The 228452-nt window shown below is 40.7% G+C and overlaps 5 protein-coding genes across 9 annotated transcripts in view; 1 reads left to right on the forward strand and 4 right to left on the reverse strand.

Moving 5' to 3' along the window:
• Positions 1 to 33439: 33439 nt before the first annotated feature.
• On the reverse strand, positions 33440 to 137957 carry nrn1la (neuritin 1-like a). The gene is made up of 3 exons (XM_028586371.1): positions 137743 to 137957; positions 61747 to 61897; positions 33440 to 34231 (listed from the first exon to the last, which is right to left on the reverse strand). The coding sequence occupies exons 1-3, from the start codon at positions 137798 to 137800 to the stop codon at positions 33934 to 33936; spliced, it is 507 nt and encodes a 168-aa protein (XP_028442172.1). The 5' UTR covers positions 137801 to 137957; the 3' UTR covers positions 33440 to 33933.
• Positions 137958 to 139682: 1725 nt separating this feature from the next.
• On the reverse strand, positions 139683 to 178123 carry edc4 (enhancer of mRNA decapping 4). 3 transcript variants are annotated; one of them, XM_028585695.1, is made up of 31 exons: positions 177694 to 178123; positions 175676 to 175838; positions 175381 to 175492; positions 174957 to 175056; positions 174168 to 174354; positions 173735 to 173882; positions 173546 to 173650; positions 171941 to 172053; positions 171602 to 171685; positions 171352 to 171447; positions 170272 to 170371; positions 168009 to 168189; positions 167659 to 167725; positions 166620 to 166711; positions 165806 to 165981; positions 163727 to 163806; positions 163447 to 163515; positions 162214 to 162355; positions 161824 to 162119; positions 161336 to 161566; positions 160780 to 160881; positions 160396 to 160539; positions 158587 to 158623; positions 158090 to 158237; positions 156259 to 156414; positions 155093 to 155208; positions 154828 to 154993; positions 151805 to 151991; positions 150743 to 150962; positions 146993 to 147156; positions 139683 to 142167 (listed from the first exon to the last, which is right to left on the reverse strand). In XM_028585695.1, exons 1-31 carry the CDS (start codon positions 177779 to 177781, stop codon positions 141984 to 141986), a joined length of 4254 nt encoding a protein of 1417 aa, XP_028441496.1. In that variant the 5' UTR covers positions 177782 to 178123; the 3' UTR covers positions 139683 to 141983. The 3 variants fall into 3 exon arrangements, with proteins under 3 accessions (XP_028441496.1, XP_028441495.1, XP_028441497.1); XM_028585694.1 differs by having other exon boundaries at positions 165806 to 165984; XM_028585696.1 differs by lacking the exon at positions 163447 to 163515 and having other exon boundaries at positions 165806 to 165984; positions 177694 to 178122.
• A 10249-nt stretch (positions 178124 to 188372) lies between these two features.
• nutf2 (nuclear transport factor 2) lies at positions 188373 to 197003 on the reverse strand. Of its 2 annotated transcripts, none has more exons than XM_028586311.1 (5): positions 196896 to 197003; positions 195506 to 195627; positions 190757 to 190828; positions 190208 to 190306; positions 188373 to 189342 (listed from the first exon to the last, which is right to left on the reverse strand). In XM_028586311.1, exons 2-5 carry the CDS (start codon positions 195602 to 195604, stop codon positions 189229 to 189231), a joined length of 384 nt encoding a protein of 127 aa, XP_028442112.1. In that variant the 5' UTR covers positions 195605 to 195627; positions 196896 to 197003; the 3' UTR covers positions 188373 to 189228. The 2 variants fall into 2 exon arrangements, with proteins under 2 accessions (XP_028442112.1, XP_028442114.1); XM_028586313.1 differs by lacking the exon at positions 196896 to 197003 and adding an exon at positions 196639 to 196718.
• A 4031-nt stretch (positions 197004 to 201034) lies between these two features.
• On the reverse strand, positions 201035 to 211473 carry tsnaxip1 (translin-associated factor X interacting protein 1). Of its 2 annotated transcripts, none has more exons than XM_028584690.1 (11): positions 210885 to 211473; positions 209837 to 209942; positions 209255 to 209395; positions 209056 to 209149; positions 207461 to 207657; positions 205744 to 205885; positions 204046 to 204209; positions 203804 to 203917; positions 203072 to 203181; positions 202697 to 202820; positions 201035 to 201444 (listed from the first exon to the last, which is right to left on the reverse strand). In XM_028584690.1, exons 3-11 carry the CDS (start codon positions 209333 to 209335, stop codon positions 201400 to 201402), a joined length of 1071 nt encoding a protein of 356 aa, XP_028440491.1. In that variant the 5' UTR covers positions 209336 to 209395; positions 209837 to 209942; positions 210885 to 211473; the 3' UTR covers positions 201035 to 201399. The 2 variants fall into 2 exon arrangements, with proteins under 2 accessions (XP_028440491.1, XP_028440490.1); XM_028584689.1 differs by lacking the exon at positions 210885 to 211473 and adding an exon at positions 210107 to 210344.
• The window catches only part of ranbp10 (RAN binding protein 10), a 49545-nt gene continuing 32026 nt past the window's right edge, over positions 210934 to 228452 (forward strand). The window contains exons 1-2 of the mRNA XM_028584687.1: positions 210934 to 211356; positions 227487 to 227598. Of these exons, the coding sequence (XP_028440488.1) occupies positions 211158 to 211356; positions 227487 to 227598 (311 nt within the window). The 5' untranslated portion in view covers positions 210934 to 211157. The remainder of the gene's footprint in view (positions 211357 to 227486; positions 227599 to 228452) is intronic.

The raw sequence follows: 228452 nt of genomic DNA on the forward strand, positions 1-228452 counted from the left end.
GAGAGGCAGGGCCAACAGAGAGACTGACAGGAGAGCGTAACAGAAATAGCAAGTAGAAAACAAAACAGAAACTCACAGCCAGCCGGACCCCAACCATCACAAGTATCTATACTTCTACCTGAGTAATGAATGTGAATACTTTTGACACCTCTGCTGAGAAGATCATCATCATGAAGTGCGTTTTCATCCTGCATTTGTGCACATTTTCAGAATAATTCAAGAAAAAGTCAAAAAATCAATTAAAAGTTTTGACACTTAGCTGAGGTGGAAAGGTTGCATCGAAAAAAGCAAAATACGACAAAGTGAAATGGATACAGACTTAGCGAATCATGAGTACGTGAAGCATGTGACCTGCGACACACAAGCTTCCGCTCCACTGAAGAGATGAATAGTTGTAGCGGTTAAAAACATCAGATCTGTGTGGAGCGATGAGGAGACAGCCTTCCAAATTAGACCTTTTCAAATTAGAACAGAGTAGAATATTTCTTTATTATCCACCAGGGTGGAAATCTGTCTTTGACTCACCAAACACAAGAAACAAAAACACACATACAACAAACATAAATGCCATATTTCCTTCATATTGTCGTCCTTTACTGCAATGGTTTAATAAACCCAGCTGGAGAAATAGCGCCACCAGCTTTTTATCTCAATGTATCCATAACTAATGAATGCATTTGGATGGAAACTTGAATACTTTAATGTCTGTAAGCTAAATATGAAGGGAGTTGATAAGCATAGTTAAAGACCAGAAGCAGGAGACATCTAGTCTGATTCTCTCTATAGTTCAACATTTTTCTACCAGCACCTTTAAAGCTCATTAAAGCCGTTTTCTCAGATGAACTCCCAACCCGTTCTCATTCCCAACTCGTCAAATACTGATGCGTGTTCAGTGGCTTTCAGCGTCAGATACCGATGCAAAACTAACCCTTCAGCGTCTGTATGGGATGCACCGGGCATAGCAGTAACTTGACCGCGGCCCTGTAAGATGACGTAGTATTAAGAGCGACAACAGTAGCGAGTAATATGAAAGACCGGAGAAAGGTTTGGGTGGCGGATGGGTCAAACAACACAGGACTTTCACCCAGGAGACTGGGGTTCGTGTCCCGCGTGTCACTGAAACGTACATTTTCCTAAACCTAACTGTCCCGATCTTGTGGGGCATGTCAGTTAAATGTAATTTTTTTAAATGACGCCAAATCAGTCCCGACCCAGAGCGTCTAAAAGAGTCCCGAACAAGTGCAAATTAGTTACTTAAGTAAAGTAAAATGTATTTATATAGCGCTTTTATCAGATAAAAATTACAAAGTGCTTTACATAAAACATACAATATGATACATATTAAAACATCGTGCACAATTAAAATCATAGAGCAATACATAAAAATAAATTAAAGTGTGTAAAGTAGGTATTAACTGATTTTTAAAAGAGTCAACAGAGACAGCAGATCGCATTGGAGGAGACAGAATGTTCCTAAGTCTCTGTGTTACCAGCTCAAAAGCTTCACCGCGGGTCCTAAGCCAGGTTTGAGGAACAGTTAGTAAATATAAAGTAAGTTAGTAATAAGTTCTAAGTAAAAAAAAAAAATAGACCTTAGAGGGCACGCAGTCAAATAAGGTACCAGTAGGTCAGCCACATATGCAGGTGACTGACAATGTGCAATGCACTGTATGTTAATGCGAGAATCTTAAACTGAATCCTATATTTGACAGGGAGCCAGTGCAGTGACTTGAGTACAAAAGTGATGTGAGACCATCTAAATGACCCTGTAAGTAGCATTTTGAATATGAAGAAGGCGATCAAGGGCAGACATACTGAGTGCAAAGAACAATGAATTGCAGTAGTCAGTGTGGGAAGAGATACATGCATGTATGAGCATCTCAAGCTCAGCAGTTGAACCTACAGATCTCAATTTACTAATATTATTCATATGGAAAAAAACAATAAAGGGTTAGCTGCTTTACAAATGTGTCAAACAATGTCGATTTAATCACCCCTAAATTGCACAGGTTTAAGCAGAAAGCAGAGGAAAGGGGCGCAATATATTGTATGATTGTGGGGACGACCTATAAGGAATTTACAGCTAACCAGTCCCTAATAACATTGAGAGACAACCTGGAGGCCTCACTGGATTTAATAAAAAATGTAGCTGGATATCATCTGCATATAACTGGTAAGCAATATTGTATCTATTTATGATCTGTCACAAAGGCAGAACATATAACAAGAATAGCAGGGGCCCCAGAACTGAGCCCTGTGGGACACCACAGGACAGTGGAGAGGAAGTTGAAAACGTTGTTTTTTGACTCGCTGGGAGTGAGACTGTGTTTGAACTCCAGACAATGTCGGGAGAATCAGGTCTGTACATTGTCCGAAGTTTTATTTTTACACATGTAGCACACAACAGGAGATTGTCCGTGTCAGACACATTCTCACTTACTGGAAATACTCCGTTTGGTTTAGACGAGGTGTGACGCTGGGTAGAGCATGCAGCAGACAGGATTACACCACGTCGTAATTTGGCGTTGGCCCTTACCGACAGAAGTTCCAGAATCTCGTTGTCTCTCTAGTTAGACATTTTCGTTGCAGTCTTCATGTAAATCACCCTTCTGCCTCACTCTCAGTTGTTTGTTTTCTTCCTCTTTCACACGAGAAATGTCATCAACATAGTTGCTGTGAATTCCCTGCTCAATGAACTGCTCTATTCACACATAGGCTCAGTCAGAGTTTTTACTAGGACGCAAAGACAAAATTAAGAAGAATAACACAGCGAGTGGATACCGAATTTGGCTCTCATGAACTCTGTTGTTCTCTGTAACTTTAGTTTGCACTGCAATTAGTGTCACTCCCTTCTAAAGCAGTGCAACCTAATTTACCCATGGGGATATATGAAAGACAAGAATGAAAAAATAGTGGCAAAAAAACTACAGTTGGAAAAGAACTATTCCCTTAAATCAACAATATACTGCATATCAGTATATTTAGCTGAAGAATTACTGAGAATTCAGTGTAGTACGGTACATCTGCTGCATTCATGTAAAGTTGTCCAGTTTTTGGAACAGGAACACTGCACGTCAGTGGTGAATTAAGTGATATCCCTCATTTAAGAGAACATAAAATCTTGACTGGAGCATGCAGGGAGGAGGAGTGAAGAGGAGCATCATCCCCATTTAGAGCAGCTTGATAGAAAAGATAGAGCTCAATTGATTAGAGTCAATTAGAGAAAGGTCAGGTCACAGCTGGGGCAATAAGGCTCCTGTCACTGGGATTACTGCAGCAAAACACACAAACACACACACACACAGACAGATAAACAGAAAGTATACGTCCATGACACACACTTTTCAAGCTGAGAAAACCAATGTTAACAGAAACACACACACACACACTTGCACACACACTCACACCTCATGCTGCTGATCTGATTTCTGTTCTGAACATATATCTTCCTCGTGTGTAATGAGCCTTGCAGACCGTTTACTGCTCAGTTAAGTAAATCCTTAACTGACACTTTGTTTTCTGCACTTCTGTAAAATACCTTGATTTACATGTAGCTATCGATCGCTCAAGGTCACACACACACACACACACACACACACAAACACACACACACACAAACACACACACACACACACACACACACACACACACACACACAAAGAGACAAACCATCTTACTTTAAACATCCCCAGCCACCTGCACATTATCTTCCTAACCTCCGTCTCCTCTCTTCTTTGCTTTCTTCTCTCTCTCCTCTTCTCTCTGCCTTCCCCCAGTTTAACCATTCATTAGTATAACCTTCACTCTCTTTCTGTTCTTTCTTTCCCTTTCCCCCGTGTTCGCCCCTCCTTTGCATATATCTTCATAATCTGTCCTTCAAGTCCTCGTATTCCCTCAGTATGTCTTCTTTTTCTCTCTGTTTTTCCTTTACTCTTTGTCACTAACTCCCCCCATCCATTCTTCCTTCACTCTCTCTGCTACTTCAAACAATAAATGCTGTTTTATAAGCAAATAAACTGAGAGGAATAGGGATCATGGCAACTGCACATTTACAGTAATACCAGTTCATCTGAGCTTTCATTTTCTCAAAGACAGAGCAGGATACCCAGGGCTTGGTTTACACCTATCTCCATTTCTAGCCACTGGGGGACCATAGGCAGGCTGGGGGAATGCATATTAATGTTAAAAAACCTCATAAAGTGAAATCTTCATGCCATGGGACCTTTAAACAAGACTATGTACAAAAGGTGCCTGTTTGGAACGGGCCGATTGCTTGGCCTGTGGCATTGCTGCTTGTAGCTTTCTCCAGAACCATTGTACCCCAAAATAACTTACTGTACAGAAGGCTCCCAAAGCACTTACTATGTAAGCTACTATAATACAACCCAGTCACACGGCAGTTCATAAAATTGTCACGTTATTTAATCTATTGATTCGTGTACACGGACACGTTTATCTTGTTTATTTTGTGGTGGTCAGCACGTATTTTAAACTAATCTTTCGTCTTTCGTAATCACAGCACGACTACGGTAGCAAGTAGTATGAAATGTGTTGTGACGTGTCCTTTCCCCGTTCTTCTTTTCCTAAACACAACCGTCCCGTTGTTGTCCCGTGTCCCCACAGACTGCGGATCGTGTCCTGGCGTGTGACGTTAACTTTCCCCGTTCTTCTTTTCCTAAACCCAACCTCAGTATAGATGCTGCTTCCCATTACGTGCTGACCACCACAAAATAAACCATACAAACGTGTCCGTGTACATGAATTAATAGATTAAAAATAATGTGACCATTTCACGAACTGCCGTGTATAATAAGTTAGAACACCTACACAACCTAGTAGGCCTATGAGTGAGACGTAGGAAGAGAGCTCTCTTTGCCCTGTCAGGCGCTGAAATTACGTTATGTTCTGCTTAGAAATGGTGAATTTACAGCACAGCAACTTAATACAATAATAATAAATAAATAATAAATGCATCTGTAGCTGCTGTAATCCTGTAAAAATGGCCACCAATCACGGCCTCGCCGTCCGCTTGGAAAGAACCAATGAAATGCCTCCTTGCCCCGCTGCATGTACTCTACCCCTCCCGTTAACGAGGATACGCACAATGTGTGTTTTCGCTGCATTGCTAACAGTAGTCAGTTGTTTTAAACATTCAGTATGATAATATTAGGTATTTGCTTACTGGTGAATAAGACATGAAGTAAATTGCGCTCCTTTCTCCGCTATGCTCTAAAGCCGCACATAGCTTTAAATAGAAGGTCATATTTTGTACGATATCACACAAACCCGTTGGTCTGGTATGACCAGGAGTTTATGGTCGCTAATGTAAGCTTAAGTTAGCAAACTTTGGCTTTATATTACTGTGCAACAGTAGCAGAGCATTACTGAGTCAGGTCACTGACTTTACAACTCTTCTTGTACTTCCATTATGTTGTATCATTTGTCATTATCATGTAATTGAGACGTGTAGCCACAGTAGCCGCTGCTCAGCAAAAGTTACAAATTCTTGCTTTAAAGGTGCCCTGCCACACATATTTCATTACTTTGTGGTAATGTCTGAAGTTCTACCATGGACTCTGTAACATTGTTTGTGGAAAAGCCATTCTAGTTTGGTATAGAAAGCCTGCAGGAAGACTCAGCTCGATTTGTGCCAGTTCTCATTAATATTCAACAAGCTAAGCTGCTTGACTCTGATTGGCTAACAGCTAGCCAATGAGAGCCTGGCTATCAGCATCCTTTACCCAACGCAACTGGGCGAGCTCATGAATAGTAATGAACTCAGGCAACATGATGTCAGACTGACCAGCTTTTGTATTTGGCCTGATTTCTCCGCTTATTTCTTTTCAGTGGCTAGAGCTGACAGAGGAGGTAGCAGTTCATTTTCACATTCACGACATAACAAAAACACATATGGACCTAACATATTTCAAAAAATACAAGTAAAAACGTTTTTGTGTGGCAGGGCACCTTGAAACCAAGTTTGGCCTGTCCTCCGTTTGTTTTGGCCCACCATGGCATTTGACATGCTCATGCAGGTGCTGTAAAATCCTAACCGTAATGAAGACGAAATGTTTTGTGCTGCTAAATATTACTTAATCTGAGTTTTACGGGAATGTAAAGCACAGTGCTGGTAAACTTCCACTCTTCATTACATTACATTACATTTCAACTTCATTTTTCCGTCAGAAAGGTGTTATCCTTTAAAAAATGTCTATGCTCCCGAAAAGAATCATATGGATCATCTCTTCAAATGAATAAAATTACTGTAAGGCACATTAAAGAGCAATGTTGTTATTATTTCAAAATTTTATTTTAGATTTAGAATGTTAATTTTCTATCAAATATGTAATGTAATTTTACATAACATCATTTATTTTTGGCCTGTGGACTGGTGGTGGCTGAGGCTGTCGTACAAGGTTTCACCTGCTCATCAGATAAACATATACACACATTTACACGCAATTTGGCGCAATTTGGGGTTCAGTATCTTGCCCAAGGACACTTGGACATGTAGCATGGGATCATACTGCCGACATTCCGAATGGACGACCGCTCTACACCTCCTGAGCCACAGCTGTCCCATATTACAATATACATTGCATAGTAACTAGTCACAACAGTCTAGAGCAGCATTTCCAGAGGGGAAAAAGAAATCCTAATTTAACTCCCCCAGCTTTTGTTTCAGGTTGATAGTATCTCTGGACATTGCTCTCTTGCTGTCTTTCCACCATAGTCCAGATTTTAGAAGATCTAAGTTAATAATAGGATTTGACCGATATGGATTTTTTAGTGCCAATACCGATTTTTTTCCATCAGCCTTAGCTGATGACCGATACTGGCTGCCGATTTTCTTGAGCCAATATTTGGAGCCGATACTGCTTTTGCTCCCTCAATTTACATCATAAAAATTTAAACCCTGCCACACTGGATTTTGTTTCTGTTTTGTTTTCGGAATCTGCTCTGCCATTTCTTTAGAAATAATAAACAAAAACACAGATCAGTGTCACTTCTGCAATCATCATGTGTGCAATGTGCATCATATGGATGGGTGCACTGCATATGGTTAACTGTGCAAGGGTAAAAGGCTTTCATCAACATCTATAACACAGCCTTGAGGATGCATTGCTTGCTGACATATTATAAGACAGATACAATCAGGTCATCACAAAATGTCCTTTGTCAACACATTTAAATAATTTAAGAAAACAATAAACCTGAAAAGTAGCCAGTGAAATAAAGTGCTTGATTTGTAATTTAAGACTGCCATGGTGCTGGAAGCCTGCCACTGCAGTGTCTCCAGCAACACAGAGCTGCCTGTGGACGCCGATACACGTAAAAACGCGATTATTGGCCCGATATATCGGCCGGCCGATAAAATCAGTCTATCACTAGTTGATAAAAATGTTGAAACACTCATCTTAGTCGCCTTCAGGTATTACCTTGTACACACAATAATGAGAAACAAGCAGCAGCAAGTGCTTCACATACTTTTTTGCCATGTGTTTCGCCTCTCTGATCCGAAGCAGTGATCAAAGGTGTCCTCTACAGTAATATAAAGAACACATGTGTGGCTACTATGTTTTGCATATATGTACATGCTGATTATAATTGCCTGTTTTTACACTTTGCTACCAGTGGACTGAAGATAAAACTCAATTTTATGTAAATTCTGCGGTTTAACAAAAGCTTTGTCCTTCAGAAGTCACCCACTGTTTTTGTGACTGTAACAGCAGAATAGCCATGTTTCTACTGTTCACCAAGCCATTAATACACTCAGCCAGTCATTTCTGGGTAATTATTAGATATGTTATGAATAATTAAATACAAAATGCTATAGGCATTAGCTAGCTTCTTCTTTGACACCGTAATGGTAAAAAGACAGTTCTTCTGTCTGTGTGTAATCCCATGATGCACTGGCAACTTATGTTATGCAGCCTTGCTGTCTCTTGCTCAAATGCATGTGAATGGATACTTTAGTTCAAAATCCTCTAATTGCATCCCCAACTAAATGGATCAATATAAAAGACAGAAAGTTTCATCAGATCAGTGAGTTTCGTTGGAAAGCAGGGACCTCGTTAATGAGAGAGGACTGAGATTTTATTCTTTAATTAAATCTCCTGATGATTTTTTTAAACTCAACTACACAATTAATTCATCATTCAGGAATCGTAGAACAAAGATACTTCATCATTTACAATACGGGAGTCTGAGTGTGCTTGAAAGTGCGTAAAACGACTTGTTTGGCTTTCATCATACAATGATGTACTTCACATCTGTCTCATATACAGTATATGTGCAGGAGAGCTGCCGCTATGTGTTGGAAACCTTTCACAGAGATTTCTACACACAGTTTTTCGGATCACAAACCTGGAAAGAAGCTTTTCTCTGTAATTGAGGCCACTGGAGATGGAGGTTCGCTGATCATTGCCTGTAGGGAAACACAGAGGAAACTGCAGGAAGGAAACTAAACTTTGAATCAGATTGCTGAGACCAAACCAATATTATGACAGATTCACACTGTTTATAAGTGCAGATGTAGTTTTTGAGCCTGAAAGTATTTCACACATAAGTGTGTCAGAGTACCAGACCATTGGAGTGTGTGTTTACATATGCTTATGCACTTGATGGTAAACCCAGAGTGGTCTGGGATATAATGTACTTTGTACTACTTTTTCTTAATTTACACACACACACACACACACACACACACACACACACACACACACACACACACACACACACACACACACACACACGCATTTTACGCCTTTATTTGTATAGGATAGCTGAAGATGTGAAGGGGGAGAGAGAGGGGGAGGAGCCACCCAGGCGCTCCCTAATATATAACGTTTTTAGTTTCTGAAACTGTGTCATTTTTCATATAATGATCTTAAATGACCTGTAACAGCAAAGGAGACTAAAAGTGAAAAGAACGCTATTTTTATATAGTTTTTTTTCTTGGTGTGGTAAAAACACACAGCTATTTTGTTCAAATGGGCCGCTGGAATCAACGCAAGCTGAAAGTTACAAATAACCACTTTAAGGACACCTGTCCATCTGCCAGTCCACACTGGTCCGTTTCCGTTTCCAAGCCTACAGACTGAGCTACTGCCTCCCCAAACTTTATCTTCACTATATAAACTGCTGCTGCTTCTCTGTTTACAGAGGCATCCGGCAGCAATAAAATATTCATCTGTAAAAAAATATCCAAATAACTGGGAGCAACTGCTGCATAGCATACGTGGCTTTCACCTGAGACTCTTACTCACACTCTCTCACACCACACTGTGATGATGAAGCACAGTGTGGGGATGAACCAAGGCCAGACACGCACACCTACACACTTAACAGTCCTATACACTCCCACCTGCACTCCTGTCTTTCTCTCAAATTCTCTCTTTCTTAGGTTTGCATTTACAGCTTGAGGGAGCCCATCTAAATGACCAGAAAAAGATCTTGCAGGACTCCATAACTTGTAAATTTCAATTTCAAAGATGCTACCAGTGGTGCGGTGCCACCACTTACAGTAAATCCAGACTGAAATATCTCAACAACTATCGGTAGGATTGTTGTAAGGTCTGGTGTAGTCTCGCTTTGCCAGACCTACCTCCACACCCTGGAGCAGGGTCTGGCTAGTCCACACAGCATTCCGGGATGGGAGAAAAATGTGCTCTGGTTAATCGGGATTTCTTTAAACCAGTCACAATTGTTTTGGGATGCGCTGAGCTCCGCACGGAGCTTCGGCAAAATAGCATCAGGAGGAACTTGTTTTGGTGGAACGTGCACGTTCAAAAGTTGTTTTAGTCGTGCAACAGAAAACTCAGGGTGGACAGATAGTCTAGCTAGCTGTCTGGATTTACCCTGCAGAGATCCGAGGAGCAGTTAACCATAGTCCTCATAAATCCACCAGAGTTTAAAATTACAACACAAAGAAAGTGGAGGGAAACGGACACCGGCGAAAGAAATGCAGAATTCCCTGGTGCCCAGATGATGAATCCTACTGACTTTGGTGATCCCCAAACTTTTCCTATAGTGCCAAGTTGTGGTTTTGAGTAAAATGTTTCGACAACATCCAGTGGACTGCCATGAGATTTGGTACACATATTTGTGTCGCTGACTATGGTGACTATAGTCAAATACCTGCAAAACCAATGACACTTCCATCCGCCTCAGCTGTACTTTAGGTTTGATGCTAGTTAGCATGCTAACACTCTAAACTAAGATGTTGAAAACTGTAAACATTGTACCAGCTAAACAGCCACATGTTGGCATTACCATTGTGAGCATGTTGTCATGCTTGTGTTAGCATTTAGCTCAAAACCAAAAAATGTAAAGGGCGCACAACAATTGTAGCCTAATATGGCCGGACATGAGGGCAGCTCCACAAACAATGAAAAGGTGAACCAACAGCAGATTGACATTTAGTACAAAGATCTGATAGATCTGGATTCATTCTGTGTCTGGCTTCAGGAGTAATACAAAGCCTGTATAAAATCTTAAAAAGCCCAGCCTCACAGCACTCTTGTCTTGTGTTTACCAGAATGATAAGCACTATGCATTTTTAAATACAGGTTAGATTTTTTTTCTCCTTTGCAAACCCCTAGCCTGTTATAGTTTTTCTTGATTGCTTCGATGCAGCAGTCAACTCAAACTCCACATTTTTAAAACAGTTAACACACAGGCCGAAACAGTAGCACTCATGGTCAAAATGACACATTTTATTTGCAAAAGGTTCTAACTGTACCAAAACATTTAAAACAACAACAAACAACAAAAGCAAATTTTGCCTTTAAACAACACAACTTGCAAACAAGTGTATGGGCTCTTCCAATCAACCATTACACTGTGGACTACAAAATACAAAATACAGCACTCAATGCGAATCAGTGCACCATTGCTTGTCATTGTAGCCCAGTGTTTCTCAACGGTGGCGGTACCGCCCCCCAGGGGGCGTTGAAAGCAATATTTTGTAAAGGGGGGTGTTGAGGTGCCCTTGGGGGGCGTTTGTTTGAAAGCTAATGTTAAGAAATGTCTAAAAGACGTGTTCTTCGATTTCTGGAGGAGAAAGGAGAGGCTGGGGTCGAATTGAAAGTTAAGCAAAAGGTTTAATGAAACTACATGAAAACGACAGTCAAAACACAATAAAACATAAAACATTAAACACTGCCAGCAGCAGACTGCAAAACATGCTTCCCTTGTCGGGTCACAGTTAGCAGCCATGCGACATGACCAAACAATTGTTACACTGCAGCTGACAGCGGACTGAATCCATGCATCTCCTTGTGGAGTCACATCGAAACAATCCTGAGACATTCTCCGGATCACACATTTATTCCCTACACCTGGGTGGTTCCTCAAATGAAATCTTCCCCTATTGGTCAGATGTCTCTCAAAAGAAAAGTGTACGTTCCCAATCAATCCAACTATATGAATACACATTCATTGTTCTAATCACGTCTAGCTCAACAGGGGATGGCTCTCCAAAAAGAGACAACAGTTACCTTTCCTGTGGGGACAATGAGTCTCCTACAGTATGCTAAATAACAGCCATGACCTAATTAATTCTTTAGAAGCTAGGTTTTGGGTGAGGCAGTCAAATGCTGATTAGTGTGGTGTGATGCAATCGGTTGATTCAGTGCTTCCTCCAGCTACAGTGTTCATTCAACTAAAAGTACATTTTTATCAGACATCACCAATGTTTTAACTTTTTTAAACCTAACACTAGTTTAAACCAAAGATTCACAATAATACATGTTTACACTTAAACTACTAAAAAAATAAGTAGTCTGCAACATTAAAACCTGCCAGTTTACAGCACTGCGACTAGACGAAACGGGTATCCTAACTTTTCTGTGCTTCTGTCAGCTTTGTTTGGCGCAGCTCCGTGCTGCCTTCATGGAAACGGGACGTAAGAGCATCATCTTAAATGAGCTCTGTAGCTACTAGTGAAGCTGCGTTCAGATAAGAAAAGAAAAAAAGCAATCGCCGCGACGTCCTGTTGTATTCTTTAACCCCCCAATGTAGCACAAGTAGACTATATTTCACAGTAACAGTTTTTCGTCAGATGGTTTATAGAACACAATGTTTCCTACTGTACCTGAATGCAGCTTCATTTCACGGAGAAAGAGAGAAAGAAAAGAGACGTGGGAGAAAGATTGACTGTGCTTTGTTGTTTGGCAAACATTTAGCTGTTCCATACACTCCCGGCCAGTTGAGGGCTTGGGTTTGGTGTTTTAAAACTTTCTTATGGAAGCGATAGAGGCAGTGATGTTACCGTTTACTGTACGGGACTCTCACATACCTCCACAAAACAGCGCGATATGGGGTTGCATTTTCTCCAAACGTTTTTTATGCTATTTACTCGCAAGACAGGCGATAGCAAACCTAGACTCTTCTAACCCTAAAAAACGGCTCTGACTAACTTTCAAGGTTGTAAACTTATTTCCATTCGGCAGTAGGTTCTTCAAGTCGTTTGTCATCACCAAAATACTTTTCTGTGTGCGTGCGTGCGTGCGTGCGTGCGTGCGTCTTCTGCTTTTACCCTTTGTTAAGTGCCAGCTTGTTTTCCTTTGGAACAATTCGATTTTAGATTTGAATGAAAACTAGATTTGAATGTTAAATTGCTAGCTGTTTCTGATTGGCTACTGTTAGTGTTTGTAATAATAATAATAATAATACATTTTATTTAAAGCGCATTTCATGACACCCAAGGTCACTTCACAAACAAAAAAGGACATTCAAATTATAGTCATCTTATAAAGGTGCTGAGGTTCACACCATGCAGCAGGCCTTTTGATAATACCTAATTATAGTTTGAATGTTATCTAGTCTTGGCTAGATTGGCTGCTGTTATTTAATTTGAATGTCAAATGGTTGCATTTTTTTTTAAAACCTGTAAATATATAATTTCTATTCACATGGCTTTTTTGATACCTGGAAAACTAATACATGTGTTGTTTTGTCATTCAATTAGATTTTTTGATTATTTTTGATAACAATAGTAACAACAATAATAGGCCTATATTAGGGCATAATCATTAATATTCGGGGCAATTAACATACATAATATTTGATGGGGGGGCGTTAGGGACCTGGATAATGGATAGGGGGGCGCTGGCACAAAAAAGGTTGAGAACCACTGCTGTAGAGTATAAGAAATAGCCACTATTGATATTCAGACTCTTCTGTCTTGACGATGGGGCCACATGGCCTAACCCTGCACACTGATCTATGGGGCCACATGGAGTAACCCTGCAGAATGATCTATGGGGCCACATGGACTAACCCTGCAGAATGATCTATGGGGCCACATGGCCTAACCCTGCACACTGATTGCTAATTGAAGATTTGTGTGTAGGAGTGTCAAACAGGTGCTTCAGTGATTTCATACTGATGTAGGTAGTTTCTAATAGTTAGGAACAGATAGCTTCTGTTTGGTTACCATAGCTAAAACAATGGAGTTTGGACCGCTTGAATGACATCCGTGTTAACTGTTCTGCAAAAGGGTGGGGAAAATGTGTGAATCCAATGAGAAAGGGTTAACACATTTGCAAGAGGTGTCTTCTGCTCTGCTGAGACAGTGATGATGAAAACCGAGTGGATGCCAGTTTCTTTAAGCAGGTCAAAGCAATCACGAAAAACTGTAACATCCACGGGGTTGCCGGAAACCCGGTTACATAACTTACGTGAGTTCTGACATGTTACATAATAAGCATTTAAACAGAAAAGTTCAAAACGTTTGTCAATATGGCCATACTGAACATCGTTTGATTGGTAAAATTCTCTGCAATTCAATCATTCAGTTCATTTTACTGAAATTGTAAGCATCAAAGCATTATTCATGATCTTAGTGCTCATGCTACTGAAAAAAAAGGAAAAAAAGTTTTCAAAAGAATTAATCCAGGTTATGAATATTGTCCCTACCTTTTTCTGTTAAGTTTTCACCCCGGGACAGCCCCCGACGTCCAGCAAGCGCTCCCACTGTGGAGCGTCAATACGCTGCGTCATCTCTCTGAGCATCCATCTTAGAAAAAACTGTCATTGGCTATCAACACGTCAATCATGGCAGTTGTAACCAATCACATTCCCTTTCCAACGGTATAGCGTGATAGGAACATCCAATGGGAGCCAATCCAAATGAATGCGCAACAGACCAAAGCCCCGTCTCCCAGAGCCAGCTGGCACATACTTGTGATTTATGAGAAAAAATATGTTCAACAGTGTTTCAATAAATGTAAAAAGGTTTTGTAATTCTAAGTATTTAGTATGCTTTTTCTAATAGCATAGAAGTGAGTGAAAGCATTTAGCAAAATTTGGTCACTTGGAGAGGTTTTGGAGAGGTTTTGGCACACCAGTGAAACCTGTAATACCAAATACTGAAAACTCAGTTCTGAAACTTTATAGAGGTCTTGATGACAAGGTGTAGACGGTATGTGTTGTGGTCTGCATAGTTTGGCACAAAGTATGTTTTAGTTATTTATTTATTTTAAATTATGTTTTTTTAGACAGGACCAAAATAACTATTTTGAACCATGTTTGAACTGCTTTTAGTGTATGTTGCGTTTTAATCACATGCTAATCAATCACCTTTACAGAAACTAGAAGAATTTTGGTTTCAAATGATGCCTCATACATGCATTTTGGCCTTGCAGTTCTTCTGTTACAAGCTTTTCCCTTTGGGAAAGGGAAATAGACAAAAATCAAGCAAAAAGTGGTGGATTTAAACAGGCTAGATACTTCTTTCACATGTTAAGTCAACACCAGAAACACAGTACACTCTGACTCAGCTGAAATTTAAAGTAGTAGTCTTGTTAAAACTTTTCTATTCACCCAGTTGTCCTTAACCTTACTTACCAACCTAAAAATGAAGAATTAATATTTATCTGACATGTGGCTTTATACAGTATAAACATATATAGACAATAATTGGCTATATACTGTATGTTAACATATACATAAATGGACATATTTTCATCAATATTTCATATGTGTTTCGGGCTCGCTATATCCAAAGAATCTTTGCTGGTAGAGAGTAGGCAGTGTAAATCCACTACCAAACAGCGTTATAAGATAACTTTGCAGCCTCAAGGCAGACAACTGGGGATCTGAACTGGGCACTTTATTAGAACCAGAGGCCTAGAATGACTTTGTGCAGCCAGCCTTCTGTTGTCCTAGCATCTAATTCAGCCTGGGAGAGGCAATTTACGATTATATACAGGCTTTATATAACTCCTGAAGCCACCCACACAGAATGAAACTGGATCTATTAGATCTTTGCACTAAATGTCAATCTGCTGTTGGTTCACTTTTTCATTTTTTGTGGAGCTGCCCTCATGGGCTTAGGAATATAGGAAATATTGGATAGGATAGAACAACGAGATGTAATTTTGCTAAATAAAACACATCACATTCATTATTAATTTCACTTGTTTTTATTCTCAACAAATTGTGTATCCAAATTCAAATACACTTTTTCTATGGGCTCTTAAGGCAAAATTTGGATAGTCATCATTAAAATATGAATTGGTCATGTGACAAGGGCTGGGAAGATTTTTTCTTTACAGAACCGTATAAAAATAAAGTGCAATACACTTCAAATAGACTTGCCTCAAACTTCAACAAAGAAAATCTTGCTATTCACAGTTTTCAGATAACAGGAAAGAGAACAGAAATAAAGTGCAATACACTATAAATGTATTACAGCAACAAGTGCTCTACAGTGAGTTTATGTTAGAATAGGTTTCTAGTTTTAAACTGGACTCAAAATTTCAACAAAGTACACAGTTGACATACAATGTGTGTTTAAAGTATACATCCATTTACTAAATGGAAAGGCAGCGATTGACAGAACAGGCAGCAAAGTGACAGTACTCTGATCCAATGGAAATCAAATTTGTCACATTCACAGCACTCTAGCCCAACTGATTGGGGGGGGAGCAATCATATTTCAGGGGGGCATGTGCCACCCCAGGTCCCCCTCGAGACTCGCCCCTGACTACAATTTCTCTTTACATCTTGGTGCATGGACTTGCCTGCTAGATCTAAATGAGTTACTTGCTGAGTTTTGTAACAGAGACATTTCGCATATTCTGTTGCACTCTGCTCTGAAATGTATCCTAGTTATGTGGATCACTGATAAAGCTCCCCTAAATTCATGGCTACCTACTCTAAGTATCTAGTATTTTGAAGTTTTCTCCACAGCGGTAATGGATGGACCCTTTTTATTCTACCGGATCTGGGACCCCTTCTTTGAATACCTAGGAGCCGCTAAATCTCAAAGGATGAAGTGGGGACTGATAGAAGTGGCCTGGAAAAATGATGGGAATTTCTTGCTGGGGATGATTTTGAAGTGCAAAGTCTATCAGGCTTTTCTGATGTAAGGATGACTGCGGGTTCCCTGGATTCCCACTTTCTTGTTCTTGTTTTGTTTTTTTCAGTTGGTTTTATCTCTTTTTTTTTTTTGGGTTGTCTGTATTTTGTGTTATTTATTTGTGTATGTGCATTGTCGTTTTTTTTTTTTACTGCTTTGCAAAAACAAGTTTAATAAGACTATGTTTGAAAAAAAGCACAACTTAAACAAAGTATTTGTTTGTACATAATAATAAAATATACCCATAATAAATGTAAAACATAATAAAAATGTGTTATCTCGCATATGTGGTTTTAAGTTTTATGAAATTATGTTATTAACTACTTTTTTTCTGTTACAGAGAGGGAAAGAAACAAAACACAAAACTGCAGTGATTAAATAATAAATAAGGAAAGGGTACTTTCAAAAACTTAAAAAAATAAATAAATATATATGAATGCATGAATGTTTAAATTCTATAAGAAACAATGTCTTCATACCTCATATATCATTGTATTACCTCATACATTCTGGAAATATATATATACTGTATGTGTATGGTTGTAAAAATGTATTATGTGAACCATATTTGTTATATTTTGAAATATGTGGTACATACTGAACAATATCTACTGCTGCATCATCGAGAGCGTCCTGACGGGGAAGATCACTGGCTGGTACAGAAACAGAAGCAAACAAGACCGCAAGTTCCTGCAAAGAGTAGTTTGTTCGGCTGAACACACACTATGCGGTGCCCTAACCTTTTCCTAAAGGATATTTACACCAGGCTCTGCAAGAAAAAGGCTGGGAGAATCATTAAAGGTACACTATGTAGGAATTTCTCCCATCTAGCGATGAAATTGTATTTTGCATTCAAATGAATAGTGCTCTCTAGCGCCTCGCTTTTTCAAATGCGTGTTGCAACTACGGGAGCCGTTATGTACCAAGAAGCTATGACAACATGTCTTCCAATTTTCGCTTTTTTGGCGACGAGGATTCCTTCTCCTGTGGCTCGGCATAAGTAGGATCCTCCATTCTGAACTAAAGTGCAGGCTTTCAAATTTGCCGGGGCAGTGACAAGCGCCTCTCACTGATCTCCTTCTCCGCTTCAGAAGGTTTCAGTCACGTGACGCTGGCTCTGAACGAAAACGCGTTGTGGATTAGCTAGACAGGTAGGCTAGTGCTTTATGTCCCTCTCAGCGATTAGAGTTTATCAAAATGGTGGAACGACATGGAAGCCTTCTTGGACTTGCCCGTCCAATGTAAATACAGATAAGAAATTCTTCGCTTACGAGGGTAAGTCAGATCATTGGCAGAGGTCATTTTACACCAATGAGGACATATTTATGAATGAAGACGTTGATTTTAGCTAATAAAATACTTAAAACACCACACAGTGTACCTTTAAAGATTCAAACCACCCAGGTACCTGTCTTTTCTCCTTGTTGAGGTTGGGTAGAAGGTACTGGGTACACCATGTCAGCACTGAGAGGCTCAAGATGTGTGTCAATTGTCAGCTTCATTTCCCCGCTTCCCATTCATTTCTATGGGAGCAGTTGTGCAATGCATGGGGACTTCGGCGAAGTGCTGCGTTGAGTCGCCCTCTCCTCATTTGCATAAAGTTGTATCCAGCCAACTTTATGCAAATGTGGAGCGGCTGGCTCGGCTCGATGCCTCTCAAAAGCTGACGAGAACCTTTTCAACCGACCTTTGTCGATCTGAAATGAGGACAGATTCAGCAACTGCATGGCCTATTTCTCGCTTAACATGTTTTCAGAAACGTGTCAGTGAACTATTTTCGTAAAATACGAGATCGTATTCCCGAACGAGCCGTCATTATGGTCGGTTTTGAAATCCCAGAGCAGGCAGCCCCATTTGACGCGTTCATCCAATTAGCTGCAGCCATCGCGGTTGTAGGAGGGTGACTGTTTTCTTTGCTTGTCAGTGGTCGGTAAAGAGAAACTGGTGGCAAGCCCACTAGCATGCAATGCTGGGTAGCGGGATGATCCCATCCATGAAAACGACGCATACATGGACACGTACTATCAGGGGGAGCTTCTACCCTCAAAACCACTATCCTAAAGGTGTGTGTCCATTGTCAGAGTCTTTTCAACGCTTCCCATTCATTTTAATGGGAGCAGCTGTGTAATACATTCTGGCAGCTTCGCAGGGACTTTAGAGAAGCATGGGGTTGAGTTGCCTGCTCCTCTTTTGCATAAAGTTGAATCCAGCCAACATCCAGACGAAAATCGATCTGAAATAAAGACAGATTCAGCAACTGCAACCGCTTGGTCAGTGTCTCTCAGCGTTAGGTACGACGCAAACCAGGCAGAGCAGCAGCGCGACCGCAGCACTGTAAGATGACATACTATTTAGAGCGACAAGGGTAGCGAGTAGTATGAAAGCCCGAAATGCCGCGTAAGGAGGTTAGTTGGGGTGGTGGATGGGTCAAACAACAAAGAACTTTCACCCAAGAGAGTGTATAGTGAGCTTGTATCCCGTTCTTGTCCCACGTGTCACTGAAACATACATTTTATAACCCCACCCATTATCTTTTCCTAAACCTAACTGTCCTGTTCTTGCGCCGCATGTCAATTAAACTTACGTTCCGTCAAAAGACTTATAACAAACAAAAGGCACTTGACCAAGTGTCCGTATTTTACGCAATGGGAGAGTGAGAATGTGTTGGTGAGGACAGGCTGTCATTTCTAATTTAGATTTATGTGTGGGGTTACATTACAGTCCACGTTTGGCTCATTGGATGCAAACGGCAGAAAAAGGTCATGAGGCAATGTGCCCAACAACTCTTACCACATTCACGCAGGGGATATTTTAGGAGGCCCAGAGGGTAAAACTATCCCTGTGGTGGTTTTGCATGAATATGAGGAGTCGAGGCAGTGCCTAAGTATCCTGAATCATATTTCACATAATGGCCATAATGTGTAAAAATACTGTTCCTGGAATCCACTCTGAAACACTAACCCAAGGGAGAAAACCGTGAACATGGACGTCATTTTCAAGGAAAAGACACATGTTGTCATCTTTTGGTTGTCAGAGCAAGAAGCCTGAGAGAAGATTTAATTAAACTAAGGCCATGTGTTCAGCTTTGGTACTTATATCCAGCAGCTGTTGCAGAAAGCAGCAGAACATTTTGCTTTTCAGATGGTGTACTCATTCTTGTCAGACACATGCTCTAAGGTCACTTTATTTGTTTTATTCCAAACTCTTTCAGCCAGAACTCTTTGTCGAATTCAACTACAAATTACTTGCAAAAACTATCCATCCAAAAACATTGTTACCTGCACTAGACTACATTTTAAGTAGCATACATACATTTTGTTCTGAGATAAAAAAACATGAAGTGTGACTGCAACAAAGTTATTTATCCTGTCTCTGTAAATTGTAGCAGATTTCCTCTGTCTGGCCAAATAAAATCCAACTGATGTTTTGACTTTTTCTGGCCACAGGCAATAAAGAATCAAAATTTAAGAAAGAAATCTAATCTGACTCCCACACAGCAGAGAGAGAGAGAGCAGCACTCTGTCCAGAAAAAGCTGCACTCAGCAGACCTTTTCCGCCTTCATTACTTTGCTCTCCTCTTTGGTATAAAGCATCACAGAATGTGCTGCTTACTGATGTCACCTTAAAGGAGTTCTGGGTATTGAAGTTCAAAATGTTCAAACACTTATCTCTTGCAGCCATTTGGAGCTGCAAACATGCTGAGTTTGCCAGTGATGCTTTAACCTTGACTCATGAAATGTCACAGAAAGAAACTATTTTTAGTGACAAGTCTCACATCTGTGGCAATCTGACTTGTTCTTCTTTGTTTCATCATCATGAAAATGATGAAAAGAGGAGGGAGGTGTTGATGTACAACAATGTGCATTCCAGGGATACCGTCATTCAACATTTTTGGAAATACGTCCTAGCCCATTATATACAAAACTATTTGGAACAAAGCACATATAATTCTTTTCACCAACACATTTTAGCTAAAATACTGAGAAAGAGATAAGCCTATATCTGGCTGTCAGTAAGGGTCACAATTCATTTATTTTTGCCAATGGGCATTGGTAGGAAGTCATAAAGAAGGGAACAAGACACAATTTTTTAAAGATAAGCACAACAGGGTTATATACATAATCAGTCAGATGATCAAGTTGTAAACAAGCCAACAGTTTAGCCATTTTATCTAAAGCACTGTATTTGGAGGTGAAACTGAAAGTGAGTGCACCTCACATTGATTTTTTTAATCCCTCATTTCCCAGAAAAACTGTGTTCATGCACGCTTAATTTACAGTAAGTAGGGTAGATTAAATTTGAACCAGGGAGGTCTGTATGAATTAATGTTTAAAACACACAGTTTAGGTTATCATTTTACAGTTAAACTTTGTTGTCTTTTGTCTGAGTGTCTGTTTTTGATCAGCTAACTTCTTTTAGGCTATGCAAGCATCCCAAGATCTCAGCAATAAATTACGTGAGTTCAATGTTATTATTTCCGAAATGATGACCTAAACTACGGAAATAAAGCCAGAGTTGGTCAAATCCAAATCATTTTACTCTTCTCACACTTGGAATTTGCATACAAGAACAAACGGATAAAATGGAGAGCAGCTTTGAAGATACTGAGCGAGGGAATCTCTACTGTAGTTCATAAATTAATGCAAAAATACTTTTTTCTCGTCCAGGCTTGAAACTTGTATTTAAGTCAGAATTCTGGCCTTTGCTTTCCCTATTCTCTAGAAACTTGTTCTGTGCCACAAATTTGTACTTGCTCTCCAATGTTGACTCATACATTTTCTGATTTCTGTTTAAATTTGTCTCCCACTCTTCCAATAGTGTTTTACTCTTCTAAACTGTCTTCACACTGAAGGGGTTTAGATGGTGAGGACTAACATGAACTCTCATAGAAGTAATGTCTGTGGTAAGGGCTCAGCTGACACACTTATACAGCTCCAAAACCATAATACTACTCCAAAATACACAAACCACTCCAGCTGCTTTGGGTGACATGAAACCTTTACCAGGGTTTCAACCAAAAACCATGAAGACCAAAGACCAAAGACCTGACCAAGCAGGGGTCTTTGGTGTTTGTTACTGACGCAAAGAGTCTTCTTTAATCTAGTCTTCTTTAATCTAGTCTTGCATTGCCAGACCTTCCTCCACAGCGCTGCGGAGGAAAGTCTGGCTAGTCCACACAGCATTCCGGGATGGGAGAAAAATGTGCTCTGGTTTATTGGCATTTCTTTAAACCAATCAAAATGGTCTTGGGCGGTGATAAGCGCAGAAGCAGAGCCACGGTGCCGCTGCAAAATAGCCTCTGGAAGGAACTTGTTTTGGCCGAACGTGCTCGTTCTCAAGTTGTTTTAGTCGTGCAACAGAAAACTCTGATTGGACAGATAGACTAGCCACCGGAGTTCAAAATTACAACACAAAGGAAGCGGAAGGTAACGGCATCCAGCCGAAAAGAGTGACATCTGGCGTGTGGAACGTTGGGGATATAGACTACTTTTAGTGTGTCAGTCAGACGAAACTAATTCCAATGTAATCCCATCCTTGGCGATATTTGGCGCTCTGGGTACCCCTTTGGCATCATTTTTCAACAAACTTGGTCGGGACCCCTTTGCATTACTTTTGGACTCTCTGGTTTTGGACCCTTAGGCATCATTCTTTGACGCTCTGGGTCATGACCCCTTGGCGCCATTTTTTAACTGACACACTGCACAGTTAGGGTTGGGAAAAGATCGTGGTTGGGGTTAAAAAATGTACTCTTAAGTGACACGTAGGACAAGAATGGGACACAACCTCGGTCTCCTGGGTGAAAGTCCTGTGTTGTTTGACAACTGCCTTGAGACATAATGCTAAATGTTTTTTTCAATCTCACAAAACATTCTTTTGAACATTAGCAATAGAGCAGTATGAACACACTCAATTAGTCAGTCGGTCAGTCAGCACCAATTTAATGATTTTCTATAAAGGTAGCAAAACCTACTATATATGGATGGATAGATGGATAGAATATAAGGATGGAGGGAAAGAGAAAAGTAGGGCAGAGAGATGGGATATAAAGGGTTAAGAGAGGAAGGAAGGAAGGAAGGAAGGAAGGAAGAGGAACATGTGGGAGACAAGCAGACATTATGAAAGACAGCCAAGGACAAATACAGCACTTCTTCACAAAGTTGTTTCTGAAAGCAGGAATTGCTGCGTCTGCACCATTTGAAGAGACTCTCGGCCGTATACGCTGTTGTACAATACAATGTACAATGTTATTGTCCACACAGAAAAATACAGCTATGGCATTTGTACAGTATGTGCACAGAGCTTCTGTTGTGTGGCTTCCTGCTTTCATCCCTGGAAAATCCTTCGTCCGTGATCCCAGATGTTTGATGGGAAGCCCGAAGCAGCAGCACCACCACCACCACTTTAAAGCAAGTCCGGATGTTTATTCATAGGAATGCACTCTCTTTGTCTCCCAGCTTCACATAGTTGTGTGATGTATGTGTGGAGTTAACATACTGTATGTGTCACAGGATTCATACATGTACACACTGGCTTTTTGTCCTGCTGTTCTGATTCTCATACATAAAAAGGCAAAGAAAGCTCAGATCAGCACTGCATGCTAATTCTATAAACAAACAAAGTGAGGGAGCGACATTTGGATTGGAAAGTGTCGGAGAAGAGCATTTTAATCAGCAACAATGAAACATACAACGTGTTGTGTGGGCGAATGCTTAATTCGACAAGCTAATTTACACCACAGTGAGATATTTGATCTCTCTTTATGTCTCTCTCTCTCACAGGCACACTTGCACGCAACCTCGAGCACAGAAAATCCTCATCTGCGGTACAAAGACAACAATATAGTGAGGAAACGACAAACAATTGAGTTAAACATCTCTGTAGAGTTTATGTTGAGCTGCTCTTTTTTTCCTTCTTTTTTCTCTTTACAGTTAACTTTGATTAAAGGTAGAAACACAGTATGTGACAGGGTTTTAACTCATTAAGTCATTTTAAACAACACAAAATGTGCATTCTGCTTGGCCGATTCACCTTGTTCATAGCCCCACGATACCATGTGTGGATTACAGAGAGCCAAAGTCACGATGAGTCAGCATTGCCACCGTTACCATTGCCATGGTAATGTATAAACTTCCGACAATAAGCCGACCAAGGTTTTGCAGTAATGGACAAATGAGCGGTGGAGTAGTAACGTTACGAGGCAGAGAGCCAGACGCTAGATTAATCAAATTAACTTCGTGCTTCATCCACACAAAGCACATTGCTGTCGCCACGAGTGACAACTTTATTCGGCTTGTTTTCTGTGAACGACGTGGCGAGGGGAAACGTTAAGGCAGAGTTAGCAACGTTAGCCAACTAACACCAGCTGGCTTGCTGGTTCCACCGTTCTCGGTTACAGAGAATGAGGCGAACAGTAGGCTGGGTCTAATGTTAGCGGTCCGCTGACCCGTTGCCGCTAAGTCTAACTGTCCCTCCTCACTCCCTGCAACTCCGGAGAACGACTCCCGAGCTGCGTCGGGTGGCTCTCCTCCCCTCCCTCCTGCGATACAGTTTAGGGCCCCATCGACGCGCATTGTCGCCATTTTGTTGCGTACCAATCATATGACCACGGGAAACAGTTCAATGGCCTTTCTATCCATTTCATTTCTATGGAATTCCACTAGCTTCTGTCTGTTCCACAATGACTACTTTGTGGGCACAGAAAAAAACTACAGCTCACTCGCACAAATTTAAAAAGGTGGCAGCGCGGGTAATTGTGTGGTGACTTGGTTTCCTTCATATCCATAAAATTCACCAACACACTCTTCTAAAGCCACTTTCCAATTTAGTTTTTAGTAGTCTTTGTACTGATGTTATAACTTACAGACGCTACATGTCTATGCTAACCATTGCACATGGACTCGCCTCTTTAGTCAAAGTTCTGGGGTTTATGGGTATTGGAATTTGTTAAATGTTGCTAAAAAATAGAAATAAATAAACGATGATATTAGATATTAGTTGTTAATGTTGTTACAAATCTCAATGGGATTGCGAAATACTTTTTTTATTTCTGGAACAGAACCCGGAAATTCTGTTTTCACTTTGGCTCTCCAAAGGTGGCCTTGTTCACTGAACTGGCGTCTGCGAGAGCTAGTGGCATGCTACATACCTTAGTTTACTTTTTGCTGTAGCCATGAACAGTGCAACTTTCCCCCAAACTCATAACATTTTAGCTAACGCTGAGCTACCTTACGCTTCTTTTTCAGGTCATTTTCCCATCTTCTGGTAATAGAAGGCAGAGGGATGATCACATTACTAAGTTTAGGGTGTTGCAAGTATTCCCAAATTATTTATTTCACAAACACCTGTAGCACTTCTTTAACTCTTGCACACTCTGTTTCAATGAAAGGAATGACCGGCCCATAACTTACGCAGGGTATCATGGGCCTATAAAAAGTGTAATGCACACAGGGGCATAGCACAAAATTCTGGGCCCTGTAGAAAGGCATTTTCTATGGGCCCCTCCCCGCATCCATAGCTATTCATTCTAGCTTTTTTGGGCCATATGAGGGCCCTGGGTACTCAGTCCCGTTTTTTTCCTCCCAGTCTGACGCCCCCTGCACAACTAATAGAAAAAGTTAAAACTTTGAAAGTAGCACTTGCAGGGCATATATGATATTGTCTATATACATAGGCCTATGCAATATATTACTGCTATATACATCAATATTCTTAGATCTGCTGTAATTATTCACACTATACACAGTAATGTGACCTAACTCAGTGTCAGTCTGTGTTTCTTGTCATAAAACACACATACTTATTTAGAAATAGCCGTTTTAATTTATTTGAATGGTGTGTGTGTGTGTGTGTGTGTGTGTGTGTGTGTGTGGAACGAGAAAGAGAAGGAATTTGGATGCATTAGCTACTCTCGTCTTCCTTTATACTACCAGTCAAATTGAGATAAAGGAAAAAGTAGAATTATTTTCCATCATCTAAATCATTCTTCACAACACCGGTCAGTGCGATAATTATCTTGCACTTTGAGTTTCCAAGTTGTTAGTGTCTTGTAATTTCTCTTTTGTCTTATCAGTAATTAAAACTGGGAGGCCTCAGGTTTGGACTTGAAAACACAGCTGTGCTTGCTGCCACTTGCTGGAGGAGAGTATATGAATCTGGTACTCAGTTGAGAGTTTATCCGTCTGTCTTGTCTCTAGTTTGATCCTCGCCATTCCACTTAAAGCTCCGGTCAAAATGTCATACATTTTTCACTACTCCCATCTGCCACGTCTCTGCCAGCCCAACTTGTTCACACTCAAAGTTTGATCTAAAAGTGCGGTTGAGTGTGAGTTGGTAAGAGAACATGATGTTTCATGCCTTCTTAGCTCTTCCCCTTCTCTCTGTTGGTTTCACCACTGCATTATGGTGTACTGTATGTGCTTTAAAAGTGTCCAACATTTTGGAAAATTTGCTTTGTTTTGAGAGTTAGTTGAAAAAATCATTACCACTCTTAGGTCTATGTGTAAGGTGCATAGCTAACCCATATACCCCTTTCACACCAATGGCTCAACCAGGGTTATACCCAGGTTGACTGTGTGTTTGAATGGCTCACCTCTGAAGATAGCTTAGATAACGGTAGACTAGGGTCGATTTCCCGAATTATGGTATTGGTTGGAAATGACAGTGGGGCAGTTGCCACAGGTCGTCGCCTATGGTCGCCGCACACTTCGAAAATACTCAAATGTTGACTTACTGATGATTTCTGTTTAAATTTAGATCCCACTCTTCCAATAGTGCTTCACTCTAAATTGTTTTCACATTGAAGGGGTTTACATGTTGAGGACAACTTTACATCTCACAGAAGTGATGTCTGTGGTAAGGGCTCAGCCCACACACTTATAAATATAATACCAAAAGACCTGATCAAGTAAGTACAACATAAATTTTGTCTCACCGTGCTTTACGCTGGGTTTTCACCACAGACGGTATGAAACTAGGATGTTCACAGGCAGCTTCAACAACAGCAAAACGGAGAGGTTCGATTCATTTTCGAATAATCCACTGGTAGTGGGTGCCTGGATCTTTACTTGTCTGCCTTTTGCAGAGCCGTAGTGGAGTTTTATAGGTAAAACTGCCTGTAAAAACCTAGCGTTAGAACGTAAACGTAGGAAAATAAGTTTTGTTTAATTCTCTCGGCACCCCCGCTCTTGCTCTCTCTTTTGCACGAGACACCCGTCTGCAGACTGCAGTTCACTGCGGCTGCTGGGTAGCACAAATCTCTCTCTCTCTCTTTTTTTCTCTCTGTCTTTTTTTTAAAAGGAGTCGTGAAGCAGACATTACTTTTAATGAAATCAGACAAAGAGAAATGTTCTCCCCTCGTCCTAAAATAGTCAAAAATCAATACTAGAGTAACATCCTTCTCCAGCTGCTGCAATAAATGTGCAGAGGAGGAGACATTGCCTGCACAAAATCATCTGATAAGATAATTAGACGGTTAAGACGGTTATTTATTTGTGTTTTAGAACGTACTCACTGGGAAACAAACAATGACGAATTCACGTGGCTACAAAACATATTTGTTCTGATGGTATACAAATGGACTGGACTATGAGATGTTAGCTGTTCACTGAATATGACGTGAAAGCCCCACCTATTTCTACAGTAGCACTTAAGGTAATTGTTATGCATTGCTCCTGGGTTGACCCAGATGATCTCTGAATTGTCATAACCAGGAATATACCCATGTAGACTGGCTTTGCCAGACCTTCCTCCACAGTGCTATATAGGAGGGTCTGGCTAGTCCACACAGCATTCCGGGATGGGAGAAAAACGTGCTCTGGTTTATTGGCATGTCTTTAAACATCGTCTTGGATGCCGCTAAGCACCAGACAGAGCCACGGTGCCACTGCAAAATAGCCTCGGGAAAGAACTTGTTTTGGTGGAACATTTGTACGTTCAAAAGTTGTTTGAGCAGTTAACCATAGTCCTCATAAATCCACCGGAGTTAAAATTACAACACAAAGAAAGCGGAAGGTAACGGAACATCCGTCAACAACGGAGCAATCCCGGAAGTGGAATGTCGTGGATATAGACTGTACCCATATTGACTGGCTTGGTTTGAATTTCCAAAAGAAGGGAACCCTGGCCCAACTCTGGTAGGTGTTGTTAAAAGAGGTATTAGCCTAACTCGGATTCTCCACTGGGCTGCGTTCCGGCTGCGTTCTGGTTTTGTTCCGTCCTCCGCCACGCACCATTCCACACCGGGAGCGTCTCAGAAGCGGAGTGTCTTGCTGCCCGACTCCCATTATATTGTCTCTACTTTGTACTTTACAGAACATTCACGTGTTTATTAAAGCTATAGTACGTAGTTTCTTTTTTCGTTTTCTTCACCCCCATGAGGAATTCTAAGTAATGACAACAACACTGTTGGCGTGCCACATGATACAAGCCTTACGTGATCGTGCACCCCCCTCATCCCTCCTCCACACAGTTGCTAAAAAAAACATGATGGACTCTTCAGAAGAGGTCATTATCTTCCCTCAAGTTTTTGCACGGGAAAGTCACCGGACGACACAATCTTCTAAACATAGCCATACTGAGAAATACAGAATGAGTTTTGTGGATCTGAGTCTTTATTAGCTTTGTAGCAACTCATTTGGCAATGGCTTGAATGTAACAGACATTCATTAATATCAAAAAGTTACGCACTAAAGCTTTAAGCTAGTATCTACCTTCAACTCAAAGCACTCCTGTAATTTAACGCCATGCCTTCTCTTTTCTGGTGTTGTCTTTATAAAAAAGATCTGTGATGTCGTATTATGTTTTTCCACCTCCAAGATGAATCTCTCGTCGTCAGTGGTGTTGTAGGGGAGACATATACGATTTTGGTGAATAGAATGGATGCTCTCGCTGTTTCACTTCCTGCCTGGCTGTCTGAACGGCCAACCCGGTCCCACGCCAGGTCGTGAAATAGTCACGTTATTCTGATTTATTGATACGTTTACATGTCACGATTTTGACGTTTATTTCGTGTACAAGTCACGATTTTTGAACGTGTACAGGTCACGATTTTCGAACCTGCCCTGGGGGACGCAACAACAGGGAAATGTTGAGGCGCCACACGCCGGCCACAACAACAGGAAGGACCACCACATGTGGGATGCGATCCCCGGGCACATCCCCAGGCGCAGGGGCACACAACAACGGGGAAATGAAACGCCACACGCCGGCCACAAAAACGGGACGGGCCGCCACTCGCGGGACGCGATCCCCGGGCGCAGGGGCACACAACAACGTGAAAATGAAACGCCACAACAACGGGACGGTCGTGGTTAGGAAGAGAATAATAAGGAAAGGAACTGCAACATGCTGGACACGATCCCCGGTCTCCGGGGTGAAAGTCCTGTGTTGTTTGACCCATCCACCACCCCGACCAACGTCCCTGCGCGGACTTTCGCCTTATCAATACTACTCGCTACCGTCATCGTTCTGTGATCACGAAATATGCTTCCCATTGAAATACATTGCTTTACAATCCGTAATCACCACATGAAACAAATGACGTGTCCTGTCCACCAATCAATAGATTCAATAACGTGACCATATCCCGAACTGCCATAAAGACCGGCCTGGAACGGCTCAAGTGAAAATAGACCTGGCGCGTATCTTTAGCGGAGTGGAGAGCCGCTTCACGCACGCTTCTGTGATGCGCCGTGGTGCCGCTGGTGGAATATCAAGCATTGACTTGAATGGCAGCGATTGCTAGCAGGGGCTGCGGCGCATCTGGAACCGTCGTCGCCTGGTGGATTTGGAGAAAATTGAATTGATCTGCACTATGGCACTAAACTGTAAGAGGGCACTGTTCTTCCAGAGCAAAAAGATTTCACTTCTGACCTATTTAGGCTACATCCTACTCTTTTTTATTTTTTCATCTCCGTTCACAGGCTCGGTATCGCAACTAATCTCCTTCCTTTTAACAGGAAGCAGATTGTCTAACGTTACTCTGCTTGAAAATACAGAAAATACTTGGCAAGTAGCCAGAATAACATGTTTTTATTTGCTTGGACCAACTGCGAGGTGATATATATATAGACACTGTCGCACAGTACACAAATTACCGTATAGTCAGGAGAAGCTTGCATCAGGGGGACGTGGAGGCATACAGTCAAGGGAGAAACCCACAGAGAGTCCATGAAAGCATCGGAACAAAATATTTCAGCAATGTTTTGAAGGATTGGAAATACTTTGGTATGTGGCAAGATTAGGAATGATTGAGATTTCTCTTGGCACAGCTACCAGAAGACTTACAACTTTCAGACACGTTGCTCAATCTACGTCGTCAAGCTCAGTTTGAGCAGGTGTGCAGTACGCTTAGCCATCACTGGAAAAGTGCTTCTAATTCACTTCCACTGGTCTCCGTCAAAGTCAATTGCGTTGCTGTGTCCATTTCTTTAACTTAACCTGTGGACGCGCCAACAGCTTTGGTTGTTATTACTTCCTCATGGCGTTGACAGAAACTACGCACTGTAGCTTTAAGTAGATTGTACATTTTTATTCCCAACTTGTAAACGTTTGGACATTCCTTTGTATTGTTTTTTTTATCTTTACTTGAATATTTGTTCTTGTATTCTATCCTATTTATTATTTATTATTTCTTGTATATTCTTTATGTGTGCTGTGTGTCTGACATTTTGTTGCTCTAGCACTGAAATGTCCCAACTTGGGATCAATAAAAGTCTATCTAATCTAATCTAATATGAGGCATGCATTTCCCTAAACTGATCTAAATTAAAAAGTGCAAACGTGTGCGCATGCAGTGCACTTGCCAAACAGCAATAGCAGAAGAGATGCACAGCCAGGACGATTTTGAAGTATTCCAAAAGTAATCCAAAGTATTTAAAATATATTTCTTAATTTGAATAATCTAATGGAATATGTTTTACAAATGACATTTTAGGGCATGTATTCAGTAATCCGTAGTGGAATTTGTTTTAAAAGTAACCCTCCCACCACTGGCCATTTGCTCACAAGAATAACACCACATATACTGTACCATTAATGTGACAATGATGTATTGGTGTTTGAGGATGTTATAATTTCTCCTGCAGTTGTTTCTGTCCAATTTAACCTATTTGTCAGAGCACCAAGTTGTCGCTGGAGGCGAAGAGATTTACAGTCTCAAACGCAGTGCAAAATAATTCCCTGCCCTGCTCTGGTCAATAACGTTGCATCTACCCTGCAGCATTATTGAAAACCACTCTGAAATCGGATTTGTCCATGTACCTTACATGAAACATATCTTCTCATAACTAGATTTCGTAAGTTTTTTTCCGTGGTTTAGAGACCTCTGCGCAAAACAGACTTTAAAATCAAATCTGAAGTAGTTATTTTCCCATAAAACAATGCTATCGGTAAGGTTATGATGACTGCACTCACTATAGGCCTGTATTTATACGAACACATCAAATCTGATTTTCCTGTGTAGCCTCAAGTTTGGGATTTACTCAGCTTTAGCCTCCAGTGACAACATCTTATCTGAGCTCCGTGGAGATGGTTTTCAAATGAGTGCACTTTGGTGAATCAACCATTGAGGCCTCTAATTGTTAATTCTTCCGGTTTAATTAAAGTTCAAACTACAGCAGCCTCTTTAAACCATCCAAGCATATCTCTGGGTGCATGTAAAATAAATTTAAATAAAATAATAGCTGTTGGCTGATTGGAGGGTTTCGTTTTGTTTCATTTTTAAAGAGTGCTCTCTGTATTTCTACTCAGTTGCTTTAGCCTTCCACTTAGATTTACCTCGCAGTGTAGGGTCAACATGTTACTGTAAATTGGTTTTTGTTTCACAATTTTTCAATGAAAAGTCTAACCTTGACGTTGAGATTGCAAACCAAATAAGACAAAAAAATAATAATAAATTACATTGCCTCTCTGTTTAATTCAACCCTGTAGGCATTGGCAAGGAAGACAGGCTCACACAGTTCTTCATTTGAACCAAGGCTCTTTTTGTCTAATCAATTTTGATTCATTTCCTCCTCTCTTAAAGTGTGTGTACTGTTGCAGCCTTTGAGGGTTTATTTTTTTCTTCACATTCTAGCATAACTCTTTAAAGTTGGCCCGGCTTTGATTTAGTTTTTTGTGAAGAAAGAAAAGTAAACCTACAACCTGAAGCCCCCCAGTGTAAAACACACTTGCTGCTAGACAGGTGGATTCAATCCTCAACTCGGCAGAACAGTCTTTGTTTTCCAGGTGTACTCATCTCTCTCTCTCTCTCTCTCTCTCTCTGTCTGTCTATAATCTGATAGTATTTCTGATCCTGGGCCAGACAGAAACAACTGTTACCCAGAGCCACTTAGAATAACAAGCAGCTTCAGCAGGCCTGCAGGGCCAAACTACCACTCCTGGAGCATGAAATACACTTGGCATGTGAGAGGATCATGATTGTGACTGGAGAACATTTTGGTCCCATACTGTACGGCCATAGTGCAGGATGCCAAGGAGGATCCTCGGAGGATTTCATACCTGGGCAAACACCAAATAAAAACAACTCCAGTACACTCTGCATTCACTTTAACTTCGGCTCAGAACTCATGTTGCTGCAGCAGCTGCAGAGGAAGCTGTTGTGCTTTTTTGGCAAGTAAGAAATCCATGGCATTTTACGCAATGTTTATTGTTCAATTTTCAAAATATAACAATATAAATGTAATATTCTATGTTAATATTTTGTCTCTCCACACATGTATCTCTAATTTCAGTAAAACATATTTATATTTATATAAAAAGATAAAAAGATAGATAGATAGATAGATAGATAGATAGATAGATAGATAGATAGATAGATAGATAGATAGATAGATAGATAGATAGGTTGTAGGTGGGTGGATGGGTGGGTGGATGGATGGATAGATAGATGGATAGATAGATAGATTTACATAAATTCTATTTTTAGAGTCTAAAAAAAGACTTTAGAATATTTAAGGCTTACATGCCACTTGTTCTAATATTAAAACTATTCATCTATCAATTTCTTCTCAGTACTCAGTTGAGACTGTATGCAAATGTTACTTCATTGTCTTTAATTTATTAAGTGCTGTGGTCCTATATGATCTCATTGGGGTGACAGTACACGTTCAGTATGAAGACAAATGGTTTGATCACATTGATATTTCCTTAGATTATGTTATTTCTTAAAGGCAGCTAAAACCATTCTAGTTTTTCATACCATCTGAAACAACGTAACTGCATCCCAAAGCATTTTTTAGAAAAATATGTACAACCAAAGCCAATTTACAGTGCTCTATGTGCCTTAGCTAAGAACGTGTGCTAAGGTTAACAATGTAAAACCTTTTGAACACCCAATAGTTCCATTTATTGCTCTTGGACCTTGGGGTTTCTAGTGATTAGTGGTTCCCCAAATGACAAAAGTATTTGTACGCTATATTTAGTTTATATGAATCCTTGAAGGTAGAATAAAAAAATAATTTTTCTGTAATGTGATGTAGTTCTGAGTCCGAAGGGATATGATCTAATTTAGATTTGTTTTGAAAAAAGTGGGTATGACTTGGCAAGCATTTGGTGATTTGGAGCTGGAGAGGACTGTTGGCCTTCAACCACAGCTAATCCTATAATAATAATAATAATAATAATGTTGGATTAGGAGGTGGATGACAAGGTAGAAATTCATAAATGATACCGCAACGACACACTTTTGGAAATATAAATGGAAACACTTTTGCCAACTGATATCCACTGATACTCCTTAGCTAGGCACCTCTAAACGTGAAATTTTTAGGTTTCGGTTATGATTAGGGTATATTTGACAGACAGCAAGATAATCGAACAATTAGGGCAGGGCAATGCAATAAGAACTTTGAAAATGTCTTTTTATTTCACTGTGTTTAACTGTTTGATGTGTGTTCGGCACCGGTGTTTTTGAGCAGCATCTTGCTTTTCTTTTTTTTCTTTTTTTAATTTCCATCAAACACATTTCTTGTTTGTCACAGAAACAGGGGCTTCAACCTAGGCAGCGTTCAGAGACTAGAAGGAAATGAGAAATGAAAAGTTAGCCAACCGGAGACTTCTTGCAGAACTTGAGAGCAAGCCAGGTTTGTTAGGTTTACATAACTATCAAATGCTTCATACTATAAAGCTGATAAAAGTATGAGTTAAGCTGGTCGTGGCATCTGGCCTCCTCATCACTTTATCAAGAAGGACGTTATTATTTATTATTATGTCTCTCTTACTACTCTCAGGAAGCTTAACTCTACCTGGAACGATCATAAACAAGCTCATACTAACTAGACATAGGGAGAAAGGGGATAAAGACAGATGGCATGAGACTGCTGTATGTATCTGTTTAACTATGTATGTGTTTGCAGGTCTGTTTGTACAGTGATTGATCATCTCTGTATGAATTTTGTGCGTTTCTAACAGAGAGACTAATTAAAATGCAGAGAATATGCATGATATTCAACCCCTGGCAGAGCAGACGGGGAGAAAAAAAACATCGGAACGTCTATGGACTTGGGGAAGAAAAAATACACAAAAGTTTATATCTATTCACACCAGTCCCGTTTCTTTGGGGGTAGCTATATCCAAAACCACAGCAGCAGCAGAGGAGACAGGAGCATGAGAAGGTGGAGGCAGCCTGCCAGATGGTCAGCACACCCTCTTAGAGACTCCTGGCTGATCTCTTCCTGGTTGGGAGAGCCGTGCGGGGAGACTGAGGCCACTGGGTAGTTGTTGCGGTTGGAGCACATGTCGTAGAGGTTTCCGGAGAACTGCATCTTCTTGGATTCCTGACGGAGAGATTCCCAGACAGCTGCTGCTTCATCCGGACAGCCGGCCATCGCCACGTTGGCACAGTCATGGAACTCATCCCACGACCTAAAGAAAGGAAGAGGAGTGAGAAAGAGATAAGGAGACAGGAGGACACCTTCAGACAAGAAAACATACTTTATTAATCCCGCAAAGGGGAAATTAAATTTTGAATTATTGTTTACTGGTGCTGGGTACCGAATTAAATATTTTTAGGCACCGACCGAATTGCCTCTATAGTATCGAGCAGAGCTGTAGTCAAGTCCACCTTTGTCAAGCCCAAGACAAGTCCAAGACCAGAACTAGTCGAGACAGAGTCAAGACCGAGTCCAAAGAGGTTTAAATCCAAGTCAAGACAGAGTCCAAATGAGAGACAGTGAAGAAAGTAGAAAGAAATGGTCAAATCAGACCATATTATTTACATAAAATATAAAATGGAAATGTTCCCATTCTTGAACTTATTACTTGTCTTGAAGAATTCATAGTACAAAGTGTTCGCTGACATTGTGTCTGTGGCCTAAATGAAAATGACTGATACCTGATGATTGAGGTATATGAGCCAGCCAGGTGTATACCAGGCAACCATTGTCGATGTCTGTTGTAGATGGATTTTGAATTAAACTAATACCTGTTTAATGAATGAGCGTGCCTCATCAATGGTTTTGTTTTGAAGGAGGAACTTACTTTTATTAAAAAGCATATAGTGCTAGACTCGGTCAAGACCAACTAGAATATTTGGCGAGTCCAATGGCCGAGTCCGAGACAAGTCCGAGTCCAAAGGACATTGAGGACATTTTTCAGGGGAAGTTCCCTTAAACTTTAGTGCGTACATTTTTGATATTAATAAACGTCCGTTACATTCAAACCGTTGCCAAATGAGTTGCTGCAAAGCTAATTAAGACTATCAGCTCCACACAACACCTTTTGTATTTCTCAGCATGGCGGTGTTCAGAAAATGGTGTCGTCCGGTGACTTTCCCACTCAGAAACTCTAGTGAAGATAATTACCTCTTCTGAAGAGTCCATCATGTTTTTTTTAATCCTCCGTGTCCTCGTTGGCTACTAGCAACTGGGGGGGGAGGAGGGGTGGGGGCGCCGCCAGCCGTAATCCTGTATGGACCGTTCGCACATTTTTTCTGTGTGACATGGAACGCATCTAATGATAACAATGCGTAAATGCGCACAGGAGCAGCAGCAGACAGCAGCTTGGTTCTGCTCTCTGCTCTGTTCAAGCTACTAATTGTCTCATTAATTATACATTGTTTCACCAACAACCCATCTATTATTAATAAGAATGTTCATTTTTTATGACTCGATCTGTAGATAAACTGATTGCTGGACGCTGAAGATCGCTAAACCCAGGGACGGAGCTAGCATGTTATTTGAATCATGTGTGTTAACATGGACATGAATATTGCCGTTATGAGACTAATCCCGTTTTTGATCATATTTGGGATATGATGTTTACATGGCACGCAGAGAAATCAGGTTATTCATCATCTTCGTACAGGCTCGCTGACAGCTGTCTTCTCTGAGTGCATCCATCCACCTCTTTCTTTCTCTCTCTCTCTCTTACAAAATGCTTCAGTAAAATATTTTTATGATCTGGTCATTATGATATGATGAAAGTACGCCAGCACACATACACATTAAATATTATAAGAACAGCTGATTTCTGTCGTAGTAAACCGCTTCAGTGGGCTGGCGGTTCTTGTGCGTAATAGAATAAATAAATGTAATTTAAGTATTGTTTATTTACACTACGGAACGGAACGCAGCTTTAGTCTTGCTCCACCCCAACTGGATACAGACATTTCCAGTGCGTTCATTAGCGATGTACACAGCAACCTTGAATGAGGGACATGCCATGTTTTCCTTGAATTTTCAACTTGGCTTGGATGCCCTGACATTTGACACCTTAAGTATGAAGCACACTGGCAAATAATCTCCTAGAGACACACGAGTATGTGACTAGTGTATTTAACTAATGAAGATCTAAACAGACAGCTCTGAAAATAACTGGTGGCGATGCGTTGGCGACAGTGAAACATTTGTCCTTTCACTGAGTAAATCCAATTCAATCTATTTGTTTGCTCCCTTGAATTCTCTTTGCCGTTGCCAAGAGACCATCTGCTGATCTTCACTTCTCTGGGAGCAAAGGTTGCCCTGTGGCTTAGACTAAAACGTGAAAAAAACGTCATTAGTTCAGGGAATGGAAAAGCTGTCATGAACTGGGTGTTTGTTGAACCACCGATGTGTTATAACCATCCATTTGAAACACTTACTCAGACCTGAGAAGAGTAACAATAAGGGGAAATACATTTTAAAAAGGAAAGAGTAAAGAGGAGGAAGGAAATATGATGAAGGGGAGACAGAAGGAAGTCGTCTTACACAGAGCTCTTTTGGATACAAACATCTTTTTTCAGTGAATCACAGCATTCAAGTTTATTCCAATAACCTTCAAGCTTCACATCCAAAGCTGAGTCTATCTGACTTTAATTGGCTGCTAATTCTTCCTCTCATCATGAATGTGTTGGCTAAGTTGTCTCTGAGGAAATACTGGCAGAGTGTTAAGTAGAAGAAGAGAGAAGGAGGGCAGGTGGAGAAAGCAGAAGCCGATAGCTCTGTTCGAAATGTGCTTGACTCGAAACACGTAAAGTACTTTAACACGAAACACTTACTATAATATCAACGGCATGCCACTTTCTCACTTTCATAACAGAGGCGCTCTGTGTATGTCATCCAGGCGAACAAGACATGCATATACATATACTACAGGTGCATCGCAAGTCTCTTATAAGATATCTCCTCGCTCCTCGCTTGAAGCGGAAGTCAGGAAGTGTCTTTGAACCTTTGTGAAGGCCGTCTCAAAGCTCTTATTCCTGCCCCGAGGAACCTGGTCGGGAGCTGTGAGCGAGAATCCATGAGAGCGACCTTCCCGGAAGCCATGCAGCTCAAAGCCGTTGCTAACTCCGCTCATACAGCTGACAAATTCAAGTGGCTCTTCAGAGGAAAGGACGTATCATCCCTCTAAAACACATATCCTTGTATCCACTCTCCTTGCGTCTCTCCCATGCTTCCTTGGTCTTATACGCGAGGAAGGGAAGCAAGTGAAGGTAACGTGGATGAAATTTAAGGACTTCGGAAGTACCCAAGGACTGCTTTGTGTTGACGCTAGTTTCGCATTGCCAGACCTTCCTCCACAGCGCTGCGGAGGAGGGTCTGGCTAGTGCACACAGCATTCTGGGATGGGAACAAAACGTGCTCTGGTTTACTGGCATTTCTTTAAATCAATCACAATCGTCTTGGGTGGTGCTAAGTGCCGATTGGAGCCACGGTGCCTCTGCATAATAGCCTCGGAAGGAACGTATTTTGGTGGAACGTGTACATACAAAGGTTGTTTTAATCGTGCAACAGAAAAACTCAGATTGGACAGATAGTCTAGCTAGCTGTCTGGATTTACCCTGCAGAAATCTGAGGAGCAGTTAACCGTAGTCCTCATAAATCCACCGGAGTTTAAAATTACAACAGAAAGAAAACGGAATGTAATACTAATAAATAATAATAATTTGTACGTTAATTCCGCAAGGGAAATTACAATGTTTTCATTCTGTTGTTATTACACACTACACACAGGCCTGAAATACACACACATGCACTAATGGAGAGATGTCAGAGTGAGGGGGCTGCTGCTGTCGATGGACAGGCACCCCGAGCAGTTGGGGGTTTGGTGCTTGCTCAAGAGCACCTTGGCAGTGCCCAGGAGATAAACTGGCACCTCTCCAGCTACCAGTCCACCACCAGACTTTGGTCCGTGTGGGGATTTGAACCGCGTTCCCAACCCAAATCCCGACAGACTGAGCTACTGCCACCCTAACGGACATCTGGCGGAGATTGACATCTGGAGGAATTTTTGGCAGCAATGGAACAATCCAAGAAGTGGAACGTCGTGGATATAGAGATTGTCGATGCTAATCCTTAAAATAACTGTCAACAAGATTGATATCAAATCATTCTGAACAGATGTTGGTCCATGTGTTTAGCTTATTCCACTGTTTACTAAACTCCTCCAGCAATTGTCCAATCATAGCTTAGAAACTGTAACTTTTTATCATACTTATAATACTAGGACTCACTGACCCTACGCTGCAATACAAGAACAGCAGTGAGGATGCTGACTTTTTGCCTCGGACATGTAGCTGTAGCTTTAGTCTTTTTGGTTTTCACAATTATCACAGATCTAAAGAGTAACCATTTTGGTAACACTACAATACATCTGTGAAGGTTTTTTAGTTTTACAGGGAAGAGGTCAACTTAAGCACAACTGTACTTGGTTAAAAATAGTCCTAAGACGTTTTGTTACGAAGTTAGTAAGGACTGAGTGAGGAATGAATCAGGAATGAGCTTTTTATTTAATTATTACATTACATTTACAGAAATAAAGTATTTTAAAAAACTAGACAGAGTTCAATGAATAAAGGAATATGGCAAGTTAATTAAAGAACATTACTATGTTTTTCTTACGTCAAAGGTTTTTGACTTTCAAAAATGTTTTCCACTGATTACCTTCTAGAGCACAAAAAGCATTGGTTAGCAAGACCAGTGTTTATTACTTTGGCTGTTTCTGTCACATACGCTGCATTCACACAATGTCAAAAGAATGAGAAAAACAGGACAAAGGGCCTGCTTCCATTGCAAAAAGCTAAGCTAATTATATCTTGGATCTATCTCCATAAACACAGAAATGAAACTAATATCAAACAAAGTTTTTCTTTAACCATTTACACAGCAAACACAACAGCTTTGCACAGTGGTTGTTCTAAGGTAAGTAGATGCGCGTGTGATACGCCATACCAAAGGAAAGATAGAGAGAAACAAAGGTCTAATGTATTGTTGGTGAGGCCGGCCGGATTTATTACTATAGTTGGAGGGATTGATCGCCAGAATCTAATTCAGACAAATAAGATAAATCATGATTGGGTTGTTGCAGTCCTACTTTGAGATGCCCTGAAGGCAAAGTGTAGCTGTTACTTTCACCAAATGCCTACAATACACTAGAACATTCTGAAAAGACTTTGAAAAGACTAGTCTGACACCATCTCACATCTAAAGACAATCTGTCATATTGTCACTGAGTTCTTAGTCACAGATTATAAGATTTTGCAATGACTGGGTCACATTTTGCAAGACTACAACTAGTTTAGTTTTTTAAAAAAATAACCAAGCTAGCTAGCTACGTAATTTTTTTTGGTTATTGTCAAACAGCTAAGGCTGGTAACTTGAGGGAAAGTTTGACGATTTTCTGTTCTGCCATACATGGAGATGAATGGCGGCAGTACCTAGAGGTCCGCGTTTACTTGACGGTTAAACTCCTGTTGGATGACTCGCTTCAGAATGGTTGAAAATTGGCAACTTTCCCTCTTTAGCGTTTAACTTGCGCGATGCCATAGCAACCATGCACAACACTGCTCTACCCTGCCATTCCTGCCAAACAGGAAGTTTGGTGCTGGAGGGAGTGCACCCATTGGTTGTTGACAATGACTATGTTTACAAGCTGTCAATTTTCGGGTTATGGTCAGGTTAAGGTCACTATTCGGGTTTCTGAAACATTCGGAATAACCCGTTTACATGTGTGAGCAGAGAGAGTAACTCCTGTATACATGGAATTTGTAATCAATTGGCAATATCCCGATGTAAACGGCGACGCATAGTTAGCGTCTGGACGTACGGACAAACCCTGCTTCTCGTAACTTTTCGGTCACCTTCTTATAAATCTCACTATCTCGGTACTTTCTGCCGTCAACAAAAGACATTATATTCATGGTTTTCACCACATTAATAAAGAAATTGGTTTCCTCCTCGCTCCAAAAGTGTGGTGCTGTGCTGCGTCTCGCCATGTTTACCCATAGTGTTTACCTCTACTTCTTGTTTACTTCCGGTATACTGCACGCAGGTTTTCTGGCGCATACAAGAAGTTCCTCTACTCAAAAGAACAAGATTCCTTGCGAATAGAACATTGCGCAGAACACAAATCAATGTTCCTTTTGATGGGGATATGCCGATACGCGTTTACATGACCAAAATTTCGGGTTAGAAAAGGGGTAACCCAGGGATCATTTTCGGGTTTTTAATAATAGGAATATGATATTTGTGTTTTTGCCGGTGTTTACATGGCCGTGCGCGACCGGTTTATTGCTAATATTCCGGTTTTCAACGGGTTATTGGCTGTTTGTAAACGTAGTCTATGTTCACATGATTTAACTTCACTCCCAAGACTTTTAGTACTATAATATCAAACACTTTTGATTTTGTCAGAACGTCATGATGGGAAAAAGACTGACTCGGACTGAGTTTTATGAAAACCTTACACCAAATGATTGAGACGATGGGAGTGCGCTCCCAACTCTAGCAGGACATGATTTCATTCTGACATTCGAAATTGAAATGTAATTTTGTGTCAGCAAAAAATGAACTCCTGAATCACAACTTTAAACCGAAAAATCCTTTTAACAAGTTAGAAGTGACACGTTTTCTTATCTGTAGGCCTACTGAGTTTCATTTTGAGGATATTTGTAGAGTACAAGTAGCCTACAGATATGCAAGCACAGACACATACATATACTTTCTCTCTCCCTCTGACAGATCCCAGCACACATCTTCCCACTTTGCTGTCACATACTGTACACACATAGGGTGACCAGACATCCCGGTTTGACTGGGACAGTCACAATTTTTAATTGCTTGTCCCGAGTCCCGACAAATGCCTGTCGGGACGCTAAAATGTCCCGGTTTACACCAGGAGCGGCGTCAGTCGATTTTGCCGTGTCTTCAGCCCCGAATGTTTTGAGTGTAGCCCCGAATGTAACTTTGTCCAGTTTATTTTTAAGAGGCGAATAGAACGGGCAGCTACGTGCGGGGTCCGACCATGCGGTATCTGTTGCCTATCACCTAGCAACCGTCTCTCTGTGAGGAAAGCTGTGAAAGCCGGGTGAAGTTTTCGGGGGAATCATAGCCAAATCAGTCTAATACATTGATGCCATCAACACAACGTTTAGGAGCGCAATACTAATGATTTAGGTTGAAGTTCCCGTGACGTGACGTTTCCAGTCTACGGTTCAGACTCAAACACACGGAGCTCTGAAGCAGACCTGCTGTGGGTCTCTTAGTGTCCACTCTATGTAAAATGCAGGGCAGCTTCAGGTTTATGGATGCGCTCAGCTGTGGACATGCTGCGGCAGATGTGAGAGCAGCGTACAACCACTTCCATAGCAAAACTCTTTGTCTCATTCAGAGACCAGAGACCCAAACGGGGCTCTGTGTCTGTCAGAAGGTCTGAGATCTACCGTATCAGCAGAGCAATCACGTAATGCACAGCAGACTATGGTGCAGGTATAGATTATTTTCTGAAATATAGCTTGTGACTTTATTCTTGTAATAGCCTATTATCACTTTATTTTTCTCAAAATATCACAACTCCTCCAAATCACAGAGAACACATATATTGTGTTTATATACTTTGAATGTGCACAAAGAGCAGTAAATCTTGCTCAAACATCTGAAATATTACAGTCCAGGGGTTTATTAATAAATTAAAATGAATGAATGTATCATTGAGGTGAATAATTGTCATATGCACATTAAGGAGGTTACTTAACCAACAAAAGACGCAAAACAGGAGGTAAGAGTAAATGATGCCTATAGGCTACATGTGTGCTGACTCAGATATAATTAGAAAAGTCCATCCAAAGGAGAATAAATAGTTGAAAGCAATACAGAATGCCTGACAGCCTTACTGCAATATATTCCATTATGTTTTTATATTTGGATTGTAATCTGTTTCTCTTTAAATAAAGATATTTGCAGCATACATTGATTCAGAAAAAGGTAGAAATAGGTGCATAAAAATTCACCAGAATGCAGGAAATTAAGTGTTTAATGCTCAAAATTTTCAATAAATCATTTGCTGTTATTGGAATAAATAACACTTCAAAAAATCTTTTTTAGAAAAAATCTCAACATAAATCTCACACTAAACTGAAAAAGGCTGTTACTGCAATTTTGTTAATTTCACAGGAAAAAACACTTATTAGACGAGCAGCCTAGGATCAAAATAATGAAGTTACTGTCTGTGTCTGTGTCTGACCTGGGCTGGCACATGTTCACGTTAAAAAGCATGTGCGTGCACAAACACACTACGGTCACGCGCAAAGTGTCCCGGTTTTAGCTCCAGGAAATCTGGTCACCCTATACACACATCATTTCTTCACAGCCACTTATTCAATGCATTTTGTGACAGCAAAACGATGGAGGCAGTCATGAACACACTCACATGCAGCTTTATAAAATTAGCAGCAACCTTTACCACTGCAGGCCGGGACTCCCTTGATGACTCTGCATGTGTGTGTGTGTGTGTGTGTGTGTCTGTGTGTGTGTGTGTGTGTTTGGCCTGTATCCAGGGCTAAAACACTCCAGCGGTCTAGCTCTGACAGCTGGAGGAGGACGGCTGCTTACCTGCTGCTGTGGGAGTTGCAGCTGATGGAGGGGAGGGGGTAGGGGCTGCCAGCATCTGGCCATTGTATGTGTACCTAAATGTGCATCTATGTGTGCGTGTTTGTTTGTGCGTTTGAGAGTGTGTCTAACAGCAAGAGCCAGAACAAAGCCAGAAAAAGTAAGAGATGGCATCATGTGCAGCGGTGCAGTTTTTGGTGTGTATGGGTCTGAGTTTGTGCGTGTGTTCCTGCTGTGTGTGTGTGTTTGTGCGTGTCTGTTCAAGTCACAGGTGGTGCAGAGACAGCAGAAACACAGCGAGGACACTGACAGACAACCAACTGCTTTCACAATAATAAAACCTCCTGAGAATACGTTTGCTCTGCTGCTAAAATGCTGCTGCTGACATCTGAAAACCTCCAAAACCCAGCTGAACTTTTTCCCCCATTGTTTTTTGGCTTAGAAATAATGTACACAGCAGTATGGTCATCTGGATGTTGACTAACTTTCATGGCTCTATGTCACGGGATATATGTATTTTATTGACATCTAGGGCAATATTTCTTAGCAAAGTTGTTTCAGGAAATTAAAGAAGAATTCTGGCCAATTTTTACGTTAATCTTGATCGCTATAGCTATGCAAGTACTTTCGATAGAAAAAAACCCGACCTGGATCGGTCCTAGCAAACTGGAGTTGCTGCAGCTACGTGTACAAGCTTCCAGTGAGCTAAAACAGCAGTTGTCGGGGCAAGTTTTAGAGTGTCTTTGTGCCTCTTAACAGACACAAAATGCAATTAATATGTCTTTGCCCATGAACAGGGCCCTAACGTGACAACAAGATGCGTTTTCTACTCAGACATTGTTTAAATTCACCTACCCTGTCTCGATCCTGCCGGTGGTTAGCTTGGCCTGTTAGCTGCTAGCCGCTAGCTGCTAGCTGTTAGCTGCCGTCCGTGATAAGTGTGTTCAGCCAGGCTTTTGTGAAAATCATCACGCAGCAGTTCCGTGTGTATCTGTAGCTCATCCATTTTGTGTGTGATTGATCTGGTGTTGGTTAGTAGAAGGCAAGCATCCTTCGTCCCCGCCTTCCTCGCCTCCCGCAGCCGACAAAAATCCCCCGAGCACCCGGTTGTCTAGTGAATGTCCTCCAGAGGACAGATCATGCCTTCGCGGCGAAACATTTTAGTTTATTTCCCCCTCAAAAATAGGTAATTGAGCATTGTAGTGGTTATGACCATATCAGTGACTATAACTACATGGAAACGGGATAAACAATGTCTGTGGCTTGCACAGTAATAGCGTTACTGAAGCCTAGCTTTAGCCTCGCGATGTCTCCTTGGAATTCAGCTGTAGCAGGAAAAGGTAAACAGTAGTGTGCAGATCGGAGCGTAGCGTGTGAACAGTGAAGAGTGGAGGTGTTCATAACAGAAGAAGCTTGGAGTAACGTAACTATGAAGAATATAGCAGATATACAGCACACGGGAAAGATTTTTGAGTTTGATGGTTGTCCATATTTATTCAAACCCGAGTATACAGACGAAGAACTAGCCTCACAAGAGTTGGAAAGAACAAGACAGACAGAGGGGCAACAGGCAGATGAAGCAGCTGCTCCAAGTGCAAGCTAAAGCTAGCCTTCAGTAACGCTATTACTGTGCAAGCCCCAGACATCATTTATCCCGTTTCCATTACATAGTCACTGATATGGTCATAACCACTACAGTGCTCAATTACCTATTTTTGAGGGGGTAATAAACTACAATTTTTCGCCGCGAAGGCATGATCGGTCCTCTGGAGGACATCCACCAGATCACCGGGCGCTCAGGGATTTTTGTCGGCTGCGGGAGGCGAGGAAGGCGGGGACGAAGGCTCGACACTGACAAGCCTCCTACTCACCAACACCAGATCGATCACACACAAAATGGATGAGCTACAGATTCACACGGAACTGCTGCGTGATGATTTTCACAAAAGCCTGGCTGAACACACTTATCATGGATGGCAGCTAGCAGCTAACAGCTAACAGGCCAAGCTACCCACCGGCAGGATCAAGACAGGGTAGGTGAATTTAAACAATGTATGAGTTGACCGATCCAGGTCGGAAGTAGCTATAGCGATCAAGATTAATGTAAAAATTGGCCGGCATTCTCCTTTAAAGAAGGCAATGGAGGGCAATTAAGGAGAAGAGAGAAGAGTGACTCACAAGCCCCCGCTGAGCGCCGCTATGTTGGAGTTTACCCCGGTGGACAAGAGGTCCCCTCCCTATGGCTGCGGGTTGTGGGGGGGAAAAAACTCACATTGTTTGTGCATATGTACCAAACATCAGGTCGGAGTATTCAGCCTTTTTGGAGACCCTGAATGGAGTCCTGCATGGGGCTCCAGTAAGGGATTCCATAGTTCTGCTGGGAGACTTCAATGCCCACATTGGCAATGATGGAGACACCTGGAGAGGCATATGGGAGGCATGGCCTCCCTGATCTAAACCGAGTGGTTGTTCGTTGTTAGAGTTCTGTGCTAGTCATGGATTGTCTAAAATAGGGCTGGACCCGAATATTCGAATATTCGTTCAGTGGGTTGGTATTCAATTTTTAAATTTGACATTCGAATATTCGGTTTTTTAAATTTTTTATTTTGGTTAATTTATTTTCTGCATTTATCTCTCGTTCACACTCCAGTCCAGTTGGTGGCGGTAATGCACATTTAAGTTGGTTTGCCAACTGCCAATAAACTACAAAGAAGAAGAAGATACTGTCGGTACACGATGACGCCAAGTGCGTAAATGGAAAACTGTTTCGCGTTTTTTCCGTTGTGATTCGGCCAGAAACTTCAACATTGTGAGGCGAAGAGATCGTTTTGGAATATAAAGCTTGGATATTACATTTCCTTGGACTCTTGGGGATTTATGAAAATAAAGTTTTGGTCCACTTTGTACCACTTTGTTGCTGAAAGGACAACGACAACAGGTATGCATGCACTCTCGGCTGCGCAGATTACGGCTAAATTGTTTTATTTTCTTTTACTTTGTAACAGTTGTGTACATGGCTTTATATTTTAAAGATTTAATGCTTTAAAGTCATAAAAACGCTCATGAGTGGAAGTTTTATCGAGGTTACAGTGACGCCCCCAGTCACAAAGTGTCCCGTTGACCAGACGGTGATCCTTGAGAGGTTAAAAGTTTATTAATTATGAACGCATCTGGCCTGTCTATTTATATTGCACCAAATACGACACTGCTGCACTCCCTTGTGAAGTCGTTTGGATGAAAGGTTCTCAAAATTTATTAGAGATAATAATATGTTCCGAAGCTTCGAATATTCGATGCTCATTACTACCGAAGCTTCGAAGCTCAAAAAATGGTATTCGGACCAGCCCTAGTCTAAAACAAACACCATGTTCGAACAGAGGGATGCTCATAAATGATGATCGATGATAGATTTTTTGTAATCGTATCTGATCGGGGACCGCATGTTTTGGAGACCAATCACCATCTGGTGGTGAGCTGGGTCAGGTGGTGGACAGACCTGGTAAGCCCAAACGGGTACGGGTAAACTAGGAACGTCTGGAGGAGCCCCCTGCCCGACAGACTTTCAACTCACACCTCCTGCGGTGCTTTTCGGGGATCCCTGTGGAGGTTGGGAGCATTGAACCGGGATGGAATGCTGTTGACCTCAACTGAGGAGGGAATTGGGCAGTGGATGGAGCACTTTGAGGAACTCCAACTAACACACCCTCTATGGTAGAAGCAGAGCTGGAGGATGATGGGGGATTGTTGTCAATTTCCCTGGTTTAAGTCACTGGTGTAATCAAACAACTCATTGGGGATTAATGAGATCCTTCCAGAAATGCTGAAATCTCTGGGTGTGGACGGGCTGTCTTGGATGACACGCCTCTTCAACATTGAGTTTTGGGACAGTGCCTAAGGAGTGGCAGATTGGGGTGGTGGTTCTCCTGTTCAAAAAGTGGGACCAGAGAGTGTCTGCTAATTACAGGGGTATCCCACTTCTCAGCTTCCCTTGTAAAGTTTACTCCAATGTGCTGGAAAAAAGTTTTTGCCTATAGTAGAACCTCAGATTGGAGAGGAACAATGCGGATTCCGTCCTGGTCGTGGAACAATGCGGATACCGTCCTGGTCGTGGAACAACGGCCCAGCTCTTCACTCTCGCAAGGATCCTGGAGGGGGCCTTGGAGTATGCCCATCCGGTCTACATGTATTTTGTGGATCTGGAGAAGGCGTAGGACTGGGTCCCCTGGGAGATACTGTGGGAAGTGTTGCGGGAGTATGGGGTCTCTTCTCAGGGCCATCATCCAATCCCTGTATGCCCAGAGAGCTGTGCCCCGGTTCACGGCAGTAAGGCAGACTCGTTTCAGGTGAGGGTTGGCCTCCGCCTTGGCTGCGCTTTGTCACCAATCCTGTTTGTGATATTTATGCCTCCCGTGTCAAGGCATAAACCTCTCAATATATGTGCGCCTGCACTAGCTACTGAACCAATCCGGCCACGAGAGCAACTCATTTTTAACCATTTATCCAGTTACTTTAAATAGCTCACGTTACTGTATTGTGTGAACTGTTAACTTCATTTAATATTTTATATGGCGTTTTCTTTTGTGAGGTGCAAATGTTCCACCAAAACAAATTCCTTCCGGAGACTATTTTGCAGAACCACCGTCACTGCGTCCGGAGCTTAGCGCCGCCCAAAATGATTGTGATTGGTTTCAAGAAATGCAAACAACCCAGAGAGTTTTTTTTTTTCTCAGAATATATGTGTGGAGGGGCCAGACCTTACTTCACAGCGCTGTGGAGATAGGTCTGGAGGACCTATAGGAGAAAGGAGGTAACCCGTGGCCTACTTATAAGTCATTTTTTTACTAAATTAAATATTAAATCATGGCCCAGCCCAGTTCATAAGAGTAAAAAAAGTAAAACTTTATCATTATTATTATTACTTTTATTGTGCTACATCATTAATCCTAAGACAGTGAGGACTTCATTCATGAGTGAGACATTTTATTAGTCAGCCATTATAGTGTCAAATTAGCTAAGAACATTTAACAAATATACCCAAGTTTCACTGTCATCCTTAATATCAGAGCTGGAAATAACTCAACATGGATATAAAACATGTCTAAAACATCAGTTATGTTATGGGTATTTTTTCACATCCTGCAGAAATCTCGTGAAAGCGTCATGACTATTCTGTCCAAGGTTGATGTATTTAGAGGTATGAATTGAAAAGAAGGAAAGACATGAAAAGAATTCAGCTATTCCTGAAGAAGAGTTTGACAAAGCTTTTATATTAAAATCATCACGCATGAGCTGCTGTGGCCTTCATCAGGGTTACCGTGTTGACGTGCTTCAAGGCGGCTTCTTTCACCTTGTTGAGGAGAAGAAAAAACTTTCTATTTCCCCCCACAAAAGACTTGATCTTTATTTCGGTAGCTGCGGTATCTCAGCAGTAGAGGTTTAAGCAGTAAGTGACTATTTTTATACATGTTAAATAACCTATTTTATGTAGAATTTGTGAGCATCAGAGGATTTTATAAAGCTATAATCACACTTTCTATGTGGCAGTTTGTTTTGCAGTAGTAACAAAGAAAAGAATTAAAATTCATTCTTCTTGCCCCTCAAAATAATTTCTAAATCTACATGATAACCAGAAAGAAATGCACAACTTGGGAATATTATGCTTTCTTTGTCTGGCAGCAGTTTATATCCTAACTGCTGCATCCTAAATGAGCTGAAAGTGACTTTAAAGTGAGGAAGGAATAGGAGTAGTCGCTGCAATGAGATGCAATGAAAGCATGAATGCCTTATTTAAATCTGTAGAGGATAAAAATATAAAAGCAAATAGAAAGGCTGCTGTGGAAGACGACTGAGTGAAAGAAAACTAAACCTTGTGAGAGAGAGTTTTCTGATCGGTAGACTCCAGCTTTTGTTTGTGCGACTGCAACCAAGGAAGCAAATGCCACATTTTTTACTGTTTATACTTTACAAATACTTTGGGTAAAAGACTTAAATGAGGAGTTTTCTCAGTTATGCTTTGACTACATCGTGTCATTTAGGAGAGACCTATCTTCAGACTGTCCATTTTAATGTTTTTTTTTACTTTGTTTTTTATTGCATAGCTTGTGTATTGCGATACAATTAATTTTTTTCTACATCTTTCAGATGACAAACTATCTTTAGTATCTTTGATTATTATTGATGCACACTCTAAGTGTCACTGACACTGCATGTTTAATTTGGATTTAATATTGAGTCCAGCTCATTCACACTGTTTTGTTTGTTTCCAGAAGAGCTCACTCACCCTACTGAGGAAGGGCGCCTTATCTCTTCTGCGTATCAAGTTTTTTTGAAATCTCAAGCTGACTTGATGAAGTTTAGGCTACTTTAGTACATGATACGCCATGGACAGGCCCTTCTTAACCATGTGGTTACTAGGGACTTAGTCTCTCATTGCCAGACGTTAATCCACAGCGCTGCAGAGGAGGGTCTGGCTAGTCCACACAGCATTCCGGGATGGTAGAAAAAAGTGCTCTGGTTTATTGGCATTTCTTTAAACCAATTACTCTTGGGCGGTGCTGAGCACGAAGCAATGGCGCCTTTGCAAAATAGCCTCGGGAAGGAACTTGTTTTGGTGGAACGTGTACGTTTAAAAGTTGTTGGATTGGACAGATAGTCTAGCTAGCTGTCTGGATTTACCCTGCAGAGATCTGAGGAGCAGTTAACCATAGTCCTCATAAATCCACCGGAGTTTAAAATGACAACACGACGAAAGTGGAAGGTAACGGGACATCCGGCCAAAATGAAAGACATTCTGGCGGCACCGGAGCAATCCCGGAAGTGGAACGTTGTGGATGTAGACTACTAGGGACTAAACTTCCCTTCCCAAATGGTGTTTCAAAAGCCCTCTCCACACACTCAGGAATATAGTTCTGGGTTATATTGTTATTTTTATGATGTTGATATTATTATTTTAAAACTGATGTAATCTTTTAAAAAAACTAATCCTTTTATAATATACCCACAATGTGGAAGCTTGGAACTGTACAAGTTACAAAGACCGACACATTCACAGGGAAAAGAAAGAAAGAAAGAAAGAAAGAAAGAAAGAAAGAAAGAAAGAAAGAAAGAAAGAAAGAAAGACTTAGGTTCACGCTGCCATGAATCCCAGTTTTTGGAGTTGGAAGATTTATGGCCATTTGTATGACACCTGCGATTATAAATGCTATTAAATCAATATTAACTTGGAGTGTAAAGATTAACCAATAAGTATCGGAAAAAGAGATTTAGCTACATCGATTTGACCCAAATTCTGCATTGTTTCCAAAGAAAAATCTATTTTATGGAAACACCACATTCAGTAGGACCACACTGACCCAGGGACTAAGCTAAATGAAAACCAGTCAGGAGCATTGTATCATCCTCCTAAGGGATAGGCCTGAAAGTTATGTTTTTCTATTATTAATGCAGTAGACATAATTTTCTGGGGTGTAACTGATTCAGTATATGACATAAAGTTCGAGGAAACAACTGATTTTAGACCAATTCCATATCCTATCATAAAATGTGAGTTCACAACCTGGCAACCTAAGCCTTCTCCTTAGTTATACAGTATAATAACATACATTATAACGGCTTATTGCTAATATTCAACGTGATTTTAACATTAATAAACTATTATTATTACTACTAATATCCTATAAACGCTTTATAACTTTGCCTTGATGTAAAGGGATGCAGATTTTTAATCTGAACCTCCCCTGTTCTTTTTAAAGCTGCAGCAAAAGGTTACGGTTTATTTCTATTATGCCTAATTATTCTGTATCTTTAGCCCCAAATATTTCCTTTTCACCTCACCTCCTCTTGATCCACAGTGAATGATTGCAACTGCATAAAGCCTATTGTGAATATGAGGAATAAAAGCAGCACTGCACTCCTGGGGGAGCTCTGACAATGGAGCAGCCTTGGCCTAGATGCAAATCATAGCCTCCTATACAGACTACTCTGTAGCATGTATGTGTGTGTGCACGTTTGAGTGTGCACATGCATGCTGATCTTCAGAGGGGAGCGCCATGCCACCTCCTCATTAGGTGGCTCTGATAGAAGCGCTAAAACCATGTTCCTGATTGGAGAGAGGGAGCGAGGGAAGGAGCTGAAAAGAAAAACAGTGGAGGGATGGAGGAGGGTGAAAGAAGAGAGAGAGAGGGAGGGAAAGAGAGAGTAAACAAAAAGGAGGAAGAAAAAGAGAGGGAAGCAATAAAGGGGTGGAGAAAATGAGTGAGATTGGGGAGAAGCACTAATGTGGACATGTGGATTATGTGTGTGTGTGTGTGCATGTGAGAGAGAGAGAGAGAGAGAGAGAGAGAGAGAGAGAGAGAGAGAGAGAGAGAGAGAGAGAGAGGAGAGCTCTTATGTCCCTGCATTAGGCAACACTCACACAAAGGTGGCTGGGTTGCAGGATTAGTAGTTTAATTGGTACCTCAAGGAATAGAAGAGATTTAACAACAGTGAAGTGGTAACACTGGTGGGCTGCAGGGCCATGGTGACACACACACACACACACACACACACACACACACACACACACTACTTACACAAGTTGTTATTCCACTTGTAAGAAAAATCTCTCGAACCATTCCGTTACCCTCATTTTAATCACGGTTGAGCCCAAACTTTTGAAAACAAGAATCCTTTTGCATTAATTCACACGATACACACACGCAAACATCACTGTCATATGGATGAAACGATGCAGAGATATGTTCTCGTCAGATTGGTCGAACAGTTTTGTAAAACCCCTCCCCCACACCTGGACGTTTGAAACAGCTGTAATAATCTTTGCATTCTGACGAGGTCGGACAACACATCGTAGGAACTAGCTCTTTTCAAGCATTACCTAACCATTAGGTGCAGTGGTGTTTTGAGCTAAATGCCTCTACATCAGACGGCGGCGCAGCCCCCCACGGACAGACCCAGATTTCGCTGCCGCCTTCGACCTGCACTCAGAGCTCCGGGAGTCTGAAAGTGGAGTAAAACTTAAACCAAGATATCAATGAGAAGACTGAGACTGCAAGGAGAGGCTCGCAGAAGGATATATTTAGGACAACTTCATTAGGTTTTCCTTAAGGACTATAATGGCACACTTGTAGATCTCAATGAAAATGTGTCTTAAAGGTCCCATGACATGGTGCTCTTTGGATGCTTTTATATAGACCTTAGTGGTCCCCTAATACTGTATCTGAAGTCTCTTTCCCGAAATTCAGCTTTGGTGCAGAATTATAGCCACTAGAGCCAGTCCCACAATGAGCTTTCCTTAGGATGTGCCATTTCTGTGTCTGAAGCTATTGAGGAGGAGAGTGGGAGGGGCAAGGTGGAGGGTGGGGGTGTGGCCTTGACCAACTGCCACTTTTCTCGTTTGAAAGCCATGATGTCTCTCTCTCATGGGTTGGCCAAATTCTCTGGGCGGGCAAAGCAGAGAAAGGGGAGGTAACCTTGCTTGTTATGACCTCATAACAAGCAGATTCCAAAACGGCTCATCTGAGCTTTCATTTTCTCAAAGGCAGAGCAGGATACCCAGGGCTCGGTTTACACCTATCGCCATTTCTAGCCACTGGGGGACCATAGACAGGCTGGGGGAACTCATATTAATGTTAAAAAACCTCATAAAGTGAAATTTTCATGCCATGGGACCTTTAAACAGTGCTGGGCAAGTTACTTTTAAAAAGTAATTAGTTACAGTTACTAGTTACTTCTTCCAAAAAGTAACTAAATTAGTGACTCAGTTACAAATTATAAAAGTAACTAGTTACTTCAGAAAGTAACTGTACTTTCAAGTACATTTTGAAATGCTCAAATGTGACTCCACCTCCACCCTTCTTTAACGGAACTTAAAATACATGTGCATGTTCAATTATTTATAATAAATCTGAATATTATAATGAAATGGACACTTAATACAATACATTCACAGAAACAATGTACACAAATCTAAACTATTTTAATGTTGCTGTGGGACAAAGTGAGACTAGCTTCCAATCAAATGCCATGTATGTAGATATTATGTTTATATAGTGGATCGATACAAATGACACATTGGATTATTTGGGCTCGCCATACCTGTCTCTCGTTGACTGACTCACTTGTGTTGTTCGTTGTGTGTCCAACTATGCGGGCTTTCAAACACCCGCCTTACTCTACCTCTGATTGGAAATAAATTTGTAATATAAAAAAATGTATTTGAAATAAATTACATTATTTCTGTTTAATTGATTATAAGAGTCTGATTCTTTCCTGTCTCTCGTGCTAGCTCTTCCTCTTGACACATGTCACGTTATATTTAGCGCTCAATGATGCCCACAAACTTGCTAAAAAATGAGTTAACTAACTTTTTTGCTCAGGGGAAAAGGCGAGGAGGAGACAGAAGAGGAGCCTACAACTTCATAGAAAAAGAAATTTGACAGACAATACTAGGAGTCCTACTTAAAATACGGATTTATATACACCTTATAACAGGTGATTCTCATGTGCCAAGCCCTCTCTGCATATGTGTCGACAAGCTAGCAAATGAGGCAATGAAGCCTTCAAAACTTATTTGGCACATGGAGACCAAGCACCCCGATTTTGTGCCGTGACACACTTCGGTGTGTCACTGTGTCCCGTTAACGCCCAGATGGGACCGTTTTGTTGCACAGAAACAAGGCTCCCATTAATACATTGTTAAGGTAAATTGTGTTTTTCATGCATTTGTTCATATATATACATTATTAGATATTTGTTTTCATGCTGGTCATATCATTTTATTTTGTTGTGTTTATCCGCCACACCTTGAAGACCGGTCTGTGAAAATATGTCTTACATGAAGCCGGTCCGTGGCGCAAAAAAGGTTGGGAGCTGCTGTGTTAGGGCGTTTTCACACATGAAAGTCCGAACCAAGGTCCGGACCAAGGTTCATGTTTTTGTTACATTGTATACATTTGATCCGGTAAGTTGTGGTTTCACACTGCAGTTATGCAAGCGCACTAAAGATCTATACGTAACAAACCTACGTCCTGCCGTCATCACATACGTGAGCTACGTCTCCAGATACTTCTAACTGATTGGTTTGTTGAAGGGCTTCCTCGTACTCTTATATCCTCTCTCTGTGTCGGAGTTTTTCCAACTGACTGCTGCTCTCCCCCTACTGACTGCTGCTCTCCCCCTACTGCCGCGGCCCTTTTTGTTTTGTTGTGATGTTGAGAAGCAAGACACGGGCACTTTCTTTCTGGAGCATTTATTCAGAGACAAACTGAAACCTACGCTGTACATTTACCACTTAACAAATAAACTGCTGATGTATTCTCTGCTCTGATAGCCGACAGCTGTCTTCTCTGAACGCATTCACCGTCACTCTCTCTCACTAAGCACCTTAAAGGAGCTTCCCCGGTCTTGTAACACAAGGAGAGCCTGCCAGAGCTTCTTGTATTTGGTCCAAAAGTCCGAACCATCCAAAAAATGCTTTCACACTATAAACGAACTGGACCATGGTTCAGTTTGGTCCGGACCGAGACCACCTCTTTTTATCGGACCAAAATTTGGTCTTTTGATCCGGACCGCGGTCCGGGGGATGTTTCACACCTGTAATTTTGGTTCGGATCAAACTAAAAAGTCCGAAAGTCCGGACCAAACGAGGTATGTGCGAAAACGCCCTTAAACAAAAGGAAAATCCTCCCTGGATTTCCTGGAGTCAGTTTCATAGAGTCACACACGGTGAGCTGAGCGACAACACTTCCCTGTGAACTATCTAATGTCAGTAAGCGGTGAAATATAGAGCATGTACGCCATCGTTTACAAAAGCTTCATTCATAATGCAGTAAGAAAAGAGTGCTGGTCACAATTCCTGTTATATTGCATAAAATAACCACTTAACCTGTCAGCTCTGCAGTACATCAACTCTATTTATTACAACTATTTGACCCCTTTGGTTGATCTCTACTGTTCCCAGTATCTGTTTACAGTCTGCTGTGATGATTCTGTGTACTTCAGGAGTTCAATATAATTTGGGCGGCGTACAAATTTCACTCAACAGAAACATTGCTCTCAGATAAGCAATCATATTCTAAGGACCCTTCACACATTAATGCCTCCCTTCCCTGGTCTGGAAGATGGATGACAGAGGTATGTATAAATAGAGTGGTGAGCCGAGATGACAGAGGAATAGGGAGGAATGATGGATGGATACAGGATATAGAGAAATAGAGTGGTGAGAGAAAGAAGAGGGGGGGGGAGACAGAAGGGAAGCGAGAGATGTTCTGCATCTTTAATCAGCGTCATCAGCCCTCCAGCCCAAACAATGAGAGGCTAAAAAGAGAGCTGCAGAGAGAATATATAGGCTGGGAGAAGAGAAGAGGCAGCGCTGCTCAGGAGTAAATGTTCAAAGTTCAAATCAAACAAAAATTGTCTGAGAAATCAGTATATTCTTGGTGTTTATTTTGACTTGGATAGCCTAAATGATTTGGTCAAAATTTTAATTACCAAAGTTTGACATTTTATGGAAATAGGTTTATTCGCTTTCTAGCCGAGCTCTCATGTCTGCGTGTTAAACATAAAGCTAGTGCCAGCAGCAGCTTTTCTTTAATTTCCGAAAGGCCGGGCAACTGGGTAGCTCACCTGGTAGAGCATGCGCCCATATATAGAGGTTGTTTCTTGGTGTTTGGTGAGTCGAAGACAGATTTCCACCCTGGTGGATAATAAAGAAATATTCTACTCTGTTCTAATTTGAAAAGGTCTAATTGGGAAGGCTGTCTCCTCATCGCTCCACACAGATCTGATGTTTTTAACCGCTACAACTTTTCATCTCTTCAGTGGAGTGGAAGCTTGTGTGTCGCAGTTCACATGCTTCACGTACTCATGATTCGCTAACTCTGTATCCATTTCACTTTGTCGCATTTTTTCAATGCAACCTTTCCACCTCAGCTAAGTGTCAAAAATTGTAATTGATTTTTTGACTTTTTCTTGAAATTCTGAAAATGTGCACACATACAGAATGACAATCCTTTAGCGCTATGTATTTTTTGTATTTTTAAACATCAGAACTTTAAAAAGTATTTCTCATGTCACAGAAACCACTGAGAGTGAATCTTGTGTTTTAGATGTGATTATCATACTGTCGGGGTTTTTGTTCCGCGCTCCTCTGCACAGATCTGACACCGCCTGGGAGACTTTTTTGGTTCATAAAATGTACCTGAATTCACAAATATGTAGGATATTACTACAGACATTCCTGTAATCGTATGTTGCAACATCTGCTGTATGTATTATCAGCTGGAGAGTGCAGTGCGTGCTTGACGTCGCTGTTTGCAGAACGTTATCGTTCAGCAGTATGGATTATACACTCAACAAAATTGTAAACGCAACACTTTTGTTTTTGCCCCCATTTTTTATGAGCTGAACTCAAAAGATCTTTTTCTATGTACACAAAAGAACAATTTCTCTCAAATATTGTTCACAAATCTGTCTAAATCTCTGTTAGTGAGCACTTCTCCTTTGCCGGGAAAATCCATCCACCTCACAGGTGTGGCATATCAAGATGCTGATTAGACAGCATGATTATTGCACAGGTGTGCCTTAGGGCTGACTTTGGCTCGAACCTCTTTGGATTTAGTCTTGACTCGATCTCGACTAATCCTGGTCTTGGATTGATTACAGCCCTGTTGTCTAACTATCAAGAATGCTATGCAGCTGCATGTGAATCATGACTGGACAACACAAAAAGCTCCCCGATATGTGGTTGTCATGATTGGATGACTGGCTGTCAGTCAAACTCCTTGCTACGGCAACACGTAACATTAAAGACCCCTGATGAAGCCTCATTAGTCAGACCAGACCACCACTATGGCTGTGTCTGTGCCACGATTAATCACTTTTGAATTTAAAAATGCAAGAAGGAAATAATTGAACTTCTGAATGCAACAACGCTCAACAATAACTTTAACAGTAACTAACTAACAGCCAGATTACAACCTCAGACTTTGTCATTTGAAGACTCATTCTGATCGGTGTAACGTGTGATGTTAGCTATCATTAGCCTGATACAGTCTGTTCACTCACAACTAATGTTAGCTTGCTAACAAATTTTAGCCCGACATGCAAATATCAAACCTGAATTGGCTGGTCCACATGTTTCTAAAGACCGGATACTACAGGTAAGAGTGCTCTCTTGCTGATCTTGGGTGTAAAAAAAGGTGACTTGATTTGGGACTTGACTTGCTAACTAAGGACTTGACTTGACATAACCTGTGACTTGACTTGCCCCCAAAAAATAACTCAAGACTTGCTTGAGATTTGGACCAAATGACTTGAGACTTACTTGGGACTTGAGTGAGGATGACTTAAGGTCACAACATTGCAAATCAGTGCTTATTTAAGCACACTAGACTAAGTAGACCGCCTAGCTTTCTAGCTTCTACTTTCCGAGTAGAATACAAATTTAACAGCTCGATGGGCCCTCCCAAATGTTGTTAAGAGACAGACATTTTAAAATTGTTTACAAGGTACATTACCAACACTATGTGGAATTGTTGAAAAAGGGGGAAATGGCATTGAATCAAAGTCTGTATGCTATACAGGGCTATGACATGCTCCAGTCTATAGCAACCATAGATGTTGGCAGTGCGTCCTAGCCTAACACTGGCTTTCAAATGTCACAGACACCGTTTCCACTTTTGAGAAATAGAGCCCATTTTGTTACTTCAAATCTTTTATTATGAAGCAGCAAAATAAGAAAATTTTGTTCTTCATCAGCAGTAACTTAACACGATTCCTAAAAGCAAACATAAAATGTTGGGTTTCCTCCGGGTGCTCCGGTTTCTTCCCATCATAAAAACATGCATGCAACTAGGACTACAGTTGAAAATTAGCCAACTGGCTAACACTGGCGCATTTACAGGAATGTTGATTAATGTGCATTGTCCTAATTAAAAAAAATAAAAATAAAATAAATCTTATGTAAACTAAAACTAAACTTCAAACCACAGACATTCAGTTAGAAGCTACAAAAGTACTGAGAGCTGAACCCACAGAGACTTTTAAACATCTCTTTCTCTCCTGCACAGATGTCTGTTTCTTAGTCATTCAGGTCGTAGTATCAAAGGAAAGTTAAATTCAAAGGCAACTGGTCTTGGTTAAGATTCTTGAAGAAGTTTTGTGTCTTATCACAGAGACTTACTCCGTTCTAAATGAATGGTAGGGAAACTGAATGGTAGGGAAACCCCACTATTTACCTTTTGTGAAGTCGTTGTCCAACGACCAATCGTTATGTCCCGACTGTTGTTACAACAGCAAGGAGCACTAAAGGAGCTTATGTACAACCATAATTCTGGCCTTTTGGTGTCCGTAGACTACTACATAGTGGCCTACGCCATTGTGAAGATACAATACTTTTGCTTGGTGTGTCTGTGTTGTTCTAGCGTATGTCTTTAAGAGAATAGCAGAGCCGGTATTTGTGTATGCATGGGCAGTATGTGGTAGAGCGAGTGAGACGATGCCATGGAGATAGAGAAACAAATTAGGTGTGATACCTTTGTATAAAATAAATGATACACCAAACAAGATAAACACTTCTCCTTCAACTTCAACTGACTCCTGGCAGAGTTGTGGCAATCTAGCCTTGGCAAAAGTCATGCTGCATACAATGTAATCACTATGTTTGTGTAAGTGAAAGGCTCAATATCCCTCTCATATAATCCCAGTAAGTAAAATCATTTATTTATCAGGGACTTTATAACAATCCTGTGATGTGATTCTCATTGGCAAACGGAAATTTAGTTAGCAACAAAGGAGGAAGAAATGAAAGAAATATCATTAGCCTTGATGTCAGTTTGATGCACCAGAATCTTCAACACCACACTGTTGATGACAAAGATCTCAGAACAGAACACATCTCTTTTTAGAGTAAGCGGTGCACTGTGTAGAATTCCCTATCCTTTCCCTATCGCCATCCCAGGTGTAGAGGCCAAAGTACAATTCATAGCAATGTGAATAAGAATTAATGTTAAAAAAGTAAGTAATTTCATTTAGAAGTTCAGGTAATGGTTAAAATGTTAAATAATACATAAAAGGGTTAAAACCATACTAGAATTCATGTTTTTATAGGATATTGTACATCTTGGTAAAATAATGTACTGTCTCTTTAAGAACTGGCCAAATCCGGCTACATTACGTTGATTCTCATTTTGTGATTCAGATCTTGACAGCTGTGGAAGCGAACGGTTTTCTTACCTGTTAGCTGCTAACTTCTAGCTATTTCTATTAAGAATTTCTTTTTGTTTCATTAGCAACTACAATAAGTGTATAAGTGAGCTCACATTTCCTCTTATAAATCGGAAACCAAGGAATAAAGATTTCATCTTTTATTTCAACAACGTTTCCAACGTGGATTTATTGGACTGTGTTGCTGGGTTGCAATGGACATCGCAAAAGGGATTAGCTGGTTGGAACAATGTTAGACAGTTATTAGCGTAAGCCATTGCATATCTCAAGATTTCAAACCTTTACACCAGGGGTTCTCAAACGTATTACGCACCTGAACGATTGGCAATGACATAACATTTAATCAACGCAATTGTAACTTTTACGGAGTGTCTATTTGCACCCCCGGTAGGAATAGCCTCGGCCACACAGCTGAGCTATTCACACCCTGTGACATAACAACAAAAAAACGTTGCTCGCGTGCACCGAAATCATGGCGGACGTTCATCTTCCATGACCGCAGAAACTGGCATATTAGGAAAGTTTTGTCTCTGAAGTTTACAACAATTGAATTTCTAGCGGAAAATGGATACTACAGTTGCGCTTTCTGTCTTCAGTGAAATCATACAACCGTTAGTTTGTTAGTTAGTACCATAGTACCTATTTTTTGTATACAGTATGGTTACCTAGCAAACAAGGCTTGAAGACACCAAGTGGTAAACAGTTGTACAACTTACTATAAGAACTGCTAGATGAGTGGTTAGAACACTGAGCTTAGGTTTGGGAGTTGGGAGTTTGAGTCCCAGGTGAGGTGATTTTGTTTTTTTCATTTTGGATTGGATAATTTGCATGCGAATGTGGAAATTTTTTTGCAGGGTGGTAGGGGAAACCTCATGAATATGCCTGCTCTGGTTGGGTTGGTTAGGTTTAGGCAAGAGGAGTGGGATTGGTTATGGTTAGGGTAAGAATGTCAGGGCGATAATATTCCAAAAAGGTGTAATACATGAGTAGTATGGATAACTGTGTGTAAATATATACCAAGGTACTGTAAATGCACAGGGGTGCAAATAGCATACATTGATATTTGTACCAGATGGGGTATTAATAGAACACATTGCTGTGTGCACCGGCGGGGTACGAATAGCATTCATTTCTAATTGCACCAGGGTACGAATAGCACTTCTAATAGCACCAGGGTACAAATAGCATACACTGCTAATTGTACCAGGGGCGCAAATAGCCTCACCCTAACTTTTAAGCAACATACATTCAAGTGGAGTACTTGGTTTTCCTGGTCATCATTTGTACAGATACCCGTACTCAGCGGTAGGCAAATTTTTCCGGTAGCCTACCATCTCTCTGTAATAACAATTTTGTTTTTATTTCAGTTCAGTTTATTTAGTAAAATAAGTACAAACCTATTTATCCTATTCACATATTTAGAACATTTTACACAACACACAAATTAAAACCCCTCCCTACCTCCCTCTCCCAAAACTATCCCTACATCCTCCAGCCTGTCAGTCTGTCACCAGGGAATAGAGACCCATGTTTTCTCGGAGAAGCGTAACCACACTGCAGCCACTTTTTGGCTTGCCATTTTATCATATTGCAGCGAATGTCTGCGTGGAGTTTTGAAAAATGTAAAAACACTTGCGACAGCTTTATTGGCATTGCCCTCACAGCCGTAAAACTGTATTTCACACTATGATGGTAAACTTTGCAATTAATCTTCTATTAAGTGTCAAACCAGGGGAGATCTGTATGGATCATGGATCGTGGAACTACAGTCACTATCAATTTATTGATCAATAAAAAATTATTTAGAAAAATAAAACGTTACACTTCATAAGGTATATAACACTGGGTCTGGGTCCGGTTTGATTTGCCATTTGGTCTGGACTTAAAGAAGACCTGCCCTATTCCATCCTTTCCAGTGCCACTAACTTGTACTTGTAACTTGTCTTGTAAACAGAAAGCCTGCTTATGAAGTACATCTCTGACTAATGCATTCATTTTGACCTCTTTTTATAATTATGTCTCTCTACTTTATGGATTGTCCATGCTAAATTGCTGGAGTACCTCTTTCTAAAGAAAGCCTGCATATTCCTCTGCTGCCAGTCAAATGTATCGTACAGGCAGCTAATGGTCTCAGTAGAGTTCTCATTCATGTAGGCAATAACACTGAAGAGTCTATTTTAAAGCATGTGTAAATGTAACATCTTTAAATTGCACACAGGTTATACACACTACTAGCACATTCTAAAGCCCTTGATTCTCTGTTACAATAGCCATGCAACGTGCATGCAATGTTTCAATTTGTGTCTATGGTAAAATTGTCATCATTTATCATTTATGTTCAAACACAGCTATTTAGGAAATATGATTCTCATACCTGTATGTGAACAAGTCAGGAATACGCCCAGTGAGGGATTAGAGAACAAAGACTTTGATCTGTGGTATCATACGGATGTAACTGCCGTGCCCTATTGATATCAGATGGCATACTGACTTTGTGGAATTGTAAAATGCTTGTCTTAACTATTCTTTCCAAAAGCCTTGCATACGCAGTTCCAGCTCAAAAATGTGTAGCACCTTCCCCATAGAGATCCTGTCTTTGTTTTCTAAACTATCTCTCCTAAAGTAACTGGATTCTCACTGATACTGATCTAACTGCCCCGTGGGGTTCAGAAATGCATATTTAAATACTATACTATCAGGGCTCAGTGCTATGGGATTTTTATAGGAAGTGTTTGCGTTGTGTGTGTGTGTGGTGTGTGTGTGTGTGTGTGTGTGTGTGTGTGTGTGTGTGTGTGTGTGTGAGAGAGTGTGTGTGCGTGCCTGTGCGTGGTACTGTATGTGTGTGTTTACACCTACCTGCAGATGGAGTGTATCTCATGTGTGTCTTCATTCTTTCGGGCGCTATCCGTGAGACTGTCGCCCAGAGCCATCAGACACTGAGCGAAACCCTTATAGATGGAGTGACACCTTCTGGCTGACGAGGCAGCAACAGGGCACGGGCTCTGCACTGGAGAACACACACAAAAAACACACACACACACACACACACACACACACACACACACACACACACACACACACACACACACACAGAGAAAAGATGAATTAAAAGTTGAACTCACTGTGTAATATGAAATGGGAAAATAAATCTGAGCAGAAATAACAATGCAACAGTTAACAATGTATATCTGTTACTCTTTGATAATACTGCTGTCTATGCAGCTTTTTGTTTCAATGATGGACTGAGAGACCGAGTATTATCCATCATACACACAGAGCTACAGACCGCTGTAGACCCATTTTCAGTCCTTTCCCCTCTCACTCATTCAGGGTATAAAGTCCGCTGCTGATCGATTGCTCACATCAAAGATGAGACATGTCAAGGCTTGGAAATGGAAATACAACAGAGGAGAAATGTATCTGTTTATCCTCAGTGATCAGATTCTATTCAGATCAACAACACACAAAATCATGTTTGAGTGCAGCCAAGACCCAATCACCTTAACACACCTTTAGTTTACTGACACCTTGACAACTCACACAAAAGGACTATTTCCACAAAAATACACTTATATTTTAGTCTGAACTCACAGAAGGAGCATACTGAGTAAATACAGAGAACAAGGTAGACTATGATAATGGTCACAATGTTCGGAACCCCCCGATGCCCTGTCAGAATAGTTTCCGGACCTCTGAATCACCAACACTGCCTCATACCTAAACAACACACTAGGTCGATTGCCAATGACTCCCAAAACCACATATATGACTGTTTTGTTCTGTTAATGTTGTGAAACGACGGCACGGTGAGCAGTTTTTAACACCTCACCATAACACGTGACCAAGGTGGCAGATTTAATCACGTGATATTTTTAACATAATATTTATTTAATTTTTTATAGGCATTTCCAACTTTTATTTTTGACCAGACAGGTGAAGATATGAAAGGGGAGAGAGGAATGACATGCAGCAAAGGGCTGAAGCTTGGAGTCGAACCCTGGCCCACGCTGAGGAGTAATTCTCTATATATGGGTACCTGCTCTACCAACTGAGCTATCCGGGAGCCCAAGTAGTTTTTGAAATGGAACTAGTTCAGGCAACAAAAATGATTGGTTAGGGTAAGGAAAAGAAAGGATCAGGGATTGGCTTGAAAGGAATTTACGGCCGTAACTACGTCACAGACTTAGGTCCGTAACAAAGTTGGTCAATGTAGAAAAGTGACTGTTGACTTTTGGTTTTACATGGGACATCAACACCAGTCTCCTGGGTAAAAGTCCTGTGTATGAGTGACCCATCCACCAACCCAACCTTGCTCCTTACGTGGAGTTTGTCACTCTTATACTTTGTCACTCTTAGGACCCTATTTTAATGATCTGAAACGCAAGTATCAAACGTGAAACGCAAGTAGCTTTGTGGGCGGATCTCGGGCACTGTTGCTATTATACCGGCGGGATAAACGACTCTAAAATGGGTTGGTCTGAAGTAGCTAGGTGTGGTTTGGGCATAACGTGCAATAAACCAATCAGAGCGTCATCTCACATTCCCTTTAAGAGCAGGCGCGCATGTTCCATGGCGGATTGCTATTATGATGGCGGATTTGTCTGGTGCACGCCAGCGGGAGCTGTCTGGGATGCGGCAAAGTAATAAATGCCAGAATTGGCCGGGTGGCGATGTTGCTGCGGCCTCTCGGGCGCATCTCCTCAAGTCTGGAGAGGATTGCTGCAGCCATGGAGCGTGGGCCTCCAAACGCACCACCTGGTCCTATTGTGCCCCTTCCTCCTCCCCCAACTCCATCTCCGTCCACCCACTCCAACAGGAGCGCATTGCCACTCACGGACCAGATCCCGCCGGAGTGTCCAATCCCGCCGTAGATCAACATCACGTCTTCTTAAGTCCTCTAATATTTCCTCATTTATGTCATCAACACATCCATGAATCATGGAAAACACAACAAGCCACAAAGAATGCTGCGACATTTTGAGGACTGTACTGTAAAGTGCCTCCTGACCTATCCAAACACCTGAAGGGCATTTTCAGTAATTTATTTTCTTGTAATTATGTATGGTTTGCAAAAATGGGAACTGCTGCGTCCATGTAGATGAGAGAAGCAAAGTGTATGCACGTTGCGCACACGCTACATTATGGCCAAGCATGCGCCCCTAAAATAGCATCTGAATAACGCGCCACTGACTTTAGACTAGCGCCACTGACTTTAGACCAGGTTTTTCCTGGTCTGTGGCGGAATTGTCTGCAAAATAGCACCAGGGAACGTTTGCGCCTGAACATGCCTCCTCTTTTCACTGAACGCAAATACATTGCCTAATTTACCGACGTGCATCTGTGGAGGGAAAAGTCCGCTGTGCGTTCAGTGCAAAATAGGAACGATACATGCGTCGGTGTACAAAGTCAATTGCGCTGAGTGCAAGATAGGGCCCATATACTTTGTTACCTTATTTCCTCCCATAATAATTACTATGGCCACTAAAGGTCGCTGCCTAACAACAAGCGTAAATAGGGGTTGTTATAAGCTGCTTACACAATCGACCTATACGGCCGGTTTCTGGGTGAGGACGGTCTGCAATCATCGCGACACCGATTTTTTAAGTGATTCAAATAGGTCTGGTCTCATGCTCACTGGCGGCTGTTTGAAGAAACAGTCAACCCATCACAATTTAGAAAGCAGTATTAAGAACGGGAACGTCATCTTCCTACTAACTAGCTACATTCCTTAAACATAGTCGTGCAGGAGATCAACGCAGCTACAAGTTGTTTCTTTGATCAATGCGAAAAACGTTAAAGGAACACGCTGACTTATTGGGAATTTAGCTTATTCACCGTAACCCCCAGAGTTAGACAAATCAATACATACCCTTCTCATCTCCATGTGTGTTGTAAGGCTGTCTGATGGCTCCAGCGGCATCAGGCCAGTACAGAACATGCAGGTGAATGGTTTTAACAATCCTACTGCTCCGACGTGACAAAATGTGCCTATTTACATGTTGCGATTTGTAGAATCACAGCGTGTACAAAAAACAACTATCAAATCAAAACATGTAAATAGGAACATGTTGGCGTTATTTTGTCACTTATTCGGAGCAGTAGGCTAGTTGGAACCAGTTACCTGCAGGTTCTGTGCTAGGCTAAGCTACCGGTGGAGCCGTCAGACAGCGTTACAACACGCACGGACACGAGAAGGGTATGTATCGACTTGTCTTACTCTGGGGGTTACAGTGAATAAGCTAAACTCCGTCGGCGTGTTCCTTTAAAACCTCTGAACACCCACACAGGTGTTTTCAGATATTCTGGCTGATTGGACTCTGCTCAGGTTGAAGGTGGGCCGGAGCTTTGATGGGAACTTATTATGGCACAAATTCTTTCTACCAATAAAAATTCTACAGCTGTCATTTGTCCCACCCTAACAGGTGCAACAGCACTAACAGGCAACTCAGGAAGATGTCACTCTGTCAGTCTAACCACACCCACACAGTCCTAGGAAGAGGCCCAGTCAGCCAAACTGAAAACACCTGTATCGGTGGTCGGGGCCTTTAATGATTATTCTTACTTCTCAGCTTGATCAGTCGATGCCGTGATCATAACAATAATCATTAATAACAATAAAAACTCTACAATTGTGATGTGTGTCTCCAGACACACCAATGACTCTTTTGGCCACATTAAAGCAGCATTAATTGATTATTTTGGCCACTTGGCAGCAGTGGAACAAGCTGTGAATACAACACTGACATATTATCACCTCAAGTTCTGATGGGGAATGTTGACATACAGCCACACATCCAGCCAGGGCTTAATTTGAGCCAGAACACGCCAGAACATGTATCGGCACCTCCGACTTTTTTATTGGATCCGGTAACTCCTGTGTCACTATGAAAAATGAATCGCCTAAATGAAAAAATAAAATACTGTTTGTGTAGTGTTCAATGTTGTTATCTGTCTTGTTAGTCTTTATTCCCCATTGAATTTCCCCCCAAAAATCTTGTGTTTGCATTTTTGCAGTTTTGAGGTGAATTTTCAGGGTAAGACGGAGGGGGGGAGAGGGATGGAGGGAGGGGAGGCACTACATTTCAAGTGACACAAGCGCTTGTGCTGGTTGAGATTGCTGTTAGCCTTATTTCACTCAGGGGAAAAATGTCAAAAAGACAACAAAGTTTGCTTAACTTTTTCAAATACGCTGGCCAGTCTGATCCCAAACAAGCAAAAACCGTTTCTGCCGATCAAGAATGTGGAGACCACGGTGGGTTTTTTGGTTAATTTAATAGTCCGATCGATAATTGCTGTGTTTTTTTACATTTCCACCAATGCATTGCATGTTCTGAAATAAAAATAAACATTGCCCAGCGTTGTTTAGGATTTTTTAGTCAGAGAAGCTACATAGGCAGTGTAATTGTTTTTTTTCGTTCCGTTACCTCCAACCCCCATTTTGAGTTGCCGGATCCACCCCCCCTCTGTGCTGCGGGACCTCCCACTTTACAAATTAACACTGCGTCCAGCAAACATAGAGCAACATTAGTATTTGTTTAAAGTTATGTTTCTGTCCAATGTTAGTCCAATATTCACTCTCCTTTTAACTCTGTTTTGGTCTCCACCAACTCCTAAGGAACTATCTGTTTCTTATAAAAGCTCTACTATGTTTACCAGCTGGTCGTTAACATTGTCTTTGGAGCTGGGCAGATAGTAAAAAAGAAAACCAAAAACAACACAGATGAGAGCTGTGAGTGTCAAACAAAACAGTAAAGTTGTAGGCTGGAAAATCTAAACAGTGAGATGAAAGAATGAGTGTAGAGCTAGGGGGAATCGCAGAGTCAGGTACTAATTGTGAGTTTGTCACTATGAGTGACCCTTTCACATTACACATAGTCATTGGATCCATTGTAAATATAGAAATATTTATTAAAGCTTCAACATTAAAATGTACAGTAAATGCAGTGCCTGTATACTCTACATGCACGAACTACAAAAACCCAAATCATCGTTTGGAAAAGGATCTAACCAGAAACAATAACTACACATTTGTCAGGTTTCTAGCTGCTCAGGCAGCGTCTTTTCAGTTGTCAGCATGGATTGTCAAGACACTTATGCGGGGAACAAGCAAGTTGAGGTGCTTACAATCAGTTCCAAGTACATGCAATGATTAGGTTAGGAACAGCAGGACAATCTTTGCTTTGGTTGGAGAAAAGGGAATCAGACTATTTTTTACTGGAAATGCATTTTAATGGCAGGTTGCATACACCTATATTTTAAAGTGTTTTTTTTTTACTTCATAATGTTTGGTATTATCATTTCTGATTTGAGGTGTCTACAACATGACAGCTCATTTGTCAATTTAAGTCATCTCAGTCATAATGTATCCAAATACAGTCTACGTTCAGTCATGTTGCAGAGAAAAAATATGTACCACGCACATCAGGTGAAACCGAATGATTGGGGGTCATTCAGGAAACCACTTCTTGCTCACGTCTTCATAAAAAAGAGAAACTCCCGTCGAAGCTTCTCGCAGGATTTCAAAGTCAGGCACTAAAGTGCACACTTCATGCATGCACAAACACACACCCCTGAGAACCTAGTCTCACAAGTAATTTACTTTGTACATAGTTATTTACAGCATCTCACCAAAGCCCAAAGCTGTTTGTTGAGTCAGACTTGAGGATGAGAAATTACATCCAGACAGATGTGCATTTGGTTGATGTATTTTGAAATAATTATTAGCAATCATTCAATTGTTTTGGCGTTGTACCACTATTTATAGAGGATTGAAATGACAGGAAACTAAGTTTTAATGTACACACTGCAGAGACCTAGATCGTTTCTGGGATGTGAGCACCACTGTTTGATCAGGCTGAGCCTTTCTCATCTTTTAAGCAGCAGCAAACAAATGTGAATCAGAGGCCTGAGAGGACTTTGAGGAGCAGTTAAGTGTCATGAAAACAGAAGAGCACAGGCTTTGAATTTTTCAATCTGTCTTCCTTCATTCAACTCAAAGCTTCTTCACCCTTTCTTGGTGTTGTTCCACACCTTTCAATCACCATCCAAATCTTCACATTACTCAATGACTCAAATAGTTCTAGTGTCATGCTTATTGATGGCTGTTTCCTGGTTGGAAAAACAAGCAATCAGAGTTTCACCTTCCTGTGCCGGAGCCAGGAAGAACCCTGTCTTCTAGAAATTACGTTTTGGTAATACTAATATCATGATGGATAACTTGATGCAGGATACACGGGCTCACATCATGTCCCTTGTGTGATTAGGTTTGGAAAAAAGCACTTTGGTTAAGGTCAGGGGAAGATCATGATTTTGGTAAACACAACACAATATTTCGCAATACCTTTATCACAATACAATATTATTGATGCATTTTATAATGACTTATAAAATTAAGTCATAAAACTTACAATTGCTGGTCACTCACTGACATTATTTTTTGCATGGATAAAAGTGTATTATAATTATCATAGTTGTAATACTTATACAGTAATCACTGTTATAATGCATTATGTTTTGATTATTCTAAGGAGTCGTCTGGGTACTTTAAGTGAAGTAATGAAATTACAAGCTGATTATAAGTCACTATATGTGGTCATTGTTTCATTTAGGTTATGTGTAAAAATATTAAATCTTTATGCAAGAACAACACACACAACGTAAAAGTTTTTTTGTTTAAAGATATATGTCATATTTTTGCATTAATATGTCTAAAAATATTTTTTCTATATTCTTCTAACCTATTTTTTATCATTGACATGTTGCGCATTGTTTGGTTGCTTGTCAATGGCGTATAACCTTTAACCCCTCTAGTTACTCTAATTTCAGGTAAACCAACTGATGGTCTCCTGTCTGCCATGAAACTGCCGACGTAATCAAAAAGTCTGTGTTTCAATAGACCCATATGGAGACTCCTAATGGCAGAAAAGTACATATTGTATGTTTAACAGGTCAAAACTGAAATTGAGTTCTCCAATTTGACACAACTTTTTAATGATGAACAACTGATGAACATTTCACTAATGTAATGTTTTCCAAAAAACTCAGTTAACTCAATTTATAGATAATATCTAAAACATTTTTTACGCTACCTTTAGCTATATAGAACTGGTTATAACAGACAATAAACTGAGTACTGGTAAGGTACTCCAATTTGACACAACGTGTTATGATTATTGTTATTAAAACATTATGAACATTTAGTGCTATAAACAGTTTATTACGCATTATAAGTATGTTTATAATGTGAAAGTGTTACTGAGAATTTTTAAAGGAAGTAATGAAACAAGATGCAGCAGCCACAGTGAGCTGTGAGATGAAGAGGCTGTACACCTCCAACTATGTCCTAACCCCAGTCACAACAATCAAAATTAAAATCCTAAGGATGCAATCCTGTATCAAGCTGCGAGAGCCTAAATGTAACCATGGAAAGTTTAATAATGCTGTATTTGCCACGAGAGGACATTGAATTGCAAGAATGGATATTACTGTCAGCAGTAGGCAAACTGTTAGTTAGGGAACGTTCCGCCCTAACTAGCGAACCACCCCATGAACATAGCTACATAGTTTAGAGAGAATATTATAGTTTCAAGACGAAACTGACAGAAGGTAGCGACTCAGAGGAAAAAAAGTCCCAATAACAAATTTGTCACTTCAGCACCAGAGACAGCACCATGGATTTATCAATACACAGCACAGTTAGACTACTGATATTTCAGAGCCATGGTCGGGGCCATAGATTCTAACTTGCACAAACCTCAGTCAGATAAAGGATCAATGAGTCAGGCAGACTAGACTAACATATTCAACTTAACAACCCCTCTGCTCCTGCACTCTCTCTGCTACAAGGGGATGGCAGGTTAACAAGGGGCATGCATTTTTGGTCATTTTGCTAACAAGTGAAATAGCATCCCTGCTCATCCCCCCTCAAATCGCCTATTGACTGTCAGTGCACAATTGACTGATATGTTTAGTAACAACATTTTGACCTTGCCAGATACATAAATGAATAATGTTTCCTCATCATGTTGATTTAAAAAAAACATCCGGGCGGCATTTCCCTTCAAAACATATTTTTGCTGTTGCAAATTAGCATGATATCTAACAGATAGGGTTGGACAGAAAATTGCCAAGAATATGGCAACATTTCTTCAATCCACATAAAAACTTTTGTAGTAAATAGCTCCCGCAGCTTCCATGTTGACTGTAATTGATGTCTGAAGGACCGATACATCACTTGTTACTAAGTGATTAGGTCAAAATATCAGCCGTCCTAAACAGAAATCGGCTAACGAGCAGGAAGTCAGACTAAATGATGCAGTGAAACGAAATGGCAATTCAGTCTGATTATCAGTCTACAACATTTCCTTCCAATCATGATTTTGATCATGTGTGTCAGCACTGATTATGTTCCAATCTCTGCTAATGTGGGAACCAAGAGAAGATGCTTCAGATGGAGAAGCACCAGGTCATCAATAAATGAATTATCAGACTGTCTGACATGTGTCTAAAAAAAAGAAAAGAAAAAGAAATTAACTGTCACTTGACTGGCTGAAACAGAAATTCAGATATTTAATAAATGATTGACACGGAACTTTCTGAAATGTATTTGTTTTAAGAATGATACATAGGTATCGTCCCTATTGTGTATTTTTACTTTGAGCGATGGAGAAGGTGGAGACAAAAGGAGGTGCAGTGAAAGGTTTTGGCAGCTTCTTTCTTTTGCCATCTGTGGCTCACTGCTGTCTGCTGGAATTCATCTCGTTACTCATTCATCTCGAAGCTCCAGTCTCATGACGGGCAATTCACACCAATGACTACCTGCCTATATAAGTGTTTGGATAGTTATCAGAAACAAATCCATTATTAACACAAAAACAGCTTGATTAGCTTGATATTTTACACATATTTCAGGATGTATACTGTGGGCCTACATACCTTAGTGTATTTATAAGTGATTATAAGTGCATGTGAGTAAATATTGGTGTGCAGTGAAAGGGGAGAGAGAGTTCCAACGTTAATCATTGCTTCTCCTGGAGAATAAAGGGAGGTGTTTTGTGAAAAACAATAAAAAAAAACGCTATTTGGTTTTTAAACGTGATACTATTATTATGGCAATATAGGCATGTGCAGAATAGGTATTTAGGAAAAGTCACGGCAGGAGGAAAACATTACATAACGGAGTCATTATTTAAAAAAGAATCACAAAGTGAAATAGCATTGCCTATGGTGGTTCTAGTGTTAAGGCACCGCATTTGCTTCACTGTCATTGACTTCACAAATGATAAATGCTCACACACCCATGCAAAAATTGAACACTAAACAGGAAACAGAACTGTGATGATGAAGAAGTTCATGAAATAAGACCTGTGTTTATCAAATGCTCAAACTGCTGCATCGAAAAAATATGATGAGCAGCTTCTGTTTGCCTCTTTTTTTATATTGATATTAGCTGTGGTTCATCCCACACATTGAGGCCAGGCAGTTAAGTAACTGCTGCAGGCTTCATATGAACTGTGGATTCCAAGTTTAAACACAAAATGGTCACCCGCTCAAAAAAATTCATTTACAATTCATAAAGACATTTGCACCATAACTTGATGCAGAAAATGCACAAATTGTTGCAGAAAAATTCACCAGAATGCAGGAAATTAAGTGTTTGATATGCTAAAAATTTCAAGTTTGCTCAAAAGTGGAGATCTCAACCCAATGTTGAACCCAATGTTATGCCCTTGCCCATAGAGAATGCCTTTCTACAGGGCCCAGAATGTTGTGCTATGCCCCTGAACAGGACAGAGTAAGACTAAACAAAGCACACCTCACAAATACAGCCAGTCTGTCATCCCTTTACAATTTGACAATTTGCTAAATGTTTCAACGTGTTTTTCGATAATGAAAAGGTTGACTCCTCTGTCAAATGTAAAACAATAAAACAAAACCCAAGTGTTTTAGGTGTAGCTAAAGAGTAACACAGTCCCAGAAGAACCTCATGACTAGTAACACAATAAGCTGAGACAATGTTGCTAAAGAGTTAGCTCATCCCAGAGGAGCCTCATCCTGACTTGTTGACAGGCAGCTTTCCAGAAGTCGGGAGAGTAAGATAATTTTGCAGCTGGTAGTGACTGATTTTTCACAGAGCTAAGATGGCTCTTCAAGGGTGTGACAGGCCCAGATGCATCATGTCAAGATTAGTGTACAAGGCGGCGAGGATAACACTCCAGAAGAGTGCGACTGTCCCAGAAGTGGCTTGTCGTGATGAGTAAAAGTCAGAGTGGAGCCATGGCTGGAGCCTGGCAGGTGAACAGGAGATGCTAATTGGGTCAGACACTGCATCACCACAACTCTTCCCCATATCCCCAGAGACCTGCTGTTTAATATTTCATAAACCAGACCTCCTCCCGCCTCCCCCCCCCCCCCCACTGTTGTTGTTTTTTTTCTCAAGGAAGCCTATTGATTTCAGGCAGGGTTGTTCCCAGGGCCTGAAGATCATTGGCTTCACTCATCTCCATCAAGTTTTAATGAAGACCTGAGGAGGAAAAACGACTGGAGAAGGAGAAAAGAAGAGAGGTGTGAGAAAAAGAGGTGGAGATGGAGTCGACAGGGGAAGAGAGAAGAAAGTGACCGAGAATTCTAGGCGTAGTAATGACGGAACAAAAGGAGTTGCGGAGAGAAATATAGAAGATTGATTAGAAAAGGTATCATTGAAAAACAAGCAAACACTTACTCACAGAAATGACAAAAATCTATTTTAACATTTAAAAAATTCACCGACCAACACCTCTTAAGATAACAAATCAACATGATCGATTTAATCTGCACACAAACAGAATTATAAAAAAACGGTCCATCTGAGCTATTTTGTATCCATATACTTTCTGCAGTGTTTGGCTACACGCAAGTTGCAAAGTAGGTTCACTGAGCACAGGTTTTGATTTAATGTCTGTACAGGCACAAATACCAAATTTGGCAACCTTACTACACTGTGCCACTCTGGGATGCTATGCAGAGCTGCTGATCATGGCTTACCAGGCACAGCCATGAGATCAATACCAATCTCACTCTTCAATGTAAATAATAATAATTCCCCAAAAGTTCAAATATTATGTTATGCTAGTGCCGTCTAACAGAGAGTAAATGAAAAATAGATAGCTGCTGTTTAACATTAGCGGGATTGCTAGGCAAGTAAATGTACAGTATCTTTCATATTTTCTGAAATATCTTCTTACTTTAGAGTGCAGTGCTTAAAAATGTATTTTCGGGCCCCTGGGTAGCTCACCTGGTAGAGTACGTACCCATTTACAGAGGCTCAGTCCTCGACGAAGTGGCCGGGGTTCAGTTCCTACCTGTGGCCCTTCGCTGCATGTCATACCACCTCCTTCTCTAAGCTGTCCTGTCTATAATAAAGGCCCAAAAATGCTGACAAAATGTCTCTTCGCCTTCCTTTGTTCAATTTCTTCACTCTTCATACATCATTTCTTTCATGAAAAAGTGGAAAAATGTACAGTACAGGCCAAAAGTTTGGACACACCTCATTCAATGCGTTTCCTTTTTATTTTCATGACTATTTACATTGTAGATTCTCACTGAAGGCATCAAATCTATGAATGAACACATATGGAATTATGTACTTAACAAAAAAGTGTGAAATAACTGAAAACATGTCTTATATTTTAGATTCTTCAAAGTAGCCACCCTTTGCTTTTTTATTAATAAGGGAAAAAAATTCCACTAATTAACCCTGACAAAGCACACCTGTGAAGTGAAAACCATTTCAGGTGACTACCTCATAAAGCTCATTGAGAGAACACCAAGGGTTTGCAGCGCTATCAAAAAAAGCAAAGGGTGGCTTCTTTGAGGAATCTAAAATATAAGACATGTTTTCAGTTATTTCACACTTTTTTGTTAAGTACATAATTCCATATGTGTTCATTCATAGTTTTGATGCCTTCAGTGAGAATCTACAATGTAAATAGTCATGAAAATAAAGAAACGCGTTGAATGAGAAGGTGTGTCCAAACTTTTGGCCTGTACTGTACACACTAGGGCTGGGCGATATGGACCAAAAGTCATATCCCGATATATTTTGGCTGAATATCGATATACGATATATATCCCGATATTTTTTTCCGCAAAGTGAGAGCAAATGTTCAGTCAAAGCCAAAATCAAATATGACATGTCACAAGTAGTTTCATAGAAACAGTTGCAAAATCAAATAAATAATAAACCGGTTTCTTCACCTGGTTCATGATTAAATGCTCAGCTGTTCAAATAATAAAATGTAAACCTAAATACTGTATAACAGGAGTACCTTTTTTGAAATCAAAGCTCCATATTTGTGATTCGTTCCAAAGGTCAATTAAGCTTTTGATATTAATATAATCTACTTTGTTCAAAATGTAATGCCTCATGCCTGTAAGCCTAGGTTTATAGTCCCATTCTTCCACTTGATACTGCTTCCACTTAAGTAAACTAAAAGATGAACTATCGACTACAAAACAAAGAAACTAATTAATGTGTTAATACAAAGAATATTTATTATGATCGGTTCACAGATCTGAGTTCAAACGGAAACTTCACCCTTCTGAACTAAGAGTTTCTGCTTCAAGGTGAAGTTTAAAACAGACTGAAATGTCCAGGCTCATTCCTCCACTATTTATTTCTGTATGTATTTATGCGTTACATGTAATTTTAACGGGCACTGAGCTCCAGATCCTGCAGGCGCAGACGGTCTCTGCTGCCCCGCTGTAGCTTCTCTCCGTCCGCCTGCCGCCGGCAAACTTAGTGGAACTTTCCGCCGATATCGACATACAGGTCGTCCTGGACTACGTGTAAGATCCTACCGATCACCACTCTGTCTTTGGCTGGTCCGATTTGGATCAGCGGGGACCGGCGCAGCAGCGAGGCAAAGCTGTGTTTTTCCCGGGGGAAGAGACGCTGCGGCCGGCCACGGAGCTCTCCGCCTCCCGCTGCCGCCGGAGCTCAGATTGCTGGTCGAAGGCGGCATACATAATCATAAAACACATTGTCACCTGTTAAATGTTATTCATTGCTGTTTGTTCTTTTCATTTCCTCTATCGAACATAATTAAGCAGTACAAAAGTCCGGCATCTTTAGCGTTGATCTGAATGCTTCGGACCCCTGTTCCAAGATGGCGGCGGTTTTGACGTATGTTTAGAACCTCAAGGCGACATCTGTGTATATATCTATGGGAGCAAGGATCACATTTGAACTATATCGATATATGCGATATGGTCTAATTCCATATCTCATTTAAAAATATATCGATATATTTTTTATATCGATATATCGCCCAGCCCTAGTACACACTTCAATGACACATCAGCTCCTTTTACATTCACTGAACTCCTTACGCTAAAACTCTAATCTCAACACCTTTCATAGCTTACACTATATTTTGCACCTGTTATCCCTTTCATACTATTTCAACTCTTCATACTCCCTCAGCTGGTCCCTGCATATTAAGTTAAGCCCACAATGCTGTTCAGCTCCCATCTATCCATACAGGTCAGGTTAGCTTTTTACAGCCTGTTTTCATGAACCATTCGTTCAAAAAGCTACGAAAAGTTAAGCACTGTAATTCGTAAGCATTCCACGTTTTTTTTTGCTTTATTCACTACATTGACGGCCACTGTATAAAAACGCTGCTGGCCTCGTAGGGAGGTGGTCAGGGTGGATGGGCGCGTGTTAAAACACAGGATTTTCAAGCCAAAGAGTGGAGTTCCCTTCCCGGGGAAAACTATATGCCTAGACTTTAACCCAGGAAATGCGTGTTCCTTAGGAGTGTTTTAAACCAAACCACGATCTTTTTCCTAATCTTAACAAGTCGTTTTGGTGCCTAATCTTAACTTTCGTCGCGGCAAAACACTTATGTTTTGTGGACTAAAGTTAACCATAATATCCGCCGAAATGAGCAGCAGCTCGCGGTGCTCTGTACCCCGCTCAAAGTCACCTATTTTCGGCTAAACACATCTACTAACTGCCACTGATATGACCGAGCTGTGAAGGAGGTCCCCAGCGTCGCAAAGCTCTGTAGCGGCTTGAATAACTAGCAATTGCCTCTCGGCGTCATGTGACCACCCGGCATCACGTGACCACCCAGCATCACGTGACCAGCCGGCGGTCTCCTAATTTCGTAGGATATCATACGTTTTCAGATGGACCCGTTCGTGAGCATGCGTTGTTTTTCAACAGCTGGCAATCCCACCGCAGTCTCCTCAGAAATTGCATTCTCTAGCAAAAGGATGATGTTTCTTAAACAGTAACACCGTTTCAAAGTGCCAGCAAGCTCGGAAATATTGTTGCAATTGTTGAACTTATTAATTGTGTGTATATCAGTCCATTGTAAAGATTCAATGCAAATCAACAGGCTATAAACGTAGTCCCATGATTCACTGATTTTAATTTCTGCACTACAAAGAGGTCCTCTTCAGAGAAGTTCTGTATGATTATCTCCACCAGCTTCTATTCAAATTGAAATGAGTTCTAGGGTTGCAGTTGGGAAATCAAGGCAGGGAAGCACATCTGTTCAATTGGCAAGAATTTGTTGATCCTGTATCAGCTTGTAAACTAATGATCTGTTTACAAGGCTTGATTGACAGGGGCGGTGTCGTTGAACTCTAATGGCTCGATGTTTTAACACTGTGGCCTCACAGCAATAAGAATCTCCAGAGTTGATTGAATAGAGTTTATATGTTCTTATGGTTTCTCTATGATATGGACATACGCAACTATTTAGGGCCTTTTCAATCAAATAGTCAAAACTCAGAAACTCAAGGTCCCTTGAGTCCAGTCAGATGATCACCAAGGTCAGTGGGATTCATACTCTGAGGAGCATGCATGTCTGTACTAATCCATTCAATAGTTGTTGCGCTAGTTTAGTCTGGGTCAAAGTGGTATCTCTGACCATGAGACTGAGATGTACACACATTTGCTAGCAATATCGAGGCTTGTGTTTAGCCCTGCAAATTCAACCCTGATAGTTCCTGAGCCATCAAAAAGTAGCCTACTACTTACAGAGCAGAAACTTTTAACTATGGCCAGGAATCAAAACCAGAGCTAAATTCATAAAGTCAAAATGCAGGTACAGCTCCTAAAAAGGTTCCTGGAAAAGCTCATAGGGTCGGAAAGGGCCAACAGTCTATTGGTTACTAAATGATGTGATGTGCATTCAGGTTGTTCAGAGTCTGACCCAGATTTTTGATTGCATTCTGGGGAGTGTTTCACTAGAGGGGATGTGTAGGTAAAGAAAATAATTCATTGAATGCAATGAGCCAGGACATAGCCAACTTAGAATTTAAATAATTTGGGTCCATAGAGAATTATTAACCGACTGAATATGAATGGAACACTAGCAGAGCTGAGCTGCAGACGGCTGGTTTAAATTGAAATATCACAGCTTTAAAAATGTTGCTTTATGGCAATAAGACATAGAGAAGCTGTGGACATATGTAGAAAATTACAGAGATAAAAGACAGAGAAAAAAACACACTTGAAACTACCAATGCTTATTAGAAGTATCCACTCCAGCTGCAGTGACACATCCGTGCTGAAGGGAGCAGGCAGATCAATGAAGGGACAGCTGATCAACTGCTTCTCAACCTGCCTTGATTAATATTTGATATCTGAACTAAGACTGAGCCCAGAGAGGGAGAGAGAGAGAGAGAGAGCAATGAGGTGGGGTGACTGATTGATATGGACAGCAAGAGAAATCTCAAGGCTGTGCAGACTTGATTGCTATCGGAGAGAGATAAAGGGGATAAAAAGAAATGTAGAAGTGTAGAAAAGCATTTTTCTGAGGGGGTTGATGAATAGCACTCATAAATAGTATTTGTTTGGCAGAATAGTTTAGGACTATCAATGTCAGGAAATGCTCTCACTGCACCCAATACAGTAGGGTATAATATCTGTATGACAAATGTTAAAGGATGAGACAGGTGTTAACTAATATTTTTCTTATTGTCAACGAATCCCATGACTAATAGTGTGTTAGTCTGTCAAAAAAGATTAGATGCAATGATTCCGTAGCATCCAATCTGATCTCCCCTTTGTTTCTTTACCATCACCTTTACATCTTCTGATTCAAGAGAGAATCAAGCAGTTGGCTGGTTTGACAGGACGGTACAGTGTGGCTTTTTTAATGATATAATCTGAAAAGATCTGGTTTGTTAAACTTAAAGGAACACGCCGACTTATTGGGAATTTAGCTTATTTACCGTAACCCCCAGAGTTAGACGATACAGACCCTTCTCATCTCCGTGCATGCTGTAAGATTGTCTGACGGCTCCAGCGGCATCAGGCCAGCACAGAACATGCAGGTGAATGGTTCCAGCAATCCTACTGCTCCGAATAAGTGACAAAATAACGCCAACATGTTCCTATTTACATGTTGTGATTTATAGAGTCACAGCGTGTACAAAAAACAACGTAACATGAGACACAGCCGTTTTCTAATTGTAAACAAACTGGGAACTATATTCTCAGGCGGAAGAATATAGTACTTGGGCGGAGTGATATGCTCGCAGCAAGCCTGTCTGAGAATATAGTTCCCGGTTTGTTTACTGATAGAAGATGGCTGTGTCTCATGTTACGTTGTTTTTTGTACACTCTGTGCTATGTAAATAGGAACATGTTGGCGTTGTTTTGTCACTGTCATAATTCGGAGCAGTAGGCTAGTTGGAACCAGTTACCTGCAGGATCTGTGCTGTGCTAAGCTAATGCTGGAACCATCAGACAGCATTACAGCACGCACGGAGATGAGAAGGGTATGGACTTGTCTAACTCCGGGGGTTACGGTGAATAAGCTAAATTCCCAATAAGTCGGCGTGTTCCTTTAAGGCAGAACCTAGGACCAAAGCCTTATGGGTTCCTACAAATTGAGATTATTGCAAACTCCAGGTTCTGGGTGGTTAAATTCCCATAGTGGAAAAGAGGTATGTGAGGCCTGGCGACCATAGAATGCAAAAATAATGGACGAAACTTTCGGGTCTGAAAAGTGAAGCCAACGTGGATGTGCTATTTGCCTTCATTCAATTTAATTTTCAGCAGGGGGCCACCAGTTGTAAAAATAAGTCAGTTTATATAGAAGTACATAGGGAAATGACCCTACTTCTCACTTGGTTATTACCTTATGAGTTTATGGTCCAAATCGCTTGTTTCAGGTCTTCTTCAATACGACCTGATGTTCATTTTAAAATTGACAACAAACCAGGGGATGCTTTAGGGGCGTGGTCCATGTTTTATTCTTAAACATTGAACCTTTCACTGTGTGTTTCCACTTCATCAAAGTTAATTGGATGCAGGTGAATGGTGGCAGTACTCGTCCAGAAATTGTCACGTCTGATTTGAAAAACAACAAGATGGGAACGGCCAAATTTCCAAACTCGAGACTTCAAAAAGGCAGTACACAAACCAATGGGTGATGTCACAGATGGTACGTTGATTATTTTTACAGTCTATGGTAGCTGCTTGAGCTCATTAATTGTAACTTAGAATGGGACTATAGGTATATGCACAATATCAACAAAGTTTTATATAGGCCTTAAGCTCTCTTCTTTTATTATCTGATTTCGAGGCCCTGTCTTGAAGAAGGTCCCTGTGTGGGGTGCTAAGGTGGTTCAGCTGCAGCTCATTTTTGCCCAGGGCCCCCATACAGGTTTATCCGGCCATGTTGCTTTGGACTATTTTCAGCCACAGATTAATCCACATTTGGTATGCTACAGTAGTGAGTACTTACAGTACGGAAGTAGGAGGACATATGTGGAATCATCTCAATATAAACTACGGTGCCCATGTCAATAGTAATGAAGAAACATGTCATCTAGTGCAACAGTGTGGCTCATTGATGTGTTTTTAATAGTTTTTGGAGCTACATGGCACAGAGGAATAAGATACAGTATATCAGGCTCTTGATACACAGACAATGCTTGTTAATAGGATCAATATATTGTTGGTTTAATGCGATTGGTTGACAAAATATAAAACATTGCCAACCTTATCCGTTAAAATTGTAACTGTTGAGTTACTGGACAATTACCTTCTAAAAAGAACATGTTATATATGCTTTTCTATTTCTTGAACTCCATCAAACACATTTTCTTTTTTTTCTGGCTGGAGTGTAATAGGCAAAAGTATTTTTGTGTGTTTGTATTTTTAAGAGAAAACAACTCAGTGTGGCATATATCTTCAAGAAGCAAAACTATATAAATCAAATTAAGCAATATGCAGTGATACAGTGAAATGTGATTTATGTTGTTTTGAAACATGACACAATTTTTTTTTTACCTTTGTGAGATTATCACATTTCTTAAGACTGTTTGGGGAACTCTAAGAGACTCTTCTTTTTTTTAATATCTTTGATTTGTTGTATAAGAGATGCCAGACAGCACACCTTTTCCCCTTGCATATTCCACACTTTGAAATTCATCTGCACTTATTAAAATGAGTTTCTGGGCGTACATTTTTTTAATCATGCAAACATAAAAAGTATATGCTGGATTCTACTTTCTCTTAATTTAGGATTCACCCTGACATGTCAGTATACAGAATGACTGTTACAGTACACGCTTTGTTCAAATATGTGATTGACTCACTTGACTCACTTATAAAGGAAGCCTGTAGTCAGATAGCTGAGCCTTTTATTCCATTAATCACAATTTTGAGCAGCACAGGATGTAAACTACTTTTACACCTATGTTCATTGTGGAAGCTGCGGCTGCCTCTCTCTTCACACACACACACACACACACACACACACACACACACACACACACACACACACACACACACACAAAAATGTTGTTTGTGATTATACCCAACATCACTGATGAGTGTTGTTGGGTGTGGTCAGAGGTGTGCTTTGTTGCATCTGTAGTCTATATCCACGTATTCCAATTCTGGGATGGCTGCATTGCTGACGGAAATTCCGCTGGATTTCACTCTTTTTTTTGGCCGGATGGCCGTTACCTTCCACTTTCCTTCTTGTTGGAATTTTAAACTACTGAGGACTATGGTTGACTTCTCCTCGGATCTCTGCAGGGTAAATCAAGACAGCTAGCTAGACTATCTGTCCAATCTGAGTTTTCTGTTGCACGACTAAAACAACTTTTGAACGTACGCGCTCCAAGTTCCTTCCCGAGGCTATTTGGCACGGGCACCGTGGCTCTGTCCAGTGCTTAGCGCTGCCCATGACGATCGTGATTGGTTTAAAGTGCCCATATTATTAAAAGAATCATTTTTTCTGGGATTTGGGGTGTTCTTTTGTGTCTCTGGTGCTTCCACACACAAACTTTGAAAAAAATCCATCCATGCTGTTTTGAGTGACGGTTTCTGAATGTGTCCTGCCTTCAGTCTCCTAGTGAGCTGTTCAAAATCGGCTCGGACTGTGACGTCACAGTCCGAAATGAGCTGGCTAACCACAACCGCCACACTAAACAGTGATATCACAGTGTACTGACACCCTGGCGTACACTTGTACATCACTGCAGCAAGGTGACCAGTTAAACCACTAGAGGGCAGCAAAAACAGGATTTTCTGGTGCTCTTTAAAGAGCGCAGAGGATGTTAACCTCAGCCCAAACAAATCTGGACTGACATCATCCCATTGCATGTAGTTTAAACTAGAGTGGATCCCAGTTCTAACCAATAATCTAAACCATTTATTAGGAAGTGATAACTAAGGTGAACATTAAAATAATAACCCAAGGTTCATTGTAAAAACTGTGTAAATGTCTTGGCTGAGATTTACCTGCTGTACTTACAATAGCCTCGTGAGACCGTCCTGATTTCGCGAGCTCCAGTTTTCCACTCGCAGATCAGTCTGGCATCTTGAGATAGAGAAAATTTGGAGCTGTTAGCCAAACGACCGGGCCAATCAGCGTTGGTTTTGAGGTGGGTTAAGTGGTGATAGACAGATGGTTTATCCAATCAGCTAACCAGTATTTTCAGACAGCGGTCCGGGAACCTAAAATGGTGCCTTTTATTCCTAAATTCTCGTTTCACAAACAGCAAATATCCTTTACCGACATGTTGCTTGCTTGCTGAGCTAACGAGCTATGCTTTGCCTGCAGCAGCAGGGGCGGGCTTGTGGTTGTATTTTCATACGCTTCGTGGATCTGATTGGTTGATTTGGCCCGTCTATCACCATCATAGGTGATAGACAGATGGTTTATCCAATCAGCTAACCAGTATTTTCACCCCTTCCCAAAAGTTCTCCAACGGAAAGTTCCCAGATGGATATGCCGAGCAAATGCGAAGCAATCCATCTGGCGGAGTCAGGTTATACTTACAATACTTAAGCACGTGTTGTCAATAGTCAATTTTGTGTAGATATGTTAAAGGGGGTAACTGCAATCAATAGGGTTTATTCTCTGGAGACCATGAACATCCACACAAATGTCATGGTAATACAGCCGTTAGATATCCTGAAAGTTTACATTTATGGCTACAGAAAAGTTTGTGCATTGTTCAAAATGAAAAGGCTTTGACTTCTGGGGATCGTGAATTTGCTCATAAATTTCATGAAAATAGACACATAATATTTCAACATTTCTTGTGTACAAATGAGTTGTTTTCGCTGATAGTGGTGCTACAAGAAAGGTCACAAGGTCACCAAAATCATTATCATCCTCTAAGGACCATGAATATATAAGTTCATGAACATCTGGCCAGTAGTTGTCCACCCTTAAGTCACTACCAGGGCAAAAAGAAGGGCAAGAAAGGTGAAACACTTTAAAACTTGTTTTCTGTTCTTCAAAGTGATGCCATGAAATAAGCTTGAACTTCAATGTCAATTTAATTTGCTTATGTGTCAACTAGCTTGGCTATACCACAACTTTGTTGATTGAAAGCAACTTTGCATGTCTTTTCCTGAAATTGCTCTCGAAGCACAGGCTTGGGAAACTGAAAGTAAGCTAGTTGATGTCAAGCTCTCTTTATGAATCTTTGCCATGTGTTTCTGCCATAGTTTCAGCTCAGATGTTGTTTACATAAGTGCGTGCAGTGAAAAAACATCAAAGTTCTTCTTTTCCCCTCTGCTCCACTTTCAAAGCGGCGTGCTGTGTGGTGAGAAGCGAGTACACAGTAACGCCCCGCTGTGCACAGTTTTTAAAGGGGCGTTATTATGTATCCCACTGCTTTCCTTGACAAGACACACACCCTGTGTAGCATTCAAGCACTAAGATTGGCCAGGTGTCCATTCTTGCGTGTTCAGGTTTTATCCCCTGTTCAATGGGCTATCCTAACCCTAACTACTCGAGGTCAATGCCGAATCTCAATCATCTGCCCAACCACTCAGCTGCTACTCAGGGCGGGTCTTGCCAAGAAAAGTAGTGGGATTCATAATAATGCAGCAGAGATACTGCTGCCTTGTTACACACTAAAACATTCAATAAAAGAGATGGACTCACAGTCACCATAATGTAAGTTTTAGGGAAAATAGTAGGGGTATGCAAAAAAATCGATTCACATTCAAATTGCAATTTAAGCTCTACCGATTCAAAATCGATTCACAGAATTTTTTTTTTAAATTGTATGTCTACTGCAATCACATGGGAAAAGTAACTACATTTACATAATGTGAATAGTTTTTTTTAAACAAGAATCGTTTTTGAATCGAAAATCGATTTTGAATTAAATCTTGAGCCTGAAAATCAAAATTGAATTGTGACAATTTCTGAATCGTGCACCCCTAGAAAATAGAATACAGATGGCATCCACGTCCATATACACTTACACCCAAAGTGGTATACACACACACACACACACAAGCGCGCGCACACACACGCACGCACACACACACACACACACACACACACACACACACACATACAAACATACTGATCTATTCTTGAGTCTGGTCGTGCAGAGACTGGCAAGATCGCTGCTGACTGGACTGAAATGCTGCTCATGCCTGCTGCTCACCTCACCTGACAAACACACACACACACACACACACACACACACACACACAGACACTCACACAAACACACACACACAAACACACACAGAGCAGTATCTCAGGGGAACACATTCAAATTGATTAGACCTGCAGCTATTTTTCTTCAGGTGTCAATCCATCCTTGAATGATGCACATGGCTCTTCATGACCACCCTGCCTCCTCCACACACACACACACACACACACACACATACACACACACACACACACACACACACACACACACACACACACACACACACACACACACACACACACACACAGACCATGTAGCAGTGAGTGTATAAATGATGCTATGGTAACTTTCACTATGGAAACTTTGGCCTCTGACGTGCCCCTTCTTGCAAACAAATGTAGAACTAATGATGGCACTCAGGGTGACAGGATCATTGCGTGAGAAGCATTGTCCCATTGAGACTGTGGAGACTGTTTACATTCATGTGTGTGTGCATGTTTGTGCTCATGTGTGGGTGTTTTCACATGTAATTCATTAGGAAAAAGAAAAACAAGGGCAAATTAGGGTATCCATGTGCACTCCATGCATATTAATGTTAGTGTGTGTACGTGTGTGTGCAAGTGTGTGTGTTTCTGTGTCCCTCTGGCTGCCTGTATGTTCATGGCAAGTGAACAACAACAACACCTTATGATTAGACCGGTCCAGGTCAGAGTGACTGGGAAACCTGTTCTACAGTACCTTTCCATTAACACCTGGACTGGGTGGGGGCAGCAATGACATTTTTTTTGAAAGAAAGGTACAAAAGAAAGTCAGATCAGCAGGTCCTTCGTTAGTGAAAGGCTTTAGGTAACTGACTTGGAGGAGAGTGCAACCTGTGAAAAAGGAGCCTCTGTGGGCTAGTTCAATGCCTGTTAACATGAAAGGATGGCACAGGAGGGGGGCGTGGCATCGTCGTAGTCTAAATTTCCCAGTCGTTTGAAGTCTCATTCTGAAGCACTGAAGTTTCTCCCACACAGAACTCCTTTTCCTACTCCTCAGATGACAACTGTTTAAATTACAGCTCATGTTTCATCCACACAGAAATGTGATGAGTTAAAATAAATGTGTCAACATATAAACTCTGCCTACCCCAGATGAGCTGTGTTGACATCACTGTTGCAGAACAGAAATAAATAAATGAAATGTTCTTGGAGGTTTCCCTCTGCTGATTACTGACCTGGTGTTTTTTCCAAGAGGACTACAAGGCAGTGATTAGTGGCCGTTTTTACAGGATTACAGCAGCTACAGAATACGGATCTTTTTCAGAGCCCATACATTATTTATTGCTGTCAGGGTGTAAAGACCATTTCGAACAATATATAAAAAAGTGTATATTGGAAATAGTTACCAACCCTGCCTTTAATGTTGAAGCACATACACTATACAGAGATGGCAAAAGTACTCACTTCTCGTACTCAAATAGAAGTACAGATACTTGCATTAAAAAATACTCTGGTAAAAGCAGAAGTACTGATTTAACTTCTTTACTCAAGTAAAAGTAACAAAGTACAGGCTTGGAAATTTACTTAAAGTATAAAAGTAAAAGCAGCCTTGCGAATTTTTTATGCAAAGCTACCTGGACCACACAAATGTTACTAGAGTGCAAACTGAGAAACTTTAGTGGACATGGAAAAAAGGCTCTTTATATGCCATTCCCTACATTTTAAATGGATGTCTGCCAATAGGCCTAAAACATCACATATAATATAATATGATTATTGTGACAGGGATCGGGACTCCAGGTTAATAAGATTCTGACTGAGTAGCAAGATATGAATTAAATTGTGATTCTGTGAGAATTCACAGATCCAGTTTCTCTTTTTTAATCTTCCCTTTAACATTTAAAGGAATCTATCCATCTATCCGCCATCAAGCGGCAATGATTTGCCGTGAATGAATGCCGCCGAATCTGTCGAGTCATCTTGTAGTGGTGTGTCAAGTGCAATGTACTGTATATTCCCATAGAATAATAGAAAGTAACAATATTGGTGTTAAAAATGTAAGGAGTAAAAGTAAAAAGTCGGCACAAAAATAAATAGTAAAGTAAAAATATTTGAAAAATCTACTTGAGTACAGTAACGAAGTATTTGTACTTCGTTACTTCCCATCTCTGACAGCATATAACAGTAGCTGAGTAGCTGAAAATCTTTATCCAAAAATATTATTACTAATGTAAACAGCAGGTAGTATTACTTTGTCACAATTTGGCCAATTTAAACCAACAAGCCCTTAGCAAAACTCTGTAGAATTTACTGCACTCGCAGACTACACCAGCTCTGATCTTAATACGTTTGGTGCATTAGATACTTGGCAGGAGCGAAATGTTTAATACCAACTACGCTGACGAGCACAACTTTCCCTCTAAAGCAAAGATGAAATGAAATGAGTCTCAGAGTTTATGCAGGGCTTTTAAGTCCGATAAGGCTTGTGATCAGTGATTAAATTGGCTTAAATAGCAGAGAGGTCTGACCATGTGCGAGTGCGTTCTCTGGTTTGATATTAATTGGTCAAATTGGAGTTTGTTGCGGTATTTTTCACTCTCCACCATCATTCTATTGCAAGGCAGGTGCTCATATAGGAAAAGTATTTGAAAGAAAAACTTGTATTTTATGCCTCATATCAATCCTCTTCTCATCTCTCAATAAGCACATGCCTTCCATTCTTTCCACCTCTGGATGATCTTGGAGCTGTGTTTAAGGTAAAGGACGGAACAATAAAGTATTAGAAACTGTTTTGGCTACTACTGGCGACAGGTGACTTTAGGTGAATGAATATTCATCAATACACCACACATTTCAGGTCACAGTTGGAGTTTATCCTAAGAGCAGCTGGAACACACAGGCTACATTCACCTTGCAGTTAAATATGGCTGTTTCTCTTATTCTCCTCATGGGACAGTTAAATCCTTTACACATGCTAATGAGCCAGTGAGACAACCTATTCTACTATCAGGGCATACATGAAGTGCTGATTCAGATCATTTCTGCACCAGAGGAGCACCGGACTAGTAACTAAACATGTTGTTATATGACATAGGCCTACGCAAAGCCATTTTCCACTTATATGTGGAGAATAAGTCAAAAGAAATGCCAAAGATTGTCAGGTTTAAGGTGAAGCAATAAATTACAAACAAGCCAATTACCATCTTTGGTCTGTAATAAATGTTGCTATGGTTACAGCATTCTACGGTTAAATTGAATACGCTATGTCAGCAGAACATCCGCTTTGTGTATGCCATTGTATTTGTTTTCTCCGTGCTCCACAGCAACATTTCCTTAGAAAATCAATTCAGCTCTACACCAGGTACTCAGACCTGCTACAGTGTAACCAGAGGGCTAACAAATGGATTACCTGCTCTTAAAACTATAATATACTATACACTTTACAATAACTGCAAAAAGGTCAAACAGAATATAAAAGCTGGCTAATGGCATCACATATTCAGACACACAGTGCCTGGTTCCTGCTGTCCACTGTGTAGAACTGTGTGAATGAGGGCGGCTCACTGCTTCTCTAGGCTTTAAATCTCTGAACAAACTGACAGGTTCAGTTCCCTTAATTGGTTGGTTAATGCTGTCAATCAATATTTTTTGGAACAGAAGACTGATATGTTCATTGCTGTGGCTTATCCCAACCCCTTTCTGGTCCACTGGCAATGAATTTACACTCAGCTTTGCTACTGTTCGGTGCTTGTTGTGCAAAAGAGGTGTTATTCACAGTAATCACAGGAGACTGACTAAGGTAACTGTCTGCCTGCTAAACAAGATAGCTCATTTCACTCGATTGTACCATAATATCTAAAACACAGGGGCGCATGGGTAGCTCACCTGGTAGAGCGGTATAGGCTCAGTCCTTGACCCAGTGGATCAGGGTTCGAGTCAGACCTGCGGCCATTTGCTGCACGTCTTTCCCCTTTCCTGTCTACAGCTCTCCTGTCTATTAAAGGCTAAAATGCCCAAATAATATCTTAAAAACACATATTGTAGTTCACTTTCATATACCAAAGTTATCCGTCCCAATCAATGAATACATTTCTGCTACTTCAATCAACACTCAAAAACAGGGCATGCAGTTTAAAAGGCTTCCTAAAATACATCAGAACAAAAATGAAAACAGGTCATGCAGTTTAAAGATCGGAAAAGGTCACACAGTTTATAAAAGCAGTAGTAGCAGCACCTTGCAAACAGGTAGGACATATATTCAGATAGCAGCAGCAAAAAGAGAGTTTAGTGCTGACATTTGTATGCATTATTCATCCATTGTTGTAAGTTACTGAAAGATATAAGTAAATATATACTGTATATATATATCACTGTCTTGAACTTTTGACAGAACAGGCTGACTGGCTAAAGGTACATTTCCAACAGGAGTAGTTCAATCTCCTGTTATAGAACCCTTAGTAACACAAGTACTTGGTTTCTTCTGCTGATATAGGCTTCAAGTGGTGGTTGAGCTAAGTCATGGATGACTTTGTATACCAAGCACAGTTAAAATCTGATATTCTTTTAGAATTGGGAAGGGATGGAAGTGCTTTGGTTTTTTATCTAATTTTTAGAGTGCTTGTTTGTGTAGTGATTTGAGTGGTTTCAGCATACTATGGTTAGCCTGTGAGCAACTTGTTAAACAGTAATTCAGAATAGTGAAAATTGCATTTTAACATGTGAATTAAAGGAGAGGTTAGAGTCAATAAACACCGCAAAATTCACTCACAACCTGTAATTGTTTACTTGCTACCTCTAGTAGGTCTATTGCAGAAGACACATTTAGTTGGAGGAAGCAGTCTTCTTCCACTTCATCTTGAGGACAAACAAATTGAAGGCCATTGATGTGTAGACTGAACAGGAGTGGACTAAGAATAGAGCTTTGTGGGACACCAGTAGGCAACTGTAATGACTTGGATTAATGATTATTTGGAGACTGATTGAGACCAGTTAAGGTTTGATTCTACCCATTTCATGGCACAATTAGAGAAGTGAAATTTGGATAGCTTGGCGAGGAGAACTTTGTGATTGACGTTGCCAAAGCTTTTCTGTGGTCACAAAATACAGATTTTATTTTCTCTAAAAAGAGACAATTAGCCATCTTTGTTGAGTGTTTGGCTCTAAAGCCAAATTGCATGGGGTGCAGAGACGCAGAGCTGTTATTGAGATGGAAAATTATCTCCTTAGCTACCAATTTCTCAGCAACCTTGGATACTATCAGGGGAATGCTGATTGGCCTAAAATTAAATATGGAAAGTGGGTCACCAGATTTTAAGATTGAAGTGATAATAGCAGATTTCCCAGCATTTGGGAACTGACCAAGGTATGTTGGGAGTTTAATGATAGAAGTAAATGGATTAATTAGTGCTGAATTAAGATCTTTGAGCATACTTGTATCCATCCCAAAAACATATTTTGCTATTTCAACTGAGTCCCTTGAAAGGTTTACATTTTGGTTAATTTTAAAAGGAGTCAGCTTTTTAAACTGATTCCAGATAATTTTAACATTTCCTCTGGTCTCATCACTGGTCAATCACTTGCAAAGTCATGACACCCAACTAAACAACAGTGCAAGTACAGCATTTTCTCTTCAGGGAGAGTGACAAACAGGGACGAAAGCCAGTGTTGTCAACTTAGCGATTTTGTCGCTAGATTTAAAAGAAAAGAAAAGACGCCAGTATTTTCCGGCAAGCACGCAAGGTCTTTCTTTCTTGTGGCCGCCAAAACAGTCACCTCTCTCTTCTGTTCTGTAACTGAGGAGCAGCCCCCCTCCCCTGCTCTCTCCTCATGTGCATCAGCACAGCAGTGGTTAGCTAGCAAATAAGCCTACTGACGCCAACATTACTGTTCATATTTTGGCACAATCTTTATGTGAATTGACCTAGCCATATTTTCTTTGTAAATACTACAGTAAGTGATACAGTTCAGTTAAAATGTTATCCTAAACTAACTTTGGCCAAGAAAAAGCAACGGCTGAGTTTCCTTGATTTACCGGTTTGTTGTGCTTGCTTCTAAGTTTCATACTGTGTTGAATGTGTTTAGAATATGGGCTCACCTGCTCATGTCAATTATGAAGCCATTAAAAGTCTTTAATAAATGAAACTGAACATTGTCAGACCAGTTACAAATGGGCTCGTATTAGGCTGTAATACTAATCTAATTTTTGCTTTAATTTTTTTTCTTCTAAAGTATCCAAAAATAATAGTGTTTCTTTGATGGACTACCAAGCCCCTGGATGGATTAAAATTACAATGACGGCTCATTGTAATGGCTTGTTTGGTCTTACATTTAATTTAAAGTGGTATTAAAAATATCTTTAAAAATCTTGAATGTAACTTGTTTATATCTGTAGCCACCCTAAAGTAAAAAAATACAAAAATAACCCCAACACTAACCCCACAATGAATTGAAATTATGAGCAGAAACTAGTTAATTAAGCTGTAACAACTCACTCCAATTTAGTGGTCTGATCAGCAGAGGTTGGACAGAAACTAGTTTGAAGTTAAAGCTCATACCTGCAAACTAGTCACTTTTCGGCAAAAATTGCCTAAATTTGGCAGCCGGTAACGTTAGCCTACCGTTACCTACCAGTGTGCAGCTGCTGTTGTCGGAAAAACAACACAGATGTTGCATTCACTTGAAATTCACCTTGCCAGCCTCGTGCTGCATTCAAAGTTATTGTAAAATACCCTTTTCCCATCCAGTGGTTGTTTTTGTCGTTTAACTTACTGGTGAAATAAGTTATTGTTATTGTTATTACATTTTTAATGAATCGTTTAATTTTGGCTTAGCGAAATAAAAATAAAAATTAGTTTTGTTTTATATAAATATATATGTGTGTATATATATATATATATATATAGGCACCGTTTTAAAAGTATTGTTTTTAGCGGGGGGCACACTGCCTTAGGCGCGAGCTGCGCTGAAACGCGTGCATGCTAGAGCATGTTGGAAGCTTTTCCAGGCAAAATAGAATACAACACATTAATAAATGACATTTTGATGTTTGAAAGTCTCTAGGTTTTGACATAAATGCAGATATAAATGTAATTTAATGTATGTATATGTATAATAAATAATTATAAATTTTCAAATATTAGTAATTCAAACGAAATATTCAGTAGCCTATTTTGCCATCAATACTGCCGACGTTGTCTTTGCTGTAATCAAATCAGTATATATTTATGTTGTATCAATGGGAAACATGCATGTGTACAAACAAGGGTAGCAGCAGCAGCGTCGCGTCATACACGTTTCTGGTGTGCAACTGACATGCAACAGAAATGCCATGCTCACGCAACGCAGGCCGGCCTTAGGTGATCGCGCACATAATAAGCATTATGCATTGGACATATTGCTGTGCATTGTTATTGCTGCTGCTATGCTCTTTAAGATGCCTTCTAGAAATAGATTTTCCTCCATGAGTAATTGATCCCCCTTCAAGTAATTCATTCAATCCCTGGATCTTGGAAAACATTACACGTGCCCATCCTTACAAGACGACATGTGGATAGATAGATAGATGGATAGATAGATAGATAGATAGATAGATAGATAGATAGATAGATAGATAGATAGATAGATAGATAGATAGATAGATAGATAGATAGATAGACAGATATATAGATAGATAGATAGACACATTGACTATCTATCTTTCTATCTATCTGTTTATTCATTCATTATGTTCAAACTATTCCTCCACACGGAGGCTGGGTCCACAAAGTCATTCATTTTCAATGAAGCAGGTTCACAAAGTGTCCCTTGATGAGGTCACAGGCAAGGATTTCTGGCCCCTTTTACACAGAAAAATTGAGATTCCTGTAGTTACAAAAGCAGTGCTCCTGGTCTCTGAGCCATTAACACCGCACTGCCTGCATTAGTACTGCAACATTTTCCAAACTCTCTGCTTTTACTCTGTGCTTCTCTCAGTTCACCAAGCAAATATACCACCCAGAGGCCTTGTCCATCCTCTCCATTCCAAAGAACAAGATGCCGTTAGGATGCCAGTCAACTGACTGAGGTGAAATAACTGCAGCACAGTGCTGTAGTGTTCAGTGAGTGTATGTTGCTGATGGTATACTGTGTCTCTACCAGGTGATACAGTATATGTCTGTGGCATTTGGATCAATAAAGGAGTGTAAACTCCTGGATTAAGTGGAATGAGGAAAATCCTCTACCACAGCACTGCTCCATGTCTCCCTTTTCTTTTGTTCATTCAGAAAATGTAAATGTGTTCAATTATTTCATGTAGCCTACTTGTTTATTGTTTTATTTATTTTATAATTCATGTGCATACTCGCCTGTACTGTATATCCTTCTATCGCTGGATGGAATCCCAAATTAGTGTGGGATTTACGGAGTTAAACCTGCGTAATAAGGCTCTGTCTTGGCTTTAAGTTGCTGGTGCATAGCCAATTACATTGACTGACTGCCAAATCTATATTTCCCACTGACAAACAAACATTGAGACTGTGATTAAGGTGGGTTGAAGCCCAGACAGGCCGGCACCACTGCTAACAAAGTTGGACAGATCAGAGAGAGTCTCAATTGAACACCAGCCAATACTGGTGGATTTTGGCAGAGTGACTGTCTCAATCAGATACTCTGGCAGATAAACCCACTAACAAAATGTAAAAATGTGGCTGATTAAATATACCGCTCTGGTACAAGCGGTGTAGTTCAACCACAGATACTAACCCTAACCCCCCAAAAAATGTACACCCAATATACACACAGTGTTGTACATGTTCCTCAATTAAATATGACCTTCAGTTAGTCATTAAAAAGCAAATGACCACCCTCAGAGCAGTATTACTTTTGGCACCTGGTTTTGATTTACTTTTGATGAATACTTATACAGTATATGTTTTATTTTAGCCATTTGATCATTGTTAGTTTTAGTCACAGAAAAGACTAATTAATTAAATGTCTTTTTCATGTCTAATAAGCGTTTTGAGGTTACAGTTGCTCAGAATAAGAGAAGGATTTAATGCCAAGTAAGTAACACTTTTCGGTGGATATAACGGTTAAATTTAGTCCACAAAATATAAGCGTTTTGCCGCAATGAAAATTAAGATTAGGAAAAAGATTGTGGTTTGTATAAATTACAGTAAACATACAGTATTGTTAAAGATTTACCTCTGCTGGAAATATATGCCAAATAGAATTCCAAAATAAAACCTAAAAGTAAAAATTCAAGTTTAGGCAGGTGTTTTCTCCACTAAATATCCAGTGCTGCTCTGTATTGTTTCACCAAACGGAGTAGCATAGTATAATAAAGTTGGACAGGAACACATCAGACTTTCCGCATTTTTGGAAATATGCTGAGTTACTTCGATGAATATGTATAAGGCTCAGTTTGAACTGCCGCAGCACATGTGTAAAGTGAATTCCTCTGAGACTACTCTGATGGGTACAACCTTACTCTCTCACAAGACGATCTAACGTAGGCAATCCTCTGAGTTGGAGCGACTGATGCACTTATCTGAGAAAGAGAAAGAGAGGAAGATGAAGAATTTTAAGAGAGGAAGAAAAATGAGAGGCAAGTTAGAGGAGGCTCCTGGGAAACTATGGATTGGGACAATGGAGTGAGAAAGAAAGGTTGGTGAGGAGAGAAAAGAGGACAGAGGGGGGGAGGTAGTAGTGGTGGTGAAAAAGAAGAAGTGGGGTGAAAAGGGACACCTTGAGAAGGAGAAAAAAAGAGAAGTAAATGGCAGACTGTGGGGAGAGTGTGAAATCGAAATGCAGCTACTTAAAATGTGTAAGTGTTCTGTCTGGAAGTTAGTTGAACTGTTCTGAGTTACAGCTGTGAGGGATGAGGAAAAGTGCAAAAAGGCAGAGAGGAAGTAGGTAAAGAAATGATGGAGACAGAGAAACCAACGAGAGAGCTCTAGTTGAAATATACAGAAAATGAGACAGAGAAAAAGTTGTTCTGCTGTGGTAAATATCTGTCAGTCTTCTATAAAACAAAGAAAGCAGCAATGTGTGGTCATGATTGTTCTTGGTGATTTCCCTACTGGTTGCACACACACACACACACACACACACACACACACACAAGCCATTGTAAGTAGAGAAAATACACTCCTGCCTTAGTTCCATGCCCCTCAGTGCAACGCTGGGGTGATTAAAAAGCCCTATGAACAAGTGGCATTCCTTGAGGAATGTCTGTTCACCTTTTACAAAGTGGCTGTGTGTGCATGCGTGTGTGAGTTTGAGCAAAGTGGTTGGGGATCCTCCTGGCGCTCAAAAGCTGAATGCGTCCCTTACCGTACACACGCACACCTCAGTGACTGTTGTACCTCAGGAGGTGGAGGATCTAATCACTTTGGCAGGAAGCTTTTAACATCAGCGCCAGTGTTTTATTCAGCAGCCTTAACTCCCATCAGCTACTCAGTGTGTCAGGATAGAGCCTGACAATAAAACAAATGTACCTGGCCACAAGAGACGACATAGGGAAGCCATAAGAAGTAAATTTTCTTCCAAAATCACATAAAAAACGTCAGTTTTCTTTTGGCCGAAGTACATCTCATCATGGAATATAGATGATATTCAATGCTTACAAGTAAAACCATTTTGGATTTAAATATAAAATATAAAATTCTGTGGTGTGTTGAAGTGTGCATTTTTGCATTTTTACCTGTTTGGACTTCACAAGACTCATTTGCTTGTCCTCTGTCTTTGGTCACTACCTGATGTGAGTCGAGTGCAGATGTGAGTTGCGCATGCTCAGATTTAAACGGTTTACGGCATAACTCCAAGGGATCCGGATCCAGCAAACGTTTTATCTATCTATGATTGTTTGCTAAAATTAGCTCAAAACGCCATTCAAGTGACAGCCTTTGTTGTGTGAACGAACTTCGTTATGTATGTCCATTTTTATTGTATTGACATTACAGAAGTCTCTCGTTAGCAGGTTCTTGTAGGCTACTTCAGCCTCTAATCTAGAACTGACATCAGGGATCATGCCGTGAAAATGTGATGCCTTACGCTAAATAATAAATTACTGGTATGTAAAGTACCTATCTCATTATTCTGTGGCTAACAGCAAAACAGATCTGCTAGCCTACCTGTGTGGGGCTGTCGCAAAGTGACGCATGCGCAAATTCACATCTGCACTCAACTCACACCGGGTAGTGACATCAGTTTAGATGCAGCTGTCAGGTAATTAAAAACAAATTAGAGTGGACTTTCTCTCCAACTCATTCCAGCCATTTTTGGTTGTCTTCTCTGTCAACTTTGTCAGCTCCGTAGGTGTTGAAGTGCAACCCGCTAAGCAATAAACTTGATAACTCATGGTAACGTAAAAATACTAGCTGCCCTGTTGTGACTGACTCTACTTCTAGGAAGTCCATTTGGCAAGACCCAACACCAAGTTACTGTCTGTGAGCAAAGTCCCTTCAGTTGAGCAAGATTTTAAGTTTTTATTTCTTCATCCAACCACCGAGATAATACCTTGTTTATAATCTGCTGTCTGTGACCATTTCTGATTCTACTCAAAGCTCATCCAAATGTAGCTGTCTTCCAAAAATAATTATCACAGTTTCTGTCAAAATTATGCACAGCTACAATGTGTGCTTTATTCATAAGTGCCCATGCAGCATTATGAGGTGTTGTGTGCAAGAATACACACCACTACAAAACAGCTTATCAGAGAGCACCGAAATTGCACAAATAATGCTCAGACTGCACACAGAGGAAATCTCATTTGTCGCTACACAGAACAGATTTAGTTTATGTGACAACTAGGCAAAGTGGCTTTTCACATTAAAAAAACGTATAATGAACTCCGCTGTTGCTGAATCATTTTCAAAACTAACATTGAAGCATAAGTAACTTAATAATGTATAGTTAAAGTGACTTTCATTCATAATGTTCAATCAGCAAATATTACAGAGCATATAGTAGAGTTGTTTTATCTTACAGTAATGTAAATGACATCAACAAGCCAGGCAATGTCCATCCATCCGTTTTTGTGAGTTTATACTTGACGCAAAGGGTTAACATAGGTTTAGATCTGGATTTCGCCCCGCAACACTGGACTGATAAATAATTTGTGGTTAGGCCGTTTCCTGCTTTAATATATTCCAAAGTATATATACATATATACAAAAGTTTGGACACACCTTCTCATTCAATGTGTTTCTTTATTTTCATGACTATTTATTTACATTGTAGATTCTCACTGAAGGCATCAAAACTATGAATGAACACATATGGAATTATGTACTTAACAAAAAAGTGTGAAATAACTGAAAACATGTCTTATATTTTAGATTCTTCAAAGTAGCCACCCTTTGCTTTTTTTGATGCCTCTGCAAACCCTTGGTGTTCTCTCAATGAGCTTCTTGAGGTAGTCACCTGAAATGGTTTTCACTTCACAGGTGTGCTTTGTCAGGGTTAATTAGTGGATTTTTTTCCCTTATTAATAAAAAAGCAAAGGGTGGCTACTTTGAAGAATAGTAGAATAGTCATGAAAATAAAAAGGAAAATGCGTTGAATGAGAAGGTGTGTCCAAACTTTTGGGCTGTACTGTACAAGGACCTGCATGGACTCGCACCACCTTATTTACACCATATACACCAGCACGCTCTCTTTGCTCCCTTGATGCTGGTCTCCTAGTCATTCCCCTTGGACTGGGGTAAAAAAATCAGCCCTGGACTTTTGAAACCCAGACCAACCCACCACAATTGGCCGGACACCAACCGCCCTTGCACTCCCCTTCAACATATGTACATACCAGCAGGGTTCAACATTAGCACCATTTACCAGCCAAATGCTGCAAGTGGCTGGTAGATTTACTTGACTCACTAGCCAAAAAAAAGTAAACACTTTAACATTCACTAGCTATTTGGCTGGTGGACAAAAAGTTAATTTTAAACCCTGCATACCAGCCCCTAATACTCCCACTTAGCTGAGTGGTAGGCTAAGTAAGAGAGTATGATAATGTACTCACTGAGTAAAAAAAGGCACTCACTGTTCCTCAAAGTGTGGCAGGTAAAGACATATTCTGCTGCTAGACTGCAGCTCTCTGAGCATTTTATTTATGTTGGTTATTTGGTCAAATGTAGGGTGTTTGTTTTTGAAATATTTAGTTCGGACTGCCTGCAGTTCTGTGCATTCTGTCAGGAAGTGCAGCTCTGTCTCGACTTTGTCTCTCTTGCACAGCTGGCAGAAGCGCTCCTCTTGTTTGTAGCGGCCTGTCTCGATAGCCAGGTTGTGCTCCCTGAGTCTGTACTTGGTCAATGTAGTTCAGTAACTGTAGTCAGGTAGTTTGCCACACTGTACTCTTTCTTTAGGGACAGATAGCACAGAATTTTGCTTTGTGCTTTTGTTTGTGTGTTCCAGTTGGTGATGTAGTTTTGTTTCTGTTGTGTTATAATTTGGTGAACTCTAATTGGTTTGTTCCCAGACTGGTCCTGAGGCAGAACAGGGTCTGGAAGTGAACTGAGCGTCAGGACCAGCTGAGTGAGGGGACTCTTCTCTTTGCAGGGCTTTCTGCTGATAGGAGTGAAGGTCACTGTTTTTTAGATGTAGCCAATATTTGATTGCACGTTTTTGAATTTTGATGAATAATGGGAATTGGCCAAATTCAGCTCTGCAGGCGTTGTTGGTGTTTACAGCACAGTTTCTGTGCACCTGTAACATGCTTTTACAGAACTCTAGATGCAGGATTTCAACTGGGTTTTTGTCCAAATTCTGGTAGAAAATAGGACCCCATACCATAGAGGAGAATTGGTTCTATTACAGATTCAAATAATTTGAGCCAGATTCTAATTGTAATTGTAATGTAGATTTGACTTTTTATTGCATAGAATGCACTGCGTGCTTTCTCTCTCAGCTCCATTATCGCTGGGTTAAAACTTCTAGTGGAACGGACGATTGGAATTGTGGGCTTGTGTATTTCAGCATCTCGTTCATGATGCCATCGAACCCACTGGCTTTTTGGGGTTTTAGTGTCCAGAGTTTGTCTCTTTGTTCCTGTTCATTAATGGGGGAGTCAAGAGGATTCTGGTTGTCTTTTACAGTTGATTCTAGTTCATTCAGTTTTGTTATTATTTGGTTTTGATTTGATCCCATATGTTTCCATTCTGTATCATCAATTCTACAGGTTTGGATTTTTCCATTTTTCCCAGAATTGGTTTGTGTTTATGGACTCAATTAATGTCAGTTGTTTGTGTGTGTGTTGTGCTTTTTTGATTCTGAGTGTACGTTTGTAGTGTTTAAGTGTGGCACAGTAAAGAAGGCGTAAGTCTACATTTCCTGGATCTCTGTGTTTTTGGCTAGATAATCGCCTAACATTTTGTTTAATTTCTTTACATTCTTTGTCAAACCAATTTATATCTTTTTGGATTCATAGGTTTATTTTTGGATAGTTTCAATTGTGATTTGTTGCAGTTTGCATGATAATGTGATTGACATGTCTAACTGCATTATTTATGCTTATTGATTTTGTACATATGTGGTGTCCAGAAAGGTATCTAGTAGTGTTTGAATTTCGGGTGAGCTGATTGCTTTCTGGAACTCTTCTTTGCTGTTATCGGCCCATTTGTATGATTTCCTGAAATTAAACAGCTTACTGGGCTGTGGGGGTGTGGTGTTGTTTGTTACTGACCTTCTGAGAAACACAGTAATTTGGCTGTGGTCAGACAGAGGGGTCAATGGTTTAACTGTGAATGTACAGAGAGAGAACGGTTCTATATCTGTTACCATGTAATCAATCAATCGGTGCTGTTGCCAAGAGCTGAGCAAAAAGTATCTCTACTAAAGAGGTAAAAAAAGGTTTTTGTTTTATTTTAAGCCTAATGTGTGAGCGTTCATATTTTATAGGGGTGATGTACTTTGATATTTCTTCTTTGTACCAGATAATAATCCCTCTCGAGTCCCTCCCTCGTTTAACAGTAGGGAGTTTGACTGATGACAGAATGATTTCGCTGTAGTTTGGGGGACAGTGAGTGACAGAGCCGGATCTACAGCAGATCTCTTGGAGGATGATGATGTCTGTGTCTTTGGTGATGTCTTTGAATTCAGGGGTTTCACTTTTACATCCAAACAATGAAGAGTTAAGGCCCTGAATATTCCACGTGGAGACAGTAAATGGCTTTACTGTTGGCAAATACATCTACGAACAGTTTTAAAAAAGAGATAAATTTACAGTAGTATTAAATGAGAGGTAGGGCTGTCCTTGACTAAAGTAGCAATATTAGTAACTTAAAGTGATGGTTGGGAGTAATTTCAACCTAGGGTCCTTTGCACCATGACCTCGAGCCAAACACCCCCCCAGAAGCTTTTTTCACCTGGGTCAAACATTGGACGAGTTAGCGTTATCAGCTGAATAGCTTAGTGCAGGGGCTAATGGATCCGAAGTGTCTCTTAACATTACCCCACTAATAATGCCCGAAATGATACCAAATGTCTACAGTAGTACAAATAGGTTATGCACTCATAAAACGATGGATTGTAAAGTTTGTAAGTACACTAGAAGTTTATGTAAATAACACTTGCCTGCTGCATTCTGCCCTATAGCTGCTATAGAGCTCAACAGTCTCACCCCTCCTCCGAGAGACCTTGGGTTCCGGAAGTAAATTTCCCATTAATTTCTTCCATTGACGTCTGAAAAAAAAGAGTTATAGACCATGCCTTAGGCCAGTGGTTCTCAACCGGTGGGGCCCGCCCCCCTGGGGGGGCGCGGACACTCTCCCGGGGGGGTGCGAGTAGGCTGCAAGATGGGAGAAAAAAAAAAAAAAAATTCAGAAAAAGAATTTCCCCCATGTTGAAATGCAAGTGGTTGGACTGTAACACACAAACAAATCAACCTCCTAGCGACTTTTTTGTCAAAAACTAATCTAGCGACTTTTACTGGTGTTATTGGAGACTTTTGAGGTGTTTGGAGACTCGATAGCACGTATCACTCTGCAGTTACTGTGCTCAACGAGCAGCGGGTGTTGCCGTGAGCCCCTCCCCCGTCCAAAAGCACTCCCAGGCGGTCAGTCTCTCAGTAGCCTCGCGCACCAGTCCCAGCCTGCAGTCGGACCAGAGAGGAGACACACACCACTCCTCATATAAACTCAGATATTGCTCCTTGCAGACAGAGTGGACGCCTTCTCACAAAAACTTGACCTATGGCATGGCCGCATCAGTCGAGGGAACTGCGACATGTTCCCCAGCCTCGCAGACTTTATTTTATTTATTTCAATCAGCGTCTGAGCACCTGTCAGCAATGAGAGAACAGCCACTGACCAAGCGGGAGTGAGAACGGGTCAAATTAATTTCCTTGTTTCTGATATGAAGATGATCGTGTGTGTGACTTGAACATCTCACATTTACCAACAAAACGTACAGCGAAAGACCGCGCAAAACATTTCAGACTCTACTGCCAACGTGTGTACATTTTAACATCAATGTACGCTGTAACGATTTTTCATTATATAGTCACTGAAGCGGCTGCTGTTTCAGTACTGTCTGCTCTCTGCAGCGGGCGGGGCTGCTGCTCCATTTCCCCCGCGACTGACGCGCGCACGCACGCACACACACACACACACACACACACACACACACACACACACACACACAATCACACACGGTGGATGCAGGAAAAAACGCAGATGACCTTAATTGAGGACAGTTATGCTCGTTATTGTAAGTGCAAAGATAAGTTAAAGTCCAATAAGTACTTTATTAAACCGTATGAATGCGTGTGTGTGTGTGTGTGTGTGTGTGTGTATGTGTGTTTGTGTGTGTGGCCAGGATAGGACATTAACTAACAATGTGATCAACAAGCCACTGACAGTGACAGATATGTTCATATTTGATTCATTCAATAAATTATTATTTTTTGTCTTAAATCCACCGGCCATTTTCCTATTATACAAACATTTGCAGCATCCTGAGCCTTTTAAGGTTCCCTAGGAAATCTCAGCCCAGAGTAATTAATTAATAGTACTAATTATTATTCTCCCCAAAACAAGTTTCCTTTTTATTTTTAAAGAACTATAAAAAAAGGAATTACAACTTTTTTTGCACCTTTCACTGTCTTCTGCAACTTCATTGCAACACACATACAAAAGACACCACAACTTTGATCGCAATTTTTAACAAAAGCTCCCGTGAAATCAGGCATTTTGGGCCGCAAAAATCTCAAAAAAGGCTGGGAAATCCTGGAGGGACTGCCCTTGTGTGTTTTTTCATGTGTTTTTTTGTTGTTGTGGTGCGCGTAGGCTACTCCTGATGTTGTCAGTCATCCCATCTCTTATATGCTGTCTTTATGATCCGATCCTGTCCTATTCATGGTAGGATACTCGTGGACATTGCGCCGTCATCACGTGCTGTAGTAGGGGGGCCCGCCTTGATAATCCTGCTTAGGGGCCCGGTGTTGGCTAGTTATGCCACTGACCTCCTGCCCTCTTTCGTCATTCTGGGCAGCATTGATGCAGGGATACTCTCAACTCTGTGATGTCACCTTGAAGATTCTCCTCCCTTTCGCGTCGGCAAAGTGTGTGGCAGGATTCTCAGAAATGACTGCAATCAAAACGAAATACCGCAATCGTGCACAAATCGAGGATGATTTGAGGCTACGTTTATCAGACATTTTGCCAAGAAATTGGAGGGGGGGGCCCAACTGCAATGGACAAGCTTTGGGGGGGGCCCAACTTGCAAAAGGTTGAGAACCCCTGCCTTAGGCTAACCTGACGGTACGTGACTCATAAGCATACAACATATCATTTCGAGTGAAAAAACAAACAGAATATCCAAAAAAAGTCAAAGGTACAAGACTGTGTACATATTTTCATTTCAGAGCGAAGGAACTACTCATCCCATAAACCATCGCGCACCACTGAATAAAGGAAGCTACAGTAGTTTAGCTAACAGCTAATTCAGCTAACCGCTAGCTGAGACAGCATGTAATAACTTTAAAAGACCCTCAATATAACCGTTAAAATATATAACAGTTGTTACGTCAGTTGTAGCCTGCTTTTCCCAGTGTTTAGTTTGAATTAACGTTATTTTAGACTGAATCAAGCTGTCAGTTAGCTGTTAGCCAAATTAGCTGTTAGCTAAACTAATGTTAGCTTCCCAGTGGAGGCTAACAGCAGAAGCATAGAACAGATCGTGATTCGTGCAATTGTAAAACAGGATTATCATCTTGCGCATGCACATGACAGATTGTGGAGGCAGCACAGATCGGGCACTGACACCCCCCCCTCACCAGCATGACGGTAAACATGAATTTATCATTTTTATTCAGAAACTCAACTGTCTGTCATGTAAACCCTAAAATACAAATAAAAAAATCCTTAAAATCATGAACTCAAGTGTCATTATGAAACAAACACAATGACTGTGCATTAACATCAGCAACATCCAATCCAATCACTCCTTCTCACTCTTCTCACTCCTTCTCACTCCTTCTCGTGGCTGCCTGCATGTGCACTTTCCCTGGCCTCATGGCTGCAACTTGCGCTCTCTTCATCTACTCTATAACATAAAAAGAGGACAAAAAGGTTGTATTTTCTTTATGCGTATAAAATAACAGAAACAACAAAAGTTTAAATGCACTAAACCTATACCTCCTAAGATTGGGTTGCACTGGAGGCCCAGTAACGCTGGCAGCACTCTCGTTTGTTTGTGGAATTCTGCACAGCTCATCTGTAAATTCAGTTTTAATTTAATTTCGCTGCGGACCAGGTTAAACGAGCATCTGTTTCTCACATCAGTCGAGGCACCTTTCATGATGGAAAACACCCGCTCTGAGTAAGCGTTCCTCACAGGGATGCTCAGGACGAAGGACAGCAGTTTGGCAAACTGAGGCAACGCAGACCTGCTCTTCAGCGCCTGGGCCCAAAGCTCACCTACAGGGTTACTGTGTCTGGCCAGATTTGGCAAGACATCTTTCAGAGCACAATTCTCGTTGTAGAACTCATCCATGTCGAGATCCTCATCCATCGAAGGGCGGATACAGCTGTGGTCAATAGCTGGTAGCTGATGTTTTGTTTTTCCTTGAGGTCGAAACACTGGATGTTGAACAGGTGCCCAGTTTCGGAGAAGTTGAACCATTTCTCAAGGTACTGGTACTGCTCCGCGATATTATAGAAGCTGATGAATTCTTCACGGAGCCTGTCAACCCTAAGAGTAACAGAGGAGGCGAAGACACGGTCAACTTTTGCTCTGAAGAATGCATTTTTTTTGCGCTGCTGGTGTTTGGTTTTGGTTCAGGGCATTCACTTTAACTGAGGTGAGACTGTCACTCTCAAGACTCAGCATAGCACCAGAGAAAATCTTTAGAATATTTTGCAAGAAGAAGAGAGTGGCCTCCAGCTCACTGCATTCGTCTTCCTCTCCATGCTCGTTACCCTGGAGCGCATCCCAGATGACAAGGGGGGCACTCTTCGCCTCCCAGCAACAAGAAGTAGCTCTGCACAGCTGGCCAGGGGTTGATAAGTCTGTCAATTGCAGGGAGTAGGCTCAACCATTGGTAGGGACGTGGCGCAACAAGGTAAGGTATTCCATGTCAGCAAATTCAAACATTTCTTTGAGGGTGGCAACTCTCTTGGCAGAACAGCTGAAATGATTGAATGATTGAATCACTATAGACTATACATCTGTTTTCAGTACATTGCTGGCACGTTTTACTGCATTATGTATTATGTGAGCTGGGCAGTTTGCAGGCAGGATCTTGCTGCTGTGTTGTTTTAGATTTTGGTAAATGGAGTGTTTTCTGCTGTAATTCACAGCCGCATTGTCTACCAAGAAGAAGAAGGCCAAGACGTTATGGATGCTGAGTTTGTGTTCTGCTAACTTCTGCAGTAAGGTCTCTGTGACAGCATCTGCGCTCTTCAAAGAAATCCAGAACACAGTTTTGGATGCCTTCCTCGGGGGTCCAGAATCTTACAGAGATGGGGAATGTTTTCACATTGCCATTATTAGAGGCATCAGTTGCAATGGAAAAATACATGTCTTTTGAATCAAGGCTCTAGGAGAAGTCAGACGCGAGGGGTGCCAGTATGTTTGTGACAAGTGCTTCTGCTTTTGTGCGACCGCAACAGATGTGTTTAGCTATAGCCGAGTCAGAATTTTGGCGTTAACGTCATAGCACAGTCAAGCAACCTGTATGACTGTTAGTGGGTCACACAGTGGAACACAGAGGTCAGCTCAGCAGCAGCTATTGTATTAGACATGGAGTCATCCTCCCACTTAAAGAAGGATGAGACCAAAGTTATACGTGTTGCATCACGTATAACTGCACTAATCCATGGGTATTTCCCTACCCAGTCCTCCCGGTACCTGCAGAGACGTTTTTGCTTTTTAGCTACGTGTTCACCAGCCTGAGCCTCTATTTCATCAATGAAAGAATGAATGAATTAAAGAAATCTGCGCCTAGCCGCCTATGTAGGGCTTACGTACTGTTGCAGCCAATGAGCAGACTCGAGAGTCTGCTCTAATTTTCGCGACAATTTGGGCAGGATTCAGGACAACTGCTTGGATTTCGGGACTGTCCCAAATTTTTTCGGACATCTGGTCACCCTATATAGTTTAGGTCCGTTTTTTTGTTAAAAGTGTCTTTTAAAATACCGACTTCCATATTCTAATCCCCCCCAAATAAATATGATCTAAACTAAACCAAAGCCCTAATCTTGTTAAAAGCACCACTTCTTCTAACCCTGTAACTGGCACGCGACATGTAACAATTTAACGTCTAATGTATCAACAATCCACGCAACTAACTTTATGCACTCATAGCAAAATCTTTGAGGCCAAGGACATCAAAATGAAGCATTTGAACTTCATAATTAAATACAAAATGAGGGAAAAACTGCAAAAAGGTCCACTTCCACTAGGCTGGCTACAGGCGTGTGACTGCAGTTTTTAGCTGGACTACAGAGCGTTTGTGTCTTTTTTTGCTCATTGTTTTGTTTAATTGACCAACAATTTACATTTGATTCATGCTCACTGCTCCTAACAACATTGTTTCCAGCATTCGCAGGCAGCTGTTTTCAGTTTTTTTAAAAAGCCATAAAAACTCACCGGTGTTTCGCACACAATATCAACATTTGAAACCCCATATTGATTTTCTATTTTTGGAGCTACGCACCTTGACCCCTCTCTCTTTATCTCTCTCTCTCTCTCTCTCTCTCTCTCTCTCTCTCTCTCTCTCTCTCTCTCTCTCTCACAATCACATTGGATACGTTCATAAATAGTCCCTTCTTATCAGCAGAGCTCACTCTGGCACAAACTGGACCATTCAATAATTTGTGCGCTGTTGGAATATGGTGGTAATTCAGTGCAGAGCGTACTCTGGGCACTCTGTCTGAGGAGACGGAACAGCACAGCGCCATGCACAGTGAAAGTGTAACTTAACTGTTTATTTGTCTGCAGAGGTGGGTAGAAAAAATTTTACTCAAGTAAAAGTACTGTTACTTCAGAATAATATGACTCAAGTAAAAGTAAAAAGTAGTCATCCAAATAATTACTTGAGTAAGAGTAAAAAACTACTTGGTGAAAAAACTACTCAAGTACTTAGTAACTGTTGTGTAACGTCTGATTTATTTTTTAACACAAGCATTCAATCAGACGGACAAAAATACAAAATAATCATCTTTAGGCAAATTATAGTTCATCCAATCAATTAAATAAATTAAAATAAATTAATTACAAAATAGCTTAAATTAAAATAATCCAGGTAAATTCAAGTACTTAAAAATAAAATCACTAAAATAAATAAGCACAAGTAACACAAATTTCCAAACCTTTATACTTTTTTACCAGGCCCCTCAGACAGAACTAGAACAAGGTAATGGAGCTGCTGTTTGGCACTTTTACTAAGGTAAAGATGCTTTCATTATGAGGCCAGAGGCCTGTACTACGAAGCAAGATTTGGGGTTAACGAGGTAACTTCTGGTTCAACCCAGGGTTTTCTGTATTACATATCGGCTATTTCTCGGCTTCAGCGGTTTGAATTATGTTTTTTATATTTTTTATTTGCCCTCACGATCGCTACCTCTGCCAGGGTTGCAACTGAAATTAAAGGCTAAAGCGACGGCAGTTTATGGAAAGCACAAGTGTAATTATGGTCAGATCTTGGTCCTGACTGATGGGGAAGTGATATTGATAAGAGTTGTGCGCATCTACAGCGTTAGCTATTTTTCTTTTGCCAGCTGTCCTCCTGTTTTAGGAAGCAGCGACTGTATTGCATTTTGCCTGTAAAACCGAATTATAGTTTGCTCTTCTCAGGGCTTGACATTAACTTTCGGACAAGTACATTTACATTTCACTTGTCCATAAACAAAAGTCACTTGTCCGGGTAAAGATTTATCATTTTATATATTTTTTTTTTTGTGTTTTGCTAATGCAGAATTTGAACAAACCATTGAAAGCATCCAAACTATCAACATTAATAAAATTCAGTTCAAACAGTAGAAACAAACGTGTCCCAAGAATAGATTTCCCCTTCAACAAGAAAAAAGGATCTCCAGACTCATAATACAAAGTTATACTTTGCACGCCGGTGTGCAGAAGTTAATATATAGAGATTCTAAGTGAATATTTTAAAGTTTTTCATTACTTTCAGATTCCTAATCAATATTCTGAGTTACTATGTCAATATATTGAAATATTTTTAGATATTGAGTCAATATATTGAGATTGTAAGTCAATATTTTGAATGTTCTCATTGCTTTGAGATTCTTAGTCAATATTCTGAGTTACTAAGTCAATATATTACGATACTAAGCCAATATATTGAGATTAAGTCAATATTTTATAGTTTCTCGTTACTTTGATATTCTTTGTTTATATTCTGAGATACTAATTCAATATTTTGACCAGCGGTAGTGGTGACTTGAACTTATACTATATCTAAAATAATTTTGTAGACATAACAATGGATTTTGCCACTAAATGTTGGTGTTAACGTGTTTTTTTTTTCTTTCTACAATTTCCCTTTCTACCCTGCAGAAAGTTACCAAGGGATCCTTTAAAAGGTGTAGCTACTTCACAGTTGATGATTACCTGATATTTAATCCTGCAAGTCGCAGAGCTGAGCTTTTACAATAACTGACGGACAAACGAGTAGCTAATAACGTTACGAGGCAGAGAGCCAGCCGTCAAGAGTCAAATTAACTTCATGCTTCATCCGCACAAAGCACACTTCTATCGCCACAAGTGACAGCTTTATTCGGCTCGTTTTCTGTGAATGATGTGGGGACGGGGTAAAGTTAAAGCGTAGTTAGCATGCTAACGTTAGCATGCTAACGTTAGCATGCTAACATTAGCTAACTAACACCGGCTGCCTGGCTTGCTGGTTCCGCCGTGCTTTCATGCTGTATCGCTTACAGAGAATGGGCTGGGTCTAACGTCAGTGGTCCGCTCACCCGCTGCTGCTGGGTCTAACGTTAGTTAATGTATTTGTTTCAAATCGGTAAAGTAAAATCTGTAACATAAATGGAATGAGTGGCACATAACGTATATAATGTTTCATCCACACAAAGCACATTGCTATCGCCACGAGTGACATCGGTTTTCAGCTTGTTTTCTGTGAACGATGTGGCGAGGAGGTAACGTTAAGGTGGAGTTAGCAAGCTAATGTTAGCCAACTAACACCGGCTAGCTCGCCGTGCTTTCATGCTGCTTCGCTTACAGAGAATGAGCTGAACAGCGGGCTGGGTCTAACGTTAGCGGCCCGCCGACCCGCTGCCCGGGATTGTGGGTTAACATATGTATTTGTTTCAATTCTGTAACAGACAAAATGAGTGGCACATAACGTGAAGTAACATGGCATTTTGTTTTGTTTGAGTTTTAACTTGTCCAGTGGGGCAAGTAAATTTCTCTTCCACTTGCCCTACAAAAAATCCACTTGTCCCAGACAAGCGGACAAGCCTTAATGTCGAGCCCTGCTTCTTATGTAAAATATGTGGCTATTGGTCATGTTGTGCAAACATCACCTCTTTTATGTGAACACGCGCCGCTGGATTGGGAAACATTGGGTTGATTGAACTAGTTAACCACCGTCGTGACACAGCTTGCGGGACCGTGGTGGTTAGGTGAAGCCGGGTAACTGAAAGAAATCCAGGCCATGTTGATCTGGCTTCTGGGATGTTCCTCCAGATCTATGTCTGCATTGCCGACAGTTGATTCTGACATTGTCATTTTTGTTTTGCTGCGACTGTAAGCTAACCCATCCCGCCGCTGAGTTTGAGTATGGTGACAAGACTGCACAACTACGTTTGATTGGTGAAACACAGTCACGTGGTAGAGCCTTTAGCGGAAGTCTCTCTCTCTCTGTCAAAATAAAACACTAAAATAAGGCGTACACGGGGGGATAAAAACAATGACGCGTAGAATACCAAAGAGGTAAAAAGAAAAGTATCGAGCTCATTGTAGCCTAATGTAGCGGAGTAAGAGTACAGTTTCTTCTTCACAAATCTACTCAAGTAAAAGTAAAAAGTATAGTGATTTAAAACTACTCCAAGAAGTATAATTTTTTCAAAAACTTACTCAAGTAAATGTAACGGAGTAAATGTAACGGAGTAAATGTATCGGAGTAAATGTAACTCGTTACTACCCACCTCTGTTTGTATGTTGTTGCAACCTACTTTAGATGAAACTGGCTGCGTTTCCATGAAAACCGCAGGATCTATGGCCCAGCTGATGTGTTAGCAGCTCTATTCAAGAATGTTTTTGAAGGAAGTGACTTATATTGATTAGTTAAACATTTAACGTACAAATCCAGGCTTCGACCTGTGACCTTACTAATCCTCCTCAGAGTCATTACAGCCACCATACAATTTGTTGACCTTTTCCTTAGAGTATTGATTTTCAATAAGTTAACATTTTTAAGGGAAACGGATGCTCGTTCTAACAGAATATAGATCACAGCGCTAGTTTGTGTCCACTGATGATGAGGAGTTACATTGACCTTCACATTTTCATTTGACTATTTGAAGTTATTTATGACCAATTGAGACAGAAAGGTTTACAGTGCCATATGTGAAATTGTAACAATTTCAGTCATTTAGTCATTTAGTCGCTTTGCCTTAGCCTCCAATCTCTCTCCAGGGTCAAAGAGCTGCCTGCAGAATATGGGTGAATGGAACTACGGCTCTGCTGTGGAAATAATCTGACCTGCGTGATTGTGACACTGATAATACCCACACACGCACACACACACACACACACACACACAACTGATGTTTACAGACCTGCAGCAGAGACCACTGTCCGCCGGTCGGTGCATTATTCAACCTAAAAGCTTGCTAAGGAGAGCTCACAATGGTGCTGTAATGAAATATTGATGTGTAAAAAACAGTTAAGTTGGCCTGTGTTATGTAAAGCAATTAGACAGTGGTTAAAAGATGGGTGTATAAAGGCAGAGAGGGAGAGAAGGAGAAAGGAGTTGAGAGGGAATTTCAGCACAGACACGGAACACAAGGCCAAACACACCAACAAGGAGCATAACAATGAGAATGACTGACAATGAAAACAAGAGCTTAAAGCGTAACTCTCCCCACAATGCAATCTAGGGTCTTTTTGTAAATGTACCCGAGTCAAACTTTAGTTTAAAAGCATAATTAGGACGGAAACGCCACTTTTAAGATTTACCGTATTCTGGTTTTCGGTCAAATGGCCTTTAGAATGGGAGAGCTAGGGGCACTACTATGATACAAGGGGGTAAGCTTCGCTTCACAACTCGAACCTCCTATGGCGCCATTTTGATGCTACAAAACGATCACCCGACGTTAGCATCCCACTGACTGCCATTCATTTTGAATGGTCTCCGTCCAGAGCAACGGGATCGGTTGGTCCATTCATATATACTGTCTATGCTATGATAGCATCAAAATCGCTATTTAAAAAAAAAAATAAGAAGGCTCGACACAACATGAAACTCGAAGTGTCACCAGGGGCTTTACACATGAACTCCAGCATTGAGAACATTGTCTGTGTACACATAGTTTACTAAAAAGAAAGGTGTTGAACGACTCACTTTAGCAGTTGTTGTTTATGCTATTCGCCATCTTGTCAGTCAAATAGTGTCGATCTCTGAATGCGAATGAACGGACTCCATAGGAGGAAATGTCATTCTTATATCAGGCTCCTTTTTCAACTACAACGACAAAACAACAAATTATCCGTGCATTTATATGGAACTAAGCTTTAGGGGATTTTCATCTTTACTCTCCTCCCTGTTACGTTGCATTCGGAGATCGACTATTTTTGACTGGCTGGATGGACTGCGACCGGGAAAACCAAGAGCTACAGTGAGTTGTTAAAACCTTTCTTTTTAGTAAACTCTGTGTACACAAACAATGTTCTCAATGCTCGAGTTTATGTGTAGAGCCCCTGGTGATACTTAGAGCAAAATTTCATGTTGTGTCGAGCCTTCTTAGTGTTTTAAAAATAGCGATTTTGATGCTATCATAGTAATGCCCCTAGCTCTCCAATTCAAAAGGCCATTTGACTGAAAACAAGAATACGGTAAATCTTAAAAGTGGCGTTTCCGTCCTAATTATGCTTTTAAACGAAAGTTTGACTCGGGTACATTCACAAAAAGACCTAGGTTGCATTTTGGCGAGAGTTACGCTTTAAAGAGAGGAAGAATCCCAGAAAAACCAGGGAGAATGAAAGAGATGGAGGAGTAAAAGCAAAGCAACTAGACAAAGAGTGAGAGAGTGATCTCAGATGAATTAATAAAGTTCTCCTGAGGCTTGAACATCTCCAGATGAGACACAAGTTACAACCTCTCCAGACCAAACATAAGTCAGCAGAACACAGCACATTACAGCGCAGAGACAAACAGCAGCCCCATGCGCCTGGAAGCACAGCAGCGTATTGCAAAGAGTAGGGTTGGGTACCGAAACCCGGTTCCACTATGGTACCGGTTCCTACGCAAACGGTAGTATTCGGACCGGATTAGAACGCGAAGTTCGGTTCCTCATTTCGGTTCCGACTGAAATATTTTCCCTCTGTCGCTCCGGCAGACTCTTTTTTTCTTCCTCCCTTTTCTGGCGTGTGGCGCACGTGCCCGCTCGCGGTGTGAAGCGCGTGTCCGCGCTATTCCCCCGACATGCACTCTACAATCCCTGCTGATAGACGGCTTTTTGAAACTTATGTAAAAATATCACACTTTCTCTGTAGTCTACCGTTAGCTAGCTACCGTAAATGTAGGCTACTGTTAAAATGGCATATTTTCCTCTGGGCTCACCAAAACGGACGTAAAAGCATATTAACTATTCACTGACTGCACGTGATCGCTAGTAAACATTACACTTACTCTGCTAGTCTATTGTTCAGGACAAGACCCTGTAGCCTGGTGGTGGGGGAGGCAGGACAGCCTCCCCAAATTGTCTGCCCTTTTAAACTCCTACCTGGGTGTGTACAGACCTCTTGGACACCATCTGAGAGAGTTTTCTCCTGTGCAGGACATGCCATAAGTCAGGAGAGGTGTCCTATCTTGCCAGAGAAGGCAAATATGGTCATTTTTCTGCTAAAGAACTGCTAAAGTTTGAAGCTGGTTGGCATACCAACTCAACATTTATTTTGTTGTTACTTGTTAATAGTGTAAGTGTTATTTGTTAAATTATTGTAGTTATGTGTTAGGTGACTTAGGTTTAGTTATAATATTTAAACGTTAATATATTGTTAAATTGAAATAATTTTCTATTTTAAAAAAAAAAACATAAAAAGCCTTTCTTTTGTCATTTTTCAGTTTTTCAAGAATCGGTTTAAGAATCGTTTAGGAATCGGAATCGTTTTAAAAGTACCGGTTCAGCATCGGAATCGTAAAAATCCAAACGGTACCCAACCCTAGCAAAGAGCAGACCAGTTTGAAACACACCATTACGAATTAATTATTAAATTAAATTAAATTCTAGACCTTAAAAAGTGTTGGGACCACAGAAATGGGAATTAAACTATATCTGAAATAAAGGAGACACGTGTCTAACTGCGGCCTACAGGCAACTCCACAGCCTGACTGCTTTCTGAGACAAAGAAACATGTGGCTCTCTCAAACAAAGAGAAAGGCTTGTGGTAACTGTAGCAGCCTAAAAAGTTCCCACCTCTATGAGAACTCCACGAGGGTAGGGGGATTCAAACTGGCAGAGGTCTAAAAACTACAGACGTTGTAGTTCACACCTTCTAAAACTATGAATTCGTATTGGCCAGCGGGCCCTGAATACAACAGGGGGGACCGAGGGGATAAAAAGCCCCGTCACCACTGAATCATTGTCTTTCCACTGTGACTTTGGTCACTACAAGGATGCACAGGCAAACGTTTGTAATGTACTTTAAATAGCTTCATTTTCCCAGAAAAGTGGACTATTTTTTGGTGTTCTGGTGAACATCTTGGATCCTGGGAAACACGCGGCCCGTGTTTTCATATCTGCAGAAGAGGAAAACAACGTTATTCTTCTCAAGTTAACATAGCTCCCTTCCCGCTGCCTTTGGGAGGGATTAGCTTCTCCATGGACTCGCTGACGAGCAAAAACGGATCCGTTTTACCGTAGAGAGACAAGAACTACCACAGTAAGAGGCTGAAGATTTGTGGGCAGACAATACATGTCTGTTTATTACTGTCAGTCATGCTAATGCTACAATTGTGTACAACATTGAATGTGATTGATTAATACTTATGCTACTGCTGCACGCCTTGATTTTTAATCTGATTGTGGGACCACCGATTGTGGGACCACCAATCTATATCGGTGAAAGTCCTAGATCACGGGACATCTTTAACGTGTTGTGTTAGACTGATGTAGCTTGTGTGAAACTGTAAATGCTACATTGCTAGCTCCCACCGCGCCGCCTACTCACTGTTGTGAGTGAGAGAATAAACCATCTGTTTGTCATTCGGATTACAGCCCCGCAGTGCAACAAGACTGTTGCCTCTCGGCCCTGTGCAAACAAAGTAACCGGTTATTCTTTCAGCCAACAGATCAACTGTTAGCTTACCAGAGAGGCTAAACAACCCCTTGTTAGCCAAGCTTCTCAGACTCCGGCCGTAACGTCACGTTAGGCACAGATTCGTGAGTGAACGAGAGGGTGGTTATTGTCAGAACCTCGAAAATCAAGACTCCAAGTGCTCTTTTTTCTTCTTACATGCTAACCTAAACCCACATAAGCTAATGGCTAACCCCTAGTCATGTGGTGTGTCACAAAGCTATACACAGGCCTTTTTGAACAGCTTGCTAAAGCAAGCAGCCATTTTTGATGTTTTTGTATTGAACAACAAAGGGTCTCACATCCGGCAGTGCTTCATCAGGTCTTGAGCACGTGGCTTAGCTACCCACACAGTCTTGTCAATTTGGTAACGTTATTCATACACATATTCATAACTTTATTAATATTGATAAAACATCTTTGATAAATTGCCAATAATTGAATCTGTACCCCTACCAATTCCCAACAAAAGTCTCACATTTGCTGAAGTATTGTGTTCTAGGTCTTTTAATTTTAAATAGGTCTTAATTTACTTCTTTTTTTTTTTGTTCTGTGGTGTTGTAGTTCTTTCTTGCGCTAGTCCAAATATAATTTAGTTATATTACAACTTCATATGAGACCAACATGTAACTTATATTGCAGCAAATCAGCTTTTGTGTTATTGGTGCGAGTCTCTTTCGGATTGTACTACAGACATATAACAGATTTTACTCTCCAGCTATGGGGAAGTGCAAGTTTAGCAATACTTGGTTTGAAAAACTGAATTCAGGGCTTAGTTGATGTTGTGATGAAGGTTTTCAATTCCATTCATAATTGTCTTAAAAAGTCTTAAATTTGACTTGGTGAAACCTGCTAAAACTCTGATAAACTCTGTGGCATGACGCTGCTGTGGGATGAAAACCATCTGTCAAAGTAAAGCAAAATTGTATTAAGAAAAGAAAAAAAGGTTTTGCATTGTTCAGCCCAATAACTGCCAATCACATGTATTTTTTAAAGCATATGAGTATACAACTTTAGTGTATACAATGTAAGTGTATAAAGCTTATTTCTTACTATTGGTTGGAAATCTTTGAATGGTTCCGGTCATTCAGTTCATTACTAAAGTATAAATATCAATAGAAATTGAAACTTGAGATAAGTAATCCAACTCAGTAGATGCCATGTACTTAGCATTACTATCATTATTAGTAGCAGTGTAGCATAATCAATATGATTAACCCACAAAGAATTATCACTCAGCTGTGGCACCGGTTCCTAAACGACCAGTATCTACCGGACTGAATAGCAACGCGGATATCGGTGCCTCATGTTGGTGCCACTTAAATGTCTGTGCTGCTCTCTGGTGCTCCGCAACGGACATTAGAGGAAACAGTAGCATCACCACATGTGACGCTAGTTAACGTCATACAGCAGGTAACAGTTGCCTACCATTAGCTAGTAGCTGGCTTAAACTCAGTTAAAATGCTAGCAGCTAAACGGTGTAAAGTGTGGCTGTATTTCACTGGAAAGGATTCCAACACTGGGAGGTACTGCAGCTAAAGACACAGAGAAGCCTAACTGCAACATGGCCACTGCCACTGTTGGAGTTGATGGAGAAACAAAGGGACTCAATGGTGTATTCACTTGCAATTCATAAGCTCATGGTGCATTCAAATTTACTTTACTTGAGGAATTACAGCAGCACATAGAGGAGGATCAACAAATTGTACATGAGTTCATGTTCAAGCCCGAGAAGCCCAACAGTTACAAGAGGAAACCATTAGAACACAAGAGCCGCTAACTAGACAGCTGGAGAGGCGAAGACAGCTAAAGAAGAGCGTGAATGAGCTGGAGATAGCTAAGATGGTTACTTCTCTACTTAAAGAGAAACCACAGGACCCTGGTGGTGCCAGATGCTCACCATGTCCACCAGATTATAGCAATACAGGTAACTCCTCCCCCCCCCCGCCTCCAGTGCTCCACACAACTCCGCATTCCGCACCTCTGGCTCCGTCTCTTGTGCAGTATCCATCTCACCCTCCACTGCTACAGTCTGCTCTTCCCCCTACATCCTTGCCTTCTAGTTTAGCGCCTGTAAACAACAACCTGGCATCTACTTCACCTACCCTGTCCAGGCAACGTCATGCTCAGCCTTGCCTCAATCCAGTCCACAACAGCCACAGGTAGCTGCTGTGCTCCCATTCACCGCCACATCCTATGGCATTCCCAAACCTATAATTCCCTGCTTTGAGAGCAGCAAAGAAAGTGACTTTGCCTTATTGAAGATGGCGCTCGACAACCTGCTGAACAGCCATCTGCACCTGAACGAGCATTACAAATACCAAGTGCTCCTTGGACACCTGAAGTTGCAGAGTGCGCTCCAACTAGCCAAAGCCTACATGCACGATCCAAGACCATACAACAGCTATGCAGGCTCTACAGGACAAGTATGGTCAAACCCGTCAGCTCGTCCAAAGTGAATTGGGTGCCATCCCAAACACTCCAGCCCTCAAGTTTGGTGACCCTGAAGCCTTTGATGCATTCACCTTATCCATCCAGTCACTGGTAGGCATGCTTAAAACCCAGGAGGGTCAGAACGACTACGAACTATGGTGTGGATCCCATGTCGACCGACTACTGAGTAAGATGCCGCCAAGCTATCGTGGTGGGTTTGTGGAATACTGCCTGAACCAAGGTATTCTTCGGACAGGTACCGACCAAACTTACACCCTACCTGATCTGAGGTCCTGGCTACAGATGAAATCCCAAGCTAAGCGCATAGCAGGTCGAGCAGCTTCACTTTATAACTATGAAGCAACAGCATTCTTCCTCACTGCAAGTGGCGACCAAGGCTCCAAAGGACAGTCTGCAGAACCAAAGTCCCCATCCAAACCCAAACCATACTGTCCTCACTGCAACAATAAAGAACACTTCCTGAACGCTTGTACAGAGTTCAAGAAACTGAACACAAACCAGATAGTGAGGTGGATTACGGATGGACAATGGTGTTGGAAGTGTGGACGATCTCACAAGCCTGAGGTTTGCACCCTCAAGCGACTATGCAATACTTGTAAAGAGCAACACCTAACAGTACTGCACAATGCAGTCCAGCAAACCCAGAAGAGTGTCCTCATGGTGACTGCTCTGACTGCAAAAGTGTACCTGGATAGACCAAGCAGAAAGTCTTACTTCAAATCAAGACAGAGTACTGGAGACCTATGCAGTGCTAGACAACGGCTCGGAGCGAAGCATCATCTTGCCACATGCTGTGCAATGCCTGAACCTCACCGCACTGCCTGAAACACTTACCCTTCAAACTGTTCACCAAGATGTAGTGCAGCTTCACGGTGCCTCAGTTGCTTTCTACGTGTCTTCCCTGACAAAACCCGAAAGGAAGTATCACATAGCATAGCATTCACCGCTGACAACCTGGGACTATCAGAACATTCTTATCCAGTGAGAACTCTCTAACAGAGATATAAGCATCTGCCTTTGCCTCCTGTAGACCACGCTCAACCTCTGCTGCTAATTTGATCTGACATGCCTCATCTCTTGACACCTATAGAGCCAGTAGAGTTGGGCCCCTCAGGGGGGCCCATTGCAGTCCACACCAAGCTTGGCTGGTCACTTCAAGGTCCCACCAGTATCGACCAAGTTCCTGCATCCAAGCAGCAGTGCCTGTTCACGGTGACAGTCTCACCTACCTCTGAGCTCTTTAAGAATGTTGAACGTCTTTGGCAAATTGATACGCTGCCTTATTTGAGCAAGAAGCAGGTGACTCGATCAAAGCAAGATCAGCAAGCCTTAAACCTGCTCCAGACATCCACTGTCAGGGTCAATGTTGACGGGGTCCAAAGATATGCTACACCGTTGCTTCGCCGAGCCAATTCCACTACTCTTCAAGCTCCTATGGAAGCAGTGTTGCCAAGTCTTTATAGCAATGAGAGGAGACTTGCTAAAGACCCCCAGTGTGCCGAGGTCTATTGTCAGGAGATCCAGAAGCTAGAGAAAATGGGCTAGCAGAGGTTCCACCCGAGGCAGTGATATTAACCTCAGAATCGTGGTTTATACCTCACCATATGGTGCGGCACAACAACAAAGACAGGATCGTCTTTAACTGCTCCTTTCAGTACAAAGGAAAGTCTCTCAACGACCTTCTCCTCCCTGGACCTGCCCTAGGCCCATCGCTGACAGGAGTCCTCATTCGGTTTCGGCAGTACCCAGTTGCAGTGAGTGGTGATATCAAAGGAATGTTCCATCAGATACATCTTCTGCCAGCCGACCAACCAGTTCTGCGCTTCATCTGGCGGGATATGAAGATGGCCGAAGAGCCAAAGGTCTACGGATGGCAAGTCCTGCCATTCGGCACTACGTGCAGCCCTTGCTGTGCCATCTATGCCCTGCAGCGACACGTCCAAGACACAAGTGAGTCCAACAGCTATCTTGTTGACTGTGTCGAACAGTCATTCTACTGTCTCCACAGCACCCACTCAAAGGAGGAAGCAAAGGATCTTGTTGATGGTCTGTGCCAGTTACTCCACAACGGGGGCTTCGAGATACGCCAGTGGGCTAGCAACGTCCCGGCAGTAATAGAACACCTTCCATCCGACATCAGCTCTGAGAGCAGAGTTGTGGCTGTCCCAATCCAGCACGGACCTTCAGGAGCCAACTCTTGGGCTACAATGGGATTGCCTCCGTGACAGCCTGAAGTACAAACATAGACCCGTGGAGCAGGCACGGTGCCAGGATTCCAGTTTTGGATGGGCCAGACCAATTTTGGGTGGGCCTTAAATTAAAAACGTTATCAAATCCCTGTTTAACCTAATACAAATGACTGGCTAATATACTGTTATATTATATATATTATATGTGCTTACATAATAAAGATTGTAATAGCTTGATGCTATTTATATGTTGTTGCATTGTAAAAAGTTTCGGTGCAAAGGACGGACCTATCCGATATCGCTCTCCTTGGTTCTGCCCAAAAGAAGAGCGCTTTGGAATCTCCATTACGCACCATACCTGGCTGTGCTATAGCGCATCTCTCCTAACCTAAGGCCTATAGAGTGTAAAAGTGGTCAGGAATCTAATATTTCCCCAAAACATAATTTAGTTCTGCTCGTATAACATGAGGCCGAATATTTCACAATTCTTTTCAACTGTTTTAAGTATTCAACAATATACAAATCAACAACACTGCCCGACAGTTTCAATCAATACTCGGCCACAGAACATGTTCATTGACAACGACATCTGTCATGTAAAACAAGACTCAAGTTATTTCCTTACTTTAGTGTGATGATTCATGTTATAAACATGTTTAACAAAAATAAATAAATCACATTAACATTATTGGCCATAACAATAGAAAACCATGAGGGAACAACAACTTGACAACAGTAACAAGCTGTTATAGAAATAGAACTGCGCCTGCAGCTCTGTAGCGGGTTATGAATTGATTATTTTAATCCATATATCTCATATAACAACATAATACAATACAGGCAGAGTAGCCTTCACATACCTTACTGTTATCCTCTGGCGGTCCTACACAATTAAACTCCCTAAAGAAAAAGTGACCGGATACTTTAGCACTGGTTGAGTTGCGGTCTCAGCCACGGAAGACCGATCCACAGGGCTATATTCATAGGGGCTATATCATCCACTCGCGAGGCAGAGGCAAAGGCTAGCACCGGCGCTGGCCGCGCTAACCGCGCTAGCATCTTGCGGTGTCCGAAACAAAGATGTGCTAGGCGTTGTGGATCTCAGCTCTCCTTCATCTCCTGGTTGCAGCGATGACTCTGAGAACGTTCGTGCACGTTTATGGTACCTAAACAACGACTGTTACAATCTTGTCCTTTACTGGAAATGATTTTCACACTGTCAGATCACTGGGAGCTAGCCTAGCATACCTACAAGCTACATCCGATCCGAACCTCACTGTCTGCTGAACTTGCGCAGAAACATAAAAATAGACATGATCAATTTTTTTAAATTGTTTTTGAAAACTAAACATTTAGACAATTTTAGCACAAATTATGAGATTATTTGCCGATTTTTAATAATTCTTCAACAAATTATAATATATTAATTAATTAATATTTTTTGAGGAAATGTTTTGGGTGGGCCTGTTGAAAAGTGGGTGGGCCTAGGCCCGTCAGGCCCACCCATAATGCCGTGCCTGCCGTGGAGAGAACTGAACCAACATTGAGGAACATTTACAAGGTACCTGCCTGCCAATATGACCCGCTAGGTTATATCGTACCATTTACCACCAGAGCCAAGATTCTAGTTCAGGATCTTTGGAGGGAACAAATCGCCTGGGATGATCCGATCCAGCCACAGAGCCTCCGTGACAGATGGCTTGCCTGGGAACGGGAGATTCCAGACCTAATCTAGATGGAAATCCCCAGATGTTATGCACCAGCGTCTACAGACTCACCGACATCCAGCAGAGATCTGCACATCTTCTGCGACGCTTCTGAGAGGGCTTACGGGTCTGTTGCCTATTTACGGACAGAAGATGCTCAGAAGGAAGTTCATCTCTCCTTTGTCCTGGCCAGGTCCCGTGTGGTGCCAAAGAAGCAGCTGTCCATACCATGGCTAGAACTGAGTGCTGCGCTTACCGGTGCTCAAATAGCCAGAGTCCTCCACACCGAGCACACCTTACCCATCAGGAAGATCACACTCTGGTCTGACTCCACTACGGTTCTACACTGGATCAAGTCAGACTCTTGTCACTACAAGGTCTTAGTGGGTACACGTATGGCAGAGATCCAGAGTCTTACAGAGGTGAATAACTGGAGGTACGTGGATAGTGCAAACAACCCTGCTGATGACATCACGAGGGGAAAGACCTTGAAAAAGTTGTGCCAACTACATCGTTGGCATCAAGGCCCTTATTTCCTAAGACATGCAGAGGATCACTGGCCTACTAACCCAAAATCCCATCCAGCGATAGATGAGAGCGAGTTGAAGAAATCCTCCTTCTGCGGACATGTGACTATCAACAACTGTCCTCAACTCCCTGATGTCAGCCAGTTCTCCACATGGAAGGACCTCATGCGGACAACGGCACGGTCCCTTCACGGGGCGGCCAATCCGAACTGTGACTCACCCAGTGAAGCAGCTGACTACATCAAAGCTGAGAGTCTGCTCCTAAAACAGGCGCAGTTGGAGTCATTCCCATATATATATCTCTTTATTAAATCATTTAAACGTATTTCCTGTGTGTCACATGTGCTTTTGGGTCCAACCTCCAGTGCCGTTCCATAACATTATCATTATTACATTTTAAATAAAATCACAGGGCCTTGGCAATAAACAAGCCATTCTTTAAGCTGCATTCAGACCAAAAAAAAGCAATCTGGCTGTTTGCTGCAGGGTTGTGTGGTGGTGGGAATGTAGCACAAAATGACTTTAAATTTCACAATTACAGTTTTCCGTCAGATCGTTTAGATATCGATGTTTCTGACCACACTTGAAGGCAGCTTTATTTCACAGGAGAGAGAGAAAGAGAGGTGAGAGACAGCGAGTGCTTTGTTGTGAAACATTTAACTATTACACAAACTCCTGGGCAGTTCAGTGCTTTTTTTTTTTTTTTACCGTCAGTGTTTTAAAACTTTATTGTGGCAGTGGTAAAGGCAGGAATGTTTCCTGTTTACTGTAAGGGAATCACACCTGCCTCAAACCATAGCTCAAAACACACTGACAAGTCTGATATCCGGTTACATCATTGGCCACCGCAGCGTGGGTTTGCGGATCTATGGCCCAGCTGATGTGTTAGTAGCTCTATTCAAAAATGTTTTTAAAGGAACTGACTTATAATTGATTAGTTAAAAATTCAACTTACATATCCAGGCTTCGGCCTGTGACCTTACTAATCCTACTCATAGTCATTACAGCTACCATACACCTGACCTTTTCCTTAGAGTATTGATTTTCAACAAGTTAACATTTTTAAGGGAAACGGATGCTGGTTCTAACAGAATATAGATCACAGCAATAGTTTGTGTCAACTGATGATGAGGAGTTACATTACACAGCGATAAAGGCAGTGATGTTTCCTGTTTACTGTACGGGATTCTCACACCGCCTTAAACCATAGCTCAAAACACACTGGTAACATACAACACCACTGAGAAACCAAACAAATACACTATGGCTGCTATGAATTGTGAGAGCTGCAATACCTATATGTTACCCATTGCTCTACTTTTTGCGTGAAAGAAAATATTCTAGTTTCCATAATCTGGGAGACGTTAATTCTTTTGTGGATTTTGAATAAGGATTGGGTATTAACCTGATCACTTCAGATACGAAGCCAAAACAGCGGATTAAACCAACGCATCACAAGAGGCATGTCCTGTGAGATTGCTCAGCATACTGTTTTCCAGGTGAGTGCAGTGGAAGCAGGCTTGGAAAAGTCGCCCAGGTGATTTACTCCACTTCTGCATCCTACAGGTCTTGTTAGTGGATACCCAGGCTTTACCAGGCCAGATCTCCAGGATATGTAGTGCTTCCAGGATTTTCTAAGCTTGGACTGAGTTCCCTCCCAAAGGGAAAGTGCCCTGAATAACTCCAAAGATTCTCAAGTGGTACCTTCACCTCTATATTGACAAATCGTAACAGCATATTTCTAAATTGATTCTAGCAAGCCCATTAGACAAAAGCGGTAGTGTTTTTACCATACCTGTTGTCGTAAAGATCTTTTCTAGCACATCCCAGCGTGCATTTTGGAAGCTATGGAAGACATACGTCCATGTTGGAAGCAAGTGAAAGAGAAAGAGACAGCAGGATGTATCACGATGAGGTAATTTATTTATATGTGACTATGTCAGATTAAAAATGGTAATCTGTGACCCTTCAGAATGTGTGACTGTAGAGCCTGTAGTGCCTGCTGTAAATAATTTTGTCGGACCTCGGCAAAGGAATAATAAAAACTATATAAATTATAGGGTTTTTTTTCACTTACAGTTACAGGTCATTTATGATCATCACATGGACAATTTAACAGTTTCAGAAACATTTAAAAGTTTTTTGTAGCTACTTTAATGTCAAAACGTTCTTTCGCTCTATGTACAAACAAGGAAACAGAAACAGTAGTTCACAGCGTCAGATACCGACGCGAAAAGTCTGGCACGGCGGACTGCTGTGATTGGTGGAAGTCGCGGGAAGCTCCCGTTATTGGTCAAATTTGCAATGAGGTTGCAGTGATTGGACAAAATTGAGGTTGGTTGATTTCCCAAATCACAGAACGTGCGTGCGTTAATCGCACGTCCAAAGAATTTGTGGCGTTAAAAGGAATTTGCATTAACTTATTATCACGTTCATTTTGCCAGCCCTATTATAAATACGTACATGCATGCATAAATGTACATCTTAATAGTTTGTTAATTTACTTACACTTTCTAAATGATCTCATGAACCATTGATAACTCCAAAATAGTTACATGTTATTAATTGATATAATACTTAATTTAGGAATGATGAATCCGTCATTCATAACGTATGAAAATGCAATCATTATTAAACACATTACAGATGAGATTATTAGTCAAGAATAAAACATTTATAACTGTTTACAAATCACATACTAATGTGTATTTATGTAGGAACAATGCCTTATAAATGATAAATTAAGTATTTAATGTTTCATAGTGTGCAGATATTATAAAGTGTTACCCGCATGGGAGCTAAAACCTTACTACTTTAAACACTTATGCATTAACATTCTCATGCCGCTGCGCTACATGCTATGTACTGGCGCTACTCACTATGTACTGTGTTAAGCTGCAGACACACTGACCAGACGGCCGAAAAGGCAGTTGGACTGATCAGTGTCCCCGAGTTGGTCAAAAAAGTGCCTCATAACACACCAAAGCGACGAGACATAATACGTCTCCATAACAGCGGACGGCACTAATCTGTACTGTCGCCCAAAAATGAAAACTGGCAGCTGATTGGACGAACGCGTCACGTGGGTCTGCTTTCTCCAGAAATTGTAAGACAGACTGTCATGGCGGCTTGTTCAGAATACGATCTCATATTGTACTAAAATAGTTCACCGAAACGTGTTTCTGAAAACATTTTAAGCGAGAAGTAGGCCATGCAGTTGCTGAATCTGTCTTCATTTCAGATCGACAAAGGTCAGTTTAAAAGATTTTCGCCAGATTTTGAGATACTCTAGTCACGCTCATTCCGCTCCCCATTTCCGGGTTAGCACTCTACCAATCAGATGGGTCATTTGAGTCCCACTGCCGGCAGTGCCCGCCCCGCCAATTCTACATGTCAAATTTGATGGACGACAGCCCGGAACAGACTCGAGTCACTGACCTCGCCAGACTGTCCATCGGCCGATTATCGGCTTGGTGTGTCAGCGCCTTTAGAGTTTGTAAATGGATGTTTTGATATAGTTGTTAAACACGGCCCCCCGGTAATTCAATTTCAGTCTTTGGATTCTTTGTTCACAATGTTAGGAAATGTGATTAAAACACAAACAAAAATTGTTATCTTTATGAATTCAAGGTAATGCAGGAGGAGTAATTGATACAATAATAATTTTGGAGGTATAACTTGAAGTATTCCTTTCAGGGTCTGGGTGTTTGTATTTTTGCTACACAGTTTATTGTGGACTTATTATAAGCAGCTGAGGTTGAAATTATAAAAACTGTCAAATGTCTTAATCACTGTTATTATTGATGATGTTATTGTTGTTCTCTTTTATTTGTTTCTTCTCACTCTCGACCCTCCACTTCCTCCCTCCCTCTCTGTCTAAAGTCAGAGGAAATGAACCGCATGCATGCATACGCAGAGAAAAACGCAGCCACTCCCACACACAGTGGGCTCCCCTGTGAAGAAGACAAAGTGGAAGGTATATTGTTGTGGACGGAGCCACTGACCCCCTTGTTGAGTTAATGAGCTTTTATTGACTTCAGCACCTGAAGCTGCTGCTGTAACTTATCACTGTTAGCACCTCACTCCCCAGACACACAACACACAGGAGAGGGTGGGGGCACACACGCACGCACAGACAAGCAAACACACACCTTCTGTCTATGTGTGTAAAGATCCATGGAGCTGCAGGAACACACAAACTGTCAGCTCTCAGTGTGTAAATCTACAGCATCTCCCAGGAGCTCACAAATAGGACTTTAAACACATTTAATAGTTCATGCTTTAACAGATGAGTTGTGCAAAGAGGACTTCACTTTGACATCATTTCAAATGAGTTGGAATGGTGATGCTTTACACTGAAACTGAAGCGATTTAGCATTCATCATATATTTTTATTATTTATGCGTGTTTTTTCATTATTATTATTAAAAATCTATAAATAAATCTCTCGAACAAAGTCACTATTTAACAATTTCTTCATGACTTGATAGAACATAATTGGTATAATATGTATAAAAAATAAAGAAACATTCCTATACCCTTTACACTTTAATAAATCCAAATAAGTTATTCACTTAATGACCAAATAAAAAAAGTATATTTTTTTGTGGAATTGGAATGCATTATGCTTAAAGCTGTTTCTAATATTCCATCCACCACCATTTTTTTCACACGGGGAACAAAATATTGGAAGCACTAAATTTTAATCCAGTACTACATAATCTTTTCAAACAAGACCTGGCTAAAAAGGCAGCATCAACACAAAAATAATGGTGGAAGGCAAACAACAGTGCGCAATTTAAAATCTTTGGTATACATGGCAACAAACACAAGAGTAACATACCCCTGCTGACTGAAACGAGCTCCACTGTTCCCAGCAGAATCCCTGCAGTGATTCTTCTGCTCCATACCTGAGTCTTCATGTTTCCACATCAATTAAAGTAAAGTCACTTTTATTCATGTAGTCCACCACAAACCATCTCTCAAAGGACAGCAGCTCAGGGTAAGAATGATCTGTTTAAACAGTGTGTTTTAGTGAGGATTTACGATTCTGAAAATTATACCTATCTTGTTATAGTAAGCTAAAAACATAAAAGTTTTACTTTTGCTGTCTTGTGTATAAGATGTTCCCTTTGTAGCTGACTCCTTGGGTCTGAACCTGCACCTCTATTGCCTTTAGGCCACATACACTCACACACACACACACACACACAACCAACCAACGCATAAACAGGAAGCTGCCATCCTCTGGAAAAGAAAAACACTTCTAATGTACGCAATATGGAAATCTAATCTTCCACTTCCTGTCCCAGGGGCTGAATGTGTTGTGTGTTGTTATGCGTTCATTAAAAAAAAAATGTATATGTGTGTATAAGTTATTGCACAAGAATCAAAGTAGAACCTTTTAAATGATGTTACTTAACCCACAGTAAATAATTAGGTCTGTTGATCCTGTTGTGTGATAACCTGGGGATGTGTTGATAAATGTGTTAATTTTCTTCCACATTTACATTTCAGAGCACTGAGTGATTACGAGTGAACCTGTGGCTGTGCCACTTTATCAACACATTTGCATATGTGTGTTATTTACAGCCATGTGTATATGATTCTTGTATTGCCAGTCTGTTAGATGTTTTGGCTGGTCAGCAGATTTCTTTGGAATCCTATGTGGGATCTTCAGACTTGTTTCAAAGAGCATCTATTGTACTCTAACGAAATGTGACTGTTATTGGATCGTTTTTATATGATTACAGTTATTGTGGTGGCATAGGTTTGTCATATCCCCATCCTGCACACAGGGGCTTAAGTTATGATCCTTAAGATTTTCATGTTCACTCCCTTTACACCGTGTCAGAGCTGTAACATATAAGTTATTGGCTATGCAAATTGTACATTTGCTGTTGCCTTTAAATGGTGAATATGTAGGGTTGCTTTTATTGTACCCACTCAACGCGCCTAAAAAAATCTAAAAACGTTAATTTGTTGTCATTCAACTCCTTGCCAAGTAGACATGCTCTTTTTTAAAGTGCCCATATTATGAAAAAAATCACTTTTTCTGGGATTTGGGGTGTTATTTTGTGTCTCTGGTGTTTCCACATACATGCAAACTTTGAAAAAAATCCATCCATGCTGTTTTGAGTGAGATACGGTTTCTGAATGTGTCCTGCCTTCAGTCTCCGGGTGAGCTGTTCAAAATCTGCACGGCTTTCTACGTCACAAGCCGAAACGAGCTGGCTAACCGCAACCGTTAGCATGCTAGCGTTAGCATTCTGCCTCGTTCTCAATAGCAAAGCACTGCTACAACACACACAAATTCACTATAATCTACAAAAGAACTACTTACATGTGCACCCTCGTTTAGAAGAAGTCTCCCAGCTAATCCTGCCTTGTAACTGACCGAAGTTGGAGAAACAGCCTTTCTTTTACTGTCTATGGAGCTAGCTAGCTGACATGATCTACATCTGAGCTACTGCGCATGTGCGAGTGCAATCAAAGATAGTACAGAAGAAGAAAAAAGCTCTCACTCTGTAGCTAAAACAGAGACCAGGTGAAAATGTATATATATATACGTTAGAAATTACCAAAAAAAAAAGCTAAACTCATTCTTATCCCTCACTAGTCAAGGTTCTCGACTCCTGTTCCAAAGACATTTTTCCAAACATGAACTGTTTACTTCAGGCACTCATTATTCCTCTGATAACAACTCCACTGTTCACAGGATCAAAACAAGCAACAGGGCAACTATGCTCACGGGCCGACTGAACAGTTTATCTATTCTTTCATTTGATAAGGAGCTGAGATGTTCAGGGAGTAGACCATTGCAGTCACCACAACGCCAGGTTTGACATTGCTTTCATGCAACAATTGTGCTCTAATGTTATTGGGGGAATCATTGCAGCATTGAATGAAGAAATAATATTGCAGCTCGCTACACCACCTTATTCCTTGAAACTATCACATGTTGCTAAGCAACTGTAAACAGCCTGGCTGCTATAGATACAATGTAACCTGCAGAAATGAAGGTAAAGTGAAATATGGAAGAACCATTGCAGACTGTAGCAAATTGTCATGTACCAGTGTCAAGGCATGTACCAGTGTGTCAACTCTGTTACTTTCACTTTTTGTGACTGATCTCATCAGTATAATCAGAATATTTTTTTTTTTTTTTTTATGAGAGCTTAAAATAAAGAGTTAAAAACTGTTGTGGTTGATGTACAGATCACTTTGGTTCTTGCACACATTATATCTGACTCTGAGCCCACCTTAATTAATATTTCTGGCTACACTACTGTTTCACAAGGAGTAGTTGCCTTGAACCGTGCCCAAGCTCGATTGTCCCCCCTCCCCACGCCACACTGGCCTGCACTCACACTGCATATCTTATTCAGGACCAGAGCGCACTTACATCATTACATTTGCGGGACTCGCCGACTACAATTACCGTTCATCTGCAAGATAAGAACCAGACCCGGGCACGTTTAGCGATCACACTGACGCGTACCGTGCCCGGGACCAACCAAACTGTGCCCTGGCCCACCTCTTTCAAGCGGGCCATAAATTACCGTGCCTGGTCATGTGACCAGTTGTCATAGTTTCGTAGGATATCATGTTGTGGAAAAGTTCTTCGTTATCATACGAAACCGTTCATGAGAATGCGTTGGCCACTCACTGGTGAGACAGGCACTTACAGGATCTGCTTTTATTCCTATTAATCTCTGCATGCTTAGGGGTTACTGGTGCTCAATTTCTGCCCTGCTCAGAAGGTAATAGTACATTCACAAGGTGCTAATGGGAGTGCTGTTAAACAGGACTGCTCAAGAAAACGTGTCACATCCCAGCAAGGACTACTACAGCAAACAACTAATTTCTACTATTTTACTACTGCAACTACAATGACTACAGTGAGTGAAAATAATGGAAAGAAGAGTAGGGGTCTTCAACGTATTTCAAGCCAAGGACCCCTTAACTGAGAGAGATGGAGCAGGGACCCCTATTACATATATTGTATACAATTACCTTGCATATTAAAGATCCCATGGAATGAAAATTTCACTTTATGAGGTTTTTTAACATTAATATGAGTTCCCCCAGCCTGCGGTCCCCCAGTGGCTAGAAATGGCGATAGGTGTAAACCAAGCCCTGGGTATCCTGCTCCGCCTTTGAGAAAATGAAAGCTCAGATGGGTCGATCTGGAATCTTCTCCTTATGAGGTCATAAGGAGAAAGGTTATCTCCCCTTTCTCTGCTTTGCCCACCCAGAGAATTTGGCCCACCCATGAGAGAGAGACATCATGGCTTTCAAACGAGCAAAGTGGCAGTTGGTCAAGGCCACACACACCCCCCCCCCTCTCTCCTCCTCAATAGCTACAGACATAGAAATGCCATCCATCCTAAGGAAAGCTCATTGTAGGACTGGCTCTAGTGGCTGTAATTCTGCACCAAGGCTGAATTTCGGGAAAGAGACTTCAGATACAGTATTAGGGGACCACTAAGGTCTATATAAAAGCATCCAAAGAGCACCATGTCATGGGACCTTTATACTGGGCCTACAATAACGTGCACTACAATAATTGTTGGCATGATTTTGTAAAATCACGTTTTAATGTTTAAACATACATGTGGCGTTTGTGGGTGTCTACCTTAGTGATTACCTTACCTATAGGCCAGTACGCCTATATTCACTGGGTTTTTTTCTACAAATAGGCCTATTTATATTTTCTAATAATATGTTGGATTTCTGTTAAGACATTTTCATATTTGACAAAACATTATATAAATTATTATACCATAATTTGGCGGCCCCCTTTCCAGTAACTCTGAGGACCCCCCTAAGGGCCCAGGACCACCTGTTGAAGATCTCTGTTTTAGAGAACTGAGGATGTTCAAAAGGTCAGGATGAAGGCACTGAAAAAAAGATTATGTAAAAATGAGGGCCCAGACTTCTCTTACTGGTATGTATTTCTAAAGCACTTTGTAAACAAAACAGAAATGAAAAGAAATGCGCTCCAAAGCCTCACTAGTTCTTAAACGTTTATTATGGAAAGGTCATGAGTTGTTAAGGTCCTGTCATCCAAAACAACTATATGTGTCTAAATGTCTGTGAAGGTTGGCTCGGTTGTGAACAACTCAGGCAGGTAGACAAATGTGCCTTCCTTAACCTTCACTTCTTTGATGGCTTTGGTTTGATTTCACCGTTGGCTTGTTTTTCTCTTTCCTTTGACTGCGTCTGGTTTATCTCCTCTGTCTGGTTTCTGAAGGAGTCTGCGGTCGATTGAGGTTTTTTCTTCATCTCTAAGCCTCAAAGACCTCGGCCCCGCAGCCACAAACCTGGGCTTTGTCCACTTCCATCTTCCCCTCCATCCCACACACACGGGCGTTCATGCATGCAAGCACACACAACCAAACACACATAGGTATAAACACAGGGGCAGGTGCAGGCATGCAAATGCTCCTCCGCCGAGGCATGCACATCTTTTTTTAATGCTCATGTCACTTCACATCCTCGCAGGTTGAGCACATCTTTTCAAACAACTTCCTCTCTCATCCGTCGCAGGATGCACACAAACAAAAACACAAAAACAGTGGGCCTACTTCAAATTAACTAAACTGGAAGGTGCAAAAGCAGAGTTGCTGAATACCAATCAGTAATATGAATCATCTTGCTGTAACAGAATCGTTCTACGTTTTGAGGAACTATGGTTATTTGCTTACTTTTTGAGAATGAGATGAGAAGATTGATATCAAGCTCATTTCTTTGTAAATGAGAGCCGGGGGGTGGGGGGGGGGGGCGGTTAGCATTGCTTAGCATGAAGACGGAAAGCTTGGGGAAACAGCCGGTTTGCTTCTCCCCAAAGAGAGAGAGACTCTTCAGTTCCACTCAGCTCTACATGTCATGACTTCACATTGTTTGCAACTGTTTTGGCTTACTTGCCGCTCTCATCGACTTCTTTTTCAGCAGCAGGCAGCGGAAACAAAGTTAGCAACTAGCCGGTGAACACAATGGAGCATTTAGCAACTAAAGACACAAAGATATTTCGCTCAGGAGTTAACAGAGACCAGTGATGGAGTACTTGAGTCGCTTTGACTAGACTTGGACTCGCGCACTGACGACTTGGACTTGGACCTCGAGGTTTAATGAAATCAAACATGAGCATTTATGAAATAGGACTCGGAAGTTGGATGAAGTCTCTGACTTCTTTTATGTGCAATAGGCAGTGATGGAGTACTCTAGTCCTGGACTCAGACGCGAGTCCGACTCGAATTGCTATTCTCTGGACTCGCAACTCAGACTCCACTCTTCTTTGGTGACCAGGACTTGGACTCGAACACTGGGGACTCGAGACTTGACTTGACTACAACACTGATAGAGACTAAAACTGATCAAGAAGGAGCGTAAAGATTGAACTTGCGTATGTCAGGTGGCCATAAACAGGACTCCAAATGAATGCTAATAAATGCTCTGTGTCTGCTGGATGTTTAAATAGGCAATAGCTGGTTCCGTTGCTCCAAAGTGGACAAAAAAATCCATTATTGCAGCAACAACACCAGCATACATATAAGTGCATTAGTGCACTGCAGTGGTCACCAGTCTGCTCCTGCCCTCGTGCAGGGCATCAGCAGCTGACTGTAGGGTTGTCGGGTAATGCTCTGCCCATCAGGGATAAGATGAAAACATTATCAATCTAAAGATGCTACATCAGCTGGCCATTCATTAGACTAACAGGCATTATCACATTTTCGGCCCATTTAGAGGGAAGCCTGATTACATTTTGACTAATGACGCCATCGTCAGTTGCTACATGCCCCCTTGTCTCTGTTTACACTGCTAATGTACTTAAAGAGGTCTTCCCTTGAAGCTGTCTGGGAAACAGATGCCCACCTCACTCGTCCTTCACTGAGCCAGACTACAGATTTTCTGTGTACTGTCTCTTCTTTTCCATTTCTGTTTTTCCGTTCCTCTCTGGTGGGTTTTATTCAAAGTTTCCAGAGTTGAAGAGCCTTTAGCAGGATCTCTTTTTTAGCTTCAGATTTTATTACTGGAAATTGAATTGTCCGGAGGCTGGGGTCAGTGATCCATGGTGTCCGCCTTTTTCTGACAGCCCTGATAAATACAGGCCCTGATCTCTCTCTGCGTCTCTATTCCTCTCACCTCCTCCTTCTTTCGATCTTATTCTCTCCACCCTCTCTCTGCACTTGGCCTCTCCCGCTCACCTCCATAACATTCTCTTACTTCTCTCTTGGATTATGTTCCCGTAAACTACATTGCAATTTTTTTCTCACTTTTCTCTATTTCCCTTGCTGCTTTCAGACTGGAAGCAACTTTCACTCACTTGTGTTGTTGTGTGAATGTGTGTCTGTTTGTGTGAAGGTTGACTAAAAGACATGAGCTCCACTGACCTTGGATACCCAGTCCTCTCCTCCTTGCCAATAATGCTTCTATATGCTCTCTGTACACACAGCGGGGTGAAGAGTGAGAGAGTGTGTGTGTGCACACACATACTGTATATACATATTAAACACATCAGATTAAAACTTTGGTTTTAGGAGCTATATGCCGACACACACAGACACACACACACACACACACACACACACACACACACACACACACACACACACACACACACACACACACACACACACACACACACACACACACACACACACACACACACAGTGAGACCAAGAGATGAATTCAATTTGACTGATTACAATAGAGGACAGTGACTCCTTCATTCCTTCATCCTTCATACAGTATATGTGTGGGCGCATGCCATTCAGCTTCTTTAAACTGTATATATAAATGTGTGTGTGTGTGTGTGTGTGTGTGTGTGTGTGTGTGTGTGTGTGTGTGTGTGTGTGTGTTGTGTGGGTGCGTGTATGTGAATATTCATGCTCAGTGTACTTTGTGAATAGGGAGTAGAGTCATGCTCTGCTGATACTTCATTTCTAGGTTTTTATAAGAGGAACCATGACACACACACACACACACAAAGCTTGTTTGTATTGTCTTATACTAATCCAATCCTTTCTTTATTCTACAAATGTGTACACACGCAAACTGTCGCCCTTTGCTTACATACACAACAATCCCCCTTGAGGAGATTAGTGTTAATTTTGTCCGACGAGACGAGACTAAATATGTTCTTCAACGCCGTTTTTTTCCCACAACTAAGACCAGACGATGACGAGACCGCACCAATGTCCAAAAACGCTGACTAAGACAAAATTAACATGCATTATTGTTGACGATAAAAGACTAGACTAAAATGTTTTAGCCTAGTGCTAATACGGCACCGGTGCCTTAACGACCGTTATCTACTGGACCGAATAACAACGCGTATTTCGTGCCTCATTTCGGTGCCACTGAACGCTAGAGGTAAAAGAAACATCGCCGCATGTCACGCTAGTTAACACTACACTTGGCAGCAGGTAACGTTAGCCTACTGCTAGCTAGCAGCTGGAGTAAACACAGTTAAAAGGCTGACAGCTAAACGGTGTAAAAGTGTGCCTGTATTTCACTGTAGAGGATTCTTCTGCCGTTGTCTGAAAAACACAACATGGCATCATGACTTTGCGTAAACATACACGCCACTTTCCTAAAGCCAAATGGCGTGTTATCTGTAAGCAATTTGCGTATGAGTACGCTGTATACAGCGCATGTAAACATACACGTGGCCACGTGGCGTGTTATTGCGAGAACGTGCCGTACTATCGCGAGAACAGCGTCACACGCGTGTAAAAAAACAAAAACAAAGGTTGGGTTTAGGAAAAGAACATTGGAAAGGCTTTAGAAACACAAAAAATGAAAAAAACACAACGGTGACCAACGTGACATGCTTAGAAAAACAATAAACGGTTGGGTTTAGGAAAGAAACATTGGGGAAGGCTTAAAAAAAAGAAACACCGCACGCGGACGTGATCCCGGCTTTCCTGGGTGAAAGGCCTGTGTTTTAGCCATCCACCCTCCCTCCGCGGACCTATGTCCTTTCATACTCATCACTACTGTGAAAATTCACACGTAATGTAGGTCAATGGCGGCCGTACGGCGTTGATAAACACGCTAAAAAGCGATTAAGCGTCTTGATAACACGCCACAATGGCATACGAATTGGCGTGCCATACGTACGCCACTTTATGAGATCAGTCTGGAAAAACAACACAGATGTTGCGTTCACTTGAAACTCGTCCCGCCAGCCTCGTGCTGCATTCAAAGTCATTGTAAAATACCCTTTTCCCATCCAGTGGTTGTTTTTGTCGTTTAACAGGAATTTACAGGTGAAATAAGGAAGAGGCTCGACATCTGGTCGCATTTTACGTACATATTGACAAAAAAATCTGAATGTGTCATTATAACCATTTGACTGAAATGGTTATCAGAACTAATTTCAGAACTAATTTGTTATTTTAAAAAAGACTAAAATGTTTTGACTAAAACTTGACGAGACTTTTAGTCGACTAAAACTTGACTAACAAAAAAGATATGTGAATGACTAAATATGAGTAAAACTAACAAGGTCTTTTCTGCTGCAAGTGGCCAAGAAAAGCACTTAATGCAGGTTGAATGTATATGCCATAACAACAATCTTTCACTTTAACTACACGTAAAGCATTGTGTAGTTTCCATGCACAGATAATGTAGAAAAGAAGATATTTAAAAGAATGTTCTTTCATTCTCTCAGTCCCCAGTGAGCAGAATTCCAACGCAAAAATTGTGACACAGAGACACTGACGATTCAGTAGACTCATGCTCAGCTTTAGGATTGATCAGGCTGAACTGACTGAAGGACGAGACGACGTGTGCAGCTGCTACCTGCCTCGTCTTGTAAAATCAGGACATACAGCAGCGTACTGTACATCTTCATGGTGAACTGTTCCAAAGCTGTTTTAATATGAATTGTGATGATGCCAGTGTGCCAATCACTTAGATGGTGTTTTAACCTGCATGGTCAGTCAGGTTAAAACATCATCAACATTATCTACAGGGCTTGTTCCTATTGCAAGTTTGCAGGTCAGATTTCAACATAGGTAAACAGACAGTCCAAGCTCAGAAACTAGACACACGTTCTTCAATTCATCCATCACATACACACGCTTCAATGGAAGTGAATGAGATGAGGGGCAAATGTCTCCAGTCTTTATTTTTATTTTCGCTACATCTTTGGTGCTAAGTAATCATTGCCATGTTTCCTCACTTGTGATCTAATGAGATCACATGTTAGTCAAACAGTGTGGTTCATGAGATATGTATATCTTACCCCATGAAGTCTCTTAGATCCTTATATATATATATATATATATTTTATATCCTGGAAAGGCTTTTCTTTGATTTGAAATGTGACGAAGGAATCTCGGTATCAGATTTATCAATATTTGTGAATTTCTGATGAAAAGGAAGAAGAGAGAACAGAGAAGAGTGAAAAAAAAGAGTAGGAAGAAATGATGAAAGAAGCAGAAGAAGAGAGACGAGCAAGTTTTAAATAAAAAAAAAGAACAGGAGTAATGGAGGGATGACAGAGATATTACAGTAATGACTGCAGAGGCATGAGAAGTAAAGAGAAATGAAGAAATGAGGTGTGCTAGATGTAAGGAAGGAAAGAAGAGGGGGATGAAGGAAGTAGAAGGAAGAAGGGAAAAAAGAGGAATAGAAAACGTGTGCAGTGTGGCGGACACAGCTGTGTGTGTGTGTGTGTACGTGTGCGTGTGTGTGTGTGTAAGCTCAGCGGTAGAGACTGTGGTCCCTGTGAGTCAGATGGGGAGGAAAGGAAGGAGGAAGGTAGAGGGGAAGCAAAGGCAGTTTCCCATTAGACTTTTAAACCTATTTTAAAGGGGCTGTACTCGACATTCAGAACATTAATACAGCAGCAAACACATATTTGCTATATGTAAAGATATAGCGGAGTAACGGCATTCTGAGCAAAGAATGAAGTCACACTCCCTCAGTTTTTGTTGTAATCCAAGCTTCTCTGTTCTTTTCATAGGCGGCCTGCCGCGCGTGCATGCGGCCTGTGAAGAAACGACGTATTTGGGAATGGTCTCTGTGAGCCGTGTGGAGGCAATCCTAGCCCTTTTTTTTTTTTTTCTTTCAGTATTTGAGTACAGCCCTTTTAATGAGGAATCTTTCACTTTATGTCTGTGCCGCATAAAAAAAAAATAAATAACACCTCGAAAATTGCTGCAGTCGACCCACTGAGGGAAAACTTAGAGAGAGAGGGAAGTTAGGAAGTGTTTCCTTCGGAGAACAATTAAAGGTGCTCTAAGCCAGTGGTTCCCAACCTTTGTTCCTTGGCGCCCCTCCCTACTCATGTCCAAGAAAAGCTGAGCCCCACCCCCTATCATCCTCGTCTTTCCTGCCGCCACGGCATCACTATTTTATGAATGAAACATGGCAGAGAAACGTAAAAGTGCTGATAACTGCTCTGTATCAAAAAAGAAAGTAAGGCTCTATCTCGAGAGTTACCTCAACTTCGGTTTCAGGGGGGGCTCATATGTATATATATATATATATATATAACTAACCTTACAGGGAAAGGGCGCCTTAAATGCCAGGAGACGCGCCACAGTAACACGTGGGACAAAACGGCAAACAAAGCACCACACGCGGGACGCGATCCCCGCTCGCCCGGGTGAAAGTCCTGTGTTGTTTGACCCTCCACCACCCCGCCCAACCTCCCTACGCGGATTTTCGGCTTTTTATAATACTCGCTACCATTTTCGTGCTGTGGCCACAAAATATGCTTCCCAATTTAAATACATTACTTCACATTTTCGTGTTGTCCGCCACGTAAAAACCGACAAAAACGTCTCCGTGAACACGTATCAATAGATTACAATAACGTCACATTTACACGAACTGCCATGAGACCGGGCTGCTTTATAACTACTAAAGCCGCTAGAGGGCGCCGCCACTATAAACGTAAATATATGTCGTTATTGCTGCTTGAACAAACAACTTATGTGGGCGTTTGCCTTTTTTTTTTGGTATTACAGATTTTTTTTTAATGATTTTTATGTAATCAGTATGTAATTTCCTTCTTTTTCTTTATTTCCATAGACACCTAGGAACAACCCTCTTGATGCTGCTGAGATAGAGTGCCCAACCTGAAACATGTTAAAATCAATGTGCCTGTATTTGTGCATTTGTGCTCACTCTCACTGCTTTTAATCCTTCCTTTTTTCCTTTGTGAAACGTTTTACAAAAAGATCTTTTTATGTTATTTTTTTTGCAACATTTGCACAATGTTGTATAAATATTGTGAAATGTCTCCCCCAGGACTGAAACAAGATACACTGGAAAGACATTCCTCACTGGCGCACTACATATGACACAGGAATAGAAGCACTGCGTTGTAAAGATCCATAGTGATCAAAGGCAGCTATAAATACTAGTCCTAATTATAGGCACGTATTAATCTTAGCCAATTTATGTTATAATAGTTGTTTGTATCAGTGTATTGGAAGCATTGTGGGATTTGTTTTTTCTTTTCTTTTTTTGACAGGTGTATAATCTTCAGATAAGGCATTTTAAGAATTTGTGACTATGGTTGTCTGAGTCAAAGGTCACAGGGAGCACTGCTCATGGACACATCGACACACACAAACACACACACAGTTTTATAGGAACAAAGATATTTGTATGTAAATATCAGCCTATATTAATACATAACAAGCCTACACTTTCCCAGTGTGTCAGTACTGAGGGACAGAGTGAGTGAATGAGATGACAGCAGCGGCAGAGGAGTGTTTCCCGGTCAGGTTCAGATGCAGCGCTGAACGGAGTCTCCAGAGACTCTGCTTAGCAATAGGAGGGACACAGATGTGATTCATTCATCATTCATCTCCATCGGTGGGACTTTTTCTTCCCCCCCCCCCACGGTATGACACACTCCCATGGGATCCCCATCCTACCACCCCTCATTCACACTGCTCTGACATCCGCAGCAGCATGATGATCAATGATAACAACGATGATAGTGCATTTTCTTTGAACAGATACTGTAGCTTAAAGGGGATTAGTTGTGGTTTCAGATCACCAATTCCATATTTCTCATTAAAGACCCACTCCACCAATTGTACGCATCGAGTTCAGCTGACTCCTCATGAGGAGTAGTACAACGTAGCCTGAGAAAACAGTTTTGTAACGCCTTCTGTGGCTCTGGAGAGAAGTTTACAGCCTACAGATTTTTTTTTTAACAGAAACGATTGGTTACAAACTGTGGGCATGGAGTTTGGAAGATGTGGGCATTTGTCAGACAAGGACAGTAATGAAAGGTGCTATCCAGTTGCATTATGGAGAGTGTATGATCCAGAGTTTTTGGAGCTGGACCCATTCTGGGGACTAAAAGTCAGGATATCTCGACCACTGCTGCACTGATTTTGACCAGTTTTTTTTTTTTTTTTTTTTTTTTTAAATCTGTCTTTTTTAAGTCCCCAACTTTAAGGAAGTGCAGTACAAAATTGCTGTTGTATCCCTTATCATTTAAGACATTTAGCTTTACTAAACATTTCATTGCATAGTTAAATTGCAAGGTGGTAGATGGGAATCACAAGAGGAGCCTCTCCTATCGGTTTGTCATAAAAGGTTCCCATCATCTGCCTATTTAACATGGATGAAGCTACCATCGCTGCACTATTATACATGTACAAGTTATCTCATTGAGCAAAGGTATTAAAGGCGGGGAGATGGGGGCGAAATATTAGTAAATAATAATTTTAGGACATATTTCACTCTCACGCAGGAACAACCCTGCTGTATCCACAACCTTTAGGCAATTTTCTGTATGATCTCTCCCTGATCGGGTCGCTCCTGGAGCAGGGATGCTGCAGATTAGCGGGGAAAGCTACGGGACCCTCGAACTTGCAGTGCTGAGACATGCAGGGTCGTAGTCGTAGCGTAGTCTTTAACAGAAGACTATCTGCAGTGAATAGGCTTAATAAAGACTCGGTCAAAGTCCAGATGTGCATCTGTGTTACCCGCTTACTCACAACTACTCCAAACATTCCCGCTAAGCCTATACTGACGCGTAAATTGCGCATTGTTCAGGAATACAAGTTTGAACAGAATCGCTTTAAATGTGCTCAGTATAGACTACTTACTTAGTAGCAGAGCAACAGGCAAGAAGAAGAGGCACGCAGAGTTCATCAGAGATGTCATGCTGAGCCGACAAGTCGTCCTCCGCGCTCACAGGTTTTAAGGCTTGCGCCGCAATCCCGAAGTAGTTCTTCCGAAAGAAAAACAGGCAACTCACGCTGTCCCGCTGCTCAGTGCTGGTCCAAGTGCTTCCCTCCTGTCCGAGGTGCAGCTCTGCAGCCTACTCTCACACAGTCTGTGTGAGCGGGGAGCATCCACGGTGCGCTCATCCGCTCCGCTGGAGGGGAGGGCGCGTCCGCGTCTAGGAGGAAGGAGAGGAGAGGAGAGGAGAGGAGAGGAGAGGAGAGGAGGAGGAGGTCTACAGCAGCTCACAGAGTCCCTGATGGAAGAAGTATTCAGATCCTTAAGTAAAAGTACTGATACCACACTGTAAAACATACTCTGTAAAAGCCCTGCATTGAAAATGTTACTTAATTAAAAGTGTGTAAGTATCATCAGGAAAATGTACTTAAAGCAAAAGTGCTCAATGCAGAAAAATTCACATTTCAGAAACTGGAAACGATCAAATCATTTCTGTCAATCAACTCAGTGTTTAATCAGTAATGATTTCAGCTGGACCTGTAGGCCTGTATATTGTTGGGTAGTTTAAATTCTAATAAAACATTGTATTTTATAAAGTACGTGTGTTTTTGTGTGCAACAATCTTAATTTGTAAAGTAACTACTAACTAGCTGTAGTGGAGTAAAAAGTGCAATATTTCTCTCGGAGATGTAGTAGAGTAGAAAGAGGCATGAAAAGAAAAGACTTAAGCGAAGCACAAGTACCTTGTACTTAAGTACAGTACTAAGAGTAACCAAGAAAAACTAAATCCTCAGCAAACATATCTTTCAAAAATGATTGTAAATATGACTTTATTTGATGGTTGCAGCTGGTGACCTAGTGTAATCCAGTGGTTCCTAACCTATATGTGTCTGGTGCCAACAGACAGTTCACAACATGAGATAAATCAGGGGTTGAGATGATTAATGGGAGGAAAGAAGAATAAACATATGTGCTTTATGACCTCATAGACAGACACACTTTTAATAAGGGGCCAAAACAGTTTGGGAACCAGTAATTTAATCTTTAACATATATTTTGTAAGCTTCTCATTCAGTATTTTTTAATTGTAAAATCTTTGTGAAAAGCTGTTGAATAAACAAATAGGCATATGATTTACATTGTTACATTGTGGTCCAGTAAAAGTATAAAGGAGCATGAAGTGGAAACACTCAAGTAAAGTATAAGTACCTCATAATTGTGCTTATGAGCAATATTTATGTAAATGTATTTATTTATTTTCCACCACTGTGGTGTCCATGAGCAAGGCTTTGAGTGCCTTCTGCAGGGAATGATGCAGTTCTAACTGTCTCTGGATGGAAAAGACTTAAATAACTGTACACAGCAGCTCACCTGAACTTCATCAGGTTTGTCAGGACTAGGGCTGGGTATCTGTACTCAATACCTTAAAAAGGTATCGGCCAAAATAACCCAGTACGGAGTAGTACTCAATCCTTATTGTACACATATATATAAAATAATAAAAAAAAGACCATTTGTAGTGCTCCTCAATTTAATGCAAGGTGTGGTTGGCCCACTGCCGAAGCAGCTACGACCCATACAGTCTGGTGTGGTGAGGTCGAGAGCGGTGTATCTGACGGAGTTGGCGGTTCAGTGTGCCGAGATGCCACCGGAATGTTTAAAAGCACGGCCATTGGTATTGATGGCCAAATGAAGCATCGTGAACCATTTTTTTTATTTTCTAAGCCTACTATACTAGATGGCGCTCGCTGTTCAACTGAGGAATGAAAGCACACTGAATTGCACAAATTAAACAATACCCAGTCCTAGTGAGGACTGTTCTCTGCAAGTACAAAACCCGCCAAACGAATAAAGACACAATAAAGTTGAACAAGTCTTTTTTTTATTCCAAAATGTTTAGGGTAAAATAAACTGTAAAAGATACAACATAAGCATTCAAGCAGAGGGAAATTAACAGAATGGAAAAAAAAAAAAAATAATAATAACCTACACACTAGCCTCAGTTGTTTCTCACACACAGCTCCCACTCAGGGTAACACAGGAGTCAACCTGTCATTCTACTCTGAGGACAATAAACTGGGGTCTGTAACTGAAAGGTGAAGGTGGTAGTAGTCAAAATAGTACATCTCTCTCTCTGTGTTGCATGATCAGTCTAATATCTAATCCAAATCAGCCGTCTTGGTGGTCACGTTAGTAAACCAAACATAGATTCTCCTCTGCTGTGCTGTTTGAGTCTTACTTCAGAGCCGACATTTTAACAACGTAAATGCTTGTGAAAGCGAAAAAGGATAATGGGATAATGCTCAAACATTACAAGTGTTCTGAAGGCCCAAATAGGATCAAATGTTTAAGTGAAACATGTAGAATATAATAAGGCACTTGCTAGACAAATCCAACCTAACAGAATCTACAGAGGTCAAATTAGCAGAACTTTTGTTTTACAATCAGCTCAATGATGTGGCCACCCTGCAACTAAATGACGCGTGTGTAAACGGGCTGTACACAAATCATCATCCGAGACCCACTTTTAAAAAAAGGTGAACAAACGGGTGCAGGCTTTTCAATGTCTGGTAAAACCGATACTGAAGAGAGCAGGAATGACTTCTGAAGCCAAAACCTAAAATGACAAGAAGGGTGATCAGTCCAACCAAGTGCTGCCTCCTAGAGCCTATGAGAAGTAACTGCACATTCAATTTACAAAACATTATTTGGGAATAGCCTGATAAACTAACATCATTGGTAACAATTAGGCTTAGGAAGTGTTTCATTATGTAGTATAACTAGTTTGACAACTCTTAAAGCAAGTATACAAGTCTTACAAATGCTAAATGTTTTATATAAAAAAAGGGGACAGACATACAGAAGAAACCAATTCACAGGACAGAGCTGTACACATGGACGGCTGCCAAACTGGAAGTTGGGCTCCAAACATTTTAGATTCAAAAAAGGTGAAATCTTTTCAAGCTGGAGGACCTTCACACATATTTGTTACATTTCAAAAATGCCATTTCTCATCCTTTCACCTGATTTGTATTCTTCAGAGACCCTCATTAGAATGATTTGTGAAAACAAGGCCAGAGTGCAAACAGTATGATATACTTCCCATCCTGAATACCAAACGCAGGGACAAATTCAATTAACTTTCAGTAAAACAATTCAGCATGTTGATCCTCTTCAAAGCACCAAGACTGATTTGGCCTAGCAAGGTTGTCGTCTCCAACCTATTAAGAAATAACTGAATGAAAATATGCCACAAACATGAAATGGCTTTGAATGTTACATACTTTTGGTTGCCCGGATTAGCTTGGATGTTTGAAAAAAACTTAACCGAGGACAGCGAAATCCTGTAGTAACCAAATTCCAAGTTGGCTCTAGCAAAGATGCTGGTCTGTATTGAAGAAAGAAAAAAAAAATGCATCCAAGCCTGCTGTTTGCTCATTAGGCCAAAATACAAGGGGACTTTTTGAGGTAAACCCATCTCTTGTCAAAAGAAACAGCGATGTTTGGTCTTGTGGACCAGTCAGCTCAACATTCTTGGAGTCTTGTGCACATTTGGGTGAAGTGGCATCAAAAGGAGTGTCAGGTACGATGTGTCTGGGAGACGGGGGCGACCAGACATTTCAGCTCGTTTCTTTTGTTTCTTGATGGTGATAAAAAGGATGAGAGACAACCAGAATGCCTCTTGGGGGAGGAACAAGCAGCAACTTCAGAGTTGTCCAAACCATTATTGTCTTGCACTGAAGGTATGTCCAGGGAAAAAAAAAATAAAAAAATTCTATTTCCTAACTTGACACCTCACTGGTAATGGTAGAACAGGGGGAGGAATAGGAACAAATGGAACGGGGGAGAGAAAGAGCTGGATTAGGGTTGTGTGGAGGGCCAGGTGGGAACAGTAATTCTTGAACCAAGCAAGAGGTTTAGGTCATTTAGGAGCCCTCGTCTTCCATCTCCAACCAACGGCACGTCCCCCATCCTTAACTCCAAGAGACTGCTCCGAGTGGGGGTGAAATTGTTGCTGCTTTCTCCTCTAAAACGTACGTGGACTCGTAACCAAAAAAAAAAAAAAAAAAAAAAAAAAAGAGAAAAAAAAAAGGGACTCATGATCTGTATCCATGTGCATGTGTGAGGAAAATGACTCCCCTTGCACCGCTCTTTAAATGGAGGACTAGTGGCTGACGAGACCCTGCAGCATCATCATCAGGCGCCGCGCCCTCTTGCTGAGCGGGCTGTGCGGGTCCTGCTGCAGGAAGGCAAAGAGCTTCGGTCGGACCTGGGCCAACACCGAGGACATGTGGTCTCTAGTCAGCGGGTCGCTGTGGTCCAGATTCATCACTGCATCCTCCAGGTAGCTGAACAGGGGACAGAGATGGGACAGAGACATTAGATAATGAGGACGAAGGACCAATTTCCAGGCGGGCACATACAGCATCATCTACTGTAGGCATGAGCAGGAAAGAAATAGTGCCCATATTATGCTCATTTTCAGGTTCATAATTGTATTTTACGGTTGTACCAGAATAGATTTACATGGTTTAATTTTCAAAAAACACCATATTTTTGTTGTACTGCACAGCTCTCTCACTGCTGCAGATCCTCTTGTCACCTGGTCTCTGTTTTAGCTACAGAGTGAGACCTCTTTTCTTCTTCTGTACTATCTTTGATTGCACTCGCACATGCGTAGTAGCTCAGATGTAGATCATGTCAGCTAGCTAGCTCCATAGACAGTAAAAGAAAGGCTGTTTCTTCAACTTCGGTCAGTTACAAGGCAGGATTAGCTGGGAGACTTCTAAATGAGGGCGCACATTTAAGTAGTTTGTTTGTAGATTATGGTGAACTTGTGTGTGTTGTAGCAGTGCTTTGCTACTGAGAACGAGGTAGCATGCTAGCGTTAACGGTTGCGGTTAGCCAGCTCGTTTCGGCTTGTGACGTCACAAGCCAGAGACACAATATAACACCCCAAATCCCAGAAAAAGTGTTTTTTTCATAATATGGGCACTTTAAGCCAAGAACTACAGTCTTTGGTCGTGCGGCAGGACCAAGCATGATAGAAAATAACTCAGCACAAGAGGCCATGGCCATTTTTGTTCTATATGGAGAAAATTGTGAAATAAATGAAGTTCCCATCAAGAATCTGGCACTTCATTAATTCTGATATAAAAGCAGTACAAGGTTAACTTGCATATACTGTGTTTTGACCCTTGGAGGGGCTGCCGGGTGTGGAGAAAGGCCACTTCTATCAGTGGCTCAACTACTTGTCTAACATTAGAGCTGTTCCCACATCGCCACCTGGTCTCGGGCCAGAGATCCCCTCAACACACACACACACACACACACACACACACACACACACACACACACACACACACACACACACACACACACACACACACACACACACACACACACACACACACACACACACACACACACACACACACACACACACACACACACACACACACACACACACACACACACACACACACACACACACACACACACACACACACACACACACACAGTCTATCAGACCTCCATAACACAGTGGCAGCATGCCATTTGATTTTACTGCATAGAACTCCATAGATACTGACTAGCTAGTTTGTTTCCACAACATAAATTAAGTTTCTCTTTATGCACCCTCAGTTCACATTATTCTTGCATCCGTTTGGACAACAATGTGTTCTTCAAAACCAGCTTATGATCCTGCAAACGATCCTCAATGGTGCCAACAATCCTAACGTTGCTTTTATTTCTCTTTGGGAATCTTTCATGGATTCTTCTAAGATACTATCAATCAGAAGAACAGAAAAGGAAGGCTCCTTTATCTTGTAATAAGCCTGAAGAAAAAAAAAAAAAAAAAAAAAAGTACAGTAGTTTTTGTCACATCCCAATATTTTATTGACTTTCATTTACTCATGAGAGCACAAGGCTTTCCTGTATGGCTCAAATCAAATTTGTCATTAAAGTAGGCAAGAGTTAGCCTGGGTAAACCCTGACGAACTTCCGGCAAATTTGAGATTTGCTCTGCAAGCCAGCCTGGCGAAGAGCCCATTCAAACCCATTTCCAATGTTCACAAAATTGAGGCACCAATCACAACCGCTGAGGCGGGCTTTACGTGACGACGATAGCGCAGCGACGGCGAGCAGCTTTTTGTTTACATTCAACATGACGGCTACCGAAGACGTGCTTCACGTGCTCAGCGAACTGCAGGTCAGTGTGACATATGCCGATTTCATGCCGGTCAACTCTACAATTAACTGACACCATAAGTTATACGAGTTGCAATTCTCAAAGACGCACGCACACAGCACAGTCTCTTTTTCCTTTCTCTAAACTTTTCAGCCGTGTGTGGTCGCGTACACGCTCGCGGTGTGAAGTGCGTGTCCGCGCTATTCTCCCACATGTCGGGAACGTCGTGAATTAACCCGCAACACGTCAGCTGTTTCTCTTCAGCGCGTGTGCAGAAGAGAACACGTTTGCAATACGCAACACCTGCAAGGAGAAAGTAGGGTTTGGAGGGACCACACCAAAAACCAAAATCAAATTCTTTTTTTAGTGGATGTGAAAAGCGTCACCCGGATCGTTGCTCTGATTGGTTGAAGGACTATCCAATGCGCCCAGAGGCATTTGAGTGGCGTCCGTTGGTGACGCCCCTCTGGAAATGAACCTTTCCCAGACCCACTCTCAGTTACAGCTGAGAAGGGTCTGGTGTCAACCAGGCTAGGCAAGAGTGCAAGAGAAGTCGTTAAGAAGTTTTGTGATTTTTCCTGTTTTTATTCCATCTACTGAAATCCCTCTCACCACAACCCATCCAACTAAGACTGTGCTCTGTCCTAATAATGCCTCAGATTGAACCTCTCTCTCTCTGTCTCTCTCTCTCTCTCAGCGGCACCTGGAGGGCCGTATTTTCACTATTGGGCAGCTGCAATGTCAACGCAGAACAGGTGATCCAGACACACACACACTGCAAAGGGACTCTAATAGAGAAAGAGGTTTTCTGGGGGGAGAAAAGATCAAGATGACAAGGGATGCAAGGATTCATTAGAGAGAAGGACATCAAGTGAGTGAGGCGGGGGCTCTCTGAGCAGTCATATTCATATGCATCTTGAGAATTGCAGCACGACACTTTTCAGTTTAAAGAACAGAAAAAAAAAAGACAGACTGGAGTGCAAGAGTGAACAACAGAAGGACATAGAAAGAACAGAACGATCGAGGCCATCTAAAAATTGTGAAGCTATTCACAGAATCATTTGCACTCCCAAGACAGCCATGTAGCAGGGCTGCAGACGGGGCAGGGTGATAGGGTCAGCAGTTTAGCACTGTTTAGCACACAGGAGACGAGGAATAATGGACATACAATGGAGATGAGATAGGGAGCAAAAGTTTATGCAAAGACTGGCTTTATTACTGATCGCCGATAGCACAGCTTCCAGCTTGGGTGGGAGAGAAGACGTGTAATGCAATCCAAAACGCGTTTACTGCTATCGCTTTGTGAGAAAATGGACTTAAAATTTAGGCATTTTGGAAAAAAGAAAGCCGTTTTTGATTCAACCCAAGTTATGGGTTATGGGAACAGTTTTCACCTCAAACTACAGTGGTGTGGGATGATATACTGCATGCATTTCATGTATAGTCACACATCCTGCAATTCAATTCCTTCATGTATTGAGGGTTGTTTTAATTACAATTATAGAAGATTAACAATACTTAATTGTAATAACTGTAATTGAGACTATAGTGGATCTGATGTGCTGGGTCAATAAATGGGACAAGGTTAACCACAATATTGTACCTGGGCTTCCTTTATCACGCCTCAATTCTTACTAGGTTTTAGGTTGTTAAAATGTGGTATTGCAGTCACATGGAGATTGGTTGTAATTGAGTTTGGCGGGTTTGATGCCGAGCAACCCAATATCACTGCCAACATTTTTATTTCCTACTGCAAGTGTAGGGTAGCCTTCTTGCTCTGTTGACGCTCAAACTTTTTTGCTGCTTGATAGAAAAGTAAACTTTCACCGTTTTCCTTTTCCATGATTGTTACTGCCTGAGCCTTCTCCTTTAAGACAGGTGGCCACGTGGGCGGCGTGTGTATGTGACGTACCGTTAGTCCGACGGAGTTTGTTACGAGAAGTGAGGCTGTCCGTGTGTAGAAAAGTACCTTAAGCGGCAGCTGACGCAGACACAGTGATGCACATACTTCTCCATGGGTAGTGAAGCTACAGTAGTCAGTGTTTTATGTTTGCTGCAAAGACAAACTAAATCACTTGATTAATGCTACGTTATGACGACGTCTCCAGGGCCATTTTTCAACGCAGAAAGCTGCTACTAGCCAGGCTAAAGCTAATAAACTTAGCCTAAAGAAACAAGGCGCCTGTACCAACTAACGTTACGGTTCGGAGCCACGACGCTGGAAACGCTCATCTACAACAGAAGTCTGTGTCTGATATAACGGAATTTACACTGATTTAAGTGTTCTTGGATACATGGTTTGTTGCTAGTGTGTGACACGCAGGTCTGCATGCAAAGCCAACCACCAATCACAATCAATGTTGATCACTTTATCAAACAAGCCGCTAGTCGACCACAACCTGAAATTTAGAGGAAGCATCATGCATGCATTATTAATATCATTCACTTTAGCCTGGGTTGATAGTATTATATGAATACAATGGTGTCATGTCAGTCAATCAGTGTATTTCTACCTAATTTCCCTCTCCAAAATAACTTCAGAAGAGTAGTCACAGCGCTTACTTGCTTTGGTGTTTGTGAAGCATTAAAGTTCAACAAAGAATGCTTTGCATGCACATAAGAAAGGTTTTTCTATGTAGATGCACTCCCCTACAAAATCAAACCAGTAGTAGACAACGATTTATTATTTCCAAATAGAGCTATTTATGTCATCTGTTTTGATATCGCAGTATATAATCGCAGGAGAAAAAAAAAATATCGCAATGTCAGTTTTTTCCAATATTGTGCAGGCCTCGCCCACGCTGTGTCTATTGTGTTTTGACTTTCAGTGGGTTCTTCTACAATTTACACGCTGAATGTTTCTTCTGACCCCTGGGAAGACTTGTGTAATCTTCAAGTAGGGAATAATGTTACTATGGATGCAAACTGGTGAAAGAGGAAATCCCACACGGTACCAAAAATAGCATCTGTAGTGAGCTCACCTGATTTTAAGCTCAGAGCGGGTTGTGAGGTTGGAGGAGAGCTGCTGGATGAGCGACAGCAGCACAGGCTGGCTGAGAGGGCAGGGGTGCTGACCAAACACCTGCTGAGAGTCGATGGTCTCACACACATACAAGACCAAGTTCAGATCGGTCGCTGAAAGAGCCTGGAAGAAAAGAAAGAGAGAGGGCATTATATTTAGACCCCCCCAAACGCATAAGGATACGTTTCTTTTCATTTATTTTGGACAGGCAGTAGTGCAAGTATCAAACAGACATCTGGGGACTGGGGTAGCCAGGGTTTTCCCTGCCATTATATGGCGTAGGAGCAGGTTTATGAGCAGAAAAACAATGTGGAGAGCATCATGACGAGCCAACGTACGGGACGGCATTTAGACCACTGGCAACTTTAGTAAACTATTTTAATTATAAAAAGGTAACACTTTATTTGAAGTGGGGTGTGCATAAGACTGACATGACACCATCATTATTATGACATGACACCGGTCATAAACATGAAGCAGTCATTTTGAGTATTCACGGCTGTTTACAGATTAAGTGTCATTCGGTAAATTATGACACCTTTAATGCAAAGTTAGCATCGTCAGAGATATCTTTGTCATGACAACCTGACATTAAAAGGGCAACTATTATATAGCACTTCAGGATTATACTTGCATTTTGTGTTTGTTTTTCATGTTCACATGCTTTAATGTTAACTAATTGGACATCTGTAACTAAGCTAACCGAGCTAACGGCAGCTAACTATAGCTAACAACGTGTCCAAAACTCAATAAATCACCTCGGTACTGCCTTCACTGTCGTCAAACTGGTCTTATAACTTTTAAGACATCTTAAGGACGAGTCCAAATGGTTCCACTCTACTTGAGTCAAGGGTATCATTCATGACACCGTCATATAAGCATTTGATGATGAAAACAAACTTCATGACAGGTCCAAATTGTTTCACTGTACCTTGAGGTCAATCAAAATATTCATGACTCAATTATAATGCTCTCATGACAGCCAATGTCAAATCCAACCTCTTCATGAAAGATTAATGTAATGTTAACACTTGAAGCTAAATAGTTTATTAAAGTTTGATAATTGGGCCTGTCATGACATATTTACAGTGAGGAAAATAAGTATTTTAACACCCTGCTATTTTGCAAGTTCTCCCACTTGGAAATCATGGAGAGATCTGAAATTGTCATCGTAGGTGCATGTCGACTGTGAGAAACATAATCTAAAAAAAAAAAAATCCAGAAATCACAATATATGATTTTTGTAACTATTTATTTGTATGATACAGCTGCAAATAAGTATTTGAACACCTGTCTATCAGCTAGAATTCTGACCCTCAAAGACCATTTATTATCCTAAATTAGATGCACCTGTTTGAGGTCGTTAGCTGCATAAAGACACCTGTCCAACCCATACAATCAGTAAGAATCCAACTACTAACATGGCCAAGACCAAAGAGCTGTCCAAAGACACTAGAGACAAAATTGTACACCTCCACAAGGCTGGAAAGGGCTACGGGGAAATTGCCAAGCAGCTTGGTGAAAAAAGGTCCACTGTTGGAGCAATCATTAGAAAATGGAAGAAGCTAAACATGACTGTCAATCTCCCTTGGACTGGGGCTCCATGTCCAGGTCTCAATGATCCTAAGAAAGGTGAAAAATTAGCCCAGAACTACACGGGAGGAGCTGGTCAATGACCTGAAAAGAGCTGGGACCACCGTTTCCAAGGTTACTGTTGGTAATACACTAAGACGTCATGGTTTGAAATTATGCATGGCACGGAATGTTCCCCTGCTTAAACCAGCACATGTCAAGGCCCGTCTTAAGTTTGCCAATGACCATTTGGATGATCCAGAGGAGTCATGGGAGAAAGGCATGTGGTCAGATGAGACCCAAATAGAACTTTTTGGTCATAATTCCACTAACCGTGTTTGGAGGAAGAAGAATGATGAGTACCATCCCAAGAACACCATCCCTACTGTGAAGCATGGGGGTGGTAGCATCATGCTTTGGGGGTGTTTTTCTGCACATGGGACAGGGCGACTGCACTGTATTAAGGAGAGGATGACCAGGGCCATGTATTGCGAGATTTTGAGGAACAACCTCCTTCCCTCAGTTAGAGCATTGAAGATGGGTCGAGGCTGGGTCTTCCAACATGACAATGACCCAAAGCACACAGCCAGGATAACCAAGGAGTGGCTCTGTAAGAAGCATATCAAGGTTCTGGCGTGGCCTAGCCATTCTCCAGACCTAAACCCAATAGAGAATCTTTGGAGGGAGCTCAAACTCCGTGTTTCTCAGCGACAGTCCAGAAACTTGAATAGAGAAGATCTGTGTGGAGGAGTGGGCCAAAATCCCTCCTGCAGTGTGTGCAAACGTGGTGAAAAACTGCAGGAAACGTTTGACCTCTGTACTTGCAAACAAAGGCTACTGTACAAATATTAACATTGATTTTCTCAGGTGTTCAAATACTTATTTGCAGCTGTATCATACAAATAAATAGTTAAAATCATACATTGTGATTTCTGGATTTTTCTTTTTAGATTATGTCTCTCACAGTGGACATGCACCTACGATGACAATTTCAGACCCATCCATGATTTCTAAGTGGGAGAACTTGCAAAATAGCAGGGTGTTCAAATACTTATTTTCCTCACTGTATGACTCTAGGCAGATTGTTGTCTTTGTTAAATTCAAATTGTCATGACAAAGACATCGCTGACAATGCTAACTTTGCATTAAAAGTGTCATAGTTACATCTTGACCCCACTGCTTAAAAACCATATCTTTACACCTTCAAGTTCAGACCTCACATTTAGGGCCTCGCACAATAATGGTGTCATCAGCGTCAAAGATCTATACAAAGATGGCATATTTGCATCCTTTACAGAGCTTGCTTCCCTCTATAGTTTGCCAAAGTCACACCTCTTTCACTTCTTCCAGATTAGGGAAATTGTCAAGAAGACATTCCCCCACTTGCCCGAAATTAACTACTTTTTATGACACCTTGAGCAGAGCCTACGATCGCATTATCCCCCCTAACCCCTTGTCAGCCATTTTCGGCATTTCCTCTGATGCTGGCCTCCCGGTTGCACTAAGGCAGGCCCTGGCGTTTACATCTCTGCTAGCCCGGAGACTGATCTTGCTCAACTGGAGGCTCTCCCGCCCCGCCCCTCCTAACTTGGAGGACTGAGCTCCTTCTGAACCGCTCCACTTGAAGCCAGGTTACAATAGGCTATAAAACAAAAAAATCTCTTATGCTAGGAAATTGAAAATATAAAATTAGGTTTGCTTTACCTTGTTTTCAGTTGATCAATTGATGAATGTGTGTTTGCATGTTTGATGCGTTTTCATTCACATAACTTACAACGGTGAAGAAACACCGACACACTATCCTTGTCTTATACACAACCCTCTTTTTCGCTGCGGTTGTAGCTGGCCAGCTTTCATTGCGCTCTCCATAGTGTGACTGACTCGCACGTCAATCAGTATATTGTGCTAACCTCAGCATATGCTGCTAACGGCGTATGGCTAAAGGTTTCTGAGCAGAACTTGCGCTTGTGAACTTTGGTTCTGCATTGTGCATTAATCTACATACTAGAGCTGTGACTGATGATTTTTTCTTAAACGCAATCTTCACATTAGTTGGTTCAGTCAGTTCTGCTGCTGGGGCTTAAATGTGTACAGTGCTACACCTACCTACGTGTGTGTGTTAGTGTGTGTGTGTTACCTGCTGGAAAGCCTGGTTGAGCTGGCCCTGCTGGAGGAGCTGCAGGATGTTGGCCTGCTGTGTCTGGTAGTCTAGGTGTGCTGTGGGGACAGGTGTGCTGGCCGCTGACCTCATTGCCTGCATGATGCTGGAGGTGACCACTGCCTGCTGCTCCTTCATTGCCTGGCTCACCTCCCCTTTGACAATTCGTTGCACATGGCTAAGAATAGACTCCTGCAAACTGAGGAGGAAAAGGACCAAAGAGGAAACGTGAGAAAGAGGTTTATCCCTTGCATTTTCAACCACTATCCTGCTGGCTAGGTCAAAAAAAGTGTGAGTATAATCTTTTCTTTTTGTTGGCACAAAGTTTATTTGAATCAATGTACTTAACATACAAGCTAATACTTGAATCGAAGTTAAAAAAAATAAATAAAAAAAACTGTCCAGTGTTGTCGTTTCCTTTTCAAGATTTGAAAGTTTTAGTTGGCCAACTACTTTCTCTCTGCTTTGCCCCGAACAAATCTATAAACTCTAGAGGCCATGAAATAAATTGCAGAGGGAACAAGAGACTCGATCAAATTTATGTTCTTACATTAGCCCCAGGATTAAGCCTTGCTTGTTTTTACTCTCCAGCCCATTATGCACCTGAATAAGGCCAGAGCTGCTGGCACAGGCATATCTGCTGATATGCATATCTGATATTCAAATGATCCCCTTGGAATGTCAATCAATGCTACCAGATCCATCGCTGCAAGTATCACTTAACAGCAGGATTCTTTAAAACCTTGATGGTTACACTAAGGCAATGTCAGTGTTTTTTTTTTAGTATTATAAACTGTAAACAAGTGTTTTGATGAGAGCAGGTGTACAGTGTCTAATTACAGCACGATCATATTTAGGGAAATGTGTAAATGTAGTTAAATGACATAAGGACAGAGGAAGGAAAATAGGACAGAAAACGTAAATGGTTCAGAAGAGATTCACTTCTAATAAAATGTGAAGAAAAACAATTAGGTTTCAGAACAGCTTTTCAATCACAAGTAGTTGTCAGTGTGGTCGATGAAGGATAGCTAGGATACATACTTTCCCACCATCATCTGGATCTGGTGCTGGACCTCTGCCCGGACATTAGCGGTGATGTTATTGGCCAGCTGATCGGTGGAGCTTTGGAAGCTGTCAGTCATCTGCTGGAGCTGGCCAATCATGGGGTCTCGTGTCTCCTGCTCTTTCTGCTTCCTGTTCTTCATATGGGTCTCAAGCTGTTGGATGTCTACACAGATGAAAGTCAACAGAAAATCAGTTCTCCCTTAACACAAGCAAACACATTACACAAATACACTCAAAGCTACATGCTTCATGTGTTGCTCTCTTAAGTGGAGACAGTGTTAAACTGAACACAACTACACTGACAGTGAAAGCAGAGTTGTTTGGGTCATTCACGGTGCGGAAAGATGAAGGTAGTCTGTGTGATTGTGGAATGTATTTAGTCTTAACACACTAGTTTGAAATGTGCTATGACAAAGGCTTTGGAAAAATAAAATAAGATTACCACTTCTGTCCGACCTGAATCTGTCTGGATAAAGAGCTGTGTGGAGCAGCTAGTCATGCAACTCCATGAGGTCTTGTAATGTAATCAGAAAAAATGCCTCATTAAAAAAAATTCGGAAATGCATGATACTACATTTCTTGGCTGAAATTCCACTTTTACAGCAACAAGCTAGCAAAGTGTCACTGGGTCTTTTCTTCTGTCAGAGGCTTGCAGCTTTTAGTTAAAGTCTCAGTTTATGGTCTGTTAAAACTAGAAAAAATGTTGTTGAACGTCTTCTAGATTATTACGTTCATTTTAATGGCTCAACAGGGTCTGCTGTACAGATTTCTTGACAAAAGCCAACTTTCTTAACCCTGTGCCATGGTTTCAAAACTATCATTTTCATGCAAAGCAAACAGAATTCTGAACTCCTATTTGTTGTAATAAAAACACTCATGCACTACAAAATTGAAGGTTTTCAAGAGAGTAGTCTGTAGTGCTCTACTTATTCTAGCTAATATTTTAACATGAACTTTTGTATTAAGCTTAGTCTATTTTAAATCAATTCAATAGTTGTTTTTTTTAAATATTGCTTTACATTCAACACCCGCACCTAAATATGACAAATTAGGTGAAGCACCGCATGATGTATCAATATTAGGAATGCATTCAAGACAAAAATCTATAGAAAAAAAATGTATGTATTGTTCAGCGCATTTTAACCCTTACAGATTTCAGTAAAAAAGCCTAGTGCGGGAGGGGGGGGGGGGACTGCAGTTGGCATGGCTGAGGTGTCTGTCAGTTAGTCTTGGTTTGCTGTATGGCAGCATTAGGATTTATTGTTGGATAAAGCGGCGACTGTGTGCAAGCACTGTGCCTCTCTCGTGTGACTTACTTCCAATACGGGGGTGCATTCACAAAGACATGCCAGCGTGTCTGTTGACGGCGCAATGAGAGATGTGGGCGGGTTTATAAATAAAGATATGCAGTCGTGAAGAATGCGGGATTTCAGCATATGATTACAGTAAGGTTATTTGAGCAGCGCTATAATATCCACTGACATTTGAGCAACCCAGTAAATTCTCAACTGTATTTTGTTATTTTCTTGCAGAGGAACATGAAAATAGATTGATGAGAGCAGTGCTAGTTTGAAAACTGTGTTTTTTGGTTATGTGTTTTTTTAAGTAACACTGGCACTTTTCCTTTTGATAAGAAATCCAACCATATTCTTCTCATTGTATTTAAAATACTGCACTTTAATTTCAAACTAATATTTCATCATTTCATTAAGAACTGACATGTTATAGGCTACTGACATTTTATAGGAAACTGTTAAAACGTTTAGTGCTTATGTTTAGCTTATGCTTTACTTTATGTTAATGGCCTTAGTCTAGAATGTGGCTGAAGGCTTGCACAGTTACTAGATGGCAGTGCAAATGTTAATGCAGCATTCACAAAGTTACAGTCAATATTTACACACAAAGAGCTAAACCCTGAATTTGATCATGGATTAAATTTAAATTGGAACAAGCTCACGAGTGCACACATGCTCAGAGGGGTATTGTGCTCTCCCTATTTACCGCAGAGTTACTGTGCGTGTCTCCCCTCTGTGAACAATACGACAGCCTTGGTAAAATAAAATAAAAAATCTAGCTGCAAGCTTACCGAGGTGGGCATGAGCACAATCTCAGAATAAATAGACTGCTTATCAACACACCAACGCCCTGGCTCAGTCTAAAAAGGCATCATCACAAAAGCTGTCCCTGAGCTTTTTGGAAGAGATGGTTATTTAATTAGACTTCCAGATAAACTGACCCTGATTTCAAGGCTAGATACAGGGAACAACCAATGTAAAGAAAGTACCGATACAAAGTGTCTCAAACGGACAAAGGCCATGGTGAGCCACCAGAACACCTTAAAGGAACAGTGCTAAAACTTTGTGTCTGGAAAGCATGCAAGTATAAATTACTAAGTTAACCTTGTGTAAAAGTAGGTCATCTATGTCAGGGGTAATCAACGTTTTTAGGCCAAGGACCCCTAACTGAAAGAGAGACGAGCACGGACCCCCTTACTATATATATTGTATAAAATGAAGTTGCAGAATAAACTGGGCCTACAATAACGTGTTGGGCGGCCTAAAGCCTATACACATACTTTTTTTGGTGCCCTACAATACTAAGCTGCTATTTAAATATTCTTATATTATCATGTTTTAATGTCAAACATACATGTGGAAGGCATAGTGAATCCTTAAGCTTAACGGTATCTGTGGATGGCTACTATAGTGGCTACCCCTCTGTGTAGGCCAGTAAGTCTATCATCAATGTTTTTTTACAAGTAGGCCGATTTATCTTAGCTAATAATGTTGTGATGTTAGATTTATTCTAATGCATATTTTCAGACATGTTTTAATTTTTGGGAAAAAATTACCCAATATGTTGGCGGGCCCCCTGCAGTGACTGAGGACCCCCCTGTTGAGGATCTCTGATCTAGGTCATATCTTGATATCTGTACTATATTTTGATATTTATTTGTTGAAAAAAACCACACATTTAAATGTTTTATAAGATTGCCTTACATTCTTGTGTGCCTTGTTTGAAGCTGTCGTTGATTTGTTGAAACATGGATTGGCAGCCTCTTTCGAAAACAGGCAGCACAATGCCCTGGAAGGCGTCTTTATAGGCTGCCTGGATGGGTCCCTGCATGGCTTCTGCTGCTGCTCGACCGATTGCATCTGTTGTGTTCTGTAAACAGGAAGCAGGTTATGGTGAGAAGGGAAGGAGAGAGAGTAGGTGATGTTATGAAGATTTTGGATAGGACGGGATACAGGGCCAGCCACTCACCTTGGATTTGACCACCTTGCTGACATTTTCCTTCAGGGTGACCTCCACAGCGGTCAGCTTAGCAGCAATTGTATTGCTCAGCTGACCGGTCACTGGCTCCAGACTCTTAGAGATTGCTAGAGGGGAAAGAATAAGCAAGACAGATTAGTATGAATTCCCCTATAATTAGGCATGTGATCAAGGCTGGAGGAAAAAAAGACAGGAACATGTCATTCTCAAATTAGAGGGCAGGAGAGGCAAGGCAAAAAAACATCTATCCAAAGAGTGCTTGGTTTTAGTCTGGCAGTCCAACACACCTCAGCTGCATTTATTATATCTTGCTCATCTTATGCCTAGGGTGACCTCAAGCACAAAAATAACATTGTAATGAATTGATGTACAGCCTGGTGTGCCCTTTGTCAATTTTTTCCATGCTGCAAAACTACTTTTTTACTACTTTCTTAAAACTAGTCCATATTGCAATTTCAATAAAATTACAATTAATTATGCAGCCCTAGCTTACAACTAATTTAGATCAGGGATGTACTAATCCGATCTGTCAGATTGATGACCTTATTAAGCAATGGCCGTGACATGAGTGATCCACATCAAATATTTCAGCTATCTGTTCATTCAGTCACAGCGGGCCACCCAGTCAGTTTATACAGCCGCAGCAATCCCTGACCTTACAACATATAAAACGTATTCCAATACCTCATAAGGGATTCCATACATTATTTCAATTCCTCACAAAGCCAGGTATACAGATTTTGAATGCAGCAAAAAGAGAGCACTAGAATCAGAATGGTACTCAACATCAGATAACCTAAGGTGAGGTATGGGAATCAGGAGAGAAAAAGTTGGATTGGTGCCTAATTTAGATTTGGGCAAGATAGACATTCAGCAAGGATTTGTGGTATTAAATGGGCACTGTTGCTTTTTAAGACTAGAGAAGAAAAGCTAAGGACAGGAGACAATAGAGTGTGCAACATATGCAGACTGTTTAGATTTATATGTAAAATCATCCTTGTCTGCAACTGGCACACAACGAAATGGTGCAATACCACCATCGTCTGGTAACAAATATGGATGACTGTTCTTACACATAGTCCACTTGGTCTCAGCAGAGTAAAGCTCTGCAGTCTCATTTTGTTGTTGTGCTTAATGGCATGTTTATGTGTGCTTACATTGTGGGACCGTTTTCTTCATTTCCTCTCGTATCACTTTATCCATTCTGTTGGTCAGCACCGAGCTGAGGGTGTGGCTGAGCTGCTGGCTGAGTTGTTCCTGAAGCTGCTGTTGATGATTCTGACTCTCTGACAGAACTCGCTCTAGTCTGCGCTCTGAGGTCATGAATGGTCAAGGCTCACAAGAATATGTCCACTCTGGTTTGGTTGAAATAAACCCTTAATTCATCCATTTACATGTGGAAATATGCTGGCTCTATACAGGCTAAAATTATTGTTTCTTTAAATGGACTCTGATGGGTTTGGCAATTTCGGAGCAGTTTCTGGTTAAACAAAAAGGATCTTACTCTTTAAAAAAAAGGCCTATCTCTGTAGGAATCCTTTCTATAATGTTGCCAGACATACACACACAAAAAAACCATAGCACTTTTAGTGGAAGGAAATTGACAATGCACATTTGCCCTATACGATTACATTGCAGCACAGTTCTAGGCTTCCATGCTCGCTCAATACTGGACCAATTTCAAAGATTTTTGCTCAGATTGTTAATTTAGACACCAATGCATGAGGAAAATAGGTTGAAAAAACAACAAAATTACCCTCTAACTGTTGGAAAAAATAATTACAAATGATGGCAAGTGACATTAAGGAACAGTTAAGAGGAAAACCGCGGCAGCTCACATTTACAATGTACTGTAAAAACATACAAACCTCAATTCCAATGAAGTTGGGAGGTTGTGTAAAACGTAAGTAAAAACAGAATATAATGATTTGCAAATCCTTTCCAACCTATATTCAATGGTATGGGGGTGTATAAGTGCCCATGGCACTGTGAAGGCACCATTAATGCTAAAAAGGTACATACAGGATTTGGAGCAACATATGCTGCCATCCAAACAAAGTCTATTTCAGGGACGTCCCTGCTTAGTCACATTCTGCATGTGTTACAACAGCGTGGCTTTGTAGTAAAACAGTGCGAGTACTAGACTGGTCTGCATGCAGTCCAGACCTGTCTCCAACTGAAAAAAATGTGGGGCGCATTATGAAGCGCAAAATACGACAACGGAGACCCTGGACTGTTGAGCAACGTGAAGTCGTAAAACAAGCAAGATTGGGAAAGAATTCCACCTACAAAGATTCAACAATAAGTGTCCTCAGTTCCCAAACGCTTAGTGAGTGTTGTTAAAAGGAAAGGGGATGTAACACAGGAGGTAAACATGCCCCTGTCCCAGCCTTTTTGGAACGTGTTGCAGGCATCAAATTCAAAAGGAGTGAATATCTGGAAAACAAACAAAGTTTATCAGTTTGAACATTAAATACCTTGTCTTTGTAGTGTATTCAAATGAATACAGGTTGAAAAGGATTTGCAAATCATTGTATTCCGTTTTTAAATTCTTTGAAATTGGGGTTTGTATTTAAGACTAAAATATTTAATACTTTTAATTTGCCTTAAAATAATACCGTTAAATATTAAATAGAGTAAAAGAGGTAATGTTGATTTACATTTGGGATAAACAATTTTCATTCAATGGTAACTTAGACCAGTAACGCCATGACATAACACCATCATGTGATGCAGAGAAGATGCATTACTTGAGTTTTCAAATAGCACATTAAATTGGTAATTTAGTAGGCATTAAGCAGTACATACAGATTGAGTATGTAGTATGCAATTTCACGTTGCTACTGCTTAAGGCTTTTTGCTGAATTCGAATGTAACTTTGAATAATGTCATCACAGTTGTTCAATACGTTTTTGACAAGTGTCATGGGTGGTGGAAATGGAAAACTACTAAAACAACTTCAGCGAGTTAGAAAAGTCTGAAGGATACGTTCTTGTTCCTGGTGGTTGGTAAGGACATGCTCTACTTGGGCCATAATGGTGCTCTGCATGGCTTCAATCTGACCTCGCAGTTCAGTTAGTTCTCTCTGCTGGCTACGCAGGAGCATCAACAACTCGTCCTGCACTTCTGCATTCATCTATCGGATGGAGAGAATGATTGAAAAAGGAGACAAAGTGAACCAAAGGAAAGTGCTGCTGAAACATAAACTAAATGAATACTTCTGAGTTTAGCACTGATAAAAATAGACAAGTATTTGATGACAGATTGGAAATGTATTTTAAATCTGGTGGATAGGTATCCGCCAGCTTTTTTTTATTTTTTTTATTTTGCTGTCCCCTAGTGGACAAAAATCAATTAATGGTAATGTGTTTCCAAGAGTACAAATCATTTAACAATAGAAAATAAAATTTCTTCCATTCATAGGATCATTGTGGCAGTTAATAAATATAGAAGAAGCTAACAAATATGGTTTATGTTTACCTTACCTGAACTGAGTCCATTTGCCTGGACTGAGACGATTCACTAAGGAGAAAGGAGAAACACCTTTAGCAAAAATACTCAAACCAAGGACTTAAGAATCACGTATATTATATTAATATGTATGTGTCTGCCTGACAATCTCCCGATATCCACACAGCCAGCATCATCCATCAAAAAAGTGGGTTTAAAAATACAATCTAAGATAGAAAAAGTGTTCACATTTGTGGAGATTTTTCTTATTTTTACATTAAAGAGTGGGAGTAATTAGATCTACAGAAAAGACTGATTCAATGTTATGAAAACAAAAACTGTTTTTGGAATTTATTCTTTTTTTGTACATACAGTACAGGCCCAAAGTTTGGACACACCTTCTCATTCAATGAGTTTCTTTATTTTCATGACTATTTACAATGTAGATTCTCACTGAAGGCATCAAAACTATGAATGAACATATATGGAATTATGTACTTAACAAAAAAGTGTGAAATAACTGAAAACATGTCTTATATTTTAGATTCTTCAAAGTAGCCACCCTTTGCTTTTTTTGATAGCGCTGCAAACCCTTGGTGTTCTCTCAATGAGCCTCATGAGGTAGTCACCTGAAATGGTTTTCACTTCACAGGTGTGCTTTGTCAGGGTTAATTAGTGGAATGTTTTCCCTTATTAATAAAAAAGCAAAGGGTGGCTACTTTGAAGAATCTAAAATATAAGACATGTTTTCAGTTATTTCACACTTTTTTGTTAAGTACATAATTCCATATGTGTTCATTCATAGTTTTGATGCCTTCAGTGAGAATCTACAATGTAAATAGTCATGAAAATAGAAGGAAACGCATTGAATGAGAAAGTGTGTCCAAACTTTTGGCCTGTACTGTATTTTGTATATTTTTATACTTATTGTACCGTGGGTCGGAGAGAAACGCATTTTCCATTCCTCTTGATGTCTGGCACATATTTTGAGAGAATTGACAATAAAGTTGACTTGGCTTGATAAAACATTAATAGTCCAAGGAGCGTTATTTTAAGAAGCACTTTATGCATTTATTTTTCTCTCTACCTCACCTCTGGATCAAGGGAAGTATGTTTCCCAGACAATTGCCTGACTTCCGGCGTGTGACCCTTACCTTCCGCTCTCAGAATCAGAAAGGTTTTATTGCCAAATACGTTTTTTAACACATACAAGGAATTTGTTTTGGTGTTGTTGGTGCACATCACACATTCTCTAAATGGAATATTAAACAATATAAGTATAGGTTTAAACAATATAAGTATATGTACACAGTATGTATTAAATTAAATAAAAAATAAAGACAGAAATAAAAAAATAAATAAAGAGCGGTTTGTTGCTGTTCTCAAAATCACTTTGCTTCGGTAAACAATTAACTTCGAACTAGCAAAATGGCAAGTGTTGAAGAAAATGTGGATCTTGCAATAAGGTAGGCCTGCTTGGATTTTTTGGGTGATGATTCTAAAGATTTACAAAGAATATGTTTACGGCATTTACTATCCAAGTGGAACATTTTGGGACCGATTGGTAGGGATTGCTATGAGAGTATCGAAGTACACATGATGATACACTAGTTTAAGTCTAGGCACCAGCACTGTTTTAAAAGTATCACTTTATCACCGGTATCAGAAAAAAAAAAAAAAAAAAAACGATACCCAACCCTATTTACGGTATTTCCAAATTAGTTTGTATCTGAACTAATAAACACCATTTTAAACTACACGTCCCACACTGTACTGCAAAACAGCTTTTATGACATCCCCACTTACTCGTCCTTTGATTCCCTGACTATTAAACATCATCATACCTGTCATCTTTCTTGGTCTTCCTCTTTACTTTTGGCGAGCCTCGTGGTGAGGTCTTCCAGTCCTTGACTGGTAGTCTGTGAGAAGAACGAGAGCCACTTTTTCCTGAGGATGATGCCAGGCTGGCCACCTCATCATCAGGGTCACTGGGTAAAACACAGAAACACACAGATACAAAGTAAGACAGCTTCTGTAATCTATGTAGCAGAGTGTATGCCACATGGTCTGTAATCACCTTGAAAATGATGAATAAAATCTAAACGTTATCGTGCCTTGAATAAAGTACTGACTTGTGTTGTGCCTCGTTTTGGGATATCTTCCATCTAGGATGACACTGCACATGTAGTGTTTGCATAAAAAAGTGATGGCGTGTTAATTTGTGTTACCTCTGCTCTGCGCCAGCGTCCTGACTGTCATTCTGTGTGAGGTGATAGGAGCGTCGATGGTAAGGTGAACTCAAGTGTCTGTCCTTCGACTCCTCTCTTGAACTACAACACAGTAGACACGTGACACAATCTCTTTTTAATGTTAATGTTTTCACACTGCTTTTACAATTTCCACACAGATATGAAAGATAAACTGACCTGGCTATTTTGTCAAAGCCATCACTTTGCTTTACACCTGCAAGCCTTATGCATTTGCTTCTCTGTGTAAATGTGTGTCTATGTCCAGGTTGTTGCTATGCTTTTGTATGTTAAGGGTTTTGTTAACAGTGAACAAAACTGGTTCACCTGTAATAATTTTCCAGTATTTGTAAAAACAAAAAAATTGTTACAATCCTAGAAAAAGCCATGAAATGCCTGAGATTATTAATTTCCAAGTCATTTCTAAAAAGTTAAGTGGACACATTTTGCAAATGAGATTTTAGAACTTTGTGCAATCCTTAGAGTGGATGTTAAAAGTTTATAATTGTTAAATGTATTTGTGCATGCAAATTCTTACCAGTCTCCAAGACCATTGTCCCTGAGACTGTTCCTGGTTTCTCGAGTGATGTCAGGGGCAGCCGGCCAAGGTGTGTGGCTGACACTACCATCTGAGGACCCTCCACCAACCCCAGGGTTCTCCTGTGATAAGGCATTCTCAAGTAGAGATGGGGTGTGGCTGAGTCTGGGCTCTGAATCTACTGCGCCGCCGACTGGCCCATCAGCACCTCCGAGTTCAAGGGCCAACAGGCTGAGACAGAAAATACAATCGTTTTGTCAATTCTAAAGGCCTATACTGGTTTTTGCAAGTTTGACTCCTAGAATTTCTGTATGCTTAAAATTACTGGTAAACATTTTTTTAATGCATGATGGTTTAAGGATGGATGGACAGACCTTGCCGACAGCTTTAGAGTTATGTATTCACTGTGAACATCAAGTCAGCATTTATTTTTGTTTAAGTTATGATACTTAACGTGTTGTTGATGTTGTTGCTTGTCATAAATGTACCTGTTGTTGTTGGCTGTGCGTGGTGAGGTGAGTAGATGCAGGGCAGATGCAGCAGAGGCCATGCTGTCTGTCTGGAGAGCAGACAGAGGTAGGGGCTCCAAGCTGGACACTAGTCCACGCTGAAGCTGCAGGGTCTGGGATGCAATCTCTGGCATGTCCTGGGACATGGCGGTGGAGGCGGAGGAGATGACGTCAGGGGAGCGGGCCCTGGTCGGAGAGGCCAGAGGCGGCAGGAGGGGAGAGTCCAGAACCTGAGGGTTGTCGAGTGTCAGAGGACCAATAGGGGATGCTAAAGCCTGGAGTTGGAAGTGAGGAGTGTAATGAAAAAGAGACCATTGCATTCAGAGTACTAAGAGGTTGGTAGAAGTCTGAAAGTGTGTCAGGTCTTACCTGTAGGTTCTCCAATCCAGGCATCAGCACAACAGAAGCAGCTCTTGGGCTGCTGGTGGAGTTGGAGAGGGCAAGACTGCTGCTGCTGCTGCTGCTGTTGTTCTCTGCTCGGTTAGGACTCTGGTTGACATCGTCAATAGCTCTGTACACAATAACACAGACATACTGTACTCTTAGATAAACATACACACGTGACCAAAAGAGCAGGCGATTATTTGGACATTATTTGTTCTATTGGTGATAAACATAAGCTGTATGTAATTAAAGCTCCATTGCGTAGTCTTTTGAGTTTATTCTTAGCAAAAAAAACTTTGTTCTTTCACAAATATGTGCTCATTCATGTGTAATTACTTCCACCAACTAATCAGAGTATTCTCGTACGCGTAGAATCTGCCATTTAGAGTCATTCAGAATACATACGAGCGAGTCGCTCAAATGACGGGCGCCATGTAGCACCTCCATGTTTAAAATACATTAGCCAAAGAGGGACATAACTCCACCTTTCGCGCTTTTCAGTCAGTGGCACCGTGACGAATGCCAGTGAGGGGGAGAAGATAGGATTGCGCCTATTCTCAAGGACATGTAACGGGGTCGCCAAGGAAGTTAAAAAGAGAATTAAAACGACAAGCAAAGCAACAAGACCAAAATTAATATTGGAGTGGCTTTTCCAAGATGGAAAGAGCTCATAAGGAGCAAGGATTTTAAAAAGGGACACCGAAGTTGCCTGCTTTCTTCTCAAAAGGTAATTCTGCCTATTTGTGTAAATTCAAAGTTCTATAGTTGCTAATTGCTTGGCTAACTACTGTATAGCATGGTTCTGCACAACACTAGAACGACGTCTATGATACTTTTCCTCGCGTCAATGATGAAAAAGAATTGTCTATCTTGTAACATAAAAGTAATCATGTGGGTCGTGATTTCCGTTGCAGCTCACGTCATATGCAGTTGTAACATAGAATAGCTACAGCTAGAACAGCTGCATGTAAACGATGGAGATACTAAGAGCTAATTTCGGTTTCATTGACACTGTTCATACTGCTCAGAGAAATATATTAAAAGCACAAACCTCTGTTGCTTCTCTCCTATGCTGTAAACATTGCCTTACACTATTAATCTCGTACAATATACAGAATAATGATAGCACTGATACTTTGAATATGTTGTGAACCTGATAGCTGATGTTAGCAATGAAATGGTACCACAAACTATTATTACACTGGAAGGAACACTCACGGACAAAGTCGTACTTCTTGGAATAATACGGCCACCGTAGGAGTTAGAACGCGCTCGGAAAGAGGGGGGCTAGAAAGTAATATTCAGTTGGTTGTCAAATACAATTTCACCGCTAGATGGGATAAATTCTTACACAATGTAGCTTTAACAATAGGAAGGAAGAAGCCGATATTCTCTAACAATCCATGTTTCAACTGAGAGTTCCAACTGAATGTGATAATTACATAGATGATGCTGGCCACTACTGATCCCATCCCTTCTACTGCACAGAAAAGCTCACCTGTTAGTGGAGTCAGAGTTGCTGCTGATGGCAGTCACAACGGTCAGACTGCTGGCGCTGCTGCCAGGAGATGCCGGTACCTGAAAGGTGACAAAAAAGTGATTTACAAGCAGCAAATATAATAATGAAGTGTTTCTAAAAATCAGTACGTGTTGGTTAAAAAAAACACAGTTGCTTTTTTTTACTTTGTGTTTGTATTTCTTTTTTTTTTTTTTTTTTTTTACATGTTTAATAAATTGACTAGATAATTATTAAAAATGCCACTTTCTGATGTTAGTCAGTTAACATTTTGTAGGAAATTCCATGAAACTGAACAAGACTAAAGCAACATGCAGATAACTAGGATCTCTCTCACTTCACACATGGTTGAAGACTACCAACTACTAATGTCAAGCTAAAGTAGCTAACAGAACTGAATAGCCTGTAAAGAAACTGTGGGATCAGCAAGAAAGAAAGAGACAGATATGACTGTTAACTACAGTAGTTGGCTGGACAGACATGGATGTATTTCTTGGCGAAACATGGATGCTTTACGCACATCTTCAACCCGGCAGCACAGAAGATCTATATCATTACCACAGTTTCAAGATTAGCGTCACCAATTCAGTATCCGACCAAATGTCTCCGCTTCTGTCCCTGAGTTATGGTGTTGAATAATGGCCACAAATGCATTTTTTCACATTATGTCGTCACAGTGAAGTTGACCTTTTGGATAATACGTCATAATGTGATTACTTTATCCTATTAGACATTTGTCTCAACCAGTGTTTGGAATAATGTCGTTTAAAAGAACGGCGTTAGGTAACGACGTTATTTTTTCAGTAACGGGGTAATCTAACAAATTACTTTTCCCGTCGTTACAACGCCGTTAACGTTAGATGCGGTGCGTTACTATGCATTGATTGAATAAACTGTGTAATCCGAATGCACCCCTGGCTCACAGCTAGTGAGGAGGTGGTTAATAACGAGGTAAGCGATTATGATTGGCTAAGGCAGAGTCATGTTTCATGGTAGCCAATCAGAGCCAGCGTGTGCGCGCACACACACACACACACACACACACACACACACACACACACACACACACACACACACACACACACACACACACACACACACACACACACACACACACACACACACACACACACACACACACACACACACACACACACACACACACACACACACACACACACACACACACACACACACACACACACACACACACACACACACACACAGGAAAAGTTGGCATTTTCAAGGTGGAGATATATATAATTCATTGTGGTCAAAGGCAAGAACGTGCATGTAATGTGTACATTACGTCCAAGAGTGAAGACTTTGTTGACATCCGTTGTAAGCAACTCTAATTTAATGAAGCATCTCACAACGACACACGCATCTACAAAGCTAGTAGCCAAAAACACCGATACCTCCACCACAGATGATCGCTCGCCATCCACTAGCAAAGAAGGACTCTGAGCAAAGTCCTCCAAGCAGCAAAAGCTAGAGCTTTCTGCCTCACAACAAAAATGTATGACACAGGCTGAAGTCAACCGTATGATAGGCAGGTATGTTGTTAAAAGTATATGTGTCATATAAGTTTATATGGTGTAACTGTTAACTTTTCTTACAAAGATAAGATAAACCCCTTGCTGTCTGTCGACGTGCAATAAATATTGAAAGTTATATACAAACACCTGTCTGTTCTACTCATTTCAACTGACTTGTGAAAACTGCTAAAAAAAATCCCAATTCTTTGACATATAGCAATTTTTTTTACAGTAACAAATAGTTACTTTCCCTGGTAACGAGGTACTTTTATTATAGAGTAATTCAGTTACTAACTCAGTTACTTTTTGGAACTAGTGAGTAACTATAACTAATTACTTTTTTAAAGTAACGTTCCCAACACTGGTCTCAACTGTTGTCATAATTAGCATAGAAAACGTGTTGTGTGAGGTCAGTGACCTTGGCCTCTAGAATCTAATCAGTTCATCTTGAGGTCCAAATGGACCGCTGTCACTGAGTCAAAAAAAAAGAGCAGCACTATACAAGGCTCGCGAGTGTTGGTACCGAAGTGCTTGGTGTCATAAAGGCGTCGGGAGTCATCAGTTTGGTTCCACTGCTGGCGCCCGAGTTTGACAGGAAGTCAGTGGGAGCAGGAAGCGATGGGATCTTCCTTAGGTCGGTCTGGGAGCCACTTCCTGAATCCTTGTCAGAGCTCTGGTCAGTGAGATGGTCTGAAAACCCTGCTGAACAAACAAAATGTAAATGTAGTGCTTCCTTGGTATGAAATGATTTGACATTTGCAGAAAGCACAAGTTAGTGCTATACGACACACACAGAGCAACGAAATCAACAAGTCTTCACAGCATCTTTTCTACTATTCACAATCCAGGATTTCTTTAATAATTTTGCACCGACATGTTTAGCAAAATCTAAGAGCAAAAAACAAAGCAAAGGATAGAAGATCTGAGAGGGAGCAGTAGGAGATCATGAAAGGTAAAGAATGCTCTAATACTGGATACATATGCCTTCAGTAAATAACACTTTTAACACGTTAGATTTTTCAGCTCTGGAGAAAAAGCAAGGCCCTTAACCCCAACCACTCCAGTGGAGCTGCTCAGTGGTCAGCAGATCAGACTGTGGTTGTACTGGGCAGCTTCCAGGTATGAATGTGGAACTGTGTGAATGTGACAAGTCGTCGTTGCAAATGAGAAATTGTTCTCAATCGACTTACCTAGATAAATAAAGGTTTAAAAAAAAAATAATAATAATTCAAAGTTATTTGTAAGACACCTGTGTAAACATAAATCTTTGTCATCCCCATGGATTGGGATTTGTCCTTCTGCGTCTGCATTATTTTGAATTCTTGAGACTGACTTACCAAAACCATCCTGGGAATCAGAATGGGGCAGGAAGACTGTTGAGCTGGAACCCAAGTTGGGCTGAAACCAGATCTGGACATCCTGCAGACTCCTGAAAAAGCACAGACACAAAAACACAAATTTAAGACTACTCTAATTAAGACTTTATTAAGAATACCCATTGCAGGCTTCCCGCGCCGGACTCCACAAACATGCACACGCATCCCCACAATTACATACAAACATGAAATTTGAAACACTGATTCAATAAGGGTCTGTGTCCACGTAACGTTTTTTTTTTTCTCCTGAGAGCAAGCTACCTTTTTTTAATTATTCCCAGTGTGAAGAAAAAGCGCTGAACCCAGCTTTTTTTTTTTAAGAGCACACTCCGAGTGCTTCTAATTGAGAATCTCTCAACTTTTTAGAAAAGTGTACGTGTTGTGAGCTGGGTAATCAACCCCGTTAACATAGCATAGACTTAAATACCTAGCTAACGTTAATTAGCACTGTCATAGAAACAAAACCCACAGGTAGTAATTCGAAGAGCTGGGATTAAGCGCTCCCTATCGAGAGTTTTTCTGTCAGAGAAAATTGAACACAATTGAACTGTATGAACACAGCTAAAAATGAAAAGCTAGCATTTAGTAATTTTGTCTATTATCGACTTTAACCAGTGACTTTATATTGCCCCTTGGGGACATATAGCTTAAGGTAAAGGTACTTTATTTGTCACATACACGTAGCGAAATTCATTCTCTGCATTTAATCCATCCCTCAAGGAAGCAGTGGGCACCAACTCCAGATCTGAGGCAGTGCCTTGATCAAGGGCACTGCCTGGAGAACCTAGTACATGTTTTTGATGGTGGGGGAAACTGGAGCACCCACGCAAACATGGGGAGAACATGCAAACTCCACACAGAAAGGCCCCGGAACGACCTGGATTTGAACACAGAACCTTCTGTGTGAGGCCACAGTGCTAACCACTGGGCCACCATGCTGCATGCTAACGCAAGCCAACATGATCTTAACACCGACATCAAACAGTGGGAAGAAACTTACTTGGTGTGAACACAGTAGAGTTTAATTTGGATGCCAGACTTGGACTCTGTTGGTCCTTGAGTACCCTCTGGAAGAAAACAAACATACAAAGTAATGCTGTGTTAATGCTGCTACATATTTAATGCACCCTTTTAATTCACCAGGGTTCCCAAAATGTCACCAATAAAAGCTGAAAAGCAAATAAATCGCCTTATTTTAAAGTGTTATGAACATTCAAATAACTAAATGACTAAGAACATGCCATATATTGATAGAAAAATACATACAGGAATTATTAAAAGTGTTGTGGAGTGTTTGAAGAGTTATTTGCTTTTTGTGATGCATTTGTGTGTGTGAGTGCACATGCACACCTGTTGTCATACTCTCACTCTCCTCCTCTGCAGGGAGGACCTCTGTGTGTCGCAATCGGCTGTGGGTGACATCCCGGACCCCAAAGCTGAGCACAGGGTGGGTCAGCAGGAACTCTGATACTGCTGTGAAACTGGCCTTTCCTTTATCCAGATCCTGCCGCAGCTCCATCACATACAGAACCTGGCAAAGAATGACATCAGTAAAGTATGAAACTAGACACAGGATCACATTACCAAGTGGTAATGTGGGAAGCAAGGAAAATGGTTTGGTCTAGACACCAAGTCCAACACTTTTTAAAGGCGCTGTACTTGAAATACTGACCACAATTCAGTGTGGGCTGGGATTGCTTCCACATAGATCCCACAAGAGTATGATTGGCATTCAGAGTCTGGGCCACGAATGGCTGCACACGGCTTTTGCAATTGAACATGACAAGCAAACACGCCATTCAACAGAGACTGCATTGGCTTTATTTATGGAAAAGATCAAATGTAAGTTAGACAAAAATGGATGTTGGTGGAGTGTTTTTAGATTTAAAAAGAGCTTTCGACACCGTCAATCACAGTGTGCTGCTAACTAAACTGTCCTGTTTTGACTTTTCGGTTCAAGCTATTAAGTGGTTTCTTTCGTACCGGTCTCACAGAGAGCAATGCACTGTGGTGGACGGGATTAGTTCTGTCTACATGGGTTGTCCAGTGGGGGTCCCTCAAGGGTCCATACTGGGGCCCATTTTATTTTCATTATATATAAATGATTTACCTGAATATTGCTTAAATGTTGATGTTCAGCTTTACGCCGGTGACGCTGTAATTTTTACTGAAGGAAAAAAATCCTGAGGAGGCAGCACGTGTGCTCTCAACAGCTCTTACACATATAAAACCGTGGCTCAATAGATCATGTCTTATTTTAAATGCTAAAAAAAACTGTTTGTTTATATTTGTTGAAGCAGCCTTCTACCATTACGCCTTCTCAATCCGGGGTGTTTTTGGGTACAGAGGAGTTGGAAGTTGTTAATGAGTTTAAATACTTGGGCGTGATTATAGATTCCAAACTTTCTTTCAAAAATCATGTTAAAATGATTTCCAACAGAATTAAATTCAGTCTTTGTAATTTTAAGCAAATTAGAGGATCTCTGTCAGAGACGCCAGCTCTGATGTTCTTGCACTCAATGATATTTTCACATCTAAATTATTGCATCACCAGCTGGTCTATATCGGGTTCTACTATCCTAAAACCAGTTGAGCTTTTGTACAAAAAGGCACTCAAAACTCTAGATAAAAAACCTTTTTCTTACCATCATTGCAAAATCTTAGAGAAATATAACTTGCTAACTTTTGACAATTTTCCTCAATATGCTTAGTTTATAAAGTACTGCATGGCTTGGCACCACCGCCATTGCTAGAATTTATTAAATACAGACAGACTCGGATTACTAGAGCTGTTGTAAACAGGGACTGTGAGCTTCCTTTTAGAAAAACTTCTTTTAGCCATAATGCACTATCTATTAAAAGGTAGTGCATTATGGAACACACTACCCCCAACTATAAGGGAATGTCCCACTTTGGCCACCTTTAAGAGTCAGGTAAAGGAATGGCTCAGAGCTAACCAAACGTGCAATCACTTCTGACTGCATGCTGTACTGTATTAGCCCAGGGAGTGTGCTCTGTTTTAACATTTATTAATTTTTGCTCATACAGAGGTTACCACTGAAACAGGGTGCGCTAACAGGAATTCTGGCAACAGTGCCAACCATAGAGCTAGCGCTGGTAATGGGGGTTAGTTAGCTCAATGGTTGGTTCACTCACCGGGGCGAACCGGCTTCCGCGGGAGAGCAGTGCTCATCAGCGTGTTCAGCAGGTAACCTCCGTATGAGCACATATTTATTATTTTTCTTTTTAGGACAACCTGGGCAATCAGGATATGTATGCAGCAGTGATGCCCCATGAATGTATAAACTATAAAGACAAAAGAAAAAACTAAATCTAAACTGACATTGAATCTCACAGAAATGTATTGAAATCACAGAGAGAACAATAATGAATAAAACTTTTGGCCTTTGAAATTGTTCTCCCAAGTCTTGGCAATCAGGAGAAACAAAAAATAAACACTGATAATAACGCAAAAAAAAAAAAATAATAATTTGAGAGGGTTAAAATGTAAATCTCCATTAAGGAATAACACAAGCAGTTGATCAATAGTATTTGTTAAGACAATTATTTCTGAACATTAGTTAAGCCACACAGCTGACAACATTGCCCTGACCTTCCTCTGTACGTCGGTGAGGATGAGATACTGAGCAGAGAGGTCCAGACTGGCCTTTAGACTTGGCAGAACTGATGAGTTGAACAGATCTGGAGAAAACCTAAAAAAAATGAAAGAACACCACAATAAGTCTATTTAAATCTGCTGCTCTTAAACAACAACGTAAATTCACAGGATGAGCTAGTTGAGATAGCAGCAATAATCATCAAAAAAATGTTTTGACCAGAGAACTAAATTTGGACTGGTCTGAAGCACCTATTTGATGGGAGACGTCCAGGAAGACGTTTAATAAGACGAGACAAGCCTTTATATCAATATTGTCCAGAGGGGACTAATGATAATGACAGTGTTGCCGTGCGTACAGTAGATGGGCTACTGAGATAACACTTGCATGTTATGGATTCACAGTGTACAGAAAATTAACAGTTATAAAACACAGGCATAGTACTTAAGAGACAGTCTTCTTGTAGGCCTCCGTATTTGCTAACTGCCTAGCTATTTGGCACTCAATTAGTGTGATGGACATCATTTTATCATTCTCTATGATTAAACAACTGGTTCCGACCTGGCATTCTAACAGAATGACTGGTTGATGATTCACTGTCACCTGTGATATTATGTAGTGCTTCGATACATTACAGCTCCCTCATTCTTTTTATGTTTCTTTGTTGTCCCAGGCCAAAATATTCTCTGTATGAATTGAAATGTATTGATAGTATATTTAGTCCATTGCTGTATGCCTGTGCTTGTGTAGGATACAGTACACTCCCACACCCCAAAAACTGGGCTCCCCCGAATGCCGCTGTGTAATTTAAAGACTGGAATATACCATGCATCTAATGTTTTATGTGTAAATATAATGAACATTGAATGACTTTTTTCTTTACACTACATGATTCCTAAATTATCAAAATTGTATTCATTAATTTAGTGCATATATTTCAAAAGTGGCAGACAAGAAAGAATACGTGCCTCACGCAGTGGCAGGCAGTGAAAAATCTAGACCCTGGTATATAGTCATGCCTTTTACACAGTGAATAAAAAGGATTGAAAGTTATAATGATGGAGAAAAGAAATAACCTGATGGTCTGTAAACAGGTCCAGGAAACAGTGCACCACATTTTTAATTCTTGGTTCTGATCCGCTCCAGTTATCAGGAACCGCCAGAAAGGAACCCTACAAAGAGCCAAGTGGAAGGGACCAGCGGTGACAAAGAGAGAGAAGGAGAACAAGAATGTAAACAAACTAAAATTCAAACAACAAAAGCCTCGGATGAATATATGCGTCACAATTTTCACTGAAAGCGGTGTGTGCACCAGTGTATACTAACTCGGGGTCCTGTCTTTTGTGGTTGTCACAGAAAAGAAGACAAGAGAGGGGACGTCCTCCGTGAGGCCGCAACTCATGAAGACATCTGGACAACAGAAAGTAAAGAAAAGTGACAAAGTGAAGAGAAGATAGGATGAAAACCACAACCACAGAGTGGGTGGGTGGGAAAAACACAGAAGAAGTGTCAGACTACATCATGGACTTTGTTTTATTGCTTTTGGAAAATTCAGCTATTTTTTGGTTAATAGAAATTACATTTACATTTCATGATAAAGTGTAAAAGTAAATGAGACGGTACATCAATGTTCATTTGAAGAAAAGAAAAAAACTCCTTGCTTACCTTGGCTTGTCCTGTACCCCTTCTATGTATATCTGCCAGAACTTGATGTATCCATCATGGCTGGCTGTGGCTAACACGGTTCCATCTGGAGACAGGGCCCCTTCACTGACTCGCTGGAAGGGCAGACATGAAACAACATAGCCAATCAGTAGTGCTGGGTACTGAATTCAATACTTTTTAGGCACCGACCAAATAGCCTCTAAAGAAGGAGTTTCCAAACTTTTTTTTAAAGAGTGCCAGACTTGATAATGTGAAGATGCCCGGGGGCCAAAGGTCCCTTCTGACTTTTTTTATTTATTTTTTTTAAACAAGTTACATACAAATGCAGTAATCTATAACAATTTTTTTCATTGTCACAATTATAAAAAAAATTTTAATGGCAATGTAACCAAATCAACTCCACTCAGGCGTGAAAAAAGAAAGAAAAAAAAACCCAAAAATTTAAAAAACAATTGTGACTTACTTTTACATCCCTAGTCAGATAACCAAACATACTGTATGGACTACCTTAAACTTGAAGTTGATAAATATCTTAACCCCATGTTCATTTTAAACATGATTTATTATGCGTGATGCAATACTTTAACATAACATTTAAGCTTACAACATATGACTCTTGTATTTCACAAACTGTGAGCCATGGTTGGCCCCAGGCCGTACTTTGGACATGCCTGCTCTAAAGCATTGCACATCAAAAAATGCCTCGCCATTCAATACCGAATTTCAATACCTAGGGAGTAAATCTCATTACGCAGCATGCTTCTACCAAGATTGAGATTGGCAACGTGTGGCTAACGTCACACGTGGCTAACGTCACACGTTGCAAAGGCAAGCAGGAAAAGCTCTATGTTAAAAGGGGCGCTATGCAATTTTGGCCATCTCTTTGCCATTCTGTGTCGCTTTTTGCTCGCAGGTTTCTCTATGGAGCTCCCCCTACAGCTTCGGAATAAATATTTGGCAGCTCCTATGTTTACTTGTGTCTGACTCCTCGCTCGGTCAGTCTGCCGTTTCCTCTTACTCGGTTCTTCCAACAATGCTTTCTGCTTTTTTTTGCCAAAAAAGGCGCTGGGGGAAGTGAGACGACCACCATTCAACTCGTAACCATTCCAATGACTCTGAAGCTGTTCAGTTAAGGTAAATTAAGCTAAAAAATGTTCCCCTTTCAGCACAGATGAGGCTCACTTAGTAGGAGCTGAAAAATATTAAAAGATTTGTGCCATAATGTGTAATGTTGTCATTTCTTTTTGTTTTATAAAATTGGTATCGAAAAATCGTTGAGGAACCGATATCAAAGTGACAGTATTGGTATTGAATATTCTTTAATGATATCCAGCCCTAGCAAGGAATGTACAGTATGTTAAACTCGAAACCATACAGCATACCACTTTGTACTTCTTGTTACTGTTGTTTTTTTTCCCTTCTAATGAAAATAAATATATATATATATATATAAATTTAGTTATGAAAATAGTTTTATGCATTTCATAGAAAAACAATAGCAGAAAATCATCATTTAAGTACTGTATTGAATGAATACTTGACTGGTTAAGCACTATTCAACAGACTGCAGGAGTTATCGCATTACTGTTTCACCCTGACCCCTACCTGGTTATGTCCCTTGATTGTGATGAGGCCTTCTTTTAGGTCTGTGATATCGACAGGCCAACTGCTGTTGTTGGCTCTCAAGACTTCCAGGTCCCACACCTCAGCCTAGATGGAGGGGGGGTAAAATTAGGGATGCAAAGTTCACATATTTCTCTCCTGATATGATTCCGATACCAAAAACACTGATACCATGTCTTCATGAAGCAGGGCTAAGGTCTGACTGGTGTCATCCTGGTTCTCCTCATTTTCATCCTGGATGAACGGGCACCAGATGAGGCGACGGTGGGAGTTCAGTGGGGAGTCTTCTGGCCGTCGAATATGAACCACCACCTGATCACTGTAGGGAGCATGGGTTAAGGAAAATGGGACAAAAGACCAGTTCTTATAGTATTTGTTTCTGTGATTACTACGCCCAAAGCAGGTTGTAATATCACAGGGGTTTGTGTAAAATTACAAGGCCGTTTCGGCAGCTGTGAGTGTTTATTTGCACTTAAAAAGGTACACAGAAATAAGATGAAATAATCAGCAGAAAAGGTAAGCACAAACTACTTCTACCATAGATATACATAGACCTGCACATCCTCCTACACACTCCTTTTTAATTTCTCCCATGTCAGGATACAGTATCTTGCTTCCAGTGCAGGTGATCTGCCAGACCATCAGGTTGCCCGCTTCATCTACACAACCCAACAGGGAGGAGTCAAGGTGGGCAAAAGCCAGATCTGTGACAGCTCCAGTGAAGCCCTTCAGTAGGGAGCGCTCAGCAAAGCCCACACTCAGGACTCTAATCATTGCATGGTTGTTGGCTCCTGAGGGAAGAGATGTTCATGTTAAAGAAAAGGATAAAACAGTGAGCCTGGTGTATCACAGCACTTTGATTTATGCAACTACAGACTCACAGAATTCGATTGGGGCTGCACAATATATGTTTTTTTTATTGTCATCGCGATATCAACTTGCGCAATTAACATATCGCAAAAGGATGCGACATATCACAAAAGACACTCAGATTATTTTGTGTTAGTTGAGATAGTTTCAGGAGAATACTGATGGCAGCAGAAGTAGGTCAATCAAATTTGATTCAAATCGAATCATTGACGTCAAAGCTGCTGCCAGTTCTGCCGTTGTTTACCTTTTTCTTCTTCTTCTAGTCCGTAGAAATAGCAAAGTCGGTAGCCTTTACTCACTTGCGCCACCTCTGTTCAGGAGAAGACTGCAACTAGTGTCGCGCCGACCACGCAGGGGTATAAAGAGTTACGGCACTCCCCATGACGTCACACTGGCGCGCCACAGGTCGGCTGCGGCGAGTATACCCCACGTTTAATCGTAACCCTTAGTGCTGGCCTGGTGCATCCGGTACATTCTACCGGACCTCAACAGGGAGAAATAACAGGCACTCCAGGGCTCTCACCTCTGATGGCATACGCCAGGAAGGAGTTGGACACGGCTATCAGTCTGCCATAATAATACTTGTGTTCCCAGTCGTACTTGGCAACGGGTTGAATCTTCACCTGAATAGAAAAAAAAATTCACTATTCAAAATGAATTAATGCTCTCTGAACAAAAGGTCTTCAAGAGCCAAAGCCATGCCATTCAAAATGAAGACTAGACTCATAAACATTCACTTCTGTGATAATTTACATTCCTTAAAACAATTAAGCCATTTCCTTTTTAGGGATTCAGGGATCTGAATTTTTGAGCACCTTAGCTTGTCTCTAGTGAGTCATCACAACCACCTCTGACATGGTTGGTGTTATAGATTTCCGTTTTAGTCTTGCTGATTTCTACACTTAAATGGACAGTGCCATTGCGTTTCTGATGATTTGGCTTTTTACCTTGTTGCTGCCGCGAGCCTTGCTGTTGATGCTGGAGTCTTGACTTGCCACAATCTCCACGTTGTTGGAGGTGATGGGGATACAGGTGGAGCCATCGTCACCAGAAAGGCAGCTGAAATTGCAGCACATACACTTAGTTCTATATGGATTTGTGTGTGCTTACAAAAATGTCTCCTGCATTTTTAATGATCAAATAAAAAATAGTAGAGACATATCTATTATGCTTCATGTGACAAAGTCAGCCAAACTGCAAAGTTGTGCAAGTGACCCTAAGTGATTGTAAAAACCAACTCACATTATCTGACACTCCTGAGCGCTGCTGAGGTCTGTGGAGATGGGTCGGGTAGAATTTGACATGGTTGACCGATCAGTGCTTCCTAGAAGACCTGCTGCTCCCAATAACCCATTCAGCTCTCCATTAAAAGATGGCATTCTCAGACTATCACCTGATTGTGTATCTGAGGAAGGACATAGAATGCAGGGGTTATATTGGGATACTCTGTACAAAGATGTAAATTAAACCCAGCTGGGGAATTCAAAGCCTGCAAACAGCTCATGTTTATTCTGGAGATCTCTTACTGTATTATTTTGACAGCGCTCACAGCCTAATACAGAATCAAAAATGTTACGCAAATTTGATTTAAAGAAATAAACATTAAACTTTTGGCGTTTCAAAGTGTACATTTTGACTTTAGTTGTACTTATTAGGAAGTCATCATTTCCAACTTGTATTTGTAAAGCCCCGCTCGGATGATATCAATATCCCAGGGAAAAGTGGTTAATAAAATCAAACTTTCCCTTGTCCTTAGTAACTTAACTCAAAGAGGGAGGTGGTTCTGTAATACAACAAGGATCTTCCATGACAAAAACCATGGCACTAATCACATTATTCTCCCTGGCATACACCAATTAATCCCCTTCATTCTGTAGCATAATACATTTTTCACACACATTTTGACACGTCAGAGCAGGAAAACCGCAGGTGGAACTATTAACATTATTAATGACTACATTCAATTGACATTTCCCAGTTCCAAAGCCCTGCTTATGTGCATGCTGGCTCACAGCCATTACTTTCTGGGACACTTCGGTCAAACAGAGCCATGACCAATGGTATTAATTACACCTGTTCTTTACCTGTAACGACAAATCAAAATGTCTATTGTGAAAAAGATCTATTGGAATCAAGAAAGAGCCATTAGAGTGGTTTGCAGTCTGTCCAAATTTGAATATTTCACAGCAGAAGATCCAGATCTATTAAATAACCACGTCCAGTAAACTGCATTGCTAATATGTTGCACACAACAATAAGCTCAGGAGTGGGGCAAATTTTGTATTAGTCACCTTTAATATTAATCCTGTCCAAGAGGCTTAAACCGATTTTTTTTTATTATACTTAGGCTATAATGTTGGTCCATACCTACATATAGCTTGGGGGAGTTTTTGCTTCGCCACGGTCTAAAATTATATAATCATGTGTAGCTATGTAAATATGGTGTACTTCCCAAAACAGATAACGGTATACAGCAAAATACTAGAATACAAAAGAAATGAGGTTAGAACAGGAGCAGGATAGAGTCTACACTTAATGAAACCTGTGATTTATTTTTTCTTCCTTATGCCAGTAACGTTAAGTGTCTTCGTTACTTAACGTCACTTGATCATTTTGACAGGTGCGAGTTTTAAATGACCAAGTATCCCCGGTACTAGGCTGCGGGAACCACAAACAAACATGAAATGAGTGTATCCAAATTAAGCAAAAACACTGACCTTCTACGCAGTTATAGAGGCTCAAGCTAATTCTTGATAGCAGTAAAATAATTCTGGCTAAACGATGCAGTATAAAGACACACCACAATTTACAGCTTTGAAGTCACAAATGAGCAGGTGCTACAGAGATAAGTTTGAGTAAAGAATAATTGGTTCTGCTTTGTCGTCGTCTGACTGCAAAAAAACAGCATCCCTTCTAGCTCGTAACGTAACGTTAGCCAACACTTGGGAGGATAAAATACTAAAGCCCTTTCCGACGCAGTTAGCTAGCTAGCGCTCTAACATTACGACAAACCTGAACACATTTCGTCGCTCCGCGAAAATTATTGAGAAAAATAGATGTGTAAATTAATTTACATCGTAACGTAACGTAAGTGAAACTGTTGTTGAGCTAACTTTACTCCAGTACAGCAGCGCGCTAAACCAACTCACGTTAGCTAAGTACCAATTTAGCTAGCTAGCTAGCTAGCATTCATTTAGCTTCTGCGGCCTAAACTAGCTAGCTAGCTAGCTCAGCCGCTTTGCATTACCGATTCAACTTACCGGTGATGTTCCCGGGACGGTCGAGCTTGAGGATGTCCCGGAGATGCTGGGTCGCACCCTCAATATCCATATTAGAATTGGACGCCATGTCTGAGGGAAAGGGGGAAACTGAGTTAGTTTAGGGGGGAGATAATTATTTCTTATTTGACGCGATGCTGCGAGTTTTCCCTTTCGTTCACCCAGAGCAACCGTCTAAACTTCCGTTATGTCCGTGTCTAGATTCCGACTCTTGTCTGCGTCAGGTCAATGGTTCCTATCTCTTTTCTAATCAGGTAATTTACAGACTATAAATACGGCATAACGTTAAGTAACACTGGACTTTTCAACGTCATGTCTGTAGCTGTTTTTCTTTCTTTTTTGTATGTTGCTCCTTGGTCATTTTACAGCAGCTCAGCATGTCAGACCAAACCATATATCCCAAAACATACCAAACCCTTGGTGTCCACTCTGTGGCAGCTCAGAACAGATTAACGTTAGCCTTTTCTGGTTCCAAGTCTCAGATTATAACCATAGACTTTACTGGAAAATGGCCAGTATTAAATAGATATGATATTAACAATTATATGACTAAATTAAACTTGAACCAATACATTGAAAGATCAAACTCAATCAAAATGTAACATGAAAAAATATTGTCATTTTAATGTCCAAATAGAAGCAAAGTGGTTTAGTTCCCATTTGCTTTTATTAATTTTGAATGCAGAAAGGCATCTCACTGAGGCCTCCTGGTGGCACATTGCTATATTATATTATAGACAGGGAGATTCCTCACAAATTCACCACCCATGTGATCTGTGCATGCAATGGAGCTCTTGCAGGGCCGGCGATTGATATAGGCGACCTAGGCGACTGCCTAGGGCGTCAAATGTGTTGGGGCGCCGTGTCGCCCTTAGGTCTACTTCCCATTAATAATAGAATTAGAACGACAAGCGACATAAAACGTGTTTATTAAACATGATCATCCTAAGGCGCCCCCTCAGCCACACGTTTACTGGGCAACCTTTCATTACGCGACGTTTCCCGTCTCAGGTCAGACTCAAACACACGGAGCTCTGAAGCAGACCTGTGCGTCGCTTAGTGTCTACTGTCTCTGGAGAAATAGAGACGAGCAGCGGCACAGACACCAGGGGCCTCGGACCGGGGATAAAACCAATACTGATTACCAGGGCCCAAGGGGAGAGAGGCCCCTTGAAAAGTCTGGAATATATTTGATTTTACCTGGATATTTTTATTTCCTAATAACATTTCATAATGCATATCAGATGAAATGTAAATTCAGTGTATTGGCTGAATAACTTGGTTGATTGACCCACTACTTTTTTGTATACAAAAAGGTCTCACCCACTCCACCCCTTGCTAATGCGCCAAATGGTTTAGTCCATCTGCACGCATTTTGTTTGTTAGTTGAGCATCTGATGGAGCGCAAACTTCTGCTGTAGAAATGTCTTTCTCAAAGAAAGCCGAATCAGGCTACCAAAAAGAAAGGAAAGACAGGAGGATGAGAGAAAACAGAATGAGGGGAAACAATTGGTAACTGACTTCTTTTCAAAGAAAGGTGAGCACTAACTAGAAAACCAAATCCATGGTGCTAAACTGCTTGAATATCTCCGTGACTGTTAGTGCTAAAAACGGACTGAGACAACCCTTATAAAGAGCAGAACATGCACTTGATTATTTGGTTATACATGTAATCTGAGGTAAAGGCTAAATACATAAATACTAACAATGCTGTTTGCATATAACACACCATTGTAATAGCCTCATTTAAAACATGTTTAATTTTAAATGAATAGGCTATAATGTCTATAATTAGCAGTAATAGGCTAATCAGTGTCATAGGTAGCTTGGTAGCTCATCGGTAGATACATATCATGTCAACATTATAGTTATGTCAGATTCAGTAGAAGGAGATGTTAACATTGTGGAACACATGGCCCTCAGTTTCAGAAACTGTCCCACCAGGGAGTGGCGTAGCAACAGACCCCTCAACCCCTTATTTGGATTTGAGACAAGGTGAGTTTATATCAAAATTAAAGCAAACCATGTTTAGCCATTTTGACTGAAAGGTGTTAAGTAACACTAACATGTTAGTGTGTTTTATTATATTAGGTTATTAGGATAAGAGGTTAATATCAGATGTATCCTTCATAGAGAAAGATGATGGAGAAGATGTGATTGAGGATGATGGGAGTGAAGACAGCAGGGAGCTCTGAGCACAGTGTGGAAATGAGAGATGAGGAACTGGAAAGTAGGCAGAGCAGTGCAGACCAGTTTTTGCCAGAGGATCCAGGACTATGGACGCGCTCGGCTGTGGACATGCTGCAGCAGATGTGTCCCTATTTCTGCGTAGTTTTGTGTTTCCACCTCCGATGTAGAGCAGCGTAGCCTACAGCCACTTCCCTAAACTGTCTCATTCAGAGACCAGAGTCTGTCAGGAGGTCCGACATCTACCGTCTCCGCAGAGATATCACGTACTGCACAGCAGACTATGGTGCAGGTGGATTATTTTCTGAAATATAGTGACTTTATTCTTGTAGCTTATTGTATTATCACTTTATTTTATGACTCCTCCAAACCTCAGAGAACACCGATGAGATATACTGTATTTTGAATGTGCACAAAGTTTTGAACATGAGCAGAAATCTTGCTCAAACACATCTGAAATATTACAGTCCAGGGGTTTATATATTCATTAAAATGAATTCATGTATCATTCAGGTGAATAATTTTAATATGCACATATAAGGAGGTTACTTCCTCAACAAAAGAAGCAAAAGTGGGAAGAGTAAATGATGCCTAGGATACATGTGTTGTGACTCAGATATATTTAAAAAATGTCGATCTACAGGAGCATAAATAGTTAAAAGCCATATAGAATGCCTGAGAGCCTTACTGCAATATATTCCATTATGTTTTTTATATTTGGATTGTAATCTATGTTTCCTTTTTAGATAAAGATATTTCCAGTATAAATTGTTTCAGAAAAAGGTAAACAAAAATAAGTGCATAAAAATTCACCAGAATGCAGGAAATTAAGTATTTAATGCTCATAAGTCACCATGCACACAAATCTGGAAACAAAACCCTGGCCTTTGGGTTGCCAGACCAGTTATGATTAGACCAAATGTTGGTGCCGTCTAACTTACATGGAAGCTAGAAACTCAAATGAACATACATTGCTACTGTATCGCTGACACAGGGCTGTGGACATCTGGCAATGCGAGACTAGTGGGGGGAGGGTGGGGGGCAAAACTCAATCTCGCCTAGGGCAACCAAAGGGCTAGAACCGGCCATGAGCTCTTGGATAGAAAGGGTTTCTTAAGTGAAATGTCTTGCAATAAATAAAGTTACACATTTGTCAACAAGTTTTATCTACATACACTTTAGAAAAGATGCTTCTGAAGATATAAATAGCCTACTACAAGTTTTTGATTCTTGCTTACTAATGGAATACAAATTTTTACATGAGATTTGCACTTACTTAGCAGTGAAAATAATTTGTATTCTTGGACAATGAAGATCCTCAATAAAGGAAATGGAAATTCCAGTTATATATACACTACCGGTCAAAGGTTTTAGAACACCCCAATTTTTCCAGGTTTTTATTGAAATTCATGCAGTTCAATGTCGTATTGTACTCTGAAATGAAAGAATAGAACAAATGAACAATTTAAGTTAAAAAAGAAATCATGGAATCAATTTATAAACCACAATGTATTCTAAATTTTTGAGTCATCAAAGTAGCCCCCTTTGGCAGATATAACAGCTGAACACACTCATGGCATTCTTTCTACAATGGAAATCAAATATTCCTCAGAAAGTTCTTCCCAACTCTGATGCAGAAGTTCCCATAATAGTGTGGCACTTGTAGGTTGCTTTTCTTTGACTTTTCTGTCCAGTTCATCCCAAACCAGCTCAATGGGGTTTAAGTCTGGTGACTGTGCTGGCCACTGTTAGGTTTAAAAAAAGTTAAAACATTGGTGATGTCTGATAAAAATGTACTTTTAGTTGAATGAACACTGTAGCTGGAGGAAGCACTGAATCAACTGATTGCATCACACCACACTAATCAGCATTTGACTGCCTCACCCAAAACCTAGCTTCTAAAGAATGAATTAGGTCATGGCTGTTATTTAGCATACTGTAGGAGACTCATTGTCCCCACAGGAAAGGTAACTGTTGTCTCTTTTTGGAGAGCCATCCCCTGTTGAGCTAGACGTGATTAGAACAATGAATGTGTATTCATATAGTTGGATTGATTGGGAACGTACACTTTTCTTTTGAGAGACATCTGACCAATAGGGGAAGATTTCATTTGAGGAACCACCCAGGTGTAGGGAATAAATGTGTGATCCGGAGAATGTCTCAGGACTGTTTCGATGTGACTCCACAAGGAGATGCATGGATTCAGTCCGCTGTCAGCTGCAGTGTAACATTTGTTTTGTCATGTCGCATGGCTGCTAACCGTGACCCGACAAGGGAAGCATGTTTTGCAGTCTGCTGCTGGCAGTGTTTAATGTTTTATGTTTTATTGTGTTTTGACTGTCGTTTTCATGTAGTTTCATTAAACCTTTTGCTTAACTTTCAATTCGACCCCAGCCTCTCCTTTCTCCTCCAGAAATCGAAGAACGCGTCTTATAGACATTTCTTAACACCACTCCATGTTTTTAAGCTTACCATCTTGTTCTTTTTTGCTAAGGTAGTTCTGGCATAGCTTGGACTTATGTTTTGGGTCATTATCTTGCAGTAGGATGAACCCCTGACCAACTAGGCGCATACCAGAGGGTACTGCATGGCGCTGCAAAATGCTGTGGTAGCCATTTTGGTTCAGGGTGCCTTTCACTCTGTACAAATCACTGACCCTGGATCCAGCAAAACAGCCCCAGACCATCACGCTTCCTCCTCCATGTTTGACAGTTGATGTCACACACTGAGGAATCATCCTTTCGCCTACTCGACGGCGTACAAAAATCCTGCGTGACGATCCGAAGATTTCAAATTTTGATTCATCAGTCCATAGCACCTTCTTCCAGTCTTCAGTAGTCCATTGGCAGTGTTTCTTGGCCCAGGCAAGCCCGTTTTCTTATTCTGACGTCTTAGCAATGGCTTTCTTGCTGCAACTCGACCTATCAAACCTGCAGCTCGAAGTCTTCTCTTTACAGTTGAAACTGAGACTTGCTTATGTTGAGTAAAATAAAGTTGTAACAGTGCTGATATTAATAACCATGTATGTTTTATGTTTTAAGTAATAAATTGTATGCTGTAACCAGGTTATGAAAATAGGAATGAAACTATTTGACTGAAAAAAATGGGTCCAGACTGATCTGATTATCACAATCACCACCTTTTGTGTCTGTAAACAATAGGTAAAGACAGATCCTTTCTTTCCCCCTCTCTTCCTGTCTTTGGTTAGGTTGATTGGGTTGAAACCAACTATTATCATATAAAGAGAAACCTTCTGCCACACAGCAGGAAATAAACTTCTGCCTCTATCAGTCTCCAACCCCCTGGTACTTTAGTCTGGGTTATGACAATAGAATGTTAATTCCTGTAAATTTGTAAGGACTCGACATCTGCATGTTAGATCCTATTGATCTGTGGGTACAAATGACCCCTAGGGGGCAGAATTTAGTGCATGTCCTTCCTAATTGGACAGCGAAGAAAACCAATAAAGACGCGTCCAACCTGTCACCATGCCAACAAAGAGCCTATGAGGAAGGCTCTTACTCACGAAGGAGAAAAGTAACCGCCCCTGGGATTGGAGGAATAAAGCAGGGGGGCAACCGTGATTGGGGGCGAAATAGATGCGGGAACTTTTAGGGTTAAGCAACTATTTACAGGCCCGCTGCAGCGTAATTCTCTGTATTTTGACTTATCATTTTTATTAATAAATCTTTGTGTTAACCTTTCATTTGGACCAAGCCTCTCCTTCTTCAGAGATTCTGAAACACGTATTTCTTAACACTTATTACGACCACTATTAAGCTGCGCTCGAAGCTGTTGTCCTGTGAGCCGCCTATCACGCAAGCTGTTGACTCTCAGAAACTTGTCTTCTGATTCTGTTGTGGCTTTGGATCTGCCAGACCTCTTCCTGTCAGAGTTTCCCCCAGTTTCTAAGTCCCTTTTGATGGTGAAGAATACTGTACTCACTGATGTTAAGAAATTATCTAAAAGACGTGTTCTTTGATTTCTGGAGGAGGGATATGGAGGAAATATTTATTCATAATTCAAATTGAAAGTCCAAAGGGAAAACAGAGCGAATTTCAATTTAACATTGGATTTTAATTTTCATTTGTCTTTTGAATTTCAAGTTAAAATTGGATTTTAATTTTCATTTGGCTTTTGAATTTCAATTTAACATTGGATTTTAATTTTCATTTGGCTTTTGAATTTCAATTTAACATTGGATTTTAATTTTCATTTGGCTTTTGAATTTCAATTTAACATTGGATTTTAATTTTCATTTGGCTTTTCAATTTCAATTTAACATTGGATTTTAATTTTCATTTGGCTTTTCAATTTCAATTTCCATTTACGATTGCCTTTTCATTTGGACTTGACACATGTCAATGTAAATGAGGAGGCGTGGCCCAAAGGCTGGTGGGAGGGTCTGAAACCAAAGGGGTGCAAAGGCACCTTATGAGCAGCAGGGGGAGCTTACTGCTGAGGAGCACACTATAAGCATCTGTCTGCAGCTTCACCACTAGGCTGGGTCTTGTTTCACATGATAGAAAATGATGATGTAGGCTAAACACAAACGACATTTCATGCAACAACCGTGAAGTTTTCATGTAGTTACTATAACTGGGCCCGTGTTAGTGAGGACTAGATTAGGACTGGATTTAAAGCTGATTCTGGTTCCCAACTTCGCCCCAGGTGTGTCTGTTTAAAACACGACTCAGACAACTTCTCTCTTTTGATGTTATATTTAATTAAGCAACAATAGAAACATGGGTGTGGGTAGCTCTGCTTACGTGTGTTTGTGTGTGGTCAGATTTCGAGAACGCACACACACACAATCTCAATGCGCGGTGTGAGGTGCGTGTCCGCGCTATTATAAAAAAGCAATCGATTCTATGGGCTATCTAGATCGGGAGTTTGCCGTATTAGCAGCAGCAAACAACTGGAAACTTTTTACAATTTTCATCTGCTATTCCACCACTAAATTCACTTTTTTTATGCGATAAATTAACTGTGTAGAGTTTGAATATGGGCAGTTTTACAAACGTTGATGGCCAACTGCACATTTTCTCCGATGTTGTCAGAAGCTTCAGTCTGACGGGACAGCCAGCTGGTGGCGGCCGGGATCGCCTCCCTGCTGGCCGGCCAGTGATGTTCACAGACACCGCTGTTAGCTGGAAGTCTGAAAAAGTAGCCTACACGGGCTGTACAAAAGGCCGTCAATCAGGAGTGATAGTTGTGAGTAGGCTACACGTTGGAGAATAGCACGGACACACAGCTCACACCGCGCGCACCACCCGGAAAAAAAAGTGAGAGAAAGAAAAAGGAGAAGTCGCAGTTCGGACGATGACGATCCGGTTGAGATTGTGTGTGTGTGTGTGTGTGTGTGTGTGTGTGTGTGTGTGTGTGTGTGTGTGTGTGTGTGTGTGTGTGTGTGTGTGTGTGTGTGTGTGTGTGTGTGTGCGCGTCCTCGAAATCTGACCACACACAAACACACGTAAGCAGAGCTACCCACACCCATATTTCTACTGTTGCGTAATTAAATATAACATCAAAAGAGAGAAGTTGTCTGAGTCGTGTTTTAAACAGACACACCTGGGGCGAAGTTGGGAACCAGAATCAGCTTTAAATCCAGTCCTAATCTAGTCCTCACTAACACGGGCCCAGTTATAGTAACTACATGAAAACTTCACGGTTGTTGCATGAAATGTCGTTTGTGTTTAGCCTACATCATCATTTCTATCATGTGAAACAAGACCCAGCCTAGTGGTGAAGCTGCAGACAGATGCTTATAGTGTGCTCCTCAGCAGTAAGCTCCCCCTGCTGCTCATAAGGTGCCTTTGCACCCCTTTGGTTTCAGACCCTCCCACCAGCCTTTGGGCCACGCCTCCTCATTTACATTGACATGTGTCAAGTCCAAATGAAAAGGCAATCTAAATGGAAATTGAAATTGAAAAGCCAAATGAAAATTAAAATCCAATGTTAAATTGAAATTGAAAAGCCAAATGAAAATTAAAATCCAATGTTAAATTGAAATTCAAAAGCCAAATGAAAATTAAAATCCAATGTTAAATTGAAATTCAAAAGCCAAATGAAAATTAAAATCCAATGTTAAATTGAAATTGAAAAGCCAAATGAAAATTAAAATCCAATGTTAAATTGAAATTCAAAAGCCAAATGAAAATTAAAATCCAATGTTAAATTGAAATTCAAAAGCCAAATGAAAATTAAAATCCAATGTTAAATTGAAATTCGCTCTGTTTTCCCTTTGGACTTTCAATTTGAATTATGAATAAATATTTCGTCCATAGAGGGAGGAGAGGCTGCGGTCGAATTGAAACAAAACTAAAAAGGTTTAATAAAACAACATGAAAACAGTCAAAACACAATCAAACATAAAACATAAAACACTGCCAGCAGCAGACTGCAAAACATGCTTCCCCTGTCGGGTCACAGTTAGCAGCCACGCGACATGACAAAACAAATACACTGTAAACAGCGGACTGAATCCATGCATCTCCTTGTGGAGTCACATCGAAACAGTCTCGAATCTTTCTCCTGCTCCCACATTTATTCCTGTCTCTCAGGATAAGGACACACCTCTGAATTTCAAGTCACAGACTAAAGTTGTTTATCATGGAAGTGTTGATTCTACAGTAATATGCATTTCCTTTGTTCTAATCACGTCTAGCTCAACAGGGGATGGCTCCCCAAAAGGAGACAACAGTTACCTTTCCTGTGGGGACAATGAGTCTCCTACAGTATGCTAAATAACAGCCATGACCTAATTCATTCTTTAGAAGCTAGGTTTTGGGTGAGGCAGTCAAATGCTGATTAGTGTGGTGTGATGCAATCGGTTGATTCAGTGCTTCCTCCAGCTACAGTGTTCATTCAACTAAAAGTACATTTTTATCAGACATCACCAATGTTTTAACTTTTTTAACTTCAACACTGACACCTTGACTTTCTTTGTTTCTCTGTAGGAAAGACCAACATTCTTAAGTGTTATGATGGTCTGTCTCTTTTCCATTGTTAATTGCCTTTTTCCCGCCATTTTCATGGCAACACACTAATTTCTGCAGTAGAATAGTGTTCAAATAATGCTCACGAGGGTACGGTACCACAGTGTGTTCCAACAATACTTTTATACAAACAGAGGGGGTTGTAAGTAATCCAGACAAGTTGGAACACCTGTGGGAATTGGTAGCACCAACTTTCAAAGCTTGATCAACCTCCATTGCTGCAAAACAGCTTTACGTTGTTAACCTATTTCTTGTTCCCTGAAAAAGTTTTTTTTTGTAAAATTCTGAAATGTACATTATTTTTCAGTTTTGGGTAACCTTACTTTTTTTTTTAACCTCAGGCAGCTCACCACTTACCTTTGTACCATTTCAAGCTATTCATTGGACTGGAAGTGCTGAAATTTAAATAAAAAACTAAAAAAATTGGGGTGTTCTAAAACTTTTGACCGGTAGTGAATATTTAACTTTGTCTGAGCAACTTTTGAAAACCTATTATTTATTCAGCACACACTCCAGAATCTATATATGGGCTCTGACTCATCAGCATGTCAGGTGATTGACTCCTACTTCCAGACCTGAGTCATCAGTCTGCTGCCCTCCACTTACTGAATCTCTGAAAGTGTTCAAATGTAAAAGGTGTATTAGCAAAGTACTGATGTACCTTTGGAGGAAGGGATTGGTTCAATGAAGAAATTAATACCCGTTATGTCAACACATGAATGTGGATTGTGAAAAATCTTTGACTTGGGTCATACACAGTCTCTAGTAGTAGCTGTTGTGGAACTACTACTTAAGCTTGTGGAAGGAAGGAAAACCTACCACACAAAAATACTGTAGTGGAAAAAGCTAGAGCATTAACAGTAAACTTTTAGAATATTTAGTTACAGCTACGAGTGACACCATTCCAACTTTTTTTTTTTTTTCTCCCAATACAGCGACTCATGGTATATCTTCCGATACTGAGCACAGATTCAATACCAATGCTCTCTTTTCCCAAATTTAAAATCTGTACACCTCACTTCGTGGAGCTTATTGGCACGCATATTTATGTAAGGCGATATAAGGCCAGGGACACTAAAAACTGAGTCAGCAGCCCATCATGACTTAATGAATTCACTAATAGAGGAAATTTCATAACAAAGAGAAATGCATTTAATGTGGATCGGTCACATCTGGTCGACACACAATCCACTTGATAAGGTCAGTACCAGCCCAATTACGAGCTGGCGGACCAATGGCTGATGTGCATTTATTTTACAATTCTCAATCAACTGGATCACAATACACATTAACTAGGTATTGTCCGGTTTTCCAGCTGATCCTCAATAGTAAGGTCACTGAAAGTAATACATTTGCAAAAAGCTAAAATAATATGCACTTAAAGACAACACTTGTAATAAGATTTACTGTGGAGTGATAAAGGATAGGAAAAACAGTTAGCCATAGAGAATGATATGGAGAGATGAGTCCACACCATTAAGAAAAAAAGTCCAGGTTTTATTGTTGATCGTGGCTGCAGTCCATGTTTAACTGCCAGATGTGTGTTTGTGAGAGAGAGAGAGAGAGAGAGAGAGAGAGAGAGAGAGAGAGAGAGAGAGAGAGAGAGAGAGAGAGAGAGAGAGAGAGAGAGAGAGAGAGAGAGAGAGAGAGCGCAGGGGCCAATCACACATTATGGTCAAACTTTATGTCCATGATTCTTTGGTTTGCAAGAGCAAAACCTGGCATGAGAAAGAAACATGACAAAGTTAACAATTGTGTAAAGGAAGATAAAACTCAGTTAAACACTTAGGTAACACACAAGTGGCATCTAAAAACAACTTATAACACAAGAAGTCAGAACTGATAAAGCCAACTCTGAACATGGATCTACAAACCAGTCAACAACAGTGCTAAGAACTGAGTTAACAACAGTGGAGTAAAATGGGTTAGAATTAAGTAAAGAAGGGGGGGGGAGCAGAGCATGAGTTAATGGCGTCGGTCTTTCTGGTGGCTTGAGTGTAGATATTGTAATGGGAGACTCCCAGCATCATGCAGATCAGCGGAGTGGCAGACAGGGGCATCCGATTGGTCGGCCGGCTCTCAGCAAAGAAACGCGTCGCAGTTCTACTGGCTGGGGTGGTCTGAAAACCCACCTGGATGAGGTTCAGTGATTGACATCTAGAAATCCGGTGTTTGCTTGTTTGTCAAGCAGACGTAAATGAGACAGCAGGAGGGAGGGATGAGTTCTCTCGCTCTTCTCTCCATCCTCAACTCCTATTTCCACTCCCTCCAAACTTCATCACATGGTGCCCTTCACTATGGCCGCCCCTGTGCACCAGAGTGGGGACGGGGGTTAGCCAAAGTTATGAATGGCCAGCCTGAACATGTCATTGGTGCACACCCATGCATCATTAATGTTCTTCAGGATGAAACTCTGATGGAAACCCATGATGGGGTCGTCGTCTGCCTGCAAACACACACACAAGAAAATTATAATTGGCAGGGGTTCGGGACAAAGTCAGCATTACAGTAATTTAATTTATCAGTTGTACACATCAAAGTCAGTATACTAGTTGTGGGGAGTACCATTCAGTGAAAACAGTCATGGAATTCCTTCTGTGCCAAGTCAGAGAAAATAACGCCAATAACGTCACCCAGGACTGGAGTTGGAGTCTACCATCTCAAAATTGAAAGCCCACCTTTAAGGTTGGGTAGTGGTTTTTGAAGATAAGAGAGATATGAGAAAAGAAAAAGACATACTTTATTGATCCCACAGGGGGGGGGTTACATTTTAAGGTGCCTTGTGAGTTTTCTTGTAAACAAAGCGTCTGATTTCAGTGTTTCCCACCCACCCAAACACATTGTGTGCATCCTTGAGGACATACATGTTAATGCATTTCCTTCCTTCCTATTTGCAAAGGGGATAAAAAAAAACAATGCAACTGCAATGGTTGCAAATTGGGTATAAGAAAAAAAAAATAGTCTGATTCAGGTTTTCCCTGTAAAGGTACAGCAGGAAAAGATGCTCAAGTGAGGCCAAACACCAGAGCAGAAGTGCAAGTCACCCCTGAGCATATGCTGAAGATGTTGGCTGAAGCCACCAATTTTATTTTATCTATCAAAGTCGGTTTACAGGTCTTAGGGAGTACTACTCCATATTATGTGGAAAATGAAAAGAGTGAGTACTCTTAAAAAGCAACCTACATAGTTTGATAGTATGCTAATAGAAATGTTTTAAAAACATAAGGTGCAGACATGAAACAAACCTACTTTAGAATTCAATGTGAGATTATTTGGCTGTAAAATAAGGTGTGAATGATAGTGCTACTTACTTTTAGCTGCCCTACAACCATACTCAAGATGCAGCAGTCTGGAGTTGGCTGGTGGTCCTGTGCTGTTATACTATGCGCTATTTTTGTGAAGGGTAGACTCTGGCACACACCGATGGAAGAAAAACACAAAAGAGGAAAATTAATACATATATATATGATAATGTAATAATTAATACTGAAAGAATTTAAGAAATGTAAACATTTACCCAAGGTTCCTCTAACTTATCTTGAACTATTTTCATTAAAACATAAAATAATGATTAAAAAAAATAAGTAGAACATGTAAAGAAATTGTACTATTTACTACCCCAAAAAAGGTTGGGAAGAAATCTGATTACTTGACTGCTGCATGCCTACACAGATTAACAATAAGCAGGTTACTACAGTGCATGTAAAAAGGCTTGCCCAGTAACCTACAGTACAGAATACCCCGGTTCCTTGTGTACATCTAAATGCACTGACTGACATTGTCCGTGTTTCTCACTTGGGCCACCCACCACCTTTTAAATATTACCATACATATATTTAAAAGTTACCAGACAGACTCACAGCGAGTTTCTCAACAATTGCTCTTTTTCCCTGGAACTGCTGTCCTTCCCATGTGAGACATGAAGCATCAATCTGTGTGGAGCAGGACAGAGAGAGATATATTTTTTTTGATGATGAGTTGCAGAGGATGCCATTTACACATGAAAGGTAACACTAATTCATTAATACGTTGTGTATTGTTTCTTAGTTACACTGTAGATAAAAAAAAAAAAAGGTCTGATGTAGATGATTTGATGCATGAAACTGAAATAAAAATACAGAAAATATTATTTGTTGGTGTATGACAACCTACTTACACACAAATAGGGCTCAATCCAAATATTCCAATATTCGTTTGATGGGTAGGTATTCGATTTTGAATTTGGGGATTTGAATATTTTTTAAAACGTGTATGCAGGCTGAAATTTACTGTTGGGTTTTGTCGGTATCAAGCTGCTGGCTAATTTATGCAGCACTATGTCGTCCATCTCAGCTATGGCTGGGCCATATGGCCTAAAAAAAAAAAATAAAAAAATTTGATTTAAGATTTATTTTCACCTGTTGCTGAGTAACATGCATTAACATCCCATGGGCTCCTGAATGTAGTATACCTGTAGCAAGCTCCTTCATAGTAACTAGCGGTAAAAAACGTCAAAGAGGAGCTCCGTGCTACAGAGTGGCGATTGCTAGTTGTTTAAGCCGCTACAGACCTCCGTCACAGCTTGGTCGTGTCAGCGGCATTTAGTAGATGTGGTGAGCTGCAACAGAGTTCCTCAACACTGGCTCTGGTGCTCCGCATGGTGCTCCGTCAGGTCAGCTGTAGTTGGTGGTTCAGTTATCCGAGAATAGGTGACTGTCAGCCGGGGTCATTTCGGCGGCGATTACGTTTAAGTAAGTAATGAAACAACTAGTTAAAAAAAGAACTAATGTTAGTCCCTGTCGCTGCCATGTTGTTTGTGTATCTCTATGGTAAACTCACGGGGGGAGGGCTGAGCCTGTTTGGAACTACGGGAGCCCAGAGTGGAGCGTCGGCAGATGTTAAGGAGAAAACCGATTTTCATTTAAACAAATCAACGTTAACTACACATTTGAGTTAATCGATAAAATCAATTTATCGCCCAGCCCTAATCTCAGCCAAGAACGGAGAAATGTTGAGTTACAAGCGAGCAGTCTGATGTGTGTAGACGTCAGTAATGGTTATACTGTATAGTAGCCTGGTGTTTTCAGGCGATCTGATAAAAGGTAAAGATAGTTTGACTGTTCATAACACTAATGCTTTAGTGAGGCACTGGCTGGCTGAGCATTCATTCACAAACACTGCGTCGGTTGTCACTTGTCAGACAGTCTGGCAAAAACGCAGATCTTTCCATTCACCCAGAGCTGGAAAATCATGTAACCGGAGATCACACTTGTCAGTCTTTATCGCGGCATGAGAGTCCCGTTAACGTTACTGTAAACAGCAAACATCACTGTAACAAAAAAAAGTTTAAAACCCTGAAGGTAAAAAACGAAACACAAGCACTGAACTGCCAAGGAGTTTGTGTAACAATAGGTGACTGCAACAACAAAGCAAAGTCGCTTCAACTCTTCTTTTTCTCTGCTGTCTTCACGTGCGTTCGGAAATTTGTGACACCACCCCCTCCCCCGCTGCTGCTGACTAAGCTTAGAATATCGGCTGTTGATAAGTACCGAAGCTTCAAAGCTAAAAAAAAAAAAAATGGTATTCAGTACAGTAAAGGCTAAATATACTATATTTTTCTATAATGACCTATGCATTACAGTTCGATTGTTTTTAACATGGCTTGTAAGTAAGTAAACTTTATTTATATAGCACCTATCACATATAGAATCACAAAGTGCTTTACATGCGGCAAGTTTAATAATTTAAAAACATCATACAAAACATAAAAACATGATATGAATAGTAGTGTCTTCAACTGTTTTTTAAAAGAAACAATCGAATCGGCCACACGCAGCAACAGAGGCAGGGCATTCCACAATTTGGGAGCAACTGCCTGAAAGGAGTGGTCTCCCCGAGTTTTAAGGCGGGTTTTAGGGAACATCAGGAGATTTTGACCTGAGGAACGAAGAGTGCGGAAAGAAGAGTAAGGGGTCAACATGTCTGACCATCCAACCAGTTGATTGTGTCCCTGCCCAATCTTACTTAGGCAGTAGGCTTATTTTTTTTTTTTTTTTAAAGATGATTTTTTTTGGGCATGTTAGACCTTTATTATACAGGACAGCCGAAGATGTGAAAGGAGAGAGATAGAGAGGAAATGACATGCAGCAAAGGGCCGCAGGTCGGAGCCGAAAACGCGGCCGCTGCGACAAGGACCTATCTTTAGGGCTACTAACAATTGTTATAATTTTTTTCAGAGACATTTTTCGGCATTTCTGCGTAACTGGATAGTGATAGCTTCGAGAGTGACAGGAAAGGCAGGAGGGGGAGAGGGGGGGAGAGAGAGAGAGAGAGAGAGAGCAACCTGCAGCAAAGGGACCAGGGTGTAATTGAATCAGGTCCGCGGCGCTAAGGACTTAGCTGCGATGCATGGTGTGTGCGCTCTACCAGGTCAGCTACCGGGGGCGCCCCCCTAACAATTACTTTCATGAACATTTAATTTGATGATTAAATGTTCTGAACAACTAATTTAAAATTAATTTGATGATTGATTGTTCTGTCTATAAAATGTTAGTAAATAATGAGAAATGCCCATTACAATTTCCCAAAGCCAAAGTTTGCTTGTTTGGTCCAAACAAAAAAAATTAGATCATCAACCTTTTTGGAATTTAACTGAAAAGATGAAAGGCCACTCTGTAATTACAAAACAATTATTTCAGCTGTAAAAATAATTCCAAACCTATTTATCCTATGTACTTAGAACATTGTTATTTTATTAGAATGTTACACTCTAAGAAATTTAACAAAAATAAAAATCCTACAACCTATTAAATTGAATAATTATTCATTTCTTACTCACTGTAACTTTTATTCTTGTATTTGTAGATTATATTTTAGCCTGTTTTATTTTCATCATGACCGTTTTGAATTGCTGTTTAATGTTTCATGTAAAGCACTTTGTTGCTGAAAGGTGCTGTAGAAATAAAGTTGCCTTGCCTTCATACCTCAGCCTGTCAGTCAGTCATCAGGGCATAGAAACCACTGTGCCTGTTGTTTGTCTCAGAGGAAGTGTAACGTCAATAGCACCGCGACCGCTTTCGGCTCGCCATTAATATATCGCAGCAAACGCTGTCCTGTCTGCATGAAGTTTTTAAAAACTGTAACCACACTTGCAACCGCTTTCTCAGCATCGCCGTGACTGCAGAGCCGACGTAATTTGCATCATCTGCAGCTCTGCGTGTGTGCGAGTGTGTGTGTTTGGGTCAACTTTCGGAGAGGACATATAAGCTTGCGCTTACGCGCTCAGGTACCGACATTTCGACAATAACGTAAAAAAAAAAAGGGGGCACATTTACTGGTCGAACATGTGCGACTGGATATAAAATTCAGTCGCACACTCTCAAATTTTGGGTTGCAAAGTGTTAAGTTAAAAAAAAGAACAAGGATGTTCTTTCTTAAGAAGTTGTGCCTTTTCGAAAAAGTTACAAACGGCCCTGCTAGCTGGTGTTTCTAAAAGTTGGAGGAGCTGTTGGACAATATGCACCAGTCATAGTGAGATGCACAGCATGTTTGCCAAGGATTAATTGCGATAAAGAGATCCATTTGTAGCCTTATGTCCCATAGGGGATGAAGAAGAGAACCAAAGTAACATTAAGTGGTAACATCAGTATCATGTCTGTACACTTTTGAGTTTTGACACCATCACGTTGTCATTCGCGCACTTGCTGTAAATGCAATTGTCGGCTGCTGTCTCGTTAGATTAGTTAACTGTAACTTACCATTAAACAGGCTAAATTAACTGGTTAACAATACGTCAAACAGTAAAGTCGCCAGAAAGCTTACCGACATGGTTATAACTCCCCGTTGCAGCTGCTGTGAGGTCAGAGGCTGGCAGTTCAGGGTCTCTCTGCTCCAAGTCGTTTGTTTACTTGATGTAACGTTAAAATCGCAGCAGTATCTCACCATGGGACGCTGTTGCCATTGTACATCACTCTGACAGTTAATACTCTCGGTGACCTGCGTCTGAATTCTCGTGTCTAGCGATGTGCTGTGTGCGCGTGTGTACAAGTGCGGTTATGTTGTCATAGAACTGTGCGTGCTACACAAAGTTTCTGTGTTTGGTTTCTCATTTTTATCGCAGTTCATTGTAACGTAGGTTTTTTTCTTTCAACTATCGTCACAAAATTAATTTTATAATAATTTTTTCTGGCACCGGGCCGACAGGAGGTCCTTGAGCTTGAGCCCTGTTGCATTGCACACACAGCAATTTTGAGTGACATTATTTTGTCTCATTTAATCCATAAATCAAGTAGTTTACTTGTGTGTATTTAATATATGATTCAAATAGTTAATTAACTTGGGTTGTGCTGTGGAAACTATGTAAATTAAAACAAAATAATAATCATAGATTGTTCATCTGGTAAATTGTTAATGATGTATCCATTATTTATCAAGTGAGACTACATTAAAACGGTCCCCACTCCTATTTAAGCAGGTTCCGTCATCAATTACATATGCACATGTAGAAAGTACCAAAGATGTTGTTAGATTTGTGTTGAATTCATTAAAAAAAAATAAGGTTATTTCATAAGTACAGCCCAACCCTGTGTTAAGACATTTCGTAACTGAACGAATGGTTCTGTCACACTCACATATATGGATCCAAGTTGTGATCTGTCGGAGTCGAACATCTGGTAGTAGTGCTGCACAAAGCTGGATCCTATCTGCTCCCACAGAGGCTGGTCCACCATCCTGAATCACCCTGCAACACACACTGCGAAGATAGAGAGAGAAGGAGAGCCAGTCAGAAAGACAGCAGAAAAAAAAAGGGGGGCGGCAACAAAACAGCAGGCTCCTTATTCATTAGGCCACTATAAGTTGGCTGGCTAAGAGAGTATGAAAAAATGCTTGTCATATGCTAAACACCTTTGGGAGTTCTTATTTTGTCCACCTCATTTATGTCAGTAAAGTTTCACTTAATATTAGAAATACTTCTCTAAACCATTTTAAAAAAGAAAAGAAAAAAAAAACATAAAAATAGTAAAAGTACAATTCATTATAATTTAAGCGAATTGAGTATAGGTATTCACATGTAGCAATATCGAGCCTAAATCCATTGTATATACCTTAACGCTGTAAAGCCCAAAAATGTCAAAAAGGCAAATATATAGCTACACTATAAACAAAACTGTATTTACTGACTTCTGTAACAAAAATCCTTACTTCCTTAATGCTGACAATTTAAAAAAACAACAACAACCAAACACGGCCAGACTCAAAGTGTATGAGTAACGTTACCATCACACTGTTCGTAACATTAAAACTACTTTAGCCAGCCGAGTTTTGCTAAACACGCCGCTTGGGTGACACTGACAGCACAAGTCATGTGCTTCCACATATTAACCATAGACTGTAGCTAGCCAGCTAGTTACTGGAACAATCTGAGAGTTCTGAAAATTAGCGATGAAGTTGAAACAACATATCATGCGTACCGACGGGACATATAGCTATAGTTCTAGGCCCGCTTGGTAACGTTAAAAATTGAAAAGCTCTTGTAACGTTATGGCTAGCTAGCTAGTTAACGTAACGTTAAGCTAACTAACGTTAGCTGCTACTAGCTAGCTTGTGAGCGGTCTTGTTTGCTAACGTTTTAGCCTGTGCTGGGAGTTCATACACATAACGTTAGCATGCCTCCCGTTGGCAAATGTTAGACGTCAGGTAAATTATATTTCCAGGCGTTAGCTAACTGGCTGGCGTTGGCCTTTTCACCAGTTGCTAAAAATACCCCGTCTTCTCCAAGTGTTGATGCCTCCTCCGGGCCGCGCGCACAGCTGTGGAACCCCGAAACAGCTAACGTTACCCTACACAGGAGTGCCCAACGTTAACGTTAGCCCTAAACCGGTTAGGAGCAGCCAATTGAACTACTTATACTACCTTATACTTGTTCAAATTTCAGACTAAACTAGCGCTTATTCTTTTCGTACATGTTTCCATTCACTATTCCATAAGATTGTTTCCTAAAAATTAGTAATAATAACTTACCTCTAACCAACGCCTAGGCCGAGGCCGGCTTCACGGTCTCACAGTGCAGTAGTGTCTGCTGCCCGACGAGGGCACGCACTCAAAGACGTAACCGGCCCGGTGGTTTGTGGGGATTGTAGTCATTAAGTACAATAAATGTTTATATATGTTGTGTTTGTAGGGCTTAAACGACATCTTAAAGTTACCCATTAGTTAATTATACGTTTACTAGTTATTGTAGATGCACATCATTAAAAACCCTCAAATGACTACATTTAAAGATGCATCACATACAATAAACTTAGAACTATGTATTAGAGGGGTAGAGAGGTATGGCTACTGTGTGGTTCATTAGTAATCTTCTGAAAGTGACAATTTTCTTTGCTGTGTTGGCAGTGCACCCAGTAGGCCTACATTGCATTTGAAAGGACATGGCTATAAGAACATGTAGCCCTATGTTCCCCAATTTAAGGGGAAGAAACAAAGTGCATTGAATGACTAGCAGCTTATGCGTTTCTTGGCCAGGTGTGTTTTCAAACATTGTTACTTCTTACACAAAATTTCTAAAGTTGATTCAGTGTGATATTTCAGTCTGGAATTGCTTCAACACGGGGACCAAATTGGTGGTGGAAAGTAATTTGCTCAGGGACTATATTTAAAGGTACAGTGTGTAGTGTTTGAAGTATTTTATTAGCTAAAATCAATGTCTTCATTCATACATATGTCCTCATTGGTGTAAAATTACCTCTCCCAATGATCTGACTTATCCTCGTAAGCGAAGAATTTCTTATCTGTATTTACATTGGAAGGGCAAGTCCAAGGAGGCTTCCATGTTGTTCCGCCATTTTGAAAAACTATAATCGCTGAGAGGGACGTTAAGCACTAGCCTACCTGTCTAGCTAATCCACAACGCGTTTTCGTTCAGAGCCAGCGTCACATGACTGAAACCAGCTGAAAAGGAGATCAGTGAGAGGTGCTTGTCACTGCCCCGGCAAATTTTAAAGCCTGCACTTTAGTTCATAATGGAGGATCATATTCACAGGAGAAGGAATCCTCGTCGCCAAAAAAGCAAAAATTGGAAGACATGTCATAGCTTCTTGGTACATAATGGAACAATTTCACCGCTAGATGGGAGAAATTCCTATCAACTTTATGTAAGTTTATACTTCATACTTGATACTACATTCACTACATTTATTTCACAAATTAATAGTTTCTTTACAAATACTTATATATCATTCATACAAAGCCCAAATTGCGTATTTTTGTGATGATAAAACCGGAACATGGCACAGATAATTATGTTGTATAGAGTAGAAGAGTGTTGAGGACTGTTGTTTGAATGATATAGAAAATGAGTTCCATTTTGTTTTCTACTGTCCTTTTTATTGTGAACAGCGTGATTTTTTTGTTAAGTAAGATAAAAGCAGAGATTGATTTGGTAAATATGGATGATGCTCAAAGACTGAGATGGCTGTGCATGTCAAACATATACTGTAAATTAATTAGCCAGTATAATCTTGAGAAAGCCTGGGAGAAGAGGAAAAAAGCTCTTTACCGAGATTATCTGTAGATGAGGATTTGTTTGTATATATTCTGTGTGTGTGTATATGTATGTATACAGTATGTGTGTGTGTATATATATATATATATATATATATATATATATATATATATATATACAGTACAGGCCAAAAGTTTGGACACACCTTCTCATTCAATGCATTTCCTTTATTTTCATGACTATTTACATTGTAGATTCTCACTGAAGGCATCAAAACTATGAATGAACACATAAGGAATTATGTACTTAACAAAAAAGTGTGAAATAACTGAAAACATGTTTTATATTTTAGATTATTCAAAGTAGCCACCCTTTGCTTTTTTTGATAACTCTGCAAACCCTTGGTGTTCTCTCAATGAGCTTCATGAGGTAGTCACCTGAAATGGTTTTCACTTCACAGGTGTGCTTTGTCAGGGTTCATTAGTGGAATTTTGTCCTTTATTAATAAAAAAGCAAACAATTATGGGAAAGAGACTTCAGATACGGTATTAGGGGACCACTAAAGCCTATATAAAAGCATCCAAAGAGCACCATGTAGTGGGACCTTTAAACAAATATATTAAATAAATAAAGTAAGGAACTATACAGCTGTATTATTTTACCAATCCGGCATTAATTTAAATCCAGTGACATATGAGACTTCAGTCGCTCTGTTTTGAGCAAACATCACTATTAAGTAGTGGTCGTAAATCATCCCATGTCGAATCATGACGAGAGATGAGGAGTTTTGTTTTGAAACTAAATTTTGAACTGAGCCATGTTGGTTTTTGAAAAAGCGGACTTTTCAGGATGAAACGGATCACAGGAAGAAACTAAACTCTTTGATATCAAAATACACATCAATATTTGTACAATACAAAGACATAAAACGTTTGTTTAAAGAAGCCCTGGGTTTGGATTCAATGTAAGTATTGCTAAAATATTTTCATATTTTTGATTGGTTTTCAGATAATATTTTTTTTGTTATGTCTAAGTCAGATGTATGGACAGGTTTTGTCAGAATGTTTTGCGCACAACCTTTTAAAATCTAAACTCATTTTCAGCCATTTTTACAAAAGTAGTGAGGTATATAGTTTGCAAAACGTACACCAGAGTCAAGTCTGTCACTTAAAAAATTATGTCGATGATCAAACTCCAGCATTTAAAGATCCTCTGCATGTATTTTACATTGTGGCCGTGTAGAAAATGCTCAGTAAATTTGACTAGATTCTGGCAAATTGACAGGGCCACATTTTGGGTAAAAAGGACTGGAGGACATTTTCAAAACATGACTAAAATGAACAGGAAAACCGTCATTTACAGATTACTGTCCATGACTAAAAGCAGCTTATCTGGGGTGGCCACTTTATCATTAACAGCACATTCATTAATCTCTTTCTCCAGACCATGTACTTCAAGGGCTTTTAAGGCTGGCTTGGTTCCTCACTTTCTTTATGCAGATGTAGTCATACTGTACATACCATCTGCACTGCTATCTGCCATCAAGCTGTAAGAACACAACACAACTATGCTTCACACACACTAGAATGAATCCTGTGTCCTTTTAGGGTTTCACAGGCTGTGGTGAAAGAATGTAACCATGTAAAGAGGAATAAACAATATGTAAATTATATTAGCTCTATAGATATCTTAATCCAAATACTATCTTTGTATACAATTTTCTGTTTCCATTCATGTATTTATGTTAATGAATCAGCAGTTAGTAGATTTGTTTGAGACTTAGGCCTCCTGTGACTTGTCAGTCTGGATCAACGGAAGTACATTTCCAGGATAATTGCCTGACACCCGGCGCGCTTAGCCTCCGCTCTCTGTGTGTTGCCATTCTCAAAATCTGTTCGCTTCGGGAAACGACAAACTTCAAGCTAGCAAGCTACATGCTAAAAATTACACGTTTTGAAGAACATTTGGATCGTGCAACAAAGGAGGCCTGCTTGGTTCTTTCGGGGAATGATTGTAAAGATTTACGTTTATTAATGTCTACGGTATTCACTCTAACTGGGACGTTTTGGGACCAATTGGTGGGGGATTGCTATGGACGAAGTACACACGGCAATACACTGGTAAGTGCAAATGATGTTTAGCCAGACCTTACGCCACAACGCGTAAGGTCTGGCAATGCAAGACTACTTTAACCCTATTTTACCACAGTGCCCAACCAAACAGTGCTTCTACCACAATATCCAGTTCAGTTGACTTGAAACGAGGCTCTGGGTAGGGTGGGTTTCAGCGTTGTTTCAACAAGAAAAAGACAGTTTGCTTGTTTTTGTTAACTGAGACTTGCATTGAAGTTTGCAACAGGTTAAAAGGTATTCAAGGCAGGACAGACACACACACACACACACACACACACACACACACACACACACACACACACACACACACACACACACACACACACACACACACACACACACACACACACACACACAGGGATTGAATTTATAGCTATAAGTAACTGGTAAAAAAAAATAAAACTCCTAATTTAATGAAAAATGACAAATTTATTGGAAATTAACGAGCATTTTTTAGTAAGTTTTAATAAATAGCTTAAGACTGCAAGAACCATACTAACAAAAAGCCATCTGAATGACCATTATACATTTATAGTGATTTATTTATGTTTTGATCATTTTTATTTGGCAGGATATTGACCCATTCTACAAGACACACCTGTTTAAAATAACATCACAGGGTCAGGTCACTCAAATCACCAAAAAATATCCCAACTGATTCCATATCCAGATTTTGAGAATATTAATGTACATGTACAGTACGTTATTTAAATATCAGGAACTGTTAAAAATGTATTGTGGGGCAATCGATAATCTGTGATTCAAGAATAAAGGTTCCATTATATACCTTTTTTTATCTTACATGCCCTTCTTAATTGACAATCAATAAAATTAACAACATTATACAGTTGCTGGCATGAAATGGATTTGATGCAGCATTTTCTTCTGATTATTCAAGAGCTGGAGGTAAGGCTGCCACACCAGCTTCTGCTAGCTGTTGGAGCATGTCAAGAGAGCAAAATCTTAGAAAGTAAGCAGACAACTATTCTAACTCTATTCCAAAAGTACATTTGCTGCTCGTGAGTATAGGAACCCATGCTAAAGTTGACTAAAAAGAGGAATAAAAAAATCATCTTTTGGATCTTTGGATCCTGATAAAGTTCCCTTGGCATTTGGAATTAAAATAGACTCACATTATCACATACCCTTCACCATACCTAGAGATTGGCATGGTTTGATTTCAGTTAGCCTAATAGCTTTGATTTGCATTGAGAGATGAATTTATGGAAAGTACCCCATGCCAATCTCTAGGTATGGTGAAGGGTTTGTCAAGGGAACTTTATCAGGATGCATAGTATCCTGGATCCATGAAATAATTGGCCTTTAAAGATAAAAATCTGTCTGCCTCTATGGGAATTTAACATAGGGGTGTCTATACTTATGCCCCCTGTATTTACATTTATTTATTTACGATACATTATTCATTCACAAAGAAAATTGGTGTTCTCAAAGGTTGGATTTTTCCTAATTTTTTCAATTAAGGCATTAAGATCAATTTCCAAAAGATGATTTTTTTTTCCTCTTTATATTCAACTTTAGCAGGGGTTCCTATACTAATGAGCAGCACTGTACAATGCATTTTAGGAAGTATTCAGACCCCTTCACTTTTGTGATGTTGCAGCCCTATGCCACGAGACCTTCTATAGAAGGGAGTGAGCCTTTCCACATCATGTCCAACCAGTTGAATTTGCCACAGGTGGACTCCAATTAACATGTAGAAACGAGTCAAAGATGATTAAGAGAAATGGGAGGCACCTGAGCTCAATTTAAATCATCATAGAAAAGGCCCTTAATGCTTAATATTCAATATTATATTATAGTTCAGTTTTTTCTTTTTAATAAATGAGCAAGAAATCCTAATGTCCCGTTTCTGCTTTGCCATTACGGGGCATTGAGTTTAGATTGATAAGGGGAAACATTCACAAACAATCATAGCATGCTACAACATGACAAAATGTGAAAAAATTGAAGCGGGGTGAATATTTTCTGAATGCACTGTGACTGCATATTTAACATTGCTTCACTAATTCCTGTACATTTTGAAGTGTAATTCAATGGTTTCACCAAATGAGAGCACAACTGTCTTAGAAAAGCTACAGATGCATGTTGTGGATAACATTTTGTGAATTATGCGAACTAAAAAAAAACAAAAAAAAACAAACAGTGAAACCTGTGCTGGTACGTACCAGGCTGTGGAGTCTCTGAGAGGAGATGGTGTCATTGCTGTTGTTTGGTTCGCTTTGAGCCGAGGCCACAAGTTCATCTATTTCCTCATCTGACTTCAGAGGGAACGCTGTCTTCAGAGCCGCCCTACACATACATGCACAAAACACACACTTTTGACAGAGAAAAACAGAGACCGCCATAGAGAACAAAAACTCTTCTGCCCAAGGCTTTATTTCTGTTAAGTTTGTCCTCAGCTGAATTTAGGTCTAAGGATAGAGGGCGTCATACATTGCACAGATAGTAAGGCCTCTGAGGCAAGTTTGTGATTTTAGGCTATATAAATAAAACTTGACTCCAATTGTGTGTGCTCTTCTGTGTGCCTCTTTTTATATCACCTAAACTCCTGGACAGTGAGTGTGCTGCTCTCAGGGGCATCCGAGTCGATCAGGTCTTTTAGGTTGTGAGACTGAATCTGGCTTTTCCCTTGGGACACACTCTCATCCATCTGAAAAACAAAACAGCTTTTAAAGAAACAGTTCAACATTTGGGGAGAAATGTTTCTTCTCCTTTTTGCAAAGAGTTATCCGAGTTATCTGTTAGTTCAATATGAAACTGGAATCAGAAAATGGTTAGCTTAGTTTAGCTTAGCTTAGCATAAGTAATGAAATAGGGGGAAACAGTTAGCCTGGCTCTGTCCAAAGGTTAAAAAATAAATAAAAAAATAAAACACCAACTAGCATCTCTAAAAAATAACCATGTTATGTGTTTGTTTTTATCTGTTAAAAAAACAAATTGTAAAAAAAATGACCTGACCCCTCGTAAATTTTTTTAACTTTAACTTTTAATTGGAATAAAAGTCTCCTTTCTCCTGTTAGCTAGACTCTCTGTCCAATCAGAATTTTCTGTTGCACGACTAAAACAACTTTTTGAACGAGCACATCCAAAACAAGTTCCTTCCCGAGGCTATTTCGCAGCGGCACCGTGGCTCTCTCTGGGTGCTTAGACGATTGTGATTGGTTTAAAGAAATGCCAATAAACGGAATTCTGTGTGGACTAGCAAGACATACTCCACAGCGCTGTGGAGGAAGGTCTGGCAATGTGAGACTAGTCAGGGTATTAACAAGTACCTGCACAGTGATGGGGTCCTGTGTCTTCTTCTGCATGCTGCCACTTTTGTGGAGCTCCAGCAGGGTGTCATACTCCCTCTTCAACTGATCAAAGTCACCCTGCAGCGTCTTCAACTGGACACCATAGAAAATACAAAAACATGACCATGGTGAGGACCGTTAACATTTTAAAACATGCATTCTGTGTACGTGTACACGCAGGTGTGTACTGTGTGTACAGTGTATGTGTCTATATGGGCCACCTGCAGGAGGTTCTGTCTGTGTGTTTGTTCCAGGGTGTCCCAGTTGCGTCTCGGCACGACATCCCAGTACTCTGCCTTCATCCTGTTGAGCTCCACCTGGGCTTTGGTCAGGTCTTCCCGACACACCTTCAGAGCCAGCTGCAGCCCCACAGGGTCTTTAGCCTCTTTACAATGAAAACAGATTTCAGAAAACATAATACTTAAATTTAGATATTTATAGTTTAGGTTTTTTTTTCCTTTTTTATAAATTCCTAACATGAGAGGTATCCGTATTTTTTTGTTGCTTAGCATTATTTGGGAAATATGCTTATGCACTTTTTTTTACTCAAATCTCAGTAAGAATTAATTTAAGTCTCTGAAAATATTATTTGTTGCCACATACAGTTTGTTCCCATAGAGTTTTCTTCATTAACCTTTATCCCAGATTTGCTCTAAAAAAATGCTGGCTTAGGTGGACCCCGCAGGCACAGTGTCAACCCAACAAACTTGATCTTTTCTTGTAGAAATTCATTCAAATTCTCCAAAGCATAGCGCCATAATATTTCAGGTCTTCCTTAAAGACAGGACTGGCTTTATTATAACTGATTCTTTGAGGTACCTAAAAGTGTTTTCATATTCCTTTTTGATGCCAGAAAGAAGGGGTTGGTAGAGAGGTATTGGTACTTTTTTTTTTTTTTTTTTTGCTTAGATTTATAAGGGAAATATGCTTTTGCAATTTGCCTTCTTGCTGAATTTTCAGTAGAAAAGTGCATCAGCATGTTCCCCAAAATGTTAAACTATTCCTTTACAGACTTTGCAAGAGCCTTAACTATACGCTGTAAGTCAGTGGGCAAAGTTTTCAAGGAATACAGTATAATAAACATACACTACTGGTCAAAAGTTTGGGGTCACTTAGAAATTTCATTACAGATAGAATACCAGCTGATCAGTTGCATTGTTTTTTTTAACCAGGGCAGCAGTTTTCAGATTATATTACATATAATATGTGCTTACATAATTGCAAAAGGGTTCTCGACTGTTGTAGAAAGAAGTGGCTGATCTTTAATGCAATATCTACATTGCCCATTATCAGCAACCATTCATCCAGTGTTCCAAAGGCACATCCTGTTTACTAATCTGATATCATTTTAAAAGGCTAACTGAGAAAACAATGGAGAACCCTTTTGCAATTATGTAAGCACATAATGTAATCTGAAAACTGCTGCCCTGGTTAAAAAAACAATGCATCTGATCTCAGCTGGTATTCTGTCTGTAATGGAGTGGAATGGAAATTTCTAAGTGACCGCAAACTTTTGACCAGTAGCGTATGTACGGTTTCAAGCTGGGCTGCAGATAATTTATTTTCATTATCGATTAATGTGTCCGTTATTTTATTGTTTAATCAATTAATCATTTGGTCTGTACAATGTCATAAAATGGTAAAACATGCCCATCACATCCCAAAGCCCAAGGTGAAGTCTTCAAATCTCTTGTTTTGTGCAACCAACAGTCCAAAACCTAAACATTTTCAGTTTACGATCGTAGAAGACTAATGAAACCAGGAAATATTCACATTTGAAAAGCTGGAACCAGAGAATTTGTTTAAGAACAAAACGACTCAAAATGATGACTTGATTATCAAAATTGTTTCCCGATTCATTTTCAGCTGATTGACTGATCCACTAATTGAATAATGGACGATTAGTTGCAGCTCTCTACCAATGTTGTCATCTGCAGGATGCTCCTCCTTCACAGAGCCTCTTGTCAGGTCATCGAGCTGCCAGATCAGCAGCTTGCGGGCATCCCGCTCCTCCCTGTACTGCAGATACTGCTGGGAGAGTTGAGACTGCAGGCGCTCCACCTGGAAAGGCATAGAAGATAGTGGGGTGGGTGAGACAAGATTAGGGTTGGGTAGCGATACCAATAACGTGACTTTGATACCGGTTCCTAAACGATACTTTTATCGATACCAATTTTATATAATAAAAAGAAATTACAACATAACGGCACAAATGTATTTATTTTTCAGCTCCTGCTACGTGAGCCCCGTCTCTGTGCGTAATTTATACCTTGTTTACACGTACAGGGTTATTTTGAAAAACGGAGACATTTCCCTTCGTTTGTCACAATGTGAACCAAACAAACTTGATCTTTTCATGTAGAAATGTATTCAAATTCTCCAAAGCATAGCGCCATAATATTTCAGGTCTTCGTCAAAGACAGGATTGCCTTTATTATACTTATAATGTGAGCCCCGTCTCTGTGTGCAATTTATACCTCGTTTACACGTACACGGTTATTTTGAAAAACGGAGACATTTCCCAAGTGATTCGTTGCTGTGGTTGCTATTTTCGAGATTCTGATTGGCTAACGTGGGATTGAGCTTCTCGTTACACTGTCACCTCAACCCGGTCTCACGCCAGGTCGTGAAATAGTCACGTTATTTTGATTCATTGATTTGTTTACAGGTCACGATTTTGACGTTTATTTCGTGTACACGCCACGAATTTTGAACGTGTACAGGTCACGATTTTCGAACCTGCTCTGGGGGACGCAACTACAGGGAAACGAGGTGCCACATGCCGGCCACAACAACAGGACGGACCGCCACATGTGGGACGTCCTGTGTTGTTTGACCCATCCACCCCCCCGACCAACCTCCCTGAGTGGACTTTCGTCTTATCAATACTACTCGCTACCGTCATCGTTCTGTGATCACAAAATATGCTTCCCATTGAAATACACAAAAAAAACGACATTATCGTGTCCTGTCCACGACTCAATAGATTCAATAACGTGACCACATCACAAACTGCCATGAGACCGGGCTGGCCACCTACAGGTTTGGCATGCTCTTGACGGCATATACTGTATACACGGGTACATGTAAACAAACACTTTTCTGAAAACTGACAGCTGTGCACGATGTTATTTAAAAAAAAAAAGGAGAGGTTGAAATGTCCGTTTATGAAAATAGCCGGCCTCGTGTAAACGTAGCATTAGAGTTTTTCCTGCGTGTCTCTGCGACGTGTAACATTAGACTGCCAATCACAGACATTATTAGATCTTGGTAGAAGCATGCTGCATGCTTATTGGCTCACTGACGCTGATGAGATTTATTCCCTAGGTATTGAATAACAAGGCATTTTTTGATACTCGATACTTTAGAGGCAATTCGGTCGGTGCCTAAAAAGTGTTGCCGTCGGTACCCAGCCCTAGACAAGATAGTGACAATCTACCATTGACGTTACTATCTGAACTAAAGGGATCTCCACCTGTGACCCTGAATAACTTTTTCATACACATGTTAGAGATCAGGAAAGCACATGAAATGCATATTTAAGATAATATTTAGGAGAGTTGTATTCCTTAAAATGCCACATGAATGAATAAATAAATTGTGGTTAGAACACCCTTTTACAAGTATGTCATGTACCACCGCCTCCATGGCCTTTTCTTTCTCCCTCATGGCCTCAATATGCCTCTGCAGTTGCTGCTTCTCCCTTTTCAAGGCTCCAATCTCAGCCTGCTCCTCTGCCCAGCGAGCTTGAATCTTCCTGTCACATTCCTCCGTCACAATCCTCAGATGGGATCGCAGTGGTTCCAGTTCTCGGATTTGAGCCTGCAGATATGCTGAACAGATGTAAAATGCAATAAAATGATCTATCATTCATGGAACTATTATGGGCTGAAACAAGTATTTGGTCAAATGAAACATAAATGATTTGAGCAATTTGAAGACATCAATCACTTCAGGATCTGAGAAGTTGTGATGAGCATTTTAAACATGTTAGAGACTATATGACTAATGGATACACTGGAAAAAAATGGATAGATTAATGACAATGGCAATTTTATTTATGAAGCAGATTTCAATACACGTAAACTCAAAGTGCTTTACGTTAAAAGACAAAATATAAAAGATATAAGCATAAACATTAGAAAAAAGGCATAGACAACAAGCATCCAACAAGTTCAAGCATCCACACAGCAAGACAACCTACAACAAATTAAAGCAAACAGAAAACAAACAAGTATGACCATAGATATTTACACACACACACACACACACACACACACACACACACACACACACACACACACACACACACACACACACACACACACACACACACACACACACACACAACACACACACACTCATTCAGCATTTTTATTGGAAGTAACCTGTCCGATTAAAAACAACTGTTTACTGTTTCTACAATATGTCCTGCATGTGCACTTAACTAACATGTTATGCTTTAGTAATTTTGTTACTTTGCAGCACCATAGGTTATGATTTTTATATATATATATATATATATATATATATATATATATATATATATATATATACACAGTATATACTGTATATTAAATAGAGAAAAAAAATTTAAAACTAAATATTTTCTATTATTAAAATAACAAATAAGAAGACTTTGGCTGAGTAATACTCCCTCTGATTTATTTACCGTTTTATGTTTATTTTAACTGTTATTGTTTTATTATGACTCAATTTCTTAAATGCAGCTCAGACAGCGAGGTGGCTGGCTGTAACTTGACTGTATCAGCGCAACTTAGATAGTACCAAAATACATTAACTGTTTACAATTTCATATAAAAAAAATCAGAGACTTCATTTAAGTCTCTGAAAATATTATTTGTTGCCACTTACTATTTGTTCCCATAGCATTTTCTTCATTAACCTTTTAACCCAGATTTGCTCTAAAAAATGCTGGTTTAGGTGGACCCCGCATGTACAATGTGAACCAAACAAACTTGATCTTTTCTTGTAGAAATTCATTCAAATTCTCCAAAGCATAGCGCCATAATATTTCAGGTCTTCGTCAAAGACAGGATTGCCTTTATTATACTTATAACCTATTTTTTTGTTTTTTTCCTACTTTATCAAAGGCTGTTCTTTCTTATTTTACAGCACTTTAAGACAGCATTCAGGAGAGTTTTATAAATAGTGTAATTATTTTTAAATAATGAAAATTATCAGGCTGGCTTACTCATAGAGGTACTGACCTAAAGTGTTTTCATATTCCTTTTTGATGCCAGAAAGAAGGGGTTGGTAGGTTTTGAACTCTTTGAGGAAACAACCAAAGACATCACGGTAGACCTGTAGCCAAAGCAGATTAAGATATGTGAGTACTTTCTCAGACAAGAAAACGTTTGTATGGTATGGCAAAAAAACAACAACAACAACAAAACAAAAACATAGCACCTGTAGTTTCAGTTCCTGAAATTTTGGCTCATGGGAGCTGATTGTATGCAGCTCCTTGTTCACATAGCTCTCCAAGTGCATCAGAAGTTGAGGCTTTCTCCCCGGGCCTGCATAAATGTAACTGCTACCTGTCCAGCACAACTATAGGGTTTATCACACACACACACACACACACACACACACACACACACACACACACACACACACACACACACACACTAGTTTGTGGCACTATCTTTGTGGGGACCCATCATTGACATAATGCATTCCCTAGCCCCTTAACCTAACCTTAACCATCACAACTAAATGCCTAACCTTAACCATTACCCTCACCCTAACCTTAGCCTAATTCTAACCCTAATCCTATAACCAAGTCTTAACCCTCAAACAGCCCTTTAAACTTGTGGGGTCCAGCATTTTGGCCCCACAAAGGTGTCGGGACCCACAAGTATATTGAACTCCCGGTTTTTGGACCCCACGAATTGGCTAGTTAAACAAGCCCGCACGCACGCACGCACGCACGCACGCACACACGCACACACTGTTCACTTAATGAAACCTCTAGTTACCTGGTTTGCTTACCTTTCTTGCTGCAGGTTGGACAGAAACAGCACCAGCACTTTCTCCTTCTTGCCCTTCCTCTGATGTCTGGACAGTGTCATTTTGTAGTCTATGCTCATATGTAAGTCTAAAATAAAAAAAAATAAAAGAGCAAAGATACATTTAACATTGTAGCTAGCGATATTAACTCTAGTTTTATATAGCAGGTTAGTTAGTAACTTAGCTAGCTAGCTACAACAATCAACTAGCTGCAATATTTGTGCTTTATGAATGTCAATATCAATCACTTGCCTTTGTTTTTGTGACGGAGTTAAAGGTGGGAATTTAATATCTTTATGTGGTGACATCTCTAGCGGCTAGCTACACGAAGGCCAACATGACATAACAACCTCTTGTCCTTTTTTAAACTGCTGAATGTGGTCCGTTTAGCTCAATGTTTGACTTTAGCACACAGATCACAGCATTGTAACATGGTTCCCATGGTAACGAGGAGGAACACGCTGCAAGACCCACATAGGAGACCGAGGCGCGCCTAACTAGTTTTCAAATTGTGTGAACTTTCCTTTTAAATAGAACATATAAAAACTTTCTAACCACGGGAAACGTGTGTGTATAGGGCAGGCCAACGCTGACTAGTTTCCAATAACAAATATGATGAATAAACAAACAAACAAACGGGCAACTACTTTATAAATATCACATACGAAGTGATCGAGCAGAAGATAAAGAACACCATATGCCAAAATCACATAAGTAGAAACTCTGTCTTTAGGAGTAATGTTAGGCACATTTTGAGAAAAATACACTCTGTTTTCGTTCTGTAAATAATGCTGTCAATTAATTTTCATCTAGCTAGCAAATGTATGTGTGGGTTACACGTTCTCCATATGTGGCACACACACACACACACACACACACACACACACACACACACACACACACACACACACACACACACACACACACACACATATGGATACAATTAGAGTTAAGGTGGATACAATTATATAAATGTTCTAAAAAACGGTCTATACATTTACATAGCTGAAAAACTACATTTCCTAGCTACCTTTCTCGATGGACGTCCTAAACCAGGACAACGGTAGTGGAGGTGTGTAGTCATTATTAGGGACCGTATCATAAAAGCGAGCGTGCGGCTGAACTACAGTACCCAAACGGCACTGTTCCAGCCTACAGTACGTTCTGCTGCTTATCCGGGGATGTCACACCGCTGCTATTTTCTCCCCTCAGTCTTTCTCACTCTCAGCCTACAGCTCAAGCGGACTGACACGGGGCTTTGGATAGAAAGAAACGAACAATAAGATACAAAACAGAGGCCAAAATGGCAGAGCTTGGAGCGGGAAGCTTGTCGTTAGGGGATCCTGCTTTTAATTATCAGGAACACGAGCTGAACGAGCGGCTGAAACTGCTGTACCCGGCTGTGAACGAGGAAGAGACCCCTTTACCCCGATCCTGGAGCCCCAAGGATAAATACAGCTACATTGGGCTGTCACAGAACAACCTGCGAGTCCATTACAAAGGTTAGAGAGCTGGCTCAGTCCTGATGACAAGTAACCTTAACGTTAGTCACAACAGCAGAGGGTCTCAGCTCAAATCTGTCACTCTCATACACACACACGCTTAGTATGCGATTATGTTGACTGTGTACTTGTGTGTGTGTGTGTGTGTGTGTGTGTGTGTGTGTGTGTGTGTGTGTGTGTGTGTGTGTGTGTGTGTGTGTGTGTGTGTGTGTGTGTGTGTGTGTGTGTGTGTGTGTGTGTACTCCTGGTAAATCTAGTCTGAGCTGCCTCTCCTGTCCTGTAACCTTGCTTTGTTTCACAAATGAGCAGAGGAATGCTCAAATGGGTGACAGTGAACTCGCTAACCCTGACAGTTGGTCTTATTACAACCTCACTGAAATCCACCTTCAACAAAGCGGCTCTCCTTTGTTTATTTGCCGTTTATGACGTTATTTGTTTGCAGTAAACCGACTGTGCATCTGACGTTCTCTGTAGTTTGTACTGGAAGGGGGCATTGGCAGCAATAACGACGCATACACAAGGCTATGTCAATAAGCTAACGAATGGTATTCAACAAACAGGAGCTAACGTTAGCAAACAGCAAGCTATCTCATAAGCATATAGCTACAGCAGTTGGCCTTGTGGCTTACTAGCTAACGTTAGCTCCTTGTAACTAACATGGATTTAACTAAACAGTAAGATAAGCTGGCTACAAGATGGACACGAGCCAAACTTGTTGTTAACATATTACAACGTAGCTGAGTACTGAGGGTAATGCTGCAATTGTTTAGTTTTTGACAACAGCAAGCACCAAAATGGAATAAATATGGCATTGTTATTTTTCTCGCGTGATTTCAGTGGCAGTGTTCTAGAAGTCTTTTCCAGAATTCGTAAATCATTTTTTTCCAGCCTGGAAGCAACCGGTCCAACTCAATTCAGATCTATGCCCTGAGCTCAACAACAGTCTCATGTCCAACCTCCAGCAGGCAGCAGCTCGATTTCAACAGCTGCTGTGAGGGAGGAGGCCTCTGCGCATTACAGATTAGGCCAATTGTACCGATCTTGTAATTCATATTTGGTATCGGAAGATTTTGGCATTTTCACCATAACAACAACTTTACTCGTCAGACGTAGTCAATCACTTATTCGGATGGCTAAAACCGGTCAGTATGGACTGCTAGGCCCATCAGCTGGATTATTTTAGGCCTATATATCCAGCTCTTAAATCAAAACAAGATGACTGTGTGAAGTCCTGTTCTCAGTCTTTTGCCTGCTCCCTTATGTTTCACCAGGCGACACGTCAGGGCAGCCCCCCAATAGCTGGCAAGCTAGCCCTGCATCTCAGGCCAGGCTATGATAAATCCTATGGAAAAAATCTCCACAGAGGCATTGCAAGGCCACTTTGGGCCCTGTTGGCTGTTTACATCAGTGAAACATGCAGAGGATGAGAGGATGCAGGCAGGCTGTGTAACCCATTTTGGAAAGCTTATTTGGCACATAGTAATAGTCCTGCTGTTTGCGAATAGCAGGGAAGGCCTTTTATTTGTTAAAATCAAGAGTCTCAGGCAGATAGCCAGATGTAACCCGAAGAATATTTGATGCATAATGGATCAGTTCCCTGCTGTTGATATGAACAGTGGTCAAATTTAATATAAGCCTACATTCTGCTTATCATTGTTGTAGATTGCATAATTTATTTGTGGATGCTGTGCTCCATGTTGATCCCAATAAAAATGTGACAAAAAAAAGAGTTGTGAAAAAGCTTTTTTTCATCTAGCCTTACATTATAATCAAGGATATTGAGATCCTGGCATTCTGTCTAGAATTACCTATGAACTTGTCACAGCTATGGAATTGGCAAAAAATGATGAATGGGCCCATGTATGTCTGAAGATAAGACATGTCATGTCATTTTGGGGTTATCTATGTAGGGCACAGTCTTTATGTGTATGAAAAGTGCACAGATTAAGTGACCCTGCACAATTGTTCAGGGATGATGTATAAATAGGTCTATTCTGGATTGTGCAGGATACTTTTTCACCTCCTGGTAGTTTTAGCTCCTGCTCTCTTCCCTCACCCTTGTGGTTTGAATTCTATTTTGACCAATTTGTGCCAATTTTCTCTGTTTAAGACCACACAGTGTTTTCCTAGTCCTGCTGTGCACAGACAGATTCATCTACCCAGTCTCAAGAGATATATACATAAATACACAAACACTGCAACACACAAACTAATGAACTTACTGCGAATGATTAAATCAAGTGAGTGATGTCATTTTGTTTTTAAGGAGTGCTCTTGTCCATGAAGGATTCCTCTGCTTTATTTTGATGTAGAGGATTTCATTGTTCTTTTAATAGGCCTTAAAGGGACAGTTCACCTCAAAATCAAAAATATATCTTTTTTTTTTTTTTTTTTCTCTTCGCTGTAGTGCTATTTATCAATCAAGATTGTTTTGGTGTGAGTTGCCCAGTGTTGGGAGATATCGGCTTTTCTTAACAAAAACGTGTTTGCTGTAAGTTCTGACAGTATTCTTCCACCGTTTATATACCAACTTATACCTGTTGATCTTGCGCATTTGCTAACGGTGCTCAGTTAGCACAATGACATGTTAGAAAGCACAGCCGAAATGATTTGTCATTAACTAAGTAACAACAGTGTTAGCCATTATGCTAATGGCATTGATTATTAGCTAAGCCAAATGGTGCTGCAACTACTATTTTAGTGATTTAAAAGCAACCTGTTTCTTGCAGATTGTCTCGTTACTGAGAATACAGCTGTAAAAAGGTATTCTATGAAGTCATAGCTAACTCTGACAGCTGTATGGCAGCTAGCATTAACTTTAGCTGTCTCCATGAAGCTCCCAGCTAAGCTCCTATAACTCGCAACGCAGTTAGGAAACCAGAACAAGCTAACTAATGATAACCTAAGCATTTTGGCTCAGTGGATGTCGATTTTAAAGTCCTGTTAAAACTATTTCCCATCCTTCTTCCAATTTCCAGCCACAGCCTGTCACTCTCCCCTGTACTAACATTACTCGGTACATAACGTGAGCTCACAATGCCTTGTTTCTCACTCCCGTAACTTTTTGTTCATCAGACGTGACATGAGAAGAGGGAGATTAGCTAACATTAGCCAACCTATTTATAAAAAGAAAAATCACATTTGAATAGTAATTTCAGCATTCAAATAGCATTGATGTTTTTTTACTGTTCAAATTACTGGATATTCGACTTTCGGAATTCGTTCCAACAGCCCTAAGGTAGAGTAGGTCTAGACCACACTATCATTTACAGAGACCCAACAATTCCCCCAAGAGCAAGAATTTGGTGCAACAGTGGCAAGGACAAACTTCTTTTTAACAGGCAGAAACTTGGGACAGACCCTGACTTTTGGTGGGCGGCCATCTGCCACATACAAAAAAATATAGAGTGTATTAGCATCACAGTATCAGGGAGAGGATCTAAATCCTGGCCATACATGGTAATGGCATACAATACAGTATATAGCCACTACATGAACCATCTAAAACTCAAACAAATAAAACAAAATAAACTGGATGGGGTTAAACTGCACTAAAAGAGGGACAAGTGTAGAGTTAACCGCCAACACAATTTGCCACAAAATGAAGGCAATTTATAGATAAACCCAACACGGCACATTAGGGCTGTGAGCTTAATCACATTTTTAATAGTGATTACGATTTTGACTCCTATGGATTCCAAAAACAGAGTAATCGAAAAAAAACTAATGTTTTGCACATTACGCAGTGTTTCCGCTATAAAAATGTGGTCCGCCACTAAAGGAGCGATTGCTGCAGCTCCTTCAGTGTTTTAAAAAAATGTCATGAAGTCGTAATTACACCAAAGATCCTCTATACTAAACCGTCTCTGATTACACGACTCTCGCAAAGTCATGGCAACCAAATAATCAACAGCAGCGAAAGCCTTGGCGGCTGATTTACCATGGAAACCGTGTGAAATATGACAGCTACATTCACTTGTAAAGCTAACCCTGCGGCCCATCTGCCTTTGACTCCCCCCTGCAGGAGACGTTGTATTCTCCCGACGCGCTGTGAAGTTATTCACTTACTGTTTAAAATGGTTTCCAGGTTAGTGTGGATGCATACCACTCAAAACCAACATGAAAAAACGTAGTAATGTTCCCTCAGCATTTTGTTTTGTTGTTAAACTGTATGTAAAGTGCTGGATTTTTCCTTAGCGGAGGTTAGCTAGCAAATAAGCCCACTGACGGCGACGTTTTTGTTCATATTTTGGCACAATTTATATTAATGACAGTAGTATTGGTCATAGTGAGTGAAAATGTGATGTGAGATGCACATTGTGTTATGTATCTGGACTTGTTCATTAACTGTGTAACGTTATGTGTGATATCTGTAAAGCTGAACCGACTCACAGTAGTAAAACAGATTTTATTCTGATCCAAAGAGTCTTTCTGTGAGAGAGAGGACACTAACATTATATCCTGGAATGTAGGCTAATTGTAAAATATATGATGCCCCCAAAGGTTAATGAGTAATCGTTTTAAATCATTGTGATTTTAGTATTGACCAAAAATAATTTATAATTTTTTCCATAATCCGCAGCCATACGGCACACACGCCACTTTAAGCAGTTTTATACACTCAAACTGCCTATTCACAGCACACTAAGCCACACATGAAACACGCACGCTGTTTTACACGTCATACGTTTTACACGTCATACGTTTTACACAATGTCCCAACTTCATTGGAATTGGGGTTTGCAAAATATTAGGGTTGTATTGTTTACCATGGTTATTCATTGATAAGGAAGTGCGATAAACACATGATTTTTCACCTTAACACACGTGATAACACACATGATTTTTTAACATTGGTCCTGGCGATGGAAATAGGTCCCAGCGGTGGGCCGAGCATGGAGCTCTGCAGTGGGACGCTATTGGATAGACCCACTGGATCCTACCTGCCCAGCACCTAATGGCTGACAGACAACTTGGCGACTAGCTGGTAAACTTAGAATAGAGGCATTTAGCAGCATAATAGATATTTCCATCAGGAGTCAACCCAAAACAGAGCTAGAAACACCAAAAATGAATGATCAAGTTTATTTGTTTTTTTTTCTGGATGTGTAAATAAGAAATTGTCTGCAAACCCATTGGTCATAATGATTTTTAAGATCAATGATATGCAAATCCCCCAATGGCCCCCCAAAAAAATCATTTAATACAACTTTAAGCTTCTGCCCTTGTGGCAGCACTTCACTCCAAATCCATTGGGGATAATTCACCTTCTTCTGACCATCATCTAAACCACTTCACAATCAAAGGCAAACCAATGAGTGATGTAGGTCACAGCCTGACCAAGCTACATAACAGAACTATATAGTCTGTACAAATCTGATACGGAATCCTGAGATCACCAAAGAAGACTGGACATCTTTTAATCCTTGGCTGTGCTTCACAATTCTTACCTTGAATATCAGAAAACAGAATGACAAAGCACAATGGAGTCATCTGTTGAGAAAGCGCTTGATAATGTGCCAAGGATGATTTTGGATCCAGGATTTTGTTCCAGTTATACAATGCCTAATTGCTCATAGTAACAGCCCCAGTGGCCCATAGTCCCAGATCTGCCCCTTCAGGACACCTTGGACTGGTCCAAGTTCATTAAACACACTTTTACTTTAACAGAGTTAAGAGTCAAAAAGTAAGGTACTGCAGCTAGAAAAAGCAACTTTCAAAGTATTACTAAAAGTTAGAAATCGTAGTGGTGTGCTCATCGAAGTTATGGCAAGAGCTATTTTTTTGAGGTCTATTTAGTAATTTATCACTATGTAAAAGATGTGAAACACTTCTAAAAAAAACAAACATATTCCTGACATTCTTTTGATTCCCCTTGAGTTAGTTGAAAGACTAGCTTTCAAAGTTTTCAATGAGCAGTTAAGAGTTTACGGTTTTAAAAGGTCCCCCATATTCACACAGGTGTGTTCAGTGATCCTGGCTGATTCAGGTTTAAGTTTGGCAGATCTTTGATGGGAATTTTGTGAGGTATCTAAATTTCACATACTACTAATACAAAGGTGTGGTTCAGGAGCGGGTAGTATATCAATCACAGATTGGATGGTTCAGTCCCCGACTCCGCCTGTCTTTAAACAAGATCCCGAAACGTGATTGCTCCCAGCCAGGAGGCCAGCACCTTGAATAGTAACTTCACCACCACCGGTGAGTGCTTCAATTTGTGGCACATTACAAAGCACTTTGGGTAAAAGCTCTTTATAAATGCAGTTTTATAAATGCGTTTTGGACAAAATGCTTTTCTGTAATAATAATCTCTCTTTGCAAAATATTACAGCTAACATTAACATTAGCTGTCTCCATGAAGCTCCCAGCTGAGCTCCTATAACTCACAACGCAGTTAGGAAACAAGATCGAGCCAATTAATGATAACCTAAGCATTTGACTTGGTGGATGTCCATTTTAAATTTGTGGTAAAACAGTATTTCTCATCCTTCTTTTTATACCCAGCTGCAGCCTGTCACTGCCTCTCTACTCGGTCTCTACCATAGCTCCATGCCATAAGATCTCACAATACCTTGTGTTGCTCACTCCCGCTGACTTGTTCATCAGACATGGCAAAAACATTTGGTTTTCACATGTGGGTAGGCCAAGGTGAGAATGGCGAGATCATAGAAATAATTGTATTTCTTTGGGGCGAGATTCACCAACGTTAGCCAACACATAAAAAATACACCTTTGAATAGTAATTTAAGCATTCGATTAGTACTGATTTTTATAAAAAAAAAAATTTGCTATTGGAATTATATTAGACTTCTGGAATTTGTTCCAACAGCCCTACAATGTTCGACCTTTGAGCCAGATTAGTCGAATCATGACTAATGTCTTGTTCCTCCCATCAGACAAAAACAACAGGAAGTAAACTAAAATGTATTTAAATATTGTTCTGTTAAATACATACTGTATACAGAGACAGAGTGCAATCAGTCACACTGGAGGAAAAAAACAATCGTTCTCCATTGACTTTGTATTGCGTGAAGGTGCCTCCTTGTCAATTATGTCTGCTAGCAAACAACAGGAAAATACCTTAAAGCTGACCAAGTTTTTTTAAGCTGCTGAACCAAAAACCTGACCCTTTTAAGAAGACAAAAGTGGACACAGGCAATAAGATGTGAGGCTTGAGCAGGAAGAATGAAAAATTGGTGGGCTCCTTACATGTTACATTTGCAGCAATCATTTTGTCACTAAGTTAAATATCCAAATGTCAGTTTTAGGCTAACTATATTTTATTTTGACAGAATGCAACTTGTGTTATAGCGGAATGTGGATAAATCAGAAAGCTATGCAGTATTATGTTTGCAAGTGCCTCAGCCTTGCTAACACAAAGCTAACATTAGCATACAGCTAAAATGTCCTCTCTGCTAGACAGGGGGACTAAAATAATCATTCGACACGCTTAGATTCAATGTTTTTTGCTAGATACAGACATTTTGTTAGCATTTCAGCCCTGGGTTGCATAGTGGTGTTGATTGTTTTCTTCTTTTTTTAAATCTGCTGTATTGACTATATTAGTATTAATATTGAATTTTATTTTGATGTAGGCTAACTGCCAGAGATGGAGGCTTTGCAGCCATTTTTCCACTGGTCTGTTGTCATGCCCATTGTCTCCAACAATTACAGTCTGAACAATTTGGCATGAATGTGGCATTAACCTTTACTAAACTAGGCTGTTGCATTTGTAAGTGGCTACAGTGTTTGTCAGTAATGGGCAGAACTGTAAACCCTTTTCTTGTTAGTTGTTAGCATTTCTTGTGTGTCATACTTTCTGTTTTTGGGGCTTAACAATAATTCTAAGTGCAGACTAAACCGGTGTACACAAACAGGAAATATGTAGCCCTGCAGTGCATGGCCAGATATTAACTTTGTCTTCAGATCTTCAATTAAAAAAAAAAAAAAAAAAAAGACTTTGAAATTGTTCTTGAGCTGAAGTAATTTTTTCCACTTAACACTAAACAAATGACAGAGAGTCTGTGTTTCTTCAACCAATCGAACAGTTCATCAAATCTAAAAGAAGGGGTTGTTATCTTTTGTGTGCTTTGGCCAAAGTTTGATTGCTTCTGAGATGTGAGTGCTACGTTATGTGTGTGAAGAAGGTCTCCGGTAAAATATTAGCAAAATGGTTTGATTTAAATGGCAGTGATTCTTCTTTGGTCATTTCTGATGCTGACGAGAAGAGGCAGAGGACACTAACTGATAGATGTTTCACTTTCCCCTGCTTGTGGTCAAGGCTAAAACCTGGGGTGGGATTACTGGTTTCCTAGTAAGCAATTAAGGATTCACTGCTGTGGGGTAAGAACAGGACATTAACCTTTGATCCTTGACCTCTCTGCCGGAGAGGTTTGATGTCACATAACAGCTGAAAGGTGTAACCCTGCAGTGTCTGTTTCTCAGAGGACATTTTATATAAATTCAGGAGGCTTATGTCTCTAAAACACCCGTAAACCGTTTCTCCTAATCACCTGACGATGTGGAAAATCCTACAAGATGTAAACGTTTTTCTTTTGCTTTCATAAACGCAACATTTTGAATTTAGGATTGTCGTTAAGGGGTTGGTTGGTGCTGTTAAAAGCAGTAGCCGTTTCTCCTACCCATCTATGCAGTTGTAAAGAGACCTGTTGGCCTACTGACAACACGTTTTTCACGAGGAGCAGCTAAAAATAGACGCCATGAATGTTGCTGCAACCATTGAACCGGACAATCACACACAAACACACATGCACTGGCGTGCTGGTACCATGAATAAACATGGATTTGTTGAGTCGTGGAAAGGGCAGAATTGAAAGTAATAGTATATCGTGGTTACTAGTGGAGTCACTCATCATATTTATTTGGTTATTCCTTGGTCGTTTTACTTGATGACATGTGTACCCTATATTTTATGTAATAATAGTGGTCTGCAACTTCTCATGTAATAATTTTAATTTATTTGTAATTTTGAAGCAGCATTTTTTGGGGGGGGGGATTTACACAAACATGCATGAAATGTGCAGAGATGTCAGAATGATAGGCCGAGCAGTTAGAGGTTTAGTGTCTTGCTCAAGGGCACCTCGGCAGTGCCCAGGAGGTGAACTGGCACCTCTCCAGCTATCAGTCCACACTCAGTACCTGGTCCGTCCTAGACTTGAACCGACTAGGCTCTGGTTCCCGAGCCAGGTCTACTGAGCTAGTGACGTCCCCCCATGTAATTATTCAATATCATAGTGATGCCAGTTTTAAGGAATGATCGCATGACATTTATCTCCTGTAAACATTGTCTGTACATGGTGTGATGATGATATCATGAACGGTAAAATCACTACAAGCTTAAATGTTACATAAAATAAAAAATTCAGAAGTTAAGTATTTCATAGTTAAATATAGACCACAACACTAAGCTTAGTTTCAGTCAACTAGCATATTTGATCATTACTGTATGTCCTGTATGTTCCCATCTGGCTGTGTGTTAATGGCTGGAACACAGCCTAAAGGTGTCTGCTGACAGCCAGCTGCTTCGTTTAAGATTACATTCTATCTACATTTCAAACATTACATATGTAGAGCTCACAACTTTATCAGGACAGGTGAACTCAGTCAATGGTGTGATTATATGTAACAGAAAGCAATGCACATGTTTACTGCAGAGCCTAGATGGCAGTTATACAACAGCTACTGACCATTGTAATCTCTCTCTCTCTCGCTCTCTCTCTCTCTCTCTCTCTATCTTTCTACCCTCATGACCCGAGGGATTGCATAAGCAGCCATCTGAATATAGAATGGCAGACCGTAAGGACTGTTGTACTTAAATCTAATTGGTCCAGAGACAATACATGAGCCCTATGACCCTGTTGCTTACATCTTTACCACTTATTGTAGATAAAGTGTATTATCTTTACACACACAGACAAAAGAAAAAGTCAAAGTAATTTGTAACCTCATTATACAAAAGTCACCTAAACAAAAGTATGGATTATTGGGTCCTATCGGAGTTTATTCTGTGCATGACTGATCACTAGATTTCATTGTAGATTGAAGTACATCAAGTCAAGATAGTTAGATGTGACTATGTGATATGTGCATTGGTAAGCTGTCCTAGAAAATTAAGAATGATACAGAGGAACTTCTTCATCAAACTGGTTCGGGGATAAGCAATAAAGCACAGTAGATCAGTAAAGTCACAGCCCTAACAGAGTATTGTCACAAGGCTGACAAGTGACCCCCATCCCCCCACCAGTGCTTGTACAGCGGGCAGTCAGGCTCTGGTCAGCTGGTAGGCTGTTTCTTTACTTGACCACTATATCAGATTTGCCAAACCTAGAACTCATGGATAGAAGAAAAAAAAAAACCGTCTGGGTTGTTTGCCTTTCTTTAAAGGGGTGATAGAATGATTATATAGGGTATTTTACACTGTTCCTTACGGTCTCCTAATGGGGTATGTAACATTGGTTGGGCTGAAAATTGCCCGAATACTATTTTATTAGGCCCTTAACTACCCTGTGAATATGGCTCTATTTGGAACAAGAGCTTTTCTTCCAAATATGGTATGCTCATGAATATTCATAATGAGCTACGGGCTGATTGGTTTGAGCAAACTACATAGAAACACATGGGAGACTCGACAGCAGGTCTCACTGCAAAGTTATACATTGTTTGTCGGGCTATTACGTTATTAAATTCACTTCTGAGACTTTTTTTAAGCGAGAAATCAACTATGTAAAGCTCAAATTTAGGACATTTTACGAAAATTGATGGCTTATTGCAAATTTGGTAAGACTGTGTGTCGGAGTTCAGCTGCCGGTGCTGCCTGTGTTGCTGCCTCACTGCCCGGCCTGCCTTCCTCCACAGACCCCGGCCTGCAGCTCCCCTCTTCCTGCTATCTAAATGGCCTGTGTGTGAGAGTGATAGCGCGGTCAGCGAGCTTGTTACACCAGCAATCTCTTACCACAGTTCCAGTTACTCTAGGCTGGCTGTCAGCTGCCGGCATAACTAGAGTAGCTTTACAGTTTGAATTTTGTCACGCCACTTATGCAACACATCTCTAAAGGTCTTAAAGCTAACAACTGTGTCCGATTTCAAGTTAATGAATTTTTGGGAAGATTAGGGGTTTCTTTATGTATGACTGTCCCTTTATGCTAGCTATGTGTAGCTACAAATCACGGATAGTTAGCTTCATTTTTGGCATAAATAAAGTATATTTACGGTTTGAATTTCATCACGCCACTTATACAACATCTCCCTAAATGTCTTATAAAGCTAACAACGGTGTCTGATTTCAAGTTAATGACTTTTTGTGAACAGTGGGGGTTTTGTTAGCTATGACTGTCCCTTCAATCCTAGCTATGTGTAGCTAGCTACAAATCACGGATAGTTAGTTTCATTTTCTGCGTAATTTGTTTATATTTACAGTTTGAATTTCGTCCCGCCACTTATACATCTCCCAAAATGTCTTATAAAGTTAACAACGGTGTCCGATTTCAAGTTAATGAATTTTTGTGAACAGTGGAGGTTTCATTAGCTATGACTGTCCCTTCAATCCTAGCTATGTGTAGCTAGCTACAAATCACGGATAGTTAGCTTCATTTTCCGCAAAATTTGTGTATATTTACAGTTTGAATTTCGTCACGCCACTTATACAACATCTCCCTAAAGGTCTTATAAAGCTAACAACGGTGTCCGATTTAAAGTTAATGAATATTTGTGAATTTCAGAGGAATTCTAAGAGGAGCTAGCTCTCATTGATAGAGCTACATCCAGCCGCAGGCTCTATCAATGAGACTCAGGGACAAGCGGCGTTTATTTCCCCAATCGTCTGTTTTAAATAACTCAACACATTATAATTACACACATTAAAAGATTAACTGGAACCTGTGGTAACAGATTGCTGGCGTAACAAGCTCGCTGACCGTGCTCTCACTCACACACACCGGGCATTTAGCTAGCAGGAAGAGGGGAGCTGCAGGCCCTGGAGCTCTGTCAGAGCACCGGCGTTTAGTAGTCCATTATCCAAACACCGGTGACTTTGCGCAGGTATGGAGTGCTGTGGGCTGGCAGTCGTGACGGAACTCCAAGTACCTCATAGCAGGCCGGGGTGTGTGAAGGAAGGCAGGTCGGGCGGCGAGGCAGCAACGCAGGCAGCACCGGCAGCTGAATTCCGACACACAGTCGGACAAAATTTGCAAAATGCCATCCATTTTCGTAAAACGGCCCATATTTGAGCCTTACATAGTTGATTTCTTGAATAAAAAAGTTTCAGAAGTGAATTTTGTAATGGAATAGCAGAGATCTGCACGACCTAGATTTGGAAGACTACCTGATCTCAGGTCAGTTGTGTAGCCTATGTAAATGTTGGGGCGTGACCGTTCTCTTAATACACCCATGGGCTGACAAAGGTTCCGGTTTTTGGGAGGTTGACGTCAACTTCCAGCTTTGTTGGGATTCGCCGTTTTCAGCGGCAGTTTCAAAATATGAGATTTTCATAGTAAAGGGGTGTCAATGGGACTTTGAGCTTCTATGTACTGTATGTCCTATTTACCCACCGAACTGTCGTTATTCAACTATGACAGGGTATAATCGGTTTTGCATTCTATCACCCCTTTAAACCAAACACAATCGTCTTGGGAGGCGCTAATCTCCGCTCGCAAAGACCGTGGATCTGCAAAATGCTCTCGTGAAGGAACTTGTTTTGGTGGAGCATTTGCACCCCGCAAAAGAAAATGCCAAATACAATATTCAATTTCAACTTAATTTTATTTATAGTATCAAATCATAACCAGAGTTATTTCAAGACACTTTACAGATCGAGTAGGTCTAGACCACACTCTATAATATACAAGGACCCAACAATTCTAGTAATTCCCCCAAGAGCAAGCATTAAGTGGCGAGGAAAAACTCCCTTTAGGAAGAAACCTCGGAGAGACCCAGGCTCTTTGTAGGCGTTGTCTGAAGGTGCCTGTTGGGGGTGTGATGAATGGTGGCAATAACAATAAAAGATAATGGAACAGTGACTAGAAATAGTAGTTGTAGTAGTGTCAGCACTGCTCAATTGTTTGTCCTCCATTAAGGATTGGTTGGCAAACAATTTCTTGCAGCTTAATGAAGATTAGACCGAAGTCCTTATTGTTGCTGATCTTTTGGGGTCCCTTTCTTCAGTGGTACAGTCCAATATATATTTGATCAGAATATATTCGCAAGGTGAACTTGAGATGATCATTCTTGGTTTTGTTTCATCACGGCTTGATTACTGCAACTCCATTTTCACTTGTCTTAGCAAGTCATCCCAGGACCGTCTGCAACTAGTGCAAAATTCTGCTGCTAGGCTGTTGACCAGGTCCAAAAGAATGTCACTCATCACTCCTGTGTTATCTATGTTACATTGGCTTCCAATAAAGTTCAGGATCCAATTTAAGGTTCTAGTTCTTACATATAAAGCATTGCATGGACTGGCACCTGTTTATATCTCTGACCTGCTCCAGCCGTACATCACTAACAGGTCACTTAGGTCTTCTAACCAGGGACTACTGGTGGTCCCACGCACTTGTTTAAAGACTAAAGGTGATCGTTCCTTTGAAGTGGTAGCTCCGACCTTGTGGAACGCTCTCCCTGTTAACTTACGTTCTGCAGTCTCGGTTGACGCTTTTAGAAAGCAACTGAAAACATACTTGTTTCAACTGGCTTTTGTCTAATGTTGGTAATTTGGGGTTTTATTTGTTTAATCCTCATTGGAACTGCATTTGTTGTTGCTTTTTTATTTTCTGTTGTGGATTCTATTGTATTTTACATTGTATTTTCAAATGTCTTTTGTGTGAAGCACTTTGTGGCTGTCTGTGAAAGGTGCTATATCAAATAAATTACTTACTTACTTACTTACTTAGTTCATGGTGTAGCCGGGCACTGCAGGGCGTTACAGGACGTAGCAGGGCACAGCATAGCATAGCAGGACGTAGCAGGACACTGGAGGGCACTGCAGAGCATAGCAGGGTGTAACAGGGCATAGCAGGGCGTGCAGCAGGACCACGGCGACAGCTACATCCATGATTTTGGTGCCACCCTAATCCATGGAAACATGCTGGGTGAAAAAAACAAACATAAGGTCTCCGGGGAATAAGCTCCCCAGAGTTAGGTTAGTAACAAGCATTTCTGGGACATGAATGCACACAAATGGAAAGAGAGAGGAGAGAGAAGCTCAGTGTGTCAAAGGAAGGTAACTGTTCACACAACACAGTAACGTGAGGTATTTAAATTAGCTGGATACATGGTTAAACCTCATTTCCTCTTACCAGTTTATCGCCGTCTATTTTGTCCATAGCAAATCCCCGCCAATCGGTCCCAAAAAGTTAGATAATAAATGCAGTAAAAATATTCTTTGTAAATCTTTACAATCATTCTCCGAAAGAACCAAGCAGGCCTGCCTTGTTGCATGATCCAAATTTTCTTTTTTGTTTCTGGTTGTTGTTGTTTACCGAAGCAACCGGAGTTTAGAACGGCAACACAAAGAAAGCAAAAGGTGAGGGACATCCGGGCGGAACTAGCAGCGCCGGAACTATCCGGTAAATGAACCGTTGTCCATCCAGAGTAGTGGAAGGCCAAGGGCAATACAAGATTTGTGTCATAGAATTTGTTTATAGGTTAAGTTCAAATGGACATAAACATTTTGAAATGTAAAAAATGCATACAATATCCATGTAACATGCAAATAAGGATATAGTTTATCCACACTACAATTTTAAAGATGCTGAACAGCCAGTTGGTGTAAACAAAATACACTGATAGAAGTCTATGTCATATTTTGAGACAACAGAGGCAGATTGATTGCACAAATGTAGGATTTTTACGAGCACTCGGCTTTCCCTTTGCTGCTTTTGGGACTAAATGTAGCCAACAACCAAACACATATGTTGAAACAGTTAGTCTGCTCTATCAGCTTTGGTAGAAAATCAGCAATCAAACACAGGCCAAAAATTATTCTAAAGCTCAATTTTGCTAGTGAAATAAAATTTGAAGCAGCAGGCTGTCCCTTTGTCAACTGTTGGCTTATAACCTGACTCCGCCAGATGGATTGCTTTGCATTTGCTCGGCATATCCATCTGGGAACTTTCCGTTGGAGAACTTTTGGGAAGGGGCAAAAATACTGGTTAGCTGATTGGATAAACCATCTGTTTATCACCTATGTTGGTGATAGACGGGCCAAATCAACCAATCAGATCAACGAAGCGTATGAAAATACAACCACAAGCCCCTGCTGCTGCAGGCAAAGCATAGCTCGTTAGCTCAGCAAGCAAGCAAGCAACATGTCGGTAAAGGATATATGCCGTTTTTGTGTAACGAGAATTTACGAATAAAAGGCACCCTTTCAGGTTCCTGGTCCATATTCCAAAAGAAGAATCCAAGAGAAAAAAGCATTAGCAAGCAGCTAACACAATTAAGGCTACCGGTGGCTGAAAATACTGGTTAGCTGATTGGATGAACCATCTGTCTATCACCACCTAAACTCGCCTCAAAACCAATGCTGATTGGCCCGGTCGTTTGGCGAACGGCTCCAAATTTTCTCTATCTCAAGAGTGGAAAACTGGAGCTTGCGAGATCAGGACGGTCTCACGAGGCTAGTTGGCTTAAACCCCTTTATGATTGGAGGAACGTTACCCAGGGACTAGGAACCTTTTGGGTAACTCATTGGGCTTGAGCGCAGGAACCAGTGTCTAATTTAGGGGCCGAGGACATTTTCCAGGAGCATTTTACCCCCCAAAAAGTACCTGCTCGGTTGGTAGTACTTTATGAAAGTACAGGCTGCAGAGTTTTTTTTTACCCCTGCGACCACCAGCAGGTCATGTTGCTTTTTCATACGTCAGCGGACGGATTTGCATAATCTTCACAGGTATCTAGGCAATGGTGGAAACCCAGATAACAGGCTGCAGGAACCTTTCAGTTCCTTGAAAAGTTGTTCCTTGGACGGAAAGTGGGTGGAAAGGCAGTTGTAGTTCTTTTCAGTGGAACTCAATGCCAGCACAAACCTTGACCATGCATTTTCCAGAAGATTTTACTGCTGACATGAAATTGTGTTACCATATCGTTCATGAACACCTTTTATATTTCTCTTCTCGCAGGCCATGGAAAGAACCACAAGGACGCAGCATCAGTGCGAGCCACACACCCAATCCCTGCTGCCTGTGGGATCTACTACTTTGAAGTCAAGATTGTCAGCAAAGGTCGAGACGGGTAAGGAGATTCTGGAAACATTTTTTATCATTTACCTTTTTGTGCCTAAATGAAAATTATAGCTATTAGCAACAAACAATAAGGGACCGTTTGGTATTTATGGAATGGACCACCGGAGGAAAATAGGGGAGGATCGTGTCTTTTTATTCTTTGTTGAGGGGAGGGTCGCCCAAACTTTTATAGTCTAGGAGGGGGGATCACACAGCTTTTGTATTCATGAAACAGCAAAATTTCAAAGTGGCTTGTTTGGTGCATATTTATCCATGTAGCTCTTAGTCTCGGCCCCTACTACCAGATGGGTCTGACCCATGAGTTTGCTGTGGGGCAGGGGGAGCACTGCCCCCTTGGTGGCTGAAATGGGTAATTGGATTGTTTAAAAAATAAGTGGAATAATTATGTCTGGCATGACCAGATATTTTATAAATATTTTAAATAACCCAAAACAACTAAATGGTGGTAGGTAATACATCTGATTTTATATACTGCTTTAGTAAAAAAAAATATTAGCCTACCTGGCTGACGATGCTGCAAGACGTAAAAAACGAAAATTACTGTTGCACTAGTTTGGACATCCTGCCGTGCCAAGGTTGCAGTAAAGGTTTCCTAAATGCCATGTATATACATTTGATGTCAGCTTACTAAGTGATTGCGTGTTTTATGTAGATTTGGACTTGTATACGTTTATTCCACTTTGTTTAAACGGTGAAGTGGAGAGGCCTCGTTCACCTGTTTGGAGCTGGCTGGTGAATGTGACGTGCGTAGGACTTGCTGGATACACCGTATCATTTACCTTTTTGTGGATCTACTGATCGCTGTGGATTACATTTTTTTTGTGTCATTAGATTCTGGCAAAA

Source organism: Perca flavescens, chromosome 8 (assembly GCF_004354835.1).
Source record: "Perca flavescens isolate YP-PL-M2 chromosome 8, PFLA_1.0, whole genome shotgun sequence".
Taxonomy (NCBI): Eukaryota; Metazoa; Chordata; class Actinopteri; order Perciformes; family Percidae; genus Perca; species Perca flavescens.

Coding starts and splice junctions, on each gene's coding strand:
- nutf2 (XM_028586311.1), bottom strand. CDS start 195,604: ATGGTGGACCAGCCTCTGTGGGAGCAGATAGGATCCAGCTTTGTGCAG. Junction 190,307..190,756: donor CAATTGTTGAGAAACTCGCT/GTGAGTCTGTCT, acceptor GGTGTGTGCCAG/AGTCTACCCTTCACAAAAAT. Junction 189,343..190,207: donor TGGTTGTAGGGCAGCTAAAA/GTAAGTAGCACT, acceptor GTGTGTTTGCAG/GCAGACGACGACCCCATCAT.
- nrn1la (XM_028586371.1), bottom strand. CDS start 137,800: ATGACATCTCTGATGAACTCTGCGTGCCTCTTCTTCTTGCCTGTTGCT. Junction 61,898..137,742: donor GCCTGTTGCTCTGCTACTAA/GTAAGTAGTCTA, acceptor TGTGTTCTCCAG/TGCAGAGCCCGTGCCCTGTT. Junction 34,232..61,746: donor GAGATACACTCCATCTGCAG/GTAGGTGTAAAC, acceptor TCCTTTCTTTAG/GTCGTGGGATGAGTTCCATG.
- tsnaxip1 (XM_028584689.1), bottom strand. CDS start 210,162: ATGTCACCACATAAAGATATTAAATTCCCACCTTTAACTCCGTCACAA. Junction 207,658..209,055: donor GGAATATGAAAACACTTTAG/GTCAGTACCTCT, acceptor ACATCTGTTCAG/CATATCTGCAGGCTCAAATC. Junction 204,210..205,743: donor TCCTGCAGATGACAACATTG/GTAGAGAGCTGC, acceptor TTCATTGTAAAG/AGGCTAAAGACCCTGTGGGG.
- edc4 (XM_028585694.1), bottom strand. CDS start 177,781: ATGGCGTCCAATTCTAATATGGATATTGAGGGTGCGACCCAGCATCTC. Junction 174,355..174,956: donor CCTGGCGTATGCCATCAGAG/GTGAGAGCCCTG, acceptor CTCTTCCCTCAG/GAGCCAACAACCATGCAATG. Junction 173,883..174,167: donor TGCACTGGAAGCAAGATACT/GTATCCTGACAT, acceptor TGCTCCCTACAG/TGATCAGGTGGTGGTTCATA.